Source organism: Schistocerca cancellata, chromosome 7 (assembly GCF_023864275.1).
Source record: "Schistocerca cancellata isolate TAMUIC-IGC-003103 chromosome 7, iqSchCanc2.1, whole genome shotgun sequence".
Lineage (NCBI taxonomy): Eukaryota > Metazoa > Arthropoda > Insecta > Orthoptera > Acrididae > Schistocerca > Schistocerca cancellata.
Genome location: NC_064632.1, coordinates 553,842,170 through 554,130,527, shown reverse-complemented (window position 1 = coordinate 554,130,527; position 288,358 = coordinate 553,842,170). Strand labels below are relative to the sequence as shown.

Below are 288,358 nucleotides of genomic sequence, written 5' to 3'. Positions count from 1 at the left end.
TACCATAAGGATTATCGGCCGCATAAGAAGACGTGTCGAATTCATTGGCGTGGTACCTAATTACTTCATATGGATCGCAATTCTTCACCCAATATATGAAACTATCTGTATCCATATAAAGTAATTTAGGATCTGCGAAATGAGTTTTCGCGAACTCATAATGAAAGCGGTACACGTGGAGTTTGGATAGGTCTAGTATGCACATCCCCACATAGATAGGTTTAGTAAACTCTACTGCAGTTTTAGCCATCTCCACAGCAAAAAAGTTCTAATTGAAAATGGTGACCCGTTTGAAATTTGGTCTGGCAATCCATTTTCTTATGCCATAACGCCCATCCCATTGCGTTCTAATAAAAATTTCACGTCGTTCGCTCGAATTCTCCATAGTTTTACCGAAAAAAAGTCATACGATACGGAAGTTCTCTGTCTCGTATTCAGATCAATATACTCCTTCAACCAGGGGGACTGCTTGAAGGAGATGGCCCGGGTGATTTTAACCAGCTCCATACCCAAGTTGATGCACTGCTGGAGGTTACGATAGTGAATGATATACCTCTGCTTGTCCTCCAGCGTTGTCATCAGTTTCGGTGTGGAACCTCCTCGCGGAACTAGTTGCTCTGGACACAGCGGCAAATCGGCATGCACGTCATGCAAACTAATTGGGCATGTGAGTTCTGCTTCCACAATATATCCTACATCAGAATCGGCGGCCATACCCCCCCCCCCCCCCTGATTTTTCCACCTAATCCCTTGCATTCATCTTCGGACAGCCAGCGAAACTCCCCAATCGGCAGTGATTGCTGCATGGCATGCCCGTGTAAATTATTCACATCTAGATACATTATATACATTATATAACTCGAATCAAGGGATACGTTAAACCTGTCACCCATCCGTGGGTTATTTGCTTTCGCGTGTATATGAATACATTGGCAGAGCCCTCCACGGATTCCTCGCTCAAAGAAAAGAAGCATGTCAGGATCGGTCAATAATTCGATACTGCACTTCGTTTTCTTGAGTATCGCGTCCCAAGACAACCCAGGTGCCGTGTAATAAAAGGCGGGTCCAGAGAATATGTGGTCATACATAGACTCCGGAACTTCTCGAAAACGTCCGCAAGCAAGCGCACATCTGTGCCCGTGTAAAGACGTGCGTACTCTCCTAAATTAGAAATATTGAATTCCCGCCAGACATTCACGGAATGCTCATACTCTGCATTCGTTACAGTGTCGCCTGTGAGGTTGCTGGAGAATGCAGTTATGTCGGGTAGCCTGGTTTCGTTGAGTTTGGCTATACTACCCACATACTCATATGGGAAAACCCCTTTGCGAGTGACGAGTTGCAACTTTTCCTCGTCCTGAAATGCAGCTCGAGTGATATGCATATCCGCCGGAGGTAGAGTCTCAACAAGTTTCTGTAGTGGTGCCTGAATAAAACGTAGTGTATCGAGAAAGCGCAGCGTAATTCTCGGCGTCATTCGTTTGAAGAATGAAATATACTTCTCGACGCTCTCAGGTAGGACACTCACCTGATCTTCCTCCAAACCGAAATCGGCCAAGTGCTCAACTAGAAAGTGAGCGTCATACCCACTTAAATTATAAAATAAAACTGGTATGTGCCTAGGTAATTGGTACTTCAAATTGCATGCATTGTGAGCTGCGCTGCGGAATTTCCCTGTAAGATGACAGTTATCCCTACGAGGAGTTTCCGTTTTTCTGTCTAACAGCAGCCCACAAATATGACACACGGTGGCGTTATTACACAAATCTTCATTCTCCTTCGATTTGGTCACGGGAACGTTGTCGCTGTACAGTGTATCAACTTCGTGTGAAAATTTTTCAAGCTCAGAGAGCAATCAAATACACTCCTGGAAATTGAAATAAGAACACCGTGAATTCATTGTCCCAGGAAGGGGAAACTTTATTGACACATTCCTGGGGTCAGATACATCACATGATCACACTGACAGAACCACAGGCACATAGACACAGGCAACAGAGCATGCACAATGTCGGCACTAGTACAGTGTATATCCACCTTTCGCAGCAATGCAGGCTGCTATTCTCCCATGGAGACGATCGTAGAGATGCTGGATGTAGTCCTGTGGAACGGCTTGCCATGCCATTTCCACCTGGCGCCTCAGTTGGACCAGCGTTCGTGCTGGACGTGCAGACCGCGTGAGACGACGCTTCATCCAGTCCCAAACATGCTCAATGGGGGACAGATCCGGAGATCTTGCTGGCCAGGGTAGTTGACTTACACCTTCTAGAGCACGTTGGGTGGCACGGGATACATGCGGACGTGCATTGTCCTGTTGGAACAGCAAGTTCCCTTGCCGGTCTACAAATGGTAGAACGATGGGTTCGATGACGGTTTGGATGTACCGTGCACTATTCAGTGTCCCCTCGACGATCACCAGTGGTGTACGGCCAGTGTAGGAGATCGCTCCCCACACCATGATGCCGGGTGTTGGCCCTGTGTGCCTCGGTCGTATGCAGTCCTGATTGTGGCGCTCACCTGCACGGCGCCAAACACGCATACGACCATCATTGGCACCAAGGCAGAAGCGACTCTCATCGCTGAAGACGACACGCCTGTCGCGACACCACTGGAGGCGGGCTGCACGATGTTGGGGCGTGAGCGGAAGACGGCCTAACGGTGTGCGGAACCGTAGCCCAGCTTCATGGAGACGGTTGCGAATGGTCCTCGCCGATACCCCAGGAGCAACAGTGTCCATAATTTGCTGGGAAGTGGCGGTGCGGTCCCCTACGGCACTGCGTAGGATCCTACGGTCTTGGCGTGCATCCGTGCGTCGCTGCGGTCCGGTCCCAGGTCGACGGGCACGTGCACCTTCCGCCGACCACTGGCGACAACATCGATGTACTGTGGAGACCTCACGCCCCACGTGTTGAGCAATTCGGCGGTACGTCCACCCGGCCTCCCGCATGCCCACTATACGCCCTCGCTCAAAGTCCGTCAACTGCACATACGGTTCACGTCCACGCTGTCGCGGCATGCTACCAGTGTTAAAGACTGCGATGGAGCTCCGTATGCCACGGCAAACTGGCTGACACTGACGGCGGCGGTGCACAAATGCTGCGCAGCTAGCGCCATTCGACAGCCAACACCGTGGTTCCTGGTGTGTCCGCTGTGCCGTGCGTGTGATCATTGCTTGTACAGCCCTCTCGCAGTGTCCGGAGCAAGTATGGTGGGTCTGACACACTTTTTTCCATTTCCAGGAGTGTAGCTGGACCCTCCATTTACCGGATCGTGGACATGAATATGGACATCTAGGTGTAGAATTCGGCTGAGTGCCTTAGCAGAGCCATAGACTTCCATCTCGGAAAACCGGCCCAATATGACACTCAAGGTGGATTTACGAAACCACTCGGCGAGTGATGTGCTCCACGTTATCACGCCATTATCCCCCCAAAGATAATGAATGCTGGTCTCTCCATCACCAGACTGATCTTCGGGGGGGGGGGGGGGGCGGGGGTTCGATAACTCAATGCACTGCACTTAACGGCGGGATTACGTGGATTGTCGACTACATTGATTAGCTCGGTTTCCAGGACAGGGAGGCACACGTTTACAAATCCAACAGGATCGCAGTACCACCCTGCCGGGTATTCGATCCTAGTGACTGAGATTCGCCCCTCAAAGGCGTCGGCAATCGCCAAGTACTCCAACTGCGGTATGGTGTCACCGACCTGATCTACTGGACTAATAGGGCGGGTCAGAGAACTGCCACTAGCCACAGGATGATTACTAATACTGTTACTGCTACTAATACTGGGGGTCCAGCCGGTGGATGACGGTGTTGGCGATGGTGCATCATCATCATTTAATGGGATCTACATCTACATCTACATCCATACTCCGCAAGCCACCTGACGGTGTGTGGCGGAGGGTACCTTGAGTACCTCTATCGGTTCTCCCTTCTATTCCAGTCTCGTATTGTTCGTGGAAAGAAGGATTGTCGGTACGCCTCTGTGTGGGCTCTAATCTCTCTGATTTTATCCTCATGGTCTCTACGAGATATACGTAGGAGGGAGCAATATACTGCTTGACTCTTCGGTGAAGGTATGTTCTCGAAACTTCAATAAAAGCCCGTACCGAGCTGCTGAGCGTCTCTCCTGCAGAGTCTTCCACTGGAGTTTATCTATCATCTCCGTAACGCTTTCGCGATTACTAAATGATCCTGTAACGAAGCGCGCTGCTCTCCGTTGGATCTTCTCTATATCTTCTATCAGCCCTATCTGGTACGGATCCCACACTGCTGAGCAGTATTCAAGCAGTGGGCGAACAAGCATACTGTAACCTACTTCCTTTGTTTTCGGATTGCATTTCCTTAGGATTCTTCCAATGAATCTCAGTCTGGCATCTGCTTTACCGACGATCAACATTATATGATCATTCCATTTTAAATCACTCCTAATGCGTACTCCCAGATAATTTATGGTATTAACTGCTTCCAGTTGCTGACCTGCTATTTTGTAGCTAAATGATAAAGGATCTATCTTTCTGTGCATTCGCAGCACATTACACTTGTCTACATTGAGAATCAATTGCCATTCCCTGCACAATGCGTCAATTCGCTGCAGATCCTCCTGCATTTCAGTACAATTTTCCATTGTTACAACCTCTCGATACACCACAGCATCATCTGCAAAAAGCCTCAGTGAACTTCCGATGTCATCCACCAGGTCATTTATGTATATTGTGAATAGCAACGGTCCTATGACACTCCCCTGCGGCACACCTGAAATCACTCTTACTTCGGAAGACTTCTCTCCATTGAGAATGACATGCTGCGTCCTGTTATCTAGGAACTCCTCAATCCAATCACACGATTGGTCTGATAGTCCATATGCTCTTACTTTGTTCATTAAACGACTGTGGGGAACTGTATAGAACGCCTTGCGCAAGTCAAGAAACACGGCATCTACCTGTGAACCCGTGTCTATGGCCCTCTGAGTCTCGTGGACGAATAGCGCGAGCTGGGTTTCACATGATCGTCTTTTTCGAAACCCATGCTGATTCCTGCAGAGTAGATTTCTAGTCTCCAGAAAAGTCATTATACTCGAACACAATACGTGTTCCAAAATTCTACAACTGATCGACGTTAGAGATATAGGTCTATAGTTCTGCACATCTGTTCGACGTCCCTTCTTGAAAACGGGGATGACCTGTGCCCTTTTCCAATCCTTTGGAACGCTACGCTCTACTAGAGACCTACGGTACACCGCTGCAAGAAGGGGGGCAAGTTCCTTCGCGTACTCTGTGTAAAATTGAACTGGTATCCCATAAGGTCCAGAGGCCTTTCCTCTTTTGAGCGATTTTAATTGTTTCTCTATCCCTCTGTCGTCTATTTCGATATCTACCATTTTGTCATCTGTGCGACAATCTAGAGAAGGAACTACAGTGCAATCTTCCTCTGTGAAACAACCTTGGAAAAGACATTTAGTATTTCGGCCTTTAGTCTGTCATCCTCTGTTTCAGTACCATTTTGGTCATAGAGTGTCTGGACATTTTGTTTTGATACACCTACCGCTTTGACATAAGACCAAAATTTCTTAGGATTTTCTGCCAAGTCAGTACATAGAACTTTACTTTCGAATTCATTGAACGCCTCTCGCATAGCCCTCCTCACACTACATTTCGCTTTTTGTTTGTCTGCAAGGCTTTGTCTATGTTTATGTTTGCTGTGAAGTTCCCTTTGCTTCCGCAGCAGTTTTCTAACTCGGTTGTTGTACCACGGTGGTTCTTTTCCATCTCTTACGATCTTGCTTGGCACATACTCATCTAACGCATTATGTACGACGGTTTTGAACTTTGTCCACTGATCCTCAACACTATCTGTACTTGAGACAAAACTTTTGTGTTGAGCCACAGGTACTCTGAAATCTGCTTTTTGTCACTTTTTCTAAACAGAAAAATCTTCCTACCCTTTTTAATATTCCTATTTACGGCTGAAATCATCGATGCCGTAACCGCTTTATGATCGCTGATTCCCTGTTCTGCGTTAACTTTTTCAAATAGTTCGGGTCTGTTTGTCACCAGTCGGTTCTCTGTTTAACTGCTCAAGGTAGTTTCCAGATAAAGCACTTAAAAAAATTTCACTGGATTCTTTGTCCCTGCCACCCGTTATGAACGTCTGAGTCTCGCAGTCTATATGCGGCAAATTAATATCTCCACCCAGAACTATAACATGGTGGGGAAATCTACTCGAAATATTTTCCAAATTATCCTTCATGTGCTCAGCCACAACAGCTGCTGAGCCAGGGGGCCTATAGAGACATCCAATTACCATGTCTGAGCCTGGGTGTCCTTGTTGGTACACGAACCTTGCGCTGGCGGTGTCGTGGGCGGTCAGCTCGCAGAGGCGGAGAAGGCAGCGAGGAGAGACCAGTGGAGCAGCCAGGCTGCGGCGAGGGACCCCTGGCAGTGCTGCTAACGGAGGATGCTAAGTTCACTCAATCTGGATATGATGTGACGTCGTTATGACGTATATACGCTTTAATCGATTAACACACCTATCGATTTTTACGAACGTTCGAGATTCTAAACTGTCGTCAGCTAGTGGTTTGTTTTGGCACGTGCGATTCTGATAACAGCTCAGTGTGGCAGCGTATATGTATTTCGCCAAAATAAAAGTAAAAGAGCTGGATATTAATAGAAATATTCCTGACTGTGGCCTTGAAAACACCACCGACAACACGTGTCGTAAAAAAGTGAAGTCTTCTTATGTCCCGACCAGATTAGATTGTGTGATTGTTGTATTGAACGCTTACGCCGAAAATAATATTTATTTATTATCAATATTTTAGTATGGTTTCATACAATTGGTCTTGTCAGTACATATTAGATTGTAGCAGCATACTCTTGCTGACTTTTTTTTCTTAATTTATATAGCTGAAAGAGAACTCGTGCACGTTTGTTAGCTAAGTAATTTATATGTCCATCCCAAGATAGTCTTTTATCAACCATAATTCCAAGTAATTTTACACTCGGACCGCAGAGACAGGTACCTTAGTGTCCAGTAATGACTGATGTGTAGAATGATTGAATTTCGACCTTAAATAGAAAAATATGAGGCATTGTTGAAAATAAATCGTCAACCGGAGATGAAATACGAGGAGAAGTGGGTTTCTCAATGTAATCTTAACCAAAGGTTAGTGTCTAGTACTGATTGACGTATGAAATGATTGAATGCAATGTCAAAGCATTCCATGGTGGTATGATGGTGTCAAAGCATTCCATGGTGGTAAGGTTTCCTCTCATTTGTCTCTCGAATGCTGAACACATAATTAGAGACGAGCAAACGAAAAACAACGCACAGGACACAAACACAGTACAATACACGATTTAAACGCAAGGAACGCAAAACACATTTAAACGAACCCTGTCACAATCTCTCGAAAGTTCACAAAGGTCGAATAGTCGATATACGGTTTCCATCGTTTTCGATGTAGCGTGTATACGTCATAATGACGTCACATCGTATCCAAGTCCGGTGAACTTAGCATCCTCCTAAGTGCTCGTAAAAAGATGTTTACATAGCAGGACTCTGAGGCGCCTACCTGGCGGGCGGTGGTTCGGCGGCCGACCGGCGGGGCACGGGGCGGAGCGGAGCGCCTCGACCGGCCAGGGAGCGGGCTCGGGCTCAGCCGGCCGTGCGTACGTCAGCTGTGCCCTAGAGTTCGCCGTGTGAGCAGCGCGAAGTCAGTTGGGACACACCTGCATGACCGTAAAGCCTGAAATAAACAGTGCTTTTCCCACCTTGTGACTTAGCGTAGCACAAGTGACGAGATTTTAACAATGTAGCGGCGGAAGCATAAGTGACCACGAAAATTCGAACTTGGTGGACCTAGGTTAGTGGACGTAGCCCAACTGGCCATCTTTAATCACGTAATGGCGGTGGGGCAGATATGAAATAACCCATTTGGACATGTACATTATATAAACAACACCAACAACAACAACAATAATAATAATAATAATAATAATAATAATGAAAAGGGCGCCATTATCCTGTTGGAATTCAAACTTCCCGCCATTTTTTCTTCTGGAGGCTTAGGTTAGTGGATGTAGCCCAATTGACCAATTTTCCCGCCAAAATTCAAATTTCCCGCCATTTTTTCTTGGGGTTTAGGTTAGTGGACGTAGCCCAATTGGCCTATTTTCCTGCCAAAGTCCGCCATCTTGGATGACGTCTTGCGCTGTTGCCAAATCTACATGTCGCCATCTTGGATGACGTCGGCGCCGTCATCTTGAATAAATTTGGCAACGATGGAGAGTGGGGCGACACGTACTTTGTCCCACTACTGGCGTAGACCCTGCAGTATGCAATGGCGAAGCAATTCCTGTGTATTATCATCATTGTGACAGTTCCAAGGATAGAATAAACATGCAGAAGTTCATCGGTTACCAGTTATTAATACACAGGAGACGTTTCATACGATTACCGTAATCGCTTTAGTAGCACATAAACGCCGTTATATGCAATAGGGGTGAAATATCTGTGTATCATCGCCGTTGTGACAGTTCCATAACTAGAATAAACATGCAAAAGTGCATCGGTTTTATGTTATTTATACTCAGGAAAGGTTTCATGCGCTTGCCGTATTAGCTCTTGTACGACATAAACGTAGGATTAGACACTGTAGTATGCAGTGGTAAAACATTTTCTGTTTACCATGTCAGTGTGACATTTATAAAGCTAGAATAAACATGCAAAACTACATCAGTTATAAGTTATTAATACACAGGAGAGGTCTAGTGGGCTTACTGTAATCGCTCTTGTACCACAGAAACGTCGGCTGAGACCCTGTTGTATGCAATGGCGAAGCAATTTCTGTGTACCATCGTCATTGTCACAGTTCTAAGGCTGATAGAAACATGCAAAAGTAAATCGGTTTTAAGTTATTTATACCCTGGAGAGGCTTCATGCACATACCGTTATCGGTCTAGTAGCACAGCAACGTTGAATTGACCCTCTTGTTTGCAATGGGCGATCAATACTGTCGTCTTTGTGACCATTCCAAGGCTAGAAAAAACATTCAAAAGTGCATCGGTTACAAGTTATTAATACACAGGAGAGGTTTAAGGCGCTTACCATAATCGTTTTAGTACCAAATAGACGTCGGCTTATAAACTGTTGTATGCAGTGGCGATGCAGTATCTGTATACCATCGTCACTGCGACAGTTCCAAGACTAGAATAGACATGCAAAAGTGCATCGGTTTTAAGTTATTTACGCTCAGGAAAAGTTTCATGCGCTTACCATATTCGCTCTTCTACCACAGAAACGTTGGATTAGCGAATACGTTAAGCGCATGAAATCTCTCCAGAGTACAAATAATTTAAAACCGATGCACTTTCGAATGTCTATTCTAGTCTTGGAATTGTCACAATGACGATGGTACGCAGAAAATGCATCGCCTTTGCATTCAACAGGGTCCAAGACGACGTCTATGTGGTACTAAAGCGCTTACGGTAATAAGAAAAATGGCGTGTGACGAGGGCCTCCCATCGGGTAGATTGCTCGCTGTGTCTTTCAATTTGACGCCACTTCGGCGACTTGCGAGTCGATGGGGATGAAATGATGATGATTAGGACAACACAACATCCAGTCCCTGAGCGGAGAAAATCTCCGACCTAGCCGGGAATCGAACCCAGGTCCTTAGGATTGACAGTCTACCGCACTGACTACACAGCTACTGGGGGCGGACAGCGTTTACGGTAGGCACATGGAACCCCTCCTGTAAATTAATACCTTGTAACCGATAACTTTTGTAATTTTCTTCTAGTCTTGGAATTGTCACAATGACAATGACACAGAAATTACATCGCCATTGCATACAAACGGGTCTAATCTGACGTTTATGTGGTACTAAGGCGATCACAGTAAGGGCATGAAACCTCCAAGTGTATTAATAACTTGGTGCTTAAACATAGCCTTAAGGTGGACAAATAATGGCGGATCTCTTCTGGTGGACTGGCCAGAGTGAGCTTGAAATGATGAAGATTGTCAAAACGTGGTAGCAACTGACAGGAGTAACTATGACTCTCTTAAGGTAGCCAAATGCCTCATTACCAGGCGAAATACATTGGCAAACCCGAGGAACACCTGGCAGGAGTAACTGTGACAGTCTTAAGGTGGACAACTAATGGCGTTCTCTTCTGATGGACTGGCCAGAGGGAACCTGAAGATGTGATGGTGGAAAAAAACTGGGACCAACTGGCAGGGGTAACTATGACTCTATCGGGGCTTGGGGGTTGCCGCCCCCCCTTCCCTTGTTTCAGCTGGCCCCAACAGAAAAAAGAAACCAGGTAGCAGTACTCACACAGGAGGCGCCGTGCCAGTTGTTTGGTCAGCATCCGACGCCACCAGCCCGGGTCAAGCCGCAGTGTCTGCCATCACATGTCCTTAGTGCCACCGGACTTTCACCACCAAGACGGGTCTTGGTGTACATCGTCGCCGTGTCCATCCTGTCGCAGCCAATGCACAGGTGACCACCGACAGGACGAAGGCCAGGTGGTCCAGTGAAGAGCTGGTACACCTGGCTCACCCTGAGGTAGCACTTACTCTCAAGGGCACCCGGTACCTAAACCAAGAGCTGGCAAAGGCTTTCCCACACCGCTCTCTTGAGTCTATTAAAGGGCAGCATTGTGCAACAGCCTATAGGAAAGAGGTCGCCGAGTTTGTTGCTGCCCTCTCTGTTGATGGGGTGGGGCCACCTACATCTGTTGCAGCCGTGGAGCCTGCAGGTTCCTGTGCAGCACCCCCATCCCCATCTGCAGCTGGGTAAATAGTCGACCAGGCAGTCTGGTCGGCTCTGGCAGCCCTCCCGTCGTCTGGGCCTAAGTTCCGTGCAGTCGATGACATCCTGGCGCTTGGGCCAACTACATCGGCCTCAGTCATTATGGGCATGCTATCAGCTGCCCTTGACGCCATAGGCAGCAGGGAGCCATTATACGATCCTGTTGCCTCCCATCGGATGTTGGAGCCACCAGTGACGAAGCGGGCCCTGCGGAGGAGGGAGTATGCCCTCTGTCAGTGGGCCTTCTCAAAGAGTGCTGCTCACTGCATCAGCGGCCTTCTGGACAGAATGTTCCTTCACCCACCACCTGGATTGGTGGAGTTCTGGAAGGACCTTTCCACCCGGCGACCATCAGGCCGGGTGGACAGTCTGGAAGGTTAGCTGTTGCCTTCCTCCATCGAGGTTCCCTACAAACACCTGTGGGCTCCTATTACGATGGCGGAAGTTGCTTCAGCGCTGCCCCCTCGTCGCTCCGCTGCAAGCCCATACCGACTGACACCGGCCCAGATTCGCCGTATACCCTGTGAGGTCCTCCTTAAAATTCTTAACCTTTTCCTTTTGACCCGTCGCCTCCCATCCCGACTTCTCCTAGCTTGTGTATCCCTGTTGCCGAAGAAGGCCGCCCCAGCATCCCCCACTGACTTCCGTCCGATCACAGTTTGCTCAGTCCTCGCTAGAGCCTTCCATAAGATCCTGGTGGGTCGTCTGATGTGGACCTGTGTGCAGGACGGGCGTCAGCGGGCTTTCCTTCCTCAGGATGAGATGCTGCACAACGCGTTCTTGTTGGACTTGGCGATGACTCAGGCCAGGACGAACTGTCGCTCCCTCTATGTCACGTCCCTGGATGTGTCCAAGGCATTCGACTCTCTAGACCACGGCGCCCTGAGGCCCACCCTGAGGGAACATTGTCTACCTGACGAGTTCATTGGATACATACTGAGATGCTATGAGGATGGGGTGACGATGATCTCTGGTCCTGGGAAGTCGCTGGGTCCAGTGCGGCCTTCAAGGGGTGTTAGGCAGGGAGATCCCCTCTCTCCCATCCTTTTCAACCTTTCCTTGGACCTCATGCTTGCTCTCCTCCCAGACTACATTGGTGCCAACGTGATGGGACGACGTCTGAACGCTGCTGCTTTCGCTGATGACCTCCTGTTGATCGCTGAAACTCCAGGAGGGCTCCAGGACCTTATCAATGCAGCAACATCTGCCAATGGGGACCTCGGTCTCCAAGTCAATCCGAGAAAGTGTTTCACTCTCGCCCTCACTGCGTCTGGCTGTGAGAAGAAGATAAAAGTTGATGACACGGCTACCTTCATGACTGGGTATACCATCCTCCCAGCCCTGGTGATTGAGAGCACTTTCTGGTATCTTGGCCTGGAGTTCTCCACAAGTGGACACAGCCTATTACATCCGAGTCGGGAGGTCAAGCGACAGCTGAGCGTCCTGTCCAAGGCACCACTCAAACCACAACAGCGTTTGCATGCCCTCAGAAGCGTCATCCTGCCAGGAATTCACCATGGCTTGGCCCTTTCGAGGACCCGCCTTGGAGCCGTGTCAGCAATGGACACCACCATCCACGCAGCAATTAGTTCTTGGCTGGGCCTGCCAGCGGACGTCCCTGTTGGTTACTTCCATGCCCCTGTGACATCTGGGGGGCTGTGAGTGCCATCAGCTCGCTGGCTTGGGCCTCTGCTGAGGCTGAACCAGCTCACGAAGATGCAGGCATTGGATGTCCTATTTGACGGGACAACAGATGGCGTTCTGGGGCGTGAGATTGGGAGGCTTGAGCAGCAATTACGGGGTAACAACACAGTCATACGGACGACCAACCAAATGGGCTGGTTGTGGGCTGAACGACTGCATCTGCTGGGTCGACAACCCACGACTAGATATTACAGGCTGTGACTTTATCTCCTGCATCCGTACTAGGATCAACGCCCTACCAACCCGGGCACGGTTGCAGTGAGGTTGTGCTGGTGACCCTAACTGCCGAACTGGCTTCATTGCTAAGGAATCTGCAAATCACGTTGTCCAGTACTGCTTCAGAAGTCACGACGCCCGATTGAAGCGACACAACGCCCTTGCGTCCTATATCGCACAAGGACTTCGTCGCAGGGGCTTTGACGTTCATCTGGAGCCCCACTTCAGGACATACAAGGGACTGAAGAAGCTGGACATCGTGGCAGTTCGTGGTGATGCAGCCGATATCATAGATGCCCAGGTGGTTGGTGTCAACCTTGACATCGATGAGTGTCACCAGCATAAGGTCGCGGTCTACAATAGGGAAGCCGTCCACCAGGCAATTAGGAGCCAGGCCCCAGCAACCAAGAACATCACCACCTCTTCAGCTACCATCTCATGGAGGGGGGGTGTGGTCACCCGCATCTGCACAGGACCTGCATGAGCTTGGGTTCAAGAACCACCACCTCGCGACGATGTCTACGCGGGTACTCATCGGAAATATGATGGCGGCGCGGTGGTTTGACACTATGACTGTCGTAAGGTGCACGATGCACCGGACTGGTGTCGGGTGATGGCCCAAGTATATGTGTCTACGCTGCTGCATGGCCACTATCCACAGGCACAATACCATCTTTCTTCACGTCTCTTCCTGTCCGTCTAATGTTTGTATTGTATATGTCATTTGTAAACCCACTCTGTGGGTATCTACTTCTGTATGTTTGTTCACTTGACGTGAATAAAGACGGCTTAAATAGCCTAATGCCTCGTGACCAGGTGAAAAACAACGGCAAACTCGTGGAGCATCTGGCAGGAGGAAACTATGAAAAACTTAAGACACGAAATAATTTCATATGGCTTCTGGCGGATTGGCCAGAGTAAACTTGTAGATTTGATGGTGGAAAAAAGGGGCAGCAGTAACTATCTTAAGGTAGCCAAATGCCTCATCACCAGGCGAATTACATCAGCAACCTCGATTCGCACCTGACAAGAGTAACTATATAAAGCTTAATGTACCAAATAGTTGCACATTGCTTCGGGCGGACAACTCAGAGTAAATTTGAAGATGTGATTAACTTGCAGGAGTAACTATGACTCTTTTAAGGTTGCCAAATCCCTGGTCACCAGGCGAAATAACTTGGCTAACTGGAGGAGCACCTGCAGGAGTAACTGTGACAGTCTTAAGGTGGACAAATAGTGGCGTATCTCTTCTGGTGGACTGGCTAGTAATCTTGGAGACGTCATGGTCAATAAAAAGGGGGAGCAACTGGCTGAAGTAACTATGACTCTCTTAAAGTAGCCAAATCGATCATCACCAGGCGAATTACATCAGGAAACTCGTGGAGCACCTGGAACTAGTAACTATGAAAACTTCAGGAACCAAATACTTGCGTAACACTTCTGGCGGTCTGACCAGAGTAGGCTTGAAGATGTGATGATGTTAAAAACGGGGAGCAAATGGCAGTAGTAACTATGACTCTCTTAATGCTCACATGATGCGTCACATACGGATCCTCTCAATCCACTCCTCAGCATCCTAGCGATGTAGAGTGGATGATGGTTCGCTTAGCCTCTCAGTGGGAAATCCTAACTCTGGCCTTCACGTGGCGGGAGTCGTGAGGGGAGCCAAGGGGGGCACAGAACTCTGTGCCTTCTCAGAGCTTTCTGACCGACAGGGCAGGGTGAATTTATCGGGGCTTGGGGGTCCTGCCCCCCTGCCTCTTGTTTCAGTTGGCCCCAACAAACAGAAAATAACAGGTAGTGGTCCTCCCACTGGAGGCGCTACGCCAGTTGTTGGGCCACCATCTGATGCCCCCAGTCCGGATCGAGTCGCCTTGCAAGCCTTTCAGTGCTCCAAGATCCACCGGAGCTTCGTCACCAAGACTGGTCTTGGTGTCCACCGCCACAGGGTCCATCCTGATGCAGTCAATGCAGAGGTTAACATCTTGAGGAGGAAGGCCAGGTGGTCTAGCGAAGAACTTCTATACCTGGCCCATGCTGAAGCAGTGCTGACACTCGAGGGCACCCAGTTCCTGAACCAAGAGTTAATGAAGACCTTCCCGCACCGCTCACTTGAATCTATCAATTGTCAGTGTCGTGCAGCAGCCTATAGGAACTTCCATAAGATCCTGGCAGACCGTCTGATGCAGACCAGTCTGACGGATGGGAGTCAGTGGGCTTTCCTTCCTCAGGATGGGATGCTGCACAACACGTTCCTGTTGGACTTGGCGATGACTCAGGCCAGGGCGAACTGTCGCTCCCTCTATGTCGCACCCCTGGATGTGTCCAAGGCATTCGACTCTCTAGACCATGGCGCCCTGAGGCCCACCCTGAGGCCCGCCCTGAGGGCACATGGTCTACCAGACAAGTTCATTGGATACATACTGGGATGCTATGAGGATGGGGTGACGATGATCTCTGGTCCTGGGAAGTCGCTGTGTCCAGTGCGGCCTTCAAGGGGTGTTAGGCAGGGAGATCCCCTCTCTCCCATCCTTTTCAACCTTTCCTTGGACCTCATGCTTGCTCGCCTCCCAGACTACATTGGTGCCAATTTGATGGGACGATGTCTCAACGCTGCTGCTTTCGCTGATTACCTCCTGCTGTTCGCTGAAACTCCAGGAAGGCTCCAGGACCTTATCGATGCAGCATCATCTGCCCTTGGGGACCTTGGTCTCCAAGTCAATCCCGGAAAGTGCTTCACTCTCGCCCTCGCTGCGTCTGGACGCGAGAAGAAGTTAAAGGTCGATGACACCGCGACCTTCAGGGCTGGGTATACCATCCTCCCAGCCCGGGCGATTGAGAGCACTTTCTGGTATCTTGGCCTGGAGTTCTCCACAAGCGGATGGATCGTCTTTCATCCGAGGCGGAAGGTCAAGCGACAGCTGAGCGTCCTTTCCAAGGCACCACTCAAACAACAACAGTGTTTGCATGCCCTCAGAACAGTTATCCTGTCAGGAATCCACCATGGCTTGGCCCTTTCGAGGACCCGCCTTAGTGCCCTGTCAGCATTTGACACCACCATCCGCTCAGCAATTAGATCTTGGCTGTGCCTGCCAGTATACCTGTTGGTTACTTCCATGCCCCTGTGACATCTGGGGGGCTGGGAGTGCCATCACCTCGCTGGCTTGGGCCTCTGCTGCAGCGGAACCGGCTCACAGACATGCGGTCATTGGGTGTCCTATCTGATGGGACAGCAGATGACGTTCTGGGGCGTGAGATTGGGAGGCTTGAGCAGCAGCTATGGGGTAACAACACAGTCATACGGACGACCAACCAAATGGGCCAGATGTGGGGTGAACGGCTGTAACTGTCGGTGGACGGCTCTGCACTTGAGAAGTCTGCCCAAACACTAGGGCAGCATAGATGGGTCGACAATCCATGATTAGCTATTACAGGCCGCGACTTTTTCTCCTGCATCCGTACTTGGATCAACGCCCTTCAACCCCGGGCACGGTTGCAGCGAGGTCGTGCTGGTGACACTAACTGCCGGGCTGGCTGCATCACTAAGGAAACTGCAAATCACGTTGTCCAGCACTGCTTCAGAAGTCACGATGCACGAGTGAAGCGACACAACGCCCTTGCGTCCTATATCACGCAAGGACTTCGTCGCAGGTGCTTCGACGTTCATCTGGAGCCCCACCTCAGGACATCCGAGGGACTGAAGAAGCCGAACATCTTGGCAGTTCGTGGCGATGCAGCCCATATCATCGATCCCCAGGTGGTTGGTGTCAACCTTGACATCGATAAGTGTCACCAGCAGAAGGTCGCGGTCTACAATAGGGAAACCGTCCACCAGGCAATTAGGAGCTAGACCCCAGCAGCCAAGAACATCACCACCTCTTCAGCTAAAATCTCATGGGGGGGGGGGGGGGGGTGGTCACCCGCATCTGCACAGGACCTGCGTCAGCTTGGGTTCAACAACCACCACCTCGTGACGATGTCTACGCGGGTACTCATCGGAACTATGATGTCGGCGCAGCTGTTTGACACTATGACTGCCATAAGGCGCATGATGCCCCGGACTGGTGTCGGGTGATGGCCCAATTATATGTGTCTATGTTGCTGCCTGGCGTATATCCACAGGCACAACACCATCTTTATTCACGTCTCTTCCTGTCCGTCTAATGACTGTATTGTATATGTCATTTGTAAACCCACTCTGTAGATATCTATTTCTGTATGTTTGTTCACTTGACGTGAATAAAGACGGCTGAAATAGCCAAATGCCTCGCCGCCCGGTTATAAACGTCGGCAAACTCGAGAGGCATCTGGCAGGAGTAACTGTGAAAAGCTTCATGTAAAAATTAGTTGCGTATCACTACTGGCGAACAGGCCACAGTTAACTAGAAGATGTGATACTGGAAAAACGGAGAGCAACTGGCAGGTGTAACTATGACTCTTTTAAGGAAGCCAAATGCCTCGTAACAGGGGGAAATACATTGGCAAATGCCACGCAAAGGTACGCAAACCAGGCGAAAAACATCGGAAACCTCGAGGAGCATATGGCAGGAGTAACTGTGAGAGTCTTATGGTATATTCTAGGCGCTGCAGTCCGGAACCGTGGAACTGCTACGTTCGCAGGTGCGAATCCTGCCTCGGGCATGGTTGTGTGTGATGTCCTTATGTTAGTTAGGTATAAGTAGTTCTAGGTTCTAGGGGACTGATGACCTAAGATGTTAAGTCCCATAGTGCTCAGAGCCATTTTTTTTCTTTTGGTAGACAAATAATGGCGTATTTCTGCTGGTGGACCGCCCAGATTAAGCTTGAAGATGTGACGGTGGAAAAAAGGGAGAGCAACTGGCAGGAGTAACTGTGACTCTCTGAAGGTAGCCAAATGCCTCGCCACCAGGCGAAAAACATCGGCAAACTCGAGAGGCATCTGGCAGGAATAACTGTTAAAAGCTTCATGTACCAAATAGTTGCGTATCACTACTGGTGGAGAGGCCAGCGTAAACTAGATGATGTGATAGTGGAAAAAAGGGGCGCAACTAGCAGGTGTAACTACGACTCTTTTAAGGAAGCCAAATGCCTCGTAACAGGGGGAAATACATTGGCAAACTCGCGGATCACCTGGCAGGAGCAATTGTGGCAGTCTTAAGCTGGACAAATAATGGCGTACCTCTTCTGATGGACTGGTCAGAGTCAGCTTGGATGGTAAATATGAGTAAACTTGAAGATGTGATAGTGGAAAAAAGGGGAGCAACTGGCAGGAGTAACTATGACTCTATTAAGGTAGCCAAATGGCTCGCCACCAGGCGAAAAACAAGGCAAACTTGAGAGGCATGTGGGAGGAGTAACTGTGAAAAACTTAATTTACCAAATAGTTGCATATCACTGCTGGCGGACAGGCCAGAGGAAACTTGAAGATTTGATGGTGGAAAAAAGCGCGAGCAGCTGGCCGGAGTAACTATGAATATCTTAAGGTAGCCAAATGCCTCGTCACCAGGCGAAAAATATCTCTAAACTCCATAAGTATGTGGCAGGAGTAACTGTCACAGTCTTAAGGTGGACAAATAATGGCGTATCGCTTCTGTAGCATTGAACCAATGTAAGCATGAAGGTGTCATGGTCTACAAAAAGAGGGAGCATCTGGCAGGAGTAGTTATGACTCTATTAAGGCTCACATGATACGTCATATACGGATCCTGTCAATCCACTCCTCAGCATCCTAGCGATGTCAAGTGGATGATAGTTCACCTAGCCTCTCAGTGGGAAATCCTAGCTCTGTCCTTCACGTGGCGGGAGTCGTGAGGGGAGCCGAGGGGAGGCACAGAACTCTGTGCCTTGTCAGAGCTTTCCGACCGACAGAGCAGGGTGAACTTTTGGGGCTTGGGGGTTGCCTGCCCCCCTGCCTCTTGTTTCAGCTGTCCCCAACAAACAAAATAGAACAAGTAGTGGTCCTTCCACTGGAGGCGCCACGCCAGCATTGGGCTACCATCTGATGCTGCCAGTCCGAGTCGAGTCGCCTTGCCAGCCTTTCAGTGCCCCGAGTGCCATTGTAGCTTCGGCACCAAGACTGGTCTTGCTGTCCACTGCCGCAGGGCTCATCCTGAGGCAGTCAACACAGAGGTTAATATTCAGAGGACAAAGGCCAGGTGGTCTAGCGAAGAACTTCTATGCCTGTCCCACGCTGAAGCAGTGCTGACACTCGAGGGCGCCCGGTTCCTGAACCAAGAGTTAGTGAAGACCATCCCGCACCGCTCACTTGAATCTATCAAGTGTCAGCGCCGTGCGGGAGCCTACAGGAACCAGGTTTCCGAGTTTGTCACTGCCCTTTCTGCTCCTGCAGAGCGACCACGCTTATCAGTGGCAACTGCATCGACTGCTGGGATACCCTCTACTTCTGCGACCTCACCTTCAGCTGAGGATCCGTTGGACCAGGCGGTCTGGTCGACTCTAGCAGCTTTGCCACCATGAGGCCCAAAGTATCGCTCGATAGACGAAATTCTGGCTCTGGGACCAGCTGCATCAAGACCTGTCATCATGGGCATGTTGCCACCTGCCCTTGATGCCATAGGTAGCAAGGAGGCGTCCCACAACCCTGTCGCCCCCAAGCAGATGTCCCAGCCACCAGAGTGTAAATGAGCCCGGTGTAGGTGACTACATTTTCTAAGGACTCTCCCAATGACTCTCAACCTGGTACCCGCCTTTCCAACAATTAATTTTATATGATCATTCCACTTCAAATCGTTCCGCACGCATACTCCCAGTTATTTTACAGAAGTAACTGCTACCAGTGTTTGTTCCGCTATCATATAATCATACAATAAAGGATCCTTCTTTCTATGTATTCGCAATACATTACATTTGTCTACGTTAAGGAACAGTTGCCACTCCCTGCAGCAAGTGCCTATCCGCTGCAGATCTTCCTGCATTTCGCTACAATTTTCTAATGCTGCAACTTCTCTGTATACTACAGCATAATCCGCGAAAAGCCGCATGCAACTTCCGACACTATCTACTAGGTCATTTATATATATTGTGAAAAGCAATGGTCCCATAACACTCCCCTGCGGCACGCCAAAGGTTACTTTAACGTCTGTAGACGTCTCTCCATTGATAACAACATGCTGTGTTCTGTTTGCTAAAAACTCCTCAATCCAGTCACACAGCTGGTCTGATATTCCGTAGGCTCTTGCTTTGTTTATCAGGCGACAGTGCGGAACTGTATCGAACGCCTTCCGGAAGTCAAGAAAAATAGCATCTACCTGGGAGCCTGTATCTAATATTTTCTGGGTCTCATGAACAAATAAAGTGAGTTGGGTCTCACACGATCGCTGTTTTCGGAATCCATGTTGATTGCTACAGAGTAGATTCTGGGTTTCCAAAAACGACATGATACGCGAGCAAAAAACATGTTCTAAAATTCTACAACAGATCGACGTCAGAGATACAGGTCTATAGTTTTGCGCATCTGCTCGACGGCCCTTCTTGAATACTGGGACTACCTGTGCTCTTTTCCAATCATTTGGAACCTTCCGTTCCTCTAGAGACTTGCGGTACACGGCTGTTAGAAGGGGGGCAACTTCTTTCGCGTACTCTGTGTAGAATCGAATTGGTATCCCGTCAGGTCCAGTGGACTTTCCTCTGTTGAGTGATTCCAGTTGCTTTTCTATTCCTTGGACACTTATTTCGATGTCAGCCATTTTTTCGTTTGTGCAAGGATTTAGAGAAGGAACTGCAGTGCGGTTTTCCTCTGTGAAACAGCTTTGGAAAAAGGTGTTTAGTATTTCAGCTTTACGCGTGTCATCCTCTGTTTCAATGCCATCATCATCCCGGAGTGTCTGGATATGCTGGTTCGAGCCACTTACTGATTTAACATAAGACCAGAACTTCCTAGGATTTTCTGTCAAGTCGGTACATAGAGTTTTACTTTCCAATTCACTGAACGCTTCTCGCATAGCCCTCCTTACGCTAACTTGACATCGTTTAGCTTCTGTTTGTCTGAGAGGTTTTGGCTGCGTTTAAACTTGCAGTGAAGCTCTCTTTTCTTTCGCAGTAGTTTCCTAACTTTGTTGTTGTACCACGGTGGGTTTTTCCCGTCCCTCACAGTTTTACTCGGCACATACCTGTCTAAAACGCATTTTACGATTGCCTTGAACTTTTTCCATAAACACTCAACATTGTCAGTGTCGGAACAGAAATTTTCGTTTTGATCTGTTAGGTAGTCTGAAATCTGCCTTCTATTACTCTTGCTAAACAGATAAACCTTCCTTACTTTTTTTATATTCCTATTAACTTCCATATTCAGGGATGCTGCAACGGCCTTATGATCACTGATTCCCTGTTCTGCACATACAGAGTCGAAAAGTTCGTGTCTGTTTGTTATCAGTAGGTCCAAGATGTTATCTCCACGAGTCGGTTCTCTGTTTAATTGCTCGAGGTAATTTTCGGATAATGCACTCAATATAATGTCACTACAACCCGTCCTAAACATCTGAGTGTCCCAGTCAATATCTGGTAAATTGAAATCTCCACCTAAGACTATAACATGTTGAGAAAATTTATGTGAAATGTATTCCAAATTTTCTCTCAGTTGTTCTGCCACTAATGCTGCTGAGTCGGGAGGTCGGTAAAAGGATCCAATTATTAACCTAGCTTGGTTGTTGAGTGTAACCTCCACCCATAATAATTCACAGGAACTATCCATTTCTACTTCACTACAAGATAAACTACTACTAACAGCGACGAACATTCCACCACCGGTTGCATGCAATCTATCCTTTCTAAACACCGTCTGTACCTTTGTAAAAATTTCGGCAGAATTTATCTCTGGCTTCAGCCAGCTTTCTGTACCTATAACGATTTCAGCTTCAGTGCTTTCTATCAGCGCTTGAAGTTCCGGTACTTTACCAACGCAGCTTCGACAGTTTACAATTACAATACCGATTGCTGCTTGGTCCCCGCATGTCCTGACTTTGCCCCGCACCTGTTGAGGCTGTTGCCCGTTCTGTACTTGCCCAAGGCCATCTAACCTTTAAAACCGCCCAGCCCACGCCACACAACCCCTGCTACCCGTGTAGCCGCTTGTTGCGTGTAGTGGACTCTTGACCTATCCAGCGGAACCCGAAACCCCACCACCCTATGGCGCAAGTCGAGGAATCTGCAGCCCACATGGTCGCAGAACCGTCTCAGCCTCTGATTCAGACCCTCCACTCGGCTCTGTACCAAAGGTCCGTAGTCAGTCCTGTCGACGATGCTGCAGACAGTGAGCTCTGCTTTCATCCCGCTAGCGAGACTGACAGTCTTCACCAAATCAGATAGCCGCCGTAAGCCAAAGAGGATTTCCTCCGGTCCATAGCGACACACATCATTGGTGCCGACATGAGCGACCACCTGCAGATGGGTGCACCCTGTACCCTTCATGGCATCCGGAAGGACCCTTCCCACATCTGAAATGACTCCCCCCGGTATGCACACGGAGTGCACTTTGGTTTTCTTCCCCTCTCTTGCTGCCATATCCCTAAGGGGCCCCATTACGCGCCTGACGTTGGAGCTCCCAACTACCAGCAAGCCCACCCTCTGTGACTGCCCGGATCTTGCAGACTGAGGGGCAACCTCTGGAACAGGACAAGCAGCCATGTCAGGGTGAAGATCAGTATCAGCTTGAGACAGAGGCTGAAACTGGTTCGTCAGACAAACTGGAGAGGCCTTCCGTTCAGCCCTCCGGAATGTCTTTCGCCCCCTGCCACACCTCGAGACGACCTCCCACTCTACCACAGGTGAGAGATCAGCCTCAATGCGGGCAGTATCCCGGGCAACCACAGTCGTAGTTCGATCGGGGGATGCGTGGAACGAGCTGGCCGTCCCCGACAAACCCCCATCCGGACCCCCACAGTGATGCCCATTGGCAACAGCCTAAAGCTGTGTGACCGAAGCCAACACTGCCTAAAGCTGGGAGCGAAGGGATGCCAACTCAGCCTGCATCCGAACACAGCAGTTGCAGTCCCTATCCATGCTAAAAACTGTTGTGCAAAGAACGTCTGAACTAATCTAGAGAGAGCGCAAACAAATCGACACAAAATTTAAACGGTTATTAAAATACAAGATTGCCTAGTAAATGAAGTAATGCTGCTACTTGCGCACTGTTGACACACTGCTCGGCGGCGGAAGGAGACTACGCGATTTTACACTATTCAGGTACTAAAACGCGATGCTACAACTCTCAAATACTAGAATACGCCCAAAATTTATGAATTAAACAATGCAAGTACCAAAAATACGCAAAGAAATTGAGAATTAAACTATGTAACAAATGAGTGAGCTAGGAGTATACGACTTGCTGCTGCAGCTGCTTATCCAGCGGCGGCAGGGAGCACACTGACTGTGACCAACCGACACTGGCCGTTCAAAACAAAAACAGAACACAAACGACTACGCGAATTTACACTATTCAGGTACTAAAACGCGATGCTACAACTCTCAAATACTATAATACGCCCGAAATTGATGAATTAAACAATGCAAGTACCAAAAACACGCAAAGAAATTAAGAATTAAACTATGTAGCAAATAAGTGAGCTAGGAGTATACGACTTGCTGCTGCAGCTACTTATCCAACGGCGGCAGGGAGCACATCCCTATATTGATCATCATTTCTTTGATTGCATCTAATAGCAGTTACTGTCCGTTTAACCTTACGTTCGTTCTCCTGAGTTAAAAGGAAATAAACATGGTAATTTGTTCCTGGTTCTTCTGCAATGTTAATGTCAATGTTAATATTCTCCATTCCTACTGGAAGTCTCGACAAAGCATCCGAAACTACATTCTGAGATCCTTTTATATACCTAATTTCGTACTAAAATTCTTGCAAGCATAATACCCAACGTAATAGTCTACGGTGAAGTAACCGACAATTGTTCAAAAAGATTAAAGCCTGATGATCAGTGTTGTGGACTGTCAAGGCAGCCAGTCCACAGTGACGGGTAGCCGATAGAAAGGCACGCGTACACACACGCCGACTGGCGTGATTTCTGGAACGGGATAATTAGTGAATGCGATAAAGAAAAGAACGTAGCTACTAGAACACTTAACTTTTATGCATCCTTTGGTATACAGCAATCTTGATGATACAAGTGAGACTCATTAAGATACATGCAATGTTACAAATGGCGCCTTGCTAGGTCGTAGCCATTAACTTAGCTGAAGGCTATTCTAACTGTCTCTCGGCAAATGAGAGTAAGGCTTCGTACGTCTAGTCGCTAGCAATGTCGTCCGTACAACTGGGGCGAGTGCTAGTCCGCCTCTCTAGACCTGCCATGTGGTGGCGCTAGGTCTGCAAGTACTGACAGTGGCGACACGCGGGTCTGACATGTACTAATGGACCGCGGCCGATTTAAGCTACCACCTAGCAAGTGTGGTGTCTGGCGGTGACACCACAATCAGTATATACAATTGTTTTTCTTCCCATTAATAATCCGCTAAATCGTTGAAAACCACATACCACTGCGAGAGCTTCCTTCTCGGTTACAAAATAATTTCTTTCACGTTTATTTAATGTTCTACTAGCGAATCCAATAGGTCGATATAATCCCTTTTCATTGGTCAGATCACCTTGGAATATCACGCAAGACACACCATAATCAGAGGCATCCGTATACATACAAAAGTTCTGACTGAAATCTCGATGGTATAACATTTTGGCTTCTGTTAACGCTCCTTTTATCTTATTAAAAACTTCCTCTTCCTCTTTTCCCCAGAGCCATACTGACTTCTCTTTTAATAAATCCAGTAATTTAGGATTAACAATATCCTGCCCTGGAAGAAATCTTCTTAGAAATCCTACCATTCCTAAGAATGATTTCAGTTGTTTCCGATTTCTAGGACTCGGGCATCGAGCAATAGCTTCAATACGTGCTGGGTCTGGCCTAATACCTTTACTGTCCACTATATGCCCCAAAAATCTCACTTCCTCCTTTCCGAAATAAGACTTAGATAATTTTAACGTAATTCCTCTGTCAATTAAACGGTCTAACAATTCCCGTAATATCGTTACGTGTTCTTTCCACGTTTTAGTGGCTACCAAAATATCATCTACATATAAAATAATCTTTTTTAATAATTGCTGACCCAAAGCAGAATCTAATGCCCTAATTAAAGTTGACACTGATGTATTAAGTCCAAAAGGTAAAACTTGGAACTGATATGATCTGCCTTCAAAAAGAAAAGCCGTATATTGCCGTGAATCCGGGTGTAATATTACTTGATGGTAGCCAGCAGTTAAATCCATTGTACTCATATAACGAGAACCAGCAATCTTAAGAAGTACGTCCTCCATAGGAATAGGTCTGTCTCTTTCCATCTCTATAATTTTATTTAATTCACGGGCATCCAGAACCAGTCGTACCCCACCAGTAGCTTTCTTAACTACCCACAAAGGACTGTTAAAAGCGCTACATGATCGTTCGATAATGTTTTGTTCTAGCATCTTACTTATTTCTCTACTAGCCGGTTCTTTGAATTGTACTGGAATAGGATAAGGTTTCTTAAAGAATGGTTTTTGATCTTTAATCTTAAGTTTACAAACGTAATCTTTAATTCTCCCTGGTTCATCTGAGAAGACGGCTCTAAATTCTAACAACAAAGATTCCAACTCTTCCTCTTCTTGTTCGGATAGACAATTCGTAGAATAACATTTTTCTTTCACTTCGGTTTTGATACTATTACCAGCCTCACATCGGTATACTTCATATTCAAGATCACTAGAATCTATTAATAGGTTCATGGTCTGTGTGTACTTAATCTGTAAGGATTCGTAGAAATTTTCAGGTACTCGATTATCAGAAAACCTTACTTTAAAAGCACATGCCTCCTTATGGATGGTTAAGGAAGAGTCTTTAAAATCTAATATAGCTTTATATTTACACAGCCAATCTATACCCAAAAATTATGGCCACATTTAAGTTGGCTACGACAAGTACAAAGTGAGCAATTAATTGTTTAGCAATTTCAAAAGTTAAATAAACTTCCTCAGTAATATTTTGATTTCTTTTACCAGTAACTCCTATAATTTTCACCCCAGTTACAGGTAAGGTTGGGAAATTCCAATATTTTCTTTTAAGCTGAAATAATTCTTTAGATAAAATACTTACTTCGCTAACCGAATCGATTATAATATTTACTTCGGTATCTTTAACATAACCCTTAATAACGGGTTTATAAGTTATATTCTCCCTTATCTGATTGTTTTCCTGAAGTAAATCTTGTTGCCAATCACCTTCCATTTGGCAGCTTAATGATAAATTGCAATTGGGTCTTGTATAATCTCGACTAGTTGACCCGTACTAAAGGACTTTACTAGTTTTCCGAACTTTCTATGATAACGTCACCTACAACTTGACCTTCAATAATTACTTGAGGATGATTTATCTCATTATGGTTATTGCGTAATTTCCGCATTTTAGAGTTATTACCATGATTTTGTTGGCTCTCTTTATCTTTAGATTGACGTTTTATATAACAAAACCGACTATGATTGTTGTTGTTAAATTTTTGTGGTTCTGAATTATTATTATTTCGAGGATTGTCATTTCTACCAAATCTAAATTTCTCGTCTTCCCTTTCTCTGTTAAGTATATCTAACTGTTCTAAATATCCTAATAATTCGCAAGGTTGTGACCATTCTCTTTCTATCATTCTTTCCTTTACATAATACGGTAACCTACTAATTAGGACTCGTATTAGGTGACTTTCAATAATTGGTTCTTCAATTAATTTAGCACGGTTTAAATGCCATTCGAAATAATTCGTATAACCTCCCGACCATTTAGAATATGGAGGAGGGTCTAACAACTCTAAAGTTAAGTGTTATTGTTTTCCTCTTGAGCAATAATTTTGTTTAAATTGCTTAACGAAATCATCCCAGTCCCTAAATTCAGTTCTATGCAGTACTGCCCATTCCGCAGCTTCCGCTTCTAAAAGTCCTATTACAAACTGAATCCGTTTCTCATTACTCCATTTAGGAGATAATGAAGTTTCAAAAGCTTTTATAAAGATTATAGGGTGAAGTTCGCCTCCTGGTTTGAATACAGGAAATCGACTTGCTACATTGGAATTTGTCGTTATATCATCCCAACATTCTGCGAGGGACATAGTTGGATTTTGTTTAGATTGCAGAGACGGAGTTGCATCGGATTGGCTTGCCGTGATTTCTTTATTTGTGTTGTTGTCGTCCGAGCTAGCAAACACGATGCGACTGTTGTCTCTGATTACTTTATTGCTTCTACTACTTGAAATGTTTTCATTATCTAATTCCGATAACCGTTTAGTAATTTCCGGTATTCGCATTTCTGTATTGGATACGCTATTAGCTAATATCGATTCTTCACTGTGTTCACGATGTGAACGCTCTGTACCTTCGTCAATGTTATTATCTTTGGCAGTCTCAAGGTTACTGCATATTTCAGTAATTAAAAATTTCATGTTTTCTATTTCGGTATGATCTTTTTCTACTCGATGAGTTAATATCTCTAATTCTACAGTATCTATTGAACAAATCTCTACAGGTTTGGTAGAAACCTCTTTAATAGATTCTAATAATTCTCTACGAACTGTTTCTGTTTGCATAGAAAATTCATCTCGTAACTTATTGTTATTTTTCTCTATTTCATTTACAACTAAGACATTGACATTATCTAGTCTCTTGGTTAAGTCAGTAATACCATTTCGCATGCGAGCTTTTTCCTCACGCGATTCCTGGATATGTTCTTCTAACCTTTTACAATTATCAGCAATCTTATTACTAAGTCCTACTAGTTTTTCCTGCATTTCAACTTTAGAAGCCTCTATTTTATCACTTAATTCTCGACTGGTTTCATTAAGATATTCCTGTAACCTGTCTGTAGATTTTTTTAGCTCCCCTTTTAATCTAGCAGTAGATTCCTCGTTAGACTGTTTTAATTCCTGTTTTAGTTCCTCTTTTAATCTAGCAGTAGATTCTTCGTTAGACTGTTTTAATTCCTTTTTTAAACTAGCAGTAGATTCTTCATTAGACTGTTTTAATCTAGCAGTAGATTCTTCGTTAGACTGTTTTAATCTAGCAATAGATTCTTCGTTAGACTGTTTTAATTCCTCTTTTTATCTAGCAGTAGATTCTTCATTAGATTGTTTCAATTTAGCGATCGCCCTAAAAAGGGATCTCATGCTCCTATCGGACATAGATTGCTCTTCGTCTGACATTTCACTTCCCGACATTATTGTAAGATATTAACTAGTTACAGACGCAGACTTGTGATCAACAATCCTGTAAAAGCACACTCCCTATGTACAACACTCCACTTCCAACTTGAAACAAACTCACCGGACACTAATATTGTAGTTTGTAGTTCTCGGTGATCAGTGTGCTGCTATGGGCTGCAGAAGTAACAGGCGTCGATGCAGCCGCTGAGATGCTGCGACCCCGCTTCCGCAACCGGCAGGACGCTGAGTCGAACACCGGAGACGTCACTGGCTGCAACCACGTCCGGCCCACCGTTGACAGGCGAAGCCCTCAGCTACACCTCTAATACCAGCCGGAGGAACGCCCCGCAGCTGACGTACTGGGCCTGTTAGTTTAGGAGAAAAAGGTTGTTGGGGTTTGCAGCGTTCAGCTGCTGCCCAACAGATGCGCCTTCTCGTGGAATAACTGCGTGACCGTACTGCTTGGCTGCGCTCCGTCAGCTGCCCACACCCGCGAAGTCGCCGCTGGCTGGTGAAGGCTCCACGAAGACTCGCGTTGACTTCCGAAGGACTCTTGACGTTTTAATTGTTTCGTACCTGTGTGTCTTAATTGCACACAAGTCCTGTTTTTAAGGTCGCCACGGTGTAGCGTAACGACGTAAGTTTTTTTATAAACGATTTTCTTTTGACATGTGACCATGTGTAGACTTCGTCACCTACGTCAGTTACAACCCACTTCAAAATTATTTATATTCTTTTTAAATTGTCTCAGAATGGTTCTTGAACGAAACTGTAAAACATCATTTGAGTCGTATGCACAGAATTACGTCACTCGGGCCAATTGGTTTGCGTAAACTTTTTCAATTTTAGACGTCGTTTGTTTCTCCTCAGAAATTATATTGATACACGTTATCTGATTTAATCGATATTAGAACCACATTGAATAAACTTTTGAGATTCAAAGACGTGATGAACGCTGTGAAAATTCAGTAATCTTGTCAAATATATTATTAATTCATTCACATAATTCTTCATAAATAAATCCTCGGAACACGTATTTCAACTGTAGTAGCATCCACTAGTTTACCTTCCTACATACAGACGTGAACCTGAGCCTTGACAAGATAGTGCTAACATTTTCAATAAGATTAAACTCTCTATGACGTCATTGTTGTACAAAACATTACAAATTATTCATTTTCAATTTTTAGAAGCACGACGCAACAACTCGGTTCCAGGATCTTCTGTTGCTCTTTGGCTGTCGACCCGCGACGTGTAGTGGCCAGCAATTTTCTCACTGGTCCCGGCAGCGAAGATGCTGTCTCCGTTCGTTGCGCCGCCCTCTCCGTACATGAAGCATAAAAAATAAATACAAAAACTTTAGACAATTGACAACCATTACAAATATTACAAAAAATACATAAACAAAACTAAATTAAACTTATATTCATCTGCAAACTGGGCTGACACTGGTGGATGGGTGACGCTTCAATTTCGCGTCCCACTACAATAGCTGGGTGGATAACCCCGGTGCTATATCAGTGGCCGCGACTTTATCTCCTGTATACGTACTAGAATCAATGCCCTCCCAACACGGGCGAGGCTGCTTCGTGGTCGTTCTGGTGAAACCAACTGCCGGGCAGGCTGCGTCGCCAAAGAAACTGCCAACCACGTTGTCCAGCACTGCTTTAGGAGTCATGACGCCCGCATTAAGCGACATAATGCCTTGGCAACTTATATTGCGCAAGGCCTTCGTCGCCGAGGCTTTGGCGTCCATCTCGAGCCTCACCTCAGAACATCAGAGGGCCTAAAGAAGCCGCACATCGTGGCAGTTCGTGGCGATGCAGCCCACATTGTCGATGCCCAAGTTGTGGGCGTTAACTTGGATGTCGATCAATGTCACCAGGAGAATGTCGCGGTCTACGACAGGGAAGTCGTCCACCAGGTTGTTAGAAGTCTACACCCAGCAGTCCAGCATGTTACCGCCACCTCAGCGACGATCTCATGGAGGGGTGTGTGGTCACCTGCCTCTGCACGCGATCTGCGCAGGCTGGGCTTCAAAGACCAACATTTTGCGGCCATGTCTACGCAGGTCCTCGTGGGTACTGTTATGGCGGCAAGGAGACTCGAGACGATGACTGCCACTACGCGCACGATGCATCGGACTGGTGTCGGATGAGGGCCCAATTTATGTTTCTTTGCGCTGCTACCTGACGCCTATCTCAGGCACAAACGCCACTTTATTCGCGTATTTTTCCTGTCGTGTCTAGTGTATGTTATGTCTATGTCATTTGTAAACCCATATGGGTAATTTTTCTATCTTGTATGTTCACACACGTGAATAAAGACGGCTATTTATAGCCAAATGCCTCGTCACCAGGCGTTAACACCGCCAAACTCGAGAAGTATCTGGCAGGAGTAACTGTGACAGTCTTAAGGTAGACAAATAATGGCGTATTTCTGCTGGTGGACTGGCCACATTAAGCTTGAAGATGTGATGGTGGAAAAAAGGGAGAGCAAATGGCAGGAGTAACTATGCCTCTCTTAAGGTAGCCAAGTGCCTCGTCACCAGGCGAAATACATCGGCAAACGTGAGGGGCATCTGGCAGGAGTAGCTGTGACAAGCTTAATGTTCCAAATAGTTGCAAATCACTACTGGCGGACACACTAGAATAAACTTGAAGATGTGATAGTGGAAAAAAGGGGAGCAACTGGCAGGTGTTACTATGACTCTTTTAAGGAAGTCATATGCATCGTAACGGGGGTAATACATTGGCAACCTCGTGGAGCACCTGACACTATGACTGCCATAAGGCGCACGATGCCCCGGACTGGTGTCGGGTGATGACCCAATTATATGTGTCTACGCTGCTGCCTGGCGTCTATCCACAGGCACAATACCATCTTTCTTCACGTCTCTTCCTGTCCGTCTAGTGTTTGTATTGTATATGTCATTTGTAAACCCATTCTGTGGGTATCCTTTTCTGTATATTTGTTCACTAGACGTGAATAAAGACGGCTTAAATAGCCAAATGCCTTGTCACCAGGCGAATTACATAAGGAAACTCGCGGACCACCTGGCAGGAGTAACTATGAGAAGCTTAAGGAACCAAATAGTTGCGTATCACTTGTGGCGGACTGGCCAGAGTAAAGTTGAAGATGTGATGGCGGATAAAATGGGGAGCAACTGGCTGGAGTAACTATGACTCTCTGAAGGTAGCCAAATGCCACGTCACAAGGCGAAAAAATTTGGCAACCTCGAGGAGCATCTGGCAGGAGTAACTGTGAGAGTCTTAAGATAGACAAATAATGGCGTATTTCTGCTGGTGGACTGGCCACATTAAGCTTGAAGATGTGATGGTGGAAAAAAGGGAGAGCAACTGGCAGGAGTAACTATGACTCTTTTAAGGTAGCCAATTCCTCGACAAGAGATGAATTACATCAGTAAACTTTGGGATCACCACGCAGGAATAACTATGTAAATGTTAATGTACCAAATAGTTGCATACCGCTTCTGGCGAACAGGTAGGAGTAAACTTGAAAATTTGATGGTGGAAAAGCGGGGAAGCAACTGGCATGAGTAACTATGACTCTCTTAAGGTAACCAAGTGCCTCGGCACCAGGCGAAATACATCGGCAAACTTGAGGGGCATCTGGCAGAAGTAACTGTGAAAAGCTTAATGTACCAAATAGTAGCATATCACTACTGGCGGACAGGCCAGGGTAATCTTGGAGATGTGATAGTGGAAAAAAGGGGAGCAACTGGCAGGTGTTACCATGACTCATTTAAGGAAGCCAAATGCCTCGTAACAGGGGTAATACATTGGCAAACTCGTGGAGCACCTGGAAGGAGCAATTGTGGTAGTCTTAAGGTGGACTAATAAAGACGTATCTCTTCTGGTGGACTGGCCAGAGTTAGCTGGGATGCTAAAGGTGGTTAAAAAGTGGGAGCATCGGGCAGGAGTAACTATGACTCTCTTAAGGTAGTCAAATGCCTCGTCACCAGTCGAAAAACATCGGTATATTCGAGAAGTATCTGATGAAAGGAGAAAATATAAAAATGCTGTAAATGAAGCAGGCAAAAAGGAATACAAACGTCTCAAAAATGAGATCGTCAGGAAGTGCAAAATGGCTAAGCAGGGATGGCTGCAGGACAAATGTAAGGATGTAGATACTTATCTCACTAGGGGTAAGATACATACTGTCTACAGGAAAATTAAAGGGACCTTTGGAGAAAAGAGAACTACTTGTATGAATATCAAGAGCTCAGATGGAAACCCAGTTCTAAGCAAAGATGAGAAAGCACAAAGGTGGAAGGAGTATATAGAGGGTCTATACAAGGGCGATGCACTTGAGGACAATATTATGGAAATGGAAGAGGATGTAGATGAAATGGGAGATATGATACTGCGTGAAGAGTTTGACAGAGCACTGAAAGACCTGAGACGAAACAAGGCCCTCGGAGTAGACAACATTCCATTAGAACTACTGACAGCCTTGGGGGAGCCAGTTCTGATAAAACTCTACCGTCTCGTGAGCAAGATTTATGAGACAGGCGAAATACCCTCACACTTCAAGAAGAATATAATAATACCAATCCCAAAGAAAGCATGTGTTGACAGATGTGAAAATTACCGAACTATCAGTTTAATCAGTCACAGCTGCAAAATGCTCCCTGCCGCCGTTGGATAAGCAGCTGCAGCAGCAAGTCGTATACCCCTAGCTTACTTATTTGTTACATAGTTTAATTCTTAATTTCTTTGCGTGTTTTTGGGTACTTGCATTGTTTAATTCATAAATTTCGGGCGTATTATAGTATTTGTGAGTTGTAGCATCGCGCTTTAGTACCTGAATAGTGTAAATTCGCGTAGTCGTCTGTCTTCTGTTTTTGTTTTGAACGGTCAGTGTCGGTTGGTCACAGCCAGTGTGCTCTCTGCCGCCGTTGGATAAGCCGCTGCAGCAGCAAGTCGTATACCCCTAGCTTACTTATTTGTTACATAGTTTAATTCTCAATTTCTTTGCGTGTTTTTGGATACTTGCATTGTTTAATTCATAAATTTCGGGCGTATTATAGTATTTGAGAGTTGTAGCATCGCGCTTTAGTGTTTACTTCGTAGATTCTTATTTAAATTGCGTGTGAGTTTCGTATAGGAGGTGTAATTTCGTGTCTTAGTTACTGTAATCGTAAATTCAGGCAGATTGTAGCGCATTCGTTAGGCATTTGTACAGGTTAGTTAATACATTCTTTGCATGTTCCCTTGCGTTATCTAGGCACTGACTCGTGTTTCAGTAACTGTTGTTCAACATCGATTAGAATGGACAGGGACTGTGATTGCTATGTTCGAATGAGGGCTGAGTTGGCATCCCTTCGCTCACAGCTGCAAGCGGCGCTGACTTCGGTCGCGCAGCTTGAAGCTGTTGCCAATGGGCACCACTGTGGGGAGCCGGACTTGGGTATCACGGGGATGTCAACCTCGTCCCATCTGTCCCCAGATCGGTCTGCCGCTGTGGTTGCCCCGGTTGCTGCCCGCAGTGGGGCTGAGCCCTCGCCTGTGGTTGATTGGGAGGTCGTTCCAAGACATGGCAGGCAGCGAAAGACATCTCCGGAGGCTGATCAGAAAGCCTCCTCGGTGCGTCTGACAAACAGGTTTCAGGCACTGTCTCTGGCTGAGCCAGATGCAGCTGCCTGCCCTGTTTCAGAGGATGATTCTCAGTCTTCAAGGTCCGGGCAATCACAGAGGGTGGGCTTATTGGTAGTTGGGACCTCCAATGTTAGGCGCGTAATGGGGCCCCTTAGGGAGATGGCGGTTAAGGAGGGGAAGAAATCCAGTGTGCGCTCCATGTGCATTCCGAGTGGAGTCATTCCTGATGTGGAAAGGGTCCTTCCGGATGCCATGAAGAGCACAGGGTGCAGCCAGCTGCAGGTGGTGGCACATGTCGGCACTAATGACGTGTGTCGCTTTGGATCTGAGGAAATTCTCTCTGGATTCCAGCGGCTATCTGATTTGGTGAAGGCTGCCGGTCTTGCTTACGAGATGAAGGCAGAGCTCACCATCTGCAGCATCGTTGACAGAACCGACTGGGGCAGAGCCGGGTGGAGGGTCTGAATCAGAGGCTCAGAAGGTTTTGCGACTGTGTTGGCTGCAGATTCCTTGACTTGCGCCATAGGGTGGTGGGGTTTCGGGTTCCGCTGAATAGGTCAGGAGTTCACTACACTCAGCTGGCGGCTACACGGGTAGTGGAGGCTGTGTGGCGTGGACTGGGCAGTTTTTTTTTTTAGGTTAGAAGGCCTCGGGAAAGTACGGGGTGGGCTGCAATCTCAAAGGGTGCATGGCAAATACAGGACGTGCTTTGATCAAGGAACAGTCGGAATTGTAGTTGTAATTTGTTGTAGTTGTGCTGGGAAAGTCCCTGAGCTTCAAGCGCTAATAGAAAGCACAGAAGCTGAAATCGTTACAGGTACAGAAAGCTGGCTAAAGCCTGAAATAAGTTCTGCAGAAATTTTTACGAAGTCTCAGACGGTGTTCAGGAAAGATAGATTAGGCAGAATTGGTGGTGGAGTGTTTTTGTCTGTCAGTAGTGGTTTATCTTGTAGTGAAGTCGAAGTAGATACTCCGTGCGAATTGGTATGGGTGGAGGTTATACTTAACAGCCGAACTAAGTTAATAATTGGCTCCTTCTACCGATCCCCAGACTCCGATGATATAGTTGCTGAACAGTTCAGAGAAAATTTGAGTCTCGTAACAAATAAATACCCCACTCATACGGTTATAGTTGGTGGGAACTTCAACCTTCCCTCAATATGTTGGCAAAAATACTTGTTCAAAACCGTGGTAGGCAGAAAACATCTTCCGAGATTGTCCTAAATGCTTAATCCGAAAATTATTTCGAGCAGTTAGTCCACGAACACACGCGAATTGTAAATGGTTGCGATAACACACTTGACCTCTTAGCCACAAACAATCCAGAGCTGATAGAGAGCATCATGGCTGATACAGGGATTAGTGATCACAAGGTCGTTGTAGCTAGGCTCAATACCGTTTCTTCAAAATCCACCAGAAACAAACGCAAAATAATTTTATTTAAAAAAGCGGATAAAGTGTCACTAGAAGCCTTCCTAAGAGACAATCTCCATTCCTTCCGAACTGCCTATGCAAATGTGGACGAGATGTGGCTCAAATTCAAAGATATAGTAGCAACAGCAATTGAGAGATTCATACCTCATAAATTGGTAAGAGATGGAACTGATCCCCCGTGGTACACAAAACAGGTCCGAACTCTGTTGCAGAGGCAACGGAAAAAGCATGCGAAGTTCAGAAGACCGCGAAATCCCGAAGATTGGCTAAAATTTACAGACGCGCGAAATTTGGCACGGACTTCAATGCGAGATGCCTTTAACAGGTTCCACAACGAAACATTGTCTCGAAATTTGACAGAAAATCCGAAGAAATTCTGGTCGTATGTAAAGTACACAAGCGGCAAGACGCAGTCAATACCTTCGCTGCGCAGTGCCGATGGTACTGTCACCGACGACTGTGCCGTTAAAGCGGAGTTATTGAACGCAGCTTTCCGAAATTCCTTCACCAGGGAAGATGAATGGAACATTCGAGATTTTGAAACACGAACAGCTGCTAGCATGAGTTTCTTAGAAGTAGATACCTTAGGGGTTGCGAAGCAACTCAAATCGCTTGATACGGGCAAGTCTTCAGGTCCAGATTGTACACCGATTAGGTTCCTTTCAGATTACGCTGATACAGTAGCTCCCTACTTAGCATTCATATACAACCGCTCGCTCACCGATAGATCAGTACCTACAGATAGGAAAATTGCGCAGGTCGCACCAGTGTTTAAGAAGGGTAGTAGGAGTAATCCATCTAACTACAGACCTATATCATTGACGTCGGTTTGCAGTAGGGTTTTGGAGCATATACTGTATTCAAACATTATGAATCACCTCGAAGGGAACGATCTATTGATACGTAATCAGCATGGTTTTAGAAAACATCGTTCTTGTGCAACGCAGCTAGCTCTTTATTCGCACGAAGTAATGGCCGCTATCGACAGGGGATCTCAAGTTGATTCCGTATTTCTAGATTTCCGGAAAGCTTTTGACACCGTTCCTCACAAAAGACTTCTAATCAAGCTGCGGGCCTATGGGGGTATCGTCTCAGTTGTGCGACTGGATTCGTGATTTCCTGTCAGGAAGGTCGCAGTTCGTAGTAATAGACGGCAAATCATCGAGTAAAACTGAAGTGATATCAGGTGTTCCCCAGGGAAGCGTCCTGGGACCTCTGCTGTTCCTGATCTATATAAATGACATGGGTGACAATCTGAGCAGTTCTCTTAGGTTGTTCGCAGATGATGCTGTAATTTACCGTCTAGTAAGGTCATCCGAAGACCAGTATCAGTTGCAAAGCGATTTAGAAAAGATTGCTGTATGGTGTGGCGGGTGGCAGTTGACGCTAAATAACGAAAAGTGTGAGGTGATCCACATGAGTTCCAAAAGAAATCCGTTGGAATTCGATTACTCGATAAATAGTACAATTCTCAAGGCTGTCAATTCAACTAAGTACCTGGGTGTTAAAATTACGAACAGCTTCAGTTGGAAAGACCACACAGATAATATTGTGGGGAAGGCGAGCCAAAGGTTGCGTTTCATTGGCAGGACACTTAGAAGATGCAACAAGTCCACTAAAGAGACAGCTTACACTACACTCGTTCGTCCTCTGTTAGAATATTGCTGCGCGGTGTGGGATCCTTACCAGGTGGGATTGACGGAGGACATCGAAAGGGTGCAAAAAAGGGCAGCTCGTTTTGTATTATCACGTAGTAGGGGAGAGAGTGTGGCAGATATGATACGCGAATTGGGATGGAAGTCATTACAGCAAAGACGTTTTTCGTCGCGGTGAGATCTCTTTACGAAATTTCAGTCACCAACTTTTTCTTCCGAATGCGAAAATATTTTGTTGAGCTCAACCTACATAGGTAGGAATGATCATCAAAATAAAATAAGATAAATCAGAGCTCGAACAGAAAGGTTTAGGTGTTCGTTTTTCCCGCGCGCTGTTCCGGAGTGGAATGGTAGAGAGATAGTATGATTGTGGTTCGACGAACCCTCTGCCAAGCACTTAAATGTGAATTGCGGAGTAGTTATGCAGATTTAGATACTAACGCGAATTCTTTACAGACGAATGGAAAAACTGGTAGAAGACGACCTCTGGGAAGATCAGTCCAGATTCCGTAGAAATGTTGGAACACGTGAGTCAATACCGACCCTACGACTTATCTTAGAAGAAAGATTAAGGGAAGGCAAACCTACATTTCTAGCATTTGTAGACTTAGAGAAAGCTTTTGACAATGTTGATTGGAATACTCTCTTTCAAATTCTGAAGTTGGCAGGGGTAAAATACAGGGAGCGAAAGGCTATTTACAATTTGTACAGAAAGCAGATGGCAGGTATAAGATTCGAGGGGTAAGGAAGGGAAGCAGTGGTTGGGAAGGGAGTGAGACAGGGTTGTAGCCTATCCCCGATGTTATTCAATCTGTATATTGAGCAAGCAATAGAGGAAACAAAAGAAAAGTTCTGAGTAAAAAATGGTTCAAATGGCTCTAAGCGCTATGGGACTTACCTTCTAAGGTCATCGGTCCCCTAGAACTTAGAACTACTTAAACCTAACTAACCTAAGGACATAACACGCATCCATGCCCGAGGCAGGATTCGAACCTGCGACCGTAGCGGTCACGCGGTTCCAGACTGTAGCGCCTTTAACAGCTTGGCCACCCCAGCCGGCAGTTCGGAGTAGGTATTAAAACCCATGGAGAAGAAATAAAAACTTTGCGGTTCGCTGATGGCATTGTAATTTTGTCAGAGACAGCTAGGGACTTGGAAGAGCAGTTGAGCGGAATGGACAGTGTCCCGAAAGGAGGGTATAAGATGAAAATCAACAAAAGCAAAATGAGGATAATGGAATGTAGTCGAATTAAGTCGGGTAATGCTGAGGGAATTAGATTAGGAAATGAGACACTCAAAGTAGTAAAGGAGTTTTGCTATTTTGGGAGCAAAATAACTGATGATGGTCGAAGTAGAGAGGATATAAACTGTAGGCTGACAATGGCAAGGAAAGCGTTTCTGAAGAAGAAAAATTTGTTAACATCGAGAATAGGTTTAAATGTCAGGAAGTCGTTTCTGAAAGTATTTGTATGGAGTGTAGCCATGTATGAAAGTGAAACGTGGACGATAAATAGTTTAGACAAGATGAGAATTGAAGCTTTCGTAATGTGGTGCTACAGAAGAATGATGAAGATAAGATGGGTAGATCACGTAACTAATGAGGAGGTATTGAATAGAATTAGGGAGAAGAGGAGCTTGTGGCAAAACTTGACTAGAAGAAGGCATCGGTTGGTAGCACATGTTCTGAGACACCGAGAGATCACCAATTTAGTATTGGAGGGCAGCGTGGAAGGTAAAGATCGTAGAGGGAGACCAAGAGATGAATACACTAAGCAGATTCAGAAGGATGTAGGCTGCAGTAGGTACTGGGAGATGAAGAAGCTTGCACAGGATAGAGTAGCATGGAGAGCTGCATCAAACCAGTCTCAGGACTGAAGACCACAACAACAACATCTGGCAGGAGTAACTGTGACAGTCTTAAGGTGGACAAATACTGGCGTATCGCTTCTGTAGCATTGGCCAATGTAAGCCTCAAGGTGTCATGGTCAATAAAAACAGGAAGCATCTGGCAGGAGTAATTATGACTCTCTTAAGGTACCCAAATGCCCCGTCACCAGGCGAATTACGTAAGGAAACTCGCGGGCCACCTGGCAGGAGTAGCTATGAAAAGCTTAAGGAACCAAATAGTTACATATCACTTTTGGCGGAGTGGCCAGAGTAAAGTTCAAGATGTGATGGCGCATAAAATGGGGAGCAACTGACAGGTTTAACAATGACTCTCTTAAGGTAGCCAAATGACTCGCCACCAGGCGAAAAACATCGGCGAACTCGAGAGGCATCTGTCAGGAGTGACTGTGAAAAGCTTAATGTACCAAATAGCTGCGTATCACTACTGGCGGTGACAGGCCAGAGTAAATTTGAAGATGTGATAGTGGAAAAAAGGGGAGCAACTGGCAGGTGTAACTATGACTCTTTTAAGGGAGCCAAACGAATCGTAACGGGGGTAATACATTGGCAAACTCGTGGAGCACCTGGCTGGAGCAATTGTGGCAGTCTTAAGCTGGACAAATAATGTCATACCTCTTTTGGTGAACTGACCAGAGTCAGCTGGGATGCTAAAGGTGGTCAAAAAGTGGGAGCAACTGGCAGAAGTAACTAGAACTCCCTTAAGGTAGCCAAGTGCCTCATCACCAAGCGAAATACATTGGCAAACTTGAGGAGCATCTGGCAGGAGTAACTGTGAAAAGCTTAATGTACCAAATAGCTGCATATCGCTTCTTGCGGACAGCACAGAGTAAACACAAATATGTGATGGTGGAAAAAAGCGCGAGCATCTGGCAGGAGTAACTATGACTCTCTTAACGCTCACACGATGTGTCATATACGGATCCTCTCAATCCACTCCTCAGCATCCTAGCGGTGTAGAGTGGATGATGGTTCGCTTAGCCTCTCGGTGGGAAATCCTAGCTCTGGCCTTCTGGTGGCAGGGGTCGTAAGAGGTTCTTAGGAAGGTTATGCCAGAGTATAGCTCTTCAAAAGTTCCTCGACCGACAGAGCAGGGTGAACCTTTCGGGGCTTGGGGGTTGCCGCCCCCCGGCCCCTGTTTCAGCTGGCCCCAACCAGAAGAAGAAACCACGTAGCGGTACTCCCACAGGAGGCGCCGCGCCGTTGTTGGGTCAGCATCCGACGCCACCAGTGTCTGCCATCACATTTCCTGAGTGCCACAGTACTTTTACCACCTGGTGTACATCGTCGCCGTGCCCATCCTATCGCAGCCAACGCAGAGGTGACCACCGAAAGGACAAAGGCCAGGTGATCCAGTGAAGAGCTACTACGCCTGGTCCACTCTGTGGCAGCACTTACACTCAAAGGTACCTGGTTCCTAAACCAAGAGCTGGCAAAGGCGTTCCCGCACCGCTCTCTTGAGTCCACTAAAGGACAGTGTGGTGCAACAGCCTATAGGAACCAGTTCGCCAAGTTTGTTGCTGCCCTCTCTGCTGTTGGGGTGGGGCCACCTCCATCAGTTGGAGTCTGCAGGTTTCTGTGCAGCACCCCCCTCCAGGTCTGCAGCTGTCGATACAGTCGACCAGGCAGTCTGGTCAGCTCTGGCTGCCCTCCCGCCATCTGGGCCTAAGTTCCATGCAGCTGATGACATCCTGGCGCTTGGGCCAACTACATCGGCCTCAGTCATAATGGGCATGCTATCGGCTGCCCTTGATGCCATCGGCAGCAGGGAGCCATCGCAAAATCCTGTTGCCTCCCGCCGGATGTCAGAGCCACGAGTGATGAAGTAGGCCCTGCGGAGGAAGGAGTACGCCCTCTGTCAGCGGGCCTTCTCAAAGAGCACTGCTCGCTGCATCAGCGGCCTTCTGGACGGAATGCTCTTTCACCCACCACCTTGTATTCCTGGGTTGGTGGAGTTCTGGAAGGACCTTTTAACTCGGCGACCATCTGGCCGGGTCAACCGTCTGGAAGGTCAGCTGTTGCCTTCCTCCATCGAGCTTCCCTTCGAACAGCTGTGGGCCCCTATTACGATTGAGGAAGTTGCTTCAGCGCTCCCCCATCGTCACTCCGCTGCAGGCCCAGACCGACTGACAGCGGCCCAGCTTCGCCGTATACCCCGTGAGGTCCTCCTTAAGATTCTCAAACTTTTCCTCTTGACCCGTCGCCTCCCATCCCGACTTCTAGCTCGAACATCCCTGTTGCCCAAGAAGGCCACCCCAGCATCCCCCGCTGACTTCCGTCCGATCACGGTTTGCTCAGTCCTCGCTAGGGTCTTCCATAAGATCCTGGCGGGCCATCTGATGTGGACCTGTGTTCTGGATGGACGTCAGCAGGCTTTCCTTCCTCAGGATGGGATGCTGCACAATACATTCCTGTTGGACTTGGCGATGACTCAGACCAGGGCGAACTGTCGCTCCCTCTATGTCGCGTCCCTGGATATGTCCAAGGCTATCGACTCTAGACCATGTCGCCCTGAGGCCCGCCCTGAGGGCACATGGTCTATTTGACGAGTTCATTGGATACATCCTGGGATGCTATGAGGTTAGGGTGACGATGATCTCTGGTCCTGGGAAGTCGCTGGGTCCAGTGCGGCCTTGAAGGGGCGTCAGGTAGGGTGATCCTCTCTCTCCTATCCTTTTCAACCTTTCCTTGGACCTCATGCTTGCTCGCCTCTCAGACTACATTGGTGCCAACGTGATGGGACGACGTCCCAACGATGCTGCTTTCGCTGACGACCTCCTGCTGTTCGCTTAAACGTCAGGAGGGCTCCAGGATCTTATCGATGCAGCAACATCTGCCCTTGGGGACCTCGGTCTCCAAACCAACCCAGAAAGTGCTTCACTCGCGCCCTAACGAGATAAAGGTCGATGACACCATGACCTTCAGGGCTGGGAATACCATCCTCCCAGCCCTGGCGATTGAGAGCACTTTCCGGTATCGGAGCCTGGAGTTGTCCACGAAAGGATGCAGCCTCTTTCATTCGAGGCAGGAGGTCGAGTGACAGCTGAGCGTCCTGTCCAAGGCACCACTCAAGCCACAACAGCATTTGCAAGCCCTCAGAACCGTCATCCTGCCAGGAATCCACCATGGCTTGGCACTTTTGAGGACCCGCCTTGGAGCCCTGTCAGCAATTTACACCACCATCTGCGCAGCAATTTGAGCTTGGCTGCGCCTGCCAGCAGATGTCCCTGTTGGTTACTTCCATGCCCCTGTGACATCTGGGGGCTGGGAGTGCCATCAACTCTCTGGCTCGGGCCTCTTCTGCGGCAGGACTGGCTAACAAAGATGCGGGCATTGGGTGTCCTATCTGACGGAACAGCTGATGACGTTCTGGGGCATGAAATTGGGAGGCTTGAGCAGCAAATATCGGGTAACAACACAGTCATACGGACGACCAACCAAATGGGCCGGATGTGGGCTGAACAGCTGCATCTGTCGGTGGATGGCGCCGCCCTTAAGAAGTCTGCCCAAACACCAGGGCAGCGTAGCTGGGTCGACAATCCACGACTAGCTATTACAGGCCGCGACTTCATCTCCTGCTTCCTTACTAGGATCAACGCACTTCCAACCCGGGCACGGTTGCAGCAAAGTCGTGCTGGCGACACTAACTGCCAGGCTGGCTGCATCACTAGGGAAACTGCAAATCACATTGTCCAGCATTGCTTCAGAACACACGATGCCCGAGTGAAGCGACACAACGCCCTTGCGTCCTATATCACCCAATGACTTCGTCATAGAGGCTTCGACGTTCATCTGGAGCCCCACCTCAGGAGATCAGAGGGACTGAAGAAGCAGGACATCGTGGCAGTTCTTGGCGATGCAGCCCATACCATCGATCCCTAGGTGGTTGGTGTCAACCTTGACATCGATGAGTGTCACCAGCAGAAGGTTGCGGTCTACAGTAGGGAAGCCGTCCACCAGGCAATTAGGAGCCAGACCCCAGCAGCCAAGAACATCACCACCTCTTCAGCTACCATCTCATGGAGGGGGGTGTGTTTACTTCTGCACAGGATCTGCGTCAACTTGGGTTCAAGAATAACCTCCTCGCAATGATGTCTACGCGGGTACTCATCGGAACTGTGGTGGTGGCATGGCAATTTGACACTATGACTGCCATAAGGCGCATGATGCCCCAGACTGGTGTCGGGTGATGGCCCAATTATATGTGTCTATGCTGCTGCTTGGCACCTCTCACAACACATCTTCTCCCTGTCCCGGCCGCGACTCCTGCTCACTTTAGATGGTAGCGCGTTGGTCCGCATGCAGATGCACGCCACATAGTCGCGGCGTGACAGGAAACGACTGGTGCCCTAGACACAGCTATGTTGGCCTGATGTCCTGACTGATGACGAAAGGGCTGTCACGTCGAAGGTAACGTGTAGGCGTGCCGCCCACATCACTCCAACCTTCGCAGCCGACTGCAGCAGCTAGCCATCCCACGTGAGGTGTCGTTCCAATGCCACCACTTCGTGCCGTGCCTCCCCAAGGTCTGCGTCGATGGTGAGGGCTCGAGCTGCAACAGGGTATGGAGACTGCTACACCTCGGGGTTGGCCCCATCCAGCGAGCAGATGGAATCCCGAGGCCCCCATGGGTTATTGGAGCATGAAAGTAGCCCAAGGGAGTGTCTGCTGGGAGGCGGAACCATCTCCTCACCACAGCCTGACCGCAGTTGTCCATGGCCTTGAGCGCACCGATGCGGGTGTGACTCAGGGCTAGGCCATGGTACAGGCCCGGGAGAAGAACTTCACAAAGCGCGTACAGCCACTGCTGTGGCTTCAGCGGCGCCTGCTTGATGATCGACAGCTGCTTCTCTATCTGGCGCCTCAGATGGAAGAGGCACTGCCTGGAGGAGGAAATTTGTAGTCCGAGGTAGCGGAAGGTCTCGCCCACTCCCAGCGACAGCATGGTGGTGTCGCCGGCAGTGAGGGTGACGCTAGCATCAACCTTCACTTTCTTCTCACGGGCAGAGGTCACGAGTGCGAAGGTGAGACACTTTTGCGGGTTCACCCGCAGCCCCAGTTGGTTGAGAGCTGCCAGTGCTGCGTTGGTGACAGACTGCAGAGCAGAATGTTGTCTGCGAAGGCCACCACGTTGACCACGTGGCCCAACACCTCAACACCTATGTGCGAGGGCAGGTGGCGTAAAACATAGTCTACAGCAAAGTTGAAAAGGAGAGGTGACAAAGGATCTCCTTGCCGAATACCTCTCGCTGGCTGCACTGCCGGGGACTCGTCGCCCCCCTCACAATTACCATCGTGCTGTCCGCATAGCAGCCATCGATGTAGTCGAAAAATTCGTCCGGAAGGCCATGGGCTTTATGCACAGGGCGGAGGGCCGCATGGTCCAATGAATCAAATGCCTTAGACACATCGAGGGATGCCATGAACACAGAACGACAGCGGCGGATGGCGCCGACGAGCACCCGGTCGAGGAGGAAAGTATTCTCCAGCATCCCATCCCTTGGGATGAAAGCCCACTGACGTTCCTCCACAGCACACATCTGCATAAGGCGAGTCGCCAGTACCTCATGGAAGGTTCTGGCTAACACCGAGCAGACGGTGATGGGCTGAAAGTCAGCAGGGGATGCTGGGGCGGCTGTCTTAGGCAGCAAGGAGGTCCCAGCTCGGAGGAGGGAAGAGGGAAGCTTGTGGGCAAGCAGGAATAGGTTTAGCAGTTTGGTGGTGACCTCCGCTGTAAGACGGCGCAGGTGCACTGGCGAGAGGCCATCTGCGCCGGCAACGGAGACTCTGAGCGACAAGGCAGCCGCTGCCTATTCTGCAGTGATCGGCCCCCACAGGCGCACGAAGTCAACAGTCTCTGCATGTGGGAGAAGCCGGTCCGGGATGGAGCCTGCAGTGGAGGGTGACTCCAATGTAAAGAGGCTGCGCCAGAAGTCCACCAGCCCAGGGATGTTCGGCGGCTGCTGGAGCAAGGTGCCATCCAGGAGAGTCTTAGTTACTCTTGCCAGTTGCTTCCCATTTTATCCGCCATCACATCTTCAACTTTACTCTGGCCAGTGCGCCACAAGTGATATTCAACTATTTCGTTCCTTAAGCTTTTCATAGTTACTCCTCCCAGGTGCTCCGCGAGTTTCCTTACCTTCGCCGCTGAAGCCACAGCAGCGGCTGTACACGCTTCATGAAGTTCTTCTCCTGGGCCTGTACCATGGCCTAGACCTGAGTCGCATCCGCATCGGTGTGCTCAGGGCCATGGACAACTGCAGTCGGGCTGCGGTGAGGAGATGGTTCCGCCTCCCAGCAGACACTCCCTTGGGCTACTTTCATGCTCCAATAGCCCATGGGGGCCTCGGGATTCCATCTACCCGCTGGATGGGGCCAATCCCGAGGCGGGGCAGGCCCTTCACCCTGTTGCAGCTCGAGCCCTCCACCACCGACGCAGACCTGGGGGAGGCACGGCACGAAGTGGCAGTGCTGGAACGACACCTCACGTGGGACGGCCACCTGCTGCAGTCGGCTGCGAAGGTTGGAAATATGTGGGCGGCGTGCCTGCACGTCACCTTAGACGTGCCAGCCCTTTCTCGGTCAGCCAGGACATCAGGTCAACATAGCTGGGTCGAGGACACCAGTCGTTTCCTGTCAGGCCACGACAATGTGGCGTTCATCCGCACGCGGATCAACGGGCTACCATCTAAAGAGCGCAGGAGTTGTGGCCGGGACAGGGAGAAGATATGTCGTGCGAGGTGCAACGCCGTCGAGACCGCGAACCACGTCGTCCAGGGTCGCGGGCTCACCAGCCGAGCCTGGGTGCCGCATCACGACGCGGTAGTGAAATACGTCGCTCGCGGGCTGGTTCAACGCGGGTTCGACGTGTTTGTCGAGCCACACCTCCGAACGCCAGAGGGAGTCCGCAAGCCCGATGTCGTAGCGTCGAAGGACGGTGTGGCGCATGTCATCGATGCGCAAATCGTCGGCGACCACCTCGACACCGACTGGTGTCACCGGCAGAAGGCGACGAAGTATGATGTACCATCGGTGCGGCGTGATATCGGCGCTCTCCGACCCGCGGCCAGCACAAATGGAGTTCAAGACGGTGACGCTGAATTGGAGGAGGACATGAGCACTGACATCTGCCCCCCAGCTCCTCCAACTGGACTTCCGCAGGCGGGAGCTAAGCATCATAAGCACGCGGGTGCTCGGGGGAACCGCATGGGTCTTCAGCTTGTTCGAAAATATGACATCTGTTAGGCCGAAGTACAGGGAGGGCGTGGGTTATCGAGTCGGTATTTTCTGGGATAGTTTGCTCTGACTCCTGGGGCTTCAATATCTGGAGCAATACCGTTCTTTATTTTTTATTTTGTTAATTATTAATTGTGTTTGCATTCTGTAATAATTTAAGGTATTGGCGGTTACATCACCAGCGGTAACCGGCACCCCTGTAAGCTCCTTTCGGGGAGTACGGCGCATTAGTCTATAAGAGTGTATACCTTGTATTATTCACATGTATTTTGTGAATAAAGACGCCTTCATAGCCAAATGCCTCGGCACCAGCCGAGAAACATCGGCGAACTCGAGAGGTATCTGGCAGGAGTAACTGTGAAAAGTTTAATGTACCAAATAGTTGCGTATCACTACTGGCAGACAGGCCAGAGTAAACTTGGAGATGTGATGTTGGAAAAAAGAGAGAAAGCAACTGGCAGGAGTAACTATGATTCTATTAAGGTAGCCAAATGCCTCGTAAAGAGATGAATTATATCAGCAAACTTTGCAATCACCTGGCAGGAATAACTATGTAAATGTTAATGTACCAAATAGTTGCATATCGCTTCTGGCGGACAGGTCAGAGTAAACTTGAAGATTTGATGGTTGAAACACGGGGGAGCAACTGGCAGGAGTAACTATGACTCTCTTCCGCAGTCACAACGCCCGAGTGAAGCGACACAACGCCCTAGCGTCTTACATCGCGCAGGGACTTCGTCGCAGGGGCTTCGACGTCCATCTGGAGCCTCACCTCAGGACATCCGAGGGACTGAGGAAGCCGGACATCGTGGCGGTTCGTGGCGATGCAGCCCATATCATCGATGCCCAGGTGGTTGGTGTCAATCTTGACATCGAAGAGTGTCACCAGCAGAAAGTCGCGGTTTACAATAGGGAAGCCGTCCTCCAGGCGATTAGGAGTCAGATCCCAGCAGCCAGGAATATCACCACCTCTTCAGCCACCATCTCATGGAGGGGGGTGTGGTCACCCACATCTGCCCAGGACCTGCGTCAGCTTGGGTTCAAGAACCACCACTTCGCGACGATGTCAACGCAGGTACTCATCGGGACTGTGATGGCGGCACAGCGGTTTGACACCATGACTGCCATAAGGCGCACGATGCCCCGGACTGGTGTTGGGTGATGGCCCAATTCTATGTTGTCTACGCTGCTGCCTGGCGTCTGTCAACAGGCACAAAACCATCTCTGTTCACGTCTTTTCCTGTCCGTCTAGTGTTTGTACTGTATTTGTCATTTGTAAACCCACTTTATGGGTATTTATCTCTGTTTGTAGGTTCACTGACGTGAATAAAGACGGCTTAAATAGCCAAATGGCTCGTCACCACGCGAAAAACATCGGCAAACTCGAGAGGCATCTGGCAGGAGTAACTGTGAAAAGCTTAATGTACCAAATAGTTGCGTATCACTACTGGCGGACAGGCCAGAGTAAACTTGAAGATGTGATAAAAAAGGTGAGCAACTGGCAGGTGTAACTATTACTCTTTTAAGGAAGCCAAATGCCTCGTAACTGGGGGAAATACATTGGCAAACTCGTGGAGCACCTGGCAGGAGCAATTGTGGCAGTCTTAAGCTGGACAAATAATGGAGTATCTCTTCTGGTGGACTGGCCACAGTCAGCTTGGATGCTAAAGGTGGTCAAAAAGTGGGAGCAACTGGCAGGAGTAACTAGAACTCACTAAAGGTAGCCAAGTGCCTCGTCACCAAGCGAAAAACATCGGGAAACTCGAGGAGTAACTGTGAGAGTCTTAAGGTGGTCAAATAATGGCGTATCTCTTCTGGTGGACTGGCCAGAGTAAGCTTAAAGATGTGATTGTGGAAAAATTGGAGAGCAACTGGCAGTAGTAACTATGACTCTCAAATGCCCACCTGATGTGTAATATATGGACCCTCTCGATCCTCCCCTTAGTATCCTTGCGATGTTAGGTGGATGATGGTTCAACTAGCCTCTCGGTGGGAAATCCTAGCTCTGGCCTTCAAGTGGCGGGGGTCATAAGGGATGCTGAGAAGGGTTATGCATAGGTGCAACCCTTTTGAAGTTCTCCGATCGACAGAGCAGGTTGTGTTTTCGAGCTTGGGGGTTGCCTCCCCCCTGCGTTTTGTTTCCAGCTGGTATAACTACAAGAAGAAAACGAGGTACCAGGTCTCCCACTGGAGTGCCTGTGCCAGGTGACGAGCCATCCAGCCACTCAACCCGTGCGGGTCGAGCACTGCTCCCCGCTATCTGCCCTGAATGTTTGCGGTCCTTTTACACCAAGACCGGGCTCGGTGTTCACCGCAGTCATGCCCAACCTGATGCTGCCAGGCGGAGGTACAGACAGAAAGGAAGAAGGCCAGGTGGTCCCAAGAGGAGCTGTTGCGTCCCGCACATGCTGAGGCGACTTTGTCCATCCAAGGCTGTCGATTATTCAATTAATAACTTGTCAGAGCCTTTCCGGAATGTACACTTGAATCTATTAAGTGTAAGCGTATGGGGCAGGCTTATCAGAACATGGTTGCCAACTTTGTCACTGAGCTTTCAAACAATAATCAAGAACTCCAGGGCTCTGCAGATGGATCCGCTGTGGCCTCTTCTTCACCACAGTCCTTTTCTCTGGGGGAAGACGTCGACTATGCTATCTGGTCCCTGATTGCAGAGTTGCCCTCCTCGGGCCAGCGGTTTTGCTCACTTGATGCTGTTGTTGCCTTGGGTCCCACCGCCAGCCATAGTACCATCCAAGCAATGCTGCTGCCTGTTTTGGACGAATTAGGTAGCAAGGAACCAGCTGTTCATCAAGCTCATGGTATGCGGTCACAACAGCCGCCTGAGCAGAAGCGGGTGCGAAGAAGGTGGGAATATGTTCTAGTTCAGCGTGTATTTAAGAAGAACGTGGCACGCTGTATAAATGGTCTTCTTGATGGCACACTTATCCATCAGCCACCCTCCATCCCAGGGCTCATTGAGTTTTGGAGGGATCTCTTCACTGCCCCTCGTGCCAGGTCTTGGCCTCCATGTTGTGAGGGTCTCTCCAATAAGTTGTTGCCATTTTGTAAGTGCTTGCCCTTCCAAGTTCTGTGGGCACCCATTACTGCAGATCAGGCAGCTGCTGCTCTCCCTCCTCGCAACTCTGCTGCAGTTCCTGATCGCCTTACGCCGTCCCAATTACGTCGCCTTCCTTGTGAGGTTGTCCTTAAATTAACCTCCTACTCCTTTCACGTTCCCTCCCATCCCGCCTCCTTCAAGCTCGTACCACCTTCCTGCCCAAGAAGACTGCCACAGCATCTCCTGCTGACTTCCTACCTATCACAGTGTGTCTGGTTCTGACCAGGGTCTTTCACAAGGTTCTGGTTGGCCGCCTTATGCGCCACTGTGCTTTGGACAGTCATCAGCGGGCTTTCATATCACAGGCTGGGATGCTTCATAATACCTTTCTTCTAGATCTGGCGATGACCCAGGTGTGGAGCACTCCCAGCTCGCTGTATGTAGCATCTCTGGATGTGTCAAAGGCCTTCGATTCGCTTGGTCATGGTGCCCTGGGTCCTGTGCTGAGGGCCCATGGTCTGCCAGTCGAGTTCATTTCTACATCCTGGGGTGCTATAAGGCGGGCTCGACGGTTATCTGCAGTGCTGGGAAGTCGTCGGATCTAGTGCGGCCTTCGAGGGGTGTGTGGCAAGGTGATCCCTTATCCCCAATCCTCTTCAACATGTCTGGACATGCTCCTTTCCCGTCTTCCTGAGCATGTTGGTGCCCGTATCCTTGGCCGAAGAATAAATGCTGCTGCGTTTGCAGATGACCTTCTCCTGTTCGCCAAGACCAAGGATGGATTGTAAGAGCTACTCACCATCACTACAGCGGCCCTCAGCAAAGATTGTTTTCCCTTTGCTCATCAATCCTGCCGGGCATTTTTCATGGCCTGGCCCTGGGTAGGACGCGTTTAGGTGCCCTCTCGTCCCTCGATGTTTGCGTGCATACAGCCATTATATCATAGCTCCACCTGCCAGCGGACACCCCTGTTGGGTATTTTCATGCCCCTATCTCTCATTGGGGCCTGGGGGTCCTGGCAGCCCGCTGGCTGGGTCCTTATCTTTGGAGGAGGCAGCTTGCAAAGATGGAGAGGCTGGGTACGGCTGCTGACGATACCTCCCAGGACTCGCTCAGATGTGAAATCCATCAGTTACATAAAGCCTTATGACAGAATGGGGACATTATTAAATCCAGCTACCAACTGGGTCGGTGTTGGGCCAAGTGCCTGCACTCGTCAGTCGACAGTGCTGCTCTGCGGAAGTCTGCCCAAACACCAGAGCAGCACTGCTGGGTGTCCAACACTCGGCAGTTTGTCACAGGCCGTGACTTCATCTCCTGCCTGCGTGCTAGGATCAATACCCAGCCTACTCTGGCATGGCTCCTACGTGGGCAGCTGCAACGCCACAGAGACAGCCACCATGTCATTTAGCAGTGTTGGAGGAGCGACGGGGCCTGCATTGCCCCATATGACGCCGTGGCGTCCTATCTGGTGCGAGGCCTATGTTGAAGGGGCTATGATGTTCTTCTGGAGCCTCACTTGCGGACATCTGAAGGATTGCAGAAGCCTGATGTCGTGGCAGTTGGTGGCGAAGCAGCATACATTATTGATGCCCAAGTGGTCGGCGACAGCCTCAACCTCGATTGGTGTCACAGAGAGAAGATCACAGTCTACGACAAGCGGGCTGTCTTTGCTTAGGTGTGAGAGCTCTTTCCAGCAGTCCAGGACATCACCACCACGTCAGCAACCATCAACTGGCGTGGAGTTTGGTCTCCAGCATCCGCAAAAGCGCTCCTGGAGGTGGGCGTGACCAAAGGCCATTTCTCTACATTCAGCACAAGAGTGCTATTGGGCAGTATTATGGCGGCGCGGCGTTTTGACACTATGACTGCCCCTCACCACCGCACAATGTCCCGCACTGGAGTTGGATAGGATGCGCTCAACCCTTTCACTGCTGCCTGGCGTCTCAGAGATAATACCTCCTTTTATTCATGTTTTTGTGTCTATTTATTAGTGTATTCCTGTATGCCATCTTGTAAACCTGCTCTGCAGGTAACACCACAATGTATTATTCACAAAGGTGAATAAAGCCGGTAATATAGCGAAATTCCTCGTCACCTGGAGAATTACATCAGCAAACTCGAGGCGCACCTGGCAGGAGTAACTATGAAGAGTTTAAGGTTGCAAATAGTTGCATATCGCATCCTCAGGATGGGATGCTGCACAGTACGTTCCTGTTTGTAATGACACATTCCGACGCAGAGACATACAATACCTTAAAAGCTGCGCCAAAGATTAAATTGAGAGGCATGTAGATTATAATCTTTGTAATGTTCACATTGGATTCTCTTTTGTTTCATACTCCAAGGAGCTAAGGGACACTTTCGATTGTTGCCTTGTGGAGGATGGATGTGATTTTTGGAGTGTGCGGAAAGGCAGCCATATAGTTAGCAATTATGGTTTGTGAAACGAGCAGAGCAAGTCTTATTGTGTTGTGAATAAAAAATAGTGAGAAGTATCTAAGTTTTACGAGAATTATTTAAAGTGACGTAGCATTGTATTTCCTTGTGTTCCACCGTCTTCGTGAAGTGAACCGATGCCGACTCAGAAAGATACACACGATCAACAAAGAGAAGAACACTGATGGCGACTAATGAATTAATACTGTGGCAGGAAAACGAATTTTACGTCTAAGGTGAGAACTCTGAATAAATCAACAATGACGTAGAATTCAAAAATGTAATTAATCGGAATGGTAAATTATATTAAAGGCATATTTCATGCAGCACTGAATTTGTCCGCATTCAAGCCGGTCAATACAGTCCGTAAAAAAGCCCTTCAAAAATTCTAAAGTTACAGTTCCATGTCCGTAATTTTTCCTCTTTCCAAAAAAGCAATAAATTTAATTTTTTTTGTTTATTTCGCCACACTGGCGACCGCTGAGAGGGACAGTGCTGGTGGAACAAAGAGTAAGTACTTGATTGTTGTGCTACAAATGTACTTGTACTAATTACTATTTCTCTGTTACATGACGCACATGGAAAATGACTAATAAGGTGAAACAATGTTAAGTGTATAAACGGATAGCACAATAACCAGAAGGAACAAGGACAAGGATTTACAAAACTAACGTAATCGTGAATGACTCAGCTCAGCCGGAATTAAGGTAGGAAAGCGCAAGCGCATGCAGTTGCTGCACCTTGGCTTAGCTCCACTTAAAGCAGAACCTTTTCCTTTCCATATTAAAATCCTGGTAGGGTTTGTGGCAACACACAATTACGTTTTGATAATTACTTTTTTATGTTCAACAATCGCAGAATTAGAAGTTGTAGTGCGCCATCTTGTAAATTTCCGACGCGTAACAAATAACAATCGCGAGATATTTTTATTAATTCAACTGCGAGAGAATTTAAAGATTTAGATTAACAGTAAAGTACAGATAAAAATAATATCTCCACAATGGAATCGGAGAATTTTAATTTGACAAATGTTCATGGACGCGTCACTGATTTTGACAATAGTGACGTAAATGATGACGCAATTAGTTTTTCAGCACAACATAATGTAGAAGTAAATACAATTCAATTGCACTCGACAGGGATTAACAATAACGAACCACTTGCAAATGAAACCTTGTACACAGTCGATGAAGCATCGATTACCAGATCAGATAAAAATATTTCGCGTAAAATCAGTGAACCTAGCCCGGTTTCGATTCAATGAGATCGTGGTAGAGAAACAATGGCTACAAATAATGGCATAAATACAAACACACAAGCTTCGTCAGTTATGCTTGAGGCATTATATAGTCTGATGTCAAACGTGAGCGAGCAGTTATCTGATTTAAAGATAAGTCACAACACAACGAACACAAAACTGTCGAATCTAGAAATCAGCCACAACACAACGAACACAAAACTGGCGAATCTAGAAATCAGCCACAACATGACAAACACAAAATTGTCAAACGTGGAAATTGGGTTCCAACAGTAGTTTTCAAGTGTAAACACGCAATTTGAAAATATGCACAAACATTTTGATCAACGCTTAAATAAACTCACCAATGAAATCGATCAAAAGATCGAAGACAAAGTCATCAAAACAGTCAATAGTGTATACAATGTATTGGCAAATGATTTAGAAAAGAAATTGTCAGATCTTACAAACAAACAGGAACAGGAACTGTCAGAAATCGTAGAAACACACCATCAAACACAAACGGTACAAAAAGAAATACATGAAAACGTACAGGCTATTCAATTAAATTTAACTAGAGTACAGTCCGCATGTGAAGAAATACCTGACCAAGTTAATAAAGTTAACGAAGAAGTCGGTCTTCTGAAACAGGAGACTGGACGTATCAAGGCGGACATTATCAAAATAAATGAAACTTTAGAAACCGTTAATGTAAATGAATCAATAACTGACCGGGAAACAAAACTTTTTGAAAAATTAGGTAATGAAATCAAAGTAGCCGAGGACAGAATACGTAAGGAAATTGCGGGTAGACTAAATGTTTCAAATGATTTGCCTACGTCAAGCAACAGGCAGCCTGACACTTATTCACCCGTGCCAGATTACGATGTCAATAACGCAGAACATCACGCGCCCAGTCCGGCGTATGTGCACGCACCTGCGCAGGCAAACAATGGATATTCGCCAAACGCGGTGCTGCAACAGGCAGTAGGCGTGTCGCCTTGCATCTCGACGATTCTAGTCAATGAGAGCCTGTTGAAACATAGACAGTTACTTCTGTAAAATATCTGGGAGTATGCGTGCGGAACGATTTGAAGTGGAATGATCATATGAAATTAATTGTTGGTAAGGCGGGTACCAGGTTGAGATTCATTGGGAGAGTCCTTAGAAAATGTAGTCCATCAACAAAGGAGGTGGCTTACAAAACACTCGTTCGACCTATACTTGAGTATTGCTCATCAGTGTGGGATCCGTACCAGATCGGGTTGACGGAGGAGATAGAGAAGATCCAAAGAAGAGCGGCGCGTTTCGTCACAGGGTTATTTGGTAACCGTGATAGCGTTACGGAGATGTTTAACAAACTCAAGTGGCAGACTCTGCAAGAGAGGCGCTCTGCATCGCGGTGTAGCTTGCTCGCCAGGTTTCGAGAGGGTGCGTTTCTGGATGAGGTATCGAATATATTGCTTCCCCCTACTTATACCTCCCGAGGAGATCACGAATGTAAAATTAGAGAGATTAGAGCGCGCACAGAGGCTCTCAGACAGTCGTTCTTCCCGCGAACCATACGCGACTGGAACAGGAAAGGGAGATAATGACAGTGGCACGTAAAGTGCCCTCCGCCACACACCGTTGGGTGGCTTGCGGAGTATAAATGTAGAATGTAGATGTAGATGTAGACAGTTTCCAGTTTTCTCCACAGAATCCAGAAAAACTCATCCAGTCGTATTCGTAAGAGCATTTAAAAATGTCTTACCAAGAAACTGGACTGAGGCACAGAACATTAGATATGTAGTAGGCTTCACACAAGGCGACGCACTTTTGTGGGCCACTGACATGGCTGAACAGTGCGTCACCTACGAACAATTTGAACGAGCTTTCTTGGAGAAATATTGGTCTGCTGGGGTCCAAGAAAGACTGCGACGTGAGGTATTCAACCCACAACCGTTCAACCTCAAAAACGGCGGGTTGAGAAAGTATTTCGAAAAGTATTTGAATAAGACGCGCTATTGGAACAATCCAATACCGCACGTAGATGTTCTCAAAATTCTGCAAAAACAGACTACCCGCGAACTTACGCGAAAAATTGGTAACCATACCGGAGAACGACCTTGAATATTTTCTTTCCGTGCTTGACTCAATTGATCTAATATATGAAGAAGAGCCGAGCATAAGTAATCGGAATAAACACCCCGTAACCAATCAAAACAACGGTAACGGGAATCATTTTAATGGCAGTGGACAAAACCCACACAGTTGGCATCCTTATGCGACAAGGCCAAATAATGGAAATGGAATTACGGAAATCGGAGGAATTCGGCGCCACAGAGACGTGAAGACCGAAGATATAATACAGATTACGGTCCACGCCGGTATGGAAATGATAGAAATCACGTGAACGATTGGTCAGGCCCGCGTGATGAAAGGCGGCACACAAACGAAAATTACAATAGTTACAGTAATAGGAATGACAGACCAAGGAGGAATAGCGACGGCCGGTCGCAAGAAAATGTTGCACGCAGCGGTCCGGAGGTAACGGACAGTAATGAAGCAACGCCGTTGTCTCCCCCGGTAAACAACAATCGGTCGCAATGAGCCCCCACCGGCCGACCGATTTGACAACAGGGGGCACAAACAAGCACACATTACATCTTAAACAATTATTTTTAAGATATGATCAGGATGCTACCGTAGAAGAAGCTGTATGTGAAGAAGAGATGAAAGCACTGAACAAGGTAAGTGACCTCGGGCAGGCTGTAATAACAGCAAAGATAGAAACTATAATTACCAGCGTAATTTTAGATACAGGCGCATCTACGAATATTATTTCTAACAGTTTATTTAAAGAAGTTTCGAAAGCATTAAAAGTACCAGTGTTGCCAACGGAAAATTGTTGAATCTTGACAGCTGTAGGTAACAAGTCAAAAAGTATTAAGTGGCAGTTGTTGTATGATGGCCCTTTCATTATAATAGTCAAACCTCACCCAGGATGTTATCTGTCAGGTATCACACGAACGGGCAAGGTGAAAGGGTTATACCCCCACAAGGATATCAAGGAATTTTTTCATTAAGAGTTATATATTATTTTAGCAAAATTGAAATTATACGACCTTGGATCACATAGTAAAATTGCTGTCATTAACCTAAGAAACTTGCGAACACGAAAACAAAAGACAGTCAGTTAGTGAAAAACATGCATTAAACTAGAAAATATAACTGAAATTTCAGTTAAACATCGAAACTAGTAATCAACTGGGGGCATATGCCAGCTAAAAAACGCATAGTTAACCACACCTAATGAAACATGTGTTACTGTGAGTTTTAACACTATAAAATAAATCATACGGTACTTTTGTAGCCTAACTCAGTTATTTAAGAGAGAGGAACAAAGACAAATTAGCGCGAAGGTCAGAGTTTGTTCGCTTGAGACGAGCAACAAACCACGCGTCAAAGTTGCAATACAACGCGCAGCTGACGAGCACGCGATAGCGGCATGTCAAGACGAGGGCGTTGGCCGCGCTGTAGGCAGCGAGCCGGGGAGAAATCTTCCCCCTTCCCTGTCCGATCAGCTGAGTGTATACAAAGAGCGATGGCGCATGCGCGGTAGAGTCCAGGTGACACGTGACTCGTATAACATGATGGCGGCTATCACGAATAATGTTCACGTACAATGCAGAGTTTTCCCCGTGCCTACATTCCAGTCGTGATACGTAAGTGCGGATGTGCGGAACGTTTAAAAGTTTTGAGACCATGCTTCTATGAGACACAGTAACGAAAGTCATTCAAAAACAAGAAAGAAAAGGGTACACAAGTCTTGTAAATAGTGGCTTAGAAAATTTAATTATAAGCTGGTATTACGTAATAAAAGTGAACATCCAAGTACATACTGGTCACGGACGGTATTATAATATTATATTATATTGAGTAAAATCTTAGCTTGTACGGAAGGACAAAGAAAATAGCTCAATAGAAAAAAAAATAAATAATGCAGATATATAACCGGAAGAAAGGCTATGTACACGAGAACAACACACAATTACATATAGAGAAAAAGCAGCAAAGAGGAAAGAAAAGAGATAACGCATACATTTACATTACACAGTAGCGTGCGATTTTCAGAATGAACAACAAGGCAAACGCGTTAATTTTTGTGACTAAGGAAAAGAATGACACAAGCTTTAAAATAGGAAAATAATAAACAGATCTATGCAACGTGAGTAACGAACTGAATCGCCCTCAAAACAAATACCTAGGCTTTTTAGAGGGAGAAACACATTAACCTTAGGAAACACCTAAAGCACTCAGCAAACAACTTTATAGAATATATAAGCTATACACGAGGGTACATGTACGAAAGCTAAAGTGTAAAGGAGGAAAATAGAGAATGTTGCGCATTAATGGACCGTAAGGCAGTTATGTATGTAAGAAGAAATATTTAGTTGTAAGTATTATTAGTATGAAGGGACGATGCTCAGCACACCCTGAATTATTTTGAAATATTGAGGGAATGGTGCAGGGTACCGAAAAAGGGCCCCACCAGCAATGTGTATATTAAGTGGTAGATATTTTTTGTGTGTATAAACGTATGTATGAAATGTGTGAAAGGCGAAAGAAGCTCTGTACATGTACGGAACTTAAACAACGTAGAAGTGTATAAGGAAAATTAAACTCTAAGACAACGTCGTATAAACAGGTATACCTAACGTCAAGAAACAACTTAATTAAAACCGTAAGACTCTGCGAGTTTACGAGAAAATACGAAAAACCTGATACACAGTGCAACATTAGCGATGCTTCACTCATGTATGCAGAAGGAAGGTATGAATTACTTTACCCACTTGAAACATGAAAGGATAAATCATGTTAAAATTATATCTTTCATAGATACCATGATTCACAGTCACAAAGAATGAAAATGATATCGCCGCTATACGAGAAACAGGTAAGTAGTGTGATCGACGACCTGTAGGCAAAGGAATCGTCTATAAAATGAATTATGAACAAAAACGTCATACAGAATTTTATACTGCACTGAAGCTATGAAAGTCGGATTATTCGTGTACATAGATTTTCATGACAACCGATGCATTAAAATGTCTGTATTTTTTCTGCCATGATAACACAAGACGCCTATAAGCGCACTTTAATTGAAGATGATACACGCACACAAGGTCGTGCCGCTATTATGAAACACTGTACATATTGATAGTAGCTACACCCTGAACTTCAAGATTTTATGTTTATATGTCTATGTTAATGTAGGTAATTTTATTAGAGGTAATGATTTACAAGCACACCAGAACGTGCTTAAGCACAAAACACTGTACATATTAGGGTTATGCTACATATAAATTATTATTTCCTGCATTTTCAGATTTTATACGTAAAAACCGTAGCATACACGTAGTCGTTGCCATTACCCTAAGTAGAAGGTAGAAAATTCCCTTCCCAAGGTGGAGTGGAGCGGCTACAGGTGTGTTCTCTGCATGCTGAGGCATGTCGTTGCGTATGGCGAATACGTAACGAAGGTAAACCTTAACTTACACTCGAGTTCAAGAAGGAAAACAAAGGACTTGTTCCTTCTAACAGATTAATGAAAAAAAGGTGTGTGTGTCAGTAAAATCCAAGACGAAGAAGCCACAATGAGTGGTCAAAAATTTTTTCAATTTTCGTCGATAGTTTTTTCCTGTAATTAATGTGACCAATGTACTGTATGTGTTATATGTTATTCCATTGTATGTGATGTACTTTGTATTTCATGCCAAGTCCTGTGACTTACAAATTTGTGAATATTTATGTACATTGACCAGAAGTATTGAGGGGAATGAATCTCGGTACAATAGGTAAAAGGGGTTAATGCGAAGAAAAAAGTGCAATGAAAAGAAAGTTTCGATCGCAATACTCGTGGTTAAAGTGGTGTGTGTAGAAAATTAAAATTGTGCAAAGTAGTGCTACATTGCAAGTGTCAGCGAGCCTAAACAAGTGACATCGAAAATTGGAGCTTGTATCGTCAAACACCCATGGCATCACAATAGGAAAGGACAATGCCAAACAAGTTTGACATGGTACGCTTCTTACCTGGTGCTGCATCGACAGGATCGTCCTCCGCCTCGCACATAGTGTGATGTGTTCTTCGGGGCACATATTCCAATGTACCTCATCGTATGCAGTCTAAGTACTGGAAGGAACTACAAAAAGCACACGCATACTGAGGTTCGGAAGTCTCGACGGTACCCGCACGTCGGTGTATATTCAGTGCACTGGCGCGCGCATTCAACCAACGTCGCTCGCTAACAGACGACCAAACAATCAGGCGCGCGTATCACCCGCCCATATTCAACACGGGCTAGCGAACAAAGCTCGTCGCCCCAGAATAAATACAGAAAGCAATACAAGGACTTAATTTTCACCTCTGATGAGGAAGGAAACATTTGTAAATAACGTTGTATCCATTGTATATTTTATTGTACAAACTTTACCACATGATGTCGTTTTCTCAGTCTTAACCAAAACTTTGTATGTTAGGATTAAGGTTTGTAAATATTAGCATAAGTATACCAAAAAACTGACACACACTCAGTAATACCAAATAATTCACAGTGCCATGAAAATGAGACAATAAAAATGAAGTTTGTAAATAAAAGACCCCCACACCTATCAATTGCAAGGTCGACTACTGTAGCCTGTCAACCAAATAAAATTATCTAGTGACAGTATACAGTAGGGGGGCAGTTGTAATGACACATTCCGACGCAGAGACATACAATACCTTAAAATCTGCGCCAAAGATTAAATTGAGATGCATGTAGATTATAATCTTTGTAATGTTCACATTGGATTCTCTTTTGTTTCATACTCCAAGGAGCTAAGGGACACTTTCGATTGTTGCCTTGTGGAGAATGGACATGATTTTTGGAATGTGCGGAAAGGCAGCCATATAGTTAGTAATTATGGTTTGTGAAACGAGCAGAGCAAGTCTTATTGTGTTGTGAATAAAAAATAGTGAGAAGTATCTAAGTTTTACGAGAATTATTTAAAGTGACGTAGCATTGTATTTCCTTGTGTTCCACCGTCTTCGTGAAGTGAACCGCTTCCGACTCAGAAAGATACACATGGTCAACAAAGAGAAGAACACCGATGGCGACTAATGAATTAATACTGTGGCAGGATAACGAATTTTACGTCTAAGATGAGAACTCTGAATAAATCAACAATGACGTAGAATTAAAAAATGTAATTAATCGGAATGGTAAATTATATTACAGGCATATTTCACGCAGCACTGAATTTGTCCGCATTCAAGCCGGTCAATACAGTCCATAAAAAAGCCCTTCAAAAATTCTAAAGTTACAGTTCCATGTCCGTAATTTTTCCTCTTTTCAAAAAACCAATAAATTTAATTTTTTTAATTTATTTTGCCACATGTTGGACTTGGCCATGACTCAGGCTGTGTCCAAGGCTATCCACTCTCCAGACCATGGTGCCCTGAGGCCCGCCCTGATGGCATATGGTCTGCCTGACAAGTTCATTGTAGACATCATGGGATGCTATAAGGATGGAGTGACGGTGATCTCTGGTCTACCTTAAGAGAATCATATTCACTTCAGAAAGTTGCTCCTCAGATTTTGCGATGGGTTTGGACTTGTAACGAGGCATTTGGCTACCTTAGGAGAGTCATAGTTAGTCCTGGCGGTTCCTCCTCCTTTTAAACCACCATCACATTTTCCTAATTACTGTAGCCAGATAACCAAATCTGATATGCAACTAATAGGTTACCTTAAGAGGGACATAGTTAGTCCCTGCAGTTGCTCCTCACGTTTTCTGATGTGTTTGGTCCAGTGACGAGGCATTTGACTGCATTAAGAGTCATACACTCCTGGAAATGGAAAAAAGAACACATTGACACCGGTGTGTCAGACCCACCATACTTGCTCCAGACACTGCGAGAGGGCTGTACAAGCAATGATCACACGCACGGCACAGCGGACACACCAGGAACCGCGGTGTTGGCCGTCGAATGGCGCTAGCTGCGCAGCATTTGTGCACCGCCGCCATCAGTGTCAGCCAGTTTGCCGTGGCATACGGAGCTCCATCGCAGTCTTTAACACTGGTAGCATGCCGCGACAGCGTGGACGTGAACCGTATGTGCAGTTGACGGACTTTGAGCGAGGGCGTATAGTGGGCATGCGGGAGGCCGGGTGGACGTACCGCCGAATTGCTCAACACGTGGGGCGTGAGGTCTCCACAGTACATCGATGTTGTCGCCAGTGGTCGGCGGAAGGTGCACGTGCCCATCGACCTGGGACCGGACCGCAGCGACGCACGGATGCACGCCAAGACTGTAGGATCCTACGCAGTGCCGTAGGGGACCGCACCGCCACTTCCCAGCAAATTAGGGACACTGTTGCTCCTGGGGTATCGGCGAGGACCATTCGCAACCGTCTCCATGAAGCTGGGCTACGGTCCCGCACACCGTTAGGCCGTCTTCCGCTCACGCCCCAACATCGTGCAGCCCGCCTCCAGTGGTGTCGCGACAGGCGTGAATGGAGGGACGAATGGAGACGTGTCGTCTTCAGCGATGAGAGTCGCTTCTGCCTTGGTGCCAATGATGGTTGTATGCGTGTTTGGCGCCGTGCAGGTGAGCGCCACAATCAGGACTGCATACGACCGAGGCACACAGGGCCAACACCCGGCATCATGGTGTGGGGAGCGATCTCCTACACTGGCCGTACACCACTGGTGATCGTCGAGGGGACACTGAATAGTGCACGGTACATCCAAACCGTCATCGAACCCATCGTTCTATCATTCCTAGACCGGCAAGGGAACTTGCTGTTCCAACAGGACAATGCACGTCCGCATGTATCCCGTGCCACCCAACGTGCTCTAGAAGGTGTAAGTCAACTACCCTGGCCAGCAAGATCTCCGGATCTGTCCCCCATTGAGCATGTTTGGGACTGGATGAAGCGTCGTCTCACGCGGTCTGCACGTCCAGCACGAACGCTGGTCCAACTGAGGCGCCAGGTGGAAATGGCATGGCAAGCCGTTCCACAGGACTACATCCAGCATCTCTACGATCGTCTCCATGGGAGAATAGCAGCCTGCATTGCTGCGAAAGGTGGATATACACTGTACTAGTGCCGACATTGTGCATGCTCTATTGCCTGTGTCTATGTGCCTGTGGTTCTGTCATTGTGATCATGTGATGTATCTGACCCCAGGAATGTGTCAATAAAGTTTCCCCTTCCTGGGACAATGAATTCACGGTGTTCTTATTTCAATTTCCAGGAGTGTAGTTACTCCTACCAGTAGGTCCCTCTTTAAAGCCACGTTCACATTTTCGTGATTACTGATTCCAGTACACCAAAAGAGATATGCGACTAACTGGCTATCTTAAGAGTGTCATAGTTACTTCCTGCTGTTGCTCCTCACGTTTTCTGATGTGTTTGGTCCAGTGACTCGACATCTGGCTCCCTTAAGAGAGTCATAGTTACTCCTGCCAGTTGCTCCCGCTTTTAAGCCATCATCACATTTTCATGATTACTGTATCCAGTATACCAAAAGCAATACACAACCAATAGGCTACCTTAAGAGAGTCATAATTACACCCTCCAGTTGCTCCTCACGGTTTCCAAAGTTCTTGGTCTGGTGACGAGGCATTTTCTACCTTAAGAGAGTCATAGTTACTCCTGCCAGTTGGTCTCCCTTTTACGTCACCATCACATTTTCATGCTTACTGAATCCAGTACACCAAAAGCGATACACAACAAATTGTCTAACTTAAGAGAATCATATTCACTTCAGCCAATTGCTCTTCAGGTTTTCTGATGGGTTTGGTATGGTGACAAGGCATTTGCCTGCCTTAAGAGAGTCATAGTTACTCCTGCCAGTTGCTCCTCCTATAAAACAGTCATCACATCATCTTGATTACTGTATCCAGTAGACCAATGCGATACGCAACTACTAGGCTACCTTAAGAGAGTCATAGTTAAACCTCCCTGTTGCTCCTCACGTTTTCTGATGTGTTTGGTCTTGCGATGACTCATTTTCTACCTTGAGTAAGTCATATTTACTCCTGCCAGTTGGTCCCCCTTTGAAACCACCATCACGTTTTCATGATTACTGTATCCAGTCCATCAAAAGCGATACACAACTCATTGTCTACCTTAAGAGAATCATATGCACTTAAGCCAGTTGCTCCTCAGGTTTTTCGATGGGCTTGGTCCGGTGATGAGGTATTTGGTTGCCTTAAGAGAATCATAGTTACGCCTGCCATTTGCTCCCCCCTTTTAAGCCATGATGACGTTCTCATGATTACTTTATCCAGTGGACCTAAAGCAATATGCAAATAATAGGCTCCCTTAAGAGAGTCATAGTTATTTCCTGCTGTTACTCCGCACGTTTTACTGATGTGTTTGGTCTGGTGACGAGCCATTTGCTTACCTGAAGAGAGACATAGGTACTCCGGCCAGTTGGTCCCCCTTTTAAGCCACTAACACATTTACATGATTTCTTTAGCCAGTCCACCAAAAGAGATATGCAACAAATTGTCTATCTTAAGAGAACCATATTCACTTCAGCCAGTTCATCCTTAGGTTTTCCTATGAGTTTGGTCTGCTGATGAGGGATTTGGATACCTTAAAAGAGTCATAGTTACTACTGCCATTTGCTCCACCGTTTAAGCCACACTCACATTTTCATGATTGCTGTATCCAGTAGACTAAAAGCAATATGCAAACAATAGGCTACCTTAAGGGAGTCATAGTTACTCCTGGCAGTTCCTCCCCCTTTTAAACTACCATCATATTTTCTTGATTACTATATCCAGTAGACCAAAACTGATTCACAACGAATAGGCTACCTTAAAATGGCCATAGTTACTCCCTCCTGTTCCTCCTCAGGTTTTCTGATGTGTTTGGTCTGGTGACGAGGCATTTGGCTACCATAAGAGATTCATATTTACTCCTGCCAGTTGGTCCCTCTTTGAAGCCACGATCACATTTTCATGAGTACTGTATCCAGTAGACTACGAGCCCTGTGCTCCAATAACTAGTGGCATTACTTCTGGAGAGGTGTCCAAATTATATTTCCTCTGTATCAGGCCAAGAAGTTCGGGATGTTGATATTTGGTAGATCTTATCTCCTCCGCCCTGTGGAGACTACCAGTGTACTCGTAGGGCGCTGTTGCTTCAATAATTGTGGCACCCCCTAATCTCTGCTTACCTTCTGCATTGTGTATCACTAGCAGATCCGGCACATACCTGTTGTTATTGGCAGTGCTGAGGGTAGGTGCCTCAATTACATTGTATCCCCCTACTTCCAGTTCCTTCTTGACTGACTTGGAGATCTGGTCATGCCTATCTATCCTGGAGAAATGCGTGGGTGGGCATCTTTGGAGGATATGCTGGACTGTTTCCCATCTGTTCTGGCAAGACCCTCTGGCTCTACAGTTGGCATTGGGGCCTTTTATATACGGCGCTCCCCTGGTGGGGAGGAGACCTATCCCCAGTTGAATAGCTGCAATATAGTTCCTGCCAGTCCAGAAAGGAGGTGGATCATTTATCCAGGTACTACTCTCAGTGGAGTTCTGACAGTACTCCAGGCCTCTACCCAATGCAGTGTTATGGAGGCTCTTCTTCCAGAATAGAGAGGTCGCTATGGCAGTTGGGGTAGCTGCTGACCTCCAATCGTCAATATCTTCTTTAATCTTGTCAGTAGCTTGGCGACCGATTGCGTACCCATTATTGCCTGCACTTGGACATCATTGGTGTTCACTAAATTCTCTAGGCGCTGTAGATAAACACAGCCTATTAATAGGCGCAGGGCTGGGATACCCAGGCCACCATCCCGCTGCTTGGCATGTACGTATGGCGTTGGCGTAGTCTTTGGCAAGTGGAGAGTAGCTTTCACGAAGCGTCGAATACAGTGGTCCACATACTGCAATTTCTTGAGTGAGATGTTGGTGGTCTGGAGTGTGTGAATCAATCTGGGAATTAGGTATGTGTGCATTACAGTGATTTTCTGCCAAGGCTTCATGGCAGCTTGGCGGAGTCTTTCCAGCATGACCTCGAGCTTAGGTGTAGAGGGTGACTGGATGCCTTGGTGATCGAAAGGATTCCCTAGGTAATGCAGCTGTTCCTGCACGTTTAAGGCTGGTATCACCTTATTAGCGATTTTAAACAGTGGCTTAGTCTGTGTTACGCATCCCTTAGTGTGGGTGACTCGCATCACCTGAAGAGCCCTACACTTATCGGCGTTCACATCCAAAGTTGAGGACGCCAAGAACGTCTCAACTGTTATAATGTAGTGCCTCATACCTTCCTGGGTGTCCGATAGCAGAACGATGTCATCTGCAAAACCTAGGGCACCTATCTTAATACCGTTCACAGTTGCACCAAATTCCTGCCAGATAGCTGTCATTAGGTGGTCTACTACTAGGTTGAATACAATTAGGCTCAGAGGATCCCCCTGCTTAACACCCCTGCAGAATTCAATTCTCCCAATTTCAGCTGACTCTAGTTTCAGCGTCGTCACTTGCTCTTTGTATGATGACATTATGTACTCCAAAGTGTAGTTGTCTACATTATGTTTCCACAGAGCATGGCGAATCGTTGTCCATGACACACGGTCAAAAGCCTTAGATAGATCGATGATTAAAACATACAAGGGTTTCCCACGATATCTGTGATCTTTAATTACAATATCTAACATCAAACCATTGGCCAAGATGCCATCTACGGACCAAAAGCCTCTTTGGCTTCGGTGAATGTCGATTGATTGTGACAATCCGAAGGCCAACATCTTGTTGGGTAGTCGAACAACATTCGATGATATGTAATTGCCCGCCTATTGGAGGGCAATGACAAGTTACCATTTTTACAGGGTGTTTCAAAAATGACCGGTATATTTGAAACGGCAATAAAAACTAAATGAGCAGCGATAGAAATACACCGTTTGTTGCAATATGCTTGGGACAACAGTACATTTTCAGGCGGACAAACTTTCGAAATTACAGTAGTTACAATTTTCAACAACAGATGGCGCTGCAAGTGATGTGAAAGATATAGAGGACAACGCAGTCTGTGGGTGCACCATTCTGTACGTCGTCTTTCTGCTGTAAGCGTGTGCTGTTCACAACATGCAAGTGTGCTGTGGACAACATGGTTTATTCCTTAGAACAGAGGATTTTTCTGGTGTTGGAATTCCACCGCCTAGAACACAGTGTTGTTGCAACAAGACAAAGTTTTCAATGGAGGTTTAATGTAACCAAAGGACCGAAAAGCGATACAATAAAGGATCTGTTTGAAAAATTTCAACGGACTGGGAACGTGACGGATGAACGTGCTGGAAAGGTAGGGCCACCGCGTACGGCAACCACAGAGGGCAACGCGCAGCTAGTGCAGCAGGTGATCCGACAGCGGCCTCGGGTTTCCATTCGCCGTGTTGCAGCTGCGGTCCAAATGACGCCAATGTCCACGTGTCATCTCATGCGCCAGAGTTTACACCTCTATCCATACAAAATTCAAACGCGGCAACCCCTCAGCGCCGCTACCACTGCTGCACAAGAGACATTCGCTAACGATATAGTGCACAGGATTGATGACGGCGATATGCATGTGGGCAGCATTTGGTTTACTGACGAAGCTTATTTTTACCTAGACGGCTTCGTCAATAAACAGAACTGACGCATATGGGGAACCGAAAAGCCCCATGTTGCAGTCCCATTGTCCCTGCATCCTCAAAAAGTACTGGTCTGGGCCGCCATTTCTTCCAAAGGAATCATTGGCCCATTTTTCAGATCTGAAATGATTACTGCATCACGCAATCTGGACATTCTTCGTGAATTTGTGGCGGTACAAACTGCCTTAGACGACACTGCGAACACCTCGTGGTTTATGCAAGATGGTGCCCGGCCACATCGCACGGCCGACGTCTTTAATTTCCTGAATGAATATTTCGATGATCGTGTGATTGCTTTGGGCTATCCGAAACATACAGGAGGCGGCGTGGATTGGCCTCCCTATTCGTCAGACATGAACCCCTGTGACTTCTTTTTGTGGGGACACGTGAAAGACCAGGTGTACCGCCAGAATATATACATAAATGACCTGGTGGAAGTTCACTGAGGCTTTTTGCAGATGAAGCTGTGGTGTACCGAGAGGTTGTAACAATGGAAAATTGTATTGAAATGCAGGAGGATCTGCAGCGAATTGACGCATGGTGCAGGGAATGGCAATTGAATCTCAATGTAGACAAGTGTAATGTGCTGCGAATATACAGAAAGATAGATCCTTTATCATTTAGCTACAAAATAGCAGGTCAGCAACTGGAAGCAGTTAATACCATAAATTATCTGGGAGTACGCATTAGGAGTGATTTAAAATGGAATGATCATATAATGTTGATCGTCGGTAAAGCAGATGCCAGACTGAGATTCATTGGAAGAATCCTAAGGAAATGCAATCCGAAAACAAAGGAAGTAGGTTACAGCACGCTTGTTCGCCCACTGCTTGAATACTGCTCAGCAGTGTGGGATCCGTACCAGATAGGGTTGATAGAAGAGATAGAGAAGATCCAACGGAGAGCAGCGCGCTTCGTTACAGGATCATTTAGTAATCGCGAAAGCATTACGGAGATGATAGATAAACTCCAGTGGAAGACTCTGCAGGAGAGACGCTCAGTAGCTCGGTACGGGCTTTTATTGAAGTTTCGAGAACATACCTTCACCGAAGAGTCAAGCAGTATATTGCTCCCTCCTACGTATATCTCGCGAAGAGACCATGAGGATAAAATCAGAGAGATTAGAGCCCACACAGAGGCATACCGACAATCCTTCTTTCCACGAACAATACGAGACTGGAATAGAAAGGAGAACCGATAGAGGTACTGAAGGTACCCTCCGCCACACACCGTCAGGTGGCTTGCGGAGTATGGACGTAGATGTAGATGCAGATGTAGAATCCAGAAACAATTGAACAGCTGAAGCAGTACATCTCATCTGCATGTGAAGCCATTCCGCCAGACACGTTGTCAAAGGTTTCGGGTAATTTCATTCAGAGACTACGCCATATTATTGCTACGCATGGTGGATATGTGGAAAATATCATACTATAGAGTTTCCCAGACCGCAGCGCCATCTGTTGTTGACAATTGTAACTACTGTAATATCGAAAGTTTGTCTGCCTGAAAATGTACTGTTGTCCCAAGCATATTGCAACAAACGGTGTATTTCTATCGCTGCTCGTTTAGTTTGTATTGCCGTTTCAAATATACCGGTCATTTTTGAAACACCCTGTAGGTAGCAAGCAAGTTCTGTTCAACTTCAGAGATGCTGGCAGCGTTTCCAAGCCAAATAAGACGTTTAGCATGACATTCAGGTCGGCTTTGTGCATACCATGCAGGCGTATGTGAGTTACCCCATCAGGCCTGGACGCTGTACTCTTCAACTTATTTACCCACATATTCGTTTCTTTCAGTGAGAAGGGCTGGCAAGTCTCATTAATCTTTGTGGGGTCTCTAGGTGCAAATGTTACTGCAGGGCGAGCAGGTTCCGCTGCAAAATAGCTGGCATAGTAATTAATAAGGTCAGAATCAGCCGGTCGTGTGTCATCTACGTTGTCAGTGCCATTCAAGGTGTCTTTAACAAGATGCGCCCTATCATTACGCCATCTGTACTGAGTCAGCCGAAATCGTGTGGCGCGATCTTTCCACCTTTTGGCTCTATTGGTATTCTTGCTTTTGCTCTTGTTTTCTCTGTGCAGTCCTCTTATTCCGTCTTACACATTTCGTAGCACCAGAGGCAGCCAACTTCCCAATGATACCAGAGATCAGATCTTCGATCTCAGACAACTCAGTAGTTCTTGAGAGCACAGCGGTGATCAAAGACTGGAAATCTGTCGAACATTTACTTCTTAACGCTTGTATGTGTTCGATAACTGCATCATTCAGAATCCAGGCATTAGGCAGATCTTTCTCCAGTGTTGGCTCTGGGGGAATCATGGTGTCATCCTTAACCACTTCTGAATCCTCCAGTTTCTGTCTCACAGCAGCAATAATAGCCAAGTACTCAGCATTCGAACGGCGTTTTTTGATTGATTCCGCCCATCTACCAATCCTCCTGCCCATCTCAGCATTCAGCTTCGCTTGTACACTCCATCTGGTTTCCAACTCAATCTGAAATTCGGCTAATTCCTCCATTTCGGCGGACGTCCAGTTCCCTTTGCGCTTACTTTGGCATTTTGCAAGATCTTCAGCATTAAAAAGTAAAGGATGGGACTTCTTCTCATGCATCTTGACGCCTATAATGCTAGAGAAATTCCAGTCACAGTATTGACATTTTATCAAGCCATCCTCATTGGGTGCACTAGATTTTCCTTTACATCTACGAATATGTTGCATTTGTTGGGCTCGTCTTCTGCCGCCTGTCTCTAGTTCACACAAGGGACCAGGAATACTTGGTGGATCAATTCCCATACCAGGACTGATGACATTACCCAATCCAGGATCATGTTGGTGGTTCTGTCCATTCGAAACCCCCATCTGAGGCTTCACTGTTTTATATGTTGCAACTTAGTGTCTCACAAGAGATGGGAGAGTTCGGGCTGTAAACCCTCTTCACCCATGGCTATCTGCCTAAACTTCGAAGGCTTGTCTCGGATACTAGGGCAGCCATTGGCTATCGCAATACCTCAAGTGACGGCCTCGCAATAGAAAACGGGACTGAACCCGTGGTCTCTACAAGTGAATGGAACTGCCACTACGAGGACAACACCACTCCGAGGGGGTGCTAGCCAAACGCTAACAAGGCTCTCCCCCCCACCCGTAGTCCTTGTATTTGCGAGATTCCTCTCGCAATGTCACAAGTCACAAGTCACCGTCGAGGTCGCATAAGAGGTACCTCTACCACACATCTATTTTGCCATTTTTCCACAGAATATGGGATTGGGTAGTCCAATGACAACTCTAAGAGCAAACGCTGTGCAGTCTGCCAGGGGCTCCATCGTGGCCCTGAAAAGGACATTGTCCTCAGAAGGACACTAGGAGGTCCTGGAAAGGACACTGCCCCAAAAAGGGCATTTGGATACTAGTGAATCCCACAGTACAACTGTGGCCAGACACCTCAGACGATTACCCCAGCGGTCGTCCATGTTAACCAAACTCTCATCTCTGATACTAAGGCGATTTGTGGCCAAGACACCTCAAATGATGGCTTTGGTACGAGGTCTAGTCTCGGATACTAGTACAGACAAAGCCTGTCCTGACATCTCATATAACGGCCCCGTGGCACTACCCTATTAGCTGCAAAAGCCAGTCATCACATAGCTAGACTTGGCACCCAAGTCGCGGCTGACAGTGCACCCGACTCTCACCCTGAGGAGGCTAGGGACTCGGACTTCACCACAGAGACGCTAGAGGCATCACACACCAATCCCAGCCAAGTGGCACAGGGCACAGGGCACAGTGGGACTACCTTATATTGCGCATTATGTGGGCTTAAGAGAGTCATAGTTACTCACGCCAGTTGCTCCCCCTGTAAAGCCACCAACACACATTCATAATTACTGTATCTAGTCCACCAAAAGCGATATGCAACTAATTGTCTACCTTAAGAGAATCACATTTGCTTCTGCCAGTTCTTTCTCAGGTTTTCCGATGGGTTTGGTCTGGTGACAACGAAATTGGCTATGAAGCCGCCTTTATTCACAAAATACATGTAAATAACACAAGGTATACACTCTTATCTACTAATGCGCCATACTCCCCGAGAGGAGCGTACAGGGGCGCCGGTTACCGCTGGTCGTGTAACCGCTAATACCTTAGATTATTACACAATGCAAAGACAAATACAATTAACAAAATACAGAATAAAAGACGGTATTGCTACCGATATTGAAGCCCCAGGAGTCAGGGAAAACTAACCTAGGAAATCCGACTCGCTAACCCACGCCCTCCCTGTACTTTGGCCTAACAGACGTCATATTTTCGGACAAGCCGAAGACCCATGCAGTTCCCCCAAGCACCCGCGTGCTTATGATGCTTAGCTCCCACCTGCGGAAGCCCAGTTGTAGGAGGTGGCAGGCAGATGTAGGTGCTCAGGTCCCCCTCCAATTCAGCGTCACTATCTTGAACTGCATGCTGCTAACTGCAGATCGGAGAGCGCCGATAGCACGCCGCACCGACGGGACATCATATTTCGCTGCCTTCTGCCGGTGACACCAGTCAGTGTCAAGGTGGTCACTGACGATTTGCGCATCGATGAAATGAGCCATGCCATCCTTCGACACTACAATGTTGGGCTTGCGGACTAACTCTGGCGTTCGGAGGTGTGGCTCGACAGACACATCGAACCCTCGTTGAGCCAGCCCGCGCAAGACGTATTTCACTACCACGTCGTGACGCCGCACCTGGTCTCGACTGGTGAGCCAGCAACCCTGGACGACGAGATTCGTGGTCTCGACAGCGTTGCACCTCACACGACACATCTTCTCCTTGTCTCGGCCGTGACTCCTGCGTGCTTTAGATGGTAGAACGTTGATCTGCGTGCGGATGCACGCCACATAGCCGCGGCCTGACAGAAAACGACTGGTGTCCTCAATCCAGCTATGTTGGCCTGATGTCCTGGCTGATGACGAAAGGGCTGCCATGTCGAAGGTAACGTGTAGGCGTGCCGCCCACATCACTCCAACCTTCGCAGTCAACTGCAGCAGGTGGCCATCCCATGTGAGGTGTCGTTCCAACGCCACCACTTCGTGCCGTGCCTCCCCCAGGTCTGCGTCGGTGGTGGAGGGCTCGAGCTGCAACAGGGTGAGGAGCCTGCCCCGCCTCGGGGTTGGCCCCATCCAGCGGGCAGATGGAATGCTAAGGCCCCCGTGGGCTATTGGAGCATGAACGTAGCCCAAGGGAGTGTCTGCTGGGAGGCGGAACCATCTCCTCACCGCAGCCCGAACGCAGTTGTCCATGGCCTTGAGTGCATCGATGTGGGTGCGGCTCAGGGCTAGGCCATGGTACAGGCCCGGGAGAAGAACTTCACGAAGCGTGTACAGCCACTGCTGTGGCTTCAGCGGCGCCTGCTTGATGATCGACAGCTGCTCCTCTATGTGGCACCTTAGATGGAGGAGGCACTGCCTGGAGGAGGAAAACTGCAGTCCAAGGTAGCGGAAGGTCTCGCCCACTCCCAGCGTTGGCATGGTGGTGTCGCCGGCAGTTAAGGTGACGCTAGCATCAACCTTAACTTTCTTCTCGCGACCGGACGCCACGAGTGCGAGGGTGAGACACTTCCGCAGGTTCACCCGTAGCCCCAGTTGGTCGAGGGCTGCCACTTTTGCGTTGGTGAGGGACTGCAGGCCCCCCTCATAGTGGTGAAGAGCAGAATGTCGTCTGCGAAGGCCGCCGCATTGACCTGGCGGCCCAACACCTTGACACCTATGTGAGAGGGCAGCTGGTCTAGAACATAATCGACAGGAAATTTGAAAAGCAGAGGTGACAAAGGATCTCCTTGCTGAACACCTCTCGCTGGCCGCACAGCTGGGGACTCGTCGCCACCCTCCACAATTACCGTCGTGCTGTCCGCATAGCTGCTCTTGATGTAGTCGACAAATTCGTCCGGAAGACCATGGGCTTTAAGCACTGGGAAGAGAGCCACATGGTCCAAGGAATCAAATGCCTTAGATACATCGAGGGATGCCATGAACACAGAACAACAGTGGTGGACAGTGGAGACGAGCACCCAGTCATCCCTTGGGATGAAAGCCCGCTGACGTTCCTCCACAGCACACATCCGCATAAGGCGAGTCGCCAGGAGCTTATGGAAGGTTCTGGCTAACACCGAGCAGACGGTGATGGGCCGAAAGTCAGCGGGGGATGCTGGGGCAGCTGTCTTGGGCAGCAAGGAGGTCCTGGCTCGGAGGAAGGAAGAGGGAAGCTTTCAGGCAAGCAGGAATAGGTTTAGCAGTTTGGTGGTGACCTCCGCTGGAAGGCGGCGCAGCTGCACTGGCGAGAGGCCATCAGGGCTGGCAACAGAGCCTCTGGGCAGCAAGGCAGCCGCTGCCTCTTCTGCAGTGATCGGCTCCCACAAGTGCACGAAGTTGACAGGTTCCACGCATGGAGGGAGCCGGTCAGGGATGGAGCCTGCGGTGGAGGGTGACTCCGACGTAATGAGGCTGCACCAGAAGTCCACCAGCCCAGGGATGTTCGGCGGCAGCTGAAATAGGGTGCCATCCAGGAGGCCTCGCATGCAATGCATACGGTTCCTCCTGAAGGCATCCTGGCATCTGGCGTACTCCCACCGGCGGCGCTTCTGCTTGGAGAGCAGAGGGCCACCATCAGGTCTCCGCTTGGATGGCGGGCGCGGTGCCTTCTTCTTCCTTTTTCCTGCTTCGTCAGAGCCGACAGCGAGAAGGACCTCTGGCAGCCCAGCCACGATCACTGCCGATGGCGTACCCGGCCTCAATCACACGAGGTCGTCCAAAAATCGAGAAGCGCACGGCAGACCACGGCAGACCACTGAGGTACCTCCATATAGCTTCGTTGACTGCAGATGTCAGTGGCGGGTGCTCCAGCTCCGGCGAAGAGGGTGGCTCCTCCGGCAGCGACTGAGAGGCGGGTGGGTGGTGCAGTTCGCGCTGCGCCTGTTGTTCCCGCATCAGCTCCTCCATGTACTGCTGCACCGTAGCCCTGTGTGCCGCAGTCCTCCTCCTGCACTTGATGGCGTCCAGGGTACAGTGCAGGAACGAGGGTAAAAGCTCTTGGTTAGCAAATAAAAACTTCAAGTCGGTGGCACAGAGAAGCCTGGCCTCCGCCAGAGCGAGATCCCGCGTCTCCTCTTCCGCCCACCGAGCTCGCTTCCTGTCAGTGGATATTTCCGCATTTGCCGCCTCCAGATGGGCGCGGCGGCGGTGCTGTTCGAGCCCGATCTTACTGCAGAAAGTGCGGCTGCAGATGCCGCAGTGGAACCACAGCTCTCCGGCTTCCTCTACTTCAGGAAGTGTTGGCGAGCTATCAGTCAGTACAGTTGGGCCGGAACCTTCAGTGGAAAGCCCGTATTCTCATGCATCGTTGTCCAAACTTTAAGGGTTATGCGATGGGGGGCTGGTAACCCCCCAAAGCCCCAGGTGCGGACTTCCACTCTGCTTACCAGCCCTAAAGAGGACTGGCATATCGGCGGACCCACAGGAAGGGGGGAAGCCACAGGCAAGGAGAGGCTAAGAGGGCTAGGCCCATGTATTGCGCTTCATTTGCCCTGTAACTATGACCTTAAGAGTGTCATAGTTACTCCTGCCAGTTGCTCCCCCTTTTAAGCCACTATCACATTTTCATGTTTACTGTAACCAGTCCACCAAAAGCGATACACATCTAATTGTCTACCTTAAGAGAATCATATTCACTTCAGCCAGTTGCTCCTCAGGTTTTCTGATGGGTTTGGTCTGGTGACGAGACACTTGGATACCTTAAGACAGCCATAGTTACTCATGTCAGTTGCTCCCCCTTTTCATGATTACTGTATCCAGTAGGCCAAAAGCGATACGCAATTAATAGACTACCTTAAAAGAGTCATAGTTACTCTTGTCAGTTGCTCCCCCTCTTAAGCCACGATCACATTTTCATGATTACTGTATGCAGTACACCAAAATCTATACGCAACTAGTAGGCTACCTTAAGAGAGTCATATTTACCTCCTGCTGTTGCTCCTCACATTTTCCGATGTGTTTGGCCAGTGACGAGGCATTTGTCTACCCTAAGAGAGTCATAGTTACTCATGCCAGTTGCTCCCCTTTTAAGCCAAATCACATTTCCATGATTACTGTATCCAGTCCACCAAAAGCGAAACACAAGTAATTGTCGACCTTAAGAGAATCATGTTCATTTCAGCCTGTTGCTCTTCAGGTTTTTCGATGGTTTGGTCTGGTGATGAGGCATTTGGTTACCTTAAGAGAGTCACAGTTACTCCTGGCAATTGCTCCCCATTTTAAGCCACTATCACATTTTCATGATTATTGTATCCAGTCCACAAAAGCTATACCCAACTAATTTTCGTAATTGTCTACCTTAAAAGAGTCATATTCACTTCAGCCAATTGCTCCTCAGGTTTTCTGATGGTTTTGGTCTGGTGACGAGGCATTAGGCTATTAAGCCGACTTTATTCCGAAGCATATATATATATATATATATATATATATATATATATATATATATATATATATATATATACACACACAGAGTGGTAAATATGGTATACATAGGTGTTCAATACCTCGCCCTGTCCACCACCGAAGTGGGGACTTACATGGGCGATACACCAAATATTATATATATATATATATATATATATATATATATATATATATATATATATATATGTCTGCTTGCGTCTGTATATGTGTGGATGGATATGTCTGTGTGTGCGAGTGTGTACCCGTCCTTTTTTCCCCCTAAGGTAAGTCTTTCCGCTCCCGGGACTGGAATGACTCCTTACCCTCTCCCTTAAAACCCAAATCCTTTCGTCTTTCCCTCTCCTTCCCTCTTTCCTGATGAGGCAACAGTTTGTTGCGAAAGCTTGAATTGTGTGTGTATGTTTGTGTTCGTTTGTGTGTCTGTCGACCTGCCAGCACTTTCATTTGGTAAGTCACATCATCTTTGTTTTTAGATATATATATATATATGAAGATAAACACACATATGAAAGAAGAAGAAGAAGCAGAATGAAGACGATATTCCTCCTGTGAAAGTCCCCAGGAGTCAGGGAATTAAAGATATCCAGCCCAATATCCAATGCAGGCGCGTGGCATCAGCCTATTCGCCGTCATCCGCTCGAAGATACGGTAGCTGATGCAGCAGCTCTGTAGGACTCTGGTGCTAAGGACCGCCAGCTCTCAGGGTCGGAACCCCAAGTTAATGAGGTCCCTAGCCGATGCAGGAGACCACGTCCCCTTCCATTTAATGCCTTGGTGGACACTGCCACCTTGTGGATGTCTCGTTGCAGGTTGGAGATTGCACGCCAGATGGATGGCGTGTTGTACTAGGTCGCCTTCTGTGTGTGACACCAGTCGAGCCGAAGATGGTCGCTGACTACCTGGGCGTCTATCACGAGCCCATCTGGAGGCGGCGAATGCGGAAATATCCACTAATAGGAAGCGAGCTCGGTGGGTGGAAGAGGAGACGTGGGAGCTCGCTCTGGCGGAGGCCAGGCTTCTCTGTGCCAGCGACTCGAAGTTTTTATTTGCTAACCAAGAGCTTTTACCCTTGTTCCCGGATTGTACCCTGGATGCCATCTTTTACCGCCACCACGTCAGGCTTGCGTAGTCCCTCAGGTGTTCCGAGTCACTGAAGCCCCTCTGCATGAGCCGATGAGTGACATACCACACAATTGCATCATGTCGCTTGACTCGGGACCCGTGCATCTCGTAGCAAGCCTGTAGGACATGGTTGGTGGTCTCGACGGCCTGGCAGCCTGCACAACATCTGGTGTCTGTCTCACGCCCCGAACTGTGCTGTGCCCTTGTTGGGAAGGAGTTGATGTGGCGCGGAGGGCATCGATGTGGTCACGCCCAGTTAGTAGTCGACTGGCGTTGGCAACCCACTGATGCTGCCATCAGACTGTGGCAGGTGATGACAGTGCCGCACCGTCAATAGCGATGTGCAAGGGTGTGGCCCACATCTCTCCAACCTGTGTTGACGATTTGAGGAGGTGGCTCTCCCACATCAGATGCCGCTCCAGCACCTCGATCTCACGCTGCACCTCATCTAGGCCTGCGCCGTCGAAGGCTGGCCCTGTCTTCTTCAGCGCCAGGAGACGGGAACGATGGAGGGTTGCCCCATCCAGCGACACGATGGAATGCCGAGGCCCCCCTGGGCAACAGGAGCGTGGAAGTAGCCCAGGAGAGTGTCCGCCGGGAGGCGGAAGCATCTCCAGACAGCGGCCCTAATAGAGATGTCTGCTGACTTCAGGGCACCCACTCGGGTGTGGCTGAGAGCCAGCCCATGGTACAGGCCAGGGAGAAGCACGTTGACGAAATTGTAGCGGCGCTGTTGCGGCTTCAGCGGAGCTTGGGAGATGACATCCGGTTGTTCTCCCAGGTGGCGTCAGGGTTGAAGATGCAGCGACCTCAGGTGGAGAACTGCAACCCCAGGTACCAGAAGGTCTCACCCACACGCAGGGCAGGCATGGTGATGTTGCCTGCCTTGAAGTTGACGTCGCCGTCCACCTTCACCTTCTTTTCGCACCCTGACGCAACTAAGGCGAGGGTGAAACACTTCCGGGTGTTGATCTGCAGCCCCAGGTGTGCGAGGGCTGGGACAGCTGCATTTATGAGGGACTGCAGGCCCCTCGGAGTCGACGCGAACATCAGGATGTCGTCTGCAAAGGCCACAGCATTGACTCTGCGACCGAGAATCCAAGCTCTGATGTGGTAGGGCAGTTGACCTAAAACATAGTCCACCATAAAGTTGAACAGGAGGGGGGAGAGGGGATCGCCCTGACGGGCACCCCATGACAGCTGAACAGACATGTCCACACTGGTGCAGCCGCTATCACTGTCGCACTGCCTTCATAGCAACGCTCAACATATTCAATAAAGCAGTCCGGCAGGCCATACGCCTTCAGTACGGGGCGGAGGGCGGCATGATCCACCGAGTCGAATGCCTTATAAATATCGATGGACGCCATAAAGACAGAGCGGCAGGAGCGGACTGCATCGGTGAGAGCAGTGTCCAGGATGAAGGTGTTCTCCAACATCCCATCCCGAGGGATGAATGCCCACTGACGTTCATCCACAGCACACGCGCGCATCAGGTGCAACGCGAGAACCTTGTGGAAGGTCCGCGCCAGCACCGAGCAGACCATAATGGGGTGAAAGTCAGCGGGGGATGTTGGTACAGCGGTTTTGAGGAGAAGGGACGTGCTTGTGTGAAGCATACACTCGGGAAGGGCTCTGGCCGGAAGGAAGAGGTTCATGAGCTTTTGCTGTCCAGAGGTCACAGCTATAACACTTTCCAGCATCTTACCACTACATTTCACCTCTGAATCCACCCATCCCTCCTCACACATTCCTCCCATCAGAGATTGACATCTTTCCTACTTCTTTCCCATATGTGACTTACACGTGATTAAATATTCTTATGCCAAAAAACATCCTACTGCTCCCAGCAGAATTTGTTCCATCCTTTTCATTCTGCAAACTCATATTATATTATACAGTTCTTCTTATAACCGCCTAAAGCTTTCACTCACCCATTTCCTGCATCTTTCCCCATTTACTTTCATCATCCCCCCCCCCCCCCCCCCGCTCAATATCACAAACATGAAAATACCCTTCTCTCGATCCCACCTCTCCTTTTACAATGACCTTCACCTTTTCAGATACTCCGTTCCTATCCCTCAGGAGCCTGGCATTGAAAAAAAGACAACTCCATGCCACAGGATGTCCACCACACACCTTCCCTCCACGATGTACTGTTTATGTACCATCTTCATTACATACACGTCATCTCCGAAATAGTAGAAACCTTTGCACTCCAACATCTGGAGGAGCATTCCAGACACCACCTCCATAAACTGTCCAACCTATTGATATCCTATTCGAGCCTTTGGGGCAAAACTGTCCATCAACGTCCATCATCTTACTCACAATGAACCCTTTGTCAACTATTCATACCACCCTTTCCCGGCCAAGCTGACCTCTTCAATTTACCACATCCTCGAAACCATCCCCCCCCCCCTTTCCCCAACACCCCACAAAATCCAGAACCCAGCAAACACAAAACACTGTTGTTAATCTCTCCAACCAAAAACCTCAGTTCCACATGAGTTTCAGTCCTAACCAAACTTGTCGAAGACCTACTCTACTCCCGATCTCTGAAATGGAAACACTTCTTTGCCACCAATTTCTCCAAGCAAAGCCAACCTAATCCCAACATCGAACCCTGCCTCTCCCAGTTCATACCACCGTCCAACTGTAATTCCCTCCTCCCAAACTCCTAGTCACCTTCCAGGAATTGCTTAACTCCAACTTGGCCTCACCGCCCTTCTCTCAAGTCCCTTCCAAAGAAAACCAGCATTTCAGCAGAAGGAAGAACAGCCATACATAGCCTCCAAATGGATCCTGCCTTAATCATCCTACCTGCTGACAAAGGTTCCATCACTGTCATTATGAATTGCTGTGACTACCTAGCGGAGAGCCTCTGCCAAGTGCATGACTCCTCCACCTACGAAGTCTGTCACAGTCATCCCATCCCAAAAGCCCAACATAACCTCTAATTTGTGCTTAAGACTTTGGGCCCTTTCCAGAACCATTCCCCTGAATCCATTTCTCTCCTAGACCCCATCAGACTCCTCACGCCCACCTTCTACATGCTCCCCAAAACCCACACGCCAAACAATCCCAGACAGATCACTGTAGCTGGTTATTGTGCCACCACTAATAGAATTTCAGCCCTCATTGACCAAAAGCTCCAACCAATTACCTGTAATCTACCGTTGCATGTCAATACCAACCAATTACCTTCACTGACTGTGCACCATCCCCATCTCTTTACCTCCTGGACCCCTACTTGTCATTGTTGACACTACTTCCCCATAGATCAAAATTCCTCATGCCTGTGGGATTGCTGCTCTGAACACTGCCTTTCTCAATGTTCTTCAGAGTCCAAACACACTGCCTCATTCCCAAACCTACAACTTCATTCCTCAAACACCTCACTAACTTTGTCCTGACACACAATTAACAGATTCTTTCAGGAGAAGGTATACAAATGAATCAACACAGTCATGGACACCAACATGGCAAGCTCCAATGCCAACCTGTTTATGGGCCATCTAGAGGAAACCCTCCTATCCTCCCAAAACCCAAACCCCCTGCCTGGTTCAGGTTCACAGATGATGTCTTCATGATCTGCACTCAGGACCAACGAACCCTACCCAAGTTCCTTAAACCTCAACACCTTTCTCCCATCTGCTTCACCTCATTCTCCTTCACCCAATGTGCCACCTTCCTGGATGTTGCCCTCCACCTGTCCACATGTCTGTCCTCACTAAACCCACTAACCATTGACAGTACCTGCATTTCGGCAGCTGCCATCTCTTCCACGAATCATGAAATCGTAGCTCCAAAAGCTAGCAAGTTTTACTTCTTTTGTGTGTACCTATCAATAACTCAACAATTCTGCCTTTCAGTGAGTGGTGTCCTATAATCCAAAAGTATTTACAGTCTTAAATAATGGCTTTGGATGTTTAAATAGTGTGTATTATTGAAAGCAGAAGAAGAACAATGTGTGCAGAAATATCGTCAGCTTTACCTGAACTTATATGAATGGTTGCGAGTTTATGGATTAGCTACTGATGTGAGGAAGTAGTAAGGCACCAGTATTAAGTGAAGTGGGCCATGCCGACATCTGAAGTAGGAAAGATCAAACAATGGAAACTCCAGGCAGGAATATCAACGAAGTAGGACCAGATAGATTGCTACTTACCATAAAGAAGACACATTAAGTTGCATCAGCAAAATTAAAAAAAATGCATACTGTACATAAAGCTTGTGGCCACAGCCTTCAACCACAAAAGAGAAACACACACCATTCATACACAAACGCTAGCACATTTCATGAATAAATGACCACTAATGCCAGCATCTCGGATTCCAGCCAGAGATTCTGGAGTTGGCAGTCATGTGTGGTTGTATGTGTGTATGAATGGCATTTCTCCTTTGCTGATGAAGGCTGTGGCCAAAAGATTTATGTAAGGGTCTTTAATAGTGCCTGCCTGTAGCTTAACGGGTCTTCTTTATGGTAAGCAGCAGTATATTTTTGCTACATTTGTGAATTAAGAACGAAATGTTTATAAGTATACCATGCTGAAACAAGTAGCAAAAATGTCCAGTGAGTGGCAGAAAGTGACTTTAGCACTATTTAAATGAATTTGTTTGGTGCTTTAGAAATTGTATATAAGGGTTAGTGATTTTATTATGTAATCCTTTATTTTAATAAAGTTTATTGCAAAGAACTTGTGACTGATATTTATTTTTTGTGCTTTTTCTGACAGATGCAATAAAAGCATCCCACATGGTCTTATTCTTATTTTACAATGGTGTTACACCATTGCCCAGGTCAAAGTGGGATTGTTGATAAAATACCGATATTATTTTCTCTGATATATCGATATCCATATGGCAATATCGAGTGCTTATGTTTTTTATTTCATATTATAAGTTTTTCGCAATTTTTGGTAAATACTGGAAACTGTTCTTTCAAAATTTTAGTATAACATAATTTTACTTTCACTGTGTGAAGAAGTCTTACTGCTTTTTCAGCTCTCATCACATTCAGTCTTTCTCTTTGACTGTGTAAACCAAGTATACATGGCACAAAGCAGAAGTCCAGTTGCATGGGGCGGCAGCAGTGTGAATGGAATAACGATACATCCAATGTGAAGAAACAGCACACCAGTTGTGTTAAAGAACAATTTCTTGAAATTAGCATTCTTCAAAAACAGTTGGTGAAACTGATGAACAAAAATCTAAATGACGAGATTGGTCTTTGCGGTGGGCGTAGGTGTGCGAGGGGAAATGCTGGCTTAATCAGTGCTCAGCACTACCGACAGAAAATGAAACATTTAACTTCACCACACAATTTCGACACTAGAACTGCTAGTTCACTGGTGTTTGCAGAAATGAAAACGACAGGGAAACCAACACGAAGTGTTCCAGACATATCTGATATGTGACAAAACCGACCGACTGACCCATCAGACTCCTTTTATGGTGCCACTTACATGCAATTACCATTGTCACCAAAGTTATTATTGTCAAGCGTAAATGTACATCATTTACCTTTCAGTTCTTGCTATAAGGGGGAGAAGCAGGCTGCTAGCTTATTGATAAAAAAATCAGTACCGATATACACAGCTGTAAAACTGGCACTATATTTACAATGTGCAGCTGATATTTATTTTGGCCAGTACCTCAATATTTTTCCCATCGATAGAATGATAATTCTTTTCACTATATCAAGGTGCGATAATGATAATTTTGAAACTTCCTGGCAGATTAAAACTGTGTGCCTGACCGAGACTTGAACTCGGGACCTCTGCCTTTCGCGGGCAAGTGCTCTACTATCTGAGCTACCAAAGCACGACTCACGCCCGGACCGGGCGTGAGTCGTGCTTTGGTAGCTCAGATGGTAGAGCACTTGCCCGCGAAAGGCAGAGGTCCCGAGTTCAAGTCTCGGTCGGGCACACAGTTTTAATTTGCCAGGAAGTTTCCTATCAGCGCACACTCCGCTGCAGAGTGAAAATCTCATTCTGGAATGATAATTTTCTTTTAAATTTCATTCTATCAGATTCTTGATATTTTTTAAAAATATCAACAGTCCTAATTCAAAAACCTGCAGCCTGTGCATCAGATGAAGGGATAGAATTTATGGAAAATACAAGTTAAATGGTCCTTCAATGACACCGTTTTTAAATTGCTGGAGAGTTGGTCGGAAAGCACTTGTGACTCACAGCAACACATCCTGTAGCCCTTGACAAGGCTTACCACCCAGCATGCATTACTGTAGTGCCAGGTGTACTCATGGGTGAAGAGGTAACCATATAAACTGTCCACTTAAAAGGTTGAATCTATCAAAAGAATAATCCAATTGAGAAAAATATCAGACAGAATTGCTGGTCACTACTTACTTCCAGTAGGCAAGACTTGAGTAATTTATTAACTTGTTTATTTAGTGTACAGTGAAACAAGTTATATTATTATACAGGTATAAAACAAAAGGTACTGATGAAAAGTAGATAAAAAGAGTGCAAATATCTGACTAATATGCTGCAATAGTTTATTATATCACATTTAATTTCTCAACCCACTCAACAGCGTCTAGGTTCTGTGTCAGGAAGTCACTTGCACTGTCTGTCTGTGATGTTTCAGTACACTTCGGATTAATGCGTAGGATGGTCTTTGGTGATGAAATAAATCTCGGGTGAACAGCCTGGTATGAGTGTGCATAGGACACAATATTTCGGCAGTCGACCATATTGCCATCATCAGGTGTGCTGATGTACTGACCGGAGGTGGGACGGCGCCATGTATATATAGGGCAATACACCTCCCGCTCCTCCCTCAGGCACTTCCCATGAGTCGGTGTGGACTGCGCCCCTTGCACGTTCCAGGTACAGTGTCTGTGCTCCCGCTGTCCGGGCGCTGCATCCTAGGTCTTCTCATTCAGGAGGGTCTGCTGACACCGCTCTTGTCATTCTTCCCTCCTCCCCTGAAGTTGGTACACTCTGGGAAACATCCTTTTTCTTCTTAATCCAAGTGATTGCGGGTTCCCACGCCTTGCTAAGAATATAACTGCTGTCACGATTTAGTTGTGGCTACCTTAGTCTGATCTCTATGGCTTCTTTGATGACACAGTCCCAGTATTTGGAAGTCTGTGTGAGGATTTTGGTTTGGTAATAATCCATGCTGTGGAGTTCCGACAGGCAATGCTCAGTGATTGCCGACTTACTGGGCTGTTGCAGTCTAGTGTGCCATTGATGTTCTCGGCATCGATCCTCAATGGCACAAATGGTCTGCCCTATGTATACACTACCGCATTGGCAAGGTATCTGATAAACCTCTGATTTACGTAGACTAAGGTTGTACTTGACACTACCAAGAAGTCTCTTGCTTTTGCTTCGAGGACAGAAGATGGTTTTCACTTGTTGTTTAAGTAAACTGCATCCACTTTTTCCAGATAAGGCCCCACAAAGTGGAATAATAGCCAAGGCTGACGCCTCCTGAGTTTCATCCACAGTTTCCGCCGGTGCTGCAGGTGTGGGATGTAGAGCCTTCCGAATTTGCCCTTCCTTGTAACCGCTCCTCTGAAACGTGGTCATCAGATAGTCCAATTGTTGTTGGAGACTGTCCCTGTTGGATATGGTGTGAGCTCTGTGTACAAGAATTTTGAGCACGACATTCTTTCGTGCCAGGTGGCAGCTATCCACATGTAGGTACAAATTGGTGTGCGTCTTCTTCCTATGCACGCTGTGGCCCAAAGTGCTGTCAGCTCAGCTTATAATCAAAACACCTAGTAAAGGGAGCATCCCATCCACTTCTATCTCCATGGTGAACTTAATATTCTTGTGTCTGAAGTTGAGATGTGTGTGGAAGTCTGCCGGTTTATCTCTTCCATGTGGCCAGATAACAAAGGTATCATCCACATATCTAAAGAAACAGATGGGTTTTAGATGTGCTGATTCAAGAGCTTCCTCCTCGAAATGTTCCATGTACATATTTGCGACAATGGGTGAGAATGGACTCCCCATGGCTTCTCCTTCTGTCTGCTCACAGTATTCACCATCAAATAAGAAGTAAGTTGATGTCAGAACATGTCTGAAAAGGTTGGTGGTCTCTTGGTCAAATTTTTGGCTGATGAGTTCCAAGGATTCTTGTAACGGAACTTAAGCGAACAGAGATACCACGTCGAAGCTCACCAGTATGTCAGATTCCTTAAGCACAAAGTTGTTGATGCATCCCAGGAAATCCACGGAGTTACAGCTATGGTGTGTACATCTCCCAACAGATGGGCTAAGCAGTTGTTTGAGCTGCTTGGCGAGAAGGTATATTGGGGCACCAATATTGCTGACAATGGGACGTAACTGAATCGATTCCTTGTGCACCTTTGGCAGTCTGTAAAGTCTAGGAGGAACAACAGCCCTCGGGCGTAGCTTCTCGGTAATCTCGTCGGCGGGGCCGGAATCCTTGAGAAGCGCCAGAGACTTTCTCTTGACCCTCTTGGTAGAATCGGTGTCAATCTTGCGGTATGCGCTGTCACCAAGTAGGCCCCGCATCTTCTCAGCATAATCCTGTCGGGATAGGATCACTGTTGTGTTGCTCTTGTCTGCAGGTAACATTACTATATCTGGATCTTCTCTTAGCTCCTGTACGGCAGCTCTCTCCCTGTAGGAAATGTTCAGTTTTATCACCTTCGTTTTGGTTAGAGCTCTGATGGTTTCGCGACGAACTTCTTCAGCAGCTTCAGGTGGAAGTCGAGCAACTGTTTGTTCCACTGTGCTAATGATGTCAGCAATGGGTACATCTTTAGGAGTCGGAGCGAAATTCAGTCCTTTCTCAAGAACCAAAATAGCGTCATCATCCAGTTCCTTGTTAGTGAGATTGATGATGGTCTTTCCGCTGCCATCAAAAGGTTGTTTCTCTGATATACGTTCAAACTTGGATGCCTGTTGTTTGGCTGACTTCCTCTGGGTTGAGTCCGCTGTGGCCCATGTGACACCATCAAACCAATCCCACGTCCAGGGGTTGAACCAGATGTAGATTTATCTGTGGGAGTTCTTTGTTGGTAGTGTCCAAGCGCCACCGCGTGAAGCGAACTTTCTCTCGTACCAAAGCTAGGCTTGCATGTTTCTTGATTCTTCTGGCTGCCGCTGAGTCGATGTGATGCTTGACCTTAGCAAAATTCGGTACATGTTCTTCTCGGCACTTCATAAGAAAAACAAAAGAACTCAGTAGACGACTTCACAGCTGACGCAGCTTGTCGATCCTTTTCATGTTGCAATACATCTCCTCCCCTTAGAGGTATGTGATGTGATTCTTCATTTTCTCCAGGCATATTTTAGGATGAAATAAATCTCAGGTGAACAGCCTGGTATGAGTGTGCATAAGACACAATATTTCGGCAATCAACCACGATGCCATCACCAGCATGACTTCAAACACTTTGTAACAGGAAATGTTCAAAATGTCCTCCGTTAGCGAGGATACATGCATCCACCCTCCATCGCATGGAATCCCGGATGCGCTGATGCAGCCCTGGAGAATGGCGTATTGTATCACAGCCGTCCACAATACGAGCACGAGGAGTCTCTACATTTGGTACTGGGGTTGCGTAGACAAGAGCTTTCAAATGCCCCATAAATGAAAGTCAAGAGGGTTGAGGTCAGGAGAGCGTGGAGGCCATGGAATTGGTCCGCCTCTACCAATCCGTCGGTCACCGAATCTGTTGTTGAGAAGCGTACAAACGCTTCGACTGATATGTGCAGGAGCTCCATCGTGTGTGAACCACATGTTGTGTCGTACTTGTAAAGGCACATGTTCTAGCAACACAGGTAGAGTATCCCGTATGAAATCATGATAACGTGCTCCATCGAGCATAGGTGGAAGAACATGGGGCCCAATCAAGACATCACCAACAATGCCTGCCCAAACGTTCACAGAAAATCTGTGTTGATGACGTGATTGCACAATGGCGTGCGGATTCTCGTCAGCCCACACATGTTGATTGTGAAAATTTACAATTTGATCACGTTGGAATGTAGCCTCATCCGTAAAGAGAACATTTGCACTGAAATGAGGATTGACACATTGTTGGATGAACCATTCGCAGAAGTGTACCCGTGGAGGCCAATCAGCTGCTGATAGTGCCTGCACACGCTGTACATGGTACGGAAACAACTGGTTCTCCTGTAGCACTCTCCATACAGTGACGTGGTCAATGTTACCTTGTACAGCAGCAACTTCTCTGATGCTGACATTAGGGTTATTGTCAACTGCACGAAGAATTGCCTCGTCCATTGCAGGTGTCCTCGTCGTTCTAGGTCTTCCCCAGTCGCGAGTCATAGGCTGGAATGTTCCGTGCTCCCTAAGATGCCGATCAATTGCTTCGAACATCTCCCTGTTGGGACAATTTCATTCTGGAAATCTGTCTCGATACAAATGTACCGCGCCACAGCTATTGCCCCGTGCTAATCCATACATCAAATGGTCATCTGCCAACTTCGCATTTGTAAACATTGCACTGACTGCAAAACCACGTTCGTGATGAACACTAACCTGTTGACACTAAGTACTGATGTGCTTGATGCTAGTACTGTAGAGCAATGAGTCACATGTTAACACAAGCACCGAAGTCAGCATTACCTTCCTTCAATTGGGCCAACTGGCGGTCAATCGAGGAAGTACAGTACATACTGACGAAACTAAAATGAGCTCTAACATGGAAATTAAGTGCTTCTGGACACATGTCCACATAACATCTTTTCTTTATTTGTGTGTGAGGAATGTTTCCTGAAAGTTTGACTGTACCTTTTTGTAACACCATGTATATATAGAGAAATACACCTCCCGCTCCTTCCCCAGGCGCTTCCTATGAGTCGGTGTGGTCCGCACCGCTTGCGCGTTCCAGGTACAGTGTCCGTGCTCCCGCCGTCCGGGCGCTGCGTCCTAGGTCTTCTCGTTCAGGAGGGTCTGTCGGCACCCCTCTCGTTATTCTTCCCTCCTCCCCCGAACTCGGTACACTCTGGGAAATATCCTTTTTCTTCTTAATCCAGGTGATTGTGGGTTCCCACGCCTTGCTAAGGACGTAACTGGTGTCACGATTTAGTTGTGGTTCCCTTACTCTGGTCTCTATGGCTTCTTTGATGACACAGTCCCAGTATTTGGAAGTCTGTGTCAGGACTTTGGTTTGGTCATAATCCATGCTGTGGAGTTCCAACAGCCAAAGCTCAGCGATTGCCGACTTACTGGGCTGTTGCAGCCTAGTGTGCCGTTGATGTTCTCGGCATTGGTCCTCAATGGTATGAATGGTCTGCCCTATGTATACACTACCGCACTGGCAAGGTATCTGATAAACCCCTGATTTATGTAGACCAAGGTTGTCCTGTGGCCCCAAAGTGCCATCAGCTCATCTTCTAATCAAAACATCTAGGAATGGGAGCATCCCATCTGTTTCGATCTCCATGGTGAACTTAATATTCTCATGTCTGGAGTTGAGATGTGTGAGGAAGTCTGCCAGTTTATCTCTTCCATGTGGCCAGGTAACGAAGGTATCATCCACATATCTAAAGAAACAGGTGGGTTTTAGATGTGCTGATTCAAGAGCTTCCTCCTTGAAATGTTCCATGTACATATTTGCAACAACGGGTGAGAGTGGACTCCCCATGGCTACTCCTGTCTGCTCGTAGTATTCACCGTCAAATAAGAAGTAAGTTGATGTCAGAACACGTCTGTAAAGGTTGGTGGTCTCTTCATCAAATTTCTGGTTGATGAGTTCCAAGGATTCTTGTAACAGAACTTAAGTGAATAGAGATAACACATCGAAGGTCACCAGTATGTCAGATTCCTTAAGCGCAAGGTTGTTGATGCATCCCAGGAAATCCACGTAGTTACGGATATGGTGTGTACATCTGCTAACGTAAGGGCTAAGCAGTTGTTTGAGGTGCTTGGCTTGGTCTATGGTGTCTTACTGCAACTGCAAGATGATCACACACTTTTTTTTCCACTTGAAAAGAAAGCCCTTGCATATTCACATTTTGTGAGGAGTCTATCTGCTGTCTGCCATATGTGTCAGGGTAAATCACAGCCTACTGGCTCAGTGCAGGTGTTTCAGTAGGGCTGTACCCATGGTGGATGCTTGCTGGTATACAAAAGTGAGTTTTTTTCATTCCAGTATCCTTCGATAAGGCCCCTCACCACCATTGCTTCCGTGAAGTCACCTTAGCACCATCTAGAAATTCTGCCACACATTCTACTTCGATATGAAGTTCATTGCCATATTTTTTATACTCACCTAACAAAGCTTTTGAATTCAGTTGGAGGGTTATAGCTAAATGTTTGGAGTCTGTAAGTTGGTGTAGTTTTCAGGCAGCCTAGAATTTTGTGCACGATACTGGGCTGGGTGTCAAGCTTGCTGGTACTGTTACTGTTTAGACAGAAAAGAACACAATATTCTGCTGTCCTTTTCATTAACCCCAATGCAGAGTAGTTGAGCACTGCAGACGTTGATCCTTAAGTGGAACCACACTAACGTGAACATTGGTGATAAATAGGTAGAGGATCTGTCAAGTGTGGCAACATATTTTACAGATTTCCATTACAACAGATTTGAATTCAATGACAGACCAGTCTGTTATTTGTTGGAAGCATGAGCATTCTGTTTTTCTTGACCTGGCTGTGAGTCGCTACTTACAACTGTATTTGCCACAAAACCAAGATCATCCTGTCAATGCGCTCTAACTTTCCTCTACGAGTTTCTGTGCATGTGAGTGGGTAGATGTCTTAGTAACCAAATTTTCTGCTGTCAGTATGAGGGACAGCTACAGTTTATGGCATTGATTTTAGTGTGTGTTTGACAACTGTCTTTTAAAGCTGGATAACAACCTCGATCACATGAGCCCTGCTACTGAGCGTGAGTAGTGTGTTTGTGTTCCCCAGGTTTTTCCAGTCAGTTTTCTAATAATGTATTTAATGGTTTTAATTTTCTGTCTTGTTATTACAACATGATTCTTAAATGTCAAAAGCAAACAAGCAGGATGCCAGAAACACTTAAGATGCAAGTTGTGATTTAACTATGCTTAGCAAAAGTCACTATTACATTTTATGTCAGTGAGCTTGTTACTTAGGTGAAACTGCACCCCATTTATTTTACTAGGGTTGGGACAGCATGTCCATTGTTTGTAACAGGGACAATCAAAAACTCTGCAAGCATGTGGAACTCTCACATATATGTATGTGGGTGTCTCTCACCTGACTGTTCCAAGAAAAGCAAAGAAGGACCTAGAAAAGGAAAAGGTGAAGGAGATTAGTGTTTTAACGTCCCGTCGACAACAAGGTCATTGGAGACAGAGTAGAAGCTCAGATTAGGGAAGGATGGTAAAGGAAAATGTCCGGGCACTTTTGAAGGAGCCATCCTGGCATTTGCCTTACATGATTTAGCAAAATCACAAAAAACTTGAACTGGGATAGCCAAACGCAGGTGTGAACCATCATCCTCCCAAATGTGAGTCCAGACCTAAAAAAGGCCAATATATACTGAATAATGTTAAGACAGACAGAGCCGCAGACTACATGCATGTGAAGTTTTGGCAGCAATTTTTGATATGATAATGACTTGTTGGTTGTGTATAACTTCAACAAAATGGGAACCATCACTGATCTATGTGGCAGTCCATTATTTGTCTTATACAGTTTACTCTGAGATTTTTATACAGTGGTTTGAACAAATAAGTTTCAAATATTCTCTCTAGTAATTCAATGAACTTAGAAATGGGAATGGACTGTCCCAGATTAAACAGTAGTCTGTTATGGGAATGGACTGTCCCAGCTTGAACAGTAGTCTGTTTAGCATACAGTGGTGTTATGTAAAGGGCAGATTGTTGCTCACCATACAGAGATGTTGGTTCACAGACAGGCACAACAGAAAGACTGGTATACGTATAAGTTTTTGGCCAAAAGGCCTTCTTCTAAAGTAGAAAACATGTAAACATTCAGACAAGCACAACTCACACACACACAAGACCACTGTCTCCGGTCACTAAGGCAATTGTGTGTGTGTGTGAGAGTTGTGCTCGTGTGAATGTATGTGCTTTTTATTTCAGAAGGCCTTTTGGCCAAATTCTTAAATGTATTGCAGTTTTTTTGTTGTACCTGTGTGTGTGTGTGTGTGTGTGTGTGTGTGTGTGTGTGTGTGTGTGTGTGTGTGTCTGTCATCTCTTCTGTATGGTGAATAGCAATTTATCATTTACATAGCATTCTTGCTATTCCATCCTGGAATATACATTGTTTGATCTAACCATCCAGAAGTATAGGCTGCAGTTAAATCAACGAAAATTGCAAGTTTTCTGGCCTTTTTGGAAGGCTACTTCAATCAATGAAGTTGGTGCTAAGACCAACTCACAACAAATGGAGTTTGATCTAAATAAAGCTTTCTCTGGGTACTATGCTGTCAATAATAGTATATATTCTGTTGTAACTTAATTTTTTAATAGTCTATAGCATAAAATGAGTAATGCAATGGGACAAGTTCCTAGGTGGAATACACCTGTTCCAGCATGGCAAAATTTGGGAAGCTATGAACACTTATTGGTAAACAGCGTTATTGTTATCCATTGTTTGGCTGGATGATGATAAAGGGAAAAAATGAGATCTTTTGGGACAACAGAAAGGGTAGATATTCATAATTTTGGCCCTAATGTATCAAAATTTTCATGTGCTAACAATTTACATTTTTTGTCATTCTTGATTTACAGTTTCGGCGAAGCCATACCTCCTAACAGTTGCCCAAACCACATACTTCCATATATTTTCCAATCAAAAATCGAATGAAACTTTTGTGGCACAATCCTGTGCTTAAATATGATGTAGTATTGATTTTTAAATACGCCTTGCTTCCAACACTACTTAATACTGTACTGAAATGTTTCCAAGAAACTACACACCAGTTACAGTGATAAGTTCAATACCACTGACAATAAGCACTTTCTAATATCATTTTCTCCACTTCTAATGACAACATTATCCACCATAAACACTAAGAGGTATGTATACACACCACTCAAATAATACTTAATACCTGACTTACCTAACAGGACGATCTCTTGCAGCCAATAAAATAAGACTACAATGGTTAGACATATTAAATGAAATATATTGGGAGAAGAGAGAATATTGCAAAAGGTGTTGTAAATTACATACATTAGCAGAGATGTTCCAGGAGGAAGAAGAAGAAGAAGAAGAGGAGCACCCCTTAATCCCTTAGCTTACAATGTCATGTGAGAGACGTAGCGTGCCAACCTGGCCAAACATCACCTAGACGTATCAGAGACATGGTATGTTTACCACGCCGAACAAGCACAAGTCGTGTGAGAGACGTAGCGTGCCAACCTGGCCAAACATCACCTAGACGTATCAGAGACGTGTTACGTTTATCACACCGAACAAGCGCAAGTCGTGTGGGAGACAGCACCTGTCAACCACACCAAATGTAAACAGAACGTCTCTGACACGTTGCGGAGCTGATCCGAGGACACGCGACAGACACGAAGTGTTCTTTGCTGCATTCAGACCTGCCGACATTACAAAAATACTTTCACAATGTTCCCAACATGTAGCAAACGTGTTCACGAGGAAAGGGAAACAACAATGATTTTGCAGGATATTTTGACAGCGGCAGTGACAGTGGTAGCAACGTTTTACCTCCTGTATGAAAACGGTGCAAGCGGCTGGTGACTGAAGATGATACTGACGAAGAAGAGCAAACCTACCAGCAACAGAGTCGTGGATGTGGCAAAAGGAAGACAATTAACCAACAATCTGGACTTATACGGAAATTCCCGGAATAAAGGAAGCAGCTTTACAGCACGTGAGTACAAGCATAAGAGAATTAGACATTTTCTATGAGATATTTAATAGTACATTTTGGGAAAACATCATAACTGAGACGAATAGATATGCACAAGACACTCAACAATGAACAGAAGAGACAAAAATAGACCAAAAGTCACCTCCTATCGACTGTAATGAAATAAAAACACACATTGCACTATGTATAATCATGGCTGAAGTAAGGAAACCGTCGATTCAGATGTATTTGTCTAGGAGGGCCGTAATAGAAATGCCAATATTTAGGAAGACGATGCCATTCAGGAGATTTCTGCACATCAGTAGATTTCTGCATCTAGCGAATAACAGTTTAGCCAACATAGATAAAGCTGTACAAACTAAGGCCAGTCATAGATATGTTCAATCAAAAATTTAAGGAAGTGTACACCATGCAAGAGAATATTGCCATTGATGAATCATTAATGAAATTTAAGGGGCGCTTTATCCTACAAACAATTTAACCCACCAAAAAGAGCGAGGTTTGGTATTAAAATTTATAGATTGTGTGAGTCAAGTTCAGGATTCTGCTATGATTTTAAGATATACATGGGTAGAGACAAATGTGATGCTAGTGGTAGTGCCTTTGAAAGTGTATTTCTAGAATTATCATAGTCAGTATTACACAAAGGGCATAATCGATATTTAGGTAACTGGTTTTCTTCACCGAAACTTTTCAAGACTCTCCTCGCCAATAAAACTAATGTGACTGGAACAGTGCACTCAAACAGAAAAAATATGCCCACAGACGTCCTGAAGGCAAAATTAAAGAAGGAAGAATATACAGTGAGGAGTTGTAATAGAATATTGGCACTAAAATGGAAAGATAAATGAGAGGTTTACAAGCTTTCCACAAAACATTCAACAGCAGAAATGATTGCCACAGACACACCTCTCCGCAATGCGTCGTGGAAAGCAAAATGTGTCGTCGAATACAATAGAGGCATGATTGGAATTGATCACCAACATCAGATGCTCGCATGCTTCCCTGTGAGGAGAAAATGTATGAAAGGATACCGCAAGATATTCTTTTACCTATTTGATGTTGCTTTATTTAACACGTACATTTTCTATTACAAAATACATTGCAGCAAAGGACAGAGCTATGCAAAATATAGGATTCACATTGCAGAAAACTACACCTTTACCGGAATATAATCGGAAGGGACAATTAGCATCTGGCGATATATCACAAAGACTGCACGCGCAACATTGGGCACATTTTCCCAAACATATTGATCCAACAACATCAAAAGTAAATCCTGCAAGCGCTTGTGTAGTGTGCAAAAAAGCATGAACGACGCAGCGAAACAACGTGGGAATGCAAAAAGTGCAGGGTTCCATTACAAGTGCCAGATTGTTTTGAACGATATAATACAATCAAAGACTATTAAATTCGTGTACGTGTCATTGTGAAGATATGTTTGCCAACGTACTAACGTAATAGGTCCCAGAATGTTTTGAACAAAATATTATAGTCTTAGATCATTGCATTATTGTGAATATTATTATTAAGATGTATTTCATCAATGTATAAAGGGAAATAAAATGTTTGTGAATATATCGTTGTGTTTGAGACAATGAATGTTTTGTTTACAAAGGGCAACTAATCGTCATTATTTATGATACCTGCAGAAATGTCACGTTAGTGATATCTCACACACGTACTTACAAATCCCGAGGGCGTCTACATGACTTTGGACACCACCAGACGTAGTGCACTGCAACCTTAGCGTGTGTAAGTGCCGGGAATCGTAAGGTGCATCTGTACCTTGCAGCCACTTATGGCTCACGCTAATGGAACTTAAATCATAAGGCAAAGGGTTAATACAAAAGGGATACTGTAAAGAATGATGATGTAGCAGAGTCAGTTACATGAGAGTGAGGGGTCTTGCACCAAACTGATAAAAGTGAAGCCTGCCATCAAGTAGTTCACTCTGAATGCCACTGTGATTTAGTAGAACTTGTCCTAAAGGAGACAGCATGCCTTGGTCATATTTTAGCCTGGGAACCAGTTTTCACACCTATTTATAGACAGACTTACACTTAGAATAAAAGCCACCATGTACCTTGATATCTTTCACAAATACAAGGGATGGAACTTTAATAGTAGCAACTATTTATTCGCAACCGATACAAAAGAGTTACATGTTTGCACCTGTTACTGTCCTTCAAAGTAGTCACCAGCGTTGTGTAGAACCCATTGCTAGCAATGCGGAAGGCGTAGTATACCATTAGCAGAGCCTGTTTTGTTGATGCTGCGAAGTGAATGGTCTAAAGTTATGGTGATTCTCGTATATGACTGTGATGATGTTATCCTAATGCATTACTTTCCTCCACGGCAGACCATCAATGCACAGTATTACTGTTCGTTTTTGGAGCATCACCTATGACCAGCTTTGCTAAAGAAGCGGCGACACTTTCTGCGCAAGCCACCCATCATTTTGCACGACAATGCACGAGCACATACAGCGCAAGCTGTGGCTGCTCTGTTGGTCAATGGGACTGGGAAGTACTGTGCCATCCACCATACTGTCCAGACTTAAGTCCTTGTGACTTTGATTTGATTCCAAAGATGAAGGAACCACTTTGTGGCACTCACTTCGGAAATGTTCCAAAGATTCGACAGGCAGTAGACAGCTCCATTCACACCATCAACAGAACAGGCTCTGCCAACGGTATAATACGCCTTCCACATCACTGGCAAAGGGTTCTACACAATGCTGGTGACTACTTTGAAGGACAGTAACAGATGCAAACATGTAACTCTTTTGTATTGGTTGTGAATAAAATAAGTTCCAACCCTCATACAACGAACTGAAAGTGATGAGAAGTCATGCTAAAGTTAGAATAAATTCTACAACCAAAACGGAACTTAACCCAGTAATTTTTAATTTGCAATTTTAACCCTACCCACGCAACTCATCGGGTTTACAGTGGATTTCAAGATCCAAAGTAGTGGAATTACAATACTAGAAATCCTGTAAAGTTTGTGCTACAATCTAACATAGTTAGTGGCCAAAATAAATAAAACAGAAGCTACAAACAGGCTACTGGTTCTTTGCTTCAGATCTCACTGAACTGCCAGTGAATCAAGGAGTACCTGACACTGGTGTCTGGTATACCAGACAAGAGTATCATACAAAATGAACACTTACTTGGACAACATTGTCATCTATTTTTAGATAATAATGTTAGGAACAGAATACCTACCTAAGAGAGCAAATAACTGAAAACTAATTTGGTTTTATATAAGAGCAGAAATTAATTTCCAGTAAATGTCAAGTTTTGAGTATCCTTTCATTTCCCTCAGCCTCCATTACCAACAGTAGCAAGAACTGAAAATGCCATATAACAATACACATTTCAAACCATTTCATCAGATCAGAAATTTACAGGACAGTAAACTACCAGTTTCTTAATATTTTATATTTATTTTTCATTCAATCCATTATCAAAGATTATAAAAACTACTACATTTATTTTACACAGGACAGATTTAGCACTGAATGACATCATGAGTAAATATGAATAGGCGAGTCAATTAATAAAACAAAACAGTGCTCTATGCACTGTAAAGAAAAATATCACAGACATGAAAACTACGAACCTCAGGTAATGATCATCTTTACATTCAATAAATATACACACACATATATTTACAAGGGAACTGTACAGCAGAAATTTGGTTTACTTATTTCTGCATTACCCTATACGTCCGATCTTGGAAAATTTATTGACAAGCAATGCAACAAATTATACATTTTAATAAATGTCTAGCATGCCTTGGGATGATATGCACATAAAAAATCTTGGGAGGAACTGCAAACCACCCAATTTTGGAATACAATAAAATGGACCTTTTTGGCAGTGGCCTGCTAGTATTGGAATGTGTGTCAGCAACACACCAAACCTTGGCCTGAGAGACCTTTAACGAAAGCTGAAATAAAGTTACTATTTATGCAGAGTGTCAACCCCAAGCCTGACTTTTGCAGTAATGTATGACTAACTTTCCATCAATTCCATAACATTCATAAAGATTTCCCACTGTATTATCAGGTGCAGGTGCAAAAGCTTGATTGACATACAGGAACTGTAAAGAAAGAAATGAAATTAATATAATACAAATAGTAAAACACTAAATTTTAATGTTCTAAAAAGAATCTGAACCATATTTTGAAAAACAGCAATAACTAAAGAATTTAAAAAAACAAGGTCACACAAGACAAGTTACTATATGACAAATTTTATTAACATCAATCTCAAATGTAAATGCTGATGTTCACACTTACTAAAGATTCCGACTTCTCAAGTCTCAAATGCTTTTTAAAAAACTCTGTTATCCATCCAATTTTTTTATCTGGTTCAACAGCCCATCTTTTCCGTTTCAGAATTGGGGCATTTCCAGTTGCCTTCATCAGAATATCAACTATAACAAAAAGTAAATGAACTGTTACAACTCGGGAAGAAATGTTTGTAGCAAGTTCACAAATATCAATCAAGGATGTCAGACATTTTAATTAGTTTCAATATGTTTAACCTAATACAGAAAATCATCATAAAAATATCAAGAGAAAATTACATTACTTATGCATAACACACACATTTTGATCTAACAATGTAGGAACAGATAAGACTCCTACTTACAGTAAAGATAACATGCTAAGTAGCAGACAGGTGCAATTAAAAGAACTTAAACATAAGCCTTAGGCCACAGCCTTCACCAGAAAAAGAGAAACACACACCATTCATTCACACAAGCAAGTATACCTCACACATACGACCACCAACTCCGGCAGCATATTTTGATCTGACAGACATTAAATATCATACATAGCACAACTCAAAATTACAAAGAAACATCCATATCTTCATTTACTCTTTTTATCTCGTTATTCTTCTTTGAAAATACAGTTGGATATATAATAAATCTACTCAGCAAGCGACAGCACGAAAAGGCACATTTACAACTAATGGAAATGTGTAAACTTTCAGAGCCAGTGGCTTCCTCTTCTGGCAGAAGGTTTAAAGGGAAAGTAAGAGAGAGGAGGGAAAAGGACTGGCAAGGTTTAGGAAATGGGGGGAATTACAGTAAAGTCGTCGGAACACAGGTCTAGGAAAACTTACGGCACAGGATGAGAAGGAACAACTGACTGCTGGGGACTGCACCAGACAAGATTTGAAAACCCAAGAGCTTAAATATGGAAGACTGGGAAGTAAGCAAGACACAGATTATTTACAAAGCATCGTGCAAGAGTTAATAAGAGCAGTAAGTGCATTATATGTGGCAGACAGGTTGGTTGGTTGGTTGGTTTGGGGAAGGAGACCAGACAGCGTGGTCATCGGTCTCATCGGATTAGGGAAGGATGGGGAAGGAAGTCGGCCGTGCCCTTTTAGAGGAACCATCCCGGCATTTGCCTGGAGTGATTTAGGGAAATCACGGAAAACCTAAATCAGGATGGCCGCACGCGGGATTGAACCGTCGTCTTTCCGAATGAGGGCAGACAGGTGTAAAAGCCTTAAATGCACTATATGTGGCAGACAACGTATGGCTGAGATGGGAAAAAAAATAGACTGGTCAGAAAATAAAACATATAGAAAACCAAAAGAGAGAGAAGAAAAGGAATAGCTGCTGGAAAAAAATGCTGAAACCAAAGCAAATTTGATAACTTGGTGGAAGTCATAACAATGTAGAAGTCTGAACGATGCTTACCTAACAGCAGGTACATGGCATGGTCATTTCACAGGTAGCTCTCCCTTTTGTAGTAGATTTTTTGCCAATTACAGGGCTGGTATAGATGGTGGTAGGAGGGTGCATAGGGCAAGTCTTACATCAGGGATGGTCACAAGGGTAGGAGCCATAGGATATGGAAATGGGTGCAAAAAGAGCATAGTACCCGATCAGGATAATGCAGTGATTTGGGTGGGGAGGGGGGGGGGGGGGGGGGGGGGGGGAGCTGATGAAAAGCAATTTAAGTGTGGCGGGCAAAATTTCAGACAGAGTGAACCACATTTCAGGGCATGACTTTAAGAAGTCATAGTCCTGTTGAAGCAGCTGATAACACATTCAAGACCACGACAGTACTTAGTTGTTGTTAGGAGGGATCAGTAGTAGCAGCATTGGATGTGATGGCCCAGGAAATCTGCTTTTGAACTAGGTTCTCAGGTTTTCAAGTCCCATCCGGTGCAGTCACAAACAATTAGGCTCCCCTTACCTGGTGTTCTAGATGTCCCTGTTTTTTTTTTTTTTTTTTTTTTTTTTTTTTTTTTTTTTTTTTTTTTTTTTTTGGGGGGGGGGGGTTAAAGGGACCAAGCTGCAAGGTCATCAGTCCTTTCATTCTATATATGTATCAAACCAGAAACAATCCTCAGAGGAAGGATACAAAAGGCAAATCCTCGTACGTCCAACTGAAATCAAGATACAAGACAGAGATAAAAAGCAAGGAGAAGTAGGAGAGGAGTAAGGGGGAGTAAGGTGGGAAGTTACTCTGCCCAGAATGTGGTTGGAGGACCCTAAGACATGGTATGGAGTGGAAGCCATACCCTCTGCATCTGACCAGCACCATTCTGTTACCCCCAGAAAATGAGCAGCACAGAGAAGATAAAAATTTTTAGGAATGACAAAACATTAAAAACAGAAACTTTAAGGAGCATAAAAAGTTGGGAAGGGTAAGAGCCAGTCCAGACCACTGAGCAATGGCCACTGTAGGTCACCTGGGCCAGAGCAGATGGTCAATGAGGCCAACCTCACAGAGACAAGTAGAAATTGCCAACCTCACAGAGACAAGTAGAAATTGCCTTCACAAGTAAAAAATAAAACCAGGTCAGTCACATCATCCGCTAGCACCAGAGAGAGCATGTTAGGAAGTTTATGGGGACTTGTACGTGAATAACTGTAAAAAAAAAAAAATAAAAAAAAACTATTTCTTTAATTTATGTCTTAAAAATTTCTCTGTAGTTTTCTTAAATTTTTGTATTAAAAATTTCTCTGTTTTCTGAACAAGACAAAGTTTACTTCCAGGAAAATGGACCACAGAAAGTACGAAAGTTAGAGGAATTTAAAAGTGGCTGAACACACCACGACATCCCCAAGGCACACAGCCAGTTCTGTTAAAAATAAAGTTTTTCTCTCATTTGTTTCTCTTTTTTAGTCCCTTAAGTTGGCTAATCTGCAAAAGCTTTATAGTTTATCTTTTGTTTATACAGAGAGTTTAGTTATTGTTTGCTGTTGTTTTGGTGCGAATATTTTGTTTACATCATCAAAGTAATTGTGTGCCTGAGTTTCTTATTCCACGTGAAAACAATGGGACGAATTAAGAAGTTTGGTTTTAAACAAAGTAAATTTTAAAAGTCAGTTCACCAAATGGATTAACTCTGCTAATTCTGAAATACAACATGATAGAACACTTTAATCAATTTCAACTACTGTGCTCTCATGGACTTACCTCCCCCTGCTAAGGTTTGACAGGAACAATAAAATTATTCTACAGACTTTAGAAGAAGTAACAAACGATAGCATGAAAAATGCTGTTCAGGAAACTATAGACATGAATGACAGCAATACATGTATGTCTGCAGCCCTGTATGCATCCTGGCAATGAAGAGGCCATAGTTCCCTAAATGGTGTAGTGACATCTACCTCCTTGGACAATGGTAAAGTCATTGATGTGGAATGTATTACCAAGTACTGTCATAGCTGTACTAGTGAAACTGAAAATCATAAATATTTGATTAATTTTAGTGGTTATGGTGGAGGGATGGAATCTGAAGGTATTGTGAAGACATTTCACATGTCAGTGGAGAAATATGGTGTGCTGTATACATCTTACCCAGAAGATGGAGACTCAAAAGGGTACCAAAAAGTTTGTGAATCCGAACCTTGTGCCGACACAAAAACTAAAAAAAATGGAATGTGTTGGGCATGTCCAGAAAAGGTTAGGTACAAGATTGAGGAACTTTATGAGGAATTTTATGGTAAAGAAATTAGGTGATGGTAAGTGCATTAGTGGACGTGATTGGTTTACAGACAAAGAAACAACAGGTTGCAGTATTATTATGGAAAAGTGATACGACAAAATTAAAATGACCTTGAGGGAATGAAAAATGCAGTATGGGCTACCATTTTTCATAAATCCTCCACAGATGACAACTCATGTCATGCACTCTGCCCTGGCTACCTGAGAGCCAGTGGCTACCTGAGCTACCTGAGAGCTGTTATTCAAGGTGAGACCTACAACCATAAATATTCTTTGCCACTTGATATAAAACCTATGTATAGGGATCTTAGTGACACAATATTATTAGAGAAATGTTTGCATGGCAGGACTCAAAATTCAAATGAAAGATTCACCAACTGTATATGGGAATGGATACCAAAAACTGCTCTAGTAGGACTACATACTTTGAAAATAGGTGTGCTAGATGCTGGTCTATGTTTCAACGAGGGTGCAGTGTCAAGGCTTAATGTTATGGAACTGATGGGAGTGCATGGTGGACTAAATATGCATAGAACTCAAATAGCCATTGACTGTAGGAAACTCTTCAAAGCAGAAGAAACAGTGTTAAAAGCCACCAAAGAAGCTAGCATAAGAAGTAGCCTCAAACAAGTTGAATATGGACCTGGGATGCATCATTGCCTTGCAAGTTTAATAGGAAAAGCAAGTTTTAATTTTAATTTCCCGAAAGTTAAATTATTCCATGTTCTGGTACACTTTGGCTAAACACTATTAAAGATAGAGAGCTGTAATTTTGTACACTGTCTTAAAACATGCTTAACTAAAAAGTGAACTACTCTTGTGACTTAACTATGAAAATAAAATGTTTTATTGAAAAAAAAAACCTGAATTCATTTCCAAAATTTTTGATAATCGTATTTAAAACATTTTTGTACCACAATTTATGACAGAACCATCTTTTCAATAGTCTGCTTTAAAGATAATAATGTAAAGAACTTGCAGGAAAAAATAAACTTTCTACTTTGTTTGTATATTGAGTAATGTGTAAGTATGCTGCATATAAATAATTAGCATGATTTATTTCACTTGCAACATAAAAATACAATTAAAAAAGTGAGAGAGCTAAAGCTGTGGTTCATGCATAAACATGTTCCCAAAAAGGTGTCTTAAAAGATGGTAAGCATTATATGGGGTTACAAATCTTATTTTTTGAGTTACACTGTTTAGAAAAAACAATTTTTTTCATGGTTTCCCCTGGTATTCACAGACCAGTTACCTTTAGACATCATCCCACAGCAGCCAACTTTGGACAGTCTAGTAAGACATGGGCCACTGCCAGCCAGGCACCACACTGGCAGAAAGATGGGTCTTCACAATGGAGAATGTGGCCATAGGCAGTCAAATATGGCCAATGTGTTGCCGACACACGACTGGACTCCCTGTGAGAAGTGCGAAAAGAAAATTGCCACATGGTTGCGGTCTCATTTATTGCCCTCAGCTTGTTTGGGAGTCCAGAGCAGACCATTCTGAGTTCCAGACTTCCAACAGTTGACAGCACAGAGTAAATTGAAAGTCCAGTTCTGGGATGCCCATTTCCAAAATCAGCATCTCGGTAGCCAACTTTGCTAACTGGTCAGTATGTTTGTTCCACCAGATCAAGACATGACTAGAAGTTCAAACAAAAGACGACTGGCCATCCAGCTTTATGGAGATCAGGAAGAAGACCCAGGATAGTCATGGCTAATGGGTGATGAGGATACCACTGCACTGGTCTATAGCCCGAAGGCTGCGCAGAGAGTTGCTGCAGGTTAGAGGGATTTGCTAGTGCAATACAGAGCATGGCTAAGGACTTGTTTAATGGCCACCAATTCATCAGTGAAGACACTGCATCTATTCAGCAGGGAGCATAGTTCATTGCGCCTTGCACATGTGTATGCAAAGCCAGTTCAGCCAATGGCTATTAAGCTGCCAATGAATACCAGTTCTGAACTCAGAAACCCATCAAGGACAGCCAGCAAGCAACAAGCAGCAAAAATGTATGCGGTCAACAGAATCTGTTGGCTCAAAGGATAAATCGACATCCAAGGTCACAGCACACACCATGCAGATGTACACTATGGTTCCCTGACAAGAGGTGACAATGGGGGAAGTTGGAGTTCAGAGCAGAGACACTGTCGTCAACCTACAACTGTGACCTCATTTCTGGGTCCCTGTTGTGGTGGGGGCAGCTCTCAGTACTTGGAAAAACGACACAGTAGTGTGGATGCTTCGGAGATCTGACAACATGTGTAACATAATTGAGTAACTGTTGTTGGTGTCTGATCCACAATGAAGGGACCCCAGTCACCACGAGTAGGCTGCTCATGGAGCTAGTTCAATAGGCTCCTGTTGCAAATCAACTCCTACAGTGGTGTATTGGGTCCAGTGACTGCTATGTTGAGGCCAATACCGAACCATATGCCAGACTCCCATAATCAAGACGGCACAGGATATGGGCTTTGTATAACCACAGAAGGGTCCAGCTGGTGTCACTGTGGCAATGAAGTGTATTAAAGTGGAGCTAGTACATTTACTTAAATTTGCAAAAGTGGGGAAGACACATCATCTGGGCATTGAAGACCAGTCCCAAGAAGCACTAAGTCTCCACCAGATTGACTAATTGGTCGTCAACATAAACAGAAGTGGATGACACGAGTCTTGGCAGCTGAAAACTGAATGCAGCGGGTGAGGGCCTATAACTGTTCCTTTTGAATGGTATCCTGCAGTCACTGTTCAGCAACAGCCACACTACAGACGAGCAATAGCAAAAGCAAAAATAATAAGCATACAAGGAGGGTGATACGGAGGACCCGAAAACTGCTTTTATACCACTGAGGGGTGCTAGAAAGAGAGGGACAGTCAATAACAAGCCCTGATAGACCACATTTTCTTCGATATGGGGGATACTATGGAAGGCACCAACTCTAACCCGGAAAGTAAAGTGCACAAAAAGTTCTGGACAAAAATACGAAGTGGGCCCCAGAGACCCCACTCATGTAAAGTATCAAGCATGTGGTGTTGTAAGCCTTTTGTAAGCTGGTGAAGACAGCAATAACCTGTTGACATCGGGCAAAAGCTGTCCAGATGGCTCAATCCAGGCAAACCAAGTTATCAGCAGTGAAACAGCCTTGGTGAAAACCAGCCTGAGATGGAGGCAGAAGGTCCCAAGAGTTAAGAAAGTCAACACAGCCGTCAGCTCACCTGCGTTCTAGCAACTTACAGAAAACATTGGTGAGACTTGGTTGGTTGGTTTGTGGAATTAAAGGGATCAGACTGCTTCGGTCATTGGTCCCTTTTTCCAAAACTTAAAATCATCCACACAGAATAAAAACAAAAAACGGAAAAGATGACAGACAATACAGGACAAGAAAGACACAGACACAGATCAGACAAAACAATTTAAGATCACACAGAGTGTGATAGTGGTTGGCCAACCACAGAGATAAAAAAGGAAAAGCCAACCACCGATAACACATTAAAAACTCAGTCTAAAATCGTAGGTCAAATGCCAGAATTAAAACAAAAAGGACATAAAAAACACTCAGATTAAATGATAAAAACCCTCTGCCCGAATAAAACGCAAAACTAAGTCCACCATGGCAGAGTCATCTGTTAAAAGGGCAGGGAGCACGTCAGGCAGTGTGAACGTCTGCCTGAGCACAGCTAAAAGTGGACACTCCAACAAAATGTGGACCACCGCCAAAACGCAGCCGCAGCGACATAAAGGTGGGTCCTCACGTCGCAATAGGTGGCCGTGTGTCATCCATGTGTGCCCAATGCGCAGCCAGCAGAGGACAACAGACTCCTTGCGATAGACCCGCAAGGAGGAGTGCCACACACCGGTAGCCTCCTTGATGGCCAGAAGTTTGTTTCGTGAAGGCAGGGCGTGTCATTCAGTGTCCCAAAGTTCCAAAATTTTGCGGCGTAAGATCGCTTGCAAATCAGTCTCCGGGAGGCCAATGTCCAGAGATGGTTTACCGGTCGCCTCTTTCATCAGGCAGTCTACATGTTCATTGCCAGGTATCCGAACATGGCCTGGGGTCCACACAAATACCACAGAGTGGCCGCAACGGGCAAGGTATGCAGGGACTCCTGGATAGCCATCACCAGACGAGAACGAGGGACGCACTGGCCGACAGCTTGTAAACTGCTCAGGGAGTCGCTACAGATAACGAAGGACTGACCTGAGCAGGTGCAGATATACTCTAGGGCACAAAAGATAGCAACCAGCTCAGCAGTGAAAACGCTGCAGCCAGCCGGCAAGGATCGTTGTTCGTAATGGTCCCCTACAGTTAGAGCATAACCGACCCGACCAGCAACCATCGAACCGTCAGTGTATACAACGCTAGAGTCCTGATACGTGGCTACGATGGAATAAAAGCGGCGGCGGAAGGCTTCCGGAGGGACTGAGTCCTTCGGGCCCTGTGCCAATTCGAGCCGAAGGCAAGGGCGAGGCACACACCACAGGGGTGTACGCAGAGGGGTCCGGAAAGGAGGTGGAACAGGGTAAACCCCAAGCCTGGAGAGAAGCTCTCGGATGTGGACAGCGATTGTACAACCCGACCGGGGCCGACGTTCTGGGAGATGGACGACTGACTGCGGGAACAGGAGACGATAATTTGAATGCCAGGGGAAGCTACAAACATGGGCAGCATAATGGGGATGCTGAGCCATAAGCCAGGCTCCCATAATCCAGACGAGACTGGATTAATGCCTGGTAGAGCTGTAAGAGGGTAGATCGGTCGGCGCCCCAGCTGGTGTGGCTCAAGCATCGCAGAGCATTTAGATGCCGCCAACACATCTGTTTAAGCTGCCGAATATGAGGCAGCCACGTCAACCGGACATCAAAAACCACACCCAAAAACCTATGTGGCTCCACCACAGCAAGAAGTTCGCCATCAAGGTAAAGCCACAGCTCAGGATGAACAGTGCGTCGCCGGCAGAAATGCATAACGCAGGTCTTGGCTGCCAAAAACTGAAAGCCATGCGCTACAGCCCAAGACTGCGCCTTGCGGATAGCGCCCTGCAGCTGACGTTCAGCAGCTGCAATGCCATTAGAGCTATAGTAAAGGCAGAAGTCGTCAGCATACAAAGACGCTGAGACAGACGTTCCCACTGGCGCAGCGAGCCCATTAATTGCTATTAAAAACAGACAGACACTTAAAACAGATCCCTGCGGCACCCCATTCTCCTGAACTCTGAAGGAACTATGAGAGGCCGCAACTTGCACCTGGAAGATACGATGCGCCAGAAAATTGCGTATGAAAATCGGCAGCGGACCCCAAGACCCCAATCGTGAAGTGTAGAGAGGATGTGATGGCGCCACGTAGTATCGTACGCCTTCCGAATGTCGAAAAAGACAGCGACCAGGTGCTGACGGCGGGCAAGGGCCGTACGGATGGCTGACTACAGGCTCACCAGATTGTCGGCGGCGGAGTGGCCTTTACGGAACCCACCCTGAGACGGAGCCAGGAGGCCCCGTGACTTGAGTATCCAACTCAATCGCCGGCTCACCATCCGTTTGAGCAACTTGCAAAGAACGTCGGTGAGGCTAATGGGGTGGTAGCTGTCCACCTCCAAAGGGTTCTTGCCAGGTTTCAAAATGAGGATAACAATGCTTTCCCGCCATTGCGACGGAAACTCACCCTCGACCCAGAGATGGTTGTAAAGGTCAAGGAGCCGTCACTGGCAGTCCACTGAAAGGTGTTTCAGCATCTGACAGTGGATGCGATCTGGCCCAGGAGTGGTATCAGGGCAAGTGGCTAGGGCACTGTGAAATTCCCACTCACTGAATGGAACATTGTAGGATTCAGGATGGTGAGTGCGAAATGAAAGGCTCTGACGTTCCATCTGCTCTTTAATGGAGCGGAAGGCCAGTGGGTAATTCGCAGAAGCGGAACTCAGAGCAAAATGCTCTGCCAAGCAGTTGGCAATTACGTCGGAGTCAGTACAAACTGCTCCATTCAGTGAGAGCGCTGGGACGCTGACAGGGGTCCGATAGCCATAGAGGCGTCGAATCTTGGCCCAGACCTGCGATGGAGTGACATGGAGGTCAATGGTGGACACATACCGCTCCCAGCACTCCTGCTTGTGTTGGCGGATAAGGCGGCGGGCTCACGCACGCAGCCGTTTGAAGGCGATGAGGTGTTCTATGGAGGGCCGTCGCTTGTGATGCTGGAGCGCCCACCGGCGATCTTTAATCGCTTCAGCGATCTCAGGCGATCACCAAGGCACAGTCCTCCACCGAGGGGACCCAGAAGAATGGGGAATGGCAGATTCTGCAGCAGTAACGAAGCCGGTGGTGACCGAGTGAACCACTGCATCAATGTCATCATTAGAGAGAGGCTGAATAGCGGCAGTGGAGGAGAACAAGTCCCAGTCAGCCTTATTCACAGCCCACCTGCAAGGGCGCCCAGAAGACTGACGCTGTGGCAGTGACAGAAAGATCGGAAAGTGGTCACTACCACACAGGTCGTCATGCACACTCCATTGGACAGACAGTAAGAGGCTAGGGCTGCAGATCGAACGGTCAATGGCGGAGTATGAGCCATGCGCCACAATGAAGTGTGTAAAGGCATCATCATTTAAAATTGAAAGATCGAGCTGCGCCAATAAATGCTCAATGGTGGCGCATCGACCTGTTGCCACTGACCCACCCCACAGAGGGGTTATGGGCATTGAAGTCACCCAGTAACAAGAAAGGTGGCGGCAATTGGGCTATCAGCGCAGCCAGGACATGCTGCGCGACATCACCATCCGGTGGAAGGTAAAGACTGCAGACGGTAACAGCCTGTGGCGTCCACACCCGAACAGCGACAGCCTCTAAAGGTGTTTGTAGAGGGACAGACTCGCTGTGAAGCGAGTGAAGGACATAGATGCAGACGCCACCAGACACCCTTTCATAAGATGCCTGGTTCTTATAATAACCGCGATAGCCACAGAAGGCGGGGGTTCGCATCACTGGAAACCAAGTTTCCTGAAGAGCAATGCAGAAGAAAGGGTGAAGGCTGATAAGTTGTCAGAGCTCAGCTAGATGGTGGAAGAAACCACTGCAGTTCCACTGGAGGATGATACTGCCCATGGCTCAGAAAGGTGTGAAGGGACTGGAGAGGCAGATTACGCCGCTGGGTCACCTGCTGCCTCTGATGGAGCACCTGTACAAGTGCTATCCATTGCGTATGAGGGACCGGCGAGATCGAGGTCCTCAGCAGATGCAAGAATCTCCACCTCATCCTCAGACGCGGAGCCTGTAGGTAGCGGTGCAGTAGGTGGCACCGCAGGTGCCTTGGTCTTACGGGTCTTCAATTTTGCTTTCTCTCACTGTTGCCATTGCTGGGAGGGCTTAGTGGAGTCAGTGTCTGGGACCGAAGTGAGCGCGAAGCTCGACGACCAGCGACCTGTGGCTTCTTCAGCCACTGGTGGGTGTCTGCTGTGCCGCTGGTAGGAACCTGGGAAGGGAGTGACCCAAGGGATCCCTTTCGAGCGAGAGCGGGTAGTAGGAGTAATCCATCGAACTACAGACCTATATCATTGACGTCGGTTTGCAGTAGGGTTTTGGAGCATATACTGTATTCAAACATAATGAATCACCTCGAGGGGAACAATCTATTGATACGTAATCAGCATGGTTTCAGAAAACATCGTTCTTGTGCAACGCAGCTAGCTCTTTATTCGCATGAAGTAATGGCCGCTATCGACAGGGGATCACAAGTTGATTCCGTATTTCTAGATTTCCAGAAAGCTTTTGACACCGTTCCTCACAAGTGACTTCTGATCAAGCTGCGGGCCTATGGGGTATCGTCTCAGTTGTGCAACTGGATTCGTGATTTCCTGTCAGGAAGATCGCAGTTCGTAATAATAGACGGCAAATCATCGAGTAAAACTGAAGTGATATCAGGTGTTCCCCAGGGAAGCGTCCTGGGACCTCTGCTGTTCCTGATCTATATAAATGACCTGGGTGACAATCTGAGCAGTTCTCTTAGGTTGTTCGCAGATGATGCTGTAATTTACCGTCTAGTAAGGTCATCTGAAGACCAGTATCAGTTGCAAAGCGATTTAGAAAAGATTGCTGTATGGTGTGGCAGGTGGCAGTTGACGCTAAATAACGAAAAGTGTGAGGTGATCCAAATGAGTTCCAAAAGAAATCCGTTGGAATTCGATTACTCGATAAATAGTACAATACTCAAGGCTGTCAATTCAACTAAGTACCTGGGTGTAAAAATTACGAACAACTTCAGTTGGAAAGACCACATAGATAATATTGTGGGGAAGGCGAGCCAAAGGTTGCGTTTCATTGGCAGGACACTTAGAAGATGCAACAAGTCCACTAAAGAGACAGCTTACACTACACTCATTCATCCTCTGTTAGAATATTGCTGCGCGGTGTGGGATCATTACCAGGTAGGATTGACCGAGGACATGGAAAGGTGCAAAAAATGGCAGCTCGTTTTGTATTATCGCGTAATAGGGGAGAGAGTGTGGCAGATATGATACGCGAGTTGGGATGGAAGTCATTAAAGCAAAGACTTTTTCGTCGCGGCGAGATCTATTTACGAAATTTCAGTCACCAACTTTCTCTTCCGAATGCGAAAATATTTTGTTGAGCCCAACCTACATAGGTAGGAATGATCATCAAAATAAAATAAGAGAAATCAGAGCTCGAACAGAAAGGTTTCGGTGTTCGTTTTTCCCTTGCGCTGTTCGGGAGTGGAATGGTAGGGAGATAGTATGGTTGGTTGGTTGGTTGTTTGGCGAAGGAGACCAAACAGCATGGTCATCGGTCTCATCGAATTAGGGAAGGATGGGGAAGGAAGTCGGCCATGCCCTTTCAGAGGAACCATCCCGGCATTTGCATGGAGTGATTTAGGGAAATCACGGAAAACCTAAATCAGGATGGCCGGACGCGGGATTGAACAGTCGTCCTCCCGAATGCGAGTCCAGTGTCTAACCACGGAGATAGTATGATTGTGGTTCGATGAACCCTCTGCCAAGCACTTAAATGTGAATTGCAGAGTAATCATGTAGATGTAGATGTAAATGCCGAAGTAGACGGACGCTTCTCTGGCCTAGAAGTGGGAGTGGGGGGGGGGGGGGGGGGGGGGTTGCTCCTGAAGGAGATGGAGCAGGAGAGCAACAGGGAGTGAAGTGCCCCCCACAATCAAGGGGGCCGGTGGATGCTGACTGATCTTAAAGCCAGCCGTATGTGATGATGGGAGAACCGTTGTGGCAGCAGCGGCGTAGGTCGACGTCATTGGCACAGGATGGAGCCTCTCATATTTCCACCTAGCCTCAGAGTAGGTCAGGCGGTCCAGGGGGAATGGTGTTCTCCGCAGTTAACACAGATGGGAGGCGGAGCACATGGAGTATTGTGATGCGAAGGACGTCCACAATCTCGACACGTGATGCCGGAAGTACAGCGGGATGACAGGTGCCCGAACTTCCAGCATTTAAAACACCGCATCGGAGGAGGGATATACGGTTTCACATCACAGCGGTAAACCATCACCTTGACCTTTTCGGGTAAGACGTCACCCTCGAAGGCCAAGATGAAGGCACCAGTGGTTATCAGTTTATCCCTCGGACCCCGATGGACGCGCCGGACGAAGTGAACACCTCGTCGTTCTAGGTTGGCGCATAGCTCATCTTCCAACTGCAGAAGAAGATCCCTGTGGAATATAATACCCTGGACCATGTTTAAACTCTTATGGGGCGTGATGGTGACAGAAACATCGCCCAACTTGTCACAAGTGAGCAACCTCCATGACTGGGCAGAGGATGCTGTTTTGATGAGAACTGACCCAGAGCGCATTTTGGACAAGCCCTCCACCTCCCCGAACTTGTCCTCTAAATGCTTCACAAAAAACTGGGGCTTGGTCGACATAAATGATTCCCCATCAACTCACGTACACACGAGGTACCGGGGTGAATAATCTCCACTGCCTTCTTTAGCCATACGTTCCTCCCATGGAGTGGCCAGGGAGGGAAATGATCTAGGATCAAATTTCTTCCCATTGAGGTTAGACCTCGATCGCTTAGAGATTGCTGGTGGAGGTCCACCAGCGAGAGATGATGTACCACGCTTCATTGCGGGTCATCCGCCCTGATGCCACCCACTCCGACCAGGGGCTCTCCCCATGGGCACCACCCAGCCACAGCAAAGACCACCTGGCAGGGTGGCCTTTGCCGGGAGTCCCGATGCATCTACTACTCGGCATACGTACGGAGGTAGCAGCTCAGGCATCAGCAGTATGATCCCTGTGTAGTCAGGGGGCTACCACCAAGAGGGAACAAGACGACTCCACCACAACGGACTGGCAACCATGCTGGTTGTCGGGTGTCGAAGAACCATTAATAAAGGGAGCAAAGATGGAAGTGCACTATGGAGGGAATGTAGGCTACCCGGAACACACTGCAACCGATGTGGCCGGAAGCTTAGTGTAAGTCCAACTCCATGACAATAACGAATATGCCAGATCTTGGGGCAAGATGGATATAGAATGCACCACGTAAGGCGTCCTTCCCCAAATGGTACGCACTAACGGAAAATTTGGAAAGGTAGTGGTCAAACCCCATAGGGGACCATCACATAAAGGCCGAACAGTTGAGACTCCTTTTAGTCGCCTCTTACGAAAGGCAGGAATACCGCGGGCCTATTCTTACCACCGGACCTGCAGGGGGGTTGGTGAGACTAACTGGGTTATAGCTGCCCATCTCTAGAGGGTACTTAATCGGTTTCAGTAACAAGATGACAATGCTTTCTCACTATTGAGACATGAACTCAGCCTCACTCCAGATGCGGCTAATGATGGTAAGGAGATGCTGCTGACAGTCCACCCACAGGTGTTTGAGCATTTGGTTGTGGATGCAGTCAGGTGCTGGGGCTTTATCAGGGTAAAGGGATAGGGCACTGAAGAATTCCCACTCATGGAATGGAGCATTATGTGGCTCTAGGTGGCGAGTAGTGACGGATAAGTGCATTCACCCCATCTACGGTTTGTGGACACAAAAGGTTCATTAATAGTTCTCAAATGCAGAGTAAAATACTCGGTGTGACAGCATCAGAGCCAGTGAAGACAGCACCATTCAATGAAATGCGAGGTACACCTGCAGGGGACTGGTACCTGTAACAGTGATCTTCACCCAAACCTGCGAAGGAGGGATACATGGTCCAATGGTTGAAATGTACCATTACCAACCTTCTTGCTTGTCGTTTTATTAGGTGAAGCCATTGATGGAACCTGTTTATAGTACTGGAGAGCCTGCCTGCAATCTCTGATGGACCAGGCAGTTTCTGAGGTCCACCAAGGTACTGTCTTCTGACAGAAGGGTCCCGAAGCATAGGGGATCACTAAGTAAGCTACCAATAAAATGGCTGCTGTTGTACTGTGGACAGCTGCATCAATACTTCGATGTAGTGGGGAGCTAAGGACGACAGTGGAAGTGAAAGAATCCCCGTCGGCACGATTGAGAGTCCATCCGGGAGGGCTCCCAGGGGAGTGATGCTGAGGGAGGGACAAGAAGAGTAGCAAGTGGTCACCACTAGACAGACCATTGTGGACTCTCCAGTGGATGGGTGGGAGACCAGGGCTACAAACGGAAATATCAACGGACAAGTAAGTTCCATGTACCACAATGAAGTGGGTGGGGACACCCGTATTGAAGAGGAAGAGGTCAAGATCTGCCAGTAAGTTTACAATACCTTTACTGTAGCCAGTGATTGTAGTTCCAACCTATAAAGGGTTATGTGCGTTGAAGTCATCCAAGATTAGGAATGGTGGAGGGAGATGAGAGACCAATGCAAATAATACTTTCTGCGACACTTCATCATCGGGAGGGAGATAAACATTATGGACAGTAAAATCCTGAGATGCTCTTACTCAAACAACTGCAGCCTCTAAAGTTGTATCAAGAGGCACATGTTCGCTACATAAAACAGAGTCCTGAACAAAAGTGCAAACTCCAGCTAACATCCTATCATAGTCTGCATGATTCTTAAAATATCCCTACTAGCCAGCCAAGAAAGGCAGGGGTACATGTTGCTGGAAAGCAAGTTTCCTGAACGGCAGTGCAGAAAACATGAGAATTGTTTAACAAATGTCATAGTTCAGCCAGGTGGTGGGAAAAACCGCAACAGTTCCACTGGGGAGAATCATGCTGCTGGTATACTTTGAGGGTGAGAAGAGACCAAGGAGGTAGATTTTGCCCCATGGTCACCATCTGCTACCAATTGAGAGGTTCTGGTGTCAACACACATAGGTTCCAAGACACATTATGCTGTGCGATCGGTAGCCTCAGAGGCCAGGGGACCTTCGCCTCGACCACAGAAACTTAACACGTGGGACTGGGTAGTGTCAGGACCATTGGAGCAGAGCGAAGGCATTATTGTTGCCAAGATAGACTTGAGGCCCAAGCCCACTAAGTATTTCATGTTTATATGCCAACTAGCTCTAAAGGTAACAAAGAGTTTGATAAAATATACAATGAGATAAAAGAAATTATTCTGATAGTTAAGGAAGATGAAAAGTTATTTAATAGGAGATTGGAATTAGATAGTAGAAGAATAAATAGTAGAAGAATAAAGAGAAGGAAACGTAGGTGATTATGGACTGGGGCAAAGGAATTATGTACAGAGCACAATTTAATCATCGCTAACACTTGGTTTAAGAATCATGAAAGAAAGTTGTACACATGGAAGAGCCCTGGAGACATTGGAAGGTTTCAGACTGATTATGTAATGGTATGACAGAGCTTCTGGAACCAGAATTTAAACTGTAAGATATTTCCAGGAGCAGATAGGGGCTCTGATCACAATTCACTGGTTATGAACTGCAGAGTAAAATAAAGAAAGTGTAAAAAGGTAGGAAATTAAGGGTGTGGGACCTAGATACATGGTAAGAACCAGAGGTGGTTGAAGGGTTCCAGACGTGGCATTGACAAGGACAGTGCAAAGAAATACAGTAGAAGACAAAAGGGTAGTTTTGAGAGCTGAAATAGTCAAGGCAGAAGAGGATCAAAGAGGTAAAAAGAAATGGGCTAGTAGGAATCCTTGGATAACACAGGAGATATTGAACTTAATTGATGAAAAGAGAATATATAGAAATGTAGTAAATGAAACAGGCAAAAGAGAAAAGAAGCGTCTAAAAACTGAGACTGACAAGAAGTGCAAAACGGCTAAACAGCAATGGCTACAGGACAAATCTAAGGACTTTAAAGCATATATCACTAGAATGAAAGGTAGATGCTGCCTACATGAAAGTTAGAGAGACCTTTGGAGAAAAGAGAAGCAGCTGTATGAATATCAAGAGTATTTGTATGCAGTGTAGACATGTATGGAAGTGAAACATGGACGATAAACAGTTTAGACAAGAAGAGAACAGAAGCTTTTGGTATGTGTTGCTGCAGAAGAATGCTGAAGATTAGATGAGTAGATCGTATAACTAATGAGGAGTTACTGAATAGAATTGAGGAGAAAAGAAATTTGCAGCACAACCTAACTAATATAACGTTCGCTTGTTAGGACATATTCTGAGACGTCAAGGGATCACCAATTTAGTACTGGAGGGAAGTGAGGAGGCTAAAAAATCACTAAGGGAGACCATGAGCTGAATACTGTAAGCAGATTTAGAAGGATGTAGGTTGCAGTACTTATTCAGAGATGAAGTGACTTACACAGTATAGAGCAGTGTGGGGAGCTGCATCAAACCAGTCTCCAGACTGCATACCACAGCAACAAATTGCTTTTTCATTTGGAGTGTTTATACACAAATTATGCATTACTTGGGATTGTGCGGCAATCAAAAAAGAGCACAGCATATTTTACACAAGATTCAACTTAATGCAAGATGAGTGCTGATCTTTCTAAGGTGACCAAACAAAAATTTAAAAATTCATTTTCCACAATTTTTACATTGTTTCAAAAAGCATCTAACTGATTTTGTGTAACAAAATATTACAGTGCACGAGACATGAATCAAGTATTTCATGCCAGAAATATCACAACAATCACAGCAGTGGTTACAAGTCAAAGTCAATTTCATCCACTTGCAATGTCATGGCTAGTGTCAAATGAGATTTGAACAGGATACTGCTAACTGGTTACCTCACAAAAGGCAAAATATTAGCTACTAAATACTATGCATATCATCTAGTCCAGGGTTGGCCAAGAATTCAGGTCACGGACAATGTCCTGGCACGAGTTACATAGCACCCAGCCAGGCTGGCACATTTCCCCCACTGCCACACCATACTGCCTGAGTGCAAGGAGGGGGAAACTGGCAAAGGTGCCATCATTAAATGGCAATGCAGTCACACTTTGTACAGTTTGGTTTTATATCCCACATTTCTCGACAACAATATAGGTTTCAAATAAATAAAATTCAGTATTATTTAATTATTTTTGGCAAGATGAAATACATTATTTTTATCTGGTACAAACATTTAGCATGTGGTCAGACACAGACAGCTTCGCAGATTTTCACACTCAAGTTGTCACAGAATTGCCTCTTCTTTAGTTTCATAATCAAAAAAAGTCTTTCACACACATATGTTGGTTGAAATTCACAATAGCAGCACTCGAGCAACCTCATTATCGAGGTGCTCAAATTCTACCCAAGGGAAGCAATATAGCTGTACTGGATAGTTTCAACATTAGAAAGATCTGTCTTTAAAAAGGGACTTACCTTGCAGACCAATCAGTTACATCTGCACATGCACAGGGGCACTTTTAATTGAAATGACAAACTGTCTTACAAACAGCTCGAAGACAAATGTTTGGCTGACATTGTCCTCAAAATATTTCAGAAACTATCCTTGCAATATCTTCGAAGCCACAATGAATTCCCAAAACATCGTTTTTTTCTTTAACACTAGTGAGCTTAGGATATGACAACGGAAAACCGAAGGATATGAACCAATTGTTGGTTGGTTGGTTGACTCATTGGATGAGGAAGGGACCAAACTATGCCTATTAAGTCATCAGTCTTTTTTTCCTCGAACACACAGGACTACATGACTGTACATCAGGGATGACCTACAGTGCAAAGCCCAGGGGAAAAAAAGGCCCCAAGGTCAATGAAGGCTAGATAAGGGGGGGAAAAAGAAGAAAAAAATGAAAATAAGAAGAAAGGCACAAACCCCAGAAAGCAAAGTGCAATGAAGGGACTTACAAACATCGTATCAACCCCCACCACCACTTACCAGATGTAACCCATTCAGAAACTGCCTAGGAATACGACTGTTACAATCAGACACAGTATTTGCAAATGCTGAGGGCGATGCTGAACCGTATGCCAGACTCCCATAATCAGGGTGGGATTGTATCAGGGCTTTGTAAAGCTGCAGAAGAGTAGCACAATCTGCACTCCATCTGGTGTTACTGTGGCAGCTAAGTATATTCAGGTACAGCAAGGACGATAATGTTATACACATGGTAGAAGAGTTTTAAATATTGAATTTTCTTGTTTATATTTGAATTTGTTTACGAAACAGTTCTTTGAAGAATTTTTATGTCTGCATACATCAGTGCATACATAAAAAAATATTAATATCTCTCATTATTGCTTACATCTTTTCTTTTATTTCACTGAAGCTGCCTTTTTAATTTACAGTAACAGAATATGGATATAACACCACATTTGTGCACACAAACTGTCCTTGTCATTCTTTACACTGAAAAGACATTTAACAGTGAAATACAACTTATGAATTAAGAAAATGATTGGTAACTCTCTTCAGTTCTCAACTGTTTACAGTTCTGACCTACAGGTCAACCAAAATATTTTAGTAAGATTTTTCACAGATACATGTTGGTTTTTATTTCCCAATTCTCTACAGTGTTGAATGTGGAAGGTATGCCTAAGTGTCATTTTCATTTTATTCTTTTTCTGTAAATAAAATGAGTTAGGATAATTTTCTTTGCACCTAAGATTGCTTCCTGGTATGTAAACATGTAAGTTAAATCAAGCTGAGATTCGATTGTCTACATACAATTCTTCCTCCCCTCTAGGTATTTGAACATTTTAGTAACATGAAGTTAAGAGACTTGACTGTCTATGTATAATTCTTGCTCCCCTCCCCCAAGTCACTTGGGACCTATGGAAGGTACATTAGCGTGTTTGCTTTTCATTGTAATAGTTTTTTTGTAGTTTTATTTTGACATGCTCTACACCCAGGAGGATCTCCTCATTATGCATTAATTGGAACGAAAAGTATGCTACATCTAATTTAAGTGGACAGCTCAGTTACCCAGTAAGTTACTTGAATCAAAAAGTTTATTGTACATATGATAACTGCATCGCCAAATTACCTTTCTTTGACATCTACTTCCCACCAAAAATATGCAAGGCGTAAAGTTTTATTACAGACATCACTCAATACCACACCTCACGACAGTTGTTACATTTGCACACTTTCAACTTCAAGCTTCCGAACTAGCCTACCGAAATTTTGAAAGAGAAGTTACTCACAATTTTGTTCTATATGCTTGCAATTATTGTGGGGAAATAAAATTCTAATTTAATTGCAATTATTATAACCACTCCATTTTTAATTCATTTATTAACGAAGTGCCTTCCGTGTATTTGATGCGGAATGCATTTTATTTCTAAAGAACAATTACATACCAGTTGTAGAAAATAGGGAAGCCAAGAAATCTGATGTTGATTTTTTCTCTTTTGTTGGATTTGCTGTTAAGTTAAATTTGACGGTAGGGCCTACTGTTACGCAAAGTAAACTCTGGCTTCGAAGGAATAACTGATAAAAACGAGAAAGTGCGCCATAATGTGAATCAATCTAAATAACTTTTGACTTTTATACGTGTTTCAGTTTGTACAGAATGTTTTATTTTCCAAATTCAGTTAAACAAATGAGCCAAGGCAGAAATTTTCGACTTTTCAAGTAGGGGCATGCCCACTGTATGCAGACAGTCATACAATGAAAACTGACATGCTTCATCAGTGTTTGATTGCCTCGGTAGTTTAGCATCGAATATGACAAGCACTACGAAGAAACTTACAAAACCTAGGTACTGAAAAGACTTTCCTCGCAATGCTGAAAAACAACTAATAAACAAACGGAATTTGATAGAATTGCAGAATATATTAACACTCTTCTTTGTTTGCATGCTGAAATGGGTCACATCGTTGTAGAGCAGTTATCTGAGCTTATTTGTATGAATTATTAGAAGTCTATTAGCACTGCCTACCGTAGGCTCTACACAATTATGTGTTATAGTCCCGCTGCACGTTGTTATATGGATGTATTTCAGCGCTCGAAAAAGTTCTGATTTGTGCTATATTCCGAACACATAATTGTAGGAAATGCAATTTACCGGGTCCAATGACATTTTGAACTCACTTTTATGTTTACTTGTTGGCTGCTGAGAAGCTTCTGCAGTTGCATCTGTATGTGATTCCAATGACGTTTCAGATGCAACGCTGAGAGGTCTGCTCCCTTCAGGTTGTTCACTTTTGGCCACCTCTTGATTTTCCGACATTTTGCTTGCTACAACGTCTGCATCTTATGAATCAAACACATAATGCTACCACAATAACAACTGTATCGTTCCCGATAACATTCGCCATTACTGACGAAGTCGCAACGGAGCTGGAATTAAATTTAACTTCTGGTAACAAGTGTTTCATTTACCATTTAAATTCCACAAAAAACAGTAAATAGCATTTATTAACGTGTAAGAAGCATTGCAATACTGAATGTGATCCAAAGTAGTTCTTCGTAAAATATACATTGACTTCCGGTTTGAAAAACGCTGACAAGTAAATTTGAGCAACTATGCTATTGTAAGCAAACCGTGAGCTCGAGAAGAAGATTTTCTGCATCCGAGTAAAATATTGTTGAAGGAAGAATACTTCACTTTTGTGTAAGTGGTAAACTCGCAAAAAGACATCTCGCTGTGGCTTGTTATTGGAAACGTGTGCATTGTTAAGCTAGTGATAAGTTCTACTGTCTTGGTTTTGGTTTGCAGTAAACTACCGACTGAATTTTGAGAATGGCAGACGAAATTGCTACAGATGCTGGACGTGTTGTGAAAATGGAAGTAGACTGTACAGGGGTGTGTGATGAAAAGATTCCAGAATGTGAGAAATTGGCCAAGGAGGGGAAACTAAGCGAAGCGTTAGAGGCACTATTAGCTCTCGAGAAGCAAACAAGAACGGTAAACTACTGAATTGACCACTTCTTAGTGATTACACATTAAATTGTACAATAAAACCTATTCTAACAGTGGTTTAATGTTTCAGAGTTCAGATATGGTTTCAACTGGTCGAGTCCTAGTTGCCATTGTAAGACTGTGTTTTGAAGCAGGTCAGTGGAATACACTGAATGAACATATAGCTCTTCTTGCTAAACGCCGAAGTCAGCTCAAACAAGCAGTGACAAAAATGGTGCAAGAATGCTGCGAGTACGTTGAGAAAACGCCGAACAAGGAAATAAAGACGAAACTTATTGATACTTTAAGAAGTGTTACAGAAGGAAAGGTCCTAAAAATATTTGCATTGCTCTGTTTTCTTAAGATTGTTTTTCTGTAAGATTTATTTAAAATAATTGTTGTTAATTACACCTGTTTTAGATATACGTGGAAGTTGAGCGAGCTAGGTTAACACACAAACTGGCGAAGATGAAAGAGGAGGAGGGTAACATAGTTGAAGCTGCAAACATAATACAGGAACTCCAAGTTGAGACTTACGGTTCTATGGAAAAAAGGGAGAAGGTAAAGTACTGTTTCTTTCGAATATTAATGTACTATTTTATTTCGTCAACCAATCCATTTTTGGGTTGTGTGTTGATAGCTCCCATAGCATGCAGTAGGCCCGTCAATGCCATATGTCAATATTTTTACTTCTGTGAATCTGACATTGCTATAGTGTCACAAAGAAGGAACAAAAAAGTATTTCCCGGATGTTACAATTATACATTTGAACTCACATTTTGCTTTATAGATCCAGTTTGAAGGAAAGTACAGTTTATACAAAACAATTAGGATAACTGATTTTTCAGATTACTGAACACATCTGAAAACATATTGTCCAGTGTTCATATGAGTATGGTACGAAGAAACACTGAATTAAACACACCCCTGTAAATAGCCTAGATATATTTTGTATCACATGTCTTAGCAAACAACACAGGGAATGGCCTAGTTTCAGAAGTCAAAATGGCATTCAAGTAGGCTTACAGTTTAGGAAAAGAACCCCCTATTTTATTTATTTATTTATTTATTTCTGACCTGAGACCCATTTTCTTTCGCAAAAGGTTTTGAAGACAGTAACAGCACACGATCATATTCTTGTTCCTCTAACCACTTCATAGTGACTTCAGGGTTGTGAAAATTTTCTCACTGAATAGCCCACTTTCAGTGTTGTTGTTGCTAGGTTCTTTCTTTTCATTGCAAGGGTCTTAGGTGGTCAATACCATTTGCAGTTATTTCACCATCTGTCTACTTGATATCCAGGGTCACTGACATCACATTCAATCCAGTCTTGCATATTTTCATGCTCCCATTCTTCATTTCCTGATAATTCTTTTTAGGTGCCCAGTATCATTGCATTATTCGACTCCATATATCTGAACTGGGCTTCATCCATTAGCACTTTTCTTCTACTTAGGCCTATCTATTATTTTGTCAGGAAAAAAAAACAAGAACAATGTTTTTATATTTAGTTGCTTTTACGACTGGCACACTGACAGCAATCTCTACCACAAGTGAAGTTTGGGGTGTCAACACACAACAGCAACCACATGGTTGGCAGATAGGGGGAAACCGCAGAACTGATCAGCCCAGTCCCAACAGGACTTCTACTTTGTGTGCTCACTAATTTCAATTTTCTAACTAGAACACTTCCAAAAATAATACTCTACTGTACTTACTAACTGTTATTAGTCACTAACGAAAGTTACAAAATGTGATGTTAATCAACACATTCATTTTATTCACTTTCTTTTTGGAAATGTTGTGGAGGAATATTATAGCTTGAAAAGAACTTTAGAATGGATTCTGTTGCTTTTCAGCTATTAAGTATTGGTCCAGTCTTGTACACATCAAACCTTTTGGTTTCAAATGTGAATGTTCTTTTGCGTAAAATTCCTTGTAGCTTACAAGATTGTTACTTTTCCTACCTGATCGTATCAGAACTAGGCCTAAATGAAGTCTTGTGTATAGGACGTAGAATATTACACTACCCCTCAGCTTCAAGCAGTGCCACTATCATCAAAGCAGCCACTCATCAGCAATACATTATGTAGCGCCTGAGCTATGTGTTGAATACAAGATACAATCGTCAATATTTTGTTGGGATCAACAAGAATATTCTTTACTAGTTTGTAGGCTTTGGCCAGTGGCGTAATGTTAATGGCTGCTGTGATATTGCCTGCAGTGCAAGTTTTCACAGTTTCATTAGTTTGCGGAAGCAACAAATCTTAAAGCAAAAAAACCTTGTTGTGGTGATAGATCTGTAGCTTAGCCCAAGGTGTAGGTTATGTTGGAAGTGACAGTTTGGTTGAGAGTTAGCAGAGCCAGTAAATGTGAAATTCGGAAACCTGATTGTGGTTACAGACTGATCTGTTGTGTAGCCCATTTCAAAAAATCTCAGTTGATATTACATTATACTCTCCATATTGTTTACATTTGTCAGATATTTCCTATGTCATTAGCTAAAGCTGACAACTAGTATCAAATATTTCTCTCTATAATTTCAAAGAGCAGGTTATTATCATGCCAATCTAGTCTAGACGTTTTACTATACTTGAGACTAATCTCGTATTTTTGTTAGCTCTATCAACAAGAGATCGCTGTACCACTTTCTAATCAAACATTAAACTTAGACCCACCACAAGAAAGAATTTTATTTTACAGGTCCATCTTGATCACACAAACTTTTACACTGCACTACTACTGGTTTCAGCTTCTGCCATCTTCAGATCTTGTGCTGCTATTGCTGTTCTCCAGAATATCCAGCAGCACAAGATCTGAAGATGGCAGTAGCCGGAACTGGTAATAGTGAAGGGCAAAAGTTTGCATGATCAAGATGGATCTATAAAATAAAGTGCCAGAATATGATCATGGACTCATGTTCAGATGTCATCGCTTCAATTGACAAGGAAGTATGTCTGTAGCATTCATAAACAAATATAAAAAAAATAATAATACCAAGTTAGCAGGGACAGCTCTGGCATGTCTCACGTGGCCAGATTTTAAAGTGGGTGCGCCAGATCTAGAGTTCATGTGGATAAATATGAAGAACAAAATGTAGTTTAAAATACCATATTAATTTATTGACATTCCACCATTAAATTCATTATAAAAATGCCAAATTTTGTTTGTAATACAGATTAAATTTATGTACAGTTATTCTGTGCATTTATCCTCTGCAGGAACAAGATAAAATTTCATAAAGTGGCTATACATCCATGATATTTTCAGCGCATTGAACTTGTGTGTGCCAATTTTTCTTTAGTTAAGGGCATCACCTTGTTTGTCACAACCTGTTGAAAATTCTATCTCATTACCTTTTTATTTGGGGGCGGGGGGAGCAAACAATGTTGATTTTTGTTTTCAGTGTCAGAAACATTTTATTAAAAATATGGATAACTTTTCTGAAACAATGGAAAATCCAGGATGGAATGTGACAATACCAGAGAAGGAAAGTTGCTACTCACCACGTAGCAGAGATGCTGAGTCGCGATAGGTACAACAAAAAGATTCACACAGTTATAGCTTTCGGCCATAAAGGCCTTTGTCAGCAGTACGTAACTTGCACACACGTCTGCAGTCTCAGAGAGCTGAAACTACACTGTGAGCAGCAGCACCAGTGCATGATGGAAGTGGCGACTGGGTGGGGGTAAGGAGGAGGCTGGGGTGGGGAGGGGGAGGGATAATATGGTGGGAGTGGCAGACAGTGAAGTGTTGCAGTTTAGACGGAGGGCAGGAGAGAAGTTGCGGAGAGGGGAGGGGGTAAGTAGCAGAAAGAAGAGAAATAAAAGAATTTAAAAGACGGTGTGTCGATGAAATGACAGCTGTGTAGTGCTGGAATGGGAACAGGGTGGGGACTGGATGGGTGAGGACAGTGACTAACGAAGGTTGAAGCCAGTCTATTACAGGGGTATGAGGCATGAGGTAAGAGATTGGGAGCAGGGCTTGTGTAAGGATGGACGAGTATATTGTGTAGGTTCGGTGGACGGCGGAATACCACAGTAGGAGGAGTGGGAAGGATAGTGGGCAGGACACAGAGGAGCATTCCCCTCCTAACTCAGTACCATCCGGGACTGGAACAACTGAATTACATTCTCCGCCAGGGTTTCGATTACCTCTCGTCGTGCTCTGAAATGAGAAATGTCATGCCCACTATCCTTCCCAGCCCTCCTACTGGTGGTATTCCACCGTCCACAGAACCTACACAATATATTCGTCCATCCGTATACAACCCCTGCTCCCAATCCCTTACCTCATGACTCATACCCCTGTAACAGACCTAGATGCAAGACCTGTCCCATATATCCTGCCACCACCACCTACTCCAGTCCAGTCACTAACGTCACCTATCCCATCAAAGGCAGGGCTACGTGTGAAAGCTAAGCTGCAACCACTGTGCTGCATTCTATGTAGGCATGACAACCAACAAGCTGTCTGTCTGCATGAACGGCCACCGACAAAATGTGGCCAAAAAACAAGTGGACCCCCTGTTGCTGAACACACTGCCAAACATGATATACCTGACCTCAGTGACTGCTTCACAGCCTGTGCCATATGGATCCTTCCCACCAACACCAGCTTTTCTGAATTGTGCAAGTGGGAACTTTCCCTGCAATTACATCCTACGTTCCCGTAACCCCCCCTGGCCTCAACCTTTGTTAGTCACTGTCCTCACTCATCCAGCCCCCTCCCTGTTCCCATTCCAGCACTGCACTGCTGTCATTTCACCGCCACACCCAGTCTTTTAATTTCTTTTTATTTCTCTCCTTTCCGCTACTTGCTCCCTCCCCCCTCCACACCTTGTCTCCTGCCCTCTGTCTAAACTGCAACACTTGACTGTCCGCCACTCCCACCATACTATCCCTCCCCCTCCCCACCCCAGCCTCCTCCTTACCCCCACCCAGTCGCCACTCCCATCATGCACTGGTGCTGCTGCTGCTCACAGTGTAGTTTCAGCTCTCTGAGACTGCAGGCGCCCGCGCGTGCCTGTGTGTGTGTGTGTGTGTGTGTGTGTGTGTGTGTGTGTGTGTGTGTGTCTAATGCTGTGACAAAGGCCTTTTTGGCCGAAAGCTATAATTGTGTGAAACTTTTTATTGTGCCTATCGCGACTCAGCATCTTCTCAATATGGTGAGTAGCAACTTTCCTTCTCTGATATTGATAGCTTTTCTGATGTAGACAAAATTGCTAGAAGTTTCAAAATATCACGATGACTTAACTTGGTGTTGTATTCACTTGTTGCAGGCAAATGAAATGTAAATCAATGTAATTTAAGAATGTACCACTTGAAGGTTATGGCATAAACGTTGAAATTCATTGTAGTAATTTATAAAACCAGTGATGACTTCTCTCTTTTTATTGATATCTTAAGCAAACAGTAATACACACTAAAACCATTCCACGTAGGGAAGAATATTGTTAAAAATACAGTGGACAATTAATTTGTATAAATGAGTTAATAAAATAATAATAATAGTGACTTATGAGACAGTCAATTAACATTTTATTTCTACAGCGTTACCAGTTATTGCTGTGGCCAGAAATTCGAGGCTCTCATTTGCTCCCACCACCATCTTTCATCATGTCGTATGCCACTTTCCACTAAATCTAAATAACCTAATAAAGAATCTTCAGAGAGAGAGAGAGAGAATGTGTGTGTGTATGTGTGTGTTTTATTTGTCACAGTCCACAGCCCAATAAGGGGGGGGGGGGGGGGAAGAAAAAAGAAAAAAAAAAAAAAAAAAAAACCCTTTGGCATTCATCAGACAAAGAATTCCTCAAACAAATATTTACCTAATGCAATCACACAAATGCAGCTTTTACATGATGCTGAGATTGTTGGAATAATCATTAGTATTTGACTTAATCTGTAAAAATCACGCAAAACAAGTTTATATAGCTCCAACAACTTGAGCAATGCTCTGGTTTGCTATTTGTGCCCCATGAGAAGATTTTTTAATATCTTAATTTCTGTCTCCAATGATACAGCATTGCGTGAACAATTTTGTCCCAATTGCAGTAACATTTGTTTGTCCATAAAATTTTCCAGCTTTGCTTCAGACAAGTGATTCTTGTAATTATTCCAGAATTTAAAATTGAACACTTTGGAAGACCACCGTCTATTTGGGGCAAAAAACCAGCAGCAGAACCAGTCTTCACAAAGACAAAAAACATAGATTGTACAGCAGTTAAGAGAATCAAAAGAACTTAACAATAAATGAGACCTTAATAGTACTGTATGCTCACATGATCAGTTACATTCTAGAAACACTTCTCAACAAGAAATGGTCTTAACTCTGCTCTGCTTCCCCAACATCTTTATGTATGTTGGCAGTGTATTATAAAGAATGACACCAAAGTCATAACTGTGGTAACTGGATTTCATTTGTAGATTGTCAAGTCTAGCTCTTGTCATCAACACATTAATGTATGTACAGTAAGCAAATACAACTGTTTAAATAGGGGCTTACAGTGAGCCCTAGCAGAGGTGTTTGACAAAATTTGGATAGACCTTTCCTGTCATGTATTTATTTCACTTAACTGACTATTAATTTTACCCTAGAAAACTGTTCCGTAAGCCGCAAGGGTCTGGAAGTAACAAAAATAAGCTACTGTAGCACCATCTGATAAACAAACTTTAGAAATAATTCTCAGAGCAAAACACGCAAAACGTAGACTCTGAAAGAGTTTAGTTACATGGTCTTTCCAGTTTGTCTTGATCAACATACATTCCTAACAGTTTAGTGCATTGTACCCTTCCTAACGCATTTCCGTCCAGTAGCCACATGGAGACCTCGGTTTCGATTCGTCATCCCAAATTAAATATTGGAGGATTTGATCAGTTGTAGTGGACAGAAATTTTTTAACATCACTCACCATTACACTAGTTTCATCTGCAAATATCATCATCTTGACTGCGGTTTTTGAAATTGGTGTGCCAATTGGGAACAGTGTGTGTAAGTGGCCTGTGGGACTTCCCTGCACGAGAACCACTCGTAATGACAGTTCCTTCCATATGCTTGTGAAACACAGTAATTTAAATTAATTCTACCATTTTTAGAAAAGGTGCATGTTACCATTTGAGTATTACTGTATGAGAGTTGATACTTGCTCCATTTTTGAACTATCTCTTGACTTTTGACTCATCAACCATTGTGGTTCTAAGATTTTCAGTTTGTATGTCGTGTGTTTTTTCCTAACACTTGGATTGGTTTTCCCTATAAGTTTCATTAAGTCTAAAAAAATCTCCCTTATTGGAACTATCTTTCGATTCATAATAATCTCTTTGGGCCCCTCCTGAAGAGCTGTATATGAAAGTACATCAGCAATAATTTCTATATAGGGTGAAGCGAAATTCGTGCACTCGGGCTTCGCAGCGCGATTCCTCACATGCCAGCGATTAAAAAAATGTTTCACAAAATTTTGGCTGGCGAATAAATCTGGCAAAAAAGGGATCTTAGAGTGGCAATCTGGCAACACTGTAACCACATGTATGGTAACTATCTCTGTCAGCGCATATTAGTCATGCTATACAGTTGGTGCAGTGGATAGAGTTTTGGGTTAGCATGCAGGAGGTCAATGGTTGAATCCTGGGGATAATATATCACCAGGGGTAAGATCCTTGTATGAATAGCAAGAGCTCAGATGGAATGCAAGTTCTAAGCAAAGAAGGGAAAGCAGAAAGATGGAAGAAGTATATAGAGTGTCTGTACAACGGCAATGTACTTGAGGGCAGTATTATTGAAATAGAAGAGGACGTAGGTGAAGATGAAATGGGAGATACAATACTGCGCGAAGAATTTGACAGAGTACTGGAAGACCTGAGTCGAAACAAGGCCCCGGGAGTAGACAACATTCTAGCCAGCCCTGACAAAACTCTACCATCTGGTGAGCAAGATGTATGAGACAGGCAAAATACCCTCAGACTTCAGGAACAATGTAATAATTCCAATCCCAAAGAAAGCAGTTGTTGACAGGTGTGAAAATTGCCAAACTATCAGTTTAATAAGTCATGGCTCCAAAATACTAACACACATTCATTACAGACAAATGGAAAAACTGGTAGAAGTCAACCTCGCGGAAGATCAGTTTGGATTCCGTAGAAATGTTGGAACATGTGAGGCAATACTGACCCTTCGACTTATCTTCTAAGATAGATTAGGCAAAGGCAAACCTACATTTCTAGCATTTTTATACTTAGAGAAATCTTTTGACAATGTTGACTGGAATACTCTCTTTCAAATTGTGAAGGTAGCAGGGGTAAAATACAGGGAGCCAAAGGCTATTTACAATTTGTACAGGAACCAGATGCCAGTTATGAGTTGAGAGGCGTGAAAGGGAAGCAGTGGTTGGAAGGGAGTGAGACAGGGCTGTAGCCATTGCCAATGTTATTTGATCTGTATATTGAGCAAGCAGTAAAGGAAACCAAAGAAAAATTTGGAGTAGGAATTAAAATCCATGGAGAAGAAATAAAACCTTTGATGTTTGTCGATGACGTAATTCTGTCGGACAGCGAAGGACCTGGAAGAGTAGTTGAACGGAATGGACAGTGTCTTGAAAGGGGGATGTAAAATGAACAAAAGCAAAACGAGTGTAATGGAATGTAGTCTAATTAAATCAAGTGATGCTGAGGGAATTGGATTACAAAATGAGACACTTAAAGTGGTAGACGAGTTTCGCTATTTGGAAAGCAAAATAACTGATGATGTTCGAAGTAGAGTGGACATAAAATGTAGCGTGGCAATGGCAAGAAAAGTGTTTCTGAAGAAGAGAAATTTGTTAACATCGAGTATAGATTTAACTATCAGGAAGTCTTCTCTGAGTATTTGTATGGAGTGTAGCCATGTATGGATGTTAAACGTGGATGATAAGTAATTTAGACAAGAAATTTGGTGCTACAGAAGAATGCTGAAGATTATATGGGTAGTTCATGTAACTAATGAGGAGGTACTGAATAGAATTGGAGAGAAGAGGAATTTGTGGCACAACTTGACTATAAGAAGAGATCGGTTTGTAGGACATGTTCTGAGGCTTCAAGGGTCACCAATGTAGTATTGGAGGGCAGCGTGGATGGTAAAAATCATAGAGGGAGTCCGAGAGATGAATACACTAAGCGGTTTCAGAAGGAGGTAGGGTGCAGTAGTTACTGGGAGATGAAGCAGCTTGCACAGGATACAGTAGCATGGAGAGCTGCATCAAACTAGTCTGTGTCTGAAGACCTCAACAACAGCAACTACAACAGGACATTTGCCATGCTACTATGTTCACATTCAACATCATGTACGATTCACCATGAAAATCAAGGTTGTTCAGCATGTACCGGTCAGTGGATGGATCATATTAACTACGTCATCCATTTCAGAGATATTTGTTTTATTTTACCGGTTTCATATGAGACAATACAAAAGTGTGTAAAAAATTTACAGTGCCTATAAATGTATACAGGTTTCATATGAGACAATACAAAAGTGTGTAAAAAATTTACAGAGTGCCTATAAATGTATACAAGTTACTTTAGTTTTATAAAATAAAGTTCGACTTTGTACTTTGATTCTAAAATATCGATGTCTTATGTGGGTGGGACAAGAAAATTTTGGTTGGGCCTGCACCAGCCTTTTGCACAACCACTGTGAGGGTGTGGGGAGACTTGTGGTCACACTAGACAGAAGTTTTCTCTTTTATAGGGGGTGGGGGCATGTTATATTTAGGACAGATAGGGAATGAACTCCATTTACGTCAACCAGAATTTCCCTAAGAACATTTCCCTGTGAACATTAGAAGGTAGGAGATGACATACTGGCAGATGTAGAGCTGTGAGGATGGTTTATGAGTCATGAATGTGTAGTTCAGTCAATAGAGCATTTGGCCATGAAAGTCAAAGTTCCCGAATTCGAGTCTCGGTCTGACACACAGTTTTAATCTGCCAATAAAGTTTCAGTGTAATTCATATTTTTACTTAATTTTTTTTATTTATTTATTTTTTACATCATTCTTCGTGCCTTTCGCATGTATGTGTTAGATTTCAGCACACAGCACTTTCACGGTGCTAAATATATTAATGTTTCAGTGTATTAAAGAACCACTGTCATGTCGCCATTTCATGTGTTTAGTTTTGTTAATGGGGGATGTATTCATCTTTTGTTTGTTTTGGTAGTGGTGGGACACGAGTCAAGCTGGTACACAGTTACGTATGGAAGCACACACGCAGAATTGGGAACATCCTCAAGAAACAGGGAATAAAAATAGCATACTAGAGCAGGAACTCTATACAGAAATGTTTAATAAAGCAAGGTCACCCTAACATGTACAAAAAATTCACCAATTCCAGTGGAAAAGTTGTGATGCTCTACACTTAGAACAGATGGGCAGAACTTTTGAGAAAGGTATAAGGGACACAAAACAGCCTAGAAATATGGCACCAACCATTCAGCATTTGCAGAACACCTCTAGCAAGAAGACCACGCCCTACCACAATACAAAAGGACATGCAAAATATTCAGGTTCAGCAACAAGAAACATCTCCTAACCTACAAGAGAACTTCTAAATTCCAAAAGCAATAATAGAGAAGAAACACACAACAAACCACCAGACAGAGATCAGCAACCAGACATTATTTAAAATAATAAAACATACTCTATAGGCATAGTCCTAGAAACCACAAAATAATATCGCAATCTAGGCACTATCCTCACCCTACATCATCCACCACTGTACCATAGTAAAGCAATAATTTATACACACAGTAGTAAACACACACACACACACACACACACACACACACACACACACACACACACACGACCACAGTCACTGGCAGCTGGAGGCATACTGCATGCAGCAGGGCATTATGGTAGAGATAACCAGGTGGGGTAAGGAGGAGGCTGGGGTGGGGAGGAGGAGGGGACAGTAAAGTGCTGCTGGGAGTGTGTACGGACAATGTGGAGAGTGGGGCAGTTAGGTGCAGTCGGGAGGTTACAGAGGGCAGGGAAGAGGGATGGGGGGCAGGGGGGTTGCGGGAGAGGGGAGAAGTAAAAATACTGGGTGCTTTGGTGGAATAGAGGACTTGTGTAGTGCTGGAATGGGAACAGGGAAGCAGCTAGATGGGTAAGGACAATGACTAATGAAGGTTGAGACCAGATGACATGGAAACATAGGGCATATTGAAGGGAGAGTCCCCACCTGCACAATTCAGAAAAGCTGGTGTTAGTGGGAAAGATCTAGATGGCTCAGGTTGTGAAGCAGTAATTGAAATGAAGGATGTAATAATGGGTGGTGTGCTCGTCAACAGTGTGGTCCACTTGTTTCTTGGCCACAGTGTGTTAGTGGCCATTCATGTACATGGACAGCTTGTTGGTTTTCATGCGCACAAAGAATGTGGCACAGTGGTTGCAGGTTAGCTTGTAGATTACATGACTGGTTTCGCATGTAGCGTGACCTTTGATGGGGTAGGTGATGTTTGTGACAGGACGGGTGGTGGGAGGATGTATGGGACAGGTCTTGCGTCTAGATCTATTACGGGGATTTGAGTCATGAGGCAAGGGGTTGGGAGCAGCGGTTGTGTAGGGGATGAATGAGGATATTGTATAAGTTCTGTGGGCGGCAGAATACCACTGTCGGAGGACTAAGAAGCATAGTGGGCAGCACATGTCTCATTTCAGGCACGACGAGAGGTAGTCAAAACCCTGGCAGAGAATGTAATTCAGTTGCTCCAGTCCTGGGTGGTACTGAGTCACAAGGAGAATACTTCTCTGTGGCCAGACAGTGGGGCTCTGAGAGGTATCGGGTGCTGGAAACATAACGTATGGTATATCTGTTTTTGTACAAGGTTGGGAGGGTAATTGCAATCTGTACCGGCCTCAGTTAGACCCACAGTATATTTTGAGTGGGAAAGCTCGTTGCTACATATGCTGTATGGAATGGACTTCTTGGTATGGAATGGGTGGCAGCTGTGAATTTGAGGTATTGCTGATGGTTGGTAAGTTTGACATGGCTAGAGGTACTGATATAGTCATCTTTGAGGTAGAGGTCAACATTGAGGAGGGTGACTGTGGGCGGTTGAGTAGAACCAGGTGAAACGAAAGGGTGAGAAATGGTGAGGTTCTGGAGGTATGTGATTAGGGTGTCCTCACCCTTGATCCAGATCATGAAGATGTCATCAGTGAATCTGAACCAGATGAGGAGTTTGGGATTCTGGGTGATTAGGAAGGATTCCCTAGATGCTCCATGAATAGGTTGGCATGGGATGGTGTCATGTGGGTGCCCATAGCTGCACTCTGGATTTGTTTGTAGGTAATGCCTTTAAAGGAGAATTAATTGTGGGTGAAGATTGAACATGTCCTGCAGTAGCTAAACAAAACACACAAAATGACATTATGACAGTGGTTTTTTGCGCCACAGAAACTTGAATAGATTTAGTACAAGGAAAATTCTGTCTGCTAAAATTTGGCACATACATGTGGAACAACAGGAAGAATGATGTAAACAACCAACAAACTGTAACTAATGATAAGAATTAACACTGTTTACAGTAGTAAGTAAAGCTTGTGAACTGTTTGTGATACTAGCAAACAAAATTGTTAAAGGAAATAACAATAATGTCACAGTGACCACTTAAGATGCTTTAGAATAAAGCAAAAAACATTTTAAGTTCCAAAAAGTGGTTTTTTACATTTACAACATGTACAAGTGTGTTAGTGAAATATCTAAATTCTGAATCTCTTAATAATCCTTTATAGATCTTTTTCTTAACAATATGCAACATCTTTTTGAGTAAATTTTATTTTATTTTATATCAACAATAAACCAGATTTGGTTCCTCTCTGATACTTATAATTCTGGAGTAATCCAGTGATCTCCTGCTTTTTTCCTGTTTATTGTGGGACTGGAATACTTTCTCTGAAATTCTAAAGATAGTGGGGATAAAATAGAGAGAGCAAAAGGCTATTGCAACTTTTACCGAACCAAACAATAGTCACAAGAGTTGAAAGGCAAGCAGTGGTTGAGAAGGGAGTGAGGCAGTGTTGTAGCCCATCGCCAATGTTATTCAATCTGTATTTTGAGCAAGCAGTAAACTAAACGAAAGAAAAATTTCGATTGGGAATTAAAGTTGAGGTAGAAAAAATAAAACCTTTGAGGTTCATCGTTGGCATTTTGTTTCTGCCAGAGACAGCGAAGGACTTGGAAGAGCAGTTTAACGGAAGGGCAGTGTCTTCAAAGGAGGATATAAGATGAACATCAACAAAAGCAAAATGAGGATAATGGAATGTAGTCGAATTAAATCAGATGATGCTGAGGGAATTAGATTAGGAAATGAGACACTTAAAGTAGTAGATGAGTTTTGCTGTTTGGGCAGCAAAATAACTGATGATGGACAGAGTAGAGAGCATATAAAATGGAGACTGGAAATGGCAAGAAAAGCATTTTTGAAGGAAAGAAATTCGTTAAAATCACGTACAGATTTAAGTGTCGGGAAGTCTTTCCAGAGAGTATTTCTATGGTGTGTAGCCATGTCTGGATGTGAAACATGGGTGATAATCTGCGTCCCATCTCTGTGCTGAAAAACAAGCAGTGGTAATGTCTGACCAGATTTATGTTTCAAGCATTTTATTTAGCAAATTCATATTTGATATATTTGTCAATCTTAGTTCCACAAAAATATCATAACCCTGCCCTGTAGTGCAATTATCTATTAGTAGTCGGTACTGGTCTGGCATTGCAGTGTCTGTAACTTGTGCATAAATCATGTTCTTTGATACATTTGTAATAACATGTTCCATCAATGACTTGCAAGTATCATTATCAAATAGGGCAATTGACTTTTAGTTTTGAATTGAGAGTGCTTTGTACATCACAGAAGTGCCTAAGTATAAGAATTTACTTTGATGTGTTAATATTTGTATCTCCTACCATTATAATGTATTGGAAATCCCTCACCACATTTACAAGAAAGGCATCTATCTCTCTGGGAAAACTATCGACAGAGCTGCCTGAAGATCTGTATAATCCAAGAATCTAGCATTAATGTCCCTGTAACTTAGCCTACAATACAAAAAAAACATCTCTGTACTCTTCCTCATCTCTGTACTCTTCCTTGAAACCCAATTACATTGTAAGCTCTTAATCTGCTGTGTGTCAGACCATGCTCTGATAATTAAAACATTGTGTGCCTCAAAACCAGTAAGCACTTATCTCTCTTCTGCTTTCCTCATAGCATACTGAATAGTTTGATGTGAGATTCAGAAACATGTACCTTTGTATTCGTACATACCGTTTCGCCTTTTTCCTGACTATATGTGTAAAAAATCCTGTTGCATAGGCATCTTGTATGTTGTGCTTTTGCACTGTATCTCCTCCTCTGTTGCTGGCCAGCCTTCTACACATGATTCTGACTCAGTTCCTGATGATTCTGGGTGCTGGTTGGTCTATGAAACATCAGTCACCTCCAGCTGATGCAGATAGTTCTGCTCCCAATGAAGTAGGCGGCATCGAGGTCTGACTGATCTCAATAGATATTTGAACTTATTTTGTGCTGTGACCTCAGTCCCTGCTGCTGGTGGTACTGTCTTAGCAGGCAATCCCAGCCATTCCTCTGTCCTCACAATAAACAGTAGGTGGTGCAGGCTCCGACCCTCTGATCTTGACTATATTCTGTAAATGCCTGCACAGCTTCTATTTTCCTTGTTTCCTTGCATAAATAGGTGAATGCCATGCCTGGTGTAGTCATTCTTGTTTTTCACTCTGAAAATATAATAGGAAAGTTGTGATAGAATGTAAATAATTTAATAGTAAAAGAGACCACTCACTGAATAGCAGCCACTCCCCCCTCCCCCTACCTCTGCCCCCCCCCCCCAAACACACACACACACACACACACACACACACACACACACACACACGCTCGCTCGCTCCTACTTTTGCCCCTAACCCCTACATTATACTGGCTTGTGTATACATCCAATACAACATAGGGACATGCATGTGTGTGTGTGTGTGGGGGGGGGGGGGGGGCATGCACACACTGTCCCTAGCACCACAAAGAATTTTTTATTCTGAAAGCTAGCAAGTTGTGTGCCTGTCAATGACTGAACACTTAGCTGCTATGTGGTAAGTGATCTCCTTTATCCTCAGTTATGTACTATTTTAGGCATAGATAGTCTGCTTTTTATTTTCCTCAAACAGCATGCATTTTCTGTCACCTGACTACTAAGTACATAAAAGATTTTGCGTGATCCAAGGTCTTTCCTTCCAATGATGTTTTGATGGAAACTTCATGTTTATTGATTCTCATTTCTTTGGTTGTTCTTATTTTTATCCTCACTCCCTACTCTTCTGGTATTATTCCTCTTCTTCTGTCATTTCTGTCGCTTCTTGTACTGCTTTGGCCGTATGTTTCTTACCATGAATGTTGAAAAGTGTTGATGGCCAATACGCTTTTCTTAATACCTCTTCCAGGGCCCATCTCATTTGTTTCCTCATCGACAATACTTACTACCACCTTATGTCTTGTGTTCAGTTCCTTTGTTAGCCTTCTGCCCTTTCATTATACATGAATGTCTTTCAAACTCTTCAGGAGATTAGTCCAGTCAAATCTGTCCCAAGCTTTTCCTCAGCCTGTCAAACAGATGAATATGAATATGTTCCTGATTACTTCAGCATCATTTGCCATTCATAGCATCTGATGTTCCTTTCTTGAATCTGAATGGATTGTCCACCATGTTTTCCTTAATTTTTCTATGAAAACTTCTGAGTACAAGCACATACACTGCCTTTTCAATTGTTCACATGTAATTAATTGTCCTATAATCTTTATTCTTTGGCATTGTTTTTCTAGGGTAAAAGTAAGTGAATGGCTTCAACTAAATCTTGAAGTCAATTGCCCTTGTCACATATTGTTTGGATAAAATTTGTCAGTCTACTTAAATACTGCTCCATTTCCCAAGGCCTTTAGAGTTTCAACTGGTACTTCACTGTCCGCCTGCTTAGCTGACTGGTAACATGCTTGTCATCATCATTACATCCTTATCACTGGCACACAAGTGACCCAATGTGGCGTCGACTGAAATAAGACTTGCACTTGGCGGCTGAACATCCCCAGATGGGGCCTCCCGGCTAACAGTGCCATACGATCATTTCATTTTATTGTTATTTCACCACAGTTCATTGTTTTCCTCTACTTCAGTTTCTGAATGGCTTTTGCCATTCCCATCGTGTTATCTGTCAGCCACTATTTGTTTCCTTACATTGCAGTTCCTGCTTAGTGGTGGTGTATGATATGCTTTCGTTGCATATAATTCTTCAACATATATGTTCAGTACTCACTTGTTCTCTTGTACACAAGCTTCAGCCTTGCATTTTTTGTTGAGTAAGTTCTCTTTGCTGACTTTTCTTGAAGCTTTGTTTGATAGGTACTCAACTACTGTATACATTTCCATTAATTTTCCACTTCTTCAGTATCCTTGCACAAAATCCTCATTCAGTCCTTGCTGGTCTGATCAGTTAATCTTATTACTTTCTTTTTCAGCCTCTATACTTTTCTCTTTTTATTAATTTTATACAACTTACTTCATGCTGTCCATTCTTTCCTATTCTTTTCCTCCTTTACTTCTCCGGTCTCTTCTTCTAGAATTTTCTTCTGACACATTTATGCTGAATTTTCCAGTTTTTGTGGAGTTTGGGAGTAGCGGTTGCTTCTTTTAATGTACTTCAGCTTTGTTGTATGTGCCTGCATCAGTAAATTTTGCTCGGAGTCCACATCTGTTCTCGGGAACATTTTTCCTGTTTTGATACTATTTTTGAATGTGTGGTTGATTATAACAAAATATATTTGGTATTGTGTTACCACTGTGAGGTTTCCATATATACATTCTTCAGTGATGGTTCATATACAAAGAATTAGAAATCCGGAGGTCAAATTGCTCATAGAATGCTGTTAGTTTTCACCGATTTTGTTTATTTTCTTGCATTTACCAACTAAATTCTTTATCTTTCCCTACTATGCTATTCAAGTTTCCTATGTTTATAGTTTGTTCTTGTCCATTTCCATTTTATGTATGTAGATTTACATGTTTTTGTTCATATATTTAATCTATTTTCTTTTCGTCTGTACTGGATATTGGCATGTGAACTTGGACAATCTGCTTACTATGCTGGGGTGCTCAGTGTCATCATTCCTAGCACTCTTTCATTCAGTGATACAACTTACTCAGATTTTTACCGTCCATATCTTGTATCTGGTGTGCCATTGGCCTCAGTAGAAGCATCCACCTTTAGGAATGGTTTCTAGTTCTAGGAGCATGAGTGTGTCCACCATCCTCTCACTACTAAGTCCTCTGAAAGCCTGTTGGCCATTTGGATGGAAGAAGTCAAAATCTGTGGGATACTCAGACCTTGCATTGTTGGACATGTGTAGAATATCTGTGCAGGCATTGCCTACTCACTTCCAGAGGGAGGTGGTATCAGGGTTTTCTCTTCCATTTGTCTGGGACAAAAATCATGTTTCTTGAAGTCTCCAGTACTTCTGATATCTTGTTGCATTAAAAAAAAGTTAGAAAATGTGGTGTAAACTTTTGTTGTAAGGGTCATCATGATCTGAATTGAATTTATATTGCTTCTAAAAATAAGCACTTTTAAAGCAATTAATTAGTTTCTTACGGTTTTTACCTGTAGGTAGAACTTATTCTGGAGCAGATGCGTTTATGCCTGGCCAAAAAGGATTATATAAGAACACAGATTATATCAAAGAAAATTAACACAAAATTCTTTGATGATGAAGGCACACAAGATTTGAAACTGAAGTACTATAGGTAAGCTTTTATCACATTACCGAAAATTTAAATCTGGAGTGCTTTTAACATAAACAAGTAAGGTTCCCATAGCAAAGGTTATACTTTTGCTTTATTCCATAATTTGCTAAAGATTAACAAATAATTCTGTAAACTAAACTAGACCAAAATTTTATTTTTTGTTTAATGCTTGTAACATTTTTATGCAGCAATTTTATTTTTTTGAGATTGTCAACTCAGTACTCAAGAATTTTTGTACTGTTGTAATTTTTTACACATTAGCGGACATTATCACTTCCTAAAAGTGACTTCTTTGTGGTTACACATTTGAGTTATAGGAAGGCAATCATGACCTGTAATTAGTCATAGTATTACCACTGTATCATTCAGTAGATATTTTGGAATAATGTTTGTGTTATGTGACACCTTCGCACACTGCAGTATAATATACCGGGTGATCAAAAAGTCAGTATAAATTTGAAAACTTAATAAACCACGGTATAATGTAAATAGGGAGGTAAAAATTGACACACATGCTTGGAATGGCATGGGGTTGTATTAGAACAAAAAAAAAAAACATCCTCCTATTGCTAGATGCGTGAAAGATCTCTTGCGCGCGTCGTTTGGTGATGATCGTGTGCTCAGCCGCCACTTTCATCATGCTTGGCCTCCCAGGTCCCCAGACCTCAGTCCGTGCAATTATTGGCTTTGGGGTTACCTGAAGTCGCAAGTGTATCGTGATCGACCGACATCTCTAGGGATGCTGAAAGACAACATCTGACACCAATGCCTCACCATAACTCCGGACATGCTTTACAGTGCTGTTCACAACATTATTCCTCGACTACAGCTATTGTTGAGGAATAATGGTGGACATATTGAGCAGTTCCTGTAAAGAACGTAATCTTTGCTTTCTCTTACTTTTTTATGCTAATTATTGCTATTCTGATCAGATGAAGCACCATCTGTCGGACACTTTTTGAACGTTTGTATTTTTTTGGTTCTAATAAAACCCCATGTCATTCCAAGCATGTGTGTCAATTTGTATCTCTCTATCTACATTATTCTGTGATTTATTCAGTTTTCAAATTTATACTGACATTTTGATCACCTGGTATTTTATACAGCCTGCTTAAAAATCCTATTTATTGAAAAATTACATCCCACCCCTCTTTTAAAAATGAACATACACTAGATTTAATTTTGACCATGGCTAACATTTTTTTATGTTTTTCTTGTTCTGTATGATGAGCTGAATTGTATTGCTCAGTATTAATACTTTCTGAAAATCATTTGTAAGAACAGAGTCAGTAGAGTGGAACATTTTTGTAATGTGTTATTAGAAAAATTGAAAGTTGTGTTGTGCTGTAAGACAATAACAACAGCATGGTCGCAATGGACCAAAGTTTATTCCTCTTGATTTACTGGTGAACAACTGTTGAGAACATAGGCACAAAAATAGAAACAATCCAGGTTCTGATACAAGCAGTTGCTGACAATAAGTACGAATGCAATATAAGGGCGAGTGCCTGCTGCACTGTGCTTATAATGGGAAAGGTTCCATTAGACTGCAAGTCACATGCCATGCTGTGTGCACAAGTTGTGTGGCCCACTGCAGGCGACCTCTTGTGGCCAAACTGAGCAAATGGCTTTGGTGCAATGTTCAAAGTGTAGCACGTGGGCAGCCTGATGCCGCGGTGCATATCCAAGCATTGTATGCGGGGTTATAGACTCCCTTTCCCCTCATGGGAAGGGTGCTCTGCTGATGCAGTATTCCCCTGCAAATTACCATAAGAGAGGACAAGTGACAAAGGCACTGTCTGTCATCGGCATAAATGTATAGGAACGCTAGAAGCATGTCAAGGTGTCATCCGTGAAGGAGTCCACAACGTACTTCTACATTTGAATCTTGAACATGTGTATGAAATGTCTTCCTCACCGTTAGATTGTGAGTGAAAAGGAGGAGCAGTCACGTGGCGAATGCCTTTGAGTACATGGGGGGAATGCGTGAAATACAAACTGTGTACCATTATCTGTCACGAGCGTGCAAGGCAATCCTTCAATAGACAAACTTTTCGAGGGGTCCTGAAACCATAACCACGGCTGACATCGAAGGAGTGGCTAACACATGGAAATTTCTATAAAGTGTTGACAACCAGCAGCCAAGCAGAATTTAGGAAGGATCCCACAGAATCAGCATGGATGCTTTTCCATGGACTCTACAGTCTAGTCCACGGGAAAAAAATGTAGCCTGCTGTGCTGCCTGTTGGGTGGCATACTAAGAACAGGCCGTGACAGCATGCACAATGTCACCATGAATGCTGGCCCAAAATACATGCCGACGGGCCAGTAACTCGGTACATGAGGACTCGCCCTCCCCAATCTTCCTGATGTAGCAGCTGAAGCACATCCCACTGGAGGCTGTGTGGGATCACAACCCTGAATAACTGCCAGTCCATAGCTAAGAGATCACCACTGTCAGATACTGAAATGCATTGCGGAGGGCAAAATAGTTAGACGCAAGATTAGAAACCCTGCCCAGAGGCCTGTCTGGCCAACATTGCTGAATTACATGTGAATAACTTAATGCAAAACCAGATTTGCAGTGACTTAAGCTGTGATCTGAGAGTATCCTTCCACTGCACATTGCACCTCAGCATCTAAATGAAAACAAAGGAGTTCATTCCATTCAAATGTAGAGTCCTGCCCAGTCAGAAGCTGGGACAGCACATTGGCATTGGCATATTACACAATAGTCCAAAAATGTATTTCATAGTTGTAGTGAGGCAGAAAGAAAACCCAACAATGGAGGCGGTGTGCTGCTTTGGTGGGCAACAAAGCAGGAGGATTAAACAGTTAAACTAATGGCTTGTGGCCACTAATGAGGTGGGACTGATGCCTTGTACAAGAACACATGAAACTTTTGAGAGCATAGTCAATAGCAAATGCTTCCTTTTCAACTTGTGAATAGTGCTGCTGAGTGGAGTTCAGCAATTTTGGTGCACAAGCTGTCGGACATTCTGAACCATCAACATATTGATGTGCGGAACAGTCCTGAATGCGTCCTGAGAGACATCCATAGCTAAAACCAGGTGGCAGCCGGGATGGAAAGCAGCTAAACAGAGCAGAACGTAATTTAGCTATCAATGGCGTGAACGCACGTTTGCAGGCCAGCGTCCACTGAAAGGGAATGTTCTTATGGAGCAAATCGTGGAAGGGATTGGTCAATGCAGCCGCACTCAGGATAAATTTTTAATAGTAAGCAATTTGACCTATAAAAACTTGGACCTCCTTTACGTTTGTAGGGCAAGGCAGATCTGTGACTGCAACAACATAATGGCGTGAAGGCTGAACACCATCCCAATAAATATCAACATCCACAAGAAGTGTGATTTGGCCAAGTTGCATTTCAACCCTGCGGTATATAAGACTGAACAAGGTGCGTAAGTTGCGTAAATGCTCTTCTGTGGACACACCTGCTACAAGGATGACAGAAAGATAGTTGATGCATCCCAGAACAAGCCGAAGGACATATTAATTACAAGGAGCCGTTTACAATCCTCATTCAATGGAGCCTGTAAATAGGCTTCATACAAAACCTGGCCCCCAGTGAGTTTAGCCAATAACTCGTATGGACAGGGTAAAGGGTAGATACCAGTGGTAGACTTAGCATTAACTGAAACTTTAGTCAACGTAGAGGGAAGGCTGACCAGTAGCTTTTTAAAAATCACGAGGTAGCATCAGTGACACTAAAAGTGAGGAAGTGTTGCCAAAGACAGTTCTTCGTATATCTCCCGTCTTTGGCCAGGTCGTCATAAGGGGGAAAGGCAGCAGGTACATCAACAGTGTGGAAGACCGCATAAGCAATGTGGCAGAGAAGTTTGTGGTAGCAATTGTAAGAGCCTGTTCCGCTCAAGGAGAGATGGGAGCACTACCTCCAAGGTCAGAAGAACTGAAGGAGCAAAGAAGTAAACTGAGCATGCACAAAGTGAAAACCACACTCAATGCCATTTGCAACGTATTGTAAGACACAAACACTAGCATGGCCACTATGAAAAAAACTTTATTCTTCTTCCATCCACAAGCGAACAGCAGTTGAGAACATAGACACAAACATAGAACCAATCCAGGTACTTATACAAGCAACTGCTGACAGTAAATATGAACTTATTATGAGGGCGAGTGCCTGCTGTACTGCGCTTGTAAGGAGGAGTGCTCAAGTAGACAGGACAGCGCAGCAGATGCTGAGCCGTGTGCACACGTTGTGTGACCCACTGCAGACAGCCTGTGGTGGCTGGCCTGTGCAGTTGCTGTTGGTAGACTAGTCAAAGTGTGGCGTGCTGGTGGCTTGAGGCTGTGGACCATGTCCAGGTATTACATATAGTGCTCTAGCATAAGTTGATATGGATATGGAAAGAAGGCAACCAAGGAGAATAAGATATATAATGCTTATAAACAATGGAGAATCAAGGATGGAATAACGATGTGAATTGGGCTAGGCTCACTGCATAGGGGAGGCATTAGGTGGCAATCTGCGTTATTTCAAATTAGAGGTTATTCAGGTTTATTTCAAAGTAGAGAGGGTATTCAGGTATCAGACAAATGCCTTCATCAGAGAAGGAAACGTACACTCCTTTTCGTACACATATAACTGGCACACATGAGGCTACTGTTCCCTCTGGATACTCTGACTAGTTTTAAATGAAGCAGTCTGCAACTAGTTGCTGCTGCCTCTTTGTGGTCAGTACAAATCCGATCTGTCGTACCGTATTTACTCGGATCGAAGCCGCACTTTTTTCCGGTTTTTGTAATCCAAAAAATCGTGTGTGGCTTAGAATTGAGTGCGAAGTAAGCGGAAGTTCTGAAAAATGTTGGTAGGTGCCGCCACTACTAACTTTTACCGTCGAATATATGTAGTGCTACACAGGCATGCTTTGGAGGCACAAAGATAAATACTGGCACCAAACCCTCTGCGTGAGTAAATAAATTTAAAAAAAAGGTGGAAGGCGAGCTTTTTTCTCCTCCTCGTGTTTCGACCACTGCATTTTCATACATTATCCAACGAAGTAATAACAAATACCGTATTTTCCATCTTCGAATGTAGCAGCATTTCAATGTACTACAAAAATCCGACTGGCAAGTCTGTTTGGGATGTTTGTCAATATGGCCAACTCTACGTTCTGAATTTTTTCGTACCTGTGAGAAGAGATGGTTCCTTATAGGAACTTTTATGAATTGTGAATCGCATGCAGTAATCTCTTCACCATAAGAATAATACGAATATAAACATTTTGCCATGTATTCTTTCATGTTTGCTGCTAACTCATTTAAATCCTGTCTGCCTAATAAACTGTGAAACTAGAGTGAGACAACAGCAAACGCGGAAGAATATACATATCATGTCATGTTATATTCGTATTATTCTTATGCCTAATAGTGAGAGAGTCAGAAATGAAGCACGGCAATTGACTAGATTTTAAAATCTAAGATGAGTCTTAATTTCAGTGCAGAATGTAATGTACTAAAGAGGCGTCCACAAAGATTTTCAAACAGAGAAAAATTTTCGCTAAACTCTCGTTCAGAACATCTTCTATCATACGCTGTCTATTATTTGGTTCTTGTTGATCACTATCAAAGAAAGCAGCAGTGTAAGTAACAACAAATAGCAGTCTCTTGCCATTGTTTCGCTAATGATAAGATTCCTCTCTCTTTTTTTAATTGTAAGCGGCGGTAGTGTGTACAAAAGCAAGCCATGCCGCGGGTGGCAACAGGTCATAAACACTCATTATCAGAATGCGGCAAACAATGCATGACACAGTACAGTAATGCATTTTAAGCTTCGAGTGACATAAACACCTATAACAAAGAGAACATCACTTATCAGATCGAAGAAAAATAAGCAATCAATTCAAACCAGACGAAGTACGCAAAAAAAGGAAGGGTACCCGTATAAATACGGACGGAGCACCTGACGCATAGCAATGGCTACCTGGTAAAGCTTAACTGCTAAGCTTACGACTCGAACGAAACTACTATAGCTGTATCGTCATTCATTCTACCTAAATTGTGTCTCATATTACAATGGACCAACTTTGTTTTGATATGGAGGTGCGGCCTAAAACTTTTCTCTCCCCTTGAATTTCGAGTCTCAAATTTCAGGTGCGGCTTAGATTTGGGAAATTGTTTTTTTCTTTGATTTCGAGTCTCGTTTTTTCAGGTGTGGCTTAGATTCGAGTGTGGCTTAGATTTGAGTAAATACGGTAATTCAGATTGTTATAATGAATACTAAAGACTAAAAACAGAAAGGTGGCAGTCATTGGGGAAAAGATAGTAAAATCTAAGAAAGAGAATAATTTGAATTGTGGCAATTTAGGCTACATAAAGAAGAGTACAAAATGTGAAAATTCTCTCAGTACATGCTGAAAGTCATGTTTGTAGTGTCGATTTTAAAACAGGTAAAGGAAATGTGCATGAAGGCTTTTATATAAAAGTGCTTGATGTTACTACATTGTAATTAAAATTAATTCAGAAGACTGTTTTCACCAGTACCAAAATAAAAATCTGATCTCTCTTTGCATCACTTGGTCATAAACTATCCAGATTTGCTCATCAACAGGAGCATGATATCTAAATTTCTACCAAAATGCCTGTCAAAACTTTAACCATACTGTCTTTTTGCACATTTTCACAAATAAGCTGCTGATATGTATTGGTAATATAACGGTGTTCTCCAACATTATCATAATAATCAAAGCGGACAAAGTGAATTAAAATTTGTGTTGCAGCCGGGACTCAAACCCGGGTCTTCTTGCTTGCTAGGCAGAAATGCTAACCATTACACCACCGCAGTACGATGATCAACATTGCTGCATGAACTACCTAACTGAGTGCCCTCCCCAACGCAAACTTCAATTCATTTTTCCCTTACATATTGTTACTACTGCCAGGGCTCTCCGATACTGGCAAGCACCCCAGCATTGGACGTAATGGCACGTGCGTGTACCATTGGTGATCTTATGATCTTATAATTAAATGTGGTGGTGTAATGGTTAACATTTCTGCCTAGCAAGCAAGAAGACCCAGGTTTGAGTCCTGGCCGCAGCACAAATTTTAATTCATTTTGTCTGCTTCGATCTATGTAAAACTTAGGCAGTTGAAAAAAAACTTTTAGTGTTGAATCATATTAGCCTTTTATCAGGGGGAATAATGGGCTTTAAATTCTTGTAAGATGGAAATCTTTTTGCTCAGGGGAACTGTAAACTGTTACTACACATGCTACTGCCAGCAATAATGCATAGCCCGTGGTGGCCATTCTCAATAACATGTTCCCTGATACATCTTTTTGTGTCCCAGCATCAGTGGCTTTGGGATTGGGTCATTCCCAGGTGCACTAAAGACTTCACAACATTAGAATCTGAAATGATTAAATTGGCATAAAAAATGACATACAGAGAGCTGAGATAAGAGATCATAATTATATTTACATCTATATTTGCAAACCACTTTATTGCAAGTGATTGAGGATGCTTTGTGTCCATTGCCACTTCTCCCTTCCCCTGTTTCAGTTGCAAATGGGTCATGTGATGAATGATTGCTGGTAAGCCTCAGTGTGACCTCAAATATCTAATATATACGAGATATACACTGTGTGATCAAAAGTATCCGGACACCCCCAGAAGCATATGTTTTTCATATTAGGTGAATTGTGCTGCCACCTACTACCAGGTACTCCACATCAGTGACCTCAGTAGTCATTAGATATCATGAGAGAGCAGAAGGGGTGCTCCACGGAAATTGTGGACTTCAAACGTGGTCAGGGGATGGGGTGTCACTTGTGTCATACGTCCGTACATGAGATTTTCACACTCCGAAACATCCATAGGTCCATAGTTCCCGATGTGATAGTGAAGTGGAAACCTGAGGGGACACGTACAGCGCAAAAGTGTACAGGCCGACCTTGTGTATTGTCTGACAGAGACCGTCGACAGTTGAAGAGGGTCATAATGTGTAATAGGCAGACATCTATCCAGACCATCACACAGGAATTCCAAACTGCATCAGGATCCACTGCAAATACCATGACAGTTAGGCGGGAGGTGGGAAGACTTGGATTTCATGATTGAGTGGCTGCTCATAAGCCACACATCACGCCAGTAAATGCCAGACGATGCCTCACTTGGCGTAAGGAGTGTAAACATTGGGCGACTGAACAGTGGAAAAATGTTGTATGGAGTGACGAATCATGGTATACAGTGTGGCGATCCGATGGCAGGGTGTGGGTATGGTGACTGCCCGGTGAACATCATCTGCCAGCATGTGTAGTGCCAACAGTAACATTCAGAGGCGGTGGTGTTATAATGTGGTTGTGTTTTTCATGAAGGGGGCTTGCACCCCTTGTTGTTTTGCGTGGCACTATCACAGCACAGGCCTACATTGATGTTTTAAGCACCTTCTTGGTTCCCACTGTTGAAGAGCAATTCAGGGATGGCGATTGCATCTTTCAACATGATCAAGAACCTGTTTATAATGCACGGCTTGTGACAGAGTGGTTACATGACAATAACATCCCTGTAATGGACTGGCCTGCACAGAGTCCTGACCAGAATCCTATAGAACACCTTTGGAATGTTTTGCAACGCCGACTTCGTGTCAGTCCTCATCGACTGACATCAATACTTTTCCTCTATGCAGCACTCCATTTAGAATGGGCTACCATCCCCCAAGAAACCTTCCAGCACCTGACTAAACATATGCCTGCGAGAGTGGATGCTGTCGTCAAGGTAAAGGGTGGACCAACACCATATTGAATTTCATAATTACCAATGGAGGGTGCCACGAACTTGTAAGTCATTTTCAGCCAGGTGTCTGGATACTTTTGATAACATAGTGTATATAGGAAGGAAGAAGTGATATATTGGTCAGCGTTTCTAGGAACATACGATGTTGGAACTTTAACAGTAAACCACATGATGATACAGAGAGCTTCTCTTGCAACGTCTGCTGCTGGAATTGGCTGAGCATCTCTGACGCTTTTGTAAGAAGTAAATGAACCTGTAACAAAACGTGCTGTTCCTCTTCTTTGCATCTTCTTTCTTTCCTCTGTCAGTCCTATCTCCTGTGAATCCAGACTGACAAGCAATATTCAAGTATTGGTTGAACAAAGGTTTTTGCAAGCTACTTCCCTCGTGAATGGACTGCATTTCCTGTGGATTCTTCTAATGAATCCGTTTGTCGTCTGTCTTTTTGGTGATTGATTTTACGTGGTCTTTCCACTTCAAATCACTCCATGCACATACTTCTAGATATTTTATGGAAGTAATTGCTTCTGGTGATTGTTCTGCAATTGTGTAATCATACAATAATGGGCGTTTCTGCCTGTTTATGTGCAATACTGTAAGGTACGTATGTATTCACAGTCAAAAGTAACAGTTAATATAATTGCCTGTCCTATATGGCATGGTTCATGGCAGAACGTAAAATAATTTATTCGTAAGTTATTGTGAAAAATATTCTCTGAAATAGATCACGAAAACTACATGTTCTTTCTATTACCGATTTAAACTGAGCGTATATTGTCTCTAGTAATTGCCTTTGCAGACAACAATGCACATTGTAGCACACTACACATCAGTTTTGAATCTTTCTCTTCACTGGCATATAATATTGCTTTGTATTTCAATGAGTGAGGGTACGTAATGAATGAACAGTGTGGTGATATAATGTGTAAGATCAATTTTTATTTTATCTCTGACTTAATACAGGCTTTCAGTGTCCATTAGCCAAGGGAGAAAGCAAGAACAGAAATGGGAATTTAATATGACTTTGATGAGTTTTATAAGAGTTCTTAGCAACCAGTGAGTCATATCTGAAGACTAGAACAATTCAGGTTGAGTGCATCAAGTGTCTGTCTACAGTATCTAAATCTCTGACAAAGATAAAATATATGGCAAATTATGAACATTTCAATATGATGTAGTATGTTACATTTCTCAATGTTGAGGGTTAATTGTCAATCCCTACAACAAGCATCAATCATCTGCTGGTCTTCCTGCATTTCGCTACAGTTTTCTGTGACTTTTCTGTGTACAACAGCATCATCTGTGAAAACTTATTGAACTTCCAGTATTATCTTCTTGATAATTTGTATATTTCATGAAAAGTTGTGGTCCAATTACACTCCCTTGTGGTATGCCTGGAGTTACTTTTACCTCTCAAGATTTCTCCCTGTTGAGAGTGACATGCTGTGTCCTATTTTAGAAACTCTTTAATCCAGTAACACAGATGGTCTGGTATTTTATTCATTAGGCGGTAGTGCGTAACTGTATTGAAAGCCTTCTGGAAGTCAAGAAACATGGCATCAACCTAGGTGCTGATCTACTTCTTTCTGGGTCTTGTGTAGAAACAGAGCAATCTGGGCTTCATGCAGTAGTTTTCAGAATCTGTTTTGATTCCAACGAGAAGATTTTCACTCTCCAGAAATATCATCAACACAACAGAAATATCAACAACACAAAGATCAAAAATGTTCCAAAATTTTGCAACAGACGGACATCAGATATATTGGCCTTTAGTTTAATGCATCTGTTTGACAATCTTCTTGAAAATGGTAATGACCTACACTTTTTTTGCAATCATTAGGAAAGTTTTGCTCCTCCAGCGACCTGCAGAACACTATAAAAGAAGCAAGTTCTTTTCCATATTCTGTGTACAGTCGTATTGGCACCCTATCACATACTACAATCTCTCCTGGTTTTGAGTAATTTCAGTTGCTTTTCTATCCTATGGTCATTTTCATGACCAGGAGATCTAATACGCTGCCTTGTGAGTTGTTTCTTTGTTAAGCTGCTGAAGGTAAGTTTCAGATAAGTCTTTTAGAACAGTTGCACATGGTTCCCTGATTCACACGAAATATTCTGCAAGTTTCCCCACAAATGTTCCGCCACTATTGCTCCTGAGGCAAGGGCATAAAAGCATTCGGTGACCCTGTTTGATCCACCGTTAACTTACCTTTGCCCAAATTATTTTGCATTCAGAATCTGTACTAACCTCACTAGATATTTTCACTTTTTTTTTTGTGGCTATAAACACGCCTCCACCACTGGTATTCAACCTATCTTCCCCTTCAGTCTGAATTTAGAATTTCATTCCTATCAACAAATGGTTTCAGCCATCTTTCTGTCCCTGGCACTATGTGGCTTTCGTTACTGTTTTTTAGGAGACCAGTTCTGGGACCTTTCCATAGACACTCCTGCGGGTAATCTCTACTATATTACATTTCCTTTTAATGATCTGCCTTTTTTAATTCTACTCTCTTTGATTAATGGTGATAGTATTTTGCCCTGCCTGAAGTTATGAAGTATCTTACTGGGCCTGTGGTGTGGGTTTCTCTGTACCATAAGAAATCTAAATTTGCATGCTACACATACTTTGTTGTCCTAGTACCACTTCCTGTGAATAGTGCACACCTGATGTATTAACACATTCCAGTTGCTGCCCGTAGAAATTATGGGTGCATTGTGATTTCCCTAACAGTCAGTGCTAGAAAAATATCAGAGGGCGGCTTTCATGATTGTTACTTCATGATGAATTCTTTCCCAGCAGTGATGGCTTGAAGTCAGTTGTTCACAATACACCTCAATTTTCTCTCTGGTCTCTTCTTATGTAGTAAATCACATGATCTTGATATATTTGCCCCCCCCCCCCACACACACACACACACTGCACGTGCATTTCATATAGTTCCCTTCCACTCCCTAACAGATCCTAAAGTTCTGCAATTTGTTGCCTCTACAAAAATAGCTGTGGGCATAGAGCTCCTGAGATTTAGCACTGCTTAGGTGTTTCTCCAAACTCTTTGGGCCCCAGAAGATTATTGTACCATGGGTGTGTTTTTCAGAGATAATACTACCTCCCAAAACTTCCTGGGGTGTCAGCATTCTGACCTTGTGGAAAGAACATTAGAATCAGTAGACTAAGGGAACCTAGATGACAGCTTGAGGTCACAAGGCATTCTCAGATAGTTCTGTGCTCACATCTAGATGTTTGATTTCAGGATAAAGAGGAAAGAACAGAGACCTTGGCAATCAGTTTACTTCTGCCGCTATTTTTGTAGAGGCAACAAATTGCAGAACTTTAGGATCTGAAGATAGCTTATTAGGGAGTGGAAGGGAACTATATGAAATGCACGTGCAGTGTGTGTGTGAGGGGGGGGGGCAAATATATCAAGATCATGTGATTTACTACATAAGAAGAGACCAGAGAGAAAATTAAGGTGTATTGTGGAGGGAAAAAAAAGAAAATCATTATTATTACAGATTCAAAGGGAATACCAAACAGGATAGTAAGACTTGCTCCAAAAATAAACAAAAATATTTCAGGAAAATCATTCAAGTCTATGTACCAATGTTCTTGCATTGCGATGACAAAGTAGAAGATCTCTACAAAGAGTTGCAGAGCTGATGAATGAAAACAAATCCTACAGCAAACATGTCAATGGAGTATTTTAAAGCAAAAGTAGGACAAAGATAATATAACAATTTGTGTGGGGGAAACATTGGGTATGGTACAAGAGGTGATAGATGCACAAGATTTGAAGAATTTACCAAGAACAACGTGTTTATTCTCAACACATTTATCCAGAAGGAAACATACAGAAAATGACTTTTGTATCACCAATTTGAACTACAAAAGAAGACAATAAAGAAATTGCACACTCATGTGGCAGGGAATTGGAAGCACAGATTGAGATTTTATTTACATACAGGGAAGTATACCAGAATAAATTAAATAACAGTTTCAGCATATTAGAAAGTTAATTTTATACAGGCATAGATGAAAGTGGCAATTATTTATCAAGGGTAATTATGTAGATAATAAAAGATGTTGCAGGTACAAATGCAGCAAAAGAAAAAGTGCCAAATGGGATCAAGGTAAATATTATAGAAAGGAAGAGTACAAAAAAGAGAGGATAAACTTGAAATAGGAATTGAAGATTTTTTTAATATGTATATTTTTGAACCAGCGGCCATTATGAATCAAGACACAAAGAAGTTACAGACATTGTCGGTGAGTGGTCATTGATTGAAAGTTAGGGAAAAAAAGTTATATATACATGGTGTTTCAGAAGTGGTGGTCAATATTCAAGGATATGACAGGAATAATCATTCGAAACAAAAAAGTCAAGTAAACATGGGGTCTAAAACGCATACCTTACGAGCTATGAACAATTCTTGATCTTCGACACTGTGAAACAAATCCCTTCCATTGCAAGCTCTTTGCTTTCCATATTTTAGAAGTGGTAGTATGGACTAAAACAAGAAAAAAAAGTCCAGTAAACATGTGCCCTAAAATGCATAACTTACGAGCTATGAGCACTTTTTCATCTTCACTGTTTTGAAACACATCTCTTCTAATGTACAAGTGCTCATAACTTTTTAAGGTATGCATTTTCAAGCACAATCTTACTGGACATTTTTTTCTTGTTTTGGTCTATACTACCACTTCCCAAAATATGGAAAGCACAGAGCTTGCAGTAGAAGAGATTTGTTTCACAGTATTTAGGATCAAGAATTGCTCATAGCTCTTAAGGTATGTGTTTTAGACCCCATGTTTACTCGACTTTTTAGTTTCGAATGATCATTCCTGTTATATCCCTGAATATTGATCACCACTTCTGAAACGCCCTGTACGAGTCGAGATGGCCAGTGCAGATGCACACCAGGCTCGAACTCTTATGGGTCTCAGTGAAATGCCACGAGTAATGAGGATAATGGGCAAGGCGCACTGCATTGGTAGCGTTTGGATAAGGTGATAATTTGGGTTTGATAGCAGACATGCTAGGGTTGTCCGAGCAGCTCCAATGACTACGGTTTCTGTATGTCTTAGTTGTCAGAACATCTGCATAGTAAGCTGGAGACCTGGTTTCGAATCCCGATCCGGTGCAAATTTTCAACTTTCCTCATTGATTTCAGTCAGTGCCTGCTCACAGCCAGTTCTGTGATTCCTTTGTGTTGCGATTTTTTAAAATGTTTTTATAGTTCAAGAGATGAAACAGAAAAATGTATGGTCAGAATGATGATGATTATGTAAGTTATCACCCAACTGAGGTAGAATCCATTCTCATCTAAACATTTACTTTGGGATAGGACCATTTGTAAGAACTGTAGCTCAAACTTAAAAGAATGGCCGACCCTCGCTCTGGATAGACATGCACCTGATAGAACAGTTAATGATAAGATGAGGAACCTCCGAGATATGTGGACACTGTCAAAAAACTTCTAAGACAGTGACCTCCATAGCAAAATACTATCAATAGATCTCGCACAAAACCCAAAGAATTTCTGGTCATAAGCTAAGGCTATTAGTGGCACCAAAGTTAGTGTCCACACACTGTGGACGACACAGGAACTGAAATTGTGGGCAGCAAAGCAAAAGCAGAAATGCTGAACCCTGTTTTCAAATGTTCCTTCACCAAAGAAAATCCAATAGTATTGCTACGATCAAATTCTTACACAACTGCAAAGCTGAGTGCAATAGGTTAGTGTCACTGAAATTTAGAAACACCTGAAGTTTCTAAACTTTAACAAAGCTTCAGGGCTCGATGCAATCCCTGTCAGATTCTATACAGAATTCAGGGTTGATTTAGCCCATTGTTTAACCGTAATATAACATAGATGTCTTGAACAAAACAAATTTCCCAGTAGGTGGAAGGAAGTACAGATTGCACAAGAAGGGTAAAAGAAGAGATCCAGAATCATCTGTCCAGTGTCCTGAACTTCCATCTGTTGTAGAATTGTAGAACATATTCTGGATTCAAATGTGATTAGGCATCTCATAACAGAATGACTACCTCTATTCCAGTCAGTTTGGATTTCGAAAACATCTTTTATGCAAAATCCATATCACATTCTTCTAACATCACATCCTGCAAGCATTGATCAAGGGGCTCATGCAGATGCAGTATTTCTTGACTCCCAAAATGCATTTTGACTGTACCATACCTATGCGTATTGTCAAAAGTATGATCAAATGTATAGGAAGAGGAAAAAATTGTGTTATGGCCAATTTTGAAGTTATTCTTTGCTTATTTTTCCCTAGTTCTGGTGTTATTTTCTGCCAGTTTTGACTCTTTTTGCCAATTCTGGTATTAATTTTTGACTTCTAACTTTTGGAGTACTACATGTTCCTTGCTTTTGTCTTATTTCATTGTTTTTCAGTGTTAAATTGGAAGTGAAAATATACCTATAGGTTACACTATATTTATTGATGTCACAGATCAAATTAATTTATGTTATTAAACAAAGAAATCAATTATATTAAAATGTGAAATCAAATCACTTAAAGGTAAAATAATTTTGCAACCATACAGTGTTGAAAGTTTTACCAAAGGAAGCATCCTCAGAACTTCAAAGATTACTTCTAAAGCATTGTGCTGTTGATCTGTCGACAGTTGACAATAGTGTGAAAACAGCTACCTGGAGACAAAACTTGAACGTAGAAGACACACTGCCTTCTGCGGAACACCAGAAATTTCCAGTGTCCACATAACCTGCTTGTTTTTCACTAAATTATGAAGGTCTTTGTGGCCTCTTGTAATGTCATACATGGCTGAAACTTGTTGTTCTAGGTACATGTAACGGACAATGTCATGTCAACATTAAGAGAGTTTCCAGAATGAGATTTTCACTCTGCAGCGGAGTGTGCGCTGATATGAAACTTCCTGGCAGATTAAAACTGTGTGCCCGACCGAGACTCGGAACTCGGGACCTTTGCCTTTCGCGGGCAAGTGCTCTACCATCTGAGCTACCGAAGCACGACTCACACCCGGTCTCACAGCTTTACTTCTGCCAGTATCTTGTCTCCTACCTTCCAAACTTTACAGAAGCTCTCCTGCGAACCTTGCAGAACATCCCCCAGGCTGTGGCTAAGCCATGTCTCCGCAATATCCTTTCTTTCAGGAGTGCTAGTTCTGCAAGGTTCGCAGGAGAGCTTCTGTAAAGTTTGGAAGGTAAGAGACGAGATACTGGCAGAAGTAAAGCTGTGAGACCGGGCGTGAGTCATGCTTCGGTAGCTCAGATGGTAGAGCACTTACCCGCGAAAGGCAAAGGTCCCGAGTTCGAGTCTCGGTCGGGCACACAGTTTTAATCTGCCAGGAAGTTTCATTAAGAGAGTTCATTACCTCCTCATAACAAGAACCTACAGCTGTGAACAAAGATTACATGACGTAGGAATGGAGAGTCTCACAGTGATAACATTGAATAAAAATTCTCGGATTTCTAGCTATGTCAAGTACATGAGCTTTCACTCGAGCACTTCTTGACCATTGTTAACTGGCATGACTGCCAGTGGACAGCTGGTATGCCTTTATATACACTAGCTGTTGGCCGTGATGTCACCGGTGCTCACTGCACCATCATGAAAAATGTCCGCCGCTCGTGGTCTCGCGGTAGCGTTCTCGCTTCCCGAGCACGGGGTCCCGGGTTCGATTCCCGGCGGGGTCAGGGATTTTCACCTGCCTCGAGATGACTGGGTGTTTGTGTTGTCCTCATCATTTCATCATCATCCAGGAAAGTGGCGAAATTGGACTGAGCAAAGATTGGGTAATTGTACGGGTGCTGATAACCACGCAGTTGAGCGCCCCACAAACCAAACATCATCAACACCATCATGTAATGGCATACATTGACTCGGCATTTGAAGTATCTGCTTCAGCCACATGATTGCCAGGTCCCATGTCATGCAGAGCTGCAATCGACTGTCTCTGTTTAGGTTGTTATCAATGATTTTTATTTCAGTTGCTTCTTTAATTACACAAACCCAAGAGCCATTAGTGTGAACTTGGCAGATGTTTCGTCAAAGTTTGCCCAATGTCCATTTTGTAAAGCATGCTCAGCAAAAGCAGGTTTCTTGGGGTAGAAGATAAAACCTCTCATGCCATTTCCTGTGGTATTGCACAGTATGTGCTCTTCGTCTGACGTAAGACTAATCACACTCGCAATGTATCTTGTAGACCCTATGCGTTCTGAAAGAATGGCAAGAAAGTAATTTCCTTTTCCTGCTTCCTGTTGATGGTTGTAGTGTGATTCTTGCTTGAAATCACTTCATTTATATGATGAATATTATAGCCATTGTTCCTGAAGACCTTGCATAGCTGAGAGCTCATGGGGCAGAGTATCAGTGTCTTAAATCATTCTTGCATGATTCACCAATGTTTGTAAAACTGTGCTTCTGTGCCAGGTGTTGGTGGGTGATGACATGCAAGTACAGATAGGTGCGGTGTTTTTACTATAGGTGCTGTGGACGAGGCACCCATTCTGTTTGCAGCAGACAAGGACATCAAGGAAGGACCTGGTTGTTTCTTTTGCTACATTGGCGACACATTCTTCATTTGGCCGCACAGACGTATGAAACTTGGGGAGTTCTTGAAACACCTTGACAGAATTAACAAGAACATAGAGTTCATCATGAAGGTAGAGAAAGAAAGTGCTTGCCCTTTCTCAAAGTCCTCGTCTACCACAAACTAATTTGATACATTGGCCACAGCATCTATAGAAAACCCTCCCACACTGATCTATACTTGCACACCATCACCACCCAGCACAGCGGTGCACTATTTTATGAACATTGGTGGATCATGCAAGAATGATATCGGACACTGATAACCTGCCACATGCGTTAATCCAATAAATAGTGTAGGCGTAAATTGTTGGAGTATCACAGAATTTACACTTGTACCCTAAAAATGAAGGTTTGAGCGGGAGTCAAACTGTTGCCTCATAAGCGTACATCTTACAAAGCTTGAACTATAACCACTTCACCACCATGAACTCTTACCGTCTGGCACCTACGCGCAAATACATCAGTTAAATAATACACACGTAAAACTACTCTTGAGATTTTCTCAGAGTTACCAGAGTAGTGCAACTTATTACTTGCACATTATGTTGTTTTAATGGCCTACTAAAGGTGTATAAAGTTTGAAGTGAATCCGTTATCCCACCGCCGCGGCCTCCCCTTGGTCAGTATCGGAAAGAAAAGTCAGAAACTAATTTCAGCATTGAGTAACTATCAGTTACTAGTATCAAAAAATTGCCATTGCTTGATTTATGACATTTTTACACTGAAATTGGGAAAATGGCTAATTTTGTGGGATTTTATAAAAACCACTGCAAAAATTGCAGATTTTGCATTATTTTTTGCTTTATCATCTGTGTGAAATTTTCCTATCCATATATATATATATATATATATATATATATATATATATATATATATATATAATAGAGGGAAACATTCCACGTGGGAAAAATATATTTAAAAAGAAAGATGATGAGACTTACCCAACAAAAGCGCTGGCAGGTCGATAGACACACAAATAAACACAAACATACACACAAAACTCTAGCTTTCGCAACCAACGGTTGCCTCGTCAGGAAAGAGGGAAGGAGAAGGAAAGACAAAAGGATTGGGTTTTGTCTTTCCTTCTCCTTCCCTCTTTCCTGACGAGGCAACCGTTGGTTGCGAAAGCTAGAGTTTTGTGTGTATGTTTGTGTTTATTTGTGTGTCTATCGACCTGCCAGCGCTTTTGTTGGGTAAGTCTCATCATCTTTCTTTTTTATATATATATATATATAAACGTGGGAAAAATATATTTAAAAAGAAAGATGATGAGACTTACCAAACAAAAGCGCTGGCAGGTCGATAGACACACAGACAAACACGAACATACACACAAAATCTAGCTTTCGCAACCAATGGTTGCCTCGTCAGGAAAGAGGGAAGGAGAGGGAAAGACAAAAGGATTTGGGTTTTAAGGGAGAGGGTAAGGAGTCATTCCAATCCCGGGAGCGGAAAGACTTACCTTAGGGGGAAAAAAGGAGGGAAAAAAGGACAGGTATACACTCGCACACACACACATATCCATCCTCATATACACAGACACAAGCAGACATTTGTAAAGGCAAAGAGTTTGCCTTTACAAATGTCTGCTTGTGTCTGTGTATATGAGGATGGATATGTGTGTGTGTGCGAGTGTATACCTGTCCTTTTTTCCCTCCTTTTTTCCCCCTAAGGTAAGTCTTTCCGCTCCCGGGATTGGAATGACTCCTTACCCTCTCCCTTAAAACCCAAATCCTTTTGTCTTTCCCTCTCCTTCCCTCTTTCCTGACGAGGCAACCATTGGTTGCGAAAGCTAGATTTTGTGTGTATGTTCGTGTTTGTCTGTGTGTCTATCGACCTGCCAGCGCTTTTGTTTGGTAAGTCTCATCATCTTTCTTTTTAAATATATATATATATATATATATATATATATATATAAAAACTGAAGTGGGGCTATAAGAGGGTTTCATAGTACGGGATGCAGCAAGTAATCTTGAATGAAGAGTCAGAGAGAGAGAGAGAGAGAGAGAGAGAGAGAGAGAGAGAGAGAGAGAGAGCAACCTCAGACTTTTCGTAGGTAATGCAGTTATTTATCTGTATTAAAGCACTGTCTGAAGAAAGCTGTACAAATATTCAGTTGGATCTTGAAAATATTTCAAAGTGGTGCAAAGATTAACAACTTGCTTTAAATGTTTAGAAATATGGAATAGTGCACTTTGGAAAATGAAAGAAGAAAAGTGTTCTGTAACATATTATCAGTAAGTCACAAATGGGTGACAATCAACTTATACCATGGATATAAAAGTGCAATGTCTTGCAGTTAGCCCCGCTGCTGGTTGGACAAAAATCCTGCAAAATCTCAAAAAATCTTCTTGCGATGGTTTCCAAGCTGCTGATAGAAAGTCCATGTAGTGGTTAAGGACTTGGGTTATTAACTGTGCAGTAATCATAAAACATCAGAATATTTGTTTGACAACTTTGATTATTTTCCAGGCTGGTCAGCATCAAATCTGAAGTAACTAAATGTTTTATTTTGTATCCTTGAATATCTGTTTCAATTATTGAGAAGTCCATGGCATAGAACTTCTCTAGGAGGGAGTCCATGGCATAGAACTTCTCTAGGAGGGAGTCCATGGCATGGCACATTGCATTGCAGACTCCAAGGAGATATTGTATAACGACGTAAGCACATTGCAAGGAGACCTTATGTTGCCAGGAGTATCTCAAGACATAAAATTACCACCAAATGAAAACAGCATAAGATTAATATTTTGTCTAACGAACAGCAGCTATATTTTGGCCAAATGAAATTTGAAATATCTGTGTTTGTCTGTGATAGAAGACCAAAGATGGTACATTCCATATGATTCTAACTTATTGTGTTATCAATATAATAGAGGGAAACATTCCACGTGGGAAAAATATATCTAAAAACAAAGATAATGTAACTTACCAAGCGAAAGCGTTGGCATGTTGACAGACACACAAACAAACACGAACACACACACAAAATTCAAGCTTTCGCAACCAACGGTTGCTTCCTCAGGAAAGAGGGAAGGAGAGGGAAAGACGAAAGGATGTGGGTTTTAAGGGAGAGGGTAAGGAGTCATTCCAATCCCGGGAGCGGAAAGACTTACCTGTCCTTTTTTCCCTCTAAGGTAAGTCTTTCCGCTCCCGGGATTGGAATGACTCCTTACCCTCTCCCTTAAAACCCACATCCTTTCGTCCTTCCCTCTTTACTGACGAAGCAACCGTTGGTTGCGAAAGCTTGAATTTTGTGTGTGTGTTTATGTGTCTGTCAACATGCCAACGCTTTCGCTTGGTAAGTTACATCATATTTGTTTTTAGATATATTATTGTGTTATCAATTAGCCTCTCATTTATTGCTCAAGAAACAGTGGTTCACATTTTTGCTTAAGGACTGCTACCATCACATTAACTCGTTGCAGTGTAAAACATTTCCGATGGTTCAACTTACACTCTGCTATTCCAGATATCTTTAATTAATCCCTTTTGTTAACTAAATATTTATATAAAATAATTTAATTGGATAGATAAAAAAATCTACTAACTGAGCAGCAGCAGCAGCAGGGGAACATACACACAAAAGGGTTTGTTTTCCTTGTTATAAATATATAATATTTGTATGTGTGTTCCCATGTGGGGAAGGATCTGGTTCTCTATACTTTTACTTTAATCATTAATACTAGGGAATAGTTTCTTCCATTATAGCAGGTGGTCTTTGTTTCCACAGTTAGCTATCTCCTAATTAAAGCGGTAAGGAATTTACTCGGGTCCAACACTATTAGACTGGAAATGCTGTGATCCAATTGGTGTTCTGCAGAAGTCCGTAAATTATTCTTGCTCTCTGATCGAAGTCAGCAGTCAGAAGCACCTACTCTACTTACGACTACTTTCCCTTAGAAAACAGCAGAAATCCACACCCAACAATTAGACTTTTCCAAACAAGGTATATGAGGTGGAATCCAAAATTTTCGGGCCTGGTGCTGCCATCTGGAAAGTAGGAGAAGTAGATCTTTGCACTGCTAGGTGACGAGAGCTGCATATCTGATGAGTCAGTGTGCAGAGTGGCATTCAGTTGGGAGGATGTCTTGCATCTCCACAGTGATTTCTGTAATACTCTGTGTTTGGTGTGTGGTGATTTTATGATGGATCTGCGAACAGAACAGTGCATGTGTATAAAATTCTGTGCAAATCTCGGGAAAAGTGCTACGGAGGCCTTAACAATGATTCAGCAAGTGTTTTGGGGACAGAGCATGAGTTGTAAGTGTGGGTTTGAGTGGCATGCTCGGTTCAGGGCTGGCTGTACAGACATCGAAGGTGATACTCACACTGGAAGGCCCGTTAGCTGCACAAGGCCAGACATTGTTGCCAAACTTCAACAATTGGTTCGTGCGGATCAACGTCGAACCATTCAAGACCTTGCGGATGAAGTGGGTATTAGTTACGGGACATGTCAGCGAATGTTGACTGATTAACTGGGCATGAATTGTGTCGCTGCAAAATTTGTGCCAAGGATCTTGACTGCCGATCAGAAGGCACAGCATGTTGAAGTGTGCACGGACCTTCATCAGACCGCATCTGATGATCCAACCTTCTTGTCACGGGTTATCACCAGCGACGAGAGCTAGGTTTACGATTATGACCCAGAGACAAAGCTACAATAATCCCAGTGGAAGAGCCCGGGCTGTCCAAGACCCAGAAAAGCGAGACAGGTGAAGAGCAAAGAGAAGAGCATGATCATCGTTTTCTTTGATACCAAGGGAATTGTGCACAAAGAATTCATCCCACCCAACCAAACAGTGAATTCTGTGCATTACTGTGATGTTTAGCAACGGCTCCGTGAAAATGTGTGGCGATGATGGCCCGAACTTCAGCGTCAAGGGAACTGGGTGCTGCATCACTACAATGCGCCCTGTCACACATCCTTGCTCACCGGGACCTTTTTGGCAAAAAACAACATGGCGGTTGTACCCTACTCACCATACTCGTCAGATTCGGCACCTTGTGACTTCGTGCTATTCCCAAACTAAAACTGAGGTAGAAAGGCCGTCGGTCCAACACTCTAGAGAGAATTCAAGTAGCACCACTGGCGGTGATAAACACCCTCAAAAAACAGGACTTCCAGAAAACGTTTGACCAGTGGCAGAAGTGCTGGTTCCAGTGTGTACCTGTGGGTGGGAACTACTTTGAGGGTGATGGTGACCATTAGTCCAAAGGTAAGGTTTTCAACAGATGGCAGCACCAGCCCGTAAATTTTGGATAGCACCTCCTAAACTTGTCACCCCATAAAATTATTACTAAATAGATAGTGGTCATTTACTACGAATATCCTTTACAGTGCAATAAAACTTAGCTCATATAGCTGTAAGTGTTAATAAGCTCAATCCAACCACAGCACAACATTCCATTTTACTGAATAACTTTGTACTCTTCACATAAAGGGAAATAACAATTCTGCCTCGTACAAACGTAGTACTTATTATGTATCATAACACATACTTCTGTCAACCACAATTAATTACTTTCTCCCTCACCTTCCTGTCTTACAAATTCCTATAAAGACCTCTTTCTGGATCAACCTCTCAGCTTTGCACTTTATCCCCATCACCTATTTCCTTACTACTTCGTTCCTATGCCTGCCCTCAGCTAGAGCACCTGGGTCCTCAAACCAACTGTATACTACATCTTTATTAATGATAATGTTCATTAAATATACATTGAAAGAAGTACGTCTTCCATCCTGTAATGCCCCTCACAGCGAGCGAAGTTTGTGAGGTCAATTTTTATTCACCGAACACACTTCGCGAGCTATCTATTAGCGTGGATAACCCGGAAGTTATGATTGTCAATCCTCCGACTGGAAAAGAATATTATGTTTGAACTAGACGAAGAAAAGAAATGTTGAAGACAGAAGGAATGAAGAGACCGGTACCGCGGCTGTATTACTTTTACGTGCATCTAGGTGTTATGTTTGCTGTGCACAACCAAGGAAGATGATCTTTCATGAACTTATGTCAGGGTCTACCCATTCGGGAACTTTCTTAAGCAGGGAAACCTTGGAAAACCTCTTAAGCTTAGACCCCCAGCCTACGGTACGTAGAAGATAGGAAAGCCTATAGAAGAACAAAAATAATTTTGAAATTTATCTCTAAAGGAAATATAGGGCTTAATTTGTATCACGATTTGGAAAAGAGTAGTTTGTGCCTCTAGCAAAAAAAAAAAAAAAAAAAAAAAAAAAAAAGTTTTACAATAAACAACGTGAATTTGCGTTTTACAATCTTGCTCCTAGGACAATATCTTGCGGTGCCAAACTTCCCCGGGTCTTGCATGTCCCCGACGTCCACATTTGTAGTCGGTCTTCTATGCGGCCCCCTCTGTCGTTTATCTTCTACGCGGCCCACAATGGGAAGAGTAGAAGGGACAGGGATACTCGAATACACATGCAACATTCATTCCAAAAGGATTAGCAATGACCAAAAGGGAAACTCTTCCTGTAAGAGAACTGATTAGGTTGCACCGTCCAAGATTCTCCTTTTTGAAAGCAAAATCCTTGTGGCTTCATGGATCTTTTTTGTTACGACGTACTTCAAGGAATTCAACTCTTAATTAATGATGTTGCCAAAAGCATCATCCGATTTACTCTCGTTTGAATACTCCTTTTGACTTTGCCTCCCCACTTGTGCTTATAAGTCCAAAAGTTTTAACAGATTTTCTATGACTGATTTGTTCTTCGTAATTTAAAGGATTCATGTAACTGACTATAGATTTTGGATTCAAATCATCGAATAATGGAAAGTGTAGTTCATTTTATTCCAAGACATCATCCATATTTCCTTGATAAGTCATATAATTTAGCTATACTCAAAAAAAAAACTTTTTATTCTAAATACATATATTTCTACGCTTGAGTGCTGAAATGTAGAAGTTATTAGCATTGAGGAATGCGGATTCACTTCTTTCATTTACTCTCTGATTCATACAGCGTTCATCCATGCTCATATATGGAAATGGATTTTTCACACAAAATTCCCAAACGAACACGAACCATTAAATTACTACTGAATCTATGAATACTACTTTCTTTAATCATTTAATAATAAATTAAAACTCTTAACTTCAAATTATACCCCCTATTCCTTTTAAAGTTCAACATGAATCAGTTCATCCTCGCGTTTGGTGCGAGTCTCTTACAAAGGATATCTGTATCGTCTATATCGATTTTAATTCTCGCGCCGACGTCAACTGTTTTGCGCGGGAAATAATCTTTGCGGCGTTAACCGTCACTCACGATTCACTACCACAACACATCCCTTCACATATTTACACATTTAAGCGTTCACATGAGATTATATATGAATCTTCACTCGAACCTCTTTAGATTATTCAGCGTCATTTGCGGGGAAACATTTCATTCTTCTTGAAGGTCAGTCAGATCCTTTATACATCTTGATAACATTAGCAATGCTAAAGTTCTATGTTCACCCAAACCACAGGTGAAGCCTATCTCCACTATCTTTTTTACAACACTCAATAGTACTAATTAGTCACTATTTCTATACTCTATGTCACTGACTAACTATTTCAATTTAAAGGCTTTTAACACTACACACACACAGTTTATTGTTATATTTTTTACGAGCGTTCATCTCTGTCACTCGGAACACCATTCCTCCCTATCTTCTAATCTTCATTATATCTTTTTAAGTCGTTATGAGGAAATAACCCTTTTATTTTGTTTGATCCCGGGTATGCTAACAGATAAGCTCCAGGATTCGGAATTTGTAGGATAATGTATGGTCCAGTATATAGTAACTCCCATTTCTTTATACTTTTCTTTATTATGGATGATTTGGTATGTCGTTTAACTAGTACCTTCTCGCCGACATGGTATGTCTGTACCCTCTTGATTAATTTGTCATATCGTTGTTTTCTTTGATCAGCCTTTTTCGTCATATTTATGATAGCTTGTCTTATTTTTTCTTCCCAAGGCATCTCGGTTTCCTGAGTTTTTCTTCCCAAGGCATCTCGGTTTCCTGAGTTTTGGGGATATGGTCAGTCCAGAAGTTTTCCTCTTTTGCTTCGAACATCAATTCACGAGGTGTATATCCAGTTGAGGAGTGGGGCATGTTATTGTATATTTGCTCAAACTCTTCCACATAATTTGCCCACGCAGTTTGCTTATTATGGCAATACGTCCTCATAAATCGATTGAATTCTCTAAAAATCCTCTCCACCAAATTACCTTGTGGGTGGTAAAATGATGTTAGTACGTGTTTCACACCGACTTGAGACAAAGTCTGCTTCCACCGGAGTCCCGTGAATATTTTAGCATTGTCAGTTATGATCGCCTTTGGTGTACCAACATGTGGAAGATAATCTCTTATCAATCTTAATACAATTACTTTGGCTGTAGCCGTCTTTATCGGGTATAGCTTTACGTATTTCGTGCACACATCGAGAAATGCTAACACATATTTAACACCACCTCTTGAAGTAGGTAACGGTCCACACCGATCGCACGAAATTAATCCTTTTGGTTCTTGTACTAATATAGAGCATAATGGGTGCTTAGTCCCTTTTGAATCCGGCTTTGTTTTTTGGCAGATTATGCATCTCTTTAAGACCTCATGCACTCTGCGCTTTATGTTGGGGAAATAACAGTGCCCACTTATCTTGTCTGCACATTTTGTCGCACCGAAATGTCCCCAGGTTAAATGAGTGAAACAGACAAGTTTCTCTATTTGTGCCTCAGGTATACAAACACACCAACAGACTTTGTTTGGCCTTCCACAGCGGAAAAATAATACGCCATTTACCAGCTTGTAATAATTTGCGATCTGATCTGAAGGTTGCTGTTGTAACCTTTGAATGACACTTCCCCATTTAGCATCCTTTTTCTGTAACTGGGCCATATGCACACACAAATTGATGTAGTACGTCTTATATGGATTTTCCTGCAGCAGCAATATAGGGAATTCTGAGGAATTATTTACTTCAATCTCTTTGGTTAAACCCTGCGGTGACCTTGATAGAGCGTCCGCAATAATGTTTTGCTGCCCTGAGACATGTACGATCTTAAACTGGTATTGTTGCAGAGCGAGAGTCCATCTAGCCAGTCTGGGGTGTAACAGTTAACACGTTTGTAAAAACGTTAATGATTGGTGATCGCAATATACGATAGCCTTCGACCCATATAAATAATAATGAAATTTTTTAAATCCCCAGACGACCGCAAGAGCCTCTAATTCTGTCGTCGTGTACGTTCATTCACAGTTAGACAAAACACGACTAGCAAACGCAATAGGACAAAAGTTAAGCTGTCCATTTATCTTGCATACTTGGAAAAGGCACGCTCCAAGACCCACATTTGACGAATCTGTTGACAAATAGAATTCCTCTTGCATGTCCGGATGGTACAAAAGCGGTGCATTTACTAATTGCTTCTTTATCTCTTCGAATGCTTCTTGACACTCTAATGTCCAGAGCCAGGGCACATCCTTCTTCAGCAAACTATTCAGAGCTGCTGCATTCATGGCCTGATTCGTTATAAATCTTCTAAAAAATGATGCAAGACCCATAAACCCTTTTAATTGCCTCCTATTTCTTGGTGTTGGAAACTTACTAATCGCCATTAGCTTCTCCTTGGTCGGTAAAATTCCCTTTGCGTCAATTATATGCCCCAGGAACTTGATTCTATTTAGTGAAAAATGTGATTTCTGTAGGTTAGCAGTTATTCCCATGGTTTTGAAAACGTCCAACACCCGACTCAGTAAAGTAATATGCTCTTCCCAGGTCTTCGATGCAATAAGCATATCATCAACAAATACTGTTATCCTGCTTCTTAGTTCTGGGCCTAATGCGTAATCTAGCGCTGCTATAAAAATTCCAGCACTAATGTTGAGTCCGAAAGGAACTACAGTAAATTGGTAACTTCTTCCTGCATAAATGAAAGCTGTATATCTCCTTGATACCTCATCCAGCTTGACTTGCCAATAAGAACTCCGCAAATCGATGCTCGTCAAATATTGGACATCCTGGAACCGTTGTATCAGTTCGTCTATGTTTTCCGGATGTGTCCTCACTGGAATTATAATTTTATTTATTTCCCTGGTGTCGAGTAACAGTCTCACAGTTCCATTTGCTTTTGGCACAACCAACAATGGGGAGCAGTATGGGCTTGTAGAGGGTTCGATCAAACCCCATTTCAACATGCGATCTATTTCCTTTTGAACTTGAGCCTTTAACCTCCAGGGAACAGGATAGAAAGTTCTACAATACGTTTCGTGCGGCTTAACGTAGAGATGGCATATGTATCCTTTAATCACTCCTGGCCTTTCATCAAACATGTTTTCATACGCTGATAATAATTCTTTGAGCTGCTTCTTCTGATCTTCAGTGATGCAGTCGGATTCATTTAACTTCTCATACACTAATTGACCGAAATCTCCTTTGACTTTGAACTCATTATTCACGTGCTGTTTAGAATTTTGTGCAGTCCTGATTACTTGCACACTGATCCCACTATTATATTTACTGGTAAGGCTTTCCTTTTTCAGCAAGTCCAACTCAATTTCTTGTTTATTTACATTTAACCAAATTTTTCCTGTTTTAAAATCTATTCTGCATCCGTATTGACGTAGGCTGTCGACTCCGATAATGCAGTCTACCACCAAATTTTTCACAACAAGGAATGTGCTTAATATTGCTACCTTTCCTACTTCTACACTAAGTAGTGACTGCACTTTTACATTCGCCGATCGAGCCCCAACGGCGCCTATTATTTTGCAATTTTGAACTGGAAAAATTGGTACTCGTCTTATATTTCTGATCTTGTTGAATAAGCCTCCGAAATAACATTTGTGGTTGCAGCTGTGTCTAAAACCGCCACTATAGGTACAGTTTCCAAAATGACTTGCACTTTGGCTACTGCCACCTGTTCCTTATTCTCATCTTGGGGTTCTAAGTCCTCGGTCAATTCATCTGCCAGTAATCGTCCATCATTATACGTTAGCATGGGTACACATATCCTGTTGCCCCTCAACCTATTGTTGACCGCTCCTCCGGGGCACGAGTGGGTCCTTACAAGTTTGTTGGATTTTGATTCACCTGGTGGTTGACCTCATCCGTCACTTCGGTAATTACCAGTTGATTCGCGGATGTCCGTCCCCACTGATGTTGGTTATTTGAGTTTATTCCCCCCGGTTGGTTCCACTTTCTATTACTGTTATTGTTCCAAGCTTGTGGTCTGAAATTCCTTTCGTTCCCCCATACGGGATTATATCATTTCCCATTCCTGTTGTTCCTTGGATAGCCCCTCGCAAGACTATTGCCGGTATTATTATTGAGATTTTGAGGGTTTTCTCCACTATTTATCCATCTCTGTGCGTTCCCTTGCCTACCATTTGGCGGAGGTTCTATCTCCCTATATTGGAATCTGTTGTTACGGGCTTTCTGGTTGTTCTCTTCTATAATGTCTATATGATCTAACGTCGTGAGGAACGACTCCAGGTCTTTATCGTTGCTGTAAATTAATTGATTCCGGATGCTAGTTGGTAATCTTGCCTTAAGTATGTTTATTATGTCTGGCAAAGGCATAGGTCTGTCCCAATATCTAGTTTTATTTATATATTTTTCAAAATACTTCCTAAGGCTTCCTTTCGAAAAAGAGAAAGGCTCTGGGTAGAGCACCTCCTGCCTTAGGCGTTCTTGTACTCCTTCTGACCAGAACTTTGCTAAAAACGCTTTCTCAAAATCGTCATAGGTCGAGCAAACAGAAGTCATATCCGAGGCCCAGATCGCCCCCGAACCTTGTATATACCCAGTAACGAAACTGATCTTCTGCCACTCCAACCAATTTCTGGGTAGAACTCCTCTAAAACTTCGAATAAAAACAATCGGATGGACCCCCCTTTTGTCAGTGTTAAAAATCTGAAATTGCCGATGCTTTATCATTTTTTTCTTCGGCATGGCAAAGGCTTTCGTAATCTCAGTCAGATAAAACTTCACGCGAACAACTAGCTCGTGGCAATTTAATATTTGAGTTACTCACACAAGTCGGTATTGTGTGCGAATGTGCAGTAACTGGCTCTATAGTCGCTGGCAACTTCTGCTGCTGGCCTGTATTCATTTGTTCTGAGCCTTGTTGTGAAACGCGTATCGACTCTGCTATCGTTTGTTTCCAATGCTCGAGATCAGCACCTAACTGCTGTCGCACTTCCTCTAGTCCTTTCACAAACAAATTCTCTTCCTGTTTGCCGCACAGACTCTGGAATGCTTCTTTAACATTTTGCTCAACGTTTTCACACATTAGCCTTTTGTTTTCTAATGTGATTTCGGATAATTTACCTGTTAATACATTAATCTGGTGGTCTATAACGTCTTGACGTTCTGTCAGATGTTCCACACTTTCCTTTAGGTTCGTCTGCGTACGTGCCAATTCAGGAAGTTGCGCAATTGCACATGACATGGCATCTTGCTTTTGTACTAATTGCGGAACCATTTCCACCTGTTCGCGTACGGTATCTATCTTAATAGCCACGTACTCCTTCATTTCTACACGTACGCGTTGAGTAGATTCCTCACATTGAGCTTTAACCAATTCGATTTGTGCAGTTAATTTTCGTTCCGTCTCTTCGGCCTGATCTTTAAGTTCCTTTGTCTTCGCCTCTATCCGTTGTTCTAATTCGGAAAAACTGTCATGTAACTGCTGCTTAATCTCAGCTTTCAGCTTTTCCTGCCCTTCAGTAACTGAGGCTAACTTTGCATTCAAATCATTTTGCCCTTCATTCACTGCGGCGAACTTCGCGTTAATGTCGGTTTTCAAATTTTCTTGCCCTTCAGTAACTGAGGCTAATTTTGCATTCAAATGGTTTTGCCCTTCAGTAACCGAGGCTAATTTCGCGTTAATGTCGGTTTTCAAATTTTCCTGCCCTTCAGTAACTGAGGCTAATTTTGTATTCAAATGGTTTTGCCCTTCAGTAACTGAGGCTAATTTCGCGTTAATGTCGGTTTTCATATTTTCCTGCCCTTCAGTAACTGAGGCTAATTTTGTATTCAAATGGTTTTGCCCCTCAGTAACTGAGGCTAATTTTGTATTCGTATTATTCACAGTCTCCGTTAACATCTGCATCTGCCTCATGATAATGACCAATGGGTCTAATCCATGTTGCGTACTGGCTGATACATCTCCAGCTGTGTCTACCGGGCGTTCTATTGCGCTATCTATAGCGATCGGTTCTACAACACTTCTTACTACATCATTATCATCAGTGCTCACAGCTGAAGGCTGTTGGGTGTTGCTCTGCTCTGCTTGACTCATCTTAAACATTGCCCTAGTTAAAACCATATAAATGTTCTACAGTCAAGATGTATATATATATCTCCCTTCACAAGAATACTTCTGTGGCTACTTTGTTATAGTACTTATACAGGTAAATGCAACTAGGGCAGGTCAGTCAAACTACTTCTGTTATGAACACAATTAGTAAATGTTCAAATCTACGTCTACTTCCTCAATACTAGCAAGTTTAATAAAAAAGTATAGATCTGGCCTTTATTCTGCGTCCAGCGTGCTGCTTTTATTTGTAGATCAAATAATACGACTGCGAGTATTTCTTCTCTTTTCCACGTTAAGTTGTCTCGTCGTAGTTCACATGAAACAAAGAACAAAATTATTTTAACAACGTCCAAAAACGTGTCCTGTCACGGATTGGCATTCTAATGATTTCTCTTACTGCTTTGGTTTTGATGAAAGTCTATGTGTGTGTGTTAATGCAGCTAGCCGCTAACTTGGTGTAATGTTTTGTCTGTACAGAAGTGTATCTGTCGCCTTTATCGCTCTCTCACCCTCATACACAATTCTGTACAATAAAGTCAAGGGCTTAGGTTTTCTTATCAGGCTTATCCGTGCAAAGACAGACAAAAAAAATTATACTAATGGGAGGATTCTGAGTAACTTCTAGAATTCCATTTGCTCTCTCTTTCTCTCTCTCTCTGTCCTTTATCTGTGTAGAGTTCAAATATAAGTTACATGAAATCAGCCTAGTAGAATCTCTGGTGGAGCCCTTCGTCTTAATGTTCAGCGGCTGGCTTGCTAGAAAAGATCTTTACATACGTTATTATTATTAAGCGCTGCATTCAGTTGGGAAAATCGATCGTGTGAACACTTCGTTCAGTTTACGACAGATCTAAAATTTCAGATGTGGACGAAGCCTTTTTGGACGATTTCAATAAAACTCAGAGATTGCAGGCTCTCTTCGTCACAGCTGAAACTTCCCAATTAATTACAGGGCCCAGACAATCATCAATGATTCAGACAGAGAACGCATTCGTCATTCACTCTAGAATAAAATGGTCACAAACCTTATTTCTGAGGAAAATTGTATATTGAATCCATTTCCGTACATGTTCCGTTTCCGTGGATTTTAAGTCTCATGCAATTTACTTTTACAAGTCCTTCTTTCTCTTTATCTACCACGCTAGCGGCACAAACTTTCCTGTCTCACTTTAGCGCGAAGAAAAGTAAATAAAAATCTCCTTTAGCAATCCGAAAATCTTCCAACCGATACTTTCCGAAGCTGTTCCTTTCTCTCTCTCTCTCTCTCTCTCTCTCTCTCTCTCTCTCTCTCTCTATCTATCTATAATGACCATGGAACATACATCTCTGTACCTCTGTTGTTCCAAAGAATAAACGTACTAGAAAAATACCTTGGCGTCGACGAGCTGTCGGCGCATATATTACTAGAAAATCTGGTCAGATACTTTTCAAACGTAAATAAATGTGTATGATTTGATTGACCATTATTAATTATTGCGTGGTAGAGGGTAATTTTCCGTGGAGCGATTACACCGTCTCCAACTATGATATAAAAACTGTAAATAAGTTATCAAAATTTCTCTTAAAGAAATGTCAAACACAATTTATAACCCTTGTTCTTTCCAATAGGGGAATTGGGAAAAGGGGGGGGGGGGGGTAGAGGAAGGTTGTTTCTGAACCTCCCTTGCCCCCCCCCCCCTGCCCCCCTCCCACCAAACCCATATCAACATAATAACCACAACCTACTTGTCCATTCATATTATACTAATAATAATAATAATAATAGTCAATGTCAATATGTCTTTTTACGTGTTAACTATGAACCATCTCTCAATGTTACATATGAAAACATGTAATTGCCACAATGTGACGTTTTAGTGATAGAAACATATGAATCTGGAATGAAGGAAGACAACCGTTACTTCTCTTACAGAAGAATTGAAGGAAATTATAAGAAAATGTGTGTCGGGATTGACGAATTAAAGAAGACATATCCTCAAAAACAGATTCCCATCCCACCCTCACCCCACCTCAAGGTACCATCCCTAGTCGGTTCTTCACTGAGATGCCAGAGGACGATGTGTGATCGGCATACCCTACAGAATAAACTTCTCATGGATCTTCACCAATACTCTGGAGGATGAACCATGTTCAGTATGTTCTACAGAATGGACTTGTCCCAGTTTCACCCGCACAGGTCCTGAAAACTGATCCTAACTACACAACTGTGAATAACCTGTAGGGAATAGTTAGCAACATGTTGGTAATCAGTAATAATTAGTCTTTTAATCATCAGTCTTTATATCAGTGGTTGCTTACAGTATTCACCACTGTGAAACATATGTATTTAGTTATACTCTGTACTTAACGACTTACAGTACCTATTTAACAATTTGTATGACCAGACCTCCTCTATAAAAGACACGTGAAACCCAACCATTATTCATAAATGATAGGAAAGGTATAACATTCTGCTTGTTACAGTATGTATAATTATTCAATTATAGTTTGTTGTGAAAGGTCATAAATCTTGTGTATTAAACATACCTTCACCTTTTTGGTAGCTTGCTCGGTCAGTGTTGTTGTTTTAGGGTGTGGTATTCGTATAATTATAAAAGATCCTTCATACAATGTATAAAATTTGCTTATCAACTTCTCACTCTTACAGCTGAGTTTATGGTTCTTCAACCAAACTAGGTCCACTATCTTATTGGGTGTAGGAGTTCCTGTTTCCCATCTGTTTTCCCTTTTTTTCCCCACCCTACTGCTTTAATTAGTAATTCCTTAATATTATTTGTTGTCTTACACTGTAAGGATTCATTTAGCTTGGACCATTCTATATATTTCAATTTATGTTCTCCCTCTACTGGCCAGTCAACTACATCTGTAGGTGATACTGTAGTAACTGAGTGGGGCATTCCGATCAGAATTTTTGGGAAGTTCCCCACCAAATCGTTCCAGTTAGAATGCTGAGTTGTGCAATATATGCGACATAACCTATTTAATTCACACATAGTTCTTGTCGCCGTATCTGCATGTGTTTGGTGTTTTGGGAATAACATATGATCTACCATATCCCAGGCCAGAAATTCTTTACATTGCCTATCTGTAAATTGGGTACCATTGCCTAATAGCAAATTCTTCGGTTTCCCTACAAGTGTAAGTTAATTATTGTTCAACTTTGACACAACATGATTGGTCGTGGCTCTATTCAGAGGCTAAAGTTTAACTAACTTTTACCAACATTCAACCACAACAAAGATGTACACCATTCCTTCCCATTGTCAAGCTAGTGGACAGTAGAAGTCCATGGCCACAAAATCTCATAATGCTTCTGCTGTTATGGGGTACCATATATATGGCGTGCATCGTCGAGGTCTGTACTTTAACTTCTAACACATACTACACGACTTCAGTCTTGTCTAAACATGTTTCTAAAGTAATAATACTTTCTCCCGTGCATTGCACACTTCTTTAGCCCAAAATGAGGGTGCCCTAAGTGTATATACCATGTTAATAGATCTACTGTACTGATTTCATACGTAGTAACCAATTATTAATATTTTTGTTTTTATGGAAGCATAGTCCTTTATGAATCTTCCAATCCTTACTGTTGTGATTTGGATTTTGTTCAAAGTAATGAGCATAGTTACACAACACATCATCATTTTGTTGTTCCATTTTTAAACTTTTATAAAGTAGTGTAATACATCATTCTATCTTTTCACTTTTAGTAAATAAATTACAGCGTTACCCTCTCTCCTTCATGTCTACATTAGGCTTTAATCTTACTCATGATGTTGATAGTTCTTCTGGCATGGTATTGTTAGCATCCTGTGTATAATACTTTGAAAATTTAAACTCTTGAAGGAATAACACCCAATGAGTGAACTGTCTATGCAAATTATTACTTTTAAGTAAAAAGCTCTGTATGCTGTGATCACTGTGCACTAACCTTTCATAGCCTACCAATAAGTATTTGAATTTTTTAATGACCAAACTACTGTTAGTGCCTCCTTGATGATTCCATATTTCCCCTCATGATTTGTGTTAACCCACTAGTGAACCCAGTTGGACAGTGTTTTGTTCCATTTCCAGTACATATTTCTTGATAGGGGTGAAATGCCAATGCCATATTCTGATGCAACAATAGTCATATGAAAATGAAAATGTTCTTCAAAGTTTCGATGTACTAGTATTAATCTCTGACCTATACTCTTGTATCCACCACAAAGGGTATTCAATGCCTCCTGTGGTAGAAACTTCCTGTAATAACCTATCATTCCAAGCTATAATTTGTTTCTTGTTAGATGGCTCTGGACATTTGCTTATACAGGGTGTATATACCCCAGGGCAACTGTAAAATACCAGAAAACCCCAAGAATATTTTTTATTCTGGAAAAACCTGGTAATTTTTCATTGTTTCAGTTAGCAGTGAATTTTTTTAAAAAAGATTTTGCTGGTGAGAACTGAAACTCTAACAAAGAATTTTACTTTAGCCCACTGCTGAAGAATTATACTGCTGCAATTGAACATAAACAGGAGAATAACACAAAAATAAAACGTAAGTTCCAAAGAAAATGTGCCATTTACAACAACAGGACACTGCAATACTTTGTAACAACAGTCTGTGTTTGATGCATCTTTCTTGTAGACGTCATTTTGATGAGCATGACATCAAAACTGTTTACATTTCTAACAGGTCGTGGGAAAACAGTGTGGATGGTGGTTTAAAAAGCATTAGTTTCAAAGTAAATTTCCTCTTATGCAAGATGAATTAAGATTCGTGTGACTGTGCAATGAATTTCTTAATTTGTGAAGACCAGCCATTTATGCCACCATTTAAAATTTTCCTGGCACATTTGTGTTTGATATACCTTAAATGGTAACACGTGCTAAAAAATATCAAGTTCCAAGATTAGCTTTTAATATTTATTGTAGTTCTTTCATCAATTACAATTTATGCAGTAGCAATGGAAGATTAGATTAGATTCAGTTTTCATTCCACAGACCCAAGTAATGAGATGATTCTCGTGGGTGTGGAACATGTCAGAAAGCATGAAAATATAAAACATTTGAATATTATACTACCCTGATCATTTGTCAGTAGAATACTGTTCGGTAAAATGGAATAGCTAATATTTTCAGAATTAACATGCTGCCAGAATGAAACATTGTTCTTCACTATTAATAAGTTTATCATTTGTTGTTGTTGTTGTTGTTGTTGTTGTGGTCACAGTCCTGAGACTGGTTTGATGCAGCTCTCCATGCTACACTATCCTGTGCAAGCTTCATCTCCCAGTACCTACTGCGGCCTACATCCTTCTGAATCTACTTAGTGTAGTCATCTCTTGGTCTCCCTCTATGATTTTTACCCTCCACGCTGTCCAAAATACCAAATCTTGACTGTTGTCACGAAGTGCTGCCAAAACTGAAATCTAACAGACATTTTTACTTAAGCTGGCTTAACCATCTCTGTTAAGATATTCATCTATAGAGTAGGAGGAGTTGCCTATCAAAAAATCTCAAACTCTGTTTAAACCATGCTTTATCTGAAACTAAGTTTTTAATGGTTGCTGGCAATTTATTGAAATTTTGTGTTCCTGAGTATTGGACCCCTTTTTGGACCAAGGAAAGTGATTTTAGGTCTTTATGTGGATTGTTTTTATTCATAGTATTGATACTATGTTTTGAGCTGTTGGTTGGAAATAGAGATATATTACTTGCAACAAATTTCATTAAGGAATAAATATACTGAGAAGCAGTGGTTAGAATACAAAGTTCCTTGAACAGGTTTCTACATGATGGTCTTGAATTTACACCACAAATGATTCTTATCAGACACTTTTGCACCCTAAAAACTTTTGCTCAGTTTGATGAATTAGCCCAGATTATATTCCCGTATGACATAGTAGAATGAAAGTAAGTGAAGTATAAAAGTTTTTTTTATATTTATATGTCCTACATCTGACATCATTCTCATCGCAAGTACAGACTTCTTTAGGCACTTAAGCAATTGTGTGGTACGCCCTTCCCAACTGAATTTATTATCAAGTTGTAATCCCAGAAATTTAACAATGTCAGCCTCGTCGATCTGCATGTCTTCGTATGTTATACATATGCTGCAAGGAAACCTCGTACAGGTTCTGAACTGCATATAGCGGGTCTACTCAAAGTTTAATGACCTTGAATTGGCATTGAACTGTTTGTTAATGTCCTTGAAAATTTGATTAGCAGCAATTTCTACATCTGTACTTGACATGCTACTTATTACAATGTTCATATTATCTGCAAACAAAGCAAACTTAGCATCTGGCAGTCTAACAGACGAGAGGTCATTAATGTGCACAAGAAAAAGTGATGGAACCTTGAGGAACACCACATGTAATAAATTCCCAATCAGATGAAGACTGACTGCTTACTGCACAGGTATTTTTGCAATGACACTCTTTGTTTCCTGTTAGACTGATAAGACTCAAACCATTTTGCAGCATTGTTAGTGACACCATAATATCTAATTTACTTAAGAGAATGCTGTGGTTCACACAGTCAAAGGCTTTTGACATGTCACAGAAAATGCAAGTAGCCTCTAATTTATTACCTAATAAATTAAGTACATTCTCACTGTAAATGTAAATATCTTTCTCTGTATCAGAAACCTTAAGAAATCCAAACTGTAGAAAATATAATTACCCTTGAGAGAGAGAGAGAGCATAGCAATGAAAGTTATAATTATACTTGTCAGAAGTAATCAGCTGCTGCAATGTAAGCTGTGCTCTTAGGATCCTAGCTAACCACACCATTGAGTAAAAAAAAAAAAAAAAATTGATAAACAATATTACATGCCAAAGCTTAACTTTTCTTGTAGCTACAATGCATGTATATTAATTTAAAAATTTACTTTATCTATTTGTGTGTTCACTACTTAACAGTGATATTGCTATTGGCTTACTACATAATGTGTCCTATGCTCCAAATATCTACTGTCATTGGCTGGTGGGATCATGTGATATGAGCTGTGATTGGCTGGCAAAAGCACCTAGCAGTCTCAGCACTGAAGTGCTTCACAAGCTACTATTCTGTGTTTGATAGACTTCCTGTTTATACTTTCTTAATACAAAAATGTACAGCATTAATGTTGCTGCGCATCGGAGATCTTTTTCAAACCGCAATGCTTTTTGTAGTGTCTCATTTCCTAAAGTTCTGGGATACTCTATGCCGCTGTATAAAAGCTTCACCATTGAGAGGGTTGACAAGTTTCATAGCTGTGAGGGAAAGTATATTGTCACTATCATGGAAAAAATGTACTTTGTCAGGGATATAGTGTATTTTCAAACAGAAAAAAGTGAGTTTTTAACCAGGAAATTCCCCCCCCCCTCCCCACCACCACCACCACCCACACACACACACACACACACACACACACACACACACACACACACACACACCCTTTGTCTGTGTGTACCCCCTGTTATACTGTCTAATCTACATGGATCTAATTTGATACATTTTGTATTTACAGTGTGACTTGAAAACTTACCTTCACTACAACTGAATGGATTGTGTTTTTGAAAGCTTAATAGTTGTTGCATATGCATATAACCTTGTAATAATATAAAAACAAAGATGATGTGACTTACCAAAAGAAAGTGCTGGCAGGTCGACAGACACACAAACGAACACAAACATACACACAAAAACAGTTTGTTGCGAAAGCTGAATTTTGTGTGTATGTTTGTGTTCGTTTGTGTGTCTGTCGACCTGCCAGCACTTTCTTTTGGTAAGTCACATCATCTTTGTTTTTATATTTTTCCTTCGTGGAATGTTTCCTTCTATTATAACCTTGTAATAAGTTATCTTACATTTGAATATGTTCAATCCAGGTTTTGTAATTGATTACCATGTCATCCACATAGACTAAGACATTTTCATGTTGTTCTTCACCTGTTTTTTATACAGAAATAAATACAGATACTGAGATATTAAGCCTGAATTGTAGTACTTTCAAGTGGTAGGCTTGACCTTTGAAAGGAATGCTGTGTATTTCCTAGACTGCATTTAACTTAAACTGCCAATACCCAGAAGTTAATCCCGCACCTGGCCATCCTGATTTAGGTTTTGTGTGATTTTCCTAAATCGCTCCAGGCAAATGCTGGAATGGTTCCTTTGAAAGGGCACGGCCAACTTCCTTCCTTAATCCATCCAATGAGACCGATGACCTCGCTGTCTGGTCTCCTTCCCCAAACAACCCAACTCCCCCCCCCCCCCCCTCCCCCCAGAAGTTAAGTCCATTGTGCTTCTACATTTTGCACCTGTAAATTTTGACAGTAACTTGTTAATGATGTGAAGCCTATCCTGTTTTGGTTCTGTGATTTTGTTCATTGCTCTGACAACCGCACTGATCCATCTTCTTTTCTGAGAACTAGTAATGAATTGTAACAATTATTTGATGATTCTGTTATGTCCTATGAGACTATTGTACTCATTTCTTCTTTTACTGCATCTTTTGCTGCTATCAGTATGAGATAGAATTTTGCAAAAAACATTTCATGTGGGTTTCTTTTAAGTACACACTAAAAGTCTTTAATCATCCCAGATTTTAAATAAAAAATGTCTATATGTTTAATCAATTATAATATTAGGTCTGACTTCTCATGTAATGACATACTTGGAGCTTTGTTAACTACATTCATTACATCTTCCTCCTTAACTTTCATAATACAATCATATATACTCTACATAATTGTTTCAATATTTTTTTTTTTTCATTATGCAGGTCCATTGCTTCAAAATGTAATGTCACCCTTGTCTTATTTTACCCATAAGGAAATATTAGTAAACAGTCATTAAAATCCAATACAACTTTATATTCTGATAACCAGTGAACTTCTATAATTATTGGTGCATTTCACCATAGTATTAACAACATTGGGTATTCAAAGGCATATTCCTGTAGACTAAATTTCACCAACAACTCAGTATGGATTTCCTTACCAGTTGTCCATGTAATCCCTACTATTTTTACCCCATTTACAGGTCGTCTGAGGAACGGGTACAACATGTTTTCTGTTCTAATAAGTGTTGATATGCTGCATGGGTTTCACTACCAGAATCCACAATAATGATCACTGGGATGGTGCTCACAGCTCCATTCAGTTTTAGTTGTATATATGTGTCAAGGCTTTGTTCCTTTTCAGACAATATACTTTTCCCCATATCTTATCCTATTAAATTAGAATACATTATCTGTTTCTTGTTTTCAACTGGTTGTGGGGACCGAACTCCTACCCAGACACTTTGTAGTTTTCCCCTTCTGTATTATTATTATTATTATTATTATTATTATTATTGCTGCTGCTGGATTCTGTAGATTGGAATTCCCAATTATCATTGATGTTGTTATTGGTCATGGTATTACCTCTCCACTGCTGTCTTACCACGTATTCCTCTGTTCATTATTTTCTGCTCAAACATTTCTTGATTATTGGCTGCTGTAGTTACTCCACTTATCATTATTAGATTTGGATATGTTACCATTAGAATGCAACTGCTCTGATTATTTTTCTGTAGCATTTAATGGTTGTAAGACAATATTATGAAAAGGATAGATTGCTATTCACAATATAATGGTGAGTAGCAATCTATCCGTCTCATAATATTGTCATTACTCCATCTGGATTTTCCATTCTTTGATCTGATCATTCAAGGTAGTCTAAGATACAATTCACCTTTCCTTAATCTCTATCCAAGAGCTTATCTCTTAATCACTAAGGTAATCGGCTTATAATTACTTCCAGCAAATGTTTCCTCTAAATGTGTCATTGAGATACTTAGCTTTATTTAATTGGTGCTCCACACAGTCTCGGTAGCCTTCCCAGTTACTAGTATTGTACTGTTAATATCCCAATAATTCCAAACATAATTTCTTTTGATGAGCTCCGTCGCTCTAATATGTTGATTTAAATTCGCACTCATTAACTGTAGGTCCTAAATTCATCCAATTTATGAGTAAGAGTGCCCCATTGTGCAATGTTTTCTATTAAATGAGTCATGAAAATTATATTTTATTATGTCCACTACATGTACTGGGTAACATTTCTTCGAAAGCTTTCAAGAAAATTACTGGATTTATGTTACCAGTTGTGGAAACCTTCAGAAATTTATGGTTCAATCTCCAGCTCAACACAGTGGAAAAATCATCTGTGTTAGCATTTGACTTACCGTATTTACTCGAATCTAAGCCGCACTCGAATCTAAGCCGCACCTGAAAAATGAGACTCTAAATAAAGGAAAAAAAAAATTCCCTTATCTAAGTCGCACCAGAAGTTTTAGGCCGCACATCCAAATCGAAACAAAGTTGGTCCATTGTAATATGAGACACAATTTAGGTCGAATGAATGATGATACACCTACAGTAGTTTGGTTCGAGTCGTAAGCTTAGCAGTTAAGCTTTACCAGGTAGCCCTTGCTATGCGTCAGGCGCTCCGTCCGTATTTATACGTGCACCCTTCCTTTTTCACGTGCTTCGTCTGGTTTGAATCGATTGCTTATTTTGTTTTGATCTGATAAGTGCCGTTTTCTGTTATAGGTGTTTACGTCACTCTAAGCTGAAAATGCATTACTGTACTGTGTCATGCATTGTTTGTCGCATTCTGATAGTGTGTGTTTACGGCCTGTCGCCGCTCCTTTTGTGCGCGCTACCGCCGCTTACTATTGAAAAAAAGAGAGAGGAATCGTCTCATTAGCGAAACAGTGGCAAGAGACTGCTATTTGTTGTTACTTACACTGCTGCTTTCTTTGATAATGATCAGCAAGAACCAAATAATAGACTGTGTATGATAGAAAATGTTCTGAACGAGAGTTAGGCGAAAATTTTTCTCCGTTTGAAAATCTTTGCGGCCACTTCTTTAGTACATCAAATTCTGCACAGAAATTTGAGTCATCTTAGATTTAAAAATCTAGTCAGTTGCCGTGCTTCATTTCTGACTGTATCACTATGAGGCATAAGAATAATACGAATATAAACATGACACGATATGTATTTTCTTCTGCGTTTGCTGTTGTCTCACTCTAGTTTCGTAGTTTATTAGGCAGACAGGATTTAAATGAGATAGAAGCAAACACGAAAGAATACATGGCAAAATGTTTATATTTGTATTATTCTTATGGTGAAGAGAATATTGTATGTGATTCACATTTCATCAGGTTCCTATTAGCAACCATCTCTTCTCACAGGTAGGAAAAAATTCAGAACGTATAGTTGGCCATATTGACAAACATCCCAAACAGTCTTGCCAGTCGGATTTTCGTAGTATATTGAAATTCTGCTACATTCAAAGATTAACAATACGGAATTTGTATTTACTTCGTTGGATAATGTATGAAAATGTAGTGATTGAAACTCGGGACAGAGAAAATAGCTCGTCTTTCACCTTTTTTTAAATTTATTTACTCACGCAGAGGTTTTGGCGCCAGTATTTATCTTTGTGCCTACAAAGCATGCCTGTGTAGCGCTACATATATTCGGCGGCAGAAGTTAGTTGTGGCAGCACCTACCAACATTTTACAGAACTTCCGCTTGCTTTGCACTCGATTCTAAGCCGCAGGCGGTTTTTTGGATTACAAAAACCGGAAAAAAAGTGCGGCTTAGATTCGAGTAAATACGGTACCTGTAATTATATCAATGTCTTGGTTCTTTCTTTCCTCTTTATGTTAATAGTCTGAACTCAGTATGCCATTGCTTGTGTTATTTCTGTGTGTGTTACTGTTTGTCTCTGCTGAGATCATATGAATTCTCATTGGTAACAAATTAAAAGGTGGATCTGTTGAAGTTTTTATCATATCCACAGATTGAATATACATACTATTAATCAAAACTTCCTTTTACATTCTGTCTTTTGTATTCTGGGTTCTAAATCATTAATCAACAACATAATTGAATCTGTGTGTTTAGTTGTTATGTTCTGTACAATAGTTTTTCCTTGAACAAGTTCCTTCTCTGAAGTTTCTATCCACTTAAGTAAATTGGCTCGCGTGTCTTCTTTGGATGTGCATAGCTCAAGTTACTGTCTGTATTATCTTCTACTATCTCCAATCATTAATCTATCTTTGCTGCGTGATTGAATCCCATATCTAACCTCCATTCTAAGTAATCCGTCCTCTCATTTATTTGAGTATAAAATCAGACATCTTCTTTTCCATAGTTAAAAATGTATCATTCATTTCCTCTTCAGAGTTGTTACTTTGTTATCTATGTGTATGAATTTATTTTCAAATAACATAAACTGTTCATCATTTTATGTTCAAGTTGCATAGACCTATCATTTGTCTGTGAAAATTGTTCATATACCGCCTGCATAAATCCCTCATCTTCATACTTTCCTCTGTAGATGAAATGATTGTGTCTTAGTTTGCTGTCACTGTGGAATTGTCGATGTAACATAAATTACAGTATGTACTTGATGATAAGAAATACACATTCTTTACCCTAGGCCTTTTGGTAGTAGTTGTTGAATTCACAGCAAACAGTAATTGAAACTACAAAAAAGTTCATAAACAACATGCCTGACTCACTGGATAGTTGTTAATTACTGCTAATGTGCAGTAGTATTAATGTTACAATTGGAATCGCAGCTACCCATGTGCCACCAAAAAATCTGTTATCCATAACAGCAACAACATGTATGAAAGCCTTTTCATTTGGATATATAGTTGGGAAAATAATTCCAACAGGAAACGGTGCTCCATACCATGCCAGGAAATACATGTTAAGAGTTTCAGTAATTATTTTATATCTCATAATAGGTTGATTTCAGTTCCATGCAAATAATTTGTTTGGCTGAACATTTGTGGCAGAATAAGACCGTGTGTCATGTGAAGGAAGATCTGAATACAGTGATATTCCATTTCAGATTATACTGACCAAATATCTTCAACATTGTGTTTGCAGTGACTTCCATTCTGGCTATCAATATGATAGCTATGCTCTCAGGTATCATTTAGGAGAGCAGTCTCCATAAAAGGAAAAGTTTCCACATTCTGATCCCAGTCAATTATACTGTTTTGGTGTATCATTAATGTTAATAAATGTTGGAAGTGAAAATTTGCGTGCAAAAGAATATTTCTGTTTTTGCTTGCAGGCTCATGATTGAACTGGACCAGCATGAGGGTTCTTACCTAGCAACGTGCAAGCACTACAGAGCTGTTTTGAATACACCGTCAGTGCAGGAAGATGCAGACAAGAGACAAGAGGTGCTTAAGAATGTTGTACTATATCTTGTCCTGGCCCCATTTGATAATGAGCAAAGTGACCTGACACATCGTGTCTTGCAAGAAAAATTACTTGATGAAATTCCGACATACAAGTGAGTACTATGGCAATTGTTTTGAGAATTGCAGTAGCCAAAGTTTCACCCAGAGCTCCTCCTATAATTTCAAATACTGCTCCTATAGATAATACATGATGAAAGTGTGCTAAGGCACTTTTATTTATTTACTTGTATTTTGGAGATCAAAGTGCTGAAAGGTGACTTACTTTTCCTGTTTTCATTTACTAATGTACTGCATCGTCATGTTCTTGTGTAACTCGTCGTTTAGTAAAGTGTTTGTTGCACGTAAGTGTGTAATAAGGATAAATTTGTGATCACTGTAGCATCTCTTGTAGACAACTCTTTAAAACAGTTGACATACTGGCGAGAACTTCAACGTACATTTTCTGCCGTATGGAGTTTGCTGTCAACAATCATTTGCACTTTGAAAACAACTGCAATATTTGTAAATATAACACAAAAAGGAGAAGTGATTTACACTAGAATCATTCCATGCCATGTGGTCTAAAGACTCTCACTTGACCGTCATGGATTTTGCTGAAATTTTTTGTGAATAGTCGCTCCTGTTACCATTGAACATTGTTCATGCCACAACTCTCAAAAGTGCACCTTCAAGTTTGTGGCAGTTTTGACATATCTCCAGCAGTATTTTCTTGAAACAAAGAAAGCTAGACCGTCTTGTACAACTTTTTGCTCTCTCTTCTACATCTACATCTCTTTAGTGAAGTAATAAAAAAAGAAGTTGTGAGCAATTTTCATATGAATAATTTGAAGCAAAAATCAAACAGTGGAAAATCCAGGATGGAATGTAACAATATTATGAGAAGGAAAGTTGTCACTCACCATATAGTGGAGATGTTGTCTTGCAGATAGGCACAACTAAAAAAAGGTGTTTCGTCCTTAAAGCTTTCAGCCAATGCCATTTGTCAACAATAGACACACACACACACACACACACACACACACACACACACACACACAACTGTAGTCTCAGGCAACTAAACCACACTAGGTGTAACTTGTGTGTGTGTGTGTGTGTGTGTGTGTGTGTGTGTGTGTGTGTGTGTGTGTTTATTGTTGACAGAGGCCATTGGCTGAAAGCTTTAAGTGTGAAACTCTTTTTGTTGTGCCTATCTGTAACTCAGCATTTCCGCTATATGGTGAGTGGTAACTTTCCTTCTCATAATATAATTTGAAGCAAAGATGGCAGAAAAATGTGTGTTTGAAATAAGTGTTAAGTTTGGCTTTTTATATTTCCAGAGGTAATTACAGGATAACTCTGAAACTTTGCACATAATAACTTAACAATACATGGTTTTAGAATGTAAAATTTCATTCTCCTATTGCTTTCCAGTAGTTTACATATTGAGGGCAAAGTTGACAATTTTTGTAAAAACACATAGAAAGGCTATTTTTAGCCCACTTTTACAAAAGAGTCCTCTGCTAAACTCTTTTAAAATGTCTTCACTAGAAAGGCCATGTTCTAAACCAATTAAAAAGTTAGATTTGTTTTTGCAATGCAAGCTTATAAGGTCCTAAAAACAGTTACAAGGTGGAGGTGCATTCGAAAGATGCCCATATTCCACTGGTAATCAGATTGAATCTGACATCTTTTGTTATGTTCAACAATATTGTAATAATCTCTGGGGAAGGTAGTATCAAAAGTTATTTATTTATTTTTATTTTATGTGTCCAGGACTTAGATATACAAACTGATTAAAATGGAACATGATAAATAAAAGTGTAGTGCAGTAATACAAGATGCTGGAAGTAATAACATAATGCAGAAAGACACACATGGTTATGTATTAAATGGACTGCAAGCTCCAGAATTCCATGGTTTTGATGACCTTGTGACTTGTTGCATAAAGATGTTCTGTGGTGCAAGGATCTGGCAGGTTTTTGCAGACCAGATGTTGTGTGTCCTGTAGGTTACCACACTCACATAATTCCTCATCAGTGGTGTAGTCCTTTCAGTTAATGAATCTTGCTATAGCTCTGTTTGACGAGTTCCAGGTGCAAATGGAACTGCTGCTGATTTGTGCGTGACGCTGCTCCTTGACCTCAGCCGAGGTCTTTGTGCTTTATGTCCGAACAGGGGATACATGACGTCAGTTTCCTGCATCTTTTTCTCCATTTATGTGGCTGTTCTTCTGCGGATGTTAGGTGGTGCTAGATCTTCAATTTGAAAGATTTTGGTGACAGGAGTTGGTCATAAGGAGCCAGTCATAATGCGTCCAGTCTCATTCAATGACATGTCCACCTGTTAAGCATGTGTGGAGTTGTGCCAGACTGGTGGTGCATATTCTACTGCGTAGAAGCACAATGCCAGGGTGGATGTATAGAGTGCATTAGGCTGCAATCCCCAAGTTGTGCCAATAAGTTTATACAGGGTGTTACAAAAAGGTACGGCCAAACTTTCGGGAAACATTCCTCACACACAAATAAAGAAAAGATGTTATGTGGACATGTGTCCGGAAACGCTTAATTTCCATGTTAGTGCTCATTTTAGTTTCATCCACCTACGCTCAATGGAGCACGTTATCATGATTTCATACGGGATACTCTACCTGTGCTGCTAGAACATGTACCTTTACAAGTACAACACAACATGTGGTTCATGCACGATGGAGCTCCTGCACATTTCAGTCGAAGTATTCGTACGCTTCTCAACAACAGATTTGGTGACCGATGGATTGGTAGAGGCGGGCCATTTCCATGGCCTCCACGCTCTCCTGACCTCAACCCTCTTGACTTTCATTTATGTGGGCATTTGAAAGCTCTTGTCTACGCAACCCCGGTACCAAATGTAGAGACTCTTCGTGCTCGTATTGTGGATGGTTGTGATACAATACGCCATTCTCCAGGGCTGCAGCAGCGCATCAGGGATTCCATGCGACGGAGGGTGGATGCATGTATCCTCGGTAACGGACGTTTTGAGCATTTCCTGTAACAAAGTGTTTGAAGTCACACTGGTACGTTCTGTTGCTGTGTGTTTCCATTTCATGATTAATGTGATTTGAAGAGAAGTAATAAAATGAGCTCTAACATGGAAAGTGAGAGTTTCCGGACACATGTCCACATAACATATTTTCTTTCTTTATGTGTGAGGAATGTTTCCTGAAAGTTTGGCCATACCATTTTGTAACACCCTGTATATGATGTTTTCCTGAGCAGATACTTCAGTCTTGTTTCTTGGCAGTGATCTTTGAATGTGAGACTATAATACAACTGTACTCCCAGGTATTTTTTAGTATTGCCCTGGCATAGTTGTTGCCCTCTCCAGGTAATACTTAACCTCCTCCTGGCTTCTCGGATTCTCAGACAGAAGGCACAGATCCGTCTCTTTCTGGGATTTGGCTTTGGGTGGCTATCATCGTAATTCTTACTGAGATCCTAGAGAGCTGGTGTCAGCTTCATCTCCAATTATTCAAAGGTTTTGCCTCAAGCTGCAGTTGCTGTATCATCTGCATAAATGTTCTTGTTCCAGGGTTGATTGGCTGGTTGTTAGTGTAGTTGTACAGCAGGGGTGCCAGTATGCTACCTTGAGGGAGACCATTCCTCAGGGTCCTGCACTGGCTCTTCCTGTTATGCAGAGTGACAAAAAACCTCCTGTTTTGTGGCAAACACTGGATGACCTGTATTAAGCGGTAGTCTTTCATAGATAAATATACTTTTCTAATCAACTGTTGTGATTGACGTCATATGCTGCTGGAAGATATTTAAATGCCATTCCTGTGACTTGTGCTCTTTTGTATCCATCTCTGTATACTGAGTCAATTTGAGGATTTGACCACAGCATGACTTTCCTGGGCAGTAACCTGACTGCTCATTTATAAGGTTTTTATCAACATCATGTGAGATGCAATTGAGGATCGGCCTTTCCAGGACTTTTTACAGTTGGCAAAGAGAAATTTGTCGAAAGTCAGATCAGTTGGTTCCTTTCCAGGCTTCAGAAGTGATGCAACTTTGGCTTTGTGGCAGATCTTAGGAATCTGTAATTTTGAAATGCAGGTGTTCATTAAATTTAAGATCCATTGATTTCTAACTGGCCCAAACATTTGCTCTGGTCTTACATCATCTGGGCCTGCTACTTCATTGTTCTTCATAGATTGAAAAGTTTCTTCCATGGTGAAGGGAATATTAATTTGGTCTTCCTCATCAATATTTCATTGAAGCTTCCTGTCCACAGCTCTTCTTTTAGTTTTCCCATTCAGTAGTGGTTGATGTGCAATTTGTTCAGGTGTTAAATTAAATAGGCTTGGAGGAGAACTTGTGGGGTCACTGTTAAGTTTCTTCAGCAGCTTCCACGCCTTGCGGCTGTTCTGTTTCATGTCTACTCAGGTCACTACACCACACCATTTCTCTCTTCTTGTTGCTGATATAACATCAGTAGTTCCTCACGTGTGTGAGTTGTTTCTTTGTGGAATGGGTCGGCTTCAAATAGGTGTTCGTATTTCCGAAAGAGAGATCTTGAATCATTATCAAGTCCAGGGATGTAATCTGTTCTGCATCCTCCAGGAATGTGTCTGCGAGAGATGATTTTAAGTAATTTGGTAAACCTATCGTAAATTTCTGGGTTTGGCTTAAGCTTAATGACTTCCTTATTGAGTCTGTGGTTGAATTACTCCCACTGTGCTCATATAAAATTGAATAGTCTTTTAAATTGGGTAGTCTCTGATTTCACCATTGCTGCCACAGTGCAGATTACTGGTTGGTGCTGAATGTGAGGGAGAGACCCCAAAATTTCCTTCTTTGCCTGCTGGGCAATATGGTCACTAACGAATGTGTTGTCAGTGTTATATTGTGTGTGCCATGTCCCACTGTTGAAGAAGGATGGCAACTTCTGCTCATGTATTAACATCAACCCTCCATCTGTTTAGCCCAGTGTTCACGATCTGGTCCACTCTGATTAGTCTCTGGGAACCCCAAGACGTGCTATGGCAGTTTATGTTATCAGTGACCAGCTTTATTGCTGAGATTGAAAATTGGAGCATTCTGTGCACTTGAATTATGCATTTGGTGGTTTAGAAATGGATGTCACCGTGCATGACAACAGCCCTGATGGTTAGGGAATGAGACTGAGTCAGAATGAAAAAACAAAAACTTAAAAAAGGGGGAGGGTGTTTGTCACAATTCATCATATAATGAATTGGCTGCAACCAGTTGCTTTTATAGATGATTGTTTTTGGTGATGACATTTGAAGGTGCCTAACATTCCACCTTCAGATGTTTACATTTATTTCAGGTAACGAACATTGTTTCTGTGCTAATGACATTGCAGAATTTTACAGTGGAAGTTCTTGAGACAGCTGTTGTCAACCGTCGTAAGTAAACGGTGTTCACAACATGTAATCAGTGTAGACATATGAAGATGTGGTGAACACAAAATGAATATACTCTATAAAACATGCTTTTTGAAGCATAATTTGTTGTTGTAGCATGTCAGGGAAGGTGTGCCATTTATATCAGCGCATCACCCTATAAACATTAACATCTTGGACATTATGGTTTTGACTTAATGCATTTTGAGTGCTGCTGTAGCATTATGTCGCGAGGTGGTCCCTGAGCTTAAAAAAGGATGTGAATCTGACTTGTGGGTCGCTAAAGGTTTCTCATATCTGCTCTACAATATGAGGATTGTAGAAGAAAGGATTTCATACCTCCAAGTAAAACTGTCAAGACAGGAGAAAAATGTATATATATTTTAGTGTATTGTCAGTTCACTTTTTAAAGAGCCATGGCACGGCAACTATCAAGAATTGGTTTCGATATATGTTGAAAGATTATGTATTTATTTGTAATGATATTCACTCATTTCTGTCCACTACCTACCTTACTTCTGATATTTTTGTAGCCATACTGTTTACAGGTTAATTTACTGTGTTGTGACTTTATATTCAATTTCTGTATGTCAAAATGAATGGATCTGATGCTGCCTCATTGACTATGACACCGTCAACTCCCTCCATTCCTGTTCATGGAAAGAGAGCAGTGAGTCACAGCCGAGCTTGCAAAATGATGATGAATGTTGTTAAATGCTGCAACTCAGACAAACAGCAGAACAAATTGCTACACCTGCTGCTGTGTACACTGGAAAAATGTGTCCAGCTTTAAATAAACTCTTGAAGTTTACTAATACTCATCCTGGAGAATCTCCAGGAACTCAAAGAAGGAGGAGGAGGAGATTTTCAGTAATTCTTTTATTCAGCAGTCCTAGTCAATGAGAGAAATAAGACTGATGTTCCCGATTCCTTGTGGAAATGAAAGGGATTTGTGAAACAGGTAACAATATTTTTTACCTTCGTGAGACTTGGTTTGATAGTAACCTGATCCTACATTGCTTCAAAATTACTTGTTTTTGCAAGTGTAGGTTTCAAAAATGGTTTTATCTGAGAAGCTTAGCGTCAGGTCTATAGTAGATCTGTCAAAGGAGACTACCATAGCCCAGTGAATTCCATGTACTTCGAGAAATGGTTTCAGGAATTATTTTTGCCAGACCTTCTTCCACAGTGGGTGACTGTCGCGGAGAGTGAGCTCTGTAACATTAGGCAGCTTGACAAGACACCAATAAAAAAGATTGTGATGGAGGGGCTACAGAAGAGGATAATGATGGCAGTATGAGAAAAGGGGCTCTCTTCCCCCTGACTGAATTGCACCAACAAGTGGAGAAAATTTTCGTCATTGACAAAATGGGCTTAAAGTCTAGGCAATAAAGTTGTCTGCTTACGATTGTACAATTGTGATCTCAATGCAGTTGAACTTGCATAGGCAAAAGTTTAAAGATATTTTAGAGAATGTAGTGTGACTGGGGACATGTCCAGTGAAATCCTACAAAAGCACACAGATGCTCCCTTCAGAAAGTTGTTACTGCTTAAGACTGGTGTGGGTACTGTAATAAGGTAACATGATTAGAAATTGAGTACTGTATGAACAGTGCCATCATAGAAGTTACCATTGGTGATGTAATTATTAACATGGTCACAACTCGCTCGAATGATGATGAATTGGAACAATTCAGGATGATGAATGTGTTAGTTACCACGCAAATGAAATGGGTAGCCTAGAGTAAATCTGTGTGTAATGTTCAGGTGACTGGATGTAGATATTTTCTGCAAAATTAAAAATAAAGAAGTCATTGGTAATGTATTCAGTGTTAGTAAATTTTATGTCCATCACCCTAAGCTAGATTTGATTTTAATTTCATCTGCCCACAGTGTTTGAAGGTGCTTTAGATTCATTAATGACATTTGACATTCGTATTTGCAACTACTAATACACGTGAAAGCAGATGACATTTCCAGGTGTAAGTGGAATCAGGCAAAAAATGCTACCACTCACAATTTTTAAATGAGTGAAACGAAACATCTGATCTAAAACTATAATTATTTTTAGTAGTAATAAGTAACTTTTTATGTACCTTTAATAACAAATTTCATTTGTGCAGTAACTGGTACATATTTTATAGCAAAGAGTATTTTCAGTGGATATATCTGATTTTAACCAATTATGGATACATATACAAGGGTCACTCCAAAAGAAATGCACACTTTTTTATTTTAAATCCATCTTTTATTCTACATATTTGAAAGTTTTACAGTGTGTAGATACATCCTTTACGAATGATATTTTCATTTCTCCACATAATTTCCATCCCTCTCAACTGTCTTACGCTATCTTGGAACCAGTGCCTGTACGCCAGCACTGTAAAATTCTGGACCAAACTGTTGAAGCCACTGTTTGGCAGCATGCACAAGGGAGTCATCATCTTCAAACCTTGTTCCACGAAGAGTGTGTTTCAGTTTCCCAAAGAGATGATAGTCACATGGAGCCAGGTCAACACTGTTAGGGCGGGTGTTTCAGTGTTGTCCATCCGAATTTTGTGATTGCTTCCATGGTTTTTTGACTGACATGTGGCTGTGCATTGTCGTGCAACAGCAAAACATCCTGCTTTTGCCGATGTGGTCGAACACGACTCAGTTCAGCTCGAAGTTTCTTCAGTGTCGTCACATATGCATCAAAATTTTTAGTGGTTCCACTTGGCATGATGTCCACAAGCAAGAGTCCTTTGGAATCGAAAAACACAGTAGCCATAACTTTTCCAGCAGATGGGGTGTGGCCCCCCCCCACCCCCTTCTTGGGTGAATTTGCATGATGCCACTCCATTGATTGCCTCTTTGTCTCTGGTGAAAAATGATGGAACCACATTTCACCACCTGCCACAATTCTTCCAAGAAATTCATCTCCACTATTCTCGTACTGTTCCAAAAGTTCGCTGCATACCGTTTTTCTTGTTTCTTTGTGAGCCACTATCAGCATCCTGGGAACCCACCTGGCATGAACCTTTTTTAACGCCAACACTTTCAGTATTCTGCAAACACTTCCTTCCACTATCCCAGCATAGTGTGACAGGTCGTTCACTGTAACGCATCTGTCAGCAGTCACCAATTTGTTAATTCTCTGCACATTGTCTGGAGTGTGTGCTGTATAAGGCCTGCCGCTGCAAGGACAATTTTCAATATTGCCATGCCCGCTTTCATCACGTAACCTGCTTGCCCACCGACTAACTGTACTGCGATCAACAGCAGCATTTCCATACACCTTTTTCAACCTCTTGTGGATGTTTCCCACTGTCTCGTTTTCACAGCACAGAAATTCCATGACAGCACGTTGCTTCTGACGTACATCAAGTGTAGCAACCATCTTGAAGACATGCTGTGACTGCGCCACTCACGGGAACAGGTTGAACTAAGTTTGAAAACAAGCGGGAAGGATGTATCTACACACTGTAAAACTTTCACATGTGCAGAATGAAAACTGTTTTTTTTACAAAAATAGTGTGCATTTATTTTGGAGTGACCCTCATATAATATAGATCCCTATGTGATAAAGTACATCTGCTGCTTTTTACGAGCACAAAGACTTGCTTAAACAGCTGTTGATACCGACTGAGGCCATTGGACTCATGTCGAAACAGTGTGTATCAACAACACTGAAGAATGGCTCTTTGGAAAGTGAATATACAATATTTTATTTTGCAAAAAATCTGGTTTACCATTACATTGAAAACCACACAGAATGAAATAGATTTTTAAGTAATCCTCAAAGCATCAGCTATCACTAGGGGAAATAAAAATAATGCAGTTTTTATTACTTTGTTATTATTTGTTTTTGTAACAAATAATAGAATTTCTTTTTTTTCCCTTGAGAATCTAAAATAAATTTTTGAAACTCCAAGTGCTCCAAATAATATACTTTTGACCTAACAAATTCTAAGCAATTAAATTTATAAAAGAAACAGGCTCAATCAACAGTATTTTTAAAAAAGTTCAGGTTAATAGAATTTTTAAACATCGTTACATACAGTAGACAGAATTTCCAATGGTAATATATTTTATTTTTTTTTTCTGCATAGAGTAGATCGACTCCTCTGAAAATTGGCAAATTTTTGCGGTTGACGTTTTTGAACATTTCACTACAGCAAACATGTGAGGCTGGGAACAGGGTAAATATATTCTCATTTTGGCCTGTGGAATAATGGCGAAGGTCCTGAAGGTGTGAGTTGTAGAGTAATGTCATGTTCTGTTGTGTTTAGGACAATGATTATCCCAGAGTACAACAAACTAGAATATTTAAAAGTTACATATAATGGAATAAAAGTTTCTTTGCTCACAAAGTTTGCCAATTTATTCCTTAACTTGCATTTCAAAGTAGCCTTCACATCACTGCTCATCCTCCTCCCATAAAAGTTTCAAAACAATCTGATGACTTAAAGTTATGGAAATTTCTTGTTCCAGGAAATGTTTGATGTTCTACAAAGTGTTCTGCATGCTCAGAGTGTGTCTGATTTACAGACTCCTTAGAAGTAAATTAAAATAAAACTTAACTTCGGTGGAGTTAACGCTACAGAACTGAAACGATCTGTCAAATGTCATCAAATATAACACAAAGATTCTTAAGTAATCCTTCACCTTCAGTTATTTTTTTGGTAAATTATAATAGGATATATGATGCAAACATGTCAGATTTGAACCATTTCTTTCCACAAACCTCAGTGAGAAATTAAATTTGCATTTACATTTACATCAAATTGACATCAAATGACAGAGCAAGATTTCATGATCATTGTTCATGTTTCTGTTGATATACAGGGAGCTACTTCGCCTGTTCACAAATCCAGAGTTGATCAAATGGTCTGGCCTTTGCGAGATCTATGAAAAGGAGTTGAGGCAAGGCTCACCACAAAGTAAGCCCACGTCTGTGTTCACTGCTGACTCGGAACAAGGACAGAAGAGGTGGCAAGATTTGAAGAGCCGTGTTGTTGAGCATGTAAGATAATAAACTGTCTTGTCTAGTTGTCATTTACATCTTTATTTTACCAGTTTACTTTGGATAAACAGATTCTATATTCCATATTCTGATTATACAGGAAAAGTAAAAGAATGTTAATTTTCTATAATATTAACTAATTTAGGTAAGTTGTTTCCAACTTAGAATGCCATCACCAGACTATAACAAATTCTGTTTTTTATTTTAAGCACATCCCTAGCTTGATTACATTTTAAAGCTGGGGGTCGGGGGAGTGAAGATATACCAATATCCCCCCCCCCTCTCTCCCCTCCGCTGCTCCCCCCCCCCCCTCCCTACCACCCTCATTCCCTCCATTTTTTCATTGCCCTTCCCTCACTTTGATGATACCCATCCTCTGTTTTTGACTATAGTTCTTATCTGCTGTGTCATGACTGAATTGAATTAGAAGTTTGAAATGAAATTAAATAATAATATTGTTTAAAAAATTACATTTTTTCCTTATTTTGCAGAATATCAGAGTAATGGCAAAGTATTACACTAGGATAAGTCTGAAAAGAATGGCAGAATTGCTGGATTTGCCCATTGAGGTATGTACAGTGTACTTACAGTGTGAAAAAATTTTGATCACATTTTCGTATAGTGCCAAACATGTTAATGAAAGTGCAGACGTACTAATAAAGAATTGACTCTCTCTCTCTCTCTCTCTCTCTCTCTCTCTCTCTCTCTCTCTCTCTCTGTCTGTCTGTCTGTCTGTGTGTGTGTGTGTGTGGGGGGGTGTGTGTGTGTGTACGCGCGTGCTGCTCACTTGTGTGGTTGAGGGGGGGGGGGGGGCGGCGGCGGCTTAGTCAACTTGTGCACAAATGCACACTCAAGTTATCATAGAGCAAACTGAGTTTCATAAATTTGGAAAAAATCACATAAACAGTTACTAAAAGGGCAAACGGAGGAACTGACAAGACTGCTCAATATATTGAAAAAAGACAGGTATGGCAGTCAACTTGGTCAAAATTTGTTGTGTTATTTGCTCCACTAACTATGTTGGAGGGCCACTGGAGGCAACTCAAACATAAACAATTTTTACCCTCCATACTTTTCTCCATAATCAAATTCACTATTTCTTGATAAGTCGGGATATGTCCTATCAACTAACCCCTACTTTTGGCCAAATTGTCCCATAAATTACTTTTATCAGCAATTTCATTTAGTTATCTTCATGAGTTATTCAATCTACCCGCCTAATCTTCTTCATTCTTATGCAACACCATATTTCAAAACCTTCTACTCTCTTCTTTCCTAAAATGTTTAACATCCACATTTGATTTCTGTATAAGGTTACATTCCAGACGAAAAGCTTTATAACGTTGTCAGCTATTTTGTTCCCCAAATTGCAAAAGTCAACAGTTACCTTCAGTGTCTAATTCTCGCAGCATTATCTGATTTGATTTGACCACATTCCATTCAGTCTTGTTTTACTCTTCTTGGTGTTCATGTTATGATCTCACTTCAAGACACTAGCCATTCAACTCAACTAATCTTGATAGGCAAGTTACATAAAGCTATTGTGTATATTTTCCCATTGTTTTCTCTTGTATAATCCAGTCTAGTATTTTATAACAAAACTAGAACCTGCCTTCTACAGTCTTGCTGCATTTAAAAAAAATAAAAACCAGGCTCGAGGTACAATCACTGTTAAACATGGGACTCGGAGAAACTTCTCACATTCCTCTACTTTATCTCCCAGTAGTTCAGCTGCTTTTATAATTGCAATAAAGTCGTAATGTTCATGTCACAAAACTTCTAGGATGTTCTGAAATTGTAAAGAAAGGGCTGTTCTCAGAAAGATGTTTTGAACAATGAAAATTGGTGGCAAGGTGCTTGAAGTAATTATTATTTTTTGAAGGCATGTGAATTGACAAGGCATTGGTCTCTTCATTTAAAATTAGAATGAAATAAAATAGTAGAAATATTGGAAATTTGCCTCTAATAAAGTTTTGCAACGTTAGTGCATTATTTCTTAATTGTGAAAACAGGGTGTATACGGCCCGGGAGATCCGGTAAAAACACGGTAATTTTTTCATCCGGGAGAAAACTGGGAAATACACGGGAAGTTTTTAGAACTCCAGGAATATTTCAGAGTTCTAGTTTTCAATTAAATTTTTGTAATTTTGATTGCTGTCAACTGATAGTCTAACAAAGAATATTACTCTACCTCGTTACTGCAGAATTATATTGCAGCAATAAAACATAAATGAGAGTAAAACATAAGTTGCCATTTACAACAAAACAAGCTGCACACGCAAACGTCTGCCAACAACAAAATGTGCTAAACGCATTAGGACGAAAGATTATGCAGTATTTCATAACAGAAAACTACTTGCGATGAGCATTTACATTAGCTTCGTTAGAGAAGATGCCAGTCGTATATGAACCGTACATTCTTTCGTTCCGGCTGCTTGAAAAAAAAATGGCTCTGAGCATTATGGGACTTAACATGTGAGGTCATCAGTCCCCTAGGACTTAGAACTACTTAAACATAACTAACCTAAGGACATCACACACATCCATGCCCGGGGCAGGAGTCGAACCTGCGACCATAGCAGTCGCGCAGTTCCAGACTGAAGCGCGTAGAACCGCTCGGCCACACTGGCCGGCGCTGCTTGGAAGTGTGGCTGTAGCAACGAGCCAGATGCTACCCGGAAAATTTTTTCTGGCACGCAGTGTTTACCTTTAGTTATTTTGCTGTGTCCTCTTCGTTTACAGATCTCACATCATGAAAACAAAATGCATTTCTGTGGCCGGAAGCCATCAGTTCATAGATTTCATAGATAAAATAGATTCACATAATTATGGAAGGCTAAAATACATTATTCGTGTCAGTTTTTTGGTTTTATGTTGTTTCCAGGTTTTTAACAGTGAAGCATTAATCGCCTTGCAGAACGGTGAAGTTATTTTCGTCGGTTTGCTAAAGAAATTTTGTTGTTATTAATCTTTTCCGCTGAGGCTGTCAATTTATACGAAACGAAGTGTTTCGTCCAATACTACTGGCTAGTTTCAACTGTTTGCTGGATTTCAAGTGTACGTTTAGATCTTCTGGCACGTATGGCATTATGGATAAAATCAAGTGAGCGTATAGCATCGTTGGCCGGGACGCCCCTATTCGAGGAAGTTCGGCCGCGTCTTTCGACGCCACGATATTAAAGAACCAAACACGAGATAATGTAGTATTGGTACCCCAAGAAAATTTACATCCAGAGAACCACACTGAAAAGCTTAATATCAGGTTGGGGCCTACTTCATTGTGAATCTGGAGATACGAATGTACACTTTAAGCGGAATTGGGTATTTTAGTATGGTTTACGTAATTCCGATGCTCTTGGATTATCATGTGATGCTCTGTTTCTTTTATTACGCTATGTAAGTTCTCTTAATGCCTTAAACGTACGAACATACAGGCTGCACACTGGCAGTAACAACAGTTTTCTGGTGGCCAATGGCAGCTGATGAAACGAACCTGTTTCTAATAGCTCGCGGGAAAATATTGTGAATGGGGGTTTGAAAAGCATCACTCTGTGTAAATATCCTTTTACGCAAGACGAATTATGTTCTTTATGAGAATGTTCGATGAATTTCTTAAATCATAGACCGTTTGACTCTCGTTTAAAACTTAAAATTTTATTGGCGGTTTTGTGTGATGTATATTAAAGTGTAACACACGGAAAAAAGACCAATTGAAACCTTAGCTTTTCTGGTGACTAACTGATCTTCGAGACCAGTATTATATGTGAAAGTGTACCTTCCGTTCCAGCCACACTTGTGTATTAATTTAAACCATTAACTTTTCCTACTCGTGTGTTGTGCTATTTAACAGTGATGTTGCTGCTGACTGACTACATCGCGTGTTCTATGCTCTGAATACCTGCTTTCATTGGCTGGCGAGATCACGTGGGATGACCTATGACTTGCCGAGTTTGGTGGAAATTCGAATTTATACTTTTTTAATATGAAAATATGCAGCGTACTTGTGATTGCATATAATTTTTTTTACCCTGCTCGTGGTCATTTACTAATGTGCCGGGAATTTGAGGCCGGTGCATTAAACCTTAACCCTTCGAAGGATTGATAAGATTTACAGCTCCGAGGGAACGTATCCTGACAGTTAACACGGAAAAAGTGTATTTTCGTCTGGGAGAAAGTGTATTTTTAACCGGGAAATCAAGGAAAAATCCGGAAATTTTTTTTCCTTGTCCGCGTATACACCCTGGAAAAGTATGAATTTAAAAGGTGTCACAGTGGGTGGCTGGTATATCCATGTAAGAGGGAAAATTTCAAAGTACTGCTCACAAAACACATGTAAGTACAGAAAGCTATTTTTTGGAACTTTTAGTTCCTTCCTCAAGTAGGGAAGAGGAATCATGCTATGTGGAGGGGTAAACATTTCCGAAAGTAGTAGTATATTGTCAGCCCATAGTGTTACATAAATTCATGGTGACATGAGGTATCAGTGATGACTGTATCACGTTCAAAACTGCATGTCGGGGTTTCATACAGCATAAACAGAAAACACAATAATATTGCAAATTATCACCTACCAGAATAGGCAACAATATCCAGTGTCTTAGGAAAATCATACAAGCCAATATCTTGCATTCTGCCATTGCAGCACAGTATGTTTTGCCTGCTCACTATTTCTGTAGGCGGGAAGCGAGTAGTGTGAGGTGTGTTCGTAGGGTAACTGCTTCATCAGTGTTGTCCAAACGTTAGGAAGTTACCATCCACTTAAAAGTTTAAACACTGAAAGAGCACTGTTCAGTTGAGGCTACGTATGTAAGAATAGGTAGTTAAATGGATTATAGATGTTGACATGTGTAAGGTTACACAAAAAGGATTACAGAAGGAAGAGATGGCAGTCTTTCCACTTATTTAAGAAATATTACTGACACAGTACTTAAATCAAACAGTGGAAAATCCAGGATGGAATGTAACAATACCAGAGAAGGAAAGTTGCTACTCACCATATAGCGAAGATGCTGAATAGCAATAGGCACAATAAAAAGATTCACACAATTAAAGCTTTCGGCCATTCAGGCCTTTGCCAGCAGTAGACACACACACGCACACACACACACACACACACACACACACACACACACACACACACACACACACACACACACACACACACACCTGCAGTCTTAGAGAGCTGAGACCACAGTGCGAACAGCAGCACCAGTGCATGATGGGAGTGGCGACTGAGTGGGGGTAAGGAGGAGGCTGGGGTTGGGAGGGATAGTATGGTGGGAGTGGCGGACAGTGAAGTGTTGCAGTTTAGACGGAGGGCAGGAGACAAGGTGTGGAGGGGGAAGGGGGTAAGTTGCGGAAAGGAGAGAAATAAAAAGAAATTTAAAAACTGGGTGTGGTGGTGAAATGACAGCTGTGTAGTGCTGGAATGGGAACAGGGAGGGGGCTGGATGAGTGAGGACAGTGACTAACGAAGGTTGAGGCCAGGAGGGGTTACGGGAACGTAGGACGTATTGCAGGGAAAGTTCCCACTTGCGCAATTCAGAAAAGCTGGTGTTGGTGGGAAGGATACATATGGCACAGGCTGTGAAGCAGTCATTGAGATCAGGGATATCATGTTTGGCAGTGTGTTCAGCAACAGGGTGGTCCACTTGTTTTTTTGGCAACACTTTGTCAGTGGCCGTTCATGCAGACAGACAACTTGTTGATTGTCATGCCTATATAGAATGCAGCACAGTGGTTGCAGCTTAGCTTGTAAATCACATGACTGGTTTCACACGAAGCCCTGCCTTTAATGGGATAGTTGATGCTAGTGACCGGACTGGAGTAGGTGGTGGTGGGAGGATGTGTGGGACAGGTCTTGCACCTGTGTCTATTACAGGGGTATGAGCCAAGAGGTAAGGGATTGGGAGCAGGGGTTGTGTAAAGATGGATGAGTATATTGTGGATGGTACTGAGTTACGAGGGGAATGTTACTCTGTAGCCGGACTGTGGGACTTTGGGAGGTGGTGGGAGACTGGAAAGATAAGGTACGAGAGATTTGTTTTTGTACAAGGATGGGAAGATAATTACGGTCATTGAAGGCTTCAGTGAGACCCTCGGTATATTTTGAGAGGGACTGCTCGTCACTGCAGATGTGACGACCACGGGTGGATAGGCTGTACGGAAGTGACTTCTTGGTATGGAATGGGTGGCAGCTGTGGAAGCACTGGTGCTGCTGTTTGCAGTGTGGTCTTAGCTCTCTGTGACTGCAGACGTGTGTGCAGGTTGCGTTTGGTGTGTGCATGCATGTGTGTGTGTGTGTGTGTGTGTGTGTGTGTGTGTCTGTGTGTCTGTGTCTACTGCTTACAAAGGCCTTAATGGCCAAAAGCTTTAATTGTTGAATCTCTTTATTGTATCTATTGCGACTCAGCTTCTCCGTTATATGGTGAGTAGCAACTTTCCTTCTCTGGTATTGTGACACAGTACTTAATAGCAGCTGAGCAAGGACTGCCCCAAAGCAGGCCCAGGTATTAATTGTACCCCAAATAAGTTCTTATGCGATCTGGATGGGAGCACATGTTGCCAAGGTTGTTTAGCATACGCTGCAGAAGTTTCACTTGAAAGACTTAGCATATCCTCCATACATACTTAATGTCTCCCCATGCAATTTCCTGCCCTGAAGAAATATATTCATAGCAATTGATTTGCTGTGGATGACAAGGTGCACATGTGGGTACAGTCATGCTTCTGTAAGCCTCGTTTTCATTTGACTGCCTCTCATAAAATAAATTGTAGGGACTACAAGAAGTTTTATATTGGCCAAATGGGGAGAAGTTTTGATGTACATGTCAGATAGAGTGAGAATAACTCATCCACATATGGCATGTATCTAAGAGGAATCAGCCATTCCTCATTATACAAGAACGGTTTGATAAATCTAGTAAATTTCCATGAAAGGATGTAATATTTTTGTTATGCTTCGTGGTTGATTAGCTTGATTATTCCAAAGATCATATAAAGAATTTCAACAATATGCAGTGTACAGTTCATTGTTGACAGCCATCTGAATTGGCCAGTGTGTAGTCTGTGATTGAAAATGAAGAAAACAGTTTGATACTGTTATTAAACATTTTCATTTGAAGGCTTGGACTGCCGCACAGATCAAAACGGAATTGGATGAAGTTCCTGGACTGTGCACCATCATTGATGACCACTTACTTTTGGGTTAATGAATTTAAACATGGTTGGACAAGCACCGAAGACTAAGTGCGCTCCTGCCATCCTATTGAGGTCGCCACAAATGTATCATTGACAGAATCGATGCTGTGGTAAAAGAATGACCACTGAATAAAAATAATGACATTGCAGAGATTGGAAGCATATGAGGTAGGTCATAATATTGTACACAGAGAGATGACAATGACAAGCTGTGTGCAACGTGGGTGCCGCTATTGCTCACAGTCGACTGGAAGGGCATCAAGCACAACATTTCAGCACAGTGTCTGGTGAAACTTCAATTGCAGTCTGCAAGACATTTTGCACCGATTTGTGACAATTGATGAAACATGGTTCTCCCATTGCACATCAGAGTTAAAACGGCAGTCAAAATAATGGCTGGTGAAAGCGCACTGAGGAAGGCAAAGACATTTTGTCTTCTGGTAAGGTTTTTTAGGATTCCCAGTGAATAATCCTCACAGGTTGCTTCGAAAAAGGCAGAGCCATAACTGAACCCAATTAGTAATAAATGAAAAGCACCAGTTTGCTTTTGTTCTACCCAATTAGCTTCATTGTTGGATTGTTTGAAACTTGTGTTGGCCGAAAAAAGACCAAGCACCATCCCACACACAAGCGATAACAACAGTGAAAGTGAAAGTGAAAGTGCATGAATTGGGCTTTGAATTGGTTCCCCATCCACACTATTGACCAGACTTACCCCCAGTGACTTCTCGCTGTTCCCTAACTTGAAACTTCGGCTTGCTAGAATGAAATTTTCGTCAAACGACGAAGTGGTAGCAGTCAATGAGTGTCCTGCAGTTTGACAGAACCTATTTTTCCAGTGTATGAAAAATCTGGAGGATTGCTGGACCAAGTGTATATCCCTGAAAGGAGATGAAGTCAAGAAGTAATGTAAGTTGTTTATGAAACAAACATTTTTTGTTGAGTTTTTACCAGACTTGTCAAACCACCACTGCATATAGACAAAAAATTAAAAAATTTACATAATACTGTTAAGGGAGAAACCAAGAATATTTTGGAGGAAATGAAAATATGAAGCATCTGAAAAAGCAGCTATCACAAATACTAAATGAGCAGACAGATTTGTGTGGGAGGGAGGGGGGGGGGACCAGGAGGTTTTTGGACAACTTTGGTTATATTTTAAGTTCCATATGAATCAATGAATGTGAAAGTCTACTTTTAATGTCATGGCATGTGGTATTGTTGCAGAGCCACAGTGTTTTTTATGTGGTAGTGTCTGTTATATTATATTAGTGATGTTAATGTGTATTTTAAAATACCATAAGTACCACAAGTTTTGGAAGTATCACTTCAGCATCTTTGTCTGCATCAAGATGATCGAAAAGGCATCAGAAGGTGTTACCAGAACTCTCCCTTCTGTTTGGAAGAAACTTTGGCCAGAGGAACTGCTTTTTACTGTAATGGCATATGAAAATTTTACGAACTCTTTGTTTCTTGTAATAATGACCATTATAGTTCATTATAGTGGTGACATTATTGTGAATACAGTGGAACCTCGCATAGCAAGTGTATTCGTTCCAGAATCTTACAGTGCAAAACACTCATTAAGCGAAACAGTTTATCCCATGTAAATTAATGTAAAACATGATAATGCATTCCACACAGAAAAAGTACTAAAAGTTTTATCTTATTCATGCCATTTATTCAAACAAAATTATACATACAGCATATTATGTGCTTTATTATTCATGATACATAACTAATTCCTTTTTACTAAGAAGCTACCTGTAGTCATTTATTTTTGCCGATACTTCAACACTTGGTGAAAATTCAACACAGCATTATCATGAAATAAATTTGTAGTGTGCATAGCCATTTCGTCATTGGGATGATGATTTTCAAAGTACACTGCAACCAATTCTCTCGCTTTTAAAATTTCTCTTTTTGCGCCAGAAGAAGACCACTTCGCTGTTACCACCTCCACCTCCGAAGAATGCCTCTCCACAATTTCCTGCTGTAAAATACACTGCAACTTCATAAGCTCTTTGATGGTCATTTCTTGGCTGTGATCTTCCACAAGCCCATCAATATCATTGTTATCCACTTCTAGTCCCATGCTCTTGACTAAAAACACAATCTCACTGACTATAGGCTCCACAGGTACTGACTCAAACGCCCCAGAGTCACATTCGACAACACACTCTGGCCAAAGCTTCTTCCAAACAGAAGGGAGGGTTCTCTTGGTAACCCCTTCCAACACTTTTTTGATCATCTTGACATGGACAATGACGTTGAAGTGATATTTCGAAAACACTCTTAGAGTGAGACTTCAGTCAACTCAAAGCAATGCTCGAAGATTGCTTCAGTTTAGAGTTTCTTAATGCTAGAAATAATCTGGTGATCCATAGGCTGGCGTAACTGAGTGGTATTGGATAGAAAAAATTGGATCTTGATGAATTAAAATTTTTTAAGGAGGCCGACTTGTAGGCCTGCAGAATGGGCAGGAGCATTGTCCATTACAGGCAAGATATGGAGTGGCAGATTCATCTCCAGCAAATATTTTTTCACTGAAGTGCCAAACACGTCATTTATCCAGTCACAAAAAAGATAACGTGTCACTGAAGCGTTGTTGTTGTTGTTGTTGTTGTTGTTGGATCTCCACATCACATTTAACCTGATATTCTGGATTTTACACTTCTTGAAGGCTCGTGGAGTTTCTGAATGGTAAACAAGCAGGGTTTGATTTTCAAATTGCCGCTTGCATTGGCACAGAAAGCAGTAGGAGGTGGTCTTTCATTGGCTTGTGACTGGGCAATGCATTTTCCTCCGCTGTACAAAGGTACACTTCGGCACCTTTTTCCAGAATAGACACATCTTGTCACAATTAAAAATCTGCTGCTGATGAAGTTCTCCACTGCCTTTGTGTCGGAGCTGGCTGTTTTGCCATGCCTCGCAATGCTGTGGATGCTGGTTCTTCTCTTAAACTTCTCGAACCACTCAAGGCTTCCCTTAAACACTTCTTCAGCTGCTGCCATCCTGGTGTCTTCTTAACGAGGTCAGCGAGAATTGTTTTTGCCTTGTAACAAATGATGTTCTCGTTAGTAGTGTTGCCTTGCAATTGCTTTTCATTTATCCATATAAGGAACAACCTTTCGACATGTTCCAGAATACAAAACCATTGTTTAGATATTCTTGTCACTCCCTTTGAAGCATCTATCTCCTTAATCTTGCCCTTTCCTTGATGGTAGTGAAAATAGTTTATGTAGACCAATTATATGTGTGTGCTAAATCACCAACAGTCTCACCATGTTTGCGTTTTTCAATGATTTCACATTTAATTTCTAAGGTCGTTGTATACTCTTATGGTTGTCTTGTTGCAGCTTCTTTGGGGACATTTCTACGAAGGTTATTAAAATTTGCACTCACAAGAAACACTGTGTGGACACAAGTTTAGAAAAATGCGTGATCACAAGCTGCACTGTGATGCTAGCAGAAAGATCGCTAAACCCAGACTGCAGTATGTACTAAAGACATTGTTCATATGCTGCTGCCGACAATGAAAGGCGTTCATATTGTTGACTGTTTCCTCACCATGTGCGAATGGCTGGTGATGTCACACTAAATGTACTAACTTTATTATAAACCATTTTACCTTCCACTATGTAAGATTTCTAATTAAGAATAATGACAAGCACATAATGTGTGCAATGCTGTGGTCAGATGACTAGTGGTCTGCTGGTATACATTGACCCCTTTGGAAAATATCACTGTCTGAGCATACTCTTTGAACTTTACCTGTTCCCATTTTTTTTATAACAATTGTGTTTATGTCAGTGGAAGTGAAAGGACGTGCTGTGCTGCTATGGTAAATATATGAGCCAAAGACTTGGAAACAATTTGTCAACAGCATTTTAATTACATGACATTTTACAAGTTGTGTTCCTTCATGCATAACTGTATGTAGATATTTTCAGTGAGTGTGTGTGTGTGTGTGTGTGTGTGTGTGTGTGTGTGTGTGTGTGTGTGTGTGTGTTGGGGGGACAAGTGTCCAGTAATTATAATTCACAAAGTGTAGTGATGTTAATTTAGTGATTTACCTTTTATTTCTTGATTTTGTTATTACAGACATCCGAAAATGGCAATAGGCCGAAACTGGCCATTAATGCAGCGCAATACATGATAAAATAAATGTCACCTTGTATGAAGAATTTGAAACCCTTCAGTGAATGTGTGAAATGGTTTTATCATTCAGAAATTATATTGAGGCTGTGGGCCCAAACATGAAGAAACTAATTACATAAGATAGTTTACTGTGTGCCAGTTCATTTCTTTCAGCATCTCCTTGGCACTCTCCCAAGGGGCAAACAAGAATGTGACCATCCATGCTGCCCTTCTCTGTTATATACTCCATATTTCCTGTTAGTTGTATTTGGTGTGGGTCTCACATGTTTGAACAAATTCCTAGGATGGGTTTCACAGGTGTATTGTCAGCAGTTTCCTTTTTAGACTAACTCCATTTTCTCAGTATCCTCTCAGTGAACCATAGTCTCCAACCTGCTTTACCCATGACTGAACCAGTGCTTTTGTTTCATTTCGTTTCCATACAAATTGTTACACCCAGGCATTTATACGAGTTTATACCTACTGTGACTCATGGATATTGCAGTCATAGAATATTGTGGTTCTTTACTTTTTCAAAGTGCAAAATTTTACATTTCTAAACAATTAAAGCAAGTAGCCAATTGTTACACAGTTTTGCACAAATATTCAGTCAGACCTTGATAAGATTTCAGCTTTTTTTTTTTTTTTTCAGGCAGTACACCCATGACTTCTAGGACGTCACTTTTGGACAGTAATTCTGTGTATCATTTCTGCAGCTCTTCTTGTTGATGAGTGTAACATGTTTTTCCTAACCACTAGACATGGTTTTTGTTTGACGATCTGTATTATATTGTGGGTCAAAGAGAGAATAAATCGGCTACATTTCTGTATAGAATTTGATAGGGATTCTGTTGAGGCCTAGAACTTCAGTGTTTCTCAACACCATTAACACAAAGATCTAATTCATTCATCTTCACAGTTGCATGAGATTTAAATTGGGGTAATATTCCTGGATTTTTCTATATAAAGGAACATGAGAAAATCTTGCTCTTCGTTTCTGATTTTGGTCTTACTACCTTCAGGTTTGTTCACCGTTTCAACTTTTTGTTTTTTTACCCTCAATTTCAGTTCCTGTTGTGTCTGTGAGAGTCTGGATGCTAACTTCGGTGCCGCTAACAAGTCTTAACATACAACCGGAATATCTTCATCTTTTGTAACAGAGCTTTTGATAATATTCAGCTATGGTAGTCATTGAAGGCTCTCTTGATAGCTAAACGTGTTTAATTAATGAACTCTCTTGCCTGTACCACGATGCTTTGTGTTACACCTATGTTTTTATAGGAATGCTTTCTCAGAGACTGTATATGATGGAAGGACCCTCCCATTGTGAACTGTTCCACCAGGTACATATCATCTGGAGCATGGTGAACTATTCTTTTAAATTTGAGCCACAGTTCTGCTACCGTTCCTCATGGAGATACAGCACTAATGCCTCTTTACTTAGTTGACTGAACATCCATATCTTTCTGTGTTTTAGTTGCCCTTTGTACTTCGGTAATCAGTGTTGCTACAATTGCTCTCATGATCACTTATGCCAATTGCAATGTGGACTTCCTAAAAAGAAGTCAGGTCTCTTCATTGCATAGAATGGATAAAACATCTTTCTGACATGTAGCTGCTTATTAAAGTGTAAAAAATTATTACACTTGCCCATACATTCCCTATATCGTAAGTTTGTGAAATACAGAGGGGGATACCTTTTCCATCATTTTCAACAAAAAGTGTAGAACCAAGCAAGAGAGCAAAACAATTTGGAAACATTACAGTTGAAAAATTGGCAAATTTATTTATGTGTTTTAAATAGCTTTATTGTGATGGGAATAAAAATGTAATTGTCACATCGTACCATTCACCCAAAACAAGCACGCTCAGTTGATGTGGATTCCCCATCTTCGCCAGCTCAAAGTCCTGGCTGCACCTTTATACACTTTGCTGCCTGAATAACACCACCTAGGGTGCATCACATTACCCTTATGCAGCTTTACAAAGCCCTGATACAATCCCATCTTGATCTGGGATACAGTTTGGCATTGCCCTCAGCTTTCCCAGATATGGATCCAACACATTGCTGCAGGGTTAAACTTTCAACAGGAGCCTTCTGAACTAGTCCTGTTAACAGTTTACTCGTGGAGGCTGGGGTCCTTTCATTGTGGATCAGGCACCAACAGCAGCTTGTCAATTTTGCTACACACATTCACAGCACCCGTAAGCATCTGAACTACCATCTCATCTTTCCAAAGACAGAAATCCATCTCCACCAACAGCAGTCCAGATCAGGGATTGTGATCATAATCAGTGTCAGGTCCCCCTTCTGAACTCCAGTTGTTTCCTCTACCACCCTCTTCCGGGCACACTCATGTACACCTCCGTGGTGCATCCCTTAGCCAAAGCTTCATCTTGTGGTGCATCCCAGGGTAATATGAGGGTTGGAACTTTAATAGCGGTAACTATTTATTTACAGCTTGTACAAAATATATATTTGTTTCAAAGTTTTACTGTCCTTCAAAGTAGTCACCAGCATTGTGTATAACCCATTGCCAGCGATGTGGAAGTCGCAGGATACTCTTAGCAGTGCCAGCTGTGTTGGCAGTTCAAGCGGCACAGTCTGTTGCCCGATGAATTTGCAGCAGTTCTGAAATGAATGTTGTGAAGTGTTTTCTTGAGTTTAGAAATAGAGTTGAACTTATGAGGGCTTAAGCCAGGGGAGTGCAGTAGGTGGTATAGCACTTGATAGCATCCATCAGTCAAACAAATCAGTAACAGCTTGCAATCTACGTCCTTGAGCATTGTCCTGCAAAATGATGGTCGGGTCCAGCAGAAAGTGTCATCATTCTGTCTCTATGCTGTTCAGTTTTGGAAGACAACCTATGACCAGCTTAGAGACAAAAGTGATGACACTTTATACAGGACCTGGCCATTTTTGCAGGACAATTCTCAAGCAAGTACAGTGCAAGCTGTTACTGATTTGTTTGACGGATGGGGCTGCTAAGTGCTATACCACCCACTGCACTCTCCTGACTTAAGCCCTCGTAAGTTCAACTCGATTTCTAAACTGAAGGAAACGCTTCACGGCATTCGCTTCAGAACTGCTACAGATTCGTCAGGCGATAGACCATGCCACTCGAACTGTCAACACAACTGGCACTGCTAAGAGTGTCCTACGACTTTCACTTCGCTGGCAGTGGGTTATACATAATGCAGGTGACTACTTTGAAGGTCAGTAAAACTTTGAAACATGTATCTATTTTTGACGAGCTGTAAATAAATAGTTGCCACTATTAAAGTTCCAACCCTTGTAGTTGGTAATGTAGGCTTTGCATACTGTATTTACTCGAATGTAAGCCGCACCTGAAAAATGAGACTCAAAATCAAAAAAATTTCCCAAATCTAAGCCACACTTGAAATTTGAGACTCGAAATCCAAGGGGAGAGAAAAAGACCGCACCTCCAAATCGAAACAAAGTTGGTCCATTGTAACATGAGACACAATTTAGGTCGAATGGATGAAGATACAGCTACAGTAGTTTTTTGGTTCGAGTCGTAAGCTTAGCAGTTAAGCTTTACCAGGTAGCCATTGCTATGCGTCAGGCACTCCATCCTTATTTATACGGGTACCCTTCCTTTTTGACATGCTTCGTCTGGTTTGAATCGATTGCTTATTTTGCTTTGATCTGATAAGTGCCTACCTAACTGGAAGAGTGCAGAAAGCTGAAATAAGCAGTTCTCATAATATGCAAAGATCAGCACATTCCTCAAACTGGGGAACTATCAAGAATGGGGTTTTACAAGGGTCGGTCTTGGGTCCTTTGTTGTTCTTAATATATATTAATGACTTGCCATTCTATATTCATGAAGAGGCAAAGTTAGTTCTCTTTGCTGATGATACAAGTATAGTAATCACACCTGACAAACAAGAATTAACTGATGAAATTGTCAATACTGTCTTTCAGAAAATTACTAAGTGCTTTCTTGTAAACGGACTCTCACTGAATTTGGATAAGACACAGTACATACAGTTCCGTACAGTGAATGGTATGACGCCATTAATAAATATAGACCTTAATCAGAAGCATATAGCTAAGGTAGAATATTCCAAATTTTTAGGTGTGTCCATTGATGAGAGATTAAATTGGAAGAAACACATTGATGATCTGCTGAAACGTTTGAGTTCAGCTACTTATGCAATAAGGGTCATTGTAAATTTTGATGATAAACATCTTAGTAAATTAGCATACTACACCTATTTTCACTCATTGCTTGCATGTGGCATCATATTTTGGGGTAATTCATCACTGAGGAATAAAGTATTTATTGCACAAAAGCGTGTAATCAGAATAATAACTGGAGTCCACCCAAGATCATCCTGCAGACATTTATTTAAGGATCTAGGGATATTCACAGTAGCTTCTCAGTATATAAACGCTCTTATGAAATTTGTTATTAACAACCAAACCCAATTCAAAAGTAATAGCAGTGTGCATAACTACAGTACTAGGAGAAAGGATGATCTTCACTATTCAAGATTAAATCTAACTTTGGCACAGAAAGGGGTGAATTATACTGCCACTAAAGTCTTTGGTCACTTACCAAATAGTATCAAAAGTCTGACAGATAACCAACAAGTATTTAAGAAGAAATTAAAAGAATTTCTGAATGACAACTCCTTCTACTCCATAGATGAATTTTTAGGTATAAATTAAGAAAAAAAGAAAAAAAAACATTATTAAAAAATTTAAAAAAATTAAAAAGTTGTTACATTAACTTAATTATGCTGTTAAATTAACTTAATTATGTCATGTATTGGAAAATTTGACTCGTTCCACATCATTACGAAATATCGTATTCATGATCCATGGGACTAGTATTAATCTAATCTTTGTTACAGGTGTCAAAAAAAAAAGTCACTCTAAGCTGAAAATGCATTATTGTACTGTATCAGAATGCGACAACCAATGCATGACAATGAGTGTTTACGACCTGTCGCCGCTCGCTGTATGGCTTGCTTTTGTGCGTGCTACCACCGCTTACAATTTAAAAAAAAAGAGAGGAATTGTCTCATTAGCGAAACAGTGGCAATACACTGATATTTGTTGTTAGATACACTGCTGCTTTCTTTGATAATGATCAACAAGAACCAAATAATAGACTGTATCATAGATGATGTTCTGAACGAGAGTTTAGCGAAAAAATTTCTGCGTTTGAAAAATCTTTGCAGGCGCCTCTTTAGTACATTACATTCTGCACATAAATTAGTCATCTTAGATTTAAAAATCTAGTCAGTTGCCGTGCTTCATTTCTGACTGTATCACTATTCAGCGTAAGAATAATACGAATATAAACATGACTTGATCCGTATATTCTTCCATGTTTGCTGTTGTCTCATTCTAGTTTCGCAGTTTATTAGGCAGACATGATTTAAATGAGATAGCAGCAAACACGAAAGAATACGTGGCATAATGTTTACATTCATATTATTCTTAAGATGAAGAGGATACTGCATGTGATTCACAATTCATAAAAGTTCCTATTTGCAACTGTCTCTTGTCACTTGTAGGAAAAAATTCAGAATGTAGAGTTGGGCATATTGACTTACATCCCAAACAGTCTTGCCAGTCAGATTTTCGTAGTAGATTTTTAGTGATGAGTTCAAATGCAGAGTATGTTGTTGTTGTCGTCTTTGGTCCGTAGACTAGTTTGATGCAGCTCTCCACGCTTTTCTATCCTGTGCAATGCAGAGTAGCAACACTTATAAAATAAGAGTGAAAATAACTTTTATAAAATAAGAATGAAAATAACTTAGAAATTAAACGCTGAAATTTAATACAAAATTTTATTAGGTTTGTAATACATCTTATACGAAATGTTTAAAATATCAGTCATGATTGGGATTAGGTGTGTGTGGAATCGTCGTCTTGGCTCAGTGATTGGTTTACGCAGTGGTCGAAACTCGGGGCGGAGGAAAAAAAGCTCATTTTCCTCCTTTCTTTTTAGTTATTTACTGACACAGAGGTTTTGGCGCCAGTATTTATCTTTGTGCCTGCAAAGCATGCATGTGTAGCACTGTATATATTCGATGGCAGAAGTTAGTTGTGGCGACACCTACCAACATTTTTCAGTACTTCCGCTTACTTTGCTGTATGCCAGTGAACAATGTGGGTGCTCAGTGACATTCTTCTAGTCCCCAGGCCATATTGGTATCCTAGGGAATGAACTCACTGATTGCCTGACTAAACTGGCTGCCAATAAGCTGACTCTTGAGATCAATATTCCGGAAATAGACTTCCAGTCACTATTATGCCGTCAAGTTTTAGGGCTCTAGGCTGCAGTATGGCTCAATCTGATTTCACCTAACTAACTATGGGTGGTAAAGGAGACTATGGGAGTGGAGTCCTCCATGGAGGTCTCTTGCAAGGACACTACCGTCCCTTGTCAGCTCAGCATCGGCCATACTTGGCTGGCTTGTGCTCTTCTCTTCTGTTGTGAGGACACACTCCACTGTCGTTGTGGTTCCCATTTGACCAACAAAGCCGCCCTGCGGCAGACACTTATTCTCCCTGACTCCCTACCCCTGGTATTAGGAGGTGATTCCACAGTGGCTGACTTAGTTTTACTTTGTATCTGTGAAAGTGGAATTTACCACTCACTTTGAGGGAGGGCCACGTAACCATATTGATCTGTTGAGGGATTGACAGAACACACTGTCGCCGCCTCTGCCCGTAACAGGCTGTGGCAATCTGAGCTTTCCCTCCCTCACTCCCTCCCTCACTCACTCACATTTTCTGAATTTCTGACTAAGGTACCTCTGGTAAGTGGCAAGGGGTGGGGGCTGTATGTCCCCTCATTGCACTCTGGCTTGGAGGCTTCAGGCTGCTCCGCAGATGGGCATCATGCCAGCCTTTCTTCCTATGTGTCTCTTTCTTCTTTTTCATCCCTTATCTAACCTTCGTAGACCTTCGGGGTTTTCTTCCCCTGGGTTTTGCACGCTAATCCATCTCTGATGTAGAGTTATGTAGAACTGTCTGTTCAAGGAATAAGGGACTTATGGCCTAATAATTTGCTCCGTTTAACTGCCCAGGCCAGATGGGTGTGTGGTTAACAGGAAGTTTACAGGAAGCGCTCGTGAGAAGCAATGAAGGCTCACATAATACGAGGCACAGAATGCTGGTTGAAACCTGAAATTGATAGCAGTGAGATTTGTGGGGAATATTTGAGAGTATATCGCAAGGATAGGCGAATGAGAAATGGAGGTGATACATTTGTCGCAGCAGACAAAAACTCAAATCCACTGATTTAGAAATTTGAAGCTAGATGAGAGATTGTATGTGTAAGATTCAGTATTAGGGTTGGGCATAAAAAGATACTTGGATTCTTGTATCATCCAGCAGATTTATCTTCATGTAACTAAAAACTTTAGAGGAAACCTCAGTTCACTTGTATTCAGTTTCTCCCATCATACTGTAATCATCAGTGGAGACATTAGTCATCCAACAATCAATTAGGAAAATTACAGTTTTGTTAGTGGTGAACGTGATTTGCCATCCTCTGAAATGTTGCTAAATGCCTGCTCTGAAGACTACCTAGAACAGATGGTTTGGAACCTGACTCATGATGTTAATGTATTAGATAAAGCAGCAACAAACAGACCTGGCCTCTTTGAAGATGTTGTTGTTGTTGTGGTCTTCAGTCCTGAGACTGGTTTGATGCAGCTCTCCATGCTACTCTATCCTGTGCAAGCTTCTTCATCTCCCAGTATCTACTGCAACCTACATCCTTCTGAATCTGCTTAGTGTATTCATCTCTTGGTCTCCCTCTACGATTTTTACCCTCCACACTGCCCTCCAATGCTAAATTTGTGATCCCTTGATGCCTCAAAACATGTCCTACCAACCGATCCCTTCTTCTAGTCAAGTTGTGCCACAAACTTCTCTTCTCCCCAATCCTATTCAATACCTCCTCATTAGTTACGTGATCTACCCACCTTATCTTCAGCATTCTTCTGTAGCACCACATTTCGAAAGCTTCTATTCTCTTCTTGTCCAAACTAGTTATCGTCCATGTTTCACTTCCATACATGGCTACACTCCATACAAATACTTTCAGAAACGACTTCCTGACACTTAAATCTATACTCGATGTTAACAAATTCCTCTTCTTGAGAAACGCTTTCCTTGCCATTGCCAGTCTACATTTTATATCCTCTCTACTTCGACCATCATCGGTTATTTTACTCCCTAAATAGCAAAACTCCTTTACTACTTTAAGTGTCTCATTTCCTAATCTAATTCCCTCAGCATCACCCGACTTAATTTGACTACATTCCATTATCCTCGTTTTACTTTTGTTGATGTTCATCTTATATCCTCCTTTCAAGACACTGTCCATTCCGTTCAACTGCTCTTCCAAGGTCTTTGCTGTCTCTGACAGAATTACAATGTCATCGGCGAACCTCAAAGTTTTTACTTCTTCTCCATGAATTCTAATACCTACTCCGAATTTTTCTTTTGTTTCCTTTACTGCTTGCTCAATATAGAGATTGAATAACATCGGGGAGAGGCTACAACCCTGTCTTACTCCCTTCCCAACCACTGCTTCCCTTTCATACCCCTCGACTCTTATAACTGCCATCTGGTTTCTGTACAAATTGTAAATAGCCTTTCGCTCCCTGTATTTTACCCTGCAACCTTCAGAATTTGAAAGAGAGTATTCCAGTTAACATTGTCAAAAGCTTTCTCTAAGTCTACAAATGCTAGAAACGTAGGTTTGCCTTTTCTTAATCTTTCTTCTGAGATAAGTCGTAAGGTCAGTATTGCCTCACGTGTTCCAACATTTCTATGGAATCCAAACTGATCTTCCCCGAGGTCGGCTTCTACCAGTTTTTCCATTCGTCTGTAAAGAATTCGCGTTAGTATTTTGCAGCTGTGACTTATTAAACTGATAGTTCGGTAATTTTCACATCTGTCAACACCTGCTTTCTTTGGGATTGGAATTATTATATTCTTCTTGAAGTCTGAGGGTATTTCGCCTGTCTCATACATCGTGCTCACCAGATGGTAGAGTTTTGTCATGACTGGCTCTCCCGAGGCCATTAGTAGTTCAAATGGAATGTTGTCTACTCCCAGGGCCTTGTTTCGACTCAGGTCTTTCAGTGCTCTGTCAAACTCTTCACGCAGTATCTTATCTCCCATTTCGTCTTCATCTACATGCTCTTCCATTTCCATAATGTTGTCCTCAAGTACATCGCCCTTGTATAAATCCTCTATATACTCCTTCCACCTTTCTGCCTTCCCTTCTTTGCTTAGAACTAGGTTGCCATCTGAGCTCTTGATATTCATACAAGTGGTTCTCTTCTCTCCAAAGGTCTCTTTAATTTTCCTGTAGGCAGTATCTATCTTACCCCTAGTGAGACAAGCCTCTACATCCTTACATTTGTCCTCTAGCCATCCCTGCTTAGCCATTTTGCACTTCCTGTCGATATCATTTTTGAGACGTTTGTATTCCTTTTTGCCTGCTTCATTTACTGCATTTTTATATTTTCTCCTTTCATCAATTAAATTCAATATTTCTTCTGTTACCCAAGGATTTCTATTAGCCCTCGTCTTTTTACCTACTTGATCATCTGCTGCCTTCACTACTTCATCCCTCAGAGCTACCCATTCTTCTTCTACTGTATTTCTTTCCCCCATTCCTGTCAATTGTTCCCTTATTCTCTCCCTGAAACTCTCTACAACCTCTGGTTCTTTCAGTTTATCCAGGTCCCATCTCCTTAAATTCCCACCTTTTTGCAGTTTCTTCAGTTTCAATCTGCAGTTCATAACCAATAGATTGTGGTCAGAATCCACATCTGCCCCAGGAAATGTCTTACAATTTAAAACCTGGTTCCTAAATCTCTTTCTTACCATTATATAATCTATCTGATACCTTTTAGTATCTCCAGGATTCTTCCAGGTATACAACCTTCTTTTATGATTCTTGAACCAAGTGTTGGCTATGATTAAGTTATGCTCTGTGCAAAATTCTACAAGGCGGCTTCCTCTTTCATTCCTTCCCCCCAATCCATATTCACCTACTATGTTTCCTTCTCTCCCTTTTCCTACTGACGAATTCCAGTCACCCATGACTATTAAATTTTCGTCTCCCTTCACTACCTGAATAATTTCTTTTATCTCGTCATACATTTCATCTATTTCTTCATCATCTGCAAAGGTAGTTGGCATATAAACTTGTACTACTGTAGTAGGCATGGGCTTTGTGTCTATCTTGGCCACAATAATGCGTTCACTATGTTGTTTGTAGTAGCTAACCCGCACTCCTATTTTTTTATTCATTATTAAACCTACTCCTGCATTACCCCTATTTGATTTTGTATTTATAACCCTGTAATCACCTGACCAAAAGTCTTGTTCCTCCTGCCACCGAACTTCACTAATTCCCACTATATCTAACTTTAACCTATCCATTTCCCTTTTTAAATTTTCTAACCTACCTGCCCGATTAAGGGATCTGACATTCCACGCTCCGATCCGTAGAACGCCAGTTTTCTTTCTCCTGATAACGACGTCCTCCTGAGTAGTCCCCCGCCCGGAGATCCGAATGGGGGACTATTTTACCTCCGGAATATTTTACCCAAGAGGACGCCATCATCATTTAATCATACAGTAGAGCTGCATGTCCTCGGGAAAAATTACGGCTGTAGTTTCCCCTTGCTTTCAGCCGTTCTGCGAAGATGTCCCCATTGAAAGTGGTATGAGGGATCATGATGTGATTGTGGCAACAGTGATTACCGAAGTACAGAGGACAGCTAAACAAGTAGAACGGTATGTACACTGATGGGCCACAACATGATGACCATGTTATAATAACTTGTTTGCCCATGTTTGGACTGAAATGCATCACTGATTCTGCACATCAGGGATCTGACAGTTTGTTGTTAGATTTGTGGAAGTAAGTGGCATTAGATGTCTATGAAAAGGTCGTAATTTGCATAAATAATGGGCTGCTGATTTGCGTATGTGGTGATGGGGCCCGATAGCGATCCAGATGGGTTCCATGAGATTTACACAAGGCGAATTTGGTCGCTGAGACATTAAAGTGAGTTCACTATAATGCTCTTCAAACCACTGTATGGTTCTGACTCTGAGACGAGGACAGTTCTGCTGCAGAAACATGATATTGCTGTTGGTCAACACATCAAGCATGAAGGGATGCAGCTGTCAGTGTATCTTCAGTGAATACCACAGGTCCCATGCAAGGGCGGGAGAATGTCTCCGATAGTATAATACCACTCCCACCAGCCTGCATTCATACCGCACTGCATGTTTCAAGCCGTTATTCACCTCAATGATGGCATTTGTGGAGAGGACCATTGACCTTGTGTGGCAAAATGTGATTCACCTGAAGAGCTGACACATTTCCATTGATTATCAAATACTGATGGCCCTGTGCCCACTGCAGTTATAATTGATGATGTCATTGGGTCAACATGTGATCACAAAGGGGTAATCTGCTGCGGAGCTCCATGTTCAACAGTGTACGATGAATGGTATGCTCTGAAACATTTGTGCAAGCACCAACATTGTGTTCTTGTGGCACAGGTGTCGCAGATCACCATCTGTCCTACTTTACAGAGCAGACAAGCCTTAGAACCCCATGTTCAGTGAAGAGTCATTTTTAATGGTACTTTCACTGCCCTTCTATCTCTTTCAGTAGATGGCCACAACATTAGCACATGACCAGCTTTGCTGTTTTCAAGATCCTCATTCACAGGCTCTGCGTAATAATAATCTGCCTTTGGTCAGAATTGCTTATCTCAATGGATTTCCCCATTTGCAGCCCATATCTTCACCAGGGCAATCCCCCATCCGTGTCTGTCAGTCACGTGCCTGCAACGTCACAGGCGGCATCAAACATTGCGGTGGGCAGTGGTCATAATGTTTTGGCTGATCAATGTATGTTCAGTAAACTAGATAAAACATAAATAGTGTTACATCTCAGTGAAGTACTGAAAGTTTCAGTACAAGACAGGAAGATACAGGCAAACTATAGCTCAAGTTCAGAAGAATAGTTGACCATGCACTGAGTACATATGTGCCCAGGACAGCTCATAGTGGAAGGGACCCTCCATGATATACAGTCGATGTAAAGAAACTTATAAAGCAACAGAGACTATTGTATAATAGATGTAAAACAGATGAAATTGATAATATTGAACAACGCCCCAGGAGTTCCCATCAGATTATATACTGAATTTGTGACTGAGTTAGCCCCTCTTCTAACTATAATCTATTGTAGATCCCTCAAACAAAAAACTATGCTCAGTAGTTAGAAGACAGCACCAGTCACATCTGTTTAGAAGGGTAGCAGAAGTGATCCCCAAAACAACTGTCCAATATCCTTGACATCAATTTGTTGTAGAATCTCAGAACATATAATGAGCTCAAACACAATGAGGTATTTTAAACAGAATGACCTTCTCCGTGCTGACCGGCATATGTTCTGAAAACATCGATCGTACTGAAAGCATTGGCTCGAGGTAGTCAGGTAGAAGCAGTATTTCTTTATTTCCAAAAAGCATTTGACACTCTACCACATCCAAGCTTTCTGTCAAAGTTATGATCATATGAAGTATCAAGCAAAATTTTTGACTGGAATTGAGGATTTTTTGGTAGGGAGGACACAGCATCTTATCTTGGATGGTGAGTCTTTGTCAGATGTAGAAGTAATGTCAGGTGTGTCCCAGGGAAATGTGCTGGGACTAGTGGTGTAAAATGCCTGAGCATTTATAAGTTGAGGCAAATGCCAACAATAAATGCCTGGGCAAATGACCAAAATTCATAACTGGCTGGGCATGTATACATTTTAAAGATTAATTAGTAAAAAAATTTAAGGTAATATTTCATATTGGAAAAGGTGTTTTGCAACACTGCTTCTTTATTGGTTGAGTAATCAAGTTGAAAAAGTGGCTTCAGAGTTAGGGGGGAGTTATTAGGGGAAAACAAATTGTATTGTAAACCTAACTTTTGCATCTTTAATGAGGTCAATTCTTCAGGTAGTACATAATTAAAAAAAGAAAACAACACTCAATTTTGAAAGTAATTTTTGAAATAAAGTACAATTTATAATAAATAATACTGCTAAAAAAAAAAGGTCAGTTTCCCAATCTTCGTAAGTTGTTGAGGATAATCACGAAGTTCCAATTCTGCTTCAGAGTCTCCTGAATATGATTAGAATTGGAGGGAAAATGTTTATCCATAATGATTTTAATTAGGGATGTGTCGTACCAATTCCGATACCACAACCCTAAAAATCGCCAATTCTCTAGGAATTGACAGTATCGAAATCAAATGATTCCAGAATCTTTATTTGTTATTAAATCTTATTTATGTATGTGTTCTCATTTTATCTTCACAGCAGTGCAATAATATGAAAGAAGAAAGAAGTGGAATAGAAAAATATAGTCTGTCTCAAATGTCACCACATCTGAAAATAAAGCTTCTCTCTCTCTCTCTCTCTCTCTCTCTCTCTCTCTCTCTCTCTCTCTCTCTTTCTTTCTCCCACTGAAGACATTATTACATTTAAGAATACATTTATCATCAAGAAACACATGCCAGCTGTTTAATAGATTCACTAGTAATTTTGCTATCAATTATTGTCCTAAATTAATATTTAGAGATTTGACAAAGATTATAAAGTGTTGTACATTACAAAATGATGACGTAAGTAAGAACAGTGTTTTTTTTTTACCATCTTATCACTACACCGCTGTTCAATGCTGTGTGTGTGTGGGGGGGGGGGGGGGGGTAGAAAGGGTTAAAAGATTAAGGACATGATAAATGGTAAGCAGCTGTCAGCAACACGCATCCATCTTTGTTAAAGCAAATTGGTGGAGGGAGAGGGGGGGGGGGGGGGCATGCTTCTCTCTTCTTTCCTTTCATTCTTATTAATAAATGCAATGAATGATATACGTTAGTTTAAGTGTAAACATTTAGTAACTTTTAATAGCGTGAGTATTGTCCCATACGTTATTTTAATTGCTAAAATTATACATTCTAGCCATAAAAAATTTAAAAAGTACTTTTTTTATGAATGCCCACATTTTGAGCATTTAAAACTGATTCAGGCAAATTCCCATGTATAAATGTCCTGTCCTCTTGGTATTTGCCCAGCCCCCCGTCCCTAGCTAGGGTCCTTGCTGTTTGTGTTACATATCGTTGACCTTGCAGCGAATGTTAATAGTAACCTCAGGCTTTTTGCAGATGACTCGGTTCTCTATTTTGAAGTACTATCCGAAAGAAGCTGCATAAATATTCAGTCAGCTTTAAATGATCAGAAATGTTAAATTGTGCATTTCACAAAATGATAGAACATGGTATCATATGACTATAATATAACTATAATATCTGCCAACTCATAAAAATATGTTGGTGTAACACTTTGTAGGGAAATAAAATGGAATGATCTCGTAGGCATAGTCATGGGTAAAGTAGGTGGTAAATTTTGGTTTATTAGCAGAATACTAGGAAATTGCAATCAGTCTTTAAAGGAGATGGCTTAGAAATCACTCATGCAACCCACTGTGGATTATTCCTCAAATGTGTGTGACCTGTACCAATTGGGACTAACATGGGATATTGAGTGTGTACCGAGAAGGGCCGCATAAATGTTTACAGATTTGTTTGACCTGTAGGAGAGTGTCACAGAGATGCTGAAGAGACTGCATTGGCAGGCTCTTGAAAGTTGAATGTAAACTCTCCCAAAATAGCCTACTTTCAAGTACCAGGTTTAAATGACGACTCTAGGAATATACTACAGCCATCAACTTATCGCTCACGTACTGATTTTGAGGACAAGGTTAGATTAATTACAGCACATGCAGAGGCATTTAAACAATCATTTTTCCCGTGCTCCATACATGAATAGAATGAGAAGAAACCCTAGTAATTGGTACAGTGGGACGTACTACCTGCTGTGCAATTCACTGATGTTTGCAGAGTACAAATGCAGATGTAGAAGTATCCAAACCAGTTTTATCTAGAACTCTTGACTATAAATAATTCTTATAGGGTAACTTCATTATTACGTATTTGTGCCTAACACCAGATAAGGCAAAGAAAATGTATTGGTATTGTGGAAGTGAACAAAGGCACACTGAGGTGACAGAAGTCATGGGATACCTCGTAATATTGTGTCAGACCTCCTTTTGCCATATGTAGTGCAGGAGCTAGGTGCGGCATGCACTCAACAAGTTTTTGGAAATCCTCTGCAGAAATTTTGAGCCATGCTGCCTTTTATAGCCGTCCCCAATCATGAAAGTGTTCCTGGTGCAGAATTTTTATTAAGAACTGATATCTCGATTATGTCCTATAAATGTTGGCAGGATTCACATCAGACAATGAACATGGCCAAATCATTTGCTAGAATTGTCCAGAATTTTCTTCGTAACAATTGCGAAAAGTTGTGGCCCAGTGACATGGCACATTGTCATCCATAAAAAGTCATTGTTGTTTGGGAAAACAAAGTCCATGATCGGCTGCAGAGAGTCTCTAACTAGCCCAACATTACCATTGGCAATCAGTGATCGCTTCATTTGGACCAGGGGGCCCAGTCCATTCCATGTCAACGGAACCCATACCATTATGGAGTCACTACAGGCTTGCGCAGTGCCTTGTTGACAACTTAGGTCCGTGGCTTCATGGGGTCTGCACTACTCTTGAACCTTATCATCAGCTCTTACCAACTGAAAATGGGACTCACCTGGCCAGGCCACAGTTTGCCAGTTGTCTAGGGTCCAGTCGGTATGGTTGTGAGGCCAGGAGAGGCACTGCAGATGGTTTGCTGTTAGGAAAGACACTCGTGTCACTCATCTGCTGCTATAGCCTATACATGCCAAATTTTGCCACACTGTCCTAATGGATATGTTTGTTGTACGTCCCACGTTGATATCTGCAGTTACTTTAGGCAATGTTTGTTAACTGTTAGTAGTGACAATTCAACACAAATGCCAGAGCTCTTGGTAGTTATTTGAAGGCCATTGGCTACTGCGTTATCCGTGGTAGGAAGTAACACCTGATTTTTTTTTTTATTCCCTCCCCCCCCTCCCCCCCCCCCCTCCACATTCTTGGTACTGTGTGTCTCAGAATACTGAATTCACCTACAGTTTCCAAAATGGGGTGTCTTATTTGCTTAGCTCGAACTACTATTTCACATTCAAGGTATGTAGTTACATGTCTGCCATGCAGCACTATTCAGTCCCTGAATGACAACAGACTGCAATCCATATTTTGCACACTGGTGAGATTCACTTTTGGACTATAAACTTTGTTTTTTATGCCTTTCGGTTTTGTATGCCTTTCATTTTATTCCACATCATGAATATATGTCATCAAAGATGAGTCAAGTTCTTACCTTTTTTTATTTAATTTTATTTATTTATTTATTTATTTATTTTTGTGCGAGTGCGTGTGCGTGTGCTAATCAAAATTAAATATATGTGTGTTCAGCAATATAACTGTGATGGTATGGTGTGGATATAAGTACTTGTTTTGTTTGGGGAACAGGAAACTGAAGACTTCCTCTCAAACCTTGTGGTAAACAAGACTGTGCTTGCCAAGACAGACAGACCAGCAGGGGTAGTCTGCTTTACACAAAGCAAAGATCCCAATGATGTGCTGAATGAGTGGTCTAATCATCTAAGCGCTCTCATGCAACTTGTTAACAAGACGACACATCTTATCAACAAGGAGCAGATGGTGCATAAACATCTACAAGTTGTGCGAGAATAGCATTATCTGCGCCTGGAGAATGGTAAACTAGTACGTCTAGTTTGCAAACTTTGATGTGTTCTGACTACAATCAGCACATCAGTTTCTTTATCTTCAATTTCAAAGTGATGTGTTTTTATATATTTATTTTCCTTTGTGCAGAAATTCAGTTTTGTTTAGGCATTAATACTAAAATGTTTCATAATTTGTGATGGACATGAAACTAATATGAGATATTAAATTCTGTTCACTGTTATAATGTGTTTCAAGTATATTATAATTTTGTTTAGAGCATGAAAAGTGAAGAAATTGAAAACAGATTATTAATTGTCTTAATGTTGAACATTATAATTTGAAAATATCTGTCCATAATTTCACACATTGAAAATTGTACAGCTAACTTACTAGAAAGTTCCATTTCTGCATCATTGTTGCTGTTGTATGTGAAGTGTGGCAGTTGGAAAGTGCAAATGTAGAATGTGTTTTTTAAACTCACTGTAGTTAATGAATGTGTGTAACTATTCATTTTTTAGTTTATTGTCAATTGTTACTTCCATGTTTTAACAGAGATATGTGGTAGTGCTGATAAACACAAACTCTTTAACTTTGTGGGACTAATTATGAATGGTAGTATAATAATATAGTGAATTTGTGGTTTTGTGCCACTATCAAGACTGTGTATAAGTTTTGAACGGAAGAAATCTATTTCCTGAGTAGTGAAAAAAGGAGTCTTACTGCGAAGTTAACTGATTGTGAGGTACGATTTTTCTCAGAACGAAAATATGCAATTATAAATGCAAGTGGTATTGTGCTTAACAGAATTTTGTGTCACTACATCAAAAATGTGTTACTTTTGTCAGAACACAGTTGCTTTTCTTTCTGTCTCACACTGTTCATTTTTCCTTGATCCACCTCCCGCGAAGTTCAAATAAGATGACAGAATCAGTTATTTTGATGGGTTGAAATAGTTGACTGATGTGAAGAATTTCGTGTGAAATAACAAAGACTATGTTTATTTATGACCGTAACAGGTATAAAAATATGTACAGTAATAACTGACTATGCTGTTAAAATTGACGTTATCAACATTTGTTGTTGAAGAAAAATTGCTGTAAACAAAAATAATTCGAACACAACTTAAACACATACTGATTAAAGTAAAATTGTTTTTTGTAACTTCTGTGTCCAACAGCAATGCTCTACTACCCTTTTTCAGCAGCATTTTGTGTGAAATATCCTCTGCTCAGATAGTCCAAAGTAAAACTAAAAAAGATACCGTACAAGATAACAACAAAGAAGACAAGAGCAAGAATGCTAATTTCCAGAACCTAAGTTTCATGTATTTGATCAGAGAATAGAGGGATGGAGGAGAGGGAACTATTAGGATACCATCTAGGAAAGTTACCCAGAACAATATGTCTAGAGAGATACATCAGAGCAGGCTGGAAGATAATCAAACATAAACAGGCAAAGGAGGGAGGGACATCATATACATTCATTATCTACAGTAGTGCATTACACAGTGCATTATCTTATAAAAACATCATACCAGATCTCATAATATTGACAGATATTGTGGAGCAAAGGCAAGTTAGGCAGCTCCTAGTGGCTCCGTGCTGCTATAGGACCAAGTGACGTGACATTGCATGAATGGCCGGTGCTACATTTGAAACTGCTGCTCCCTCATTCTTACAAGCATCAAGCCTATGTCTTCACTTTTGCTCAGTGTTCAAAGCCTGCCCGCATTTATACCTCTGGTCTCTGTTAAAATTGTTGCAGTTTATTCTGATTTGGGTCACTTACCAGAATTCCAGTATTATGATGATTGAGCCGAAACACTTGTTTGTTCAAATCGTACTTCATACACATTTTCTAGGCAATGTTCAGCCAAGGCCGACTTTCAGATTCCCTTTTGAAACTTAGTGAAAGTAAAGAGTAGGGCTTGAGACTTGTAGGGATATGGGAGTGACAGTTTCAAACGCGGTGCCAGCTGCTCGCGCAATGTGACGACACTCAGTCTTGCGACAGGACTCGGCCTCTAGGAGCTGCCGAACTTGCCTTCTATGCATGCGCCTCTTCAGCCCTCTCTGGAACATTACAGACATTGTCATGACATCTGTATAAGCATAACACTGTACCAGACACAACAGTCAGTGATTTCAACTCCTGATGACGATGGCGAAGACAGCTGTCAGAAACTTGAGTATTTTATTCAAAATGATGCAGCTTGTAAGCCTAGAAGATTGTATTGATTACATGGTGGTGATGCGCATAATAAACTGTGGCAAAAGTATGTGCCAACACACATTGTGTTAAGACACTGGACTCATTCAGGAGAACAGTGGTTCAAATGCTAGTCCTCCGCTGCAGATTTAGGTTTTCCATTCTCTCTCTAATTTTTTTTTATAACATGGCCACTGTGTATGTGTTGTGATCTTGGGTATAGTGTTTCTGGCATAAGGCACCCAGTAATTGCTTTGAAAGATTCGGAATGGCAAGGCAAACACACCTGGGAGACATTACGTAAGACTGGATAATTGTAAACCTCATAACAGTCTCTTCATGACACATCTGCTGTCAGACTGTATCATTGGCCTCAAGAGGCTGCGCTGTATTCTTGGTAACCTGTCAAATGTCCCTTCATATAAACACTTCGCATGGCTCAGGAAATATGGTGCCTTACACAATGCGAATGGACTCAGGATCATTGGAGTAATGTCCTACTCACAGATGGAGCAAAGTGTGGCATTAGGACCCAGTCTTACAGTTGATCTGTTGAATGCCAAAGGACATTTTACAACCCTGCTAATAGTGTGGAAAGGTACTAATGTGGCAATACCATAGCGCTCATCCACAGTGGTCTGTAGAAATGACGTCTTGCAACATTTGTACATGCACCATTTTAGTGATAGCATTAGGACCTTCACCCATTCCCAACAATGTCACCACAGACCATTGCGAATCTACCCTGGAGCATTTGTCCACCAGTGAGTTCTGAGTAGTGGGATTGCCAGTATGTGATTTTGTAGTGCATCCTATATTTAAATCCAAGGAGATCAGACCCTATATTGGCCTTCTGAGTGTTGTAAGTTGGTCATGTGTTAACTAATCTGATGATGTGCAGTAACAAGTAATTGGTAAAGTGATGACAGGATTCTTCATTGGCAGTAATTCACCATTTATTTTTCTCCTGCTTGGCTTGAACAGTATGACCCAGGTTACAAATTTTGCTCTTTCATTTAACACATCAATGGCCACACACACTGTGATGGATGTTTCACCACAAGGCCAGGTCACAGTCTCAAATGCGAGGCTCTGCTGTTGTTGTCAGCGAGAACATGGTGTCAGGTGTAAGGCTCTGCGTGGCCATCACCAGTCTCGTGGTGGTCAGCATTTTAACAAAATTAACTTTATAACTTGGTTTTGTATGCCCCGGGAAATCGGGACAAAACTCGGGACAGGATTTTTTTTTTTTTTTTTTTTTTTTTTTTTTTTTTTTTTTTTTTTTTTTAGAATTCTTGGAATTTTGCATTGTTTTAGTTTTGAGTTAAATTTTTGTAATTTTGACTGGTAAGAAGTGATACTTCAACAAAGAAATTTACTTTAGCCCGCTACTGCAGAATAATACTGCAGCAATAAAACATATACAAAGAAAAACACCAATAAAACTTAAGTTCCAAAGAAAATGTACTGTTTACAACAACATAACACAATGCGCACACAAGTGTCTGCCGACTGCAAAGTGTATCAAAGGCCTTAGGACTAAGACTATGCAATACACCATAACAACAAACTACTTTCAATGAGTGTGGCATCACAGCTGTTTAAAATAGGTTTGTCTGAGCAGTAGCCAGTGAGCTCATATGCACATACAGTGCTGAAGTCGCATATGAGCAGCTCCTTCCATCTCTTCTTGCTATATGAAGTTTGGCTGTTATCTGTATAAGCAGTCACTGCAAGCAGCCAGATGTGAACAGAAAAAATTTTCTTGGCGTGCCCAAGCTGCCAGATTTGTGCTTGCACAGAGAAATTGGAGTTGTAGTGGGGAGCTGTCTCCACATGACCAACATTTATGTTTTGTGATTTTCTTTTTCCTCTTCATTTACAGCTTTCACGTCAAATGAAAGCAGACTGGATTTCTGTGATTGGGAGTTACCAAATAAAATATGTGCACATAATTATAGAAACCTAAAATATATTATTAGTTTCTGATTTTATTTTATTTCAACATTTTTTATTTGAATGAAGCATTTCATTCCACACTATTAGATAGTTTAAACAGTTCGCTGAATTTCGAGTGCACATTTTTATCATATGGCATTATGCCATAATAAAAAATGAAATATGACATAATACAGGTACCTATTCCAAGAAAATTGGCTTCCTGAAAACTGCACTGAAAAGCTTTAGCAGAATTTTACATATCTGTCTTCTGTGAAACACAATGATTTTCGATCAGAAGACTTGTTTCAACACTTTTCTGGAACCTCCTCTATGCCTGATGTTATTTCTTAATTTGCATCTAAAATTTACAGAACACCAGTGAAATATAAACTACCAATTATACAGTTCTTGGCTTCACAAGTAAACTTGTTTATTTTTGTACAGTTTGAAAAAGGCATTAAAACCCAATATTTCAGTTCTGGTGTATACAAACAACTGGTTTTGTTATTTTGCAAGAAATTTGAATTCCTCCTTACTAGCCTTTTGCAGCGCTGTGTGGATGTAAACTTGATTGGAAATGTTACACAACAGTATTTTAAAAAAAACAAAAAAAAACGCTGTGTTAGTCACCACATAGCAGAATATTAAGAGTAGTTTCAGTTTTAGAGTTTGGTTTTGAAACGAATATTGTGCCAAGGACTGCTTTGTAATTTTGCATTCCTTATCGGAGTAAGGTATGATAAAGCAATTTCCAAAGTACAGCAACTCTGTATGTCCCCTCTGAACAATTTGCGCACTGCTTCACATCGCCGCGTCATGCACCACAACACTTAAAATTCCACACAGGAATGTGATGAAAAGTGTATGAGCAGATCAAACACCAGGCACATACTTCTTACGTCGTCGTAGCTGCGTGCGCACAGTACCGTCTGTCTTCTGGTGCACTCTGGCAACTGTTCTAACAGGTCATGGAACAAGATTCCAAATGGTGGTTTGATAAACGTTACCTTCAAAGTAAATTCCTTTTACACAAGGTGAATTATGTTACGTGTGACCATGTACAAGGAATTTCCTAAATTGCAGAGCATTTGACTCTCATTCAAAACTTGACATTTATGTCATCATTTAAAATTTTAGTGGCTCATTTGTGTTTGATATATCTTAAAGAGTAACATGCAAAAACAACCAGTATCAAACAATGGCAACTCGAGGTACGAATATCAACAATGTAGAAAAAGACATATTGCTACTTACCATAAAGAAGACATGATGGGTTGAATACAGGTAAAATTAAAAGACACACAAAGGTTTCGGCCCCAGCTTTCATCAGTAAAAAAGAGAGACACAATGCATAGAGCTGCAAATGGTTCAAATGGCTCCGAGCACTATGGGACTTAACATCTGTCGTCATCAGTCCCCTAGAACTTTGAACTACTTAAACCTAACTAACCTAAGGACATCACACACATCCATGCCTGAGGCAGGATTCAAACCTGCGACCATAGCAGACGCATGGTTCCAGAGTGAAGCACCTATAACTGCGCAGCCGCACTGGCCGGCAGCCACTGAGTTGCAGTCTATACTGGAGTCGGCAGTTGTGCGTGCATGAGGAGAGAGAGAGAGAGTGTGTGTGTGTGTGTGTGTGTGTGTGTGTGTGTGTGTGTGTTTTACTGATGAAGGCTGTAGCCGAAAGACTTATGAAAGTGTCTTTTAATTGTGCCTGTCTGCAACTGGATGTGTCATCTTGACGGTAAAAAGACCAATATTATACTTAAAATCTTAGCTTTTCTTGTAGCTGTACTATATGTATATTAATTTAAACGTCTGCCCCTGGTAGCTGAATGGTCAGCACGACAGAATGTCAATCCTAAGGGTCTGGGTTCGATTCCCATCTTGGTAGGAGATTTTCTTCACCCAGGGACTGGGTATTGTGTTGTCCTAATCATCATCATTTCATTCCCATCGACGCACAAGTCACCAAAGTGGCGTCAAATTGAAAGACTTCCACCCAGCGAACAGTCTAACTGATGGGAGGCCCTAGTCACACGACATTTACATTTATTTTAATTTAAACCATGAACTTTTCCTACTTGTGTGTTCACACTGTTTAACTGTTTGTTTGCTATTGGCTCACTACATTGTGTCTTCTATGCTCTGAATACCTGCCACCATTTGCTGGTGTGATAATGTCAAGTGAACTGTGACTGGCTAACAAAGGTGCATTGCAATCTTGATTTCAATGTTTTGGAAACTAAAGTGCTGTGTTAGATGGATTTCTTATTTATACATTCGTAATATGAAAATATTCGGCTTAAATGTTGCTGCGCATCAAAGATCTTTTCAAAATGCATTATTTTTCTGCTAGGTTTTGATTCCTAAAGTGCTGAGAAGTTCTATGTCTGCGTGTAAAACCTTCGCCATTCAAAATTTTGATAAGTTTTACAGTTCTGAGGGAAAGTATTTTGTCACTTAATAAGGAGAAAGTGTATTTTCAACTGGAAAATTGGGGAATTTTTTTTTTTTGGTTGCCTGAATATGCACCTAAGAGGAAAAAAAAAAAAAAAAAAAGAGAGAGAGAGAGAGAGAGAGAGAGAGAGAGAGAGAGAGAGATTGATATTAGAGATAGCCATGTAGGGAGGCCAATATTAAATTTTAATTCATGACTGGGTATTGTATCCATCAAATAGAAACCAAACTTCCATGCAAAGTTCCAAACATATTGGGTTGTGTCCTTTCAAGATCTCTACCAACTGCTGTGATGAAAATAGTGAAAGTGTGGAAGAAATTTAAGAAAATTCTCTGTTCAGTTCTTAGAAAATGTTGGACCTCCAAATTCAAATAGTACACATTGTCCTGTGTGTATATTTCCTAAGGGTGCTTGACTCATAAACATGTCTTGCGTGCTTCTAATCTTAACCTCACAGACCCTATGTGAGCAGTACATAGGGGGTTGTAGTATATTCCTAGAGTCCTTGGCAATTTGTTAATGTGCTTTCTTGGAACAGTTGAAGTCTTTCTTCCAGCTCAGGTACTTCAGTGACAGTGTCCCACAGATCAAATAACCCTGTGACCATTCATGCCATCCTCCTCTGTATATGTTCAGTATCCCCTGTTAGTCCTATTTGGTACGAGTACCTCGCACTTGAACAATATTTTAGAACAGATCACACAAGTGATTTGCAAGCAGTCTCTTCTGTAGACTTACGGCAGTTCCTCCAGTATTCTGTCAGTAAACCAAAGGGATTCCACATCCTTACAAAGTGTTAAACACAGGTATTTGTACATTCTAACAGTGAGACATTGATATTGTAGTCATATGACGTTACATTTTGTTCATTTTGTGAACTGCACAATTTTACATTTCTGAGCATTTAAAGCAAGGTGCCAATCTTTGCACCATTTTAAACCTTATCAAGATATGACTTAATATGAGGGCTGTTCAGAAAGTAGGGAATGTTTCCATCTGACACCGCTAGGTGCGCACCAGTAGTGTATATTTTGGTATGTGCATACTCGGCAGCTCAGTTGGCATCCATCCGTGACAGCGGGAACGTCTCTGCACGTCTGGTTTTTCCAATATTAGAATTTGAAATGTGCGCTGTAATCAAAAATCCTGCCAGCTGTGGGGTGCAGTCAGTGATACGGCTTTTGTTGGCAAGAAACCTAAAACCTACAGAAATTTATCGTGAACTGTGTGAAGTGTACGAAAGCAATGTAATGAGTGAATGTTCCATCCGGAAATGGTGCATTCTGTTTAAAAATGGCCAAACCAACGTTAATGATGAAGAGAAGAATGGACGCCCGAGCATTGTCACAGACGATCTTGTCGCTAAAGTTGAAGAAACGATTCATGATAACCATTGCTTCACAATAATGGAGCTTTCACTTTCTTTTCCACGGTTTCACCGAGTTTGTTGTTTGAAACTGTTACTCAAAAGCTAGGCTACCACAAATTTTGTGCGCGATGGGTCCTCAAAATGCTTACAGACAGTGCTTCTTTTCTAAAAAAAAAAATTTGAGGGTAATCCGACATATGCAGCGAAAATTACTTATAACTGAAGCAGGGGATGCCACCCATCTGTTTTTAGCCATGACGTCATCAACATGTAAAAAAAAAAAAAAAAAAAACCAGACTCTTCAGTTGACTTTACTACAGCTCAAATGTAGGTGGCGATACTGAGAAACGCCCAAACATACAAGAGAATGTGGTATTGAACACTTCAGTTTACATCACCTCAAATGAAGCCAGCGATTCAGTTGTCGAGAATGGTTGCCGCAGCTTTGGAATTCTTTAAACAGTCAATGACATCGCTTTTCCCACCAAAAACTGCACTGGTATCATTCGTATTGCAATTACCAACACAAAAAAACTGAAATAAAAAATGTTCGTGCATGAAATAAATCTTTGGCACTCTTCCTGGTTCTCAACATCGTAAAAAATTACTTTGTCAACGAAAAAGTTTAGTGGTGCATATCCTCCAGCATTCCCCCAGAAAAACAGCACTGCTTACAGAGCACCATAAAAGAATGGGGGCAACATTGACATTTCTGGAGGCCTTCCACAAACACGGTGATTCATTACTGGATCAAATCAGAGCCGGTGATGAGACTTGGGTGAAACACGTCAATTGTGAGACAAAATTACAGTCGGTGGAGTGGAGGCACACAACGTCTCCCCAAAAACTAAGAAAATTTTTGCAAACCTTGTCAGCAAGGACGTTGATGGCGACAGTGTTTTGGGATAGGCTTCTTACTGATTTTCTCGAACATGGAGCAACCATAAATTCTGCCTGGTACTGTCAAATTTTGCACAGCCTTAGAAGAGGAGTTCAAAACAAACGTCAAGGAAAGTTGACGTCCAAAATTTTGTTTTTGCATGACAGTGCCTGACCTCACATGGCAAACTGCACTAAAGAACTCCTTAATTCATTCAAATGGGAAATTATAGACCTATTTCTATGCCATCGGTGTTTGCTAAAGTTATCGAGAGGGTTGTATATACAAGGTTACTGCAGCATTTAAATTCACATAATTTGCTGTCAAATGTACAGTTTGGTTGTAGAAATGGCTTAATAACTGAAAATGCTATAGTCTCTTTTCTCTGTGAGGTTTTGGACGGATTAAATAAAAGGTTGCGAACGTTAGGTGTTTTCTTTGATTTAACGAAGGCTTTTGACTGTGTTGGCCACAAAATATTACTGCAGAAGTTGGAACATTATGGAGTAAGGGGAGTAGCTTACAATTGGTTCGCCTCTTACTTTAAGAACAGAAAGCAGAAGGTAATTCTCCGCAATATTGAGAGTGGTAATGATGTTCAGTCCCAATGGGGCACTGTTAAATGGGGCGTTCCCCAAGGATCGGTGCTGGGGCCACTGCTGTTTCTTATTTATATAAATGATATGCCTTCTAGTATTACAGGTGATTCAAAAATATTTCTGTTTGCTGATGACACCAGCTTGGTAGTGAAGGATCTTGTGTGTAATATTGAAACATTATCAAATAATGTAGTTCATGAAATAAGTTCGTGGCTTGTGGAAAATAATTTGATGCTAAATCACAGTAAGACTCAGTTTTTACAGTTTCTAACTCACAATTCAACAAGAACTGATATTTCAATCAGACAGAATGGGCATGTTATAAGCGAGACGGAACAGTTCAAGTTCCTAGGCGTACGGATAGATAGTAAGCTGTTGTGGAAAGCCCATGTTCAGGATCTTGTTCAGAAACTAAATGCCGCTTTATTTACCATTAGAACAGTCTCTGAAATAAGTGACATTTCAACACGAAAAGTAGTCTACTTCGCATATTTTCATACGCTTATGTCATATGGAATTATTTTTTGGGGTAGTTCTTCTGATTCAAAAAGGGTATTTTTGGCTCAAAAATGGGCTGTTCGAGCTATGTGTGGTGTAAGTTCGAGAACCTCTTGTCGACCCCTATTCAATAGTCTGGGAATTCTGACATTGCCCTCACAGTATATATTTTCTTTAATGTCGTTTGCTGTTAGCAATATTAGCTTATTCCCAAGAGTTAGCAGCTTTCACTCAGTTAATACTAGGCAGAAATCAAATCTGCATGTGGAATACACTTCCTTGACTCTTGTGCAGATAGGAGTGCAGTATTCTGCAGCATCCATTTTCAATAAGCTACCACAAGAACTCAAAAATCTTAGCAGTAGCCCAAACTCTTTTAATTCTAAACTGAAGAGTTTCCTTATGGCTCACTCCTTCTATTCTGTCGAGGAGCTCCTGGAAGAGCTAAAAAATTAAGCAAATTCCAGTGTTACATTCTTGATTTCTTTCTTTAAACTAATGACGTGTCGCCTGAATATGTTTCTTATATTTCATTTAATCTGTTTCTACAATCATGTTATAATTTCATGTATTGACTCGTTCCATGACCATGGAGACTCCTCCTTAATGTGGTCCCACGGAACAATAAGTAAATAAATAAATACATTTCCCTTCATCCGCCCTACAGCCCTGATATTGCACCAAGAAACTTCCACTTGTTTCGCTTGCAACGCAGCAATTTGATGACGACGCAGAACTCCAGGCGGGGGTGACTCACTGGCTGAAGTCTCAGGCGGCAGAATTTTACGATGAAGGTCTTTCAAAGCTTGTCCACCTCTATGATAAGTGCCTCACTGTGTTTGGTGACTATGTGGAAAAGTAGTAGGTCAGTCGCTCTTTCAGATGTATATAATGAAATGTATTTCTTGTACTTAGTTTAAAAAAAAAATTGCCAAATGTTCCTTACTTTCTGAACAGCCCTCGCATTTATGCAGCTTCTTTCAGACAGTACTTCATTATAGATGACTACATCATCTACAAGAAGCCTGGGGTTACTATTAATATTGTCTGCTAGGTCATTAATATACAACATGAGCGGTAAGGGTCCCAACACACTTCTCTGAAGTTACTTCTACATCTGACGATGACTCTCCATCCAGGATGCTGCGTCCTCTCTACCAGAAAGCCCTCAATCCAGTCACAAATTTTGCTTGATACCCCATATGATTGAACTTTGACAATAAGGGTAGATGTGATACAGAGTCAAATGCTTTTTGGAAATCAAGAAACATTGCATCTACATGACTGCCTTGATCCAAAGGTTTCAGTAAGTCATGTGAAAGAAGTGCAAGTTGGGTTTTACATGATCAATGTTTTCGGGATCCATACTGGTTGGCACTGAAGAGGTCTTCCTGTTCAAGATACCTCATTATGTGTGAGCTCAGTATATGTTCTAAGATTCTACAACAAATCGATGTCACGTATGTTGGACGGTAGTTTCTTGGATCACCTCTGCTACCCTTCTTGTAGATAAGTGTGACCTGTGCTTTTTTCGAAGAACTTGGTGCAGTTTTTTGTTCAAGGGAGCTATGATAGATTATAGATAGAAGAGGGGCTAACTCAGCCACAAATTCAATATAGAATATGTCAGGGATTCCGTCAGGCCTGAATCTTTGTTAAATTTCAATGATTTCAGCTGTTTCTCAACACCAGTCACACTAAAACTTATTTCATTCATCATTTTAGTGGTATGAGGACTGAATTGGGGCAATTCTCATGGGCTTTTTCCTTTGTACAGGAACATTTGAAGACGGATTTCAGCATTTGCTTTTCTACCCTCAATTTCAGTTCATGTTTCATTCTCTAGGGCTAAACACTAACTTTGGTGCCACTAACAGTCTTTACATATGACCAGAATTTCTTAGGATTTTGTAAAATATCATTTGACAGTATTCTGCTAAGGGGGCACTGAGGGCATCATGCGTTGCTTCGTTACCAGCCAAACACGTTTCTTTCAGCATCTCTTTATCTGTAGCCCTATGCTTTGTTTTTCTTGGATTACGCTGTAACATTTGCTTCTTTAGAAGTTCTTTACAGTGACTGTCCCAACAGGGGGCTCGCCACTCTTTAACGGGTTAGTGCTTGGCTACCATTGGGCTCCAGCCTTTGCAGCATCTTTTCCCTTCCGTGCTGTTTGTCTATTCTCTTGCTACTCTTTTCCCCCTCCCTTAGGGAACATGTTTGGAGTGTGCTTGGAAATGTTCTGCATTGTCTGTAGCTGACATACGAACAGTCTCACCACTGTTTATCGTTCACTTTTTCTTTCTTGGTTCATCTTCTCCTGTCCTTCCTCCGCTTTGGCATTTGAGGCTCCTCTTTTTCTTCTTCCTCCCTGTGCACTCCTGAAGGCTGGCCCATGTGTCTGATGCGTAATAGGTGACTGGATAATGCATAATTCCCAGCCCTGGGTCATCAGGTATACCCCCTGGTATAGGCCAGGCCCAGGGAGGGATGATTGCCTGAGCTGCCACCTACCTAACTTGCTGATTGGTTCCTCTGTCAGGTGTTCGGGAGGTGTGACCTGGGGTGTGAACAATCAGCTAAGGCGGGTGTGGCCCCTTGTGAAGGGTGCCCCCAGGTAGAAGGAGCTCACCATCGGAGACACTAGCAACCGTGGGGGATTTTCTCACAATGAGCCAATCATCTTCACAATTAACGTCTACGAAATGTAAACAGAATGGGGCTAATGATTCAAAGATGCTTCCAGCTGCATCACATTTCTTCATGGTTTCACATACTGAAGATGGTCAGTCCTTCACAACGGTAAATCTGGTTATTATTCAGAAAGGTGTTGATGCAGTTTCTGGCCCTGTGAAATCCTGCTTTTGTTTACGGAACGGCACTTTGGTTTTGGAGACTACTACTGATTCTCAAGCACAACTGCTTGCCGCTTCACTTCTCTGTTGCTATGCTGTTCATGTCGAGGCCCACAGAACTCTGAAGTCTTACTGCAGTGTTCTTTAAACTAGGCTGCTGGGCGATCTGACCAAGGCCGAAATACAAACTTGCCTCTTGGATCTGGGTATCATTGCAGTCCATTGGGTGATGAAAAAGTTAGATGCCTCCTTCATTCCCACACACACTCTTTTTCTCATCTTTGATAGAGAGGTGCTTCCGACCAAGATCAAAGCAGGCTATGAAGTTATCACAATGCAACTGTACATTCCGAACTCGATGTCTTGTTGACACCCTGCCGAATGTGTAACCTGTGGTAGGGATTGTCCGTGTCCTTCTCCCCGTTGTGTCAACTGCAATGGCAACCTTGCCGCCGCCTCTCGAGATTGTCGTGTGTATCTCGATGGCCGGGCTGTCTCAAGAGACCTGGGTAAAGGAAAAAAATTCCTTAGCTGGTCGCTTGCAAGTTATTGGCTAGTCACAAACCCTGTGTTCTACTGTATTACAGTACTGTTCTTGTTACATCTTGCTCGATGAAGGACATGGCCACGCAGACATGCAACTTCAAATTCAGCCCTGAGGTTGTGAAATCGCCAAGTGTCACGGTAGCATCAGTGTCCCCTTGTCCACAGGGTTGCCCCAAGTTCTGGAAACCGGAGAACTTCAAACTTGTCAGGGAAATGTGAAAAAAACACTGGAAAAATCTTAGATGAAATGGTTTGTTGACTGCGATGTCATGTGTCGTCACTGGCTGGGCACAGCTGAGTACGTGCACCACTTCCCTACTCTCTCATTCTTACTGCTTCTCCCCTTCCTAACACTCCCCTCAGCTTGCAGTCAGTGCTGCCACCACTTCTTGCTAGTAGCCTAGCAGCTGCCGACGAGAAGCTGGCAAGTGGAAGGAGTGGCTTGTTTGAATCTGATTCTCAGAGACTGTTGACGCAGCGGCCAGAGATGGCAGTCATCTATGCACAAGTTGTGTCTAAGTGACTCTGTGAATGTGTGTAAACTATTGTTTTCTGACAAAGGCTGTTTCCAAAAATTTAGTTGTGAGGGTGTGATTACTTTCTACGTGCCTGTCTGCAATTCAGCAATCACCTTTACGGTGAGGTGATACCTATCCTCATTAATATTGATTCTCATAGTATTTGCGCAAGTTATCTGTTGCACGGACTGATTGACATGGTCTCATTTCATCAACATGGTGCCTTTGACAAGTGAATAGCTGACCACATGAGTGGACTTCACAATGGGTCAAAACTGCAGGCCTTTTCTGTGGGTATCTGTAACAGATTGGGCCTGCCGATCTGAAGCCCATCATTTCCCACTAATGTGCTAGCCCTGTCCATCAGATCTAGTCTCACCGATCTGCCTCCAGTACAGGTCTGTTTGTGTGTGGCATAACGCAGTGGATTTTCATGGTTTATCCAAGGACCCAGGACTGCGGTGCTCCTCAGCAGGCCAGAGGTCACAGGCAATGGATTTCAGGAATTGCAACAGTCTCATCGCAAGTACATTGTACAGTGCTGCATTTTAAAAACATTTTATTTATTCTAGTACATTTTGGCACTTGGAAAATAGTAGAAACAACGTTTTATTGGTAGTCACCTATAGTGTTGGTTTACACAACTCCTCCCTGCCTTACACACTTTTTTAAAAAGGTCTACTTTTTTCTGAGGTTATTTCTGAGATCAGTGAAGATATTTTAAATCTAGCTTCCCACTCCAAGGAAACACGTATTTTTGTCACAAATGTGTTTCATTTTATTGAAATAAAATAACAGCAGTGGTCTTAATGAAACACATATACCATTTGGCTTGCTTTCTCCATCTAAAAACAGTTCATTACAAAAGATGTTGATGTTAGTACTTATGATTTTTGCCCACACAGGGTTGAAATCTACCATAGAGCCCCAGCCTTTGCAGCATCTTTTCCCTTCCATGCTGCATGTCTATCCTCTTGCTATTTTTTTCCCATCCCTTGGGGAACATGACTGGGGTGTTTTTGGGAATGTTCCACATGTCTGTAGCTGACATAACAACAATCTCATAACTGTATTTCATTCATTTTTCCTTTCTTTGCTCACCTCCTCCTATCCTTCCTCCACTCCAGTGTTTGAGGCTCCTCTTTTTCTTTCTTCTCCCTGTGTGCTCCTGAAGGCCAGCCGACCCATCTGATGTGTATCAGGTGACTAGGTAATGCAAAATTCTCAGCCGTGGGTTGACAGGAAGGGTTCGCACGTACCCCCTGGTACAGGCCAGGCCCAGGAAGGGATGACTGCCTGAGCTGCTACTTTCCCATATTACCAATTTGTCCTTCTGTCAGGTGTTCGGGAAGTGTGACCTGAGGTGTGAAGGATCACCTAAGGCGGGTGCGCCGCCTTATGAAGGGGTCATCCAGTTGGAAGGAGCATGCCATCAGAGACTCGCAATCATGCAGGATTTTCTCGCAATGAGCCAATCATCTTCACAATCAACATCTACAAAATATAAACAAAATGAGGCTAGCGATTCAAAGACCCTCCAAGCTGCGCCATGGTTCCTCGTGGTTTTACGTACTGAAGACAGTCAGTCATTCACAACGGTAAATCCATTTACTATTCAGAAAGCTGTTGACGCAGTTGCTGGCCCTGTGAAATCCTGCTCTCGTTTAAGGAATGGCACTTTGCTTTTGGGGACTACTACTGATTCTCAAGCACAGCAACTGCTTGCTGCTTCGCTTCTCCACAGCTATCCTGTTCATGTTGAGACCCATAGAACTCTAAATTCTTCTCGTGGTGTTATTTACACTAGGCTGCTCGACAGTCTGAGGCCGAAATCCAAACATACCTCTCTGATCAAGGTGTCACTGCCGTACATTAGGTGATGAAAAACGTAATTGCCTCCTCCGTGCCAACACACACTTTTTTTCCTCTCCTTTGATAGAGAGCTGCTGCTGTCTGAGATCAATGCAAGCTAAGAGGTTCTCACAGTCCCACCATACATTCTGAACCCAATGCGCTGCTGTGATTGTCATTGTTTCAACCACACTCAAATGTCTCGTCAACACCCGGCCAATTGTGCAACCTGTGGTAGGGATACGCATGAGGGCAATTGTCCACCTCCTTCTCCCTGCTGTATCAAATGCAGTGGTGACCATGCCACCTCCACTCGAGATTGTCCTGTAAGTTCCCTACCCAGTTGCTTGAAAGTTTTGGCTATTCGCATACCCTGCGTTTTACCGTCTGGCACTTATAGTACTGTTCTTGTTACATCTCACTCCATGAAGGACATGGCCGAGCAGACATGTAACCTCAAATTCAGCTCTGAGGTTGTGAAATCACTCAATGTGATGTTAGCACCGTAGTCCTCTTGTCCAGCTCTGCAACAAGCCATCAGACTCTCATCTCATGGGGTGAAGTCACCAGCTACAGTACCGGCAGGCCAGAAAGGACAAAACGAGTACTCTAGTGAAGACCTCCTACGTCCCTCCAGCCAGCCAACATCTGAGACTTCCTCTGCTAATCAGAAAGGGTTGGAAAAGTCCAACAAAGGCAAACATTCTTCTCCTTCACGGACTCGAAGATCCTCTTCGATTATGCTGTCACGTGATACATTCACCTGGTCGGCCTCCGTGTCGCTGGTGCAAACCACCAACTGTTTTTCTGCATTGGATTCTGCAGGCCGACAGCACAAGATAGCTGACACTTCTGTTGACCTCATGGAGTATGATCCTCCTACCTCTGTGCCCTGTAGCAGCGAGTCTTCACAGACTGGCACTTGGAAGCTGCCGAGATGACACCCCTTCATTTTTTCCTCTGCATGACTCTTCTCCAATGGAACATTCACAGCTTCAATCCAATGAAGAGAATTTACAGCTGCTTTTAGAAACGGAGTATCCACTTGTACTCACGAATGCTTTCGCATTTCTTCCTGGTCCATTTTGACCTTCTGCCTGAGATCGGCATTCCATCTCATGGGGGAGTCGTGCTGCTCATATAGGATGACATCACTGACTACCCATATTCAAACTGTTGCAGTTCGCCTTTTCCTTCCTCACTTGAGCTTTTCCTTTATACCATTTACATCCCTCTGTCATTCGATGTCACCAAGGCTGGCTTCCTCCAGCTTACTGGGCAGCTACGTTTCCCATTTCTGCTTCTTGGTGACTTTAATGCTCCTATCCCATTTGGGGTTCTCCCAGAACCTGTCCGCAAGGTGTCATCTTGGCTGACTTTGTTAATCAACTTACCCTTTTCTGCCTTAACACAGGAGCACCCATGTTCCTTTCTGACTCCTCACACACCTATTCCTATTTGCACCTATCCTTCTGCACTCCACATCTTGGCCATCGTCTCAAGTGGTCTGTTATTTCTGAAGCCTACTCGAGCGACCATTTCCCATGTGCTATCCATGATTCCTACCCCACCTCTGTGCACATCCAAATGGTAGTTTACTAAGGCCAACTGTAGGTTTTACTCCTCCCTGGCGACCTTTGATGATCACAATTTCCCCAGTTGTGATGACCAGGTGCAATACCTTACAAACATTGTCCTTACCGCCACAGAACATTCCATTCCTCGCACTTCTTCTTTACCACACCATGTCCCAGTCCCTTGATGGACTGAGAAGTGCCGCGACGCAATTCACACATATAGATGTGCTCTCCACATCCTGCGAATGGCAAACTGCATTCATTATAAACATATGCATTCACAGTGTCATTGCATTCTTTGGGATAACAAAAAAGGTTGCTGGATTTCATTTACTAGTTCTTTTAACAATTCCACCCCCTCTTCCTCTCTGACGGCTCCCTGGGACCAAGGTCCATTCCCCAATTTCCAGCCTGACAGTAGCAGACGATGTCATCATGGACCCTATTGCTGTCTCCAGTACCTTGGGCCGCTATTCTGCGTAAATTTCGAGCTCTTCCCACTGTCACCCTGCTTTCCTCCACTGGAAACGAATGGAGGATTCTTGGGTGATAGCCTTCTCTTCTCGTAATCATGACTGTTACAATGCCGCCTTTACTACGAGGAATCTAGATCATACTCTCACTTCATACAGATCGTCCACACCAGGGCCAGATGCTGTCCACATTCAGATGTTGCAGTACCTTTCTCTTGCAGGCAGCACTTTCTGCTTAATATGTACAACCACATTTGGGCAGAGGGCACGTTTCCCAGATACTGCCGTGAAGCCAGTGTCATACCCATACCTAAGCCCAGTAAAGACCAACACCTTCCTTCTAGCTACTGCCCCATCTCTCTCACCAGCTGTGTTTGCAAGGTGATGCAACATATGTCTCATGCCCAGCTGGTATGTGGTCGAGTCTCGTAATTTAGTAACCACTGTACAGTGCAGATTTTGAGCCTGTCATTCTGCAGTTGACCATCTATCATCACTTTGTCCATCCATGTCATGAATGGTTTTCTGCGGAAATCGCAGACTGTGGCCATGTTTTTTTTTTATTTGGAGGAAGCCTACGAACCCTGGTGGAGGACTGGTATCCCCGGTACTCTCTACACATTGTGCTTCCATGGCTACCTGCCCCATTTCCTTGAGGAATTGTTAAAAGACTGAGTTTTCAAGGTATGTATGGATTCTGCCTTGCCGGACACCTTTATCCAGGAAAACGGTGTACCTCAGGGTTTCTTCATGAGTGTTGTCCTCTTTGCTATTGCCATTAATACTGTAATGGCTTGTCTCCCACAGGGCATCTCTGGCTCCCTTTTTGTTGATGATTTAGCCATCTATTGCAGTTGTTCATCAACCTGTCTCATTGAGCAGTGTCTTCAGTGATGTCCTGATTGTCTTACTCATGGAACATCGACAGTGGCTTTCTTTTTTCCACTGAGAAAACTGTTTGTATGAATTTCTGTTGGTGCAATTGGTTTCTCCCAACATCTTTATATCTTGGGCCTGTTGTTCTTCCATTCACTGAAACTACAGAATTCCTGGGGCTCCTGCTTGATAGGAAACTCCCTTGGTCCTCCCAGATGTCTTACCTGGCGGTCCCTCAGTGTCCTGTGTGCCCTTAATGGTACTTCATGGAGTGCAGATTGAACCACCCTTCTCCATTTGTATCGGTCCCTTGTCCGTTCAAAAATAGACCATGGGCACTTTATCCATCTGCACATCTCAGTACCATCAACCATTGTGGCCTCTGTTTGGCTACTGATGCCTTTTACACTAGCCAGATTGAGAGACTGTATGCAGAAACTGCCGAACTACTGTTGTCCTACTGCCATGACTTTCTCCTCAGTAGGTATGCATGCCATTTGTCTGCCATGCGTGGCAACCCATCCTGTGCCTATTTCTCTGATGACTCCTTTGATCACCAGTACAGGGCGCATCCCTCTTCTCTGTTACTTCCTGGAGTTTGCTTTCAGCTCTTGCTCCAGCAGATTACCTTCACGCTTCCTGCATCTTTCCCGGTGGGCGTGAAATCTTCTCCGCCTTGGCTTCATGCGGCCACCCATGCTCATCTCGGCCTTCATTCACTTCCTAAGGACTCTACACCAGCCTTGTTCTATCACCTTCAGTTTCACGACCTATGCACGGAATTTTGCGATAGTACCTTTGTGTACACTGATGGCTCTCAGACTGGCCATGGTGTCGGGTGAGCCTTCGTCGTTGGTGCCAACATTTTTTGGTATCAGCTTCCAGCACACTGCTCAGTATTAACAGCAGATCTCTTTGCCCTGTATCAGGCCGCCTAGTACATCTGGCAACACGGGCTTTTCAAATGTGTCATCTGCTCACTCTCTCTCAGTGCCTTTTGAAGCTTCTGTGCGCTGTACACTGCCCATCCCTTAGTGCGATAGGTCCAGGAAAGCTTTCACGTGCTCACCCTTAATGGAGCGACTGTGATGTTTATGTGGGTTTCTGCTCCTGTCTTTGTGACTGGAAACAAGTCTGCTAATGCTGCTGTGAAGGCTGCAATCCTTGTACCTCAGCCCACTAATTCTTACATTCCCTCTGATGAACTATGTGTTGCCGTCTGTCAGGAAGTGGTGTCACTTTGGCATCGCCACTGGTTCTCCCTTCTTGGGAATAAGCTCTGGATTATTAAGCCTCTCCCTGCAGCTTGGACACTTCCTCTCAGTCCTCCCACCATGAGGAGATCATTTAAACTAGGCTGCATATTGGGCACTGCCTTTTTAGCCATCGCCATTTGTTAAGCGGCACTCCCCCACCACTTTGTGCACATTGCGCCCAACTTTTAACTGTCCACAGTTCCTGACAGAATTCTTTGACTGTTTATATTCCCGTTTGGGTTCACTGTCTGAGTTATCGGCCATTTTAGTGAATGACACGCGGGCTGTTGACTGTATTTTACTTTTTATCCATCGTAGGAATATGGCGAAGGCCATTTAATTTTCAGTTCTGGACCTCCATTTCTCTACTACATATTTTATTGACCTTTCTCCATGTCCCTGTTTTTAGCTGTCTTCTCTTTCATCATTGGGGATTAACATGTAGTAATATTTAACTCCTCTCTTTGTCTTCATGTTTCATAGTTTTGACATGGGCTTGTATGATCTTAGTTATTTTTGCACCTAAAGTAAAACGAAACAAAATCGGGTAGAGATACGGAAGTCCTTACATTTTTTGTCAACTTATGTCTTTACTTATCCTTGAGATTTCAAAATTTGTCAGGGAATATAGCAAAAACTTGTTTGGAAATTAAGGATCTATCAGGGAATTTCATTTGGGAAAACCTGGGGCAACCGTGGTCCAACTGTACAACAAGCCATTAAATTCTCACTTCATGGGGCGAAGTCACCAGCTACACAACCAGCAGGCTTGAAAAGACAGAAGGAATACTCCTCTGAAGACTTCCTATGCCCCTTCAGCCAACCAACACCTGAGTCTTCCTTTGCTAACCGGAAAGGCTCAAAGAAGTCCAACAAAGTCAAATGGTCTTCTCCTTTGCCAACTCAAAGATCCTCTTCAATGGTGTTGCCACATGATACCTTTGCCTAGCTAGCCTCCGTGTTGCCAGTGTGCACCACAAACCATTTTTCTGTGTTGGATCCGCAGACTGACAGCACAAGGAAGCTGATGCTCCTGTGGATCTCATGGAGCAGGATCGTCCTGCTTCTGTGCCCTGTAGCAGCGAGTCTTCGCAGGCTGGCTCTCGACAGCCGCCGAGGTGACACCCCTTCATTTTTTCATCATGACTCTCCTCCAATGGAATGTTCATGGCCTTCAAACCAGCAAAGAGGATTTATGGTTGCTTTTAGAATCACAGTGTCCATTTGTACTCTGCCTTCAGGAAACAAAATAGTGTCCTCATAACCGCTTTGAGCTTTCTCATTTCTTCCCGGTCCATTTTGACCTTCACCCTGAGGTTGGCATTTCATCTCATGGGGGAGTCATGCTGCTCATACAGAATGACATTCACAGTCAACCCATCTCCCAGACTACCCATCTTCAAACTGTTGCAGTTCGCCTTTTCCTTCCTTGACCTTTTTTCCCTTTGTACCATTTACATCCCTCTTTCATTCAATGTCACCAGGGCAGACTTCCTCCAGCTTACTGGGCAGCTACCTCTCCCATTTCTGCTGTCGGTGACTTAAATGTGCACCATCCCCTTTGGGGTTCTCTCAGAACCTATCAGAGGGGTACCCTCTTGGCTGACCTTAATCAACTTAACCTCTTCTGCATTAACACAGGAGTACTCATGTTCCATTCCAACTCATTACACACATATTCCCATTTGCACCTATCCTTCTGCATTGCCCAGCTTGCCCATTGTCTCGAGTGGTCTGTTCTTTCTGACACCTACTCAAGCGACCATTTTCCATGTGCTATCTTTTCGCTGACTCCTACTCCACCTGCATGCACAACCAAATGGCAGGTTACTAATGCTGACTGCTGGCTTTACTCCTCCCTGGCGACCTTCGAAGAACAACATTTTCCAAGTTGTGATGATCAAGTGAAATATCTTACAAACGTTATCCTCACCACTGCAGAATGTTCCATTCCTCGCACTTCCTCTTTACCACTCCGTGTCCCAGTACCTCGGTGGACTGAGGCATGCACGATTCAGTTCGTGCATGGAGACATGCTCTTCACATTTTTAACAATCATCCTACGATGGCAAACTGGATTCATTATAAACAGATGCATGCACAGTGTTTTCATGTTCTTCAGGATAGTGAATGAGCCAGCTGGATTTCATTCACTAGTTCTTTTAACAGTTCCACCCTCTCCCCTGTCATGTGGACCTACCTACAGCTCTCTGGGACCAAGATCCATTCCCAAATATCCGTCCTGACAGTAGCAGATGATGTCATCGTGGATCCTATTGCTATCTCCAATACCTTGGGCCGCCATTTTGCGGAAGTTTTTAGTTCCTCCCACTATCACCCTGCTTTCCTCCATCGGAAATGAATGGAGGAGGCTTGGGCAATGCACTTCTCTTCCCAGAATCATGAGTGCTCTCACTTCATCCTGATTCTCCACTACAGGGCGAGATGCTGTTCACATTCAGATGTTGCAGCACCTTTCTCTTGCAGCCAAGCACTTTCTGCTTAATACGTATAAAATCACATCTGGGCAGATGGCACGTTTCCTAGACGCTGGCATGAAGCCATTGTCATCCCCATACCTAAGTTTATAAGGAGAAACACCTTCCTTGTAACTACTGCCCCATCTCCCTCACCAGCTGTTCTTGCAGTGTGATGGATCGTATGATTCATGCCCAGCTTGCATGTGGCTCACGTCTCACAGTTTACTTACCACTGCACAGTGTGGATTTCAAGTGCGCCGTTCCACTGTTGACCATCTCCTCACTTTGGCCACTGATCTCATGAATGGTTTTCTGCAGAAATCCTATACTGAGACTGTGTTTTTCGATTTGAAGAAAGCCTATGACACCTGCTGAAGGACTGTTATCCTCCATACTCTCTTCACAGCCCCATGTCCTTGAAGAATTTTTAAAAGATTTCAAGGTCCATTTGGGTTATGCCTTGTCAGACACCTTTATCATGTAAAACAGTTTGCCTCAGGGTTCCGTCCTGAGCACAGTCCTCTTTGCTACACCATTAACCCTACAACGGCCCGCATCCGGTCGAACTTCTCTGTCTCCCTTTTTATTGATGTTTTGTCCATCTATTGTAGTTCTCCACAGACCTGTCTCATTGACTGGTGTCTTCAGTGATGTCTGGATCGTCATTACTCATGGAGCATTGCACATGGCCTTCATTTTTCCACTGACAGAACTGCTTGTATGAATTTCTGGGGCACAGTTGGTTTCTCCCACCATCTTTACATCTTCGGCCTGTTACTCTTCTCTTCATTGAAACTACAAAATTCCTGGGGCTCATGCTCAACAGCAAACTTTCTTGGTCCTCCCACGTGTCTTACCCGGCAGCTCTCTGTATGTGGTCTCTCAACATCCTACGTGTCCTCAGTGGTACTTCCTGGGGTGCAGATCAAACAACCCTCCTCTGTTAGCACCAGTCCCTTGTCTGTTCGAAACTAGACTATGGATGCTGTGTTTGTGCATCTGCATGTCCATCCCTCTTATGCCACCTCAATACTAGCCACCATCGTGGCGTCCGTTTGGCCACTGACGCCTTTTACGCTAGCTTGATTGAGAGTCTGTATGCAGAAGCAGCTGAACTACCACTGTCCTACTGCCGTGACTTTCTCCTCAGCATTTATGCATGCCGTTTGTTTTCAATGTGTGGCCACTTATCCTATGCCCCCTTCTTCAATGACTCCTCTGATTGCCAGTATGGGGCCCATCCCACTTGTCTGTTACCTCCTGAAGTTTTCTTCCAGCCCTTGCTCCAGCTGCTGAACTTCATGCTACCTGCAGCTTTCCCGGTGGGTATGAATCCTTCACCATCTTGGTTTCGATACAGGCTTTCCAATAGTGTCTTCTGCTCAGACTCTCTCAGCACCCTCCAAAGCCTTTGTGTATTGTACACCAACCATTCCTTAGTTCAATGGGTCCAGAAAAACTGTCACTTGCTCACTCTTGATGGAGCCACTATGATGTTTATGTGGGTTCCTGGTCATGTCAGTCTGCCAGGAAATGAGACTGCTGATGCTGCTGCTAAGGCTGCAGTCCTCGTACCTAAACCCTCTAGTTCTTATACTCCCTCAGATGATCTTTGTGTTGCTGTCTATCAGCAGTTGGTGTCACTTTGCCATTACCACTGGTCCTCAATTCATGGGAATAAGTTCCAGGTTATGAAGCCTCTCCAGGCAGCTTGGATGACCTCCTCGTGGCCCTCCTGCATAGAGGAAGTCATTTTAACTAGATTACATATTGGGCACTTTCTTTTTAGCCATTGCCTTTTGTTAAGTGGCACTTTGCCACCACTTGGTGCACATTGCACCCAAGTTTTAACTCACCATTTGCTGACAGAATGACCAGTTTTTAACCATTTATGTTCCCGCTTGGGTTTGCCATCTGAGTTATCGGCCGTTGTAGCAAACGACATGCGGGCTATTGACCATGTTTTACTTTTTATCTGTCGTAGCTGTATGACGAAGGCCATTTAATTTCTGGTTCTTGACTTCCATTTCTCTATGGTGTATTTTATAGACCTTTCTCCTCATCCCTGTTTTTAGCTGTCTTCTGTTACATCAATTGTGATTGACATGTAGTCATTTTTTAACTCCTCTCTGTCTTCGTATTCTATAGTTTTGTCATGTGCGCGTATGACCCTAGTTGTTTTTGCAGCCTAAAACAAAACAAACAGAAACAGTGACATTATATCATGGAGGTTCCCTCCCATTATGAACTGTTCTCATTGAGAAATGATGCTACTGATATCTGCTTGTTTTAGTTGTCCTTTATACTTTGGTAATCGTTGTTGCCACAACCATGTCATGGTCACTGTTGCCAGTTAGGATGTGGACATCCTCAAAGAGTTCAGGTCTATTTGTTGCCATTAGATCCAATATATTCCCATCATGAGTAAGGTTCCTAAGTATCTGTTTTGGTAGTTGTCAGAAAAGGCACTCAGTAATGTTTCACAAAGGTCGTATCATGCCCACTACTAACAAAATTGTAATATTCCCAATTAATTGTTGGACAACTGAATTCTCCACCAATGACTGTGGAACTTAAATACAAATGAACTGAGGTTTTCTCTAACGTTTTCAGTTACGTCAGGAGATGAGTCTGGTGTATGATAGAATCCAGTTATCTTTTTATGCCCAACCCTGAAACTGAGCCTTGTGCAAATAATCTCACATCCAGCTTCAAATTTCTGTCTCAGTGGATTTGAGTTTTTTATCTGCTGTGAGAAATATAGCACCTCTATTTCCCATTTGCGTATCCTGTCAATATACACTCAATCTTCCTCAAAAATCCCACTGCTATCAATTTCAAGTTTGAAGTAGCGTTCTGTACCTAGTAGTATGTGAGCTTCACTGCTTTTCAGAAACGCCTCAAAGTATGGCACTTTGTTGCAAAAGCTTCAGCAGTTAACTGTTACGATTTTAATACTCTCACTGTTGGGCGGTATTTCTTTTGATCTTACTCTGATACTTCTATATTTCCTACAGCTGTTGTTATCTGGATTGGATGGAGAGTCGCCTAATCTAAAAAGCCCTTGTGTGCACTCCACACACATTTAGCTACATTAGTAATGGCCTTTGATGTGTAGTGCTCATCTGACCCATTTAGGGGGACCCTACAGCTCTCAACCATATGGAGCAAGTCTAGGAAGCCACAGCTTATCTTGTCACAGAACTTTCAAAATCTCTGGTTCAATCCTTCTACTCAATTCAGAACCAAAGGGCCACAATCAGTTCTGGGGATAATGCTACAAATTGTAGGCTTTGTTGAAACTCATGTGCAAGGCTGATTTACTCAACCATCTCTTCCAGTTGCTGGAATGATCCAAGTATGACTTCAAAGCCTTTGTTCCAGTGTGCGCCACAACCTGCACTTTGTTACACCCTCCCCTCAATGGCTGATGGGATAGCCATCAATTTGTTGGCAAGCAATCCAAACACCACAAAAAGGTGAATTATAATGAAAATAAAATAAAAAGCGGAGATTAGTTGCTGCACTCTTTAACATCTGCCCAGCTTAAAGAATGAAACATTGATTTTTTTCACATATTTTTTGTGTGTGGAGAACATAACTTTATGTACTGATTTAAAATGAACACAGTTTGCATTACAATTTTCCAAATCATCCTTAAATAAGATCAGAAATAATGTTGCCTTACATACCTAACTTGCAGATTTGGATGCTCGTACTATGAGAGAAAGTGAGATAGAAATAAGCACTTAAAAATAATTTGTTTCGTGATGGACGTATGAGGCACTAAGAGCACAAATGGACTAACTCCGGGGAAGTCAATAAGGAAGAAACAGGCCTTAATAATAAGGGCTCACAAAGAATGTTTTTTTTTCTGTGATGCATTGCAGCCTTTTAACATGCATACGATGTAACTGTGGTTTTATTGAACGATATTCTGACATAGATACATTACAAATGTTAATTATTTAGTAGAATATTGGCAGTTTTGTTGTGGCTTAGTCCATTTTCACTCCGAATAGTTGAGCATTCTCAATGACAGGTCCATTAGTACGCTCATTATTCATTCTGTTCATTGCACAAAGTCCAGCATAGATTGCATGTGACAATAGTATACATTAGTATTATACATTGTACGGATTACATGTAACATTTTAAATTGGTTTCTATAATTTTAAGCACGATGTTGCACTTCAAAATCATCCACAGGCAATGTTTCTATAGCATTTGAAGATACTTTAAAATTTTTGTAGAGATTATGATGAAGTGGGGGTACATATGGAAGCAAACTGAGTAGGTCCTTCTTTTTTGCCTCTGTAATTATATGTCCATTAGGATAAAGCACTTTGAGATTGCTGATGCATGTGGATGTTTGTTGGGTCACATCGATTTCCTGAAATAGCTCTTGGTTTTGGTTCGAGTATGTATACCACATTTTGAATCCATTCATTGCTTCAAACCACAGCCACTGTATGTTCAACTATTGTACTTTACAATTGCTAGAAGACATTTTTCGATTCGTGATGTTTCTTTCAAGTTGTTTTGTTGAAAAGAAACATTCCGCGTTCATATTTATAATGTTGATCAAATTCCTGTATTTGGCACTCACTACGACATCATTCCAGTGATCAGCAAGGTAAATATTAGGAAAATACTTTTTTCATTTCTGAACCAAGCCAAAATCCTGATCACAGGGCAGGTAAGAGTGTCCGCTAACTAAAAATTTATGGTCTGTTTCCTTCACAGAGAACTCTGAGCTGCTTACAATGTATTGGCACAGTACAGCAACTTTTATGTTTCTGTTCTGGTCTCCACACTGATCAGAGTATATAATTAGTTTTTCAGTCCTGACAAAATTGCGTATGGAATACAGCAAACAAGAACCAATTTCTTATAGCCCTCTCAATGCAATGGATTCATTCCACAGAAGCATGTACGCATGTATATTGTTCATGCCAAAGCAATATGTCCACAATTGACATTTGTACTAGCAAACTCCAGTTGAGACGACCGGTGTAGGCAAAGTTTACATCAAATGTTATCACTGTAATGTTACCATCTGATTTGCTAAGCAAAGAATCACTCTGTAAACCTGCCCATGCATACTCAGCTTTTTGCTGATGGAATTCACATTCTGCAATTAACTCTGTTCTCTCCTTACCATTATTGGCAGCTGTTATTTTTACCTGCATGTTCGACAAGAGTCGGACACTGACGGATGAAATGACAAATTGCAGTTTTCGTAAAAATTTTTATGGAAAATAAAATGAGAAATGAGCATTTGCTCCTCTGCACAGTACAGTAAATACATGATTGACAAATTTAAATCTGGTCCTAAATAGTTCCTATCATTATTTTTATGATATGCATAATGGCTTTCATAAGCTGGAAACTTTTTTTTCTATGAAATGTTTTACTACATCAACTTTGTGGGGAGGTCTTTTAATATCAGGTTCACCTTTACCTCTACCATCACGATTAGGGATTATTTTTTCTCCTTATTCTTGAGTACCCTATCAATTCTTCCAGCAGACACGACTAAAGTATTCTGAAAGAATCTTTCGCACATCCTAGTTTCAGACCCATTTGAATTGAGCAAGTAATACAATTTTTTCTCCCTGTGTGAATGTTGCTCACCTGTGCTAGACTGTGCTTTATCAACAACTTTAATCATGGTAAACAGTAAAGCCAACTGCAAATCATGGCTGCCTAAATTATAAAACTCATTGAACATTTGTTCCTGCCACTCTTTGTTGATGTTTTTGTGGCACTCATACCGGCATGAGCATTCACTGATTGTCGGCACTTCTTTTCAAGGTACAAGGTTACCCTTACGTTTGGCATACTCTTGACCTAGAGCTTTCCATTCTTTCCTAATGTTATGAAGCCATTTATCTTTGTTTCTAAGGCACTACTTTCCTCAGCTCTGTATCACGGCATCATCGTTTGTCTCGGCACGTCCTCTGGAAAAGTTGTTGCTGCAACTGTGCTTGTTCTCATTTCTCCTGGCACTTCCCCATTGGATACAAATATCTCTGTAGTAAAAATATTATCCATCAACGTAATATTAACTACACAATAGTAATGGTCAATGCGGGCATTGGTATCCACAGGTGAAGTAATTGCACAACATGACTCGGCGGGTGGTAAAACATTGTTGTACACATAACATTAAAAGTGATTGTTACTTGATTACACAATATAGCAATAAATAAATAAAGTACTGTTTGTATTTCATTGTGTTTTTGTATGGAAAACAACTTGTATTTTGTGAACAAAGTCACTGTTTGAGACACCTCTGGACATCTTTGAACATGAACACATTAGTGTACATTCAACAATGTTATCCGCAAACAAAAGAAAGGAACACAATAACAACTAACTTTGCAATTGCTCCTCCATGCTTTCTGCAGGGGCTTCCACGCTGAACAACTGACATACATTTCCACGTGGTCACTGGTCCAATAAATTGTTCCATGCTGAATATACAAGTCCTTCGTTCACCGGCATCACATCCAGTGACAGTGGATGGAGAGCACAGAGTACAAATGGACTATGATGCATAGTCCACTCCTGCTCTCAATGGTATCTGTCAGCAGTTGAGTGCAACAGCAATGTATACTTTGCTAAATGATACAAACCTTCAGATAAAGGAACAGGTCAACAGGCATTGCCTAATAATCGTATACTGTTATCACATCATGTCAATACATCAAATGCACAAAAAGCATGGGTTAGTCCACTTGTGATCTCAGTGCTTCATATGACAGTAAATATATTGGCAATAAAAAATATCTTTGATGTCTAATTCCATTGGGAACCATGCACACCACAACTGTATTATTGTCAATATATTTTGGATAAATGGCAGCATCAGTCATGGAATCATTGCAGGGGAAGGGGGAGGGGGGTACCGGCAGGCAGACAGTCATGTGAAATACTTTTGAACATGTTTTCTGAAAATTGTCTTGAGTAGAAAGCTCAGCAGCCCGCACACAATGGAAATATCTTAGACATTGTAGCTACAAATAGGCCGGACATTGACAATGTCAGTATAGAAATGTGCATTAGCGGTCATTATGTTATTATAGCAACTATGATTACAAAAGTTAATAAATCAGTCATGAAGGCTAAGAGAATTTTTCTGCTAGATAGAGCAGACAAGCAATTATGAACATCTTAGACAGTGAACTGGCATCACTTAGTACCAGTAAGATGGATGTAGAGGAATTGTGAGCAAAGTTTAAGCAGACTGTAAATCATGGTCTGTAGAGATACATGCCAAGTAAGTGGATAAAGGATGGAAAAGACCCACCATGGTTTAATAACGAGATTCATAAGATACTTAGGAAGCAGAGGCTGTTGTACTCTAGGTTCAAAAGGGGATGCACAAATGACGACAAGCGAAGATTAGTAGAGATTTGTGCACCTGTGAAAAGATCTATGTGTGAAGCATACAACTACCACCGTCACACCTTAGCAAAACATCTGGCAGAGAACCAAAGAAAATTCTGATCATATGTAAAATCACTAAGTGGGTCTAAGGCTTACAGTCAGTCCCTTGTTGAGCAGTCTGGTGTGGCAGTTGAAGATAGCCAAAGTTTTAAATTTCATGTTCAAGAAATTATTCATGCAGGAGAACCATACAAACATATCATCATTTGACTATCGGACAGACTCCCATATGGCTGACAGAAATAAGTGTACCTGGTGTAGCGAAGCAGTTTAAAGATTTGAAAACAAATGAATCATCAGGTCCAGATGGAATCCCAGTTTGATTTTACAAAGAGTTCTCTATGGCACTGTCTACTTGCCTAGCTTGCATTTATCATGAATCTCTCGCCCAGCACAAAATCCCAAGTGACTGGAAAATGCCGCAGGTGCCTTCAGTATATAAAAGGTAAAAGAATGGACCCACAAAATTACAGACCAATCCATAACTTCTCCTTGCTGCAGAATCCTTGAACACATTCTCAGAATATAATAAAGTTTCTAAAGACTAAGAGGGTTATATCCACAAATCAGCAAGGTTTTAGAAAGCATCACTTGTGTGAAATTCAGTGTGCCCTTTTCTCACACAATATACAGAGAATTATGGATGAAGGGCAACAAGCCTATTCAATATACACTCCTGGAAATGGAAAAAAGAACACATTGACACCGGTGTGTCAGACCCACCATACTTGCTCCGGACACTGCGAGAGGGCTGTACAAGCAATGATCACACGCACGGCACAGCGGACACACCAGGAACCGTGGTGTTGGCCGTTGAATGGCGCTAGCTGCGCAGCATTTGTGCACCGCCGCCATCAGTGTCAGCCAGTTTGCTGTGGCATACGGAGCTCCATCGCAGTCTTTAACACTGGTAGCATGCCGCGACAGCGTGGACGTGAACGGTATGTGCAGTTGACGGACTTTGAGCGAGGGCGTATAGTGGGCATGTGGGAGGCCGGGTGGACGTACCGCCGAATTGCTCAACACGTGGGGCGTGAGGTCTCCACAGTACATCGATGTTGTCGCCAGTGGTCGGCGGAAGGTGCACGTGCCCGTCGACCTGGGACCGGACCGCAGCGACACACGGATGCACGCCAAGACCGTAGGATGCTACGCAGTGCCGTAGGGGACCGCACCGCCACTTCCCAGCAAATTATGGACACTGTTGCTCCTGGGGTATCGGCGAGGACCATTCGCAACCGTCTCCATGAAGCTTGGCTACGGTCCCGCACACCGTTAGGCCGTCTTCCGCTCACGCCCCAACATCGTGCAGCCCGCCTCCAGTGGTGTCGCGACAGGCGTGAATGGAGGGACGAATGGAGACGTGTCGTCTTCAGCGATGAGAGTCGCTTCTGCCTTGGTGCCAATGATGGTCGTATGCGTGTTTGGCGCCGTGCAGGTGAGCGCCACAATCAGGACTGCATACGACCGAGGCACACAGGGCCAACACCCGGCATCATGGTGTGGGGAGCGATCTCCTACACTGGCCGTACACCACTGGTGATCGTTGAGGGGACACTGAATAGTGCACGGTACATCCAAACCGTCATCGAACCCATCGTTCTACCATTCCTAGACCGGCAAGGGAACTTGCTGTTCCAACAGGACAATGCACGTCCGCATGTATCCCGTGCCACCCAACGTGATCTAGAAGGTGTAAGTCAACTACCCTGGCCAGCAAGATCTCCGGATCTGTCCCCCATTGAGCATGTTTGGGACTGGATGAAGCGTCGTCTCACGTGGTCTGCACGTCTAGCATGAACGCTGGTCCAACTGAGGCGCCAGGTGGAAATGGCATGGCAAGCCGTTCCACAGGACTACATCCACATCTCTACGATCGTTTCCATGGGAGAATAGCAGCCTACATTGCTGCGAAAGGTGGATATACACTGTACTAGTGCCGACATTGTGCATGCTCTGTTGCCTGTGTCTATGTGCCTGTGGTTCTGTCAGTGTGATCATGTGATATATCTGACCCCAGGAATGTGTCAATAAAGTTTTCCCTTCCTGGGACAATGAATTCACAGTGTTCTTATTTCAATTTCCAGGAGTGTATTTAGAGTTCCAAAAGGCATTTAACATGGTGCCCCACTGCAGGCTGTTAATGAAGGTACAAGCATATCGAGCAAGTTCACAAATATGTGAGTGGCTTGAAGGCTTCTTAAATAATAGAATCCATTATATTGTCCTTGATGGCGAGTATTCATCAGAGACAAGGGTATCGTCAGGAGTGCCACAGGGAAGTGTGATAGGACAGCTGTTGTTCTCCTTACATGTAAATGATTTGGCAGACAGGGTGGGCATCAGTTTGTTTGCTGTTGATGCCATGGTGTATGGTACGGTGTCAAAGTTGAGTGACTGTAGGAAGATACTTAGGCAAAATTTCCAGTTGGTGTAATGAGTGGCAGCTAGTCCTAAATGTGGAAAAATGTAAGTTAACATGGATGAGTAGGAAGAACAAACATGTAATGTTCAGAGAAGTATTACTAGTGTTCAGCTTGACTCAGTTAAGTTGTTTAAATATCTTGGTGTAACATTGCAAAACGATATGATGTGGAAAGACAATGTGAAAACTGTGGTAGGGAAGGCAAATTGTTGACTTCAGTTTATTGGGAGAATTTTAGGAAAGAGTGGTTTAACTGTAAAGGAGACCACATATAGGGCACTGATGTGACCTATTCTGGAGTACTGATTGAGTGTTTTGGATCTGTACCAGGTTGAATTGAAGGAAGACATTGAAGCAGTTCAGAGGAGGGTTGCTAGATTTGTTACCAGTAGGTTCGAAAAAAAACTTAAGTGTTACAGATATGCTTCAGGAACTCAAACAGGAATCCCTGGAGGGAAGACAATGTTCTTTTCAGAAAACACTGTTGAGAAAATTAGAGAACTGGCATTTGAATCTGACTGCCAAACAATTCTGCTCCTGCCGACATACATCGCACTTAAGGAACACGAAGATAAGATACGAGAAATTAGGGCTCATTTGGAGGAGTACAGACAGTTGTCTTTCCCTTGCTCTGTTTGTGAGTAGAACAGGAGGGGAAATGAAAAGTAGTGGTACAGGATACTTTCAACCACGCACCTTACAGTGGCTTATGGAGTGTAGATGTAGAAGTAGATCAGTCATAAGGTTGAAATCCTTTATTTTACAGATTGTTTTCGGTCACTGTGTTACCATCTTCAGTGCAAACTATTCAAACCTTGTAGGCCCATATTATAATAACACAAGATTTTCTATGGCTTGTAACATGTACTGTGACGATCACTTCCAACAGGTATCTCCATTTGTTCTACATACAATAATTTTGAAATTACAGAAGGGCCTATCTTGTGACCTTCGCAGTTGCCAATCCAACATATAGTTTGCTGGATTGGCAACTGTGAAGGTCATGAGATAGGCCCTTCTGTAATTTCAGAATTATTGTATGTAGTACAAGTGAAGATATCTGTTGAAAGTGATAATCACAGTACATGTTACACTTCATAGAAAATGTTATGTTGCTATGATATGAGCCTACAATGTTTGAACAGTTTGTACTGAAGATGGTCACACAGTACCAAAATTGATCTGTAAAATAAAGGATTTCAGCCTTATGACTGATGCTGCCATTTATCCAAAATATATGAAATAAAAATATACCTGTGTTTAAATGCTTTTTCCCTTGTATTAGTCAAATGCTAAAATGTTCTGTTTGTAAGTTAACTGAATACAGAATGGAAAAAAAGAGATCTGCAATTCAACTTGTTTCCAAAAACAGGGGTGTTAACTGTTATAAACACATACATTCTAAAAGCCATATTGCTTGTGAAAAGACTGCACCCAAACACCTATTCAGATTTCCACCAGTACAATACTAGCAATAAAGAAAGATTTTACATCGGCAGCCACAGAACAGCACTTTACAAAAAGGGGCCTCAGTACGCAGGTAAAAAATTAGCTAATGCACTGCTTAGTGCAGTCATGGCTCTTCCTACAGTTAAATTGAAACATCAGCTTAAGAAATTTTTAGTAAAACACCCTTTTTGCACATTAGAAGAGTACCATACTTATTTGAAGAGCAACAAACGCCTTGTGAAATTATGTAAATAGAAATCAGTAAACAATTTATTGTAATTTTTTTGTAAATTAATGACATATTCAGAAGAATGTGTCTTGTGTATTGTACAAATTACTGTAATCATTTCTGTTTCTTTGTACATGTGCAGTGTACCATTCGACGTTGAATAAAGCTATTATTATTATTTATAATCGTATTGACCAACTAGGATCATGTTAACAACTTCAGTTTCTCTTCCTCCTTTGTTGTTGTTTCCTATTTTTCTAGTATTCCCTCATTTTATCCCCATGAAGTCTCTTCCTTTCTTCTGTCCATCTTGTTCCCAATTTTTTATTTCTTCTGCTTTGAAAGCCTTCCAAATTTAGTATTTTGTTTTTAAAATGGTTTATTTCTGCTATTTCTGATCCTTTGATGTTGTTTCTTTCAAGATCTTTTCTTACTTCTGTAATCCATGCTATTGTTGATTTCTTCTTCCAGAAATATAGGAGTATTTGTTTTGTTAGTCTATTTACATCCATTCGGTAGAGATGTCCAAAAAAGGTTAATCTTTGTTTGGCCATTACTTCAGATATTTTCTCTATATTTTTGTAGTTCTCTTCATTACTTCTTATTTTCCAACCATCTGCAGTTTTCATTGCACCCATTATTTTTCTAATAATCCTTGTTTCCAGTACCTCTAGTTTGTCCATCTTATAGTTCATTGTTAGGCATTCAGATCCATATAAACATTCTGGCCGTACCACTGTGGTGTAGTGTTTTTGTTGTGGCTTGGCAAGACAACCAAGCCACTCTGAGGAAGCCGAAAGGCACGCGTTTAAGCTCACACAGGCTGGCGTGAGGTCTGGAACAGTTAAGGGAATTTATAGTAGCAAAGAACGTAAGTAACTACTGGAATACTTAACTTTAATCCATAATTGTTGAACATCGGTCTGTCGGCACATGCATCACAAGATAAATAGCAAATGATAATGGTGCCTTGCTAGGTCGTAGCAAATGATGTAGCTGAAGGCTATGCTAACTATCGTCTCGGCAAATGAGAGCGTAATTTGTCAGTGAACCATCGCTAGCAAAGTCGGCTGTACAACTGGGGCGCGTGCTAGGATGTCTCTCTAGACCTGCCGTGTGGCGGTGCTCGGTCTGCAATCACTGATAGTGGCGACACGCGGGTCCATCGTATACTAGCGGACCACGGCCGATTTAAAGGCTACCACCTAGCAAGTGTGGTGTCTGGCGGTGACACCACAGTTTTAGTTTTGTTTTTCTATATATACATTTCTTGTTGTAAATATTTTTGGTCAAACCATATGCTCTTTCCATTTTGTTAATTCTACATCTATTGCAGATTTTTCTAGTCCATTCTGTTGTATAGTTTCTCCAAGATATTTAAATTTATTTACTTGCTCTGTTTCACCTATTTGTGTTTCTTTGTATTTTGGTGCATTTTTTATATTTGTCATGAATTTTGTTTTTTCAGCTTAAATTTTGAGACCAGTTCTGTTTGCTAATTTTTCCAGAATGTTTATTTGAGTAACAGCTTCTGTCAGGTTTTCTGAAAGTATTGCGAAGTCATCTGCAAAAGCCAAGCAGTTTGCCTTAATTCCATTTGTTTTCCTTCCCAGAGTTATTGGTTCAATTTTGTGATTTTTAGCTCCGAATTCCAGATTCTTACATTTTTTTCTAGAACACAGTGAAACAGTAAAGGTGATAAACCATCATCTTGTCTAACAGCAGTTTTTGTTTCAAAAGGCTGAGATACTTCTCCCATAAATTTGACTTTATATACTGTACCTGTTAGTGTTTCATGAATTATGTTTGCTAGTTTTGATTTAACACCAAATTCTCTAATGACCTTATCTATCATTTCTCTGTCTATACAGTCAAATAGTCAAATGCTTTCTTGAAATTTATAAATGACACTAGTATTGGTTTGCTGGTTAACATTCTATGGTGAATTATTGACTTTAAGTTAAAAATTTGTTCTGCACAGGATCTTCCCTTTCGTAAACCACCCTGATATTCTCCTAGTTGTTTGTCTAAAGTATCTACCACTCTGTTGAGCAGAATTTTTGATAATATTATTAAACTCTGCTCAGCAATAAAGCAGCAATAAATTGAATAAAAAAATTAATACAAAAAAAAGCTTTGACTGCCTAGACCTCAATTTATATTATACAATTAAAGTATGCTGCCTTCAACAACCATCTAGAGATGTGTAAACAAGTAGAAGAAAAAATAGTCTAAGAAAATTCTGTACAGTAAAATAGGAAGTAAAAAATGTATAACAGCTGAACAAAATGTATAAGGAGAATCAACTCCAATAGTAAAAGTGAACATTACACACTGTCAGGTGGCTTGCAGAGTATAGATGTAGATGTAGATGTAGATGTAGAAACCCACTCAATAGTGTTGTATAGATGACGTGTTTATGGTGACCTACCATTCAAATTGTAAAAATGAGCTGAATATTAATTGAAAACCATCATCATCAGTAACAACGACATGCATTCACATTGTGGGCCAACGAAACTAGGACAGTATGTATGACTGGAAGTGTATGTTGGCAACACACTCATTCCAGGCTGGAAGATGTGTGCTTGTGGGTTAGCAATGACTATACTATCTATAACATTTCAAAAAAATAATTCTAGGTGAACTTCAATTCATTCTAAATCATATTGGGGGACTTTCTTCATACTGGAATAAACCTCAAATTATTCAATCAAATCCAAATTCCTTCCCAGTGGAGCATAGTGTAGTATTCCTAGCCTTTGATCAGTGGCCTGCATCATATATCTTTTACTAGCAATGTGAGAGCAAAAGCTGATTTATTTTGAGAATGATGCTCCATACAATTTTTTTCGAAAGAGCGGTTTGTCTGGCCAGTATAATAAATGTCGCAGTTGCTGCAACTAATCTTTAAACTCATGATTGATGGGAGTCATTGGGCTTTTGGCCTAATTTTTATTCAATAAATTTCATTATGACTGCTGTCTCCTAACTGAGAATGTCAGTTTTCACTAAAGCAGAAATATTTGAGAGCATGTAATAAAATTGCAGAGACTGCTAATATAAATCTTGTAGAAATTCGTAGACTTAATATAATGATGTGGTTTCTAATCCACATTTCATAATGTACCCAGCATTTTTGTGAGAAAATATGAGTAGACAGATATCTCAGAAAATAGTTAATAGAAGCTGAGGTTGATAGATGTCAGACTGTAAATCCAAAAATTTCTGAGTTGGTTTACAGTTACACATAAGAGAACAGTAGCATGATGCATTTTGTACAGAAAGGGATGCACTCTGTCTCTGTCTCATGCCTCATGGACCAGCTGTTGCTACCGTGGTAGCTGGCTACACTGGGGCAAGTGCCTCATTGATCCACTGTTTCTGCTTCTGACTCTCCTTAGAAAATTTATGTGCTTGAAAAACTATTGCTGTCAGTTCTTAATGTAATGCTTGTTATATCTGTTTTATTCCACCAATGATGAACACTATAGTGGACTAGTATCCTCACCAAATGTAAACAAAAATGAAAATTAATGCTAAATGTTCTACATAGACTCCAAAGTGAACTCTACAGATGATACAAAATGACTATATTGACTGGTGCATCGTGTGTTACACTACTGCTAGTCACTGTGCATTCCTTCACCATTGCCTTCTCACAATGCAGCCCTAGCATTTTTGTTGCGGTTAACTTGACTTTCACCTGTCTTGTATATCTAATGGGAAAAAACGGAGACTTGTTATTTTAACATTAAATTCATGCCCTACATGCTCCCTAAACACAAATTAAGCTAGTTCACAGGTTGGATAGAAAGATCCAAAAGGTCCATAGTGATATATCGTCATCATGATCATCTGCTGTCATCTGGTGTGTGTTGTCATTACCATTTATCAAGTGGAATTGTGCGTGCAGCGTCAGATGATGTTGTAGTGAAAGTGCTCCTCATTCCTTGCTTTTCAATTAATCTCAGAGTGACTGTGCATAGTTCTATAATAGCTCGATTGTGCACTCACTGTTAACTGTTTCCGCATTTTAAGAGATGATTCTATGCTCATATAAAAATCTGTCAACTGTTCATAATTGAGTTGAATACAATTTTTCACTGTTACGATAAATAAAGTTATTGTTCTACATAATTCAGAGAGTAGATAATTTACACACTCTAGCAGGTATGGAATGTGCTACCATAACAAATTCTGGCAGTCCTTATCACGGCAACACCAACAACTGGTGACCCTGATGTGATCCAGGCCTACGGAACTACACAAGAAGACAATTACAGGATGCAAGAAAAATCCAGAATATTGTGATTAGCTGTACACTTGCCACCATTCTGGTCACACAATCCTGTACTGTGATTCACTCCAGTAGAGGCAAGTTTTCAATATACAGGAATTAACACTGAATCAACAATGTTTTCTTCGGTAGTGAGCCAGCTAGGCTGTCAATATGCTGCGGATGTTCAAGATATTATAACTGCACCACTGGTGAAACAATCCTAAAGGAAGCTAAAACCTGAGCTCATCCAAAGATTGCATCCGACGAGTGCTCGCACAAGAATACATAAGGGATCGTAAGCCAAACCAGTATCTCCGGTACATTGGTACTGTTCCTGACAACCTGTTCCATGCAATATGGAGCAACCTTCTACATCAAGTTCTGGCAATCACAGCATCTCAAACAGAGGTATCATTGGATGCTGTTATGGAATTTTCAGACCATATAGAAGAGGCTATCACTCCCACATTAGTTTAGCGCCATGGCAGAGCCGTGCAGCAGTACAGTAGCAGCAGTAGCTGGCACTCACACTGAATACGATTGATTGGCAGCAAAACTGGACATTCTATACACACAGCTCAGCAATCTGCTGTCTTGACAAGGTGCCAGAAGGGACAGAAGACATTATCATTGCAGATCCAGGAGCCAGTCCTTGAATGACACCTCATTTTCTAATTCAAAACGGTCGGTATGCTGGTATAATTGAAAGTTTGGCGAACAGGTACACAAGTCTGTGCTCACTCCCAAATGCCAACAGCAGTTGATCTTAGGCACAGCCAACTGCTGGGCAGTCTACTGGTGACAGGCAGCCTGGACTAAAATACGTAGTAGATACGGATTTTGATTTGAGCTTAGTCCACAGGCCTTAGCGCTGTACAGGATGGGCGTATGGGCAGGCGGTGGGCATTATGAAATGAATAAGACTACCGTATTTACTCGAATCTAAGCCGCACTCGAATCTAAGCCGCACCTGAAAAATGAGACTCGAAATAAAGGAAAAAATATTTCCCGAATCTAAGCCGCACCTGAAATTTGAGACTCGAAATTCAAGGGGAGAGAAAAGTTTTAGGCCGCACCTCCAAATCGAAACAAAGTTGGTCCATTGTAATACGAGATACAATTTAGGTCGAATGAAAGACGATACAGCTACAGTAGTTTGGTTTGAGTCGTAAGCTTAGCAGTTAAGCTTTACCAGGTAGCCATTGCTATGCGTCAGGCGCTCCGTCCGTATTTATACGGGTACCCTTCCTTTTTCACGTGCTTCGTCTGGTTTGAATCGATTGCTTATTTTGCTTTGATCTGATAAGTGCCGTTTTCTTTGTTATAGGTGTTTACGTCACTCTAAGCTGAAAATGCATTACTGTACTGTGTCATGCATTGTTTGTCGTATTCTGATAGTGCGTGTGTACGGCCTGTCGCCGCTCGCGGCATGACTTGCTTTTGTGCGCGCTACCGCCGCTTAAAAAAAAAAAAAAAAAAAAAGAGGAATCGTCTCATTAGCGAAACAATGGCAAGAGACTGCAGTTTGTTGTTACTTACACTGCTGCTTTCTTTGATAATGATCAACAAGAACCAAATAATAGACTGCGTATGATAGAACATGTTCTGAACGAGAGTTAGGCGCAAATTTTTCTCCGTTTGAAAATCTTTGCGGCCACTTCTTTAGTACATCAAACTCTGCACAGAAATTAGTCATCTTACATTTAAAATCTAGTCAGTTGCCGTGCTTCATTTCTGACTATATCACTATTAGGCATAAGAATAATACGAATATAAACATGACACGATACGTATATTCTTCCGCGTTTGCTGTTGTTTCACTCTAGTTTCGTAGTTTATTAGGCAGACAGGATTTAAATGAGAGCAGCAAACAAAAAAGAATACATGGCAAAATGTTTATTTTCGTATTATTCTTATGGTGAAGAGAATACTGCATGTGATTCACATTTCATCAGGTTCCTATTAGCAACCATCTCTTCTCACGGGTAGGAAAAAACTCTGAATGTAGAGTTGGCCATATTGACAAACATCCCTAACAGTCTTGCCAGTCGGATTTTTGTAGTACATTGAAATTCTGCTACGTTCAAAGATGAACAATACGGAATTTGTATTTACTTCGTTGGACAATGTATGAAAATGCAGTGGTCGAAACTCGGGGCGGAGAAAAAAAAGGTTTTGGCGCCAGTATTTATCTTTGTGCCCACAACGCATGCTTGTGTAGCGCTACATATATTCGACGGCAGAAGTTAGTTGTGGCGGCACCTACCAACATTTTTCAGAACTTCCTCTTGCTTTGCACTCGATTCTAAGCCGCAGGCGGTTTTTTGGATTACAAAAACCGGAAAAAAAGTGCGGCTTAGATTCGAGTAAATACGGTAAATTTAGACAAAAGCCATTTATTGGTGAAAGCATGCTGAAAGTGGTTACATAGGCCTAGTGAGGTGAGGGTGAGCCAGAGTGTAGAGTTTAGTGAGACATAGTTCGCGGAGCTAACAGAAGTGGTTGTCTGCCAAAACTAAGTCCACAGTGCCACAGCACCAGGAGAAGCGGGAGATGTTCAGTGCTACAGGGTGCGCATCCGGCTCATGGGTGAGCAAGAATACAAGAGAGCGGGCCCGGCGACAGGTGGCCGGGTATATTCGACGCACCACATGGCTTCCTCCGCCCTGATTGGTCGGGATCGAGCAAACCATGCGGGCGGCATGGAACTTTCCAGATCTTTGCCTGATAAGCGACACCTGGGGCGGCGTTACCTTGAAAGCACATGAGAGAGGCACGTGGCCAAAAGGTGCCCTTCTTCAGTGCTACTTCCTGTTGCTAAACCATGGGATGAAATAATTTACAGGCTGCTAACACTGCCGGCCGTGGCTTGGCCGTAATGGAAAAATGAAGTTACCGTTTGAAAGCTCATATAATAAAGTAAAATCCCCTACTATCTGGCTCATCCTTCACAGCACATTGCTGTCAGCCACCGACCACACTCTGCTTGTCAGATGCTAACAGTTCCACAGTATCACTTTATGGAACTCAGCATGTGGAGCTGGGGTTGGGACTACACTATGTGTTGATCTGGGACTTCACCATCGCTGATATCTCAGAGCCAATCGTGCATATTTCCTGGTTTACTACCAGCTGATGCTGGACATGGTGAATTCCCAACTCGTGGACAGCATCACTGGCCTGATTACAACTGGTTTCTGCTGCAGCATGACCATATATAGTGTCAAACTGATGCAAATGAAGAACTGTAAGTATACTTGTATATTTTGCCAGTTTCCTGCTCTGACCAGGCCTTCTGGACCTCCAAAACAGGTGCAGCATAATACCGTGCATTTTATTAAAACCATGGACTGTTCTCCAGTATTATATAAGCCTGGACATTTGGCACTGGATCATCTGGCAGTAGCTAAGACTGTGTTTGCCACTATGTTAAAGAAAGGCCTTATCTGACCATCAATTGGATCTTGGTTGTCTCCGCTGCACCTCGTTCTTATGAACGAAGAGTGGATTATGTCATCCATCCAGCAATTATAAAACCCTTAATGCAAGAACAATACCAGACCAATACACAGTTCCATTGTTGCAAGATTATAATCATACTTTACTGCTGCAATGATCTTTTGTGTATACTCAGATACTGGTGCCAGAAGAAGGTATACCAAAAACAGCAATTATTGTAACATTCAGGTTGTACAATAGCATGTTTATGATCTTTGATTTACACAATGCAGCCCATACCTGGAAAATATGTGTTTATTCTGTACTGCAAGGTCTACCTTTCTGATTTGCCTATGTTGATGACATCTTGATCTTTTCAACAACCAAAGAACAAAGAAGAACATTGACACCTCAGAGATGTATTCAAATGGTTGGAACAGTATAGTGTCATCTTCACCACAGCCAAATGTAAATATTTGGGTGTTCTGAAGTCAATTTTCTCAGTCATCGCATATCTTATGCAGACTTCCTTCCCCTACTGGACAAGGTTGAAGCTATTCTGTGAATACAGATGCCAAGCACCATCAAGGACTTAATGATGGTTGCATGGGATGCTAAATTTTTATCATCAGCATCTGCTGCAGGCAGCAGAATTACAGGAACTGTTAACTGCAGCACTTTCTAGTCCTAAGATTACAGGAAACTCTCTGGTGCAGTGGACTGAGGCAATGAGCTCCACCTTTGACACCACTGAACAAAGCAAGGTGAATGGTGTACATCTGGTGCATCCTAAGCCTGATACATCCGTGGCAGTGGTGGTTGATGCAATCCTAACAGCTAAAGATGCCGTATTACAACAATGGACAGTTGGCTTGTGTCAATCACAAGTCTTTTATTCTCACGAACTGTCACTGTTGCGACAAAAGTATTTATGATGAAGAACTTCTTGCCATGTCTGAAGTCACCAAATACTTCTGTCCACAGACAGAAGTGAGACGTTTCACAATCTATTTGTACCATAAACAGTTAATGTATGCATTCAGACAGAATGGCAACAATTGTTCACTGCAACAACATAATCATCTGGAATTTATCACACAGTTTACCATCACAATCAAGCACATCTCTAGTATGAACAACATGACAATTTACTGCTTTTTGCTTATCAACAGTGTTTTGAGCCCCACTGTCTTCAATGCACGTACCTGAACGATGCCAATTCAGCATTTCAGTTGTGTCTCATTTGTGTCCCTGGCACAGATATTGAAATATGTTGTGATGTCTCATAAGGAAGAGCCTGGCTGTGAGGTTGCTTCCACCTCTGCTCACTAAATCAATGCTGAAGTTGTTTAACAATGCATGATGTAATTGTCCCAGATTGGTATTTGGAGCAGCACAACTAAAGGTGTGGACTGATGTTTGAAATGCAAGTTGTATATCATGATCTGGTAATTACTCTATGCAGTGTAATCAGTTAAAATTCTCAGACTTCTTTGAATTACTGCAGTTTCAGGTTGTACAATAAGTGAAAAAGAGATATTGAAAATTTGTACACCAATGGCAGTTCAGTGCCATGTGTAAATGTTGTCTCTCTCCCACAAAAACCTGACAAATGAAAATGCCAAGTTCAGGATGGAAAAAGACAGAAATGACCAGCCAGGCATTTCCTAAATGCCCTCAAAAATCTGAAGGTCATGTCCTTGTTCATGTATACTGAAAATGTAAATGTTAACATATTGACTCTTTGGTCCAGAATCGTTACACAAAATTTTACATGCAAAAAATAATTTTTAGAAAAAGGTATTATAATGCCCCCCGAATGGTTAAGAAACAACTTGTGGCTTTCATGATATTCATGTTGGGTCTCCAACCAGAACGTATCAACATCTTGACAAAATATTTCGGTGGTTCATCTGGCCGCCGTCTTTAGGTGAGTAAGCTGTTGCACAAACTCGCCAGAACTGAAAGCAAACACGCAGCTGTGGATCCTTTATACACCATCCGTAGGTCCACCGCTCTCTAGCGCAAGGCACAACAGTGCACTGGTGGTGAAAACTCATGGAAATGATAAATTGATATCAAGTGCTATTGATACCTTTTGGTGACTTAAACAAAGACTGTTGTTTTTTAATGTCAAATAAAACAGGGTTCCAACTCTTACTTAAAAGTACCCGTTATCTCTGTTTATAATATTTTCAGATAGATTTCAAAGGCTTCTTTCAATGCACAATCCCAATAATGTGACACAGGGGCAACCACGTGTGTCTCATTGTATGACATCTAATGTCCTTCAGTAAGACAATGTTCTGCAATTGCAGATTTTCTGCCTGAAATAAATGCTTGTGGCGATGCTCCACACATCAATCCTGGACCATGTAAATCATTTGTCCAATACAGGCTTTCCTGCAATGGCAGGGAATTTTGTAGACTCCAGGTTTCCTCAAACCCAGATCATCTTTCACTGAGCTCAGCAGAGCTCTAGTCTTAGCTGGCAGACAGAATACACTTTTAATATCAAATTTATTTAAAATTCTTCCTATTTTTTAACATATGCTTCCAACAAAAGGTAGGAATGCCACCGATCTGCTTGTATCTTCTGTTGGTTCCTGCAAAGGTCCAATCTGTACATCCTTTCCAGCTTCCATCAAGAACTTAATATTGTAATGCAGACAATTAAAATGACCTAGGAAATGACCCAGAGCATCCCTCCCATGTGGCCATACCATAAACGTATTGTTGACGTATCTCCAAAAACATGTTAGTTTCAAGAATGCCATCTTCAGTGCCATGTCCTCAAAATCTTGCTCAGGAGGCCCCATCCAGGGAAGTTTGGCTGCCAAGTGCAAGTCTAATTTTCAGTCAACACCTCATCGGGAGACTTGCACACTGGTGATGATGATGACATGATGATGAGGACAATACAACGCTCATTCCCTCAGCAGTGAAAATCTCCAATCCGGCCAAGAATCAAACCTGGGCCCACTTGCATGGGAGGTGAGCATGTTACCACCCAGCTAAGCAGGCAGAATTCCATAAACAAATTGGCGACTATGGGGATAATGGACTCCCAAAGCCACTCCATCAGTTTGTTCAAAGTATTCGTCATTAAATAAAAAGTACATTCACATCAACGCGTGGTGACAAGGCTTAATTGTTTCTTCCTCCAATTTTTCACCAATTAACTGTAAAAGAATCTTCAAGAGGAACTCTGGTAAAAAGAGACACAACATCAAAACTGATGAGCAAATTTGTGGGACTGAGCCACAAAGACTTCAAACACTGAGTAAGAACCAGAAAATTGGAAATATGATGTGCCTTTTCACTCAGGAAAAACAACCTTATACATATGATGAATATTCTTGTAATTGGTACTTGCCTTTGATAATATCCATTTATTGGTTTTGTGTATGTTGAAACTTCAAGTCTTTGGACAGATACGACTCTTGAATCTTCTTGGTTCTAGAATTTGTGAGCAAATGAAAACCTGGATGTGGAATCCATGCGATGTTGTGTGGTCCTTCATAAAGTAACATAACTTGCCATTTTTTCATTTGAGCTCTGAAGATCTGCAGTAACTACTGAGTAAAACATAATTTCATATGTCATCATTTTGCAGGTTCCGAGGTTCTTGTAATACTGCAATTTTATAAGATGTAGTTGATGAGTGAGTACAGTTAACACGGGTCTTGCTTTTCTTCATAGGATTCTGCTTGTCTTCAAAATTTTAGAAGAGAGTATACCAACTTGTTGTTTTCTTTGACATTTAACACCAAGTCTGCAGGAGTGCATTGTCTGTCATAAATAAGAAGATGGTTCACTGCATGTTCAAACAAAACAAGGTACTGCGTCAGTGAGTGTGTTGATTACGTGCTGCATATGAGCATGTTTAGTTTACAGAACAATCAATCACAAGGATTTGCTTATGTGTTAAAACTTGATATTAAAATTATGTGTATGCCAGTTTCGTGCAAAAGTTCTCACTATTTATAGCCAGTGAAGTAAGATACCTTGACCATTAGTACTGTCTTGGGTTTTTGTATGGTAGTTATGTGACCATTTTAAATTCTTTTAATAAGTACAGCAGCTGTAATGGACATAGAAGCATACAAGGTCTGTTCAAAAACATCCAAAACATTCACAATTTTGCGACAATGGTGGGTTGGAGTGAAATGCAGTTGGCATCCCTGCGTGTGCCTGTGTTTAATGTGTACTTGCCAAAAGTTTCAGTGTTATGTGTCTGTTAGTTATTTTTCAGTGCTGTACTGAGTAGTACTTTCTGTCCATAGTTGGCGAATTTTGAGATGGCAGAGTTAGAGCAGCAAGGTGTCTACATACATTAAGCTTTGCATGAAACTCAAGAAAACCTTTACAGAGACACACCAAATTATGCAGGAAGTTCATGGTGATCAGTGCTTAAGTTGTACTCAGTGTCACAAATGGTTCCATAGTTTTCAAATGGCTAGATGGAAGCTAAATGTGACAACTATTAATTGATGGTACTATTGGGACAAGCTGAGACACCTGTGAGAATAGATGAGAAGGAAGTGGTCTGAAATGTGGCAAGATAATTCATGGCCGTTGCATCATGATAATGTACCTGGACATTCATCCCTGTTGGTGTGTGACTATTGCACAAAAAATGAAATCACTGTGCTGCCGCATCCTCTGTACTCTCCAGACCTGGCCCCTGCAGACTTTTGTTTATTTCCAAAGTTGAAAACCCCAATCAAAGACAAAGATTTGCAATGATAGATTAGAGAAAAGAAAATTCGCAGACAGTGCACACTTTGCACAATCAACCGAGAGTTGTACCAAGACCGTTTCAGGAAGTGGAAACAGTGTTGAGAGCAGTGTATTAACTGTTGATGAGAGTATTTTGAAGGAGACCATTCACACTAAGTAAAAGTAAGCATAGAAAAATTTTGTGGTCAAAGATCTGGAACTTTTTGAACAGACCTTGTATAGCTTTACAAACTTAGAGAAAATGTCATATAATCCAATAACATACTTGATACCTCCATGGAAGGTTAGTTATGGACTGTTATTATCAAGAGCTACCTTTTCAAGTGGTTTGCTAGGCAAAATACAGTACAGTTCAGTCTTACTAGTTTTATTGATGGATTTTGCTTTCTAATAGTTGTCACAAGTGCCCATCAATTGCTGTACATTTTGTCACATACTGGGAAAGTAGCAAAATAGGTTAAGTTTCTTTACACACTTTGTGGTACTGTAGTGTCTGCAGGCATGTTATGTATATGAAGTAAGTTTATCTGTGCCTGCAGATGATATGCATTCACACCAATTGTTGGTGTTGGGATGCCTTCTAAAGAACTATAAGTTATTGTGTATTGTGTAATACCTGGTTGCTCGCTTTGTGCCACCATGGCTCTGCTTCTTGTAGTTCTTTCACATTTCTGTACATGTCAATATAGCACTGTCAGCAGTGTTTGTTTTTTATGAATAAGAGGTGTGATAGTCTGTTATTGTTCTAGTGTTTCTACAGTTTTGGTTAGGACTTGGGGCAATCTAGACAGTATGTAAACTACAATGTTGTGTTTTCCAGCTATGTGAACCATTTCAAATGAATATTCTTGTATGGACAATGCCGAACATGCTAGGCATGGGTATAATAATCAGCACCACATCAAAAATCTCAAAGCTTGGTGACCAGTATATACCATTATGTTCCTACCATAAATGCAGTAACTGAATTTTTTGAAAGTATTTACAGTTGCTATTGTTTCCAATTCTGTCACTGATTAAGGACGTTGGCATTCTTAGAGTCTTCTACTTGCAAAGCTAGTCATTTTTACTTCATAACAACTGTGTTCTTGATCAATTTAAAACAGACATGATCCAAAACTGGTGTACAAGGGATCTGTAGTGACACAAAAATCTCTGAACTTATCAGTATGACAAAAGATATTGGAATTAACTACTGCTTCTTTGAGTTCATTGGTATATTCAAGTGTCCACAGCCATAAAGAATTCTTCTGATGTAATCCTAGTAATACTGTGCTATTTAGTAATTGGTCTGGAATGAAACATCCAAGGAAGGAGCAGAAATAAAAAAAATGCATTTAACTGCTTCTTGGTGACTGAATGTTGGAAATTCTTGGTTGTGGTTTGGATCATATTCCTTGTTAAAGTATTATATGAAATAAAAATTTCATCTCATCTCTTGCAAACTTAGATATTGTAAATTTGGAATTACTTCTGCTTGTGAAATCTTCTCTAGTTTTCTTTCTAGAATGTGTAGGGGTTCTTCCCAAGAATTTGTTTCTTTGAGAAAGAGTTCCAGACCTGTGTCTGAAGCAGTAACAGATACTCCAGAACTGACATTAATTCCTACAGGTAGAATGCAAAACTGGTAACTCCTGCCATCAGAAATGAAGGCTTTGTAGTTTCCCTATTCTGGCATTAGTTTTACCTTCCAATATGAACTTTTTATATCAATAAGTGTAAATTATTTGAAACCATGAAATTCTTGCAACTGTTCATTGAGATTTCCAGGTCTTGTGCATAAAGGTACAATTGTTTTATTTATGATTCTTGCATCTAACCTGAGACAAATAATTCCATTAGGTTTGGTCACTGCTAACAATGGACTACAATATGGGGATACAGATTGTTCTATTATATCCCATTCTAGCATTTTATTGATCTCATCTCTCACTGCTTCTCCTTTTGACTAGGAAATCATTATGTGTTGCAGCAAAATATACCATGCGGCGAAATTCTTTATTTTAAATATAGGTTTTAATAAAACCTACTTTTGTGTAAATACCTGCAAATAGCACAGTAATAAATCATATAACTTATCTTGTAGTTCCTTTGTAGTTGCTGCATATTCAAACATTTTATCACCTACGAGTTTTCTTAAGTCTGATATCTCATCTTTCCCTATGAGGTAGCTAACATTACAGCTGTCATCGCTGCTTAAAAATTGTATATGATAGCTCTGGTAGTAACTGTTGTGATTTAACTTTTGTCTGTCCAGAATTACTTCAGTTTTTTTACCACTCTGCATCAAGAAACATTTTCCTCAGGAGAAATCGATTATTACATCTATTTCTCCCAAAAGATCTACAGCTATCAGACAATCAGTAACCAAATAACCAATTCCTAAGAACAGGCATTCCATCACTCCATTTTCCAGCTTAACTGTCATGAAAACCTGCTTCCTAATCCCACTTGACTTAACAGCAGCTGTATTAACAATTTGGCATTTCAGTACAGGATATTCTGGAATGAGGCCTAATGCCATCATCTACTGATACAAATTGTATGATACATTGCTGCCCCCATATCTACAACAATTTTGTTGTTACACCACCTATGATAGCTTGTGCTGTAACCTATATGGCCATTCTTTGGACCATTACATTTCATATTCTTCAGTTAACTCATCACAATGATGTACAGGGTATCCCAAAATAATGTATACATTCTTTGAAACTGGTGTCCGTCCATCACAATACACCATCAACAATGACTTATGACTGAGCAACATGCCAAATTTATTGTTTCCAAGGCTTGCTTGATTTGATCTCTAAGATCATCCAGTGTGTGTGGTCTTGCAGCAGAAACTGTCTTCTTGAGAGTACCCCACAGAAAGAAGTCTAGAGGAGTTAAATCTGGAGATTGAGCAGGATACTCCACACTCCCTCTTCGTCCCTTCCATCTGGCAGGGAATGTATGATCGAGAAATGTCCTCACATCCAGGTGAAAGTGAGGTGGTGCCCCATCTTGTTCTTGAGAGTACCCCACAGAAAGAAGTCTAGAGGAGTGAAATCTGGAGATCGAGCAGTATACTCCACACTCCCTCTTTGTCCCTTCCATCTGGCAGGGAATGTATGATTGAGAAATGCCCTCACATCCAGGTGAAAGTGAGGTGGTGCCCCATCTTGTTGAAAGTAATAATCTTCATTTCCAAACACAACGCTAAGACCAGGAGTTATCATTTCCAATATTTCCAAGTCACCCGTGACAGTGTTGTCAAAGAAGTACGGCCCGATTAACCCTCTAGGATACAGACCACACCAGAGTTACTCCTGGTAGATTAACTTGCCTTTGCTTGGTTACTTATCAATTCTCCCTGGCCCAGTACATGCAATTATGGTAGTCAATTGTTCCATTAAGTTTAAACGTCACTTCATCTGACCAAATAATTTGATCTTGGAAATGTTGCTCTTCTTCACACCTGTTAATGAACCACTCACAAAATTCGCTTTGCCTATTAGGATCATCCTCGTTAAGAGCATGGAGAAGTCTTGGAATGTAAGGCTTAATGTTCTGAGACTGCAAAATTGTATGAACACTGCTTCTGCAGATTCCAGTCTCACGAGAGCATTGTCTTACAGATTTCATCGGGGATCATATGTATGCCTGGATTACTGCATCAACACTCTCATTGTCTGTTGAATTTCTCTTTCGTCCACTATGTCACTTCTTCATGTAGTGCACCATTCCATCAACTTCAAACTTATCTCTGATTCTTGTAATTGTTACTCTTGTACGTGGTGGTGTTCCAAATTCAACTCTCCAACGTCAGCATACCACACTCACATTCTCTATTTTCCAGTAACACTTAGCACCCATTTCCATTGTTCAAACTATAACGCCATGTTTGCTGACAATCCTGAAACAAAAGAAAGCATTGTTATGTTTTTCATTGCCTTCTAAATTATTACCCATAAAAATTGTATTTCTGTCTCCTTTAATTGAAGAGATATTCTGTTTCAAAGAATGTATACATTATTTTGGGACACCCTGTATATTTTTGTTGTACCTCAAGAAGAAAGTAGGGTCTGTCTTGCCACTATCTTGTGTATGCTAGTTCTTGATGTTAACTTGTGACAGGTTGTTGCCCTCATTATGAGCCTTGGTCATCATTTGGGATTAAGATGATACTGAATCTAGTTTGATGGGCCATTATTTAATGGTTGAGGCTTGTTCACTAGTTCTACATTTATATGTTTTGGTTTTGTAATGCATCACATATGTTTTATGGTGACTCTGATATTATTTTCCACTGCTTCTTCTTCCACAAGAGAGACCAGAAGACTGTAAACAAAAAAATTGATTTTGATTTTATGGCACCTGGACAGAGAAATACCCTAAACTCTGTATAAGTAAGAATATAAGCTGATGAATCAATTCTCATCAAATAACTTTTTTTAACAGTAAAAAGTCAGCTGTATTGAAGGAGAAAAGTACAGTTGTTTTTGATGTGAAATAATACTTAGGGAAAAAAATACATTGGATAAAGTAAACAGGTGGAGTATGTTGTGCTATAAATGCAGTTTCATCTGCTTGTGTTTATATACTTATGTTAGCAAATAAATGTCAATGTTTTGAAATGTTTTAATGAGTGTTTTCCAGTTGTTTCATTTCTCAGTAGTTTACTACACAAACCACATGAAGAGCACCCATTGTGAAATTTTCTTTGTCCATTAAAAACATTATCACTGCTATGTACGTATCTGAGTCTATATACAAACTTTTTGTATGACAGATGGTATCACATAACCTCACTTTCACTATTCTCTGCAGGGCTAAGTAAAGTGATATCATGTTTATGTTCCATCCAGGATGTAGACTCTGCTATTTTTAAATTAAATAACACTGAAGTTTGCCAGTCAAGTCATCACATGCACAGATTCAAGCAGTCTGCCAGAGGTGGTGTTACCAAATGTGTTCTATGTTTGGTTTTCAGAACTGAATAAACATAGATGGTCTACTCACCTGATGCTTTCTTTGACATTCAATATCAAGCCTGCAAGAGTGTGTTCTGTTTCATAAATAAACAGATGGTTCACTATGAGCTTAAACAAATCAAGGCACTGCACCAGTGAATGTGATGATTAAGTGTTGCATAGGAACACGCTTAGTTCACAGAACAATTGATTGCAAGGATTTTCTTGTGGGTTAAATTGTGATATTAAAAGTGTGTCTACAATAGTTGCTTGCAAAAACTCTCTCCATTTACAGTCATTGAAGTAAGATACATTGTCTACCTGTCTACGGCTATCAGTCAACGAGTAACCAAATATTCAATTACTAGGAATCACTCCATTTCCGTTTTGGCCTATATAATTTCATTCCTCGGGCCATTACATTTCATATTCTTTGGTTAACTTGTCACAAAGACATTAGTTTTTGTTGTACCTCAATAAGAATGCAAGATCTGTCTGATTACTATCTTGTTTATTCTGGTTCTTGATATAGCTCGTGACAGGTTGTTGCCCACATTGTGAGCTGCAGCCATCTGGGGATAAGATGAGACTGAATCTAGTTTTATGGGCCATCATTTGATGGTTGAGGCTCATTCAGTATCTCTGTTACATGTGTATGTTTTGTTTTTGTAACACATTACAAATGTTTCATGGTGACTTTGATTTTTTTTCCACTGAGTGGTCTTTCACAAGAGCAACCAGAAAACTGAAAACAAAAACAAAAAAAAAATAGGTTTAATGACACCTGGACAGAGAAATACTCTAAACTGAGTATAAATAAGAATATAAATTGATGAATCAATTTTCATGAAGAAACTTTTTTAACAGTACAAAGTCAGCTGTATTAAAGGAGAAAGGTATAGTTATAATATTATGAAAAGGAAAGTTGCCACGCACCATAATGCAGAGATGCTGAGTATAGTTATTTTTGACGTGAGTTGGTACTTGGAAGAAAAGCACATTGGATAAAGTAAACAGACAGTGTATGTTGTGGTATGAATATTATTTTATCTGTTTGTATGTATGTATTAAGTCAGCAAGTAAATATTGATGTTTTGGAATGTTTTAATGATACTGTTCCGGTTGTTACATTTCTCTGTAGTTTACTATGCAAACCATATGGAAAACATCAATTGTAAAATTTTCTTTGTCATTAACAAACATTATCATTACTGTGTACAAATCTGAATCTATATTCAAACTTTTTGTATGACACATGGTATCACATAACCTCACTTTCACCATACACTGCTGGGATAAGTAAAGAGACATCACGTTGACTTTCCATCTACTGTAAATACATCACAATTTGACAGTGATAACACCTGACAATGTGTTGACATCAGTCAAACTTAACTACTGCACAATGAATTTGTATTCCTGTCATGGACTCTGGGCATAGATAGGGTGGACAGAAACAGTCTGAAAAGCTTGTGTGTTGCAGGGGAGGTTTTTCTGAGAAACAACTGTCCAGAAAAAAAAATCGGTAGATTGTGCCATTTCTGAGTTATGCAGCATTGAAGTTAGCCAGTCAGGTCATCAAATGCACAAATTCAAGCAGCCTGCCAGAGTGTGTTCTTCGTTTGATTTCAAGAACTGAATAAATGTAGAGGGTCTACCCACTTGTTGCTTTCTTTGACATTCAACATCAAGTGTGCAGGATTGTGTTCTGTGTCATAAATAAAATGATGGTTCATTATGAGCTAAAACAAATCAAGGCATTGCACCAGCAAATGTGTTGATTATGTGTTGCATATGAACATCTTTAGTTTGCAGAACACTGGATCGCAATGTTTTTGTTGTGGATTAAATCATGATATTAAAAGTACTTGTATTATAGTTCCTTGCAAAACTCTCTCCATTTATAGTCAGTCAAGTAAGATGCCTTGACCATTAGTTCAGTCTTGGGTTTTCGTATGGTGGTAATGTAACTATTGAAATCCTTTAAATACGTACTGCAGCTGTTGTTTGGTGACTCCATGGCATGTAGTGTGCACCACAGCCAAATAGTGGATAGAATTGGAAGGAAAATCAGCATTGGCCATATTTTGTTGTTTTATTGTCAGCAAAATCGATTTTCGGTCACTTAGTGACCAACCTCAATGCTGTAATATACAATTAAAACTGGTAGGCACTGGTATCAAGCTATAACCACAAGCTTAGAGTGATCACTTGAGTTTATGTAATCACTCTAAGCTTGTGGTTATAGCTTGATACCAGTGCCTACCAATTTTAATTGTATATTACAGTACTAAGGATGGTCACTAAGTGACCGAAAATCGATTTTTCTGACAATAAAACAACAAAATACGGCCAATGCTGATTTTCCTTCCAATTCAACTGCAGCTGTAATGTACATAGCAGCATATAGCTTTACAAACCTGCAGAAAATGACATATAATCCAGTAACATTTTTGATACCTCCATGGGCAGTCAGGTATGGGTCATTATTATCAATAGCTATGACGTCAAAAACAGGATACAATTCAGTTTCATGAATTTAATTGATTAATTTTGCTTTCTAACTGGTGACACAAGTGCCTTGTAATCACAACTTTTTGTCATATACTGGAAAAGTAGCAAAATACGTTAAGCTTCTTTGCACACTTTATGGTACTGTTGTGTCTGAAAGCATGATGCATGTAAGAAATAAGTTTATCTATTTTTTCCAACATGGATCTTCTTCTTGTAGTTCTTTCATGTCTGTGTACATATAAATAGCTATTGTTAGAGTTTTTGTCTTTCATGAGTAAGATTAAATGTTCTTTTTCTTGTTCTAGTGTTTCTGCATTTTCGTATGACCTTGTGGCAGTCTGGATAGTACATAAGCTACAACTGACTTAGTAACATGTAGCATTACAAACTTATCAAAAATTTTGTATAATGCAATAACTTACTTGATACCTCCACGGGCAGTCTCATGTGTACTTTCATTATCAACAGCTATTACTTCAAGTGGTTTTTTAGGCAAAATAGGGTACAGTTCAGTCTTACTAGTTTTATTGGTGGATTTTGCATTCTAACAGTTCGCCCAAGTACCTAGTGACTGCTGTACTTTTCATCACATACTGGGGAAGTAGCAAAATAGGTTACGTGTCTTTACACACTTTGTGGTACTATAATGTCTGCAGGCATGATGTGTATATGAAAAAAGTTTATCTATTCCTTCAGATGGTATGCATACACTCCATGAGTTTGTGTTTGGATGCATTCTACAGAACAACATGTTATTGTGTTGTTGTTGTTGTTGTTGTTGTCCTCAGTCCTGAGACTGGTTTGATGCAGCTCACCATGCTACTCTATCCTGTGCAAGCTTCTTCATCTCCCAGTACTTACTGCAACCTACATCCTTCTGAATCTGCTTAGTGTATTCATCTCTTGGTCTCCCTCTACGATTTTTACCCTTCACACTGCCCTCCAATGCTAAATTTGTGATCTCTTGATGCCTCAGAACATGTCCAACCAACCAGTCCCTTCTTCTTGTCAAGTTGTGCCACAAACTCCTCTTCTCCCCAGTTCTATTCAATACCTCCTCATTAGTTATGTGATCTACCCATCTAATCTTCAGCATTCTTCTGTAGCACCACATTTCGAAAGCTTCTATTCTCTTCTTGTCCAAACTATTTATCGTTCATGTTTCACTTCCATACATGGCTGCGCTCCATACAAATACTTTCAGAAACGACTTCCTGACACTTAAATCTATATGTGATGTTAACAAATTTCTCTTCTTCAGAAACGCTTTCCTTGCCATTGCCAGTCTACATTTTATATCCTCTCTACTTCGACCATCATCAATTATTTTGCTCCCCAAATAGCAGTACTCCTTTACTACTTTAAGTGTCTCATTTCCTAATCTAATTCCCTCAGCATCACCCGAATTAATTTGACTACATTCCATTATCCTCGTTTTGCTTTTGTTGATGATCATCTTATATCCTCCTTTCAAGACACTGTCCATGCCGTTCAGCTGCTCTTCCAAGTCCTTTGCTGTCTCTGACAGAATTACAATGTCATCGGCGAAACTCAAAGTTTTTATTTCTTCTCCATGAACTTTAATACCTGCTCCGAATTTTTCTTTTATTTCCTTACTGCTTGCTCAATATACAGATTGAATAACATCAGGGACAGGCTACAACCCTGTCTCACTCTCTTCCCAACCGCTGCTTCCCTTTCATGTCCCTTGACTCTTATAACTGCCATCTGGTTTCTGTACAAATTGTAAATAGCCTTTCGCTTCCTGTATTTTACCCCTGCCACCTTTAGAATTTGAAAGAGAGTATTCCAGTCAACATTGTCAAAAGCTTTCTCTAAGTCCACAAATGCTAGAAATGTAGGTTTGCCTTTCCTTAATCTATTTTCTAAGATAAGTCGTAGGGTCAGTATTGCCTCACATGTTCCAACATTTCTGCGGAATCCATACTGATCTTCCCCGAGGTCGGCTTCTACCAGTTTTTCCATTTGTCTGTAAAGAATTTGAGTTAGTATTTTGCAGCTGTGACTTATTAAACTGATAGTTTGGTAATTTTCACATCTGTCAACACCTGCTTTCTTTGGGATTGGAATTATTATATTCTTCTTGAAGTCTGAGGGTATTTTGCCTGTCTCATACATCTTGCTCACCAGATGGTAGAGTTTTGTCAGGACTGGCTCTCCCAAGGCCATCAGTAGTTCCAATGGAATGTTGTCTACCCCCAGGGCCTTGTTTCGACTTAGGTCTTTCAGTGTTCAGTCAATCTCTTCATGCAGTATCGTATCTCCCATTTCATCTTCATCTACAAACTCTTCCATTTCCATAATATTGTCCTCAAGTACATCGCCCTTGTATAGACCCTCTATAAACTCCTTCCACCTTTCTGCTTTGCCTTCTTTGCTTAGAACTGGGTTTCCATCTGAGCTCTTGATAATCATACAAGTGGCTCTCTTTTCTCCAAAGGTCTCTTTAATTTTCCTGTAGGCAGTATCTATCTTACCCCTAGTGAGATAAGCCTCTACATCCTTACATTTGTCCTCTAGCCATCCCTGCTTAGCCATTTTGCACTTCCTGTCGATCTCATTTTTGAGACGTTTGTATTCCCTTTTGCCTGCTTCATTTACTGCATTTTTATATTTTCTCCTTTCATCAATTAAATTCAATATTTCTTCTGTTACCCAAGGATTTCTACTAACCCTCGTCTTTTTACCTACTTGATCCTCTGCTGCCTTCACAACTTCATCCCTCAGAGCTACCCATGCTTCTTCTACTGTATTTCTTTCCCCCATTCCTGTCAATTGTTCCCTTATGCTCTCCCTGAAACTCTGTACAACCTCTGGTTTAGTCAGTTTATCAAGGTCCAATCTCCTTAAATTCCCACCTTTTTGCAGTTTCTTCAGTTTTAATCTACAGTTCATAACCAATAGATTGTGGTCAGAGTCCACATATGCCCCTGGAAATGTCTTACAATTTAAAACCTGGTTCCTAAATCTCTGTCTTACCATTATATAATCTATCTGATACCTTCTAGTATCTCCAGTATTCTTCCATGTATACAACCTTCTTTTATGGTTCTTGAACCCAGTGTTAGCTATGATTAAGTTACACACTGTGCAAAATTCTACCAGACGGCTTCCTCTTTCATTTATCTCCCCCAATCCATATTCACCCACCATGTTTCCTTCTCTCCCTTTTCCTACTCTCAAATTCCAGTCGCCCATGACTATTAAATTTTCGTCTCCCTTCACTACCTGAATAATTTCATTTATCTCATCATACATTTCATCAATTTCTTCATCGTCTGCAGAGCTAGTTGGCATATAAACTTGTACTACCGTAGTAGGCATGGGCTTCGTGTCTATCTTGGCCACAATAATGCGTTCACTATGCTGTTTGTAGTAGCTTACCCGCACTTCTATTTTTTTTTGTTGATTATTAAACCTACTCTTGCATTACCCCTATTTGATTTTGTATTTATAACCCTGTATTCATATGACCAAAAGTCTTGTTCCTCCTGCCACCGAACTTCACTAGTTCCCACTATATCTAACTTCAACCTATCCATTTCCCTTTTTAAATTTTCTAACCTACCTGCCCGATTAAGGGATCTGACATTCCACGCTCCGATCCATAGAACGCGTTTTCTTTCTCCTGATAACGACGTCCTCTTGAGTATTCCCCGCCTGGAGATCCGAATGGGGGACTATTTTACCTCTGGAATATTTTACCCAAGAGGACGCCATCATCATTTAACCATACAGTAAAGCTGCATGCCCTCGGGAAAAATTACAGCTGTAGTTTCCCCTTGCTTTCAGCCGTTCGCAGTACCAGCACAGCAAGGCCGTTTTGGTTAGTGTTGCAAGGCCAGATCAGTCAATCATCCAGACTGTTGCCCCTACAACTACTGAAAAGGCTGCTGCCCCCTTTCAGGAACCACACGTTTGTCTGGCCTCTCAACAGATACCCCTCCGTTGTGGTTGCACCTACGGTACGGCCATCTGTATCGTTGAGGCACGCAAGCCTCCCCACCAACGGCAAGGTCCATGGTTCATGGGGGTAGTGTTATTGTGTAGAGATAATATTGTTTCAAACAGCTTGCATTACCCTGTTTCAGCCTTGTTCTCACTTTGTGCTGACATGGATCTTCTTCTTGTACTTCTTTCATGTTTCTGTATATATTAATGTAGCATTGCCAGCAGCATTTCTCTTCCACCAGTAAGATGTGACAGTCTGTTACTTGTTCTAGTGTTTCTGCATTTTCAGTTAGACCTTGCAGCAGTCTAGCCAGCACTTAAGCTACAATGTTTTGTTTTTCTGCTATGTGAATTATTTCAAATGAATATTCATGTGGGACAATGCACTACATGCTAGGGATGGGTGGAATAATCTGCACCACATCAAAAAACTCAAAGCTTGTTAATTGGTATATACCTTTATGTTTCTACTATTAATGTAGTAATTGATTTTTTTGAATGCACATACAATTGGTAATGTTCCTAACTCTGTCATTGAATAAGGGCGCTGGCTTTCAGTGAGTGTTCTACTTGCAAAGTTAGTCATTTTTACTTATACTTACCTTGTTCTTAATCAATTTTAAACAGATATGAGCCCAAACCTGTGTACAAGATATCTGTAGTGACACAAAAATCTTTGCAGATTAAAACTGTGTGCCGTACCCAAACTCAGGACCTTTGCCTTTCATGGGCAAGTGCTACTGAGGCATGACTTACAACCCATTCTCACAGCTTTACTTCCACCATTACCTCATCTCCTACCTTCCAAACTTCACAAAAGCTCTCCTTTGAACCTTGCAAAACTAGCACTCCTGGAAGAAAGGATATTGCATAGACGTAGCTTAGCCAAAGCCTAGGGAATGTTTCCAGAATGAAATTTTCATTCTGTGGAGGACTGTGTTGCTGATATGAAACTTTCTGGCAGATGAAAATGGTGTGCCAGACCAAGACTTGACATGGGACCTTTGCCTTTTGTGCGCAACTGATCTACTGACTGAGCCAACCAAGCATGACTCACGACCCATCCTCACAGCTTCACTTCTGTCAGTACCTTGTCTCCTACCTTCCAAACTTCACAGAGCTCTCCTGCAAATCTTGGAAGACTAGTACTCTTGGAAGAAAGGATATTATGGAGATTTTGCTTATCTATAGCCTGTGAGAAACAGGTACAGCCTTGCAACTGTGCAAACAGACCACGGCACTGTGGACAGAGTCAACAAGTCTCAACACATGTTTCTGCTGTGAAATCATGCCCCCACTGCTTTTTCATATATAAAAAACGAAACTTCCCTTTGCAAAACATGACTTACTTTGCTTGTGGAAAGCCAGGTCATGTATAGTCTGGTGCTTGCAACAGAAAAAGAACTCTACCTACATTCACTCTCATAAGTGCGTAGCATCTTATTACTCAGTGAATATAGTTTTTTTTCCAAACCAGCTGTAGTACTAGGATAAAAAACGAAACTTCCCTTTGAAAAACATGACTTACTTTGCTTGTGGAAAGCCAGGTCATGTACAGTCTGGTGCTTGCAACAGAAAAAGAACTCTACCTACGTTCACTCTCTTAAGTGCGTAGCATCTTATTACTCAGTGGTTGTAGTTTTTTTCCAAACCAGCTATGGTACTAATACTTGCCAAATTCAGTATGTTTCTTCACTCTGCCCAAATGCTGTGCAATGACAAACAAACTGTTTGTGAACTTAGTCATTGCCAGATACTGTGTGTGACTTCAGTATTAGACACTGGCACTTCTGTTACCTTGCTTAATCATGCCACTTATGAGCAGCTGGACTCACCACAGTTGACAAAATCTTGCACACAACTTATTGTGTGTAACAGTTAGGACCTTCCAATGCTTGATACTTATAGTTTGCCTGCCATATTCCAGTCTCACACCAGAACAGTGACATTTACAATTTTGTGTTCATGAGACTGTGAAAATATGTTTGGGTTAGATTCCTTTGATTTATTTGATCTTTGTATTCAGGACAATGAACTTTCTGTTTTTGCTTTCATCCCAAAAGATGGTGGTACTCAATTGATTGCAGAGTAGGGTAGGCTTGGTGCAGCCTGCTATTTTTCAAAAATTGACTTACATAATATACAGGGTGTCACAAAAAGGCATGGCCAAACTTTCAGGAAACATTCCTCACACACAAATAAAGAAAAGATATTATGTGGACATGTGTCCGGAAACGCTTAATTCCCATGTTAGAGCTCATTTTAGTTTCGTCAGTATGTACTGTACTTCCTCAATTCACTGCCATGATTTCATACAGGATACTCTACCTGTGCTGCTAGAACATGTGCCTTTATGAGTACGACACAACATGTGGTTCATGCACAATGGAGTTCCTGCACATTTCAGTCGAAGTGTTCGTACGCTTCTCAACAACAGATTCGGTGACCGATGGATTGGTAGTGGCGGACCAATTCCATGGCCTCCGAGCTCTCCTGACCTCAACTGTCTTGACTTTCATTTATGGGGGCATTTGAAAGCTCTTGTCTACGCAACTCCGGTACCAAATGTAGAGACTCTTCGTGCTTGTATTGTGGACGGCTGTGATACAAAACGCCTTTCTCCAGGGCTGCATCAACGCATCAGGGATTCCATGCGACGGAGTGTGGATGCATGTATCCTCACTAACGGAGGACATTTTGAACATTACCTGTAACAAAGTGTTTGAAGTCACGCTGGAACGTTCTGTTGCTGTGTGTTTCCATTCCATGATTAATGTGATTTGAAGAGAAGTAATAAAATGAGCTCTAACATGGAAAGTAAGCGTTTCCGGACACATGTCCACATTACATATTTTCTTTCTTTGTGTGTGAGGAATGTTTCCTGAAAGTTTGGCCGTATCTTTTTGTAACACCCTGTATATTTGCAAATTCTGCTAGATGATGAGTCTCAGAAAGTGTATGTGATCAACACATATTTAGGGTTGCTCAAATTTTTGCACTTTAACCATTTCTGCACCTACCACATTCCAGTGCTACTTAGAACAACTATCTGCAAAAGTTCCACTCTGTCAAAATTACTTGGATATTATGGTGTCAGGATGCACACCAGAGGAACATATCAGTAATCTTATATGCTTCTTCAAGTACTTGCAGCTGCAGGTTTGAAATGTCACCTAGATAAATGTGCCTTTTTCAGACTGAAAGTCAGTACTTGTTCTTAATAGCCCATTCACCCACATTTTCTGGCCATCATGGCCTCTCTGCCCCACAGAACATGACGGAATTGCAGTCACTTCTTGGGAAGATGACATATTATATCCAGTTTATATGCAATTCAGCACAGATCTGTTGCATTATTTGCACCAGAAGAATGTTCCTTTTATTTGGATCAAAGAGTGTCAGGATGCATTCCTGAAACTTAAAAATGCCTTGTTGAATCACTGCCTTGTTCATTTCGATCTTGTGAAGCCTACAATTTTGGCAGTGGCTGCTTCGCCATGTGGGGTTGGAGATGTGTTCTCACACATATTTGGTTCACAGGACAGGCTTAATGATTTTGCTTCCAAGTTATTGAGCAAAACTCAATGAAACTATTCTGACCTCAAGAAGAAAGCTCTCACCATTATCTATGATGTGACAAAGTTTCACCATTACCTGTTTGGTCAGAAGTTTTATCTAGTGACAGATCATAAGCCACTTCAGTCTTTCTTTCATCTGTCCAAACCTGTTACACCATGCAAAGCACAGAAGCAGCAACAATGGGCTTTATTACTGTTACTGTATCAGCAGGAAAAATATTGTAACAGCCCATGTTGAAGCATGCAAATGTTGACACCCTCTCTTGCCTTCCTGTAGGTCATGATTCTGAATTCGAGGCTACTGCCACATCTTATTGTCAGATCAATGCACAGTACACTAAATGTATACAGACTTTTCCACTGCACTATAGGAAAATTGCTCAGGCCAGAGAAGCAGGCCCAGACTTGAACCTTTTGTGGCACTACATCCATACTGTTTGGCGTTGTTCAGTGAAAAACTTTCAGAATTCTTTTGTGGGCTGAGATTTTGCTATTTGGCATAGCCTCTTCATCCAGCATGGTGTTATTTTACTGCAAAATGACTCTGGACAATCACATGTGCTTATTTGCTAAAGTGTTGCAAAAAGAAGTGCAGCAACTACTCTGTCAAGGACATTGGGGAATTTTATGCACAGAACAGTTAGTGCGTTGGCTCTGTACTTGGCCACACATGGACGCTCAAGTCGAACAGGTGGTGTCACAATGCTGTGCTTGTGTTAAAACTCAATCTGCCTTGCCGCAAAGGTTTTCAGCTTGACCAAGTCTCAATTGCCATGGAAACAAGCACATATTGAGTTTTCTGATCCCTTTTGGAACATTCGTTGGCTTATTGTTATGGACTCTTTCAGAAATATCCATTTGCTGTGATCATGAACTCAACTACATTACATAATACCACTCAGGCTTTGTCATTTGTTTTTTATATGGAAGGTTTGTCTGAAGTGTTGGTTACAAACAATGGACCACAGTTTACAACTCAGGACTTTCAACAGTTTTTGTACAGCCAGTGGTATCACTCACCTTACCAGTGCTCAGTTACATGCTCAGGTGAATGGAGAATTTGAATGATTTGCGCATAAGTTCAAGCCACAAATGAACAAACTATGTGCCTCTCACATATGGGAGAAAGCTCTGTTGCTCTTGCCTGCAATGTACCACTTCCAGACCTGCAACAGTCCATTGTCAGTGGAGCTTCTACATGGCCAGTGTCACCACACACTGCTCCAGTTGCTGCACCTGTCGCAATGCATGGTGCCTCCCACGCTCCGCAAGTATCACTTTTGGCCTAATGATTCTGTTCTTTTCAGTGTGTTTGGTCACACCAAGCACTGGGAGAGAGGAATGATTCTTCGAAATTTGGGTGCTTGTAAGTATCTAATTCAAGTTTCTACTGGGCTGCTGCACTGCTACCAGAACCAGATCCATGCTTATGTGTTTCAAGATGCTTCCACAGATTTTATGTCCCCAGATTTGCATTCTACTGGGATCCCGCAGCTGATGGGACTGCACCCACGTAAATGTTCAGCATAACCTGTGGAACTGATGGAGCTGGACCCATTGCCTTTGCCGTCACAGAAGCTCAACTTCCTGACCCTCACAGCAATGCCTGCCGTGGTCCTGATGCCATTATCCATCATTGTCACCACTGCTGCTGCCATCTTCATTGCCCTCCTCTCTGATTTTCATCAGAGAGGCTCAGGAAGAGGATAGGCGCCCTTTTAGGGGTTATCCAACCATCATTCCCCCCCAGAGTGCAGGACAGATTTTGTGGCATGCCCGGGGCATCAGCGTCAGTCCCAGCTGCGGCTCCTGGCTCCTCACACCACCCAGCTTCCTGTCTCCCCCCCCCCCCCCCCCCTCCTTGTCATAAGATGGCAGGTGGCTCCCTATATCACAAGAGTGTGGCATTTTGGAGGAGCAGGAGGCTGTAGGTGAGGGGGAGGGGGAGGGGGAGGAATGTGCAGTCCTAAAGTGTTGACTGCACACTGACCAGTGCACTGGCATGAAATGGCATTGAGAAGGCACTGACCTGTGCGCCAGGGGAAAGAGTGGCCAGTGCCAATCCTCCAGAAAGAAAGAGTTCAGTACCCCCTGTCAGTGCTGATTTAACCAGCCAGCCATAGCAGACATCAACAGCATCAGCACTGAGTAATGATACTTAGCCTGCTTTCTCCGAGTAGTAATAGCGTATAACAGTAGTTGCATGTAGGAGGCACAGGAAGCCACTTCATAACAATAAGTTAAGCTATGTTCCTTGCCATTTTAGAAATAAAGAATTCTATTAATTTGAAAGTGTTATATACAGATCATATTGGATTCTTGCCACAAACCATCACAACTTCTCAAGTTCCCTGTTTGTGGGAATGCCGTCTCCCATAGTAGCTAACGCAGCACTTGATAGCACGAAATTTTTGTAATTGCTCATTGAGGTTTCCAGGTCTTGTGCACACAGGTACAATTATTTTATTTATGGTTCATGTGTCTAACCTGAAACGAATACTTCCATTAGGTTTGGTCACTGCTAACAATGGACTACAGTGTGGGGATACAGAGTGTTCTATTATATTCCATTCTAACATTTTCTTGATCTCATCTCTCACTGCTTCTAGCTTTGACTAGAAAATCATTATGTGTTGCAGCAAAATACATCATGGGGTGAAATTCTTTATTTTAAATGTAGATTTTAATAACACCTGGTTTTCTTGTAAATACCTAAGTCTTAAATTTCCTTGTAGTTCCTTTGTAGTTGATGTAAAATCAAACAATTTATCGCCTACGGGTTTTCTTAAGACTTATATCTCATCTTTTGCTATGGTGTGGGTAAGATTATGGCTGTCATTGTTGCTTAAGAACTGTATATGATAGCTCTGGCAGTAATTTCCATGATTTAACTTTCATCTGTCCAGAATTACTTCAGTTTTTTTACTATTGTGCTTCAAGAAACAGTTTCTTAAGGGGAAATCGATTATTACATCTATCTCTCTGAAAGATCTATGCCTATCAGACAATCAGTAACTAAATAATCAATTACTAGTAACAGGAACTCCATCACTCCATTTCTCTGCTTACTTGTCACAAAAACCTGCATTCTAACCCAATTTTACATAGCACCAACTGCACTCACACTCTGGCATTTCTGGAAAGTAAAATTGCGAATGTTTCATGGTGACTCTAATATTTTTTTCCACTGAGTTTTTTTCACAAGAGAGCCTTGAAAACTGTAAACAAAAAATTAATTAGGTTTTATGACAGCTGGAGTGTGTTGACATAAGTTAACTTTAACTGCTACATAGTGAATTTGTATACCTGTCATGGAGTTTGAACATATAGAGCGTGGTCAGAAATAGACTGATAAGTTTGTAAAAGTGTTGCATAGAAGGTTGTGTTGAGAAACAATTGTTCAGAAAAAAATTCATTAGTTTGTGCTGTTTCTGAGCAATTTAGTATTATCAGGTCATCACATTACAAATTCAACCAACCTGCCAGAGGTAGTGTTGCCAAATGTGTTCTTTGTTTACTTTCTTTGAACTGAATAAATTTAGAAGGTCTACCCACTTGTTGCTTTCTTTGACGTTGAACATGAAGTAGGCCCCATGGAAAAGGGCTTCATGTGTCATAAATAAAAAGATAGTTTGCTTTGTGCTTAAGCAGATCAAGATACTACAACAGCGAGTGTGGTGATTATGCATTGCATTGAGCATGTAGGTCACAGAACAATCTTTACCAAGGATTTGCTTGTAGATTAAATTGTGATATTAAAATTATTTGTATGCCAGTTCCTTGATAAAGCTCTCTCTGTTTATAGCCAGTGAAGTAAGATGCCTTTCCTTTAGTACTGCCTTGGGTTTTCCTATGGTGGGAAACACTTTTGATAAGTACTGCCACCTTAACTAACTTAGCAACATGTAGCATTACAAACTTAGCAAAAATATCATATAAGGCAATAACATATTTGATACCTCCATGGGCAGTCTGATGTATACTGTTATTATCAATAGCTATTATTTCAAGTGGTATGATAGGGAAAACAGAGTACAGCTCAGTCTTACTGGTTTTATTGGTGGCTTTTGCTGTCTGACAGATGACACAAGTCCCTAGTAATTGTTGTACTTTTCATCACATACTGAGAAAGTAGTAAAATAGGTTATGTTTCTTTACACACTTTGTAGTACTGTAGTGTCTGTGGGCATGATGTGTATATGAAAAAAGTTTATCTATTCCTTCAGATGGTATGCATACACATCAAGACTTTATGTTTGGATGCTTTCTGCATAACAATATGTTATTATGTAGGGTGTAATATTGTTCCAAACAGCTTGCTTTATCCTGTTTCAGCTGTGTTCTCACTTTGTGCCAATATGGATCTTCTTCTCGTAGTTATTTTATGTTTCTGTACTTATTAATATAGTATATAGTATTGTCAGTAGTGTTTCCCTTTCATCAGTAAGATGCCACAGTCTGTTACTTGTTCTAGTGTTTCTGCATTTTCAGTCAGACCTTGTGGCTGTCTAGCCAGTATGCAAACTACAATGTTTTGCTTTTCTGTTGCATGGGTTATTTCAAATGAATTTTCTTGTGAGGACAATGCCCAACGTGCTAGGTATGGGTGTGATAATCTGCATCACATCAAAAACCTCAAAGCTTGGTGACCAGTATATACTTTTATGTTTCTACCATAAATGTCAGTATATACTTTTATGTTTCTACCATAAATGTAGTAACTGAATTTTTTGAATGTGCATACAAATGATAATGTTTCTAATTCTATTACTGAATAAGGACTACGGCATTCAGTGCGTGCTCTACTTACAGAGTTAGCCATTTTTACTTCGTACTTACCTTGTTCTTCATCAGTTTTAAACAGATATGACCCCTAACCTGTGTACAAGAATCTGCAGCAACAGAAAAATCTTTGCTCATATCAGGATGATACTAGATATTGGAATCAACTAAAGCTTCTTTGATTGCATCAAAATCATTTATACGTATCTGTGTCCAAAGCCGTAAAGTGTTTCTTAAGTAATGAAAGTAGTGCTGTGCTATTTAGGAATTCATCTGGAATGAGCAAAAGAAACAGCAGAGACCAAAAAATGCTTTTAACTACTGAAACTGCCAGAATGTGGCGACCAAAGTGAGAAGCACATGAAAAGGAGGAATTTTTTTGAATAAGATTGAGATAAGAAAAAGTTGATAGTTGCCATAGCAACACATAATAATGAGACAAAGAAATTGGTCTGCAAGATCTGATCAAGAAGATATGGTTGTGGGGTGCAGTAACCAGCCGACACTGACGCAGTCACAGTAACATGCCATCGTTGCTGGTTGCTGTTTGAGTTGCTGACTTCGTACCCGCCGAAGCCACGATCAACGTGTGTCGTTGCCGGCACTCGTATGGTTCACCAGTGCCGTTTCTACACCTCACCGACGCAGCCTACAATCCTATGCCAGGTGAATGTAAACTAGGGTGATCGTTATTTGCAGAGGTGATTTTTTTTAATGATCACAAGATTGCAAAAGGTTAGGACTATGGAGAAGGAACAACCACCTACAGAAACTACAGGACCAGCCATGACCATGACGGTGAACAAAGACATGCCAGATTTGTCTCATGTAATAAACTTAATCAAAGCTCAGAGTATTCGATTAAATGCTGTAACTGCTCAGAATGCTTCGCTAAATGAAAAACTCAAAGCACAAGGTGAAGCTTTAAATTCTAAATTTGGGGCGTTAAATGATAAAGTGGAAAATTTATGAATAGATTTAACGAACAAATTAAGTAATTCTTTAACAGTACAAATGAAGCAAATGTTTACGAACTTTAACCAAAGACAGGAGGAACAATTACAGAATTTGACCAAGAAACTAGAATTTGACATTGAAGACAAGTGTAGCAGTGTAGAGTCGGAGTTCAATGAAAAATTAGGATCACTTCAAAATGTGTGTAATGTTACATTCGATGCAGTGAAACAAAGGTTACATACTTTAAATGATTCCATTGAAAGACAGGACAAACTGATCCCTATTGTCTAATCGCAAATTGCGGGGGTCAACACTCGTGTAGATGCGGTAGAGAGAAATTTTAAGGAAAAGCTAGCGACCTCAGACACCATAAATATAAGTGGTCTGGAGGAACAAGTAGGAGAATTAATCGACTGGAAAATGGCTGAAAAAGTAAACACAGATAATGTCCCATCACGCTTAGCGTCGGAACTTGACGATACTAAGAAAGGCATAGACGATTTTGGAAGGAATTTAAACTTATCCAGAATAAAGCAGAGAAAGGGGAAGCTTCACAGAATGTAGTGTTGGCTAGTGAGGTAGTAACAGATTTACAATGGGGAGCAAATTCTGGACTCGCCAGACAATTACCCAAATTTAAATCAGATGGAGGTGTGCACCCAACCCATTTCTTAAAGCGATTTAATCAGGCCTTACCAAAAAATTGGGAAGATGCAAAAAAGATAGAGTTTGCTGTAGGTTACCTTTTAGGAGAGGCTTCCGGATGGGGCATCGTGAATATAGAAAATTTCTCGTCTTGGGCGGACTTTCAGAGAAAGTTTAAGGAGAAATATTGGTCATCTAGTGCCCAGGAGAAATTTATATCGGATTTATGGGGCCCAAAGTATTACAATAGTATGTGGGCTACAATGAGAAAACATTTTGGCTGGCATTTAACAATAGCAAAATATTTTGACTAACCAGTGGAAGGAGAGGGGTTGGCACGAATTTTGATAAGGTGATTACCCACTTACGTTAGAAAAGGCATATTACGTATATTATATATGGAAGACAGTAGAAGAGCTATTATCCTTTGTAGACGCACTTGATGCGATAAATAAAGACCGAAATGAAAATGTGCATCAGAATGAGAATCAAAATTACACGAGGAGTAATAATAATAACTCTAGTAATTTCAAAAGACATGAGACAAATTTGGCTAAAGTACACTGATATAAGCAGAATAGGGGTAATGGAAATTACCAAATAGGGCATCCACCTTCTAATATAGGCCCAGTAACTACACAAGAATTTGTACCTAGCAGTAATAGGGCTCAAACTGGAAACATCATATCAAGGTTTGGTAACCAGCCGGTAATTACAAATAGTGAGGAAAACGTAGGGCCATCTAGACCCAGGTCTTAGAAATACATTAACAGGCCTACCTCATAATGAGTACGTTTCATTTACACATAAAGTACCAACAAAAGAATGGTTGCTACTAGAAGAACCTAGCGTAGCTACAGTTAATCCACAACCTATTATAGGGGTCGACAGAAGCATCGGATCCCACCCATCGGCTTTGACCCGTGACGTAAGGATGTTGTGGTGTGTGATGTCACGATGGCGCGGAATTTAGTTTGTGAGAGTGGCGTGTTTGTAGGTGTCATTTTGATGCGATTGGTGGTGCTCTCTGGTGGTGTGTTAGGTGATATTTTTGGTTTAGTTTGCGAGTGTGGCGTCGTGTGTGAATTTCGGTAAATTGCTTTCTTTATGTCTTTGGTAGGTATGCATATGACTGACAGGGTCAACAGTTTTCGGTTGTCGGCTATGATGGGGGACAGTGCGTTGTCTCTAATAAAATTTCTTCAACTTCAGATTTTTGGATGAAGTTGTGAAGTGTTCAGTATGTCGTGAAGAAATGAGGCTTACTTAAAGTTCGGACCAGGGACGACTGTATGTGGAGATGTTGTAAGGAGCCAAGGGAAGTGTTCAATCCCAATGTGTGGCTGTAGATGTTGGTATTGGTATCGGGAGATGTTTTTGAGCAATGTAGGTCAAGGGAAGTGTTAGGTCCTAATTTATGGGATCGGGAGCTGCTGTTGAGCTATATAGGTCAAGGGAAGTGTCCGATCCCAATTTATCAGATTGGGAGCTGCTGTTGAGCTATATAGGTCAAGGGAAGTGTTTGATCGCAATTTATGGGATCGGGAGCTGCTGTTGAGCTATAGAGGTCAAGGGAAGTGTCCGATTCCAGATGATATTGTGCTTAGTGGTATTTCGGGAGTTTTGTGATGTCGGTTTTTTTCGTCGTTTTGCATGGTTTTGTGTGGGGTGGGTGTCTAAATTTGTTTATATTTAGTTTGTCCCCACCCAAAAACCCCCTATTTCCTGCGCTTGTCCCGTTAGTGTTTGTTTTTCGATGTATTTTCGTCCTCATAATGTGTACGTAACGACTTTACATGCGCCATATTGGAATCGTGGTTTATGGTCGTTTCCGCCATATTTGTGACGTCATGGGTCAAAGCAGATGGGCGGGATCAGACACTTCTGTATTTCCAACTTCTGGAATACCATAGTGATGGCAGGGCTTGTATGTGAAGAAATCAGACAGTTGGTGGAGGCCTTCTGTGAGGTAATCACTGCAGTTCATCATGACAGTGGTGGAATCTATTTCTGCTAGTAAGATGATTAAATTAGGGTCCATCTTGATGTTGTTGATGGCTGCTGTTCCTGGTGTTAAAGGTTTATTTTCCAAGGAAATTACCTGTAGAACGTTGGTGAAAGCATACTGGAGGTAAGGATTTCATGGAAGGTAACCAGGGGATGGTTAGGTGCATTCCCACTGTAGGGATTGCAAGAAGGAGAGTAGGTCAAAAAGTACAGCATGACTGAACTTGGCTGTGTATCTGCTGTTAGATAGGACTGGAATTTCCGATTGAGGGGTTTGGTTGATAGATTGAAAACAGTGTTTCTGTAGTATCAGCTTAGTGAAGGAATCTCAAAATTTAAAGATTGTGATGAAAACAGGGGTGACGTCCAGTAAAAGAAATTTTTATAGTTAAGTGATTGA

General features: G+C 42.3%; 2 protein-coding genes and 1 non-coding gene across 3 annotated transcripts; 1 reads left to right on the top strand and 2 right to left on the bottom strand.

Annotated features, from left to right (window-relative positions):
* Nucleotides 1-95,109: 95,109 nt before the first annotated feature.
* On the bottom strand, nucleotides 95,110-117,301 carry LOC126091937 (autophagy protein 12-like). The gene is made up of 3 exons (XM_049907259.1): nucleotides 117,022-117,301; nucleotides 95,968-96,104; nucleotides 95,110-95,768 (listed from the first exon to the last, which is right to left on the bottom strand). Exons 1-3 carry the CDS (start codon nucleotides 117,158-117,160, stop codon nucleotides 95,646-95,648), a joined length of 399 nt encoding a protein of 132 aa, XP_049763216.1. The 5' UTR covers nucleotides 117,161-117,301; the 3' UTR covers nucleotides 95,110-95,645.
* A 103-nt stretch (nucleotides 117,302-117,404) lies between these two features.
* On the top strand, nucleotides 117,405-218,980 carry LOC126091936 (26S proteasome non-ATPase regulatory subunit 12). The gene is made up of 9 exons (XM_049907258.1): nucleotides 117,405-117,544; nucleotides 117,650-117,838; nucleotides 117,924-118,160; nucleotides 118,253-118,393; nucleotides 135,535-135,671; nucleotides 179,505-179,729; nucleotides 189,845-190,022; nucleotides 190,514-190,591; nucleotides 217,915-218,980. The coding sequence occupies exons 2-9, from the start codon at nucleotides 117,674-117,676 to the stop codon at nucleotides 218,137-218,139; spliced, it is 1,386 nt and encodes a 461-aa protein (XP_049763215.1). The 5' UTR covers nucleotides 117,405-117,544; nucleotides 117,650-117,673; the 3' UTR covers nucleotides 218,140-218,980.
* Trnaa-agc (transfer RNA alanine (anticodon AGC)) lies at nucleotides 142,428-142,500 on the bottom strand. Its single transcript has one exon. It is a non-coding gene; the product is annotated as a tRNA-Ala (tRNA).
* Nucleotides 218,981-288,358: the final 69,378 nt, after the last annotated feature.

Coding starts and splice junctions, on each gene's coding strand:
- LOC126091936 (XM_049907258.1), top strand. CDS start 117,674: ATGGCAGACGAAATTGCTACAGATGCTGGACGTGTTGTGAAAATGGAA. Junction 118,394..135,534: donor CTATGGAAAAAAGGGAGAAG/GTAAAGTACTGT, acceptor TTTTACCTGTAG/GTAGAACTTATTCTGGAGCA. Junction 190,592..217,914: donor TGCTGGATTTGCCCATTGAG/GTATGTACAGTG, acceptor TTTGGGGAACAG/GAAACTGAAGACTTCCTCTC.
- LOC126091937 (XM_049907259.1), bottom strand. CDS start 117,160: ATGTCGGAAAATCAAGAGGTGGCCAAAAGTGAACAACCTGAAGGGAGC. Junction 96,105..117,021: donor GCCAACAAGTAAACATAAAA/GTGAGTTCAAAA, acceptor TTTTTGTTATAG/TTGATATTCTGATGAAGGCA. Junction 95,769..95,967: donor TTGAGAAGTCGGAATCTTTA/GTAAGTGTGAAC, acceptor CTTTCTTTACAG/TTCCTGTATGTCAATCAAGC.